Raw genomic sequence first — 288,358 nt, 5'->3', positions numbered from 1 at the left:
GGATATAGAGTTCAAAGCCAGCCTCAGCAATTTAGCAAGGCCCTAACCAATTCAGTGAGACTCTGTCTCTAAATTAAAAAATAAAAAGGACTGGGAATGTGGCTCGGTGGTTAAGTGCCCCTGGGTTCAATCTCAGATGCCAACAAAACAAATCAACAAACAACAAACAAAAAACTGCTCACTGTGGTCCTAAAAGGGTGGGATATCCTATTTCTAGGCCACAGGGGATTAAGAGAAGCTTGTCGTAAAAAGGAGGAGGAAGTGTGAGCCAAGTGCACCAAGGGACCCTGGGGTGAGCTGGAGGCTGAGTAGACAGGTGCGTAATTGTCTGCTAGGGCCAGCAGCCAGAAGCATTGCTGACTGGTAATGAGGAAACGAGTACAAAGATTAGGAAACTCAGCTACAAGAATTAAAATATTAGTAGAGAAGCTCAGATTCCCACATAGCTTCATAATACATGAATTATTGTTTTATTAGAATTAGCATGGCATTTAAATGTAGAGATGGTGATTTGGTAATAAAGTTGAAATCACACTCTAAAAAGAGTAAACAAAACAAAACACAAAGTTATCACTCTGGTGTTCAGATAATACTCAGACATGTTCCCTTTTTGTTTTCTACTTGTTATTGCCTGATTTTTATTTACATAAAAATTATATTTATTATGTATGATTTATTTAATATGAATATCTATGAGATCTTTTCTTGGTGATTTGTTTTTTCTAATCATGTTCCATGTTTAAATCTCTGTGGTGCCTCTCACTGCAGCCACAAGGCATGACAATTCACATAAGCAATGGCATTTGAGTAGCAAGTCCAGTAAGGGAAAAAGTCACAATTCAGAGGCACAACTAATCTTCTCTTTTGATTTTTTAATTTTTTTAAAATTTTTTTTGTAGTGGTAAATGGAGAACCTGCCTTTATTGTAATAAGGAATCTCCCTGTTGAGTCTCACATCAGACCACTGAGGCAAATGCCAATACTTGAGTCCTGAGTCTGGGGGAGAGGCAGAGGCTGCTAGGGAATGAGACTGTCAGGCTGAGACATGCTGTTATGGTTTAGATGTGGCACCCCCCAAAAGTACACACGTGAGACAATGCAAGAAAGTTTGGAGGAGAGGTGATTGGATTATAGCCTTGGCAAAATCAGCTAATTAATCCCTGATAGGATTAACCAGGGGTGGTAACCGGAGGAGGTGGAAGTTGGGGATATGGCATTGGGGTATATATTTGTGTCTGACAAGTGCAGACCTCTCTCTCTGCTTCATGATCACCATGTGAGCTGCTTCCCTCCACCAAACTCTTCTTCCTCACCTTAAATCCTGAGGAATGGAGCCAGCCTCTTATGGTCTGAGACGTCTGAAACTGTGAGCCCCTAAATAAACCTTTTCTCCTCTACAGTTGTTCTGGTTGGGTCCTTTAGTCACAGCAGTGAAACAGCTGACTAAAACACACACAGTGCAGCCAGACCTCTGTATCTCTGCGTTCTGCACCTGTGGATTCAACCAACCACAGGTAGGAAATATGCAGACAAAAATTGTGTCTGTACAAAACATGTACATTTTATTTTTTGTTATTATTCCCTAAATGGTACAATAAGTGTTTACATATTTACATACATATACATTTACATTGCATTAGTATTATAAGAAATATAGCAATGATTTAAAGTATAAGAGAGGATTGGGTGGGTTATATGCAAATGCTATGTCATTTGAGCTAGAGGATTTGAGCACCCTTTGGCAGATTCTGATATCCTTGGGGGTTCTGTGACCAATCCATCAATCTCCTGTAGATACCCAGGGATGACTGTACACTATTTATAATGAAAAATTCTGCTTTCCTGAGGTCATGAAAGGTCTCAAAGAGATATTGTGGTGTGGACTGTATCTGGCTGAAATAGCTGGGAGAGTAGGGAGGGGAGTTGCAGAACTGGGTAAGAAGGGGCTGAAAAGGGGGCTTCCGGTTCAGGAAAGATAAGTTCTAGTGCAATATGGCAGCAGGATAGAGCCAGGAAGAGAGAGTTCCATTTTTAAATAAGCACCCAATAGCAGCACCTTGGGGCTGGGGGTAGCTGATGATTTCTAGGGTCACTGGTGAGATCTGACAGTGAAGTGTTTCCGTTTTCCTGTTCTGTATTATAGTCCTTTTATGTCACCAGGAGGCTCCAGTTAAGTTGCTTACACATAACTGTCTGTGCTGATTATGTTTAGGTGAATAAAGGAAGTGCCCTAGACCTATAGTTAGCGGGTGAAGCTGACCCAGAAACTTCTCTGTGGGTTCAGCACAGAGAAGCCTAGAACCTCAGCAGAAAAGCCTAGAGAGCCAGGCGGAGTGGCACACGCCTGTAATCCCAGCAGCTTGGGAGACTGAGGCAGGAGGATCACGAGTTCAAAATCAGCCTCAGCAAAAGCAAGGCTCTAAGCAACTCAGTGAGACCCTGTCTCTAAATAAAATGCAAAATAGGGCTGGAGATGTGGCTCAGTGATCGAGTGCCCCTGAGTTCAATCCCTGGAAAAACCCCTTCCAAAAAAAAAAAGAAAGAAAAAAAGAAAAGCCTAGAGAGTCACAGAGGAAGCCTGGAACAGCCACCTAGGGGGAGCTGACAGGTAAACCAACCTTAGATATTTCCGTTTTCCCTTCAGGTATTTTATTCCAATGTCCCCAGTAGTCTCGTCTTCTTGTCCTCTCTCTATACATACCCTCATTTGCTTTCTCCTTTAAGAAAGAAGGCACTAGACATTAGACCTGCTTCTAATGACATAGAAACAAATCCTGGGCCCCATCTCTTCTTTGGTATCCATTCATTGAATGTGATCTCTCCTCTCCTACCAGCTGATTCTTGCAAAATCATCAAGAGTAAATGGTTGTGGTTCAAACAAGTCTCTTGCTCAATTTTTCAGATCCAGAGATTTTGCCACATAACTGTTCCAATGCCAAGAATTCATACCCCAGAGCCCTTCTTCTTACCATTTAAGATTTTCAAGAAGATAATTTATAGCCTCTGTACTGGTTGCCAGATTGATAGCCTTAAAAACAAGAGGTGAAATCCAATCTGGATGAAGCCTGTGCCCACTGTCTATTTTTAGGGAAAACATTATTCACCCATATGGACAGCTGGGAATAGATCATTTCTGGGGGTGTGGGGCATGTGGGTAGAAATTTAAAACCGCCTTGACCCTAAATCTTCTGCTCTCAATGAGGGGTGGAGGGTGAAAGAGATAGGAATTGTTCCCATCAGGGGTTGAGAGGGGTGCAATGCAGGGTTTCCCACAAAACATTGGACATTTTGCAGGGTGATAAAGATAGTTCTTCCTTCTAAAAATAGCCCTCTTAGAAACCAGATGCCTGAATTTAATTATAGTCACTCGATCATGTACCAAGGTACCAAGGCCAGAGATGGTTCTGCGCAGACATTATCTGGAGCAACCTTGATCCAGCCCCATGAAGGAGTGTTTCCTATTCCCACTTGACAAATGAGCACAATGAGGGTCTGAGAAGGAATTTCCAGCCAACATGCCACTTCACTCCAATGGCTTCTATTTTCCTCACTTCCCCAAGGCCAGAAGTTTCCAGGCCTGGTTGCACATCAGAAAAAAAAAAAAATTCCTGGGATCTACCCCAGTGTTGCTGAGTCATGGTGTTGGGCAGGGATAAGAAATTATTTTAAAGTTCCCAAGGTGATTCGATGCACATCACAGTTTGAGAACTGTTGTCCTAGATATCAGAAGGGGACAGGTCATTTGGGGTGTGCTATAGGGAATACCCCTATCAGGTCCCTCAGTCTTGGACCTTAAGTGTCTCTTCTGGCTATCTTGGACTTTTCTGAGTTTCCAAATAAAGTTGCCTTCTCTTTGACCTTAGAGTTTTCTCCTCTGCTTAGAAGTTCTTCCCTTCCTCTCTATTTCTTCATCATAGTTCAGCTGGAAAATCTCCTGAGTATGGAGGTCAGTCCTGTCCACCTGTCCCAGGTGAAATCCCTCTGGAGTTTACTCTCAGGGCACATCATAGACTGTCATAACACATTACATGAATTTTAAAAGTTCAACTTGGCCTCATCTGTTACTTGGTAAGTGCCATAAAGATAGCAACTATGTCTATTTCCCTCCAACTCGGGCTCTCTGGACCTTATCAGGACATGGCACATTGTGGTGGGAGCTCGTTATGTGTTTGAATGAAAGAGGGAACACACTGAAAGGGTAGAGATCTGGAAAAGGGGACCTGGGCTCTGGCACTTATTTTGTGTTAATTTGCTGCATGGTAATTTGGAGAGCTGCAACTTCTCTCTGAGATTCGATTTCCTCATTTCCTCACCTTATAAAGGTTGAATGAATCTTAGGGTCAAAAGTTTCAAAAAGTGTCAGGTTGCATGGGGAGTTTGCATTAAGGTGAGTCCTCCATGCTCCTCCAGTGTGTCTACCTCAGCAGGTGTGAAGTGGGGCACCTGAGCAGCGCTCATGACTCCCAGAGTGGATGGTGCAGGTGGGTCTCCACAGGGCACATTTTAAGAAACACTGGACTGAGTGGATTAGGAAGTCCTTTGTAGCTGTGCCATTTTGCAATTTATCCAATTAGCAAGCAGTTTCTGAGACCTGGGTATGAGGAAAACAGAGGACTGAGGTAACTGGTAACTGATGCCAACTGCCCAGAACTTGTATCCCTCACCTTGCTCCCAGGCAATGCCAACCAGAAGTGCTGTGCAGGACATCTCTGTTGCCATTTCTTCCAGAACAATCCATACTCAGAATCACTACTTTTCAATGTGCCGCCATGCAATGTGTGCTTAAAATATCCTAAAAATACTCTGAAAATATTCAAATGTTCTTAGAAGGCTCCAAATACCATTCAGGACCCTAAACACTGAGACCATTGTTGTATTGAATGAAGGTTCAAATTTTTGGCATTTGTTAATCTATTTAATTCTCTATGTAATTCTCTCTCTCTATCATAAAAAATCAAACAAAATACACATACAAAGCCAGGTGAAATAAATGTACAGCTTCACGAGGTGTAAGATGAATGTCTCTTAATCGTGACTATGTCATGAAATACGACTGTGCCAGGTATCCCAGAAGCCCTCTGTAACTTACCCTCAACTTCTTCCCTTCCCCTCAAAGTAAAGGTTCCCTTATCACTTCCTAGTGCTTCTTGGTAGTGCTATCACCAAGTTGTGCATTCCTCATCACTATGGTTTAGTGTTAACACATCGCGCTGCCTTGTAATTCTCGTCAGATGGACAGGTTCCCCTCCTCTTTAATGTAGAGGCACCTTTCACGTGTAGTTTCCCACAGTCTGGATTGGGCTGATTGCGTACTCATGGAGCAGTTCAACGTGTTCCTCCAAGCTCTGGATTTCCTGAAAACTGGCAGCTGAAATCAGAGATTTTATCAGTCTCATTTACAATCCTTTTGGCAAGACTATAGGAGATGGTGTGTTCTTTCATCAGAATGTACACAACGTCTGCTCGTCTCTTCCTCCTCTGCCCTCCTCCTGTCTCTCCTCCACCTTCTCCCTCTTTCCCTCCTATTTTTTCCTTCTTCCTCATTCTCCCTCTTTTTCTCCATTTCTCTGTCTCTCCTTTTCTCCCTCCCTCCCACCTTCTCGTTCTATTTACTACTGTTGATTGCTAATGTTTAATGCCTGTGTCCATGAATTCATCGAGGCCTACAGATTGATGACAGTTTAATTCGATAATTTTTGGCATTTGTTAACTTATTTAATGGTTGAAATACTTTTAGGAAGAGATGCCTGCCTTCTTCCACAATTTGGTCACCTCGTGGCACCCTTCATGAATGTTTCCTTCTTTCCCTTTAATTACCACTTTTCCAGACAATGAACTACTTCTCTATCATACTCTGAATGTGATCAGCTACTTAAAAAAATATGAATGATTTTTAAGTATATCTGGTGAGTTTCAATTTATTTCAGTTATTATTCTTTTTGAAGCTCTAATTATCTCTCTTTGACCAAGGGAACCTCTTCAATAAATCCTTTGTTTCTAGACCTGACTCCACCGGTCTTGGTGGCTTCCTTGCTAAAATGATAGATGTTTCAGGCTCGTTTTCTTGCACATTTCTTTTTTCTTTCTTTCTTTCCCCCAACCCCCAGTTCTGGTGATTGTACCCAGGGCCCTGCACATGTCAAGCAAGTACTCTACCACTAAGTTATATCCACAGCTCCTGTTTATTTTTTATTTGAGACAGGGTCTCACTAAGTTGCCCAGGCTGGCCTCAAACTCACCATCCTTCTGCCTCGGCCTCTCGAGTAGCTAGTATCACAGGCATGCACCACCACACAAAATTTCATTTTGTACACTTCTTCCCCATACCTGCAATTGGCCATTTCTCTAAAAGATTCTGATTTACTTTAGTGAGAAACAGTATTTCAAGGCCCCAATCAGGATGCTAGAGACAATCATTGGTACTCAGGGTTAATCATTTTTCTAGGATTCTCTAATTGACAAAGCTAGAAAAAAATGTATTTTTAAATGTTAAAATGCTTTATGAATTAACACTGATGATTCAAGTTTGAATTTAGGGCACAGGATCTTTTACTTTCTCACCTCCATGTTATATTTTTATTTCCTTTCTTCTATAACAATAATTCTAGATCTCCAATACCTAGGGAATGATGGAATTAGAATATCCCACAATTGCTCATTTACTTGATCCCAGATTATACACACAAAAATCTCAGAATAACAACACTAATAGTACCATCACTAACAGGACTACTGAAAGCAGTTAAGTTTTCTTTTTATATATGTGTCTTTGTCCATTGTCTGTTGCTGTAACAAAATGCCACAGATGGGTAATTGTGAAGAAATGAAATTTATTTCTCACAGTCCTGGAGATTGGGAAGTCCAAGATTACAGCTCTGGCATCTTGCTGCATGGTAACATGGATGGCACAGGGCATCACATGGTGAGGCAGAACAAGCCTGTTAGCTCAAGTCTCTTTTCTTCTTATACAATTACCAGTGCCATCATGAGGACTCGACCTGCATGACCTCATCTAACCCTAATAAACTCCTGAAAGCCCCACCTCCAAAATCATTAACAAAAGAATTTGGAGTTAAGTTTTGAACACATGAACTTTTGGGAGATGCATTCAAGCCATAGCAATATGCTTCCTTCACTCTCCCCCTCCCCTGTCCACCATTTTTCAGAATTGTACTGTAGATATATTGGGTGAGCTTTGGGCATTACATATTATGTCTATACTTAATTTATATTTAGTTTACTTATTTAGTTTATTATACTTAATTTATATTGAGTTTAGACCATATGTTTAAGATGTACTACCAGTCCTTAACTTGATGGCCCCTTTAGATATTTTGCTTGTCTGAAGTTCAATCACTAGTAGATTTTTCAGGAAGATCTCATGAGAAATGCCATCTATCTGTGCACTCAAGAGGAGGGGGAAATGGGTTCACTGAGCAGCTAATCCATTACTACCACGCTGCTTGTCAGGCTTTGAAGGTCAAGTAGATATCCCATACAGATGGCCCTCACCTAGGGCCTGGCATTGAGAAGAAGCCAGGGATAAATGTTCCAAATGTTTTGAAATTCACGTTTGCCTTGAGTCTAGCTGAGGTTACTCAGGGGCTGTTCAAGCTGTCTCTCCTGAAGAAATAGCACACGTTGACAGGGCCAGAGGCTCCTACAGTGCCCGTAGGGCCACAGTATTGCTGTGTGTCACAACTGGGAATCTTCAGCCACATCAGTAGGAAATAGAAAGAAACTCATATTTTTTTTCTCTGGGGGACACTGGCAGCCTTCTTCATTGCAGGTGAGAAAGTTTCTTTAAAAAACTCTATGACCCAGGTTTACTGATTCAAAGTCACTTTCCTCTAATTAGTACCTTTCTTTATTTTTAATTGGTATTTATCTTTATTGTGATTTTAAAAACCACATCATAACATAAAATTTACCATATCAACCATGTTTTTATTTTTAATGACAAACAATAATTGTACAGCTTTATGAGGCACAAGGGGATGTTAATATATATATATCAGGATAATTATCATATCTATCACCCAAACATTTATTGTTTCTTTGTGGTGTAACTTCAAAATTCCTTCTGCTAGCAATTTTGAAGTACACTGTACCTTTATTATTCACTACAGTCACTGTACTGTACCATGGCCCACCAGAACTTATTCCTCCTAAGTATGACTTAGTACCAGTTGACACACTTCTACCCAACCCTTACTCCCCAGCTTCTGGTAACCATTATCCTGTTCTCTATTTCTGTGAGATTGACTTTCGATTCCACATAAAGAGTAAGCTCATGCAGCATTTGTCTTACTGTGCCTTATTCTACTTAACATATTGTCTTCCAGGCTTACCCATGGTCTTGAAAGGGACTTAATTTCATCCTATTTCATGATTGAAGGGTATTCCATTGTGTATGTACCATATTTTCTTTGTCCATTCATCCATTGATGGACACTTACCCTGATTCCATATCTTAGCTATTATGAATAGTACTGCAATAAACATGAATATACAGATACCTCTTTGCAATACTGATTTTATTTCCCTTGACTATATACCTAGTAGTGAGATATCTGGATCATATGGTAGTTCTACTTCTATTTTTTTTTTAAACTGGGATTGAAGCCAGAGGCACTTAACCATTGAGCCAAATCCCTAGCCCTTTTAATTTTTTAATTTTATTAAGCAGGATCTCAATAACTGCTTAGGTTCTTGCACAATTGCAGAGGCTGGTTTTGAATTTGAGATCCTCATGCTTCAGCCTGCTGAGCTGCTGGGAATACAGGCCTGCGGCACCATGCCAGCTATATTCTGGATATTAACAACTTGTCAGATATACAGCTTATAAATATTTTCTCCTGTTCTGTAGTTCTCTTCACTCTGTTGGTTGTTTCCTTTGCCATACAGTTTTGTAGTTGACGTCTTCCAGTTTGTCAATTTTTGCTTCTGTTGCCTGTTCTTTTAGCATCTTATTTAAAAACTGTTGCCCAGTCCAGTGTCACAAGCCATTTACTTTATTTTTTCTTCTAGTAGTTTCATAGTTTCAGGTCTTACATTTGATCTTTAACCTATTTTTTAGTTAATTTTTTTATATGGTGAGAGGCAGAGATTTAGTTTCTATCTTTTGCTTGTGGATATCCAATTTTCTAAGCCTCAAATGTATTAAAGAGCCTGTCTTTCCCCCAGTGTGACTTATTGACACCTTTGATAAACAATCAATAGAAACAACCAGTAGACTGTAGCTGTATGGATTTATTTCTGGGCTCTCTATTCTGTTCCATTCATGTATGTGTCTATTTTCCTGCCAATACCATGCTGCTTTGGTTACTGTAGCTTTGTAGTGTATTTCTGTGGCCAGAGCCCAAAAGCCACAGCTCAGCTTATTTGACCAATACAGATCACATAGCCATGTGCAATGTTTTGATTCTAAATGCCCCTCTTACTAGGTTAAAGAAGAAACAGTGGGAATCAGCGGCCACCATCTTGGAGAGCTGAAGTATCCACCGCCACTCTCCGACAGATTGCAACAACAAAACAGATGTGTGTCACTCAGCTCAGCCCCCATACATAGGGGGATTTCGCATAAAATCTCTCCTAGACTTTCCGGGGGAGAGAGTATCAGAGTGAGCCTGCATAAAGACTAAAGGAGAACTAGAGGCACCTGACCTTCAACCCCCCCTCCCATCAGCAGCCAAAACAAGACCTGTCTAGCCAGCGCTAGGAGGGGCAAGCAGAAAAAATCAAAACCATAGAGTGCCAGGGATCCCAAAAGCCAACTGTGTGACCCCGGAGATCCAGGCTGTCTGATTCGCGCGGCCTGCCCCGCGGCTACAGAAGGCGTGGCGCCGCAGAGAAGGGACTAACTAGTAAGCAGGGAGATAAGTGGTTGCGACAACACGGTGGAATCCCGCCAGCCAAGCCCGCACCGACCCCCGGGCTGAGTACGGGATTTCAGACGGGGAAGGAAGCGGTACAGTGCTATCCTCCACAAGGTAAACAAAACAATAGAGTGCCGGGGTTCCCAATAGCCACCCTCTACACCCAACAAACGGCAGGCCCAGAGTACAGTTTGAACTGCCGAGAACCATCACTCAGAGGAAATCTGGTCTAGCAGGAGAAACCAAGACTAGCAGGAGAAACCAGGGGACTAGAGGCAAGGCCCTCGCGACTGGGCGGCTGTAAACTGCAGGCCCGCCGGCGACAGTTCACCCACTGCCCGCGTAACTGGGCGGTAGGAGAACGCCCACCCGCTGGTGACTGATTACCTGCCCGCGGCCTGTGATACTGGGCGGCTGGAGACCACCCGCCTGCCACGACCGGGAGCTGAAACCAAACAGAGACAGTCCAGTCACACCCCCCCATTAGGACACCCCGGCAAGGAGACTGGGGCCCGTCATAGCAGAGTAGTGGCGTCACTGGAGCTCGGACGTCGGAATTCCTTCCCAGCAGAATCCATGTTAGCAGGCATAGTTTAACAACACAAAGGAGAGACATCAGAGTAATACAGAAACAAAACAATTCTATAGAAGAGAGCAGAAACACGACAATCAAATAGAGCTGGAAAGTAATGTGGACAACATGAGAAAACAAGGGAAAAAAGGATTACAAACAATGCAAGACAACTCAATTCTACAGGAGGACATAGAAACATCAGAAACAGGGATAGGGAAAGAACTCAAGGCATACCTAACTCGAATGGAAAGGAATATTAGAGAAGACATGAGACAGCAAGTCCAAGAAATAAAAGTATATTTTGAAAATGAATTAAACAAACAAATTCAAATGGCAAAGAACGAGCTCTACCAGGAGATAGAGATCTTAAAAAAAATCAAACAATAATCCTAGAATTGCAGGAAACTATAAACCAAATTAAAAACTCAAACGAGAATATTACAAATAGACTTGATCAAGTAGAAGTCAGAACATCAGATAATGAAGACAAGGTTTATCAACTTGAAAAGAATATAGTCAACACAGAAAAGATGCTTAAATCCCACGAGCAATCTATTCAAGAGATATGGGATGTCATAAAAAAACCAAATTTGAGAGTCATAGGGATAGAAGAAGGCACAGAGTTTCAAACCAAAGGAATGGACAGCATATTAAATGAAATAATTCTAGAAAACTTCCCAGAGATGAAAGATGGAATGGATTGCCAAATCCTGGAAGCCTACAGGACCCCAAACATTCAAAACCATAATAGACCAACTCCAAGACATATAATTATGAAGATAGCCAACGTACAGAACAAGGAGAGAATATTAAAAGCTACGAGAGAAAAGAGGCAGATTACATTCAGGGGTAAACCAATTAGGTTAACGACCGATTTCTTATCACAGACTTTGAAAGTGAGAAGATCCTGGAACAATGTATTTCAAACGCTGAAAAATAATGGATTCCAACCAAGAATACTGTATCCAGCAAAATTGAGCTTCAAATTTGACAATGAAATTAAAATCTTTCACGATAAACAAAAGCTAAAAGAATTCTCAGCAAGAAAACCAGCTCTGCAAAGCATTTTGAGCAAAACACTACAAGAAGAGGAATTGAAAAATAGTGCCCAAAACTAACAGCAGGAGGTATCTCAGTAAAGGGGGAGGAAAGTAACCAAAAAGTAAAACTAGCCAAACTAAAATAAATAAATAAAGAAGCATGACTGGAAGTACAAATCATATCTCAATTGTAACCTTAAATGTTAATGGCCTAAACTCACCAATCAAGAGACATAGGCTAGTAACCTGGATCAAATAAACAAATCCAACAATATGCTGCCTTCAGGAGACTCATATGATAGGAAAAGACATACACAGGCTGAAGGTAAAAGGTTGGGAAAAATCATACCACTCAACATGGCCCTCGGAAGCAAGCAGGAGTGGCCATACTCATATCGAATAAAATCAACTTCAAACCTAAGTTAATCAAGAAGGATAAAGAAGGACACTATATACTATTAAAAGGAACCATCCACCAACAAGACATAACAATCATCAATTTGTATGCACCAAACAATGGAGCTGCAATGTTCATAAAACAAACTCTCCTCAAGTTCAAGAGTCAAATAGACCACAACACAATAATTATGGGTGACTTCAACACACCGCTCTCGTCATTAGACAGATCCTCTAGACAAAAACTGAATAAAGAAACTATAGAACTCAACAGCACAATCAATAACCTAGACTTAACCGACATATATAGAATATATCAACCATCATCAAGTGGATACACGTTCTTCTCAGCAGCACATGGATCCTACTCAAAGATAGACCATATATTATGCCATAAGGCAACTCTTAGTAAATACAAAGGCATGGAGATAATACCATGCACCATATCTGATCATAATGGAGTGAAATTGGAAATCAATGATAAAAGAAGGAAGGAAAAATCCTACATCACATGGAAAATGAACAATATGTTATTGAATGATCAATGGGTTATAGAAGACATAAAGGAGGAGATGAAAAAATTCTTAGAGTCAAATGATAATACAGACACAACATACCGGAATCTATGGGACACAATGAAAGCAGTTTTAAGAGGGAAATTCATTTCTTGGAGTTCTTACCTCAAAAAAAGAAAAAAAAACAACAAATAAATGAACTCACACAACACCTCAAAAACCTAGAAAAGGAAGAGCAAAACAACAGCAAATGTAGCAGAAGGCAAGAAATGGTTAAAATTAGAGCAGAAATCAACGAAATTGAAACAAAAGAAACCATTGAAAAAAAATTGATAAAACTAAAAGTTGGTTCTTTGAAAAAATAAATAAGATAGACAAGCCCTTAGCCATGCTAACGAAAAGGAGAAGAGAGAGAACTCAAATTACTAACATACGGGATGAAAAAGGCAATATCACAACAGACACTACAGAAATACAGAAGATAATTAGAAAGTATTTTGAAACCCTATATTCCAATAAAATAGAAGATAGTGAAGATATCAATAAATTTCTTAAGGCATATGATTTGCCCAGATTGAGACAGGAAGACACACACAATTTAAACAGACCAATAACAAAGGAAGAAATAGAAGAAGCCATCAAAAGACTACCAACCAAGAAAAGCCCTGGACTGGATGGGTATACAGCGGAGTTCTACAAAACCTTCAAAGAAGAATTAATACCAATACTTTTCAAGCTATTTCAACAAATAGAAAAAGAAGGAGCTCTTCCAAATTCATTCTATGAGGCCAACATCACTTTGATCCCAAAACCAGACAAAGATACTTCAAAGAAAGAAAACTACAGACCAATATCTCTAATGAACTTGGATGCAAAAATTCTCAATAAAATTCTGGCGAATCGAATACAAAAACATATCAGAAAACTTGTGCACCATGATCAAGTAGGATTCATTCCTGGGATGCAAGGCTGGTTCAATATACGGAAATCAATAAATGCTATTCACCACATCAATAGACTTAAAGACAAGAACCATATGATCATCTCGATGGATGCAGAAAAAGCATTTGACAAAGTACAGCATCCCTTTATGTTCAAAACACTAGAAAAACTAGAGATAACAGGAACTTACCTTGACATTGTAAAAGCTATATATGCTAAACCTCAGGCTAGCATCATCCTAAACGGAGAAAAACTGAAGGCATTCCCTCTAAAATCTGGAACAAGACAGGGATGCCCTCTATCACCACTTCTATTCAATTTAGTTCTCGAAGTACTAGCCAGAGGAATTAGACAGACAAAAGAAATTAAAGGCATAAAAATAGGAAAAGAAGAAATTAAACTATCGCTATTTGCGGATGACATGATAATATACTTAACAGACCCAAAAGAGTCTACAAAGAAGCTGCTAGAGTTAATAAATGAATTCAGCAAAGTGGCAGGTTATAAAATCAACACGCATAAATCAAAGGCATTCCTATATATCAGCAACAAAACTTCTGAAATGGAAATAAGGAAAACCACTCCATTCACAATATCCTCAAAGAAAATAAGATACTTGGGTATCAACCTAACAAAAGAGGTGAAAGATTTATACAATGAAAACTACAGAACCCTAAAGAGAGAGATAGAAGAAGATCTCAGAAGATGGAAAAATGTACCCTGTTCATGGATAGGCAGAACTAACATCATCAAAATGGCGATATTACCCAAAGTTCTCTATAGGTTTAATGCGATGCCAATCAAAATACCAACGGCATTTCTTGTAGAAATAGACAAAGCAATCATGAAATTCATATGGAAAAACAAAAGACCCAGAATAGCAAAAGCAATTCTAAGCAGGAAGTGTGAATCTGGAGATATAGCGATACCAGAGGTCAAACTGTACTACAAAGCAATAGTAACAAAAACAGCATGGTACTGGTACCAAAACAGGCGGGTGGACCAATGGTACAGAATAGAAGACACAGAGACTAATCCACAAAGTTACAACTATCTTATATTTGATAAAGGGGCTAAAAGCATGCAATGGAGGAAGGATAGCATCTTCAACAAATGGTGCTGGGAAAACTGGAAATCCATATGCAACAAAATGAAATTGAATCCCTTTCTCTCGCCATCCACAAAAATTAACTCAAAATGGATCAGGGAGCTAGATATCAAATCAGAGACACTGCGTCTGATAGAAGAAAAAGTTGGCTACGATCTACAAATTGTGGGGTCGGGCTCCAAATTCCTTAATAGGACACCCATAGCCCAAGAGTTAACAACCAGAATAAACAAATGGGACTTACTTAAACTAAAAAGTTTTTTCTCAGCAAGAGAAACAATAAAAGAGGTAAATAGAGAGCCTACATCCTGGGAACAAATCTTTACCCCCCACACCTCCGATAGAGCCCTAATATCCAGAATGTACAAAGAACTCAAAAAATTAAACAATAAGATAACAAATAACCCAATTAACAAATGGGCCAAGGACCTCAACAGACACTTCTCAGAGGAGGACATACAATCAATCAACAAGTTCATAAAAAAATGCTCACCATTTCTAGCAATCAGAGAAATGCAAATCAAAACCACCCTAAGATACCATCTCACTCCAGTAAGATTGGCAGCCATTATGAAGTCAAACAACAACAAGTGTTGGCGGGGATGTGGGGAAAAAGGTACACTTGTACACTGCTGGTGGGGCTGCAAAATGGTGAGGCCAATTTGGAAAGCAGTATGGAGATTCCTGGGAAAGCTGGGAATGGATCCACCATTTGACCCAGCTATCGCACTTCTCGGACTATTCCCTGAGGACCTTAAAAGAGCGCACTATAGGGATACGGCTGCATCAATGATTATAGCGGCACAATTCACAATAGCTAGACTGTGGAACCAACCTAGATGCCCTTCAATAGATGAATGGATAAAAAAAATGTGGCATCTATACACAATGGAATATTATGCAGCACTAAGAAATGACAAAATCATAGAATTTGCAGGGAAATGGATGGCATTAGAGCAGATTATGCTAAATGAAGCTAGCCAAGCCCTAAAAAACAAATGCCAAATGTCTGCTTTGATATAAAGAGAACAACTAAGAACAGAACAGGAAGTAAGAGCATGTGGAAAAGACTACAGTAAACAAAGACGAATGGGGGGAGAGAAACGGAGAGAGAAGGGAAAGCATATGGAAATGGTAGGAGACCTTCAAGGATACATAAAATTATAAGAGGCTATGAGGGGCAAGGGGGAGGGAAAAAAAAGGGAGAGAATTGAACAACAGCAGGGGAGATAGAGAGGGAAGATGGGAGGGGAGGGGAGGGGAGGGGGGATAGTAGGGGATAGGAAAGGTAGCAGAATACAACAGTCACTAATATGGCATTATGTAAAAATGTGAATATGTAACAGATGTGATTCTGCAATCTATATTTGGGGTGAAAATGGGAGTTCAAAACACAATTTGAGTCTAATGTATGAAAGATGATATATCATGAGCTATGTAATGCTTTAAATAATCAATAAAAAATTAAAAAAAAAAAGAGTCTACAAAGAAGCTGCTAGAGTTAATAAATGAATTCAGCAAAGTGGCAGGTTATAAAATCAACATGCATAAATCAAAGGCATTCCTGTATATCAGCAACAAAACCTCTGAAATGGAAATAAGGAAAACCACTCCATTCACAATATCCTCAAAGAAAATAAGATACTTGGGAATCAACCTAACAAAAGAGGTGAAAGATTTATACAATGAAAACTACAGAACCCTAAAGAGAGAGAAAGAAGAAGATCTCAGAAGATGGAAAAATGTACCCTGTTCATGGATAGGCAGAACTAACATCATCAAAATGGCGATATTACCCAAAGTTCTCTACAGGTTTAATGCGATGCCAATCAAAATACCAACGGCATTTCTTGTAGAAATAGACAAAGCAATCATGAAATTCATATGGAAAAACAAAAGACCCAGAATAGCAAAAGCAATTCTAAGCAGGAAGTGTGAATCTGGAGATATAGCGATACCAGAGGTCAAACTGTACTACAAAGCAATAGTAACAAAAACAGCATGGTACTGGTACCAAAACAGGCAGGTTGACCAATGGTACAGAATAGAGGACACAGAGACTAATCCACAAAGTTACAACTATCTTATATTTGATAAAGGGGCTAAAAGCATGCAATGGAGGAAGGATAGCATCTTCAACAAATGGTGCTGGGAAAATTGGAAATCCATATGCAACAAAATGAAATTGAATCCCTTTCTCTCGCCATCCACAAAAATTAACTCAAAATGGATCAGGGAGCTAGATATCAAATCAGAGACACTGCGTCTGATAGAAGAAAAAGTTGGCTACGATCTACATATTGTGGGGTCGGGCTCCAAATTCCTTAATAGGACACCCATAGCCCAAGAGTTAATAACAAGAATAAACAAATGGGACTTACTTAAACTAAAAAGTTTTTTCTCAGCAAGAGAAACAATAAAAGAGGTAAATAGAGAGCCTACATCCTGGGAACAAATTTTTACCCCCCACACCTCAGATAGAGCCCTAATATCCAGAATGTACAAAGAACTTAAAAAATTAAACAATAAGATAACAAATAACCCAATCAACAAATGGGCCAAGGACCTGAACAGACACTTCTCAGAGGAGGACATACAATCAATCAACAAGTTCATGAAAAAATGCTCACCATCTCTAGCAATCAGAGAAATGCAAATCAAAACCACCCTAAGATACCATCTCACTCCAGTAAGATTGGCAGCCATTATGAAGTCAAAAAACAATAAGTGTTGGCGGGGATGTGGGGAAAAGGGTACACTTGTACACTGCTGGTGGGGCTGCAAAATGGTGAGGCCAATTTGGAAAGCAGTATGGAGATTCCTGGGAAAGCTGGGAATGGATCCACCATTTGACCCAGCTATCGCACTTCTCGGACTATTCCCTGAGGACCTTAAAAGAGTGCACTATAGGGATACGGCTGCATCAATGATTATAGCGGCACAATTCACAATAGCTAGACTGTGGAACCAACCTAGATGCCCCTCAATAGATGAATGGATAAAAAAAAATGTGGCATCTATACACAATGGAGTATTATGCAGCACTAAGAAATGACAAAATCATAGAATTTGCAGGGAAATGGATGGCATTAGAGCAGATTATGCTAAGTGAAGCTAGCCAAGCCCTAAAAAACAAATGCCAAATGTCTGCTTTGATATAAAGAGAGCAACTAAGAACGGAACAGGAAGGAAGAGCATGAGGAAAAGACTACAGTAAACAAAGACGAATGGGGGGAGAGAAACGGAGAGAGAAGGGAAAGCATATGGAAATGGTAGGAGACCTTCAATGATACATAAAATTATAAGAGGTCATGAGGGGCAAGGGGGAGGGAAAAAAAGGGAGAGAATTGAACAACAGCAGGGGAGGTAGAGAGGGAAGATGGGAGGGGAGGGGAGGGGAGGGGGGATAGTAGGGGATAGGAAAGGTAGCAGAATACAACAGTCACTAATATGGCATTATGTAAAAATGTGAATATGTAACAGATGTGATTCTGCAATCTGTATTTGGGGTGAAAATGGGAGTTCAAAACACAATTTGAGTCAAATGTATGAAAGATGATATATCATGAGCTATGTAATTCTTTAAATAATCAATAAAAAAATTTCTTTGGCAATGAAAAAAAAATAAATATAAAATAGGACAAAAAAAAAAGAAGAAACAGTGGCACATTTGAATGGCCTCAATCTCAGCCACTTTCCTCTTTTTAAAAATTAATTAATTAATTAATATATTGTTTTAATTTGTTAAACATGACAGCAGAATGCATTTCAGTTCATAGTACATAAATGGAGCACAATTTTTTATTTCTCTGGTTGTACACAAAGTAGAGTCACCCCATTTATGTCTTCATATATGTACCTAGGGTAATGATGTCCATCCCATTCCACTATCTTTCCTACCCCTGTGCCCCCTCCCTTCCCCTCCCTCTCTATTGCTCTATCCAAAGTTCCTCTATTTCTCCTATGCTCCTGGACCCCCATTATGAATTAACATCCACTTATCAGAGAAAACATTCAGCCTTTGGTTTTTCTAATTGGCTTACTTCACTTGGCATGATATTCTCGAACTCCATCCATTTACCTGCAAATGCCATGATTTTATTCTCTTTTAATGCTGAGTAGTATTCCATTGTGTATATATACCACAGTTGCTTTATCCATTCATCTATTGAAGGGCATCTAGGTTGGTTCCACAATTTAGCTATTGTGAATTGTGCTGCTATAAATATTGGTGTGGCTGTGTCACTGTAGTATGCTGTTTTTAAGTCCTTTGGGTATAAACCAAGGAGTAAGATAGCTGGGTCAAATGGTGGTTCCATTCCCAGTTTTCCAAGGAATCTCCATATCCATATTGGCTGCACCAATTGCTGTCCCACCACAATATAAGAATGTGCCTTTCCCCCCACATCCTCACCAACACTATTTATTGTTTGTATTTTTTTTAATATTTATTTTTTAGGTGTAGATGGACACAACACAATGCCTTTATTTTTATGTGGTGCTGAGGATCGAACCCAGGTTCCACTCATGCTAGGCGAACGCTCTACCACTGAGCCACAATCCCAGCTCTTGTTTGTATCTTAATAACTGCCATTCTGACTGGCATGAGATGAAATCTTATAGTAGTTTTGATTTGCATTTCTCTAATTGCTGGAGATTTTGAACATTTTTTCATATATTTGTTAATTGATTGTATACCTTCTTCTGAGAAGTGTCTGTTAAGTTCCTTAGACCATTTATTGATTGGGTTATTTGTTTTTTTTTTTTTTTGGTGTTAAGTTTTTTGAGTTCTTTATATATTCTGGAGATTCGTGCTCTATCTGATATGGGTGTGGTAAAAATTGCATCCATTCTGTAGGCTCTCTATTCATTTCACTGATTGTTTCTTTTGCTGAGAAGAGCCACCTTCCTCTTTTGAAAACAATAACTGGAGACATTCATTCCAAAACATCTTACATATTACTGTGCTTTAGATGCAATATTGTAGCTATCCTGATGTCAGATGAAGAGTACCATCTTTTAGGCTTGAGATTAACTTGGCTCAAAACTAGAGTGACTGATATAGAACCCCATACCTATATCCCTTCCCACAAGCCCCAGAAATCCAGGAGGAGGCCATGTTGCCCTGGAGAGCTCAGTCCACACAGAGGGGGAGGTGGGAGTGGAATGGAGTCTCTAGGCAACTGGGGTCTTAAAAGTTGTCTTCCTCCCTTCTCCACCACACTTCACCCCTTACTCTTCTAATTCAGAGCCCATATTTACAGAGGCTTGTGATGTGCTGAGAGTCTCCCCCCCACCACCACATATCTGTGTCAAAACTGCCTCTCAGGGCTGATTTTGTAGGCCGGTTGGCTTTCAGTCCCTTCTTGCAGGACTGGAAGGGATGGTGAGCTGCTTGTCCTTGCGTTAGAATCCCGCCCACCTAGCAGGAGCCCTTCAGTAAAGACTGGGTACAGGCAGGCAGATCAGACTCAGAGTAAAGAAAAGCAGGAAGAGCAATTTCTTTCTGTAAAGCTGGCTGCTACTGTTGGTCTGTCTTTTTAGAGAAGATAATAGTTTTTTGTCATTTGAAAAATTACGGCTCATTCCTCCAAGCTTAAGTAGTTCTTGTTGTGTTTGGAAGCAGAAGAGACCTAGTTAGAGCAGAGCCTGCTGAGATGGGATGACATCAGTCCTAAGGCAAGATAAAAACAACTCTGAGAGCTGTTGGGGACCAGAAAGCCCCTTCTCCTCTACTTGGAGCCTCTGTGTCTTTCTCACAAGGACTACAGAATATGTCCACTGTCACTGTATTTTTTTCTCCCTCTGTGACCACCTCTATGCTCTAGCCCTCAAGATGACTGGAAGGCTTCATCTCCCAGAAAAGAAAATCTGGGAGGAGGCTTGGGTGTTGCACAGACTGTGCTCAGTCTAAGCAACACTGCTCTTGTCCCCTTCAGGATGCTGTCATCTCAAAGGAAACTCTAGACAGGGGCAGTTGCCAGAAAGAGTCAATGAGTGGATTACGCATCTGTTCCCTTCCAGCTACAGATTCCACGGCAACTTGAAAACAGGAACTCTGACTGGCTGGCTGGCCAAGCCAATTACCTAAGCTGACTGAGAAGAGAAGCACAGGGCAAAGAGCCTCCCAGAGAGCCCCCAGGCTCCTTTGAGTTGTCTTTAACTCTTACCCTCTCTACTCTCCCTAGGCAACAAAATACCATGTTATAATAAAGAATAATACAAAATGTTGTCTAAGTCTGTAGATAGGCGAGATTTCAAAGTCATTTCATGTATGTGATAAACCTCCCCAGACAAACTTCTAGAAATCCTAGGGTACAAACCTACTCTTTCCATCATTAGAATTATTTCAATAAAAAGACAGAAAAGTGTTCACATGCAGGCCAGGGGTCAGCCAATGATGACATGCTGGCCAAATCTGTCAAGAAACTGATTATTGTAAATAAAGTTTTATTAGAACACAAGTATATTCATCATTGACATGCTATCCATAACTTTTCTGCTGTTATGACAGCAGAGAAAAATAGTTACAATGGAGACTGTGTGACTCACAGAGCCTAAAATATTCACTATTTGAACCTTTACAGAAAAAGTGTGTGAATGTCTGCTCTGGGCTAAAGAATTGGAAAACGAAGGGATTGTGAGCCATTGATTGAGCAGCTAATCAATATCTTGAAAAATGACATGATCAGAGGGATGTTTCCAGGCCAAACACACACCAATCCTTGTGTCCCAACAGTTACTGCATCTCTTGCCCTCTCCCTTCCTCCAGGGTTTTTCCCAGTCATCTCTCCCATTCTTGAATATTGGGTCTCTTTTTTCTCGTATCTCTATTCTTTAGGCCTCTCTGTCTCTATTCTGCTGTTTCTCCTCTTCCCTCTTCCTCCTACCATCCCTCCTCTTACAGTTACGCAGGCCTTTAAGAGCAGCCAGGGCTGGGTGCTGCTCCTTGGGCTTCCCTGGTGCCAAGACAGCTCTCTGAGCTTCCCCTTCCTCCTCTACACTGGAGACGCTTCCAGATACCCTGCCACCTTGCCAGCCTTTGCTAATGATCACATTGATGAAAATTCCTTGGTACATTTTAGGTCCTCATAAAATGCCCCTTAATTAACACGTGCAACTATGTCTACATGAATTTCTGTGCTTTAAGCATGACTTGAATGACTTTTTTTCCTACCCTGGATAAATACTATTTGACATGGAATAATAATAATCCAAGAACACGATTTTTCCACGTCAACGAAATTGGCTACAAAGCAGCATGAGTAAGGTTTCCACTCTTCATTAAAAAGAACAGAGGTATTTTTGAAGTCTGAAAGTGTGACTTAAAAATGTTTGCAGCAGTTATCTCTGGGTTTTGAGTGACTTTTAATTTTCTATTATTAATTTTAAAATTAGGTAAGTAAGAACATGTAACATTTTCCCCTCTGAGGGGAAAATTATGTAGTTTATTATTATTATTATTTTTATTTAAACAAAGTTTTTTTTTCTTCAGGCAAAGGATGGGGGTGGGGGAAAGAGGCAAAGGAAACTGCTCTGAAGGAGTCCAGTTCACCCTGGAGGCTAGGTTCACTTCTAGCGTGAAGGTGGGGAAAGGGGGGCGTGTCTGGTATGTGTTTTATGCCCCTAAGGGGCTCAGGATTCCAGCAGGAGAACCCAAGGATGCCACATAAAGGACCCGAGCATGCGTGCCAAGTGCCTGGGACAAGGCACACATGCGTCACCAAGGCATGGATGCCTGCAGCAAGTGCCTGGAATTTCACATGACTGCTATTTTGCAGGGATGTGTGAAGGACTTTGCAAAGGCATCTTCACTTTTCTGGAATTCTCAACTGGCTTCGCTTAGGTACCAAGCTTCTCATGTACTTACGGTGATACCCTGCTAGATTCATTCTCTCTCTCTCTCTCTCTCTCTCTCTCTCTGATACTGGGGATTGAACTCACGTGTGCTTTACTGCTGAGCTATATCCTTAGACCTTTTTACTTATTTATCTTTTATTTTGAGACAGGTTCTTCCTAAGCTGTTTAGGGCCTCACCAAGTTGCTGAGGCTGGCCTCAAACTTGCAATCCTCCTGTCTCAGCCTCCCAAGTCTCTGAGATCACAGGTATATGTACCACCATGCATGTTCTTTCTTTTTTTGCAGTGCTCATAATCAAGCACAGGGCCTGGCACATGCCAGACTAAGTACTCTACCATGAGCTAAAATCCCAGCCCTATTTTTTTTTCTTTTTTGGTACTGGGGATTGAACACAGGGGCTCTTAACTACTGAGTCATCCCCACTCCTTTTATATATTTTATTTAGAGACAGGTTGCTTAGGGCCTTGCTAAGTTGCTGAGGCTGGCTTTGATTTTATGATCTTCCTGCCTTAGTCTCCCGAGCTACTGGGATTACAGAGTGTGTCACCGTGCCTGGCTCCAGTCCTAAATTTTTAAATTAAACCTCTCTTCACTCCCATCCCTCTTTCCAAAGCCAGGCTTCTTTGACAGACACCAGGTGGAGGGAGTCCCCAAGATGAGCCATGTGGCAGGCCTGGGAATCAACCAGTGTGGATGGAATAGGGGCAGAACACCAAAAACGACACCTGCAATTAAAAAACAAATAAAAAATTCAAAGACATACATTGGCTCCAGGAAACAAACAAACACACAATGTACAAGAAAAAAATGTGACTATATTATTCCTCTAGATCCAGTGGTAAAGAACATGTACAGTTGTATAAGACAAAAGCTGAATAATGGATTTAACTCTTTACATTTGGCTCTAACTTTATCAGGAGACCCAGGCAAGGTGAAGTCATGTGAGAAGCATGACACTGAGTCCTCCTCGTTGACAGGGGATGGGTGTGAGATCCGCGGGGCATATTCTCTAAACTGGGAGGTGAACTGCAGAAGAGAAAGCTGAGAGAGTTGAATTTGTTTTTCTCTAGGGAATAGCAGGAAGGGGTCAGGGAAAGGATGTCAAACAGTTTGGGAACTTCAAATATGACCTGTATAACTATGAAAATAATGGCCATTAAAGAAGGTGACAGTTGGAAGAGTTAGAAAAACCAAAAGCTAATTAATTGGCCCAGTGTGGTGGGTCAAAGTGTGTCTCGCTAAATTCATATGTTGAAGTCCTAACTGCCGGGACCTCAAAATGTGACTGTATTTGGAGATGTCTTTGAAGGGGAATTAAATTAAAATGAGGTCATCAGGGTGGCCCTAATCCAATATGACTGGTGTCCTAATAAGAAGAGAAAATTAGGACACAGACACATACACAAGGAAGACCACGTGAGGTCATGGGAGAAGACGGCCATCTGCAAACCAGGAGATAGGTCCTGGACAGACACTGCTGCAGACACCTTGCTCTCAGACTTCCAGTCTCCAAAACTGGGGGGAAACAAAATCTGTTGCTCAAGTCTGTGGCCCTCTGTTACAGCAACCCGAGCAGATAGATGAGGCCATGTAGCTGCAGCGTGGTCTGATGCTCAGCCTGGGACAAGGCTTTCTAGGGCCTTGGCCTTAGGTGCCGCAGCTGAGCTGAGCCCTGATTCTTTCAGCACACCACAGCCAACATGGCTAAGGGGGCTTTCACCTTGCTGTGTTCCCAGGCAACTAAGTGTGGCTGCAGAGGTCGATGTCACTGAGCACAATGAGGGTCTTACACTGTTGTCAGGTCACTGGTGGGCTCCCCATGTAGCACAGACACCCCAGGCTTCCATGCAGCACAACATACCATCTTGACCCCTGTGCAGAAATGGGCTTTTTGCTTCGCTTGGGTTTTGTTTATGCCTTTTGGCCATATTCTGGAAGGCACAGGGACACAGTGTGCAAGAGGGTTTCATGGAAAGCCACCTGTTTAGGGGTGTTTGTCTTCCTTTTTGGCAGAGGCTGAGTTTATCTTGTTACAGATATACCATGTTACTTGGAGTGGATAATGTTCCTATGAAATTTCATGATCTCCTGAGTAAACAACCAGACTGTACAAATCTGTACACAGAAGAAAAAGAACTGAAGAGTCTCATGGACAGTTCAGTCACATCACGAAAATTTGACCACTTTCACAATTCCATACATTGGAAACCTAAAACAAGGAAACTTCTCCAACTCTAATAAAACCACATTTCTTATCTTTTTTTTTTTTTCTCTTTGAGGGGAGAGCAGTAATAACAAGCACTTAGACTGACCAGTTGTTCTAGCCCAGTTTTGTCTTGGGAGTGTGCATTTGTGTGTGTGGGTGCGGATTTGTGTGTGTTTCACCTTCATTCTTGTTATACTGTTTCCCATTAAAAGTGAAGAGGGAGTTGCACTTCCAGATTGTTCACACTTGTAAGCACTGGAGGTGTTTCCCTGGGAATCCCCTTAAGGCTGTAAACTCATCAGAAGAGAGAGGAGGACTGATTCCATTTGTCCCTCATCCACCCGAGCTCCTTGCTGCACACACTGTGAGCTTTCACAGAAAAGTAGCCAGAGGCAGTAAGTTGTCCACAGCGATGTCCTTTGGTTTTGTGGATCTCCTGAAATGTACTGATACGGTAGTTTTTGCTGTTCTCGTTATTTGTTTTTCACTTTATTTTTCTGGATTTGAAGGCTTCACATTTTCTAATGAAGTTGTATGTGTGACTGTTTTCATGAATAGGCCCCAGGAGAGTGCTCCTGGGTTATCAAGGCAGGATGGCCTTCTGGCTCATTGCTGATGGGCCCACACATACCTAGTCTTACATACAGCTCTTATCACAGTGGCAGCTGAGAACATGTGGGTGTGCCTTCGTTTTTCTTGATGACCCTCCTATTCATTGTAATAACTAGGACCCAGGGATTGTGCAAGGTAGATGGCTGCCTTTATTTGCAGAGAACAGAATTCTGCCATATGTACACATGAGATTGTTTAAGAAGATAGAGTATCGAGCAGCTCAAACTCACTATTACATAAAAGACCATCTCTGGCAATGTGTTGTAGAAAAAATAGATTTTTCAGAGTCTCTTATGCATAATAAAAACAAAACAAAAAATCAGTTCCCCAAAAATTCGAAACGTGTCTGCTACATACTTGTATTAGCTTTTCGTCACTGTGACACAATACCTGAGAGAATCAACTTAAAGGAGGAATGATTTGTTTGGGCTTTTGGTTTAGTCCATAATCAGTTCACTCCATCGTTGCTGGGCTCTGGTAGGCAAAACATCACCGCAGAAGGGCATAGTGGAGACAAGCCATTCACCAGATGGTAGCCAGAAAGGAGAGAGAGAGAGAGAGAGAGAGAGAGAGAGAGAGAGAGAGAGAGCGCCAGAGAGCAAAGAAGGGGTCAGGGACTGCTGGCTCGGATCCCCCCTGGCCCCCGGGGCTTGGTGCCAGCCCTGGTTTCTTGTGTGCACGCCAAAGAGGCCAGCTCCCAAGGCCTTGAAAGATTTGTGGTGTCTGTTTCCATATTATTCAGCCTATAACGGTTATGTGGGAACGTCCTGACCTGCTTGGGTCTGATAAGGTTCCTGGTTGAAGGCTTAGTATGAGTCGACAAGGACCACCTGCCCCCCTCCGTCCTTGCTTCCGCCTACCAGTAACTTTCCATTCTGTCTGAAAGAAATATATAAGTATGAGCTGAGATAAGAAAGACAGACTCTCCCTGGATGAAGAACCTTGGTGTCCTGTGAAATCTTTTAACCCCGACGTCTCCCGCCGGACTCGGTCCATTTCTGCCGGACGCGGCAGTTTGGAGGTTCCGCCGACCGGAAAGAGGAGGTAAGCGGACGGGGGCTCCCTCCACGGAGAGGGGGGACTGGAAGCCTTCCATAAGCAGAAGGGGTCCTTCCATAAGAAAAAGAGACCTTCCATAAGAGAAGGGGGAAAAAGTTGCAACTTAAATAAGGAACCATGGGTAACTCAGCAGCAAAAGTTCGTCTGGCCAACGAACTCAGGGAGCTGCTGAACACACAAGAAACCAGGGCTGGCACCAAGCCCCGGGGGCCAGGGGGAATCCGAGCCAGCAAGGGACAAGATATGCCCTTCCAGAACAGGCCCCAGTGACAACGAGGCCCACCTCCCACCATGTCCACCCCCTCCCAACAGGCATCTCAATTATGAACTCATCAATGAGTGAACCCATCATTGAGGTCAGAGCCCTCACTTCCTTCCCCAAATCCCCATCTCTGAACAATGATGCATCGGGGACCAAGCCTTCAACACCTGAGCCTTTGGGGGTCACTCCAGATCCAAACCATACACTTGGTTTCTTCGTTTTTACAACTAATGACTTCAATGGGTTCATTTCACAATTCCAGGAAGTTCCTGCCCATTTGAAGGATGAACTTGCTTTACATATCTCAAGGAATTTAGCTGATGAAATCCATAAAACCGAGAAGTAAAATGCTAATGTTCCAGAAGTGTATGTAACTTCTTTGTGAAATACTGTGCTATGTCATATTGAATAAGTACATTCAAGAACTCATTAAATAATGGTATCTTATGAATGACATGCTAAAACAAATGGTGTGAAATAGGCATAGTCTGTATTCTTGAGTTTTGTGGAATACTAAAAATTAACATCATGGGAAAATAGCTTCATTAAGCATGTTCATGCAAATCTGATGGGGTTTAAAAAGAAATTAATCCTTGAGACAGAATTCTTGTTGACTTATTCTCCCATTATCTATAATATCCTTTCAGAAACGTCACCGTATTAGGTGGCCTGGGTTATAAATCTATAACTATTTACCCCCTGACAATCAGCATAATGCACAGTTGAAACTATTTTATATTGGTATAAACTTGGTCTGATAAAGCTTTGTTCCTTTGAGAGGTTAAGAGAATTGTTCACTTTTTAATTAAGTATTTTTTGTGGTTTGTTTAAGTTGAAGTAACATAATTATTTTAATCTAAAATGCATTTTTTTGGTAGCTGGAAATCAAATATCTTTAGAAAATGCTGTCTTTGGATTAATTTCCAATTAGAGATTTAGGGATTTCTTAGGAAAGCTGGGCTGTTCTCATACTCAGGATGGAAGATCACTTCCCATGCTTCTGCCTGCCTTCCAAACACACACTAGCCTTTGCTTCCTGCCCCACCTAACCTGCCAGGCTGATTTCTAGACCTTTCTTCTAGGCTGAAAAGGACCCTCTCTCTCTTCCCTTAACAGCAGCTGCCCATCTCCCAGGGCTCTCCATGTCCTCCAAAACAGGAACCAAAGGCTTTGGTTTGCAAATCTTCACAGTGGCCAACCTCCTATGATAAATACCACCCCCGCCAGAGAGCCCAATTCAAAAAAAAATGAAGTCAAACACTTCTTTGAAATCACCAGACCAAATACAAGTAAAAAGGAACAGTTGTAGGAGAGAGGCACAGAGCACCAAAGACCAAACATTTACCTCTCAAAATAGCAGCAACAGAGCGAGCCCTGAATCTATTGGCCAAAGAAGCCCAACTATAAGGGACAGTCCCTCAGGTCACCCTCAGGCTGTCCACCACCCCAGAAACCAGCACACAGGCTCAGCCTACTGTGCTGTTTTTCATGATCTATAATGCTGGGGTGCCCTCATGCCTGAAATTCTGCAAATAAAGTTTCAGTCTTTTTTTTTTTGTTGTTGTTGTTGTTCCAATAAAGAGTTGTTTTCTGAGAGAGAAAAATGATACATTGATTTTTTTTTTTTCAGCTCAAGGCTCACCCCTGAGCTGAAAATGATGCTCATTATTTTGTATACCTCCTGGCATTGCCTTGTCACATGGCAATCTGTTCTCAAGCTATATCTCCAAATTCCCTGATTCTTTAGCGTAACTTTGGTCCTAAGACTTGGAAAAACAGCTCAGCTAAGAAAAGATTCCTGAACAACTTTAAATAAATAAATAAGAAACACAAAGCAATTAAAGTTTTAATTTTTCATGACCCATGTCTCTGTAAATGTAAATGACTAATAGACACAATGAAATATTAATAATCAAATCAGTAATCCAGGATTATATCTGATGACAAATTGCTCCCTGTCATCAATGAAAAGATGCTATCAGGCAGCAGTTTCTGCAAACAAACATGAGCTTCCTAACGTCCCAACAGGAAGTGAGATCACACGTAAGGCCTCATTTCTCATAAGGACCAGTCTGAAATGGCCTGGAAGTCGGCAATGCACCCAAGGGAAGGACAGAAAGCAGAAGTACACAGGAGGACGTGGGACATACCTAATGAAATCTGCCTTAGGTGGCTGTCTGAGGAGTGAATGCTTTATAGAGGGCACACAACTCCCCAGATTTAGACTCTAGGGCTTCCTGTGTTTATCAGTGGATTATATCAGAGGCAAGACCCTGCTGGGGATTGTATTTTTATTATTTCCTTTTTTTCAGCAAAGTAGGTCACAGGCCATATCATAATACAGCAAATGCTATGAACAGTCTCGGAGGCAGGACAGTGGCCTCTTGAAAGGGTGTCACCCTGGAAGTCATGAGACATGGCTTTTCACAGCAGAGTCAGCTCTCATGGGAAAATGGAGAGCTCATCTGGAGGAAGGAAACCAGTGGCTCTGTTACAATAAGAGCTTCCAGAACCAATTTGAGCCCTGAGAAGAGGCTAAGCACTGTGCCAGCATTTGGGGAACAGAGATTGGAGACCTCTTGAGTGCTCAGTGCCAAAGATATGTGATTATCCTTTTGGGAACTACTGCATCCTAGACAGGCTTCCCAGTCAGCAAAAGGTCATCTTAGCAAGGGCTAGACAGCATTGTCATCAAGAGACTGACCAGCTATTTTAGTCCATTTCATGTTGCTGTAACAGAATACCTGAGACTGTGGAACTTATTAAGCAAAGAGGTTTATTTTACTTGTAACTGGCTGGAAGGTCCAAATAACTTGATGATGGCATCCTGGCAAGTATTTCCTGGCTGTGTCACAACATGGCAGAGAAGAGGAAAGGGAACTAGCCATGTGCAAAAAGAAACAACTGCTGTGGGGTAGCTAGCTTTATAATAACCCACACTCTCAAGAACTAGGTCATTCCTACAAGATCCAAATCACTTCTAGATTTCACCATTAATCCATTTATGAGTGTAAAACTCCCATAACCCAATTACCTTTTGTTAGGCTCTACCTCCTGAAGGCTCCATCACCTCAACACTACCATACTGAGTACCAAACTTGCAGCACATGATTCAGGGGAATTACCACATCTGAACCACAGCCCCAGTGTTCCACAGTCACGCCATTTGTCAGAGAGCAAGACCACCAGAACTGAACAGATGCATTCTAGTTCTCTCTCCTAGTGTTGTATCGGGGGCTGGGGTCAGAGCCAACCCACTTTGAGGGCATCTGGCTCCCTAGAGCCCCTGGACAACTAGGAATGGAGTGGGATAAGAGGACCCAATAGAGAAATGCTGATTTTCTAACCATAGAGAATGTAGTATGACTATTCTGATGCAGGAATTATCTGCCAACTCAACCACCCTTCTCTGGAAGAGTGTTTCCTAGAATAAAAACACTTTCTGTAAGAGCACACCTCCCATGTCAGAGACCTGAAGTACCAAGAACTCACTCTCCCAGACTCCCCTAGTATGGGATCCCATTTGGGCCAATGAGACTAAGAGATCGTTTCCTAGAAGCCTGAGTGGATTATTTTTTTCTTTTGATTAAAAAGAGAGGAATAGACAAGGAAGATTTACTTCTATCTTCCTGTCTTGAACATAGTTTGAAAGAAGACCTGACATTTAGAACTATGTTAGCAATGTTGTAACCACAAGGAGAAGGCCAAGAGAACCCAAGGCAAGGCAACCTAGAATCTGATACTGTACAAGTCACCAACTAACTTCAGGACTTCCTGTTGGGCAGGGAAAATATTTTCTCCTTTTATAAGTTTCTTTCAGGTGCATTTGAAAACATATCTATCAAATTAGTAATATCTTTGGTTGTAAATGACAGAAAACCTGATTAACCCTGACTTAAACCACAGGGACACATACTGCTTACTTCAGAGGAAGTATAAAGTAGATGGTCCCACAGTTGGTTCAAGGGTTCAGCAAGGTCATATTTCTTCAATAGGCTTTGACCTCTGTTCATTGCCCCATGGTTACAAAATGACTGCTGGATCTCTAAGCATTTTATCCTGGCATAGGATAAGAATGGAAGAATTGAGTAGGAAGCAAACTTTCTCTTCAGACACTTTGCGGTTATCTGGGAAGAAAAATTTTCCCAGGATCTCCATAGGAGAATGTGCCCTTGCATCCTATTGGCCAAATTTGGGTCACGTGACCATCCATTGACCAATAAGTGGCAAAGAAGATAAGAGCTACTACTGACTCAAACCAAGCTGACCTGGGCATCTGCTCCTGTTCCTCAGAGCCTGGCCTCTGCTCCTTTCTCAGGGCGCCCATTGCCCTTGCTTACAGCCCCCAGTGATACTCTATTCTTTGGGTTTCTGTTAAAGAACAAAATATATTTTTCCATTCTTTGATCTTGTCCCTGTCAGTTGGGCCCAATAAAGATTTTGTGTTTTGGTGTTTGTGGGGGATGTCCAAAATATTAAAGACAAACGAACAACAACCTTCAGCGGCTATTCCGCTGCTCCTCTCCTGAGAATAGCAGCTCTCCATGGGGCTCACTTGCACACAGCCCCCATGGGACATTTGGCAATATTAAAGGCATTTTTGGTTTTCACTACTGGGGAGAAGGGCGGGTAGTGCTATTGATATTTGGACAGAGGCCAAGGATGTTCTAAATACCGTACCGTGGTGCAAGACAGCCCTCCACAAAGAGGAATTATCCAGACCCAAGTGTCAGCAATGCCAAGGTTGAGCAACCTGGCCCTAGAGAATGTTACTGAGCTGGAGAGAAATCTTTCCTCCCTTTCCTCAATGCCGTCTTGCTTTTTCTCCAGGCCCTTAAGAGGAAGAAGAATGTCCATATTCTACATCTCACTTCAAGGGCGTGGACTTGCCCCTGGGCAATAGCAGAGACCGAATAAACACCAGGAAGGAGGCCACAAGCCACTGTGTCATTCACTAATGAAAGGAGCTCAACCTCTTCTGAGTCTGTTTCACCTTTGGAAAAATTGCAACAAATCCTTGAATGACTTTTATGCAAAATTCCACAGTGTTGCAAGGAGTTGCAGAGTCCCTCTCCAGTGGCTCTGGCAGAGGGAGGGTCCCCCAAGGGATGTGGCAGATCCAGCTCTTTGCTGCTGAACTTTGCAAGTGAGTGAGAGGGCAATGGGGAAGACTTCTATCTGCACAATTTTAATGTGGACCTAGTGTGCTCTTTTATGTCCACTTTTACTTTATTTCCACCAGGTTCAAGTGAGCAGTAAATATGACCTTCACTTCAGATTTCCCTTTCCTCTAGTCTGTCTTCCTAGTCCTACCCCATTTTCATACAAAGAGAGATGCAGAGACCAACAAGTAGAGGAATGGAAAGAAATCAAGCACACACTTAAGCAGGAGGCTCTTCTTGTCCGTCCTGGAGTTGAATATTTGGGGAAAGCTTTGGAATTTTCTCCTAAAGTCGCCATTCCACTTGGAGTCTATCAAAACTAAGGATGTAGCTTTGTCTATTGTTATGAAGAGATTCCCATCCTGACACATGGTTGTAAGGCATTTAGAGGTTTTGCCCTTCTGTTATTGTTTGGATGGGTATTCTAGGGCTGGCCAGGTAGATCAAAAGTATCCAGGACTCAAGATCCTTTGCTCCTCCATGTTCAACATATAGCTTCAAGAGGGGTTGCACCATTTCCCACCATCATGCCCGTATTCCAATCAATAGCAAGGGACAAAGAATGTAGAACACTCCTCATATCTTTAAGGAACATAACCTACGAGTTGCACTCATTGCTTTAGATGTAGCTGGGCAGAATGTAGTCACACCACTACATTAAGCTATTAGGTATGGTGGCTAGGAAATGCTGTCTCTGGGGAGGCCCAGGGTGCTGGTTGAAATTGGAAAGTTCTATTACAAAAGTTCTGTTACTCAAGTGCTTCCAAGAGTCAAGCTGTGTTGGGTTTTACACAAGTTAATGAAGATAAATACTTTTCTAATCTACATTTTACCAATGGAGAAGCTGAGGCCCAGAAAGCCCCCCACACCCCAGTAGACTCTGAGGCGTGTGCTTTGTTAAGGGAGTGCTGAGGGGAGGCGGGGAGAATGGGGGAAGCAGGAAGGAGCCGAGCTGGGGCACATTCCAGGTCCAGCCTGGACCCTCAAGAACTTTAAAACAGGAGTTGCATTTAAGAAGTTGTCCCGTGGCTCAAGATCTGAGCATCTACACTCCCAGGCCAGTCAGGAGGCAGTGTGGCTGCAGAGGGGACTAAGTTCACAGGCACTCAGCCTGCTGCACCTGCCTCCCAATCAGCTCCAGCAGCCCCTGGCACTCCCTGTCCCTGGTCCCAGAGGGTTACAGGCACCAGCACTAAGGAACTGGGGTCAGCCACACAGAACCTGCAAGGGAGCTGAGGGCATCTTAGCCAGTCCACTGCACCAGCTGCTCAATGGCACCTCATCACAGGGCCTCTCAGATCAGCTTCAGAAAGTCCTGGAGCAGGGCCACTGATCACCACCCATATCATACCAAATTTTAGCTATTCCCTGAGAAAAGCCTTTCATGTAGTCACTCAACAAACACTTAGTGTGTGTTTTCTGTATCTCAGGACCTGATTAAACACCAAGCACAGGCATATCAGATGAATAAGAGTTCACTAACTGCAGACTACAAACACAGGAAAATGAATGGATTTCAGAGTTGAAATAATCAATGTAACAGAGATTTGCTGAGCTCAGGGGATTTGGAGGCAAGAAAGACAGGGAAACAGCAGGAAACTTTTGACAGATGAGGTACATTTAAAGGATGAACAAGAAGCTGGGCTTGGTGGCATATACCTGTAATTCCAGTGGTCTGGGAGGCTGAGGCAGGAGGATCTTGAGTTCAAAGTCAGCCTCAGCAACTTAGTGAGGCCCTAAAAACTTAGCAAGACCCTGTCTCTAAATTAAAAAATTAAAAAACAGGCTGGGGATGTGGCTCAGTGGTTAAGCACCCCTCAGTTCCATCCTTGGTACCAAAAAAAAAAAAAAAAAAGGAAAAAAAAAACACACCGAGCCATTTTGAGCAAAGTTCCAGAAGTCTAGAAGAAAGGTCTGTGGGCCAAAGAGAAGCTGCAAAATAGATGAGGGAGTAAAGGAATTAATAAAGGAGTGGATCCAAAGCTCAATAATTCTTGTGAGGGAGGGAATCACCTCAAAATCATTATTATGGCCCAACCCTCACCCTCTACCCTCTCCCTTTCCAGAAAGTTCTGATTCTTTTTTTTTTTTTTTTTTTTTTGGTACTGGGGATTGAACCCAAGGATGCTTAACCATTGAGCCACATCCCTCAGACTTTTTTTTTTTAATTTTTATTTTGAGATAGGGTCTCTTTAAGAAGCTCAGGGCCTCACTAAATTACTGAGACTGTCTTAGAACTTGTGATCCTCCTGCTTCAGCCTCCCACGATGCTGGGATTACAGGTGTGCACCACCACACCCAGCAGGAGGTTCGAACTCCATTCTCTCCAGATCAGGAGCCTCCAGATAAGAACATCTGTTACCTGGGAGTGAAAGGTACAGCAAAAGGTAGAGAATTGGCTCTATTGGCTCCAGAATGTTCTCTTCTCTTCTACCATTAGCCCAATCTGAACAAACTGTGACTTGGCTGGGAGACTAATGCAAGTTTCGGGAAACCTCATCCTCCTCCCACTACCCCATGTGAGAATAGAAGGATAAAAATGGTTTGTCCTTTTTGGAAAATTACTTGGAGACCCAAGGCAGCAGATTTCCCTTAGGACAAAACATAGCCTTCCCTCACCGGACCAAATGGTCAGGCTTGTCCTGGCCCAAGCACTGTGAGGGGACCAGACTCTGGGAGGAGTTAGAGGAAGACTCCAATAACCTTTAACCCAAGATTTCTTGGCCAGATATGATTTCAGAATCTTCCACAGTTTAGAAAGGTGTCCCTAGTGCCCACTCCGTGTCTTACACAATGTCCTTAAGTGTCTGGAAAGCACCCTGAAATGAATAGCATTCATATTTCTGCAGTGGAATATTTTGATCAAGTGGAATAAAGCTCATAAACAGCTTTATGTCAATCCAGGTCAGTTTTTGCTACCAAAATAGGTATGTCAAGCTTTGTTTTCCTCTTTTCTTTTCTCTAACTTTATTTAGAAAAACAATCTAGGTTCTAATGCCATTCCATGTGGTCCCCCACCCCCAAAATTGAAATACCTGGAAACAATTGAAGGGATGGGACAGAAAGGTGGGCAGGGAAGGGAGGAGGGAGGAGCACCCATGACAGCACACCCTCGGCCCTGCCCAGTCCTCAGAGGCCACGTTGTGGGCGGAGGAGTCTGCAGCTCTGCTGGGCCCTCCTGTGCCACTGTGGATTTCCATGCACAGGTGGGCCAGAACCATGGACTCCATGTAGTTCTCCAGGAGCAGGTGAGCAGGCAAGCAGGCAGCCGCCTCTTTGTTGAAAATAATCTCTGGGTATAGAAGGATCAGTGGGCACTTGATGGTCCACGGTATGTGTCGGATGCCCAGCTCAGCTGTCCAGTCCCTCCTGAGCACACTGATGCAGATCTCTCATCTTGGTGTCCAGGTGGGGGACCAAGACCCTGGTCAGCATTATGTGAGGTGAAATAAGCCAAACTCAGAAGGTCAAGGGTCATATGTTTTCTCTCAGATGTGGAAGCTAGAGAGGAAAAAGAAAAGGTGTGGGGTGAGGGGAAGCTCATCAAAATCAAAGGGAAATCAGTAGAGGAAAAAGAGCAGGGGGTGGGAGGTACCTACCGAGGGAGGGGGAAGTGCTAGGGAAAGATATTGGCCAAATTGTATTGTTATATTGGTTGCATGTATGAACATGTGACAACAAATCCCATCATTATGTATAACTATAATGCACCAATAAAAAACTGTGGAAATAAAAAAAAATGACTCAGATCAGGAAGTGGCTCTTGGGTGGGGAGGCAGGGAAATCCTACCCCAAGGAGTTTCCTGCAGAACAAGCCTCCAGTACACAGGGGCTTTCTTCGGGGCCTTTCACAGTGATCGCAGGTGGGTAAGGTCCTCCTCCTTGGGAAAGAACTCAATGCTGTTGTGCTGATCAGTGGCGGCCCTGCCACCTCCTAGTCCAGGGTGGAGCAGGTTCTTGGATGGAGTTCACAACTATGGCCCTTCCTGGGCTCTTGGGGCAGCCAGCTGGTGGGGCACTCCGCTCCCGGACACCACCAAACTGCACTCAATACTCAACCCTGGTCCTGCTGCAGTGAGAGGGAAGTCTGGGGATTTGGAATCACTACAAGGGATCAAGGATCTTTTGGTTGTATTTAAGGGTCCTCTGCTTGTGGAAATCCTCTCCAGATGGGCAAGGTGGGCAGCAGACCCAGGGCAGGGAAGGCTCTTTACCTGGAACCTCACAGCAGGGCCAGAAGAGGAAACCCTGCTCTCCGGACATTTCTGGGACAAAGGATAGAGGTGTTAGGTGCTGAGTTCTCCTGCTGGCTGCCTCCCAGAGCCGTGTGCATGTCCTCCAGGAAAGTGCTGCACCTCCCTGGTCCACTACCTGGAAAGGGCAGAAGAGAAAGTGCCCAAGCCTGGGTGATCCTCTGCAGCTGAGGTCCACAGTGAGGCTGTGGGGACCTCTGGTCCAAGGCTGAGCCTCCACAACCTCTGAACCCTGGGGAGGGACCCCACCTTGTCACTCTCTGCAAATGTGAAGTCTGGAGTCCAACTGCCTGAGTCAGAGTCTACTCCGTCAGGCACTGCCGCAGTCTGGCTGGGCACAATTCAGGAGCCACTTGTCAAAAGAAACTAACTTTATTTTTAGAACTACAAACGCCAAACAAAACAGCTCCTCAGGAAAAAACCCTCAGAGCCCAACTGCCACCACTGGCTTCCCACAAGCCTCTCACCCTCAGACAAACCTCTCCACCTCCCACAATCCTCCTGCTCTTGAGGCCGATTGGCTGGGTTGCGTGAGCAGAGCCAAAGAAGTCCCCCAATGAGCAGCTCCGTGGAGGAGCCAATCAGCTAGATGTTGCTGGGGCCGCTGTGAGCCAATCATCAGCTGGCAGTCTGAAGGGCAGGGAAACAGCCCAATGAACATCACCGCAGAGGAGCCAATCAGCTAGATGTTGCTGGGGCTGCTATGAACCAATCATCAGCCGGCAGCTGGAAGTTTGCTGGCAGCTGGAAGTTTGCTGGGGCCCCTTTGGCTGTGGCTCTCAACAAGGCACCAGCTCTGTTTGGACCTGATAACTTATCTAAGACTTGGCTTTCTTACCTGGATAATGATGCCTCTGACTTCACATGGCCTTGTCCCTGCATCTCTGTATATCCAATCTTTCTTCTTCCTTTTTTGAGGACCCCAGTCATTGGACTTAGGACCTACTCCAAATCACCCAGAATAATCTCATCTTGAGATCCTTATATCTATAAATGCTCTATTTCCAAATCACCTCATATTCACAGGTACCCTGAGGTTAGAACTTGGATACATTTGGGGATACATTTCAACAGACAACATGACTAAACAAAGTTCCCAGGGTTGGAAGAGTAGCATACTACAGTGCCTAGAGGGGGCCCCTCCCTGATGGGAGTCACTTATGATTTGGATATAAAATGTCCCCCAAAGACTCATGTGTTGAAGACTTGGGTCTCCAGTGCAGCAACGTTCAGAGGTGGAGTTTTAGGCGGTGATTGGATAATGAGAGTTCTGAACTCATCTGTGGATTAATCCATTGGATGAATTAAGTCTTTGAATGGACTATTGGGAGGTGGAAACTGTATGCAGTGAGGCTAGTTGAAGGGAGTGAGTCCTTGGGCATGTGCCTTTGGAGATTATATCTTTCCCTAGTTCTTTTTTTTCTCTGCCTTCTGCTACCAAGAGGTAAGTAGCTTTCTTCTGCCATGCCCTTCCGCCATGATGCTCTGCCTCCCACAGGCCCATCAATGTAGCCAGCAAGCCATGGACTGAAACCTTTGCAACCATGAACCAAACCAAATCTTTCCTTTTTTAAGTTGTTATGTCAGGTATTTTGGTCATAGTCACGAAAAACTGACTAATAGAGTCACTTAGAAAGGGGCCTCTGTGAAATAGTGGAATGGAATAGAAAGAGAGGATTTTAGACTCAGGCCGATCTGGCTGTGAGCCCTAGATATTGGGCAAGTTTACTTTACCAACGTACAAAGTAGTGTTCTTATCTCTAAAATGGGCATGATAAGCCCTATCTCAGGTGCTTTTCTGAAGAACAAAGACAATGAGTTTACAGTGTCTAATCCATAAATCTCCATGGATTCCCCTCCCCTCCCCATGTTTCCTTTTGTCTCACTACATGAACTTAGTTGGCACCTTGAATCCTCTCTGAAACAGGCAGCTTATCACTTATCACTAGAGTCCTCCAGTGCCAGTCACATCAGGATTCCTGTCACCTGCAGGGCGTTCCCATATGCCAGATGGTCTGTAAGGCCCAAATCTGCATACAAATAAGTACTTGAGGACTAGGGTCCTGGCTCAGTAGCAGAGCACTTGCCTTGCACATGGGAGGCACTGGGTTCGATTCTTAGTGCCACACACAAAAAAATAAATAATAGTAATAATAATAATAATAATAATAATAATAATTTTAAAAACAAAGACATTGTGTCCATGTATAACTAAAAAAATAAAATAAAATAAAAAATGCTTGATTACTAAAACAGATCCTGGGGGATTTCCTTAATGAGAAACACCATTAACAACCAACCCCACAGCCCCCAACCTTTCCAGTGTCCAGAGAGGATTTCCAGGGATTTCCCCTCAAACCAAAGCAAGATACATGGTGTAAGACAATGTAAAACATGTCTGGAGCAGGTTGCAAGACAGCAGTCAGGGCTCCCCCGAACCCCACAAGGGACCAGACTGGGCACACAAGAAAGTTTTGCTGTTTAGACCTGGCAGAGCTTAGGACCTGGACCATTTCTCGTGTCCTTTGAAGTGAGAGACCTGTGTGGCAGCAAAGCCCCCAACCCAGCTGGTCTCACCAGCTAACCTTTCTCAATGGTCACTAATAATGATCCTGGTACCTGCTTTGTTTTCTGGGACATCGGAGACTTTCTCTTCCTGGTCCATTCTTGCAGGGCAGCATAGGATTTCTGTCTTTGTAGGAGATGATAGAACATCCATCTGTGCTCCAGAAACATCAGCATTTTTATTCTTCAGCAAATAATTTTATTCTTCAGCAATAAAAGCGGTTTCTTTTTCTATGTTGCAGTTTGAGTGCTTGAACTTTTTGTCATGAGAACCCAAGGAATGCAATGAGACAGCCACTTTTGCCTTCTGAGGGGCTGGGTGATGGCCTTTAGCTCCCCAGCATCTGAGAAAACCCTTGCTTCTTCTTCATCTGTGGAATGGAGTTAGCTAGAGTCTTCCAAAGAATAAAGGAACCTCCACGTGGCAGGTCAGGAGGCCCATTTCCCCCACCCAGCCTCCTGGCTCCTCCTCACTCCTTGTTCCTGAATCCAGTTCTCCATGAAGTCAGGCAGGTTCCCACCCGCCCTTTCTTTCTTCTCCCATGGCCAGCTCCAAGTGGGTGGGGTGGTGAAATAACCAGACGGAGGCAAGAGCTCCCAGCCTGGACATTTAGTGTTTCTGAGGCACTAAGCTGTGCCTTTGTGCTATTCTGACCCCATGTCAGAGATGAGGAAAACACGCACAGAGTGGTCAAGGGTGGGCTGCCTGGGTGTCAAGGTGGTAACCAATAATAGTGTCCTTGAGAGGGGAGGAGGCACTGGACACCAGCACTGCTTTACTTATCCACTTGGAGGACAGAGAAAAGGTTCAGTAGGAAATGGAAAAGGGAGGGCAGAAAAGTGCCCCCCCCAAGGACACCACATTACCATGACAATAGGGATCTAGCTGCCTGTCTGTCCGGACCCCTGAGGCTGGGCAGAGGGCTTGGGAGTTTGTCTGTCTGCCATGCTCCAAATTTCTGGAACCCCAGCTAGAACAGAAGGATTAGGTCAGAACACAGCTAAACAGACCCCACTTCACTGCTCAGCACACACACCCTCCTCTGCTGGTCTTCCCAAGTTCTCCTGGGTTTCAGCAACAAGTTAGACAGATCCAGGCCCCAGAATCAATCTGTAAACTGCACTTTGTGGATCTGAACTCTGCCTGGAGTGGCCCTCGACTCCCATGCTTCCATTCCTGCTCTGTGCCTCCAGCAGGGTCAGCTGACTCTCCTGATTGGAGATGTTCATCAGTTCAGTGGTTTGATATGACTGCATCTCGCCAGGACATCTGGCCATTCATTATGCTGCAAAATTACTGTCTCCATCTTCTTCCCAGGGAGCTTCACAATGGTATCTTATTGCTTTGATGATTTCCCTCCCCCTGCTGGCCCCCTCTTCATCCATATGAGAACAGAAAGAGTATGTGGTCACCCTCCCCTGAGCTCTCTCTCCACCAGCCACATCTTGGTTTCCTTAGATGCAGGATTCCCAGGGTTGAAACCAGATGAACTGTCCAAGAGGCTTGTAGACCCACTTTCTTGTCCATTTATTGACTGATTTCTCTTGGTCCAGGCTGGTCAGTGAGATTCTGAGGGTCTCTGTTCTCAAAGGGCTCAGTAGAGGAGAAAGACAAAAGAGGAAAGGGGATCAGAATCAGGTCCCGCCCTTTCCCCAGGAGATTTTGGGGCAACTTAATGATAGTAGAAACTTTTAGGGAGGGAAGATCAATAAATATTAGCAATTAATATTAATTATGATTGAGTCATGAAACTATCTGAATGATTTGGTGGTTATTTTCCCCCACGGCAATTGCAATGCCTTTAATGGAAATGCAATTTTATTTCACTCCTAAATCTTCAGTCAATATCCTAACTAAGGAAAGACATGCGTTGTGGCATCCACCTGTTTGAAACCACCACCAGCAACATATAACAAGAATAAATGACCATTCCTAAGGGCATTTGGGGTTAAGACTAAGTCTTTAACAATGTAGCAATTGTCAGTAAAGCCTGAAGCTCAGAGAAATTCTACCAGTCATTTGACCCAAATTAATATTCCAGCCTTCTCAGTTAAACTTACATCCACAGATCAGGAGACCTCCAGTTCTTTGGTAGTTATTGCTACTTTGGATTCTTTTTTTTTCTTCCCCCAAAATAAGGACAGTCAAGTGACCATTGGTTTTTTTCACTCCAATGATGAATGGTGAAACAGCCATCTGCAGGAATAGATGCCCCATCCACTCTAGGCTTCGATACTCACCTCCTGCCTTCCAGCTGGCACTGCTTGCATGGCTCAGAGCTGCCAATGGAGTGACTCAGTCAGCAGCAAGAGGCTGAGCATAGGAAGTGGCCAGACTGGCTGGGGGGTGGGCAGGGGTGGGAAGATCTCTGTGGATGCAAGACCAGTGTGCAGATGGAGGAGATGAAATCACAGAAGGCGTATGTGGTTGTGGGCAACCTCAGGGCTCCAGTCCAGAGTTAACAATCTATCACACAGCCCTAAATGAGCTCATGCTTATTGGTCCATGACAAATGGACATTGTTATGCTAGATCTCTGTGAGCCCCTGGGAAGAGCACCACTGGCTATTCCTAAGAAGATTACAGTCAAGACACACAAAATCTATGGTGGGGTTAGTGTAGGGGGCTTCAGCATATGGCTGGGTAAATGCTACCAGGCCCCATCCTCCATCACATGGAGCATAACAGTCTCTCCAGGTCTTGTTAATTCCCCACACACTGCCCCACTCCCGATCCATCCTCCTAGCAGCCATCAGGGAGACCTAGTAGACCAGCAATTCCTAGTCTTGAAGTCACATGCAAATCTCCTGGGGACCAGATTAAAACACAGATTTGCAAGTTCATGGATCTGGAGTGGGGCCTGAAATTCTGCATTGCTGACAAGCTTCCAGAGGAGGCCAGGTACCATCTAGTTGAAATGCAAGGGCCCAGAGCCCTTCTGAAGAGATAAGTGGCACTCTGAAACCGGATCGATTTTGGCTTACCAGCAGGGTGACCTTCGAAAATCCCTCCGGCTCTCTCTGCTATTTCCATCTCTGTAAAGTGTGGCTGTGGTCAGGATGGCCCGGCTCCACAGATGGAATGTGCCAGGACAGTGCCTGGCCTGTGGTGCATGGGCACAGTCAGAGTTATCCCCTCTTGTCTCTGAGGCAACCCTGTATCACACAGTCATCTGCACAATAAAATCTGACTCTGCAGCCGGGGCCTGCCTCATGCCCTGCCCTCCCATGTACCTGCCACCTGGGGCCATTGCATAGCTATTCTGGAAGGGAGTCGATCTTTCCCATATCTCCACATCTTTGTGTTGTCCTTGGTCTCAAATGTCCTTCTCTCTAGCCCCATATCAAAGTCCTCCTTATTCTATTAGGTACTGTTCATGGGAACACTTTGCAGCCCCTAGGACATGAGGATAGGAAAGGCTTTTATCCTTTTATATTCCCGGTCTTGTACACCACCTGATATAGAGTAGTTTTCAATAAATAATGAATGAATGAACAAGACAAGTACTTTAGCTCCTTTTGTAACTACTGTAACTCTGATCTATCTGGAGAGGTTAAAAGAACCTGAGTACATCACCATCCTCTTTAGTTATATTTGAGAAATAGAAATACTGGACTCCATTGCAGACCTATTGAGGCAGAATTTCAGGAGGTGAATTGCTGATGTGGATTTTTAAAAAATAAAATAATTTACTTTTTATTTGTTAACCCAGTACTGTCAACATGTTCTTATTTTATGCAATGGATTTTGTAATCCATTAGTCTATATTGATGTTCAAATCATCCCAGATTAAGCCTTCAGGATGACTCTTGTGTCCCTTTAACATGTTCCCATCAGCCTTTGAGTCACTCCTTGCTTTCCAGTGCAACAAGAAATTCCAGATTCATTTCCAGCACGTGTATCTTTCACAAAGCACAGCAGGTGATTCTGATGTACACCTGGATTTGGAAGCCATCATGCCAACTAGTAGCTGCAAATCATCAACAGGTCTATCTCTAATTCTGGAGCCAGAACCTACAGCAAAAAGAACAGGAAGATTCTTAGACAGGAGCTGGCTCAGTGTTCCCCAGACTTCCCAGGGAGCATCCCTTAGGATGACTGGCTCACCAGACACATGGGCCCAGGTGACTCTGATTCCCGGGTACCACCTGCTCAGCCTGTTACAGATGATAAATTCCTGGAAGTCCCCAAGGCAATAACTGAAGGAATGGGGAGGTGATTATAGAAAGACTTTCTGGGGTACACTGTTTCCCAACAAGTACAGAGAGATTTTATTAACTCACCTGTCGGCATGGGGCAATGAGAGTCATGAGACCCTGGTCTGTTCCTCAAGAATCAGCCCCAAGAAGTTTGCTTGTATGGAAAAGGCTGTACTGTGGTCTCCTCAGGTGGAGGTCAGTGATGCCAGAAATAACCTGCACTAAACAACATCTTTCCCCCAAAGAATTCAAAATGCTTTCACAGATGCTTTCCAAATAACTTCTAATGTGAAAATATTGTACAGCCAGAGTCACAAATGGGGAAACAAGTTTTTAAAAATTTACAACTCTCTGTAACTGTACCACCTTTAGAAGTTTTCTGTAACTCTAAGATTTTTCCAAAACAAGATCTTGATGGAAAAGACTCAGCACTTTACAATATGGTGATAGGCAGAAGAGTGCCAGGCTCCACTCAGATGTCCACATCTGAATCCCTGGATCCTGTCACTCTATCACTTTACAGGGCAAAAGGGCTGTGCTCCTGTGACTGAAGATCTCGAGATGGGGATTATCTTGGATTATCTGGGAGACACCTGGGTATCCGAGGTGTAATGATAGGAGTTGAGGAGGGAGAGAGGGAGAGGAGCCAACAGGATGCTCCCCTACTGGCTTTGAAGATGGAAAAAGAGGCTACAGGCCAAGAAATGTGGGCAGCCTGTAGAAGCTGGAAAAGGCAAGCAAACAGATTCTTCCCAGAGCCTGTTGAAGGAATGCAGTCCCACTGATATCTTGATTTTTAAGAAATTAAGACCTTTGATTTATTTGAAAAGAAATCAATACCCTTTTCAGACTTCTTTTTTTATTGATTTTTAAAAAAAAATAAATGACAGTGGAATGCATTACAATTCTTACTACACATACACAGCACAATTTTTCATATCTCTGGTTGTATATAAAGTATATTGACACCAATTCACGTCTTCATACATGTACTTTGGATAATGATGTCTATCACATTCCACCATCCTTGCTAATCCCCTGCCCCCTCCCTTCCCCTCCCACCCCTCTGCTACCTTTTCAGGCTTCTGAACCTACAAAACTTAAGATAACAAATGTATGTTGCTCAAGTGGCTAAATTTGTGGCAATTTGTCACAGCAGCAAATAGAAACTAATACAAACATCACTTTTAAATTCTTTCTAAAAATACTCCATATGGTTGCTCTATTGACCATTATGCTTTTGATCATGCTCTTATTCACTTTCTTAAATCACCTTTCATAAACTGTTCACATGAAAATAAATATTTGGATCACCCAAATACTCTCTTTTCCCACCACCAGCCTTGTTGATTTGCTATTGCTATTTGTTTAGCTGAGGGTCTTATTCAACCTCGGCCTGTCTAATACCTTAGAGTTTCATTGAGAATCTATTACTCTCCTTTTCTTGAGTGTGTTATAGATGGGTACTCTTTATACCAGTGCCATAAACCTTCCTAAGTGTAGATTGTCAGCTATCTCTAAGACATTCCTATAAAGATGGAACATGGAAGACTCCCCCAGACCTAGCATTATTCTGCTGCAGGAATATGTTTCCAGAAATTAAAGGACTGGCATCCCAAACTTGGCTTGGAAAATGATTCTTGTTCAATAATCCACTGCTCCCATGAACACATGGCCATGTGGAAGTTGAGACCACAGTGGCATGTCCGGTGTGCCTGGCAGGGTGCTGGCTCTGGAGCTCAGGGAGACACTCATTATTCATGTCATCTGAATTCCTATTTCATCCATCCAGGACCCAATTTCCCACTTATCCATCAGAGGCCTAGAGACCTCCTTGCTCAGGAGAGAAACGGGCTTCAAACCAGGCAAATCTGTATGTCCTGATTGAAACCCTGATTAAATTCCACTCCTGTGGCCAATCTTCCACTACAGAATAAACTATATACATCTCATCAAATCGTTAACTTCCACATGAATGTACCAAGGACAAATATAATATACCTAGTGTCTCCCACATTCACTTCCAGGCTGCCTGCACTAATGGCTGGTAAAACCCTAGCCAGATGGGGCTGTGGGAAATGTTTCACCCCCTTCCTATTGACAGTGTCTTCTTTCATTCTATTGATCGTCTGTGCCCACACACTTCCTTGTCTCCCTCCAGTCTGCCCTGGATGGCTCATCCCTTCTACTAGGGCTCAAATCCAATATCAGCTGGGGGTCCTTCTCTGGCTGCAATTGCTCAAAGGTCCTGCTTTCCAGGACATGTATTTAGGAGCCCTGGCTCTCCTGGTTGCTACATACTACTGCATGGGTTTGTGCATATGAAGATGCTGAGAAGTGGGTCTCTCAGGTTGGCTGCCCACAACTCTCCCACTCCAACTATCCCATCGGTCTGAGTGATCCTGTGTCTCCAGATGAGTTTTCTTGTCCTCAGATCTGTGCTTATAAAAGCCTGCAGGCTGAGCACAACCTGGAAAAGGAGAAGAAATCATGGATTCTGTCCTACTTGTATTTTGACATCAAGCCCACCTGGATCAGGAGAATTCCAGATGATAGTTTGTAACTGTTTCATCTCTTGACCTAAAGGGACCACACCAAGAGACTTTATTAAGTTTCAGTTAAACCACACCATGTTCAAGGTCCTTCCAATTCCTCCTCACCACCTCTGAGCAGCACCGTGTAGCCAGGTATGGGCTGGGGTGGGGGAGGAGGTAAGAGGGTGTGGTTTTAGGGTTGGGCCCCGTCAGATTAGCCACACCAGACAGGGTGTGGAGTTCTTGGTAATGTCCAGTGTCTACAGAGATTGCTGTTTGCTTATGGTGGGCCCCTTCTTCAGGACATTGTACCTGGTGTCAAGGGGAAGCCTGGCTAGGTGGACCATAGCCAGGAATTCTGTGTTCCCTGGAAAGTTGGTCCTGGAGATGAGTCTTCCCGGGAGTTGCTCCCCTGTGAGGCTTACCCTGAAAATGCTCATGGCCCCAAAGCCAGGATGGTGACCTGAAAACACCCGACCTGGCCTGGAGGTTCACCACCCACAAACCAGATGGGCCACATTCTCTGTAGCCTTTAATTTTCCCATCTCCATAAACTTACGCTGGTGAACCAGAATTCCTGGGAAAGGAAGTGTCCCAGGGAATGCTCTGGCGACCTTTTCCTGACTGCCGCAGAGATGTTCCAGCCAGGGAAGCCCAGGCCACCTAGTCTCCAAGGCTTGATCAGAGAAGCAATATGAGGGCACTGCTGCTCTGGAGGGCAGCTGTGCAGCCCAGGTGGGGGTCCCTAAGTGGTCATTTCCCTGCTGAGAACCCTGGAGGTGTGGTCCACAGGGGTTCTGGGGCCCTATTGAATCGACCTCTATCACCCACGTCCACCACCTAGGTCCAGGTCCAGGAAATCCTGGCTGAGCCCACCCAAGCTTTTGTCACCAGCCTGACACTCTCCTGGAGTGCTAGTAAACAAACACACTAATGCTCAACAAAGACACTTTGTCTTCTGCTCTAAAACCCCCATCTTAGCTGCCTGGCCACCTATTTTGTCAAACATTTTTTTCTTGGTTGCTTTATGAATCAGTCTCAGGCCTGATTCACCTGTTGGCACTGGAGGGCGCTCTCCAAAGCCCTACAGATGTATGCCTACCACTGCACCCACAGGGTCATGGCCATATGCAGAGACTCAGAGAAGGCCCCAGAAAAGCCTCTGTTGGATTCCAGGCAGAGCTTTGAAGTGTTCAGTCGGTTTGCTGGCTCTTCTACTCCAACACTTCTGTTCACAGATGCTGCTGTTTCTGCACTGCTACTTCCATTCCTTCCCAGGGTCCCTCTAGTATTCAGGGAAACTCTAACTGGGGAAAGAACTGAGATGCCCACCAGCCTTCCAGGCCAACAGAAGTCAGGCCCCAAAGGAAGGAGCTCTCTGACCTTCAGGTGACCACATGGGTCCCCATGCCAGCCCTCACCCTGAGAAGTGAGTGATCACCCTACCAGAGTGATCTCAGATCCTCATGGCATTCTGACTCAAATGTACCCGACTGGCTTCTCTTCCAGGAGATGACAGTAGGTTTCTGTTGAGGTCCTGTTCCCCGCTGCATCGGCTCCCCAAACCATCAGACAACTAAGGACAGGACTAGGGGTCGAAGAGAAGCTGGATCTCAGTCAGCATTCACCTGGACCCTCCTGGGAGCCTCCCACATTCAAAATTTGTCTGATTACACCAAAACCTGCCCCAGGCAGATCAAGGAGTCCCACTCAAACAACTACCAGGGCACTTGAATGCTGGAAAGAGAGGTGCAGGCACAGGGGCAAGATCTGAAGTGTGAGAATGTCCAATAGTGGCTGAGAAGCAGGGGTCTCCTGAAACACCCCAGGTTAAGCTGCCCCCTCACAGTTCAGCTCCCAGGAGGCACCCTCACCTTCTGCTTTAAATCCCTCCTCCACGCTGGTTCCCACCACCTTGCCTCCTACCACACCCCTTCCCATTGGTGACCTGCCTGAAGCATCAGCCTGCTTGGTCCCTTCCTTTGCTGGTTTGAGCTGTGACTTCTCAGAATACCTGCACCCCAAAGCTCCTGCATGACTATTCTCTCTACCCCCCAGTCTAGACTCCCATGATCCTGTACCCCAGCACCAGTTAAACTGCTCTGGGCAGCCACCTGCACAGCTAAGAGGGAGAACTCAGAAAACTGTGGATGGTTTCCCTAAGAATCTCAATGATACCTTGGTTAACCCACAAGGCCTAGAATGCCAGAGATGTTGGTCGAATGCAAAAACAAATGAGAATTTGAAAGTCTCACTGATACCGTTGATTTCAACTTGATCTTCAATCCAGACTCTTACCATATGTGCCAACAAGTGGCCAAAATGGTAGATTGGTGTTTGTCTGAGATCTGTAGCTAACAGGGAGAAAAGTGGAATGGATGCTGGCAATTCACAGCAGCTGGGGGCAGTTGGCTGTGTTGTAAACCTTTCTGGATTAATAGCCCAAAGTTTGAAGATGCAGGTTACATTGGGGACGTTGGCAAGGAGATGACAGTAGGTTTCTGTCGAGGTCCTGACTTTGATTCTGGGTGATGGTCTTATACTCCTTATTATATTTTTTAAAAGGCCTAACAAAATACTAGGAAGCCAGACAGGGATCAGCAACAACAGCATGTCATGGACAAGGGATGGCCATTAGTCCATGTCCTGGTTTCTGTGTACCTGAGGTTCAGGGAAGAGAGCATAGAAACAAATCATAGTGAGCCAGGGTCCCAAGTGACATAACATGCTCTGTGTTGAAGGGAGGAGAGAGGAGCTCTAACTACCCATTTGATGCCACCATAGCAACCAGAGGGGAGCTGGCAGGAGGACTGGACAAGCGGCCTCCTTCCCTGGCTGTGCGTAGTGAGAGGTTCCAGTCCGATGAGCCAACAGGGTGGGTCAGTCTGTGCCAAGAGAACCTGGACCTAGGCCCTGAGGCCTGAGTGACTGGGCCCTTTGGAATTTGGCCTAAGTCTGCCTGGCCAGTTAGGACCAGAGGTGCAGGGGGAGATGCCTTAAACCTCAGCATCTGCTGCAATGGCTTCCATGCCTGGGGGGCTTGGAACTGTCCAGGCTGAGTGCCTACAGATACTTCATCTTCTCCTCACAGCACCCCCCCCCCCAAGAGCCAGGTTTTGTATACAATTGGGGGGAACTTTTTAAGAAAAGGAATGCAAGTCTACCACCATGAAACAAGGTACAAAAGCAGATATTCACTCAGAAGTGAGGGCTAGATAATTCGGGCTTCATTAGCTTCACAGTAAATTTGGCTCTGGAAATGGGCATCAGCTGCCCATTTTAAAGGTCCTGACACAGAGGCTTAGACTGGGAAGTGAATTAGTTAACTAGGCTTCTAACCCAGGTCAGTTCAGGGTAAGTCAAGTTAGTAGTAACATCCAGTAGAAGCTCTGAGGGTGGTGGTGATGAGGCGGTGGGTGACTTTTTTTAAAAAAAAGATGGTTTATCTTTGATGTGCAGGTGCTAACACACAACAAGGGGAGAGGGGAAGAATAGAAGTTTGATGGATTAGACAAAAGGGAATGAAGGGAAGAGAGGGAGGATGGGAATAGAAAAGACAGAATGAATCAGATATAACTTTGCTACGTTCATATATGAATACACCAGCAGTGAAACTCCACATCATGTACAACCTCAAGAATGGGAAGTTATGCTGCATGTATGTATAATATGCCAAAATACTTGACTATCATGTATAACAAAAAGAACAACAACCACTAAATCATTCAATTAAAAAAAAAAAGAAGCTGGCTGATCTAATTTGCCTCATAAAGGGATCTAAGCCACCAGCCACTTAGGTGATGCTTGTCTGGGCATAGTTTGTGCCCTGCCCAAACCCTGGGAAGAGAGCAGCAATGGGGACAAACAGGTCCTGCTCTCCAGGAGGTGGGGAGGAATATAAATGCCACCACCTCTACCTCTGGGCCCAGAAAAGAAAGTAAAAAGTGAAATAAATATACTACTTTCTACTGCTGGTGCAGGGCCCTTAGGAAAGGTGCTCTGTTTAGGAAATACCTTGAGAAGCCTTTGGAAGTGGAAAGTGGGAAAACTACAAAAAGGTTCTAAGTCACTGTGCATAAGAGTGTCCTAGGGGACCAGAAGGCTGGGAGGGGGAGGCAAGCTTGGAGGTTGCCCAGGGATTGGGGAAATAGGGCAGGAAGGAAGCCTGAGGGGGCAGCTGCCAGAGAACTTCCAAAACCAGCCTGTCTGTCTTCTTGTGATTGGTATCCTCCACATCCAAGGGTTCCAGGAAGCAGGGAAGTACACACAGAGGTCTTGGGTGGATGTTGCATGGGGATGAGAAGGTGTGAGGGTGCATGCCTGGAGGCATATGAGTGTGACTGAGAGTGCGAGTGTGCACATATGAGTGAGTGTGTGTGTGTGTGTGTGTGTGTGTGTGTGTGTGTGGCCAAGATCCACATCTGGGCTAGATAAAACACCTCAGTGAGGAAATGCAGGGGAAGAAAGAAGTTTGACAATGTTTGGGGCCTCACCAAAATCCAAAAGTAGGCCTTGGGTGGGGTGGGGATTTGTGGTCACCTCCTTTGGGTCTGGGAGGGGCAGCGGCCCCTTTGACCTCTGGGTGGTAAAAGGAAAGGAGCCCTTGAACAGCCCGGGGTACCCGTCTGTCCCACGACTGTGACACTCACTTCATCTCATCAGCTCAGTCACAACAGATGATATTTGTTTTATTCCTGTTTTGTAGATAAAGAAATCAAGTTCCAGTCCAACAGGATAAACAAGCTGCCAAGAACAGGTACTTATTAAGCACAGGACTCTTGGGATGGGACAGCCCCTGCCCTGTGAGTCTGTGACTCCCCTACCTCTTGGTCCTTTTCTAGATCCACTGGCCATAGAAGCCACTGTGAGGACAAAGCAGGACATTCCACATGGGCAAGCCCAGGACAATGGGCCACCGTCCCAGCATCTCTGGGATGCAGTTCCCTCCCACATGCCCCTCGTCCTCTCCCCTCACCCTTTCCCTGTCTGGTTCCTCATTGACAACAGTGGAAAATTACCCACACAATCACTGGCATCCAGCTCATAAATGGGGACATTTCTCCTAGCTGCCAATGTCCCTGAACTCTTGACCAAATGTGTGGAAGCCAGTTTTAAATGTGACCTCACACATTAAGTGAAAATGCTAGAGGCAAATATGTGTTACCTTTTTTTTTTAACCTCTTTACAGAAATTCAGAGAAAAACATTTTAAGAAAATTATTTAAATAGCTGAGATGAGGTTAACTAAAAACTTGACAGAAGATAAAGTCATGGGTCATGGCAGCAAATTTTATCTCATTTTATATTTTATTTTGTTTTATTTTATTTACTTTTTAGGTGCTGGGGATTGAACCCAGGGCCTCACACCCGCTTCACAAGCTGTCTACCACTGAGTCACATCCCCAGCCCCCATGCCAATTAATTGTAATGTGTGGCCCATCTGACTGCCACCAAGACACAGCTACCTGTTTTTTTTTCTTGGTAAAGTGTAAAATAGCTGTCTAGCCGGATCTTTGTGTGATAACAAGCATCCAATTATCACTAAAAATGATCCAGCAGACCTGCCAGTCCTCAGAGATTCAAGTAGAACTCGGTGTGCTGGTCTAGCTGGGCCCAAGAAGAGAAATAGATAAAAATTGCTATTTACTATGTGTTATTTATCTGTGCAATCAGGTGGGCTGTATTGTCAGTGCCTTTTTAGAAGAAGGAATTGATGTCTATCTTGGAATCGCCCAGTTCACCTTCTCAACGTAGGATAGGAGGACACTTTCCTGTCCCCTTGATGTTAGCAACATCTACTCACCTGCAAATGAGAAAAAAAATATTATTTGTCCCACAACCTGCTGGAAGGATTTAATATAGTTATGCCTATGCAATAACCAACTTAAAGATACCTAGCATAGTGTACGACACATAGTGAATGCTTCATGAATGTTAGCTGCTATTATTTCAATGGCAATGATTATACGATGTTGCTCATGGAGAACCTTCAGTAGCTTCCTGTCTCAGAAGTCATAAGGTCAAACTGCTCAGTTAAGTATTCCTGGCTCTCCTTCCTCCCTGATGCGTCTGTTGTGGCTCAGGCAAGATTTAAATGAGGCCACCTTCCTTAGCACCTGGACTGTGCAGTCATGAATAAGAAGGTAAAGACAGGAGCGAGAACCTGAGGAGATAGGAGCTGCATTAAGTTGCCCAGCCTCAGTGGGCACCCTGGCTCACACTTTTAATCCCAGAGGCTTGAGAGGCTGAGACAGGAGGATCATGAGTTCAAAGCCAGCCTCAGCAATTTAGGGAGGCCCTAAGCAACTTAGTGAGACCCTGTCTCAAAATAAAAAATAAAAAGGGCTAAGGATGTGGCTCAGTGGTTAAGTGCCCCTGGGTTCAATCCCCAGTACCAAAGGGGGGAAACAGTTGCTCAGCTTCAGGAGTGCCCCATCCAGACAATGCCTGCCTCTGCCAACCTGAGGTGACCTGAAGACCCAATCCACCAGAATGAGCCCAGTTGTAGGGAAGTCATCCTGGAAATTAGTGCCTGTTCTTGAAGACAAAGTTTCTTATTTACTTATAGTGTTGGATTAAAATATATGCATTGTGGGGCTGGGGTTAGGACTCAGTGATAGAGCACTTGCCTAGCATGTGTGAGGCACTGGGTTTGATTCTCAGCACTACATATAAATAAATGAATAAAAGAAAAGGTCCATCAACAACTTAAAATATATATATATATATATATATATATATATATATATATACACACATACATACATACATACACACACACACACACACACACACACACATACATTGGGGTTCCTGTTCTGAAGATTACAAAAAACAATGGAGCAGGTGGATTGGGGAAAGAGACCAGAATCTGAAGTACCACCAAACTCCAGTGAGTCTGTCTTCCCCTCACCCCACACCAGTACCATCTGGCTTGCAACCTGGATGGGCACACCAGTACCAGATGGAACTCCAGGAAGAATCCCCATCTTCTGGTCTGAAGTGGCAGGGAAGGAACTTCTAAGAGTCAAAAAGGGGGGAAAGAGCCCTTTGTTTTAAATCTTCCTTCCACCTCTCTCACCCAATCTCTAGGTAATCCCACAATGACAGCAGCAACAGCACTGGTGGCAGCAGCCAGAGGTGCCTGAAACTCTGAGCAGGGGCATCGTCCCTCAGACTAGAGAAGCTGTAGTCACTGGAGGCTGGGCAAAATAACATTGCTTCCCTTCTCTCCATCCACTACTTTCCCCCGCTTCCTGTAATTGTCAGTTTTTCATTAGTATAACAAAATACCTGGTGCAGGCCAACACTATAAAGAAAAGAAGTTTATTTTGCTCACATTTTGGATGGCTGAAGTCCAAACAGGACCTTGAGAGGGCCCCCTCAGATGCAACACTGCATGGAGAACAGTCTTCTTTCTGACAGAGTCCCAGGGTGGCACATGGCATTACACAGCGAGAGACAAGGCACACACATGTATGTCTATGTGTCTGTCTAATCTTAATCATTTCCCAAATGCCCCACCTCTAAACACATAGTTGAATGTAGTATGGAAACTACTAGATTGATTTCCTAAAATGAAATAAAACAAAAATCAAAATTCACTTTAGCATTTAAATAAGACATAAACTCTCATAAGATAATATCCAAAATGTTATAATTCAAAACTCTTTGGCAGGGGCTGGGGAAGTAGCTCAACAATAGAGTGTTTGCCTAGCATGTGCAAGGCCCTGGGTTTAATCACCAGTTCCACAAAACAAAAACAAACAAAATTATGTGGCATATGAAGAAAGCAAAAATATTGATGTGCTAAGGTAAAGGGCAATCAACAAAAGTCGAAATGGTGGGGCTGGGGTTGTGGCTCAGCAATAGAGTGCTTGCCTTGCACTGATTCTCAGCACCCCATAAAAATAAACAAACAAAATAAAGGTATTGTGCCTATCTACAACTAAAAAAAATATTTAAAAAAGTTGAAATGGTTAGCTAAAAATGCTAAGGCAACTATTATAATCATACTCCAAGAAGTAAAGGCAAATTCTCTTGAAATGATTGGAAAGATTAAGTCTTATCAAAGAATGAACAGACACAAAGAAGAACTACTAGAAATTTGGGAGAACCAAAAATTACAATAATTATAATAAAACATTAACTAGTTAAGATGAATAGCAAAACGAAGAAAGTCAGTGAACTTGAAGAGACTGATACAAATAATCTGATCTGAACAACAGAAAGAAAAAAATTAAAAATCAATGAACAGAGCCTTATAGATGTGGGACAATACGAAAAAGTCATTAATATTAATATTAATACTGTTGGAGTTCTAGAAAGTACCCTAGGGTGCTATATGGGCCAGGACTTAACCATTCCATGCCTCAGTTAGCTCATCTGAAAAGCAGGAATCACTTGGTAGTGGGTGGGCAGGAATTGGGGAAAGTGGGCAAGGAAGTCCAGCCATGAAGGTGGGCTCTTCTCAGCAATGGGAACATGTTGTGTTTGTGTGGTACACCTGCTGTGATTGTCAGACCAATGTTGACATACTATTACATTGGTGGCCACCCTGTGTAATATAATGGTCTTGACAAATGCACAATGTCATATCCATCAACAGGGAAGTCTCACTGCCCTAAAACTTCTTTGTGTGCCATCTATTTATCCCTCCCTTGTTCTCTCCAAGTCTGTGGCAATCACTGTTTTTTTTATAACAATCTCTATAATTTCACCTTTTTTCAAGAATGTCATACAGTTGCAATCATACAGTATGTATCCTTTTTAGACTTGTTTCTAGCCCTTAACAATGTGCATTTAAAGTTCCTCAGTCTTTTTTTTTTTTTTTTAGATTTGATAGCTCATTTATTTTTATTGCTGAACAAATTCCACTGTATAGAACTGCCACAGTTTGTTTATCCAGTCACCCATGGGAGGTCATCTTGGTTGCTTTCACATTTTGTCAATTATGAATAAAGCCTCTGTAAACAATAATGTGCAGGCTTTTGTATGCACAAAAGTTTTCAAATGATTTGGATGGCCAAATCACACTACTCCTTAATTCCTGCAACCTTATTGTGATAAGGGGAAAAGTTGTTTAAGTAAAGCAAGGAAATCCTCTTTAAAGGAGGGAATAGACTTTGTAGGACAGGGTGGCTTGCTGTGCACCCTGATTGTGGAAGAACAGTTGGGGGCACGGCCAGTTGAGCTAGAAATAGAGAAACCAATATTTTAGTGTCCAAACCAGGACACTGGCAGGTAGGAAAGGGTGCTATTAAGAATTTCACTGGAGAAACAGGTGTAATCTGGTTTTATTCCCACAAACCTAAGCATATGTTCGTTCCCCCTTAGTGGAAATGAAGCAGAGAAGCAGCTAAACTGCTGTGCAGTTTGAGATGAGACGGCTAAATTAGAAATGACTGAACATACTCTCATACATTGGCAGTGAGGGTGTAAGATGACAGGACCACTTTGGAAATAAGTTTGGTGGTTTCTTAAAAAACTAAACATAATACTTAAAAAATGATCTGATCATTCCAGGAAGCTACCAAAGAAAAGAAAGCATGAAACACAAAGGTTTGAACATGAATGTACATAGGAGCTTTTGTTACGGCCCCAAATAAAAACAACATATGTTCATCAGTAGTGTGAGTAGGTAAACAAATTATAGTATATCCATACAATAGAATACTACTCAATAATAAATAAGAACAAACTATTAATATAAACAATGACACTGACAAATTTCAAAAACATACTGAGGCCTTACTGAGTGGTGGTGCATGCCTGTAATCCCAGCAGCTCTGGAGGCTGAGGCAAGAGAATCCAAGTTCAAAGCCAGCCTCAGTAATTTAGGGAAGCCCTAAGCAACTTAGTGAGACCCTGTCTCAAAATAAAAAATAAGGGCTGGGGAAGTGGCTCAGTGGTTAAGTACCCTTGGGTTTAATCCCCAGGACCATAATAATAATAATAATAATAATAGCCAGGCCAAAAGAAAAGAACATACTGTGTGACTTTACTTACATAAAACTAGAAACTGCAAACCAATCTTTAAAAGGAAAGCCAGTCATAACTACCAAAGATAAAATTCAATCATATAGATGTACCACATTTGTTTATCAGGTCAGTGGGAGATGGAGGAAAGAATTGTTTAAGAAGGTAAAATAAAATTTTAGGGGATGATAGAATATCGTTTGTCAGAGATGGATTCATGGCTGGATGAGTGTCAAACCTGACCAAACTGTAGGTACACTGTGAATAGAAGCAATTTAGTGTTCTTCAAACATATCTCAACAAAATTAGATTAAAAAAATAAAGAGGAACCTCTTCAAACCGGTGCATTCATGCACATGCATATACACACTGTACACATACAAGATTTGGGGGGCTGGAGAGGTGAATCAAAATGGAGGGGAGTTGGAGAGGTGAACCGAAATGGAGACAAAGAAGATGAAGGAAGTAAAGCCAAACTGACAGAAGAGGAGAGGAGTGAATGTTCCCTGTGTTCCTGGGTTGAGTTGGGGACCCAGGGAAAGTGGTCCCAGAGGACTTTAAGACTGATGATGTCTGAGATTCTATTTTGCTTGGGCTTGTTGTGCGCTGATGTACCCACCCCCCACCAGCTGCACGTACAGACACTGAACCTTTAACAAAACCCACAGTGCCCTTGAATGAGTGCTGTCCAGGTGCAGCATAGTAATGGTGGCAAATCTCTGTGCAGATTAAAGATAGTAAGAATGGGGCAGATGAAATATTCAAGATCCATGAAAGGTTTAGGCTTTGTTGGAAGCAGAAAATCAGAAAGTGAGCAGACCCAATGACATACCTAACCTTCAGGAATCCCCATTAGATTGGGAAGTTGGATGAGGGACTCTTCATACAGGGCATGAGGGTTGAAGCCAATTTTATTTAACTCTCCAAAACATTAGAACATGAGTTGAAAGAGATCTGAGTTAGATGAGGATGTCAAAGGCAAATGGTTACATCATTACAGCAAAATGCTGCATCCAGTGGCCACTCCAACATGTAACAGTTTTCAGCTGGGGCCTTGGACACTACATGAGAATACCGGAAGGCAGGATTCAGGTCAGTGACCTTTACCTTCTTAGCAATTTTTAAGGTAACTGGCGATTTGGGGAAGGAAGAAGTGGTAGAAGGTAAGAAAGGAAAGCACTTATCAATTTTCAATTTCAACCCCCACAGTGTTCCACATTGCAGATTTAGGCAAGCAGGAATGTAGACATTACTTCAGTAAGAGCAATGTGTTTTTAAAGGGTGGTGGGCAGGAAGAGGAGAAGGCTGTGAATTAAAAGTAAAAGTTCTAGGGAACTTCTCTGAAAAGTGAAGATTAAGATCAGATTTGAAGGTTGAATAGGGAAATATAGCCCCACCTCTAAATATTCATTCCTGCAAGGCCACCCCCACTTTCCCAATCAATGAGGTCAAGCCAGGCTACTGACAGTGACCTTGGCACCACCATTTGTGCATTGGCCAAGCTGTGTACTGTCCCAGATGTCAGTGTGTCAAAGCAACAGCTCCCACAGTGGGACCTCAACAGTAGATCTGTCCCTCTCCACCAAAGTAGATTCCTGTGTCCCCAAACTGATGAAACCCCAGGCATTGCAGTGCTCTGGGACATTTTAAATCAGACCCTGCCTCACAGGAGTCCTGGCATAGGGTGGCAGAAAATGACCACCCACAGACACCATGACAATGGCAATGGACATACCTAGTTGTGAAATCCTGTGTACAGATGCTCAGTGTGAGTCCCACCAGCAGGATGTTGGCATGTGCTTCTCCAAATGCCTGATGCTCTGCTTCAGAGCACTGTGTGGAGTCTGTACCTGGGGCTCACAGAGAGCCAGGCTGCCCAGCCTTCCCCCTGCTGTGTAGCCCCTTCCCACAGGGACTCTAGAATTGTCCATGTGACCTGTTCTAGCCAATGGGACATTAGCAAGAACAAAGCAAGCAGAGGTTTGACAAGCACTTGCCATTAGGGACCCCAGCTGCCCTGCAATAGGGAAGGTCCTGCCCCCTCTTGTGAGAGAGGCCATGTGGAGAAGAACTAAGGCAGCCCAGCCCTCAGCAGCTCCAAGTCCTCAGAGGTGAGAGAGAAGCCTCTGGGCCCTTCCAGCCCAGCCCAGCCCAGCCCCAGCAGGATGTCCCTACAGGAGGGAGCCCAGCAGAGACCACAGTTGCAGAGAAGCCACCTGCTAAGCCCAGCCACCCCATGGGAGACAGCCCTGGGGCTGTTTGAAGTTTATGCACATCAGAGTGATCAGTCTGAGCCGTGTTAATCACACAGGTGTGGCCCTCAGCCCTGATTGCCAGCAAGAAAATCATCACCACAGCTCCTGTGGTAGCCCATTTACATTCAGTTACATTCAATGACATTTATCCACCAGGCTTTGATTTCCCTTCAGTGATGTGTGTTGTGGTTTTTCTGTTGGGTCACAAGGCAATTCCCAGCGATTGAGTTCCCTCCCCTTGAAGAGATGTAGATGATTGTCTTCTGACAACGGTAAAACAGCAACTCTGGGAATAGAAGAATCATGGGTTTGTTCATCACTGTGTTTGTGTTTAGTTTTTTTTCCTGCAGAACGTCTTCCCTGCCCCATATACACAGACAGAAAAAAAACCAGAAAGGGCAAGAGCTCCCGCAAACAGTCCAGCTCTGGTTCCCCGAGGCAGAGCACCTGCCCTGGCTCTTGCCTGCCCTTGCAGCTCAGATCTGTCTTGGAGACAATGCTTCTGAAGGCCACGGAGGTGGGGGATATTCTCTTAATTGGAAACTTCCTGGACAGAGCCCCTGTGGTTTGCACACCTCTATCCTTGTTATAACAGAAACTGTAGGTGGGGTGGGCCTGGCGCACACAGCAAGTTCACTGCTTACCCCTGACAGCTGTCTGTGTCCAGCACAGACCCTTCACCCACACCATCTGGGACTCCGTGCAGCTCAGGACCTTCCTGCTCCATGTAAAGTGCAGCAGCTCAGCCTGACCTCCCATGTGATTTCTTGTGGCCTCGTGGCCCACCACTTCAGGTTTCACATCTCCACTCTGCTTTCAGCTCCATGCATGCCCTTTCTGGGTGATCTGAAACGCAGGTGTCTGCAGAGGAAGATGAAGAACCTCTCACTGACCCCGCCTGCCCTGACTGTGGCTAGAGGGAAAGCCTGGGGTCACATAGGCGGCAAATTTTGCTGGTCCTGTCCAAGCTGCCCAGCATGCAGCATGGAGTTTCCCTCTCAGGATAGGACCCCGGGGAAGGTGACTCCATCCAGGCTCTACCACTGTCACTGATGTGTGGGTGAAGGGGGAGGTCTTGCAGGGGTGCTGTGCTGGGGTGGTCTCCATGTCCAGGCCAGGTAGGGGAGTGGCGGGAATTTCAATTAGGCTTCTGGTGTTCTGCCCTGATGCTTGGCCTCAGGTCCTGATTTTCTGTGTTGCCCTTTTAACTTCTTCAGTAGGACCTGAAGGTGGGAAGGCAGGCTCACTGAAACTCTGCTGCTTCAGGTTGGCAGAGACCCTACAGGATGGGGAAGGAGTAGAACTAGTGGTGGGATGAGTACAGATGGGGACTTCAAGGTGATGGTTGTAACCTGTGTCCCAGATCTCTGGTAGCCCAGGAGCAGTGAGGGGGCCAGTCAGTTTGTCATACTTCTGGCTCTGAGAGAAGCCCTGGATCCCTTCCTCTACAGAAACCAGGGACACCATCAACTTCCAGTTTCTTTGCTGTTGGGAAGTGACTTCATCTAAGGCTTTAGTTCCTCCTCACGGTCATGTTCATCCACGGATCCTCGTCACTTCCTCTAGAGAGCCTCTCGTGGTAGCGCTGAAGTTGAGGGATTTCTTAAGTTTTTCACATTCCCTGGACATATAAAGGGTACTACAAATTAGGGTGATTGCTGACCATATGTTAAGAGCATGCTGAGTTTTGTACGAGTTTGTATTCCAACATGGCTGTGCCAATTAGCATTTCCACCAACAGTGAATGACAGTTCCTGTTGCCCCAGTACTTGCTGTGGTCAGAGTTTGGGACTTCAGCCATCCTAATAAGTAGGAAATTCATATGCCTTCTTGCTTTCTGTATATCGTCTCTGCTGAGGTTTTTTGTGTAGATCTCTAGTGCATTTTTAAATCAGGTTGTTCATTTTCATGTTGTTGAGTTCTAAGTGTGCTCTGGCGGATCTGAAACACAGCCCTGAATCAGATGTATTTTGCAACCATTCCTCCCAGTCTGTGGCTTTTCTTCTCATCCTCTTGACAAAGCCTTTGCAGACCAGAAGTTTCTGATCCTGCTGGAATCTTGATGGAGATGACATTAAACATATGGATCAATCTGGGTTTTCAGTAGATTATGAGGTCTCAGTGGAGAACAGGCTGAGGGGGCAGCAAAGGCTGGCAGCCTGCTGGCCTAGGAGGGACAGCTGAGTCACATCATAACATGTGTCATTCCCTCTTTCACCCACCTCTGTAGATCTGAGTCAGAGTCATTATGCCTTCTGTCTGTGCCCTCGGTGCCTCCGTGAACACACCTCTCTGCACAGACACGTACACACTGGGACCTGTAACTCCGGACGTCTGCCTAGGCTTCCGGGGATCGCCCTTTTATGGCCTGAAGTCTGCTGCCATTGCAAGGAAAACACAGTCAGGGAGCCTCCCAGACAATCAGACTAATGGGTCCTTTCTACTCTAAAACTAGAAACATCATTTTATGACTGTAAACCCAAGCAGGACAAAAATAAGATACACATTCCCAAGACCTGTGTCACTCTCCCCAGAGTTGCCTAAATACAGCAGTCGGACGGTGGCATAAGACACCGTCACTCAGATGCATGGCTTTCCTGAGTTTTGTCAACATCGAGTCCCCCCCACCCCAGACTCCCCCTGGGCATTTGACACTTTCTGGGGGCTGCAGTGCGGGGTTCCTTCTGCCTCCCTTCTACCAAGTGAGGCTTCTTTTGCACATTTTCTTCTAAACTCAAATTTCTCAGGGATAAAATTAGATTGCAGATCTGATGTTGCCGGGAAGCAGCCTCAAGAGTGGGTGGCTGCAGGCCATTAACGGTAAAGATCAGTTAAAATAACACTAATAAAAATGACGTTGAATGTGGAGAGCAGAAGTCCTCTCACCGATTATCCTGAGACCTGGTTATGTTTCTGTTTTTCTACTTGATTCAGGCCTCAAAATTACATCTATATTTAAACCTACGTTTCAGTTTTCCCACCTGGATAAATCCTGATCTTCAACTGCTCCTGGTAAATGATCCTCATTGTGTGTGACTCAGCTTTTGCCCCTGCCTCCACGGAAGTCCTCCCTGATGTCCCCAGGCACAGGGAGCCCCTCACATTCTCTTGCCCCTATTCTGCCCAACACTCCTTCTGCTGGCCATGGTGGTCACAGCAGGGATGGTGGAAAGCCAGACTCTGTAGCAGGCAGCTTTTCCATTTTCCTGCCATCAGGAATAACTGGGAAGTTCTTCTGAGCCTCAGTTTCTTCATCTGCAAAATGGGGTTAGTGACATCAATTTTTCCCAGATCATTCGAGATTTGTCTCCTACACCAGTTCCTCAGCAATGTTGGATCCTTTCCCCTCCCTGATTCAGAAAAACACCAGTGCATTGGCTGGAAAACCTGGGTTTGGGTCCTGTCTCTGTCACTAATGACTATGTATCCTCAGGAAACTGCCATACTCACATGGGGGGTCTAGATTCCCCCATCAATAAGATGTACATACAGCTGGTCTCTAGGTTTCTAAATTACTTTAAAAATTTGAGGGGGAAAAAAAAAGTGTTTCCTGCCAAGGAATCCCATCTTTGAGTATCAAAGAAAGCTTCTAGGGTATAAGGCATCAGCCTCTCAAGGATGGATTTTAGGAGTCAGGCGGACTGGAGGCCATAGTGTCATTGTCCGGGGAAAGCCACCAAAGAGCATTTCCTCTCTCACAGTCTGCAGCTGCCTCCCTCTTCAGCAAACACACGAGGGTGGCAGAGTGCAGGGGTGTGAGAAGGCTGAAGTCAGAGGGAATGGGCCAGACTGGCCCAGAGTAGCAGGAAAATGCTGAAAAACGTAGACAGGGATTCTCCAATGGCCAAGCTGCTTTTAGCATCTCCAAGTGATAGAGCTGGAAGTGATCTCTGGGAACTGCTGGTTGAATCTGTCGTGGTTACCAATGAGAAATGTCCACTCAGAAGGCTGAAGCGACTTACCCAGCTCTCCCTACCCTCAGCCCGAGAGTCCTATCACTGTGCCCTCCTCAAAGAAGCCCCTTCTATTTCAGTTGGTCGTGACTCCAAGAAGGAAATCTTTTGTGTGTATTTTGGCCCTGGCAAACTGCTGTCAGTCTCATGCAGTTTTAATAGAGGATTGTGTTTCTATTTTCTGGTGCTGTTAGTTGCCATGAGTACAAACTTTCATTTTTAATGTAGCCTGATTCACAGCAACGCTTGGCTTGAAAAATGGCAGAACCCCTTCTCAGGCAAAAAATTACAAGACAGAAATTAAACAGGGGTAGGAAAAAAATCATTTCTAAAAAAACAAATAAAAGAAATATTTCATGTATTTAATAGCATAGCCTATTGGACCAACTGTTGTTGCGATTCAATTTCTGCACTTTGTTCTGAATACTTTCGACATTTTCCCTCTCTTTCTGCCTTCCACGTAACCACAACCTCTTCCAAAGCAATTAGGAGGACTGTGTGCATGGGGAAAGAGCTAAAAACATTGTGAGAAGAGAAGCTAAAAGGCAACTGTCAGCATAAACTGTGCCATCATTTTTTTTTTTTTTTTTTTTTTTGGTAGTAGGGACTGAACCCAAGGGCACTTAACTACAAAGCAGCACCCCCAGCCCTTTTTATTTCTTATTTTAAGACAAGGTCTCACTAGGTTGCTTATAGTCTCACTAAGTTATTGAGGCTGACTTTGAATTTGTGATCCTCTTGCCTCAGCCTCCTGAGCCACTGGGATTATAGGCATGCACAACCACACCCGGCAAACTGTGCAATCGTTTTAGCTACTGCCCTCTTAGGGACACTTAGATCCAAGGCCTACCCTTACCAGCTATTCTTGGTTCCCATTCAGTTGATCAAAACCTGATTCACTCTTCAGGTGTAGGGTCCACCTACCCAGGCCTCAGGCATGGGCACAAGTACCATTTTGCGCTCTACTCGAGAGGAACCTGGCCATGAGTGGTGAAAGAACTGAGGGGCAAGGGGCTTCCCAGGTACTCCCTAAAGATGACTATGGAGGCCTCTTGGTGTCCAACTTAGAATAACTGTGAGAGCCTGCATCTGTGCAGTGGTGACCATGTACAACCACCCTAAAGAGGATGGAGCTATTGTCATGATTTCTGCTTTCAGATCAAGAAGCCGAGGCACAGAGAGGTTAGTGAAGTTGACCATTGTCCCAGTCTAGTAAGAAGGTAGAATCAGGATAAGAAGCAGGCCATCTGGCTTCAGAGTCCACCCTCTTAACCACTACTCAGACTACCTCAAAATGACACATCCGAGGTGTCTGATGCACTGACATCAAGTATCACAAGGATATGGCGGAAGCAGGACACCAATGTGCTGAAGGTGTGTGTAGAAATTGGTATGTGCACATTGGGAAACTGGCAGTTCTTATAAAGCTGAATTTACATATGCCCCACAATCCTGCTCATCCATTTCTAGTTATTTACCCTAATGAAATGTGTGCATATGCTGCCAAAAGACACACACACAGGAAGGACACATACTCATAGCACTGTTTGCAATAACCAAACACTGGCCACGCAGATGCACATCAAGAAAGAATGAATGAGTTGACCATGGTGTCCTCACCCAGCGGATGTTACTCAGCAGCAAGAATGAACAAACTACAGGTAAGCAGGGTGGACCTCAAGGTGTTGAGAGAAGCCAGACACTAAGAAGTATCTACTGTATGTCTTTTATATCACTTTAGAGCACTCAAAGCCGATCCACACTGTTGAAGGTCTGAGTGCTGGGTGTCCTTGGGGAAATGCCTAGAAGAGGACAAAGGGGGCACTTCTGGGGGCGCTGGTAATACTCTGAACTAGGTGCGGGTGCATAGTGTGTTGTCTGTGAAAATTCATTAAGCTATATCCTTGTGATCTTTGTGCTTTTCTACAGGTATTTTTAACTTGAAGAAAAAGTTTACTTTTAAAATAAAGTGTCATATCTGTTAATACTGAAAAAATCAGAAAGAAATGTGTGCAAACTTAGGGGATCGTTTAATCCCTAAATGTGTTCTCCGAAATGATTTGGTTCCCAGGCAAGTAAAATTTGTAGGTTTTTAAATTTTCTTTAATTTTTTCATATTTTTGTGATACTTTTTTGGGGGGAGAAGTACGGGAGATTGAACCCAGGGGTGCTCAACCACTGAGCCACATCTCCACCCATTTTTCATATTTTATTTAGAGACAGGGTCTCACTAAGTTGCTTAGGGCCTCACTAAATTGCTTAGGGCCTCACTAAGTTGCTGAGGCTGACTTTGAACTTGTAATCCTTCTGCCTCAGCCTCAGGAGCCTCTGGGATTATAGGCCTGTGCCACTGTCTGGCTCTTGTGACACTTCCAAAAGAAATAAAACAAAGTTTGAAAAATCAAAAATAAATAAATAAAATAAAATGAAGGGTCTAACACAGTGCCTGCCAATACAGAGGACTGAACAGTGTGTGTTCCCTGCCTCCCCTCTCTTCTCCATTGCTTGTCTGCAGACATCTGGATACATTTTGTTGATTTCTCTTGTCCTTTTGTCTTGACCTTCAAATGATGCCCCAGGTCCAGGGCTGGGGGTTGCTGGGTCACCATGGGGAAACACACTTGTCTAAGGCCTGGAGAGTATCAGAGATATCTGCCTGGGTCAAGGCCAAGTGAACCTCAATTCCCTGACTGTTCACAAAGGGCTCTCTTTGCAGGTTCTAGCAAGCTGGCTGTGGTTATAGTTAAAAGAATTCTGAACCCCAGAGAGCATGGTTCAAATTTAGTCTCTGCTGGAAACTTGCTCTGCCACTGGGCAAGTCACATAGAAAAACCGAGCCATCCCTTGTCATTACAGAATTCTTACTAGCCTAATACAGGTAGAAGAACAGTGTGTGCTGCAAAGTGCGAAGTAAACACAGCCTTCATGAAGAATAATGAGGAGTCAGAGCAGAGAAGGGAACCCACATATCTGAAAGGGGCACAGCCTAGAAAAGCACCCAGCACCATCCACTTTCCCTCCTTCCGCTTGCCAGTTTTGTCACTGAGGTCTGGCTTAACTTCTGGAGGTTTATACTGTGGTTTCTGCAAAGCCCCAGTAGACAAGGTGGCAGGATACAGATGGTTCAGGACTGGGACTTCTCCCAAGCCCCTTGGTGAATGCTGCTGCAGACAGCTCGCTATGTTTGAAGGCAGCACCAGCTGGGTGGTTTAATCAACAACAATGGCCCCTGCTTTTTGTGAATATTCAGAGCCCTCACTTAGAAGGGATCTCAGAGACAAATCTTCTTTTGTTTCCATAATCCCATCCACCAGCACTCCATGAGCTCTTGCCCTGCCCCTGTGTGAAAATCTGCAACCACAGTGAACTTGCTACTTTCCACATTGCCCCTCTGGGGAAAGATCTTGGCCTTATGGTAGGTGTATGATTCACAAGCATGAGACTGTGGCATGGGAGGAGGAGTCTTGATAAGAAGAGGTTATGGAGCTCAGTTTCTGATGGCAAAGGACACCCAGAAGAGCCATGTCCCCCTCGGCCTCCCTGCCACATAGAACCCAGTGCCCAGTAGGCACCACTGCTGAGGAAGCCTGGCCTGGACGTGGTGAGGTGAATCCTGGCCCTGGTGCTGGTGTGGCTGGAAGCTCTCGTTTCCACCATATCCATGCTAGGAAGAAGGCTGGGCACCAAGTGGGCCCATGAGCCAAACACACCAGGAAGGTGATGCTGATCACCATGGCTGTTCTCAAACCTTGTACGCAGGACCTGGCATGCCAAATAATAATAATAATTATTGAATACCTTAAAAAACTTTCCTAAGTTACAGCTGTCAATATTAAGAATTAAAACCAGTTTTGAAGTGTTTCTTTAGTAATTTATTTAAAAATAAAAATAAACCCATTCTGTTTTCCAAATGGAAAAAAAGATTGAATAACAAGAAAGGCACTGTTAGACATTTTTTCCAACTTTCCTTAAGGTCTGTCTTTTTGAAAGACAGCATTCACTCTTATGCTCTTGCAGGCCATGCAAACTCTGGAAAACAGCTTTATAGACTACTAAGAAGAAGTAGAAGAGAGGGAAACAGTCTTTGGCCTGATGGTTAAGAAAATAAATTTTGATGTTGGATTGCCAAGGATCAAATTCCATTTCTGCCACCTAATCAGTACTCAATATTTAGATGTTATTATTATTACCATAACAGATACTCAATCTACTCTTGATTGATTTTAAGTCTAAAGCACAATATCCAGGACCTCCCACAGTAGGATGCAGAGCAGTGCCTCAGTTTCAATAATGAGCACTATAGGTTAATATTGTTGCTGTATACGTGTATGACACCCTTGTTTTACTTTGGCAAATAAGATTCACAGAGAATGAATCTTGACAACAGGATGGAAAAATCACCATGGAGATACTGATTTCCCAGTCAAAGGACAAATAACTCCCATCACTAGGAGACCTTAGATCAGTTTCATAACCTCGCTAAGTCTCCTTTTGTCTCTTCTATAAAATGAGGTTCATAGTACTACCTGCCTCATAGGTTTGTTATGAGAAATAGCTAAAAAGGAGTAAAATATACTTTGCCCAGTACTTGGTACATAGTCAGCACCTGGTAAATGTTCTTTTCTCTCCATCCCCCTCTTCCTCCTCCTCTTCAAGAAGAGGTTATTATACAGGCTGGTCTCCAACACCTGGGCTCAAGCAATCCTCCTGCCTCAACCTCCAAGAGGAGCAGGGACTATGGGTGCACACCACAGTGCCCAACTACTTACTTTAAAGAAAAAAATCAAGATTTTTCTTTTTAATTGACACATGAAAATTGTGCGTATTTATGGAGCGCCATGTGGAGTTAACCAAAGGTTTTCAATATCACTGCTGTGTGACACCATGGGGCTCAAGTATCGCAAATTTCCAAAGGGTATTTGCTGTCTAGATGAGGCAATTTGTGAGGTTTTAGGTCAGAATTGATTGAATTGTATGCCTACTATTTCCTTCAGGTGCTTGGGCTCTCTGAGCAAAGCATGCCAAATGGTCATCATCTCCAGACCCCTTTGGGAGTGATGCTGGCAGCACCCACGGGCAGGCTCACCAAATCCTCCTTGGGTTGCTCACACCCCTGAGAGTTCTGTCAACACAATAAACACACAGTTCTCTTCTGCCAACACGAACATCATGGTGAACTCTGACCATATTCTAAAGTATAAAAGGCTCTGAAACCTCCAAGTCCTTCTCACTCAGGGTAGTAATGGCTTTTGGTATTAAGATAGAATTAATAGCAAAAACATTAAAATTTTGTTTTCAGCAATGTTCCATATCACCCCCACTTCCTCTTCTCAATTTTATGGTCTAGATCCTTCTTGATAGTTATTTTATATCCATACGTCTTTTTCTGAGGCACATTGATATATAACCCAATCATCAAAATATACTCTTTTGACTGGTTTCAGGAATATCCTCTTTCTTTCTTTTTTTTTTTTTTTTTTTTTGGTGCTAGAGATAGAACTCAGTGCCTCAGGCATGCTTAATACATGTTCTACCTCTGAGCAGCACCCCCAGATTACCCACCACTATCGCCACTATCTGCTTGCATCAAGCCATTGTTATTCAACAATGCCCCAAGCATTTACTGAATGCCACCTGTTTGGCAAAGCCAGCCAGTAGATAAAGGGTGAAAGGGTATGCTGTATTTAGGCCCAGGAAGTCAGGTCTTGGGTGATGTGGAAACAGCTACAGAAACAAGTGGCCAGAGCACAGGAGAGCAGAAGCAGCCGCAGGTGAGGGAGGCAAGGCACCTGGCAAGGGCACCAGGAACTGGCTCCTCTCATCATCAGGTTTCATTCTGTCACCTCTGCTGAGAGGAATTCCTGCCCACTAGATGTACAATGACTCCTTGTCCCAGCATTCTATCACATGGGCACTTTTAAATTTCCTCATAGCAATTATCATTAAACATTTTATCTATTTGTTTCCTTGGCTATGACATGTATTTCTCCTACCCAGTAGACACTCAGTGGGCATTTGTTGAGTGGCCAGTGGAGTCTAAATGAGCAAATGAACTGCCTGCTCTGTATATGTCATAAAATTAAATCATTAAGCCAGGCATGCTGGCATATCCCTGTAATCATAGTAGCCCAGGAGGCTGAAGCAGGAGGATTGTGAGTTCAAGGCAGCCTCAGCAACTTAGCGAGGACTTCAGCAACTTAGGGAGACTCTGTCTCAAAATTTAAAAATGAATAAAATAAAAAAGGCTGGGGATGTAGCTCAGTGGTAAAGGGCTACTGGGTTCAATCCCCAGGACCCACCCCCTGAAATTAAATCATTAGTCTAAATCACATAGATGGTGCAGGGGTCTAAATTCCATAGCTGATTAGGGAGGAAAGAGTAAAAAATGACTAATGTAATATATATAATTACTGTCTTCAACATATCAGAATTTTTATGAGAATATTGGCCGGGGTCTTCTCTGATTACAGAATAAAGCAGACTACAATTAACATGAAATAAATTCTATGACAAGGCCCTCAGATGAGAAACATGCACCTCAGTTTAGTTCTAGAGACTTGAGGTAAAGTGACTGTTTTAATGGTTTATCCCTTTATCTGCTTGAAGACAAGAGGTATCTACAAGGTCAGTGTAGAGTAAGTAGCCATTCATGCCCCAGAGAATACTCCAGAATCTTTAATCACATAAACATACAAGTATATAACACATATTTACATGTAAATGTATATAAACATATTTTTGTATATTTTCATACAAACATGCGCATGCACACAAGCATACACAGATAAACAGGGTAGTAAAACAGTGGGAGATAGTTTAAATAGCATAGCTGCAGCCACACAAGTGCCTGGACAGATCAGCTGTCCCAGTTTTCAGGCACACCTGCAATGATACATTCTGGAACATTCTTACCACCAGTGAATAGTGAGCTCATTAGCTTGCAAAAGTACCATATATATTTGGAGCATTATTGCAGAATTGGACCATTTTCCCACATTTTTTGGCAATTTATTCATTCGGGAAACATATCCAGAACCCTAGCTGAGTGCCAAGCCCAGGCATGTAGAAAACTTGGACTAAGGATGGAGTCAGACAAGGAAAAACCTGACTGCTATTCAGGGTGGTACTGCTGAAGTCCATGCAGGGAGCTGGGGAGCATGGGAGGGCTTACTGATATGTGACTGGGGTGCTTGCAAACCTTTCTGAAAGAGGTTTCACCATCAAGAATTTGAAGGCTAAATAGGAGTAGAATAGAACGAGGCAGGAGTCAGAGAGAGGATGGTGTGCCAGGCAGAAGAAAGAGCCATTGCAAAGGCAGGGAGAGAAAACACACTCTGGCAAATGATACTCAAAGGTGAGCAGGGGCCAGCACATAGTTGCAGAAGCAAACTGGGCCCCCCTTTGCAGGGACCTCATGTTTGAAGTCAAGGCATGGGAACAGTGTACTGACTGGTGGGACTGCAAATTGGTGCAACCATTGTGGAAAGCAGTATGGAGATTCCTCAAAAAGCTTGGAATGGAACCATCATTTGACCCAGATATGGAATATTACTCAGCCTTAAATAAGAATGAAATTATGGCATTTGCAGGTAAATGGATAGAGCTGGAGGATATCATGCTAAGCGAAATAAGCCAATCCCTCAAAACCAAAGATCAAATGTTTTCTCTCATATGCACATGTCAAATCACAATAAGAGGGGGCTAGGGAATAATAGAGGTTCTTTGGATTAGGCAGAGGAAAATGAAGGTAGGTTGGGAAGGATAAGGGGGTAGAAAGGATAGAAGAATGAATTGAACATTATTACTCTATGTACATATATGATTACATAACCAGCATGATTCTACATCATGTACAACCAGAAGAATGAGAAATTATACTCCATTTATGTATGATGTGTCAAAATGCCTTCTACTGTCATATATAACTAATTAGAACAAATAAAAACAAACAGGAAAAAGAAGGTAATATATAATGAGTGTTGGTGATGATGCAGAGAAATTTAAGTCCATACTAGCTGTGGGGGTGGGAGTGTGAAGGGGTGCAGTTGCTATGGAAAACAGCATAGTGATTCCCCCCAAAATTAAATATAGAATTACTCTATGATTCAATAATTTCACTTCTGGGTATATATATCCAAAAGAATTGAAAGCAGGACCTCAGGAGATATTTGTACACACATGTTATAGCAGCATTATTCAAAACAGAGAAAAAGCAGGAGCAACCCCTAAGTATGCATCAATTCATGGATAAATGGATAAATGAAATGTGATACATCCATAAAATGAAATACTATTCAGCCTTAGAAAAGTTCTGACACAAGCTACCATATGCATTATCCTTGAGAACATTATGCTAAGTGAAATAAACCAGCTCCAAAAAGACAAACACTGCATAATTTCACTTAGGGGTTAGGGAGGGAGAAATGGGGAGTACATATGGTGAGCCTCTTGGATGTGCACCACTAGGAGCTGTGATAGAACCAGGTTTTGCAGGAACAGGGACAGGAGGCAGTTATGCACCTATGGCCTCTGACTGTTGTCCATCATCTTCTTTCTCCACTGTCTGCAGCTGTCCTTCCCTGCTATTCTGTCCCCTCTCTACCTGGCAGCTCCTGCTCATTTATTCCAGTTGCTTCCATCTCTTGGACTTGCCCAGCACCTTCAGGATACCCTCTCATCCTCTTTAGACATCTTCTCCCCTTCAGACCTCTGCTCATTACCTGTTTCTCTGGAACCTCCAGTTCAAATTTTGAAGGGATCATATCTGGGGAGATGGTACATTATTAAGAATCTGGTAGGCTTGTGGACTGGTCCCCTGATCACCACTTCACCAGTTAGCTGCATCCTGGGGAACCTAGTCAGCAGGGCCCTGAATACCAACCGTCTGCAGTAGAGACAGTGGGTGTCAGGGATATGAATCTCTAAAAGGGGGATTTCTAGAACACCAGTAACCTAACCTGAGACCTCCAAATGGACTGGCTCGATATTCACCCCAATGTTATTGATTCTCTCTCTTCTTTCCCTATGCCTACAATCTTCCATTACCTATTATTTTGTTGCTCATTTTACTCCAGAGGTAGAAAATGATATGTGAGACAAAGCCTGACTTATTCACTTTATGTTCTTACCACATGGTAGTACTTACATGCTTATTAATTAATGAAAACAAATTTAAAAAGCGCTGGTTTTGAAATCTGAAGGCACAAGTTCAGTCACTCTGTTATGTTTGAAAAGCATCTAATTTCTCTGGGTGTCACCCTCAAATTCTGCAAAACAAATGGATTAGAATGTGTCAGGAGTTCAAAGTATGTTCTGCCACAACCCAAAAGAAGTTGAATGGGCATCTGTACCGCCAAATGCCTCAGAATCTTTAAGATGGTCCTTATGAATTTGCCCAAGAGAGATTAAAGGACAGAACCCTTCCCAAGTTCAACTTGTTCACAAAATCCTTTGAACATGGAATTCCCTGTGGGACTTTGGCTAGGGAACTAAAAGACCTGCTTGGGATGCATGTGGCTTCTCAGAGCTACTTTAGCTCCAAAGACTCTTGGACTGCCTACAAGTCTGCACGGTGCCTCCCTGTTACTTGCCTAGAATTAATGGCTCTGGATTTTAGATTTGAAATGATCTCAGCTCCCTGGGGTTGTTTCTTGTCTCGGTCCCATTCATGGTTGTCTGAGGTTCATTTTCCTCTCTTTATCTGTGACCTGAGGGTAACTAGAGCCGCTGAGTCAGATTCCATGAGGTTTCTGCTGCTTATCTCAGGGAGCATACTGGTACCTCCTGTTACCAAGAAAGATAAGGCACAGCTACCCTGCCGCTGACATGCAGGTGAAACTATCTGAGTGGGCGGGTGTCACCAGGGAAGGCCCCTGTGTTGTCCTTTCCCAGTGAGATTGTAATCTCACCTGTGTGATTAGTGAGAGGTACAACCTAATGAATGGGTTTATCCTGGCAACTACAGATCTTTCGTGACTTGGATTAATGACCAGATATCATAACTGTATGATTGGAGAACAAGGAATAAGGAGAACACCATCAAATGCAGAAATCTGGGCACACTCGGGGCTGCCGAGGACGGGCTTTGCTCTCCAGTACTGCCGTCCTAGGGCTGCCATAACTAAGCTGGTGGCCTAACAGAAATGGCTTCTCTCACCATCTGGAATCTGGAGATTTGACCTGGAGGTGTTGCAGGGCCCTGTGCTCACTGAAGCCTCTAGGGGAGGATACTTTGCTGTCTCTTTCAGCTTCTGGCAGCCCTGGATGTTTCTTGACTTATGGTGGCATTACCCCAACCTCTGCTTCTCTCTTCACATGGTCGTCTTCCTTCTGTGTCTGCGTCCAAATCTTCCTCTTCTTATAGGGACACCATTCATACTGGATTGGAGCCACCTAATGACTTCGTATTAACTTGATTATATCTGCAAAGACCTTATTTCCAAATAAGGTCACCCTCACTGGCATCAGGGATTAGCATTTCAACATATCACCTGGGGACACCATTCAGCCTTTTTTCTACTCCCTGTGTCAAGGAAAAAGCACATTTGGAGGCCAGCTGCCTGCAATAGATTTTGCTCAGCCCTCTGTGCTTTGTCTATGAGTCTGTGAGCAATGACCATCTTCTCTCTCCTTTCAGGGTTGATTCTTGGGTTTCAGAGAGGACAGTCCAGAGTCCAGGTGCCCTCACGACAAAAGTCAGAGTTTGGAGCCAGAGAAGTCAAAGGTATCTAAGGCTTTATTTACAGACAAGAGAGAGTATATTCTGAAATTACAATCAAATGGGACATAGGAGCCAGCGAGACTTGGTTTGAATCCTGCCCTTGTTGTTTGGTGACTGTGAGACTCTGAGCAAAGCTCTTAACTACTCTGAACCTTTGCTTCCTCACAGGTAATAGCAACAATGCCAACTTATCCCAGTGTTTCTCACCTGGGGAGATTTTGGCATGTCCCTCCCTTCAGAGACAATGTCTCTGGACATTTTTTATTGTCACAACTGAAGGATATTATTGACATATACAACCAAGAATAACCAGTCATATCAATAATGCCAAGGTTGAGAAACCCTGTCCTATTCTTCTGGGGTTATAGTGAACTTCAGATATGAGGAACTGGGGTGTCCAACATGTATGACATTGGGTCAGCCCAGTAAAGGGCTGTTCTATACATAGAAAAGTTTGTGACAATCCTATAAAAATACTTGAACTTACTAGAATGTTCAGAAAATGAAGAGGAATAAATGTGCAAATGTTCTCATACTCAGTGCTACAGGATGAATGCCTGAGAAACATACTGTAAAAATATAATGGGCACTGGGTGTGTGTGCTGAGTGCCTGTAGTCCCACACTAGGGAGGCTGAGATGGAAGGATCACTTGAGTCCAGAAGTTCAAGACCAGCTCAGGCAACACAGTAAGACCCTGCCTTCCTGCCACCTACCTTGTGCATGTAAACACACACACACACACACACACACACACACGAAGTTGGTTAAAGCAGATGGTGAGGAATAACAGAGGGATACAAATATTGTTGGTGTGTTTATGTCATATGCCTTTTATCTTTTACTTACACCTTCTACCTGTATCATCTCATTTTAATTCTTCCAGCAACACCGTAAAGTAAGAATTTTTATTCTCATTTTTTAGCTGAAGAAACCAAGGCTTTCAGGAGTTTAGCATTTTGTCCAGGCGGTTTGTGTCTGTGTATGGTGGAGCCTGTGAATGGTTCAACCTGAGCCTCTGTCACCAAGCCCATGACTCTCTGTTGCCCCACCTGATTCACTTGTGACTACTACAACTGATAAAGTTATCAGTTATAAATCTCATGGTGGAGATGCTGAGGGATGTATATAAGGAGACTCTCAGAATTAGAAACCTAGAGAATCTTCCTTAGGAATTCTTAAGGGATCTCCGCCATTTCAGGATCTCCTTTTTCTTTTCTGCATTTGAGTCCAGAGCGTGTACGCGCTCTCTCTCTCTCTCTCTCTCTCTCTCTCTCTCTCTCTCTCTCTGGAGATGTCTACCAGGATGGAAATTAGGGGCACTCAACCACTGAGCCACATCTAAGCCTAGTCCTATTTTGTGTTTTATTTAGAGACAGGGTCTCACTGAGTTGCTTAGGGACTCGCTGTTGCTGAGACTGGCTTTGAACTCATGATTCTCTTGCCTCAACCTCCTGAGGCACTGGGATTACAGCATGTGCCATCATACCTGCCTCAGAGCTCTCTTGACATTCTCTCTGGAGATCTTGACAGCTAGAATAGTCCTGCCTACCAGAAACAGGCAAACATCCTACCTGTTCACTCATTTTCTCTCTCCTAACTGCCTTTGATAAGTTCTATTCCCTCAAGATAACACTATAAGGAGGAGAGTATCTAATTTAATCAGAGATAATGACAGTGGTACAAAGCTGAGAATGGAGAAATGGTGGTATACTCTTGTAATGTTCTTCAATATAGATAAATAAGTATAATAGCACCTGAAGGTTGACAGTGATTAAGTTAAAGCTACATACCATAAACCCCCAAATAACCACTAAAATATTGATACGATGAGTTACGACTAAGAAGCCACAACGGAGATTCATAAAAATAATCAGTCCACTAAGAATACATACAATGGCCAGAAAGCACGTGAAAAGATGATCAACATTGTGATGAAAGAAATGCAAGTCAAACCCACAACAAAATACCACTTCACACTCACCAAAGGAGCTATAGGCAAAAGAAGAAAGTTAATGAGTGCTGGGGACCATGTGGAGAAAGAATATGCAGATGCTGCTGGAGGCAATGGGGCAGCACTTTGTTGGCAATGCCTCAGACATAGAGTTACCACGTGATCCAGCCATTCCAGCCCTGGGTGCATACCTAGGAGAAAAGAGATAGACGTCGGCATAAAAATGGACATATGAATGTTCATAGCAGCATTATATGAAATAACCCAAAGTGGAAACAACCCAAATGTCCATCAAATGGTGACTGGATAAACAAATACAACTAGTGCATGTGTTTGCAAATACCTGGTCTTTTGGATGATTTTATACACATGAAAAGGCGTATTTGCTAGGACAAAGGTGAGTTCCCTTCCATTAGCAAAATAAAAATCTAAGTAGGGGAGGGGTAGGAATGGGAGACCTGGTAGTAATAGTTAAAGCATATAGTTTCTTTGGGGAAAAATTTAAATGTTCTGTAATTGTGGTGAAAGTGGCACTATTTTGTGTCTATACTAAAAATCATTGAATTATACATTTAAAGTGGGTAAAGTTAATAGTATGTGAATTATATATCAAAAATAGCTGTTACGAAAAAAAGTAATCAGTCCAAAACTACACAAATAAAGAAGGAAAAGGGAAAAAGGAACAGATGGGACCAATAGAAAACAAAGAGCCAGATGTTCAATTTAAACCTCACCATATCAATCTTCACATTAAATGGTCTCAGTGCTTCAATTTAAAGGCAGAGATTAAGAAATTGGATTTTTTTTTAAAAAAATATCATTTTAGTCTGTTTCCTGTTGTTATAACAGAATACCTAAGACTAGGTAAGGTATAAGGAACAGAAATGTACTTGGTTTATGGTTCTGGAGACTGGGAAATCCAACAGCATGGAGCCAGCGTCTGGAGAGAGCCTTTCATGCTGTGTCACCCCAGGGCAGAAAGGCTGAAGGACAAGAAAGTATGGGACAGAGAGCAAGAGAATGTGGGGGTGGGTGGAGGCAAGACTCATCTTTTATCAGGAACCCACTCCTGTGATTATGGCACTGATCTCCCATGTCCTCTACGTGTCATTACCTCTCAGAGGTCCCACCTCTCAACACCGCACCCCTGAAGATTCAATTTTCAACACACAAACCTTGAGAGACACATTCAAATCTTAGCACAACTATATTCTACCTATAAGAAACCCACTTTAAAAATAAAAAGACACAAATGGGTTAAAAGTGAAATGAGAGAAACTAATTTTTTAAAAGGTTGGTATGGATATATTAATATCAGATAAGAGAGATTTCAGAGCAGAGAATATGACCAAGGATAAAGAAATCATTTCATAATGATAAAATGTTCCACTCATCAAGAGAGTATAACAATCTTAAATATTTATGGGTCTGATAACAGAGCTTCAACCTATGGGAAGCAAAAAATCTGATGGAGCTCCTTGGAGAAACAGAGAAATCACCAGTTATATCAGATATTTTAATTTAACCACTTGTTCTATAATAACTGAGGAGGACAGTTGGAGGTCCTCTGGAGTCCACTGACTTTATTCTATGAGGAAAATGGAGCCTGGGAAACTCAACTGACTTGCCCAAAGTCGCAGAGTTAATTAGTGCCAGAGCCTGGATATTAGCTCAGGTGTCACCGGTTTCTCTGCAATATACAGATTCCCAAGTTCAGCCTGAAGTTGTGGTGAGACACTTAACAGTCCTCAATAGGAGTCTTATTAGGTAACTAGTCATGGTTACTTGCATTTTAAGAGACTAGCTATTCAATTCTTTTCACAAATATTAATTAAGTACTAGTCTATTAGGAAAAATAAGATAGGATGAGAGAAATAGAATGGGTCACAACTTTCAGAAATTCTGACCATGCCGTGATTTGGATCTGTATGGGTTAAAGGCTTGGTCCCCAGCTGGTGGCACTATTGGGAGGGGGTGGAGCCTTTAGGAGGTGGAGCCTAGTGAAAAAAAAGTTACGTCATTGGGGGGATATTGGGACTCTGGACCCTCCTCTTTCATTTTGCTTCTAGGCTTCCATAAGGTGAACATATCTCCTCCTCCACATACTCCCACTATGCTGTGCTGTGCTGTGCTCTGCTGTGCTGCCATAGACCCAAAGCAACAGGGTCCAGGAACCATGAACTGAAACCTCTGAAATTGTGAGCCAAAATAGATTTCTTTATGAGTTGATCATCCCAGGCATTTTGTTACAGCAATGAAAATCTGATTAACACAAACCCTGAAGGATTTCCCTAAGAAAGAGTAATCCTGTGAAATGTTCCATAAAATAGGGCAAATAAGTGCTGCCCATACATCCTCCTCTTGGGGAATCCCTATGCCCATTAGTAGCTTAAAGCCCCAAGAAGACCTGCAGCAATGAAACTCATTTGAATTGGTTTACTCTGGAATTTTCTGATCATGGAGTAATTATGAGTAATGTCCATGGTGATTCTTCCTGCGATTTCTTTCCTACCAGCTTTCTGGATTAACTTCTAAATTATTGTAACTTTAGTTCATTCCTCAAAAGGCTGCAGTTTCCTTCAAAATTAATCTGCAATTGAGACAATTATATCCACCAGAGAGGCAGTCTGAGGGTGGGAAAGGATTCTGCCCTGGGTTGTAAGGGGTGATTTCCCTCTACCTTTACGATTTTGTAAACTTTTGGACAGAAATGTTAAGACTGTGGTTGACCTTGGCCTTCAAGATATCCATATCCTGAATACCGAACACACTGCTTTGGCGAGGAATGTGCTGTCTCACGCTCAGAGTCAAGATCAGTTTAGAGCACAGGTTCTCAAGCTTGGCATTTAGAGCTCTAACAGACACCCACACTTAGATCCTATCCTGAGATTCTGATACAACTGGTTTGGGAAGGGCCCAAGCAATGAGAATTTGACAAGTTTCTTGGGGGGTTCTTATGTGGTGTCCAGGTTAGGAACTACTGCCTATAAGACAGTCTCTCTTCCCACTGCAGTCTTTTTTGTGTGACTTTATCTAAGCACCCATCTATACATGGGAATGCATGCTTGTATATGGAATAGCAATAGCCTTAGCCATAAATAGAAGAAAGTGCAAACAAAATAAACCCAACAAAAGGAAAACAATATAATGAAATTCTGGCAAGATACTGGTGCCTGCCAAGATTCTGAACCTAAGGTCAGAATTTTCTCTATGGAGAGAAATTAACACATAGGAGAACATATTATCATCACAGTGGCCTTGACTGAGAGCTTCTTCTCGAGGCTGTAGATGGACAGAGAAAGGAAAAGGGAGATTCCCTTCTGAGCAGCTCGAGGTATTTAATGCTATGTGTGTATGGCAGGGGGTAGGGGGGATCTAAATCCCTCTTCCTGGCCACCATCAGATCATACCTGAGGCATGATCTGTAAGACTGTGGGTAGTCATTCATTCAGTCTCTAAGTAGCCGTAACTGTGGGGTCAGGGACCTGCCTAACCTGGCCTTCAGATTTCAATGTATTTTTTTTATGTGGATAAAAAAAGAACTGCGATGGCAATGTTGAAGGGAAAGACGGGGAGAACCATAAAAGGACACTGCGAGGTTGAACAGGGGATGGTGTTGATAGTGGAGACCAGGCTATTGCTGCTGCCAGGTGAGTCTGTAGAGGGAGGCAAGGCAGGTGAGGTCTATTTGCTGTTCCTATGAGAGCCTCACCCCATGTCTCAAAGCTTCAGCACAGTGCTCCATTTGGCTTGACTGAAGAAGCCTCCCCCATCCCAATCCCAGAAGTGTAGGGTCCAAGGGCATTGCAAGTGGTCATAAAGTAAGAAGAGTTGCCTTGACTCTGTTTCTGCCTCTGGGTTATTTTGTGCTAAGAGAGAGTTCCTAATTGGACATGTAGAAACCAAAGTAATAAGCTCTACCAAGAAAAGTATTTCATAAACCCTCCAATTCAGTAAACAGGAAAGAATATACTGTTCTGTGAAAATGTGAAAGTCTGGAACTAACTGGAATTGTCGCTTTTTAGAGGAAACAAATAAAACAAATGGGAGCTCCATTTCCTAAGTGTAAGATGAGAATCACATTACCTTTAAAGATTAATGGATATTATTGTCTGTAATAATGGTAATTCTGGAGGAGGGGCAACACAGAGCCTCTGATGTTAAATGCTCTCCATTGGGGTATGAAAATGAAGCCACCTGATTCTGTTGGAGCTTTGCCACAATGATTCTCAGCTAAATGCACCATAAGAAACAAAAATGCCAATTGGAAAGGCATTTAGGATGTTGGGGAAGTGACAAAGGACTTCAACTATCAATTATGAAATGAAAGAATATATCAGTCAGTGGACTGTGCGTTTTAAAGGAGGCTACTTCGTTCCCTGGAAGTTGTAAATGGAGGCTCTTCTTTCTAAATGGTATCAAGTGCATTTTGGATGTTGATGCTAAGCCATTTTGTAAAACCAGAACAGATGCAGGTTTGCATGCAAGAATGTTTGGGAGTTCTTTCTTCCTCAATATCCATGTATCTGATGAGAAGAAACAGGTTTCCCCATTTCTACTTGCCAAATATCCTGGCACATCTGCAAATAGACAAATAGAACCTAAACAGGGAAATTTTTATGATTTTTTTTATTTAGTTTATCATCATGGAAATGTATTAATTAATTCTGTTTTTTTTAAAGCTCAACTTTTGAAAAGAAAACGAAAAAATATATGCAGTAGGTAATCTAAATAACCTATATCTATTAAAACAGAAAATACCAGGTCCAGGTAGATTCACTAGTGAATTCTAGCACACATTAAAGGAAGAAATTATATCAATCCTCTAGAACCTCTTTCAGTAGATAGAAGCAGAGGGAAAATTTCCTTAATTCCTTTTACAAGACCAATATTATTACTTTAATACCAAAACCAGATAAAGACATTGCAAAAAGAAAACTATAAACCAATATGTCAAAAACAGAGGAGATAACAAGGCTAGGGATATAGCTCAGTGTAGCATGCAAAAGGCCCTGAGATCTCTCTCTCAAGCACAAGGGGGGGAAAATGGCAAGATTATAGATGCAAAAATCCTCAACAACGTATTTTGTTTCTCCACTTTTTTTACTTGGTGCATTATAGTTGTACATAATGGTGGGATTTGTTGTTACATATTAGTATATACACAAAATGTACCAATATAATTTGGCCAAGATCTTTTTCTCTATTCTACTTACTTTCCTTTGCTTTTCATGTGATCACCCCCCTTTATTTTCCTTTTCCCTCTCTACTTCCCACATATGAGAGAAAACATATGACTTTTGACCTTATGAATCTGGCTTATTTCACTTAAATTAATGAATGGTCTCAAGTTTCATCCATTTTTCTGCAAATGACATAATTTCATTTTTTTAAGGAATAAAACTCAATTGTGTGTGTGTGTGTATGCTTCTTCAGTGTATGTTCTTGGAATCTTTGTCCAGGATCAATATAATACATATATATTACAATTTCTTTATCCATTCATCTGTTAGTGACCACCTGGGTTGGTTCTATAGTTTGGCTACTGTGAATTGTGCTGCTATAAATGTGGGTATGCATGTATCACTATAATACTATAATATGCTGAATTTAAATCTTCAGGATAAATCCCAAGAAGTGGTACAGCTGGGTCTTAGGGCAGTTCCATTTCTAGTTTTTTGAGGAACCTCCATACTAATTTACATAGTGGTTATACTAATTTACAGTTCTACCAACAGTGTAAAAATGTTCCTTTTTCTTCATATCCTTTCCAACATGTATTTTTGTTTGTATTCTTGATGGCTGCCATTATGACTGGTGTTAAATGAAATCTCAGTGTAATTTTGGTTTGAATTTTCCTAATTGCTAATGATATTGAACATTTTTTTCATATATTTGTTGATCATTTGTATTTCTTCTTTTGAGAAGTGTCTGTTTAATTCATTTGCTCATTTATTCACTGGCTTATTTATATTTTTGGTGTTAAGTTTTTCATACATTCTAGACATATATTCTAGACATTAATCTTCTGTCAGAAGAGTAGCTAGCAATCATTCTTTTCCATTCTGTGAGTTCTGTCTTCACATTCTTAATTGTTTCTTTTGCTGTGCAGAAGCTTTTTAATTGGATGCCATCCCATTTGTTAACTCTTGGCATTATTTCCTGAGCTTTAGGAGTCCTATTGAGAAAGTCAATGCCTGTGCCTATCTACTAGAGTGTTGATCCTACATTTTCTTCTATGAATTGCATAGTCTAATTCCTAGGACTTTGACCCATTTTGAGTTGTTTTTTTTGTGCAGGATGAAAGATAGGGGTCTAATCTCATTTTTTCTATATTTGGATGACCAGTATTTCCAGAACTATTTGTAAAAGAGGCTGTCTTTTCTTCAGTGTATGTTCTTGGCATCTTTGTCCAGGATCCAAATGACTGAAGATGTGTGGGGTTGTCTCTGTGTCTTCTATTCTGTACCATTGGTCTATGTGTCTGTTTTTATACCAGTGCCAGGCAATTTTTGTTACTATGGCTCTATAGTATAATTTGAAGTCAGATATAGTGATGCCTCCAGCATTGTTTTTTACTATTTATTTATTTATATTTTTTGGCTTAGGATTGCTTTGGCTATTCTGGACCTTTTATTCTTTTATTCAAATGAATCTTAGGACTATTTTCTGCTAATTCTGTGAAGAATGTCATTGTATTTTGATGGATATTGAATTGAATCAAATCTGTATATTCCTTTTGGTAATATGGCCATTTTAACAACCCATAAAGCTTGGGAGGTCTTTCCATCTTTTTGTGTTTTTTCAATTTCTTTCTTCAATGTTCTATAGTTTTCATTGAAGAGGTCTTTCACCTCCTTGGTTAGATTTATTTTCCGGCATTTTTTGTCTGTTTTTTTTTTTTTTTTTTTAGGCTGCTGTGAATGGAATTATTTCCTTGATTTCTTTCTCAGCAGATTCATTGCTGGTATATGGGAAAAGTATTGAATTTTGTATGTTGATTTTGTAATCTGCTACTTTGCTGAATTTGTTTATTATATCTAGCAGTCTTCTGGTGAAGTTTCTTGGATCTTCTAAGAACAGGATCATATCATCAGCAAACAATGATAATTTGTCTTCTTCCTTTCCTGTTTTCATTCCTTCTCTTTCCTAATTGCTCTGGCTAGAATTTCTAGCACATATTAAATAGGAATGGTGAGAGTAGACATCCTTGTCTTGTTCTAGATATTAAAGGAAATGCTTTCAGCTTTTCCCAACTGACTATGAGATTGACTTTTTTTTTCATATATAGACTTTTTGATGCCTCAGCAGAATATTAATAAATAAAATTCAACAATGTATAGGAAGAATCATGCACCAAGATCTAGTGAGATTTATTCCCAAGTATGCAAGATTGGTTCTATATTTAAAAAATTAATGTAATATATCACATCAATAAGCTAAAGGAGGAAAAAATTGAATGTTTTTATCAGTAGACCCGTAAAAAGCATTTGACAAATTCCAACACTTGTTCATGGTAAAAACTCAGCAAACTTAGAGGGGAACTTTCTCAATTTGGTGAAGAACATCTACAAAACTCTTATAGGTAATGTCATACTTAAAGTTGAGAAACTAGAAGTTATCCTACTAAGACTGGGAACAAGGAAAAGAAGAGCCCTCTCACCACAGCCTCTCAACGTTGTACTAGATGTTCTAGCTAATGCAATAAGACAAATAATAATAAGGCACACAGATTAAAAAGGAAGCCCTCTTGTTGTTGGAAGATAACAGTGTTCTATGTGGAGCCTGGATGCAATCATCTTCCCCAAGGTCCTGTCCTGAAAGGGAAACTCCATGCTGCATGCTGGGCAGACTGGATAGGACCAGAAGAATCGGCCCCTGTGGGATCCCAAGCTTTCCCTCTAGCCACAGTCACCTTTCTCTGCAGATACCTGTGTTTCAGGTCAGCCAGACAGAACCCGCATGAAGCTGAAAGCAGAGTGGAAATGTGAAACCTGAAGTGGTGGGCAGCAAGGCCACAAGAAAGTGTGTGGGAGGTCAAGCCGCACATTTTACATGAAGGAGGAAGATCCTAAGCTCCACAGAGCCCCAGATGGTGTGGGTGAAGGGTCTGTGCTGGATGTAAACAATTGGAGCTAGGAGTGAGCAGAAAGCATGTAATGCTATGCACCATACAGTCCACCTGCCCAAGAAAGTCTCATGTGGTGGAAGTCAGAGATGTACAAACTGTTAGGGTTTTGCTTAGGGGTTCAAAATAAAAGGATGCTGAGCTGTAAGGCTAGACAGGAACCACCTGTGAGACAAGAAGAGAGGCGCTGGGAACTTTAGGGACTGGCTCATTTCTTGCGACTCTCCATATTCTGGCTCCTCTCTGTCTTATCCTCTGTGTCTATGGGGCCAAGGAGACATGCTACAGAAACACACACACACACACACACACACACACACACACACACAAACATATATATGCTATTTGATTGCATTTAAATGTGATCATTCTTCAGAAAACACATGCTGCTTTGCTACTTCAGCTGTCACAAGATAATCATCTACACTTTTCTGAAACCTTGAAAGTGGCCTGGTGTGGGTGAAGGGTCTGTGCTGGATGTAAACAATTGAGGGGGGGGGGTGACCTAACTGAAAAACTAACAACACACATCACTGAAGGGAAACCAAAGCCTTGTGACAAAGAGGATAAATGTCAATGAATGTAAACTGGGCTACCACAGGAGCTGTGGTGATGATTTTCTTGCTGGCAATCAGGGCTGAGGGCCACACCTGTGTGATTAACTCGGCTCAGACTGATCACTCTGATGTGCATAAACTTCAAACAGCCCCAGGGCTGTCTCCCATGGCCTGTGGGTGGCTGGGCTTAGCAGGTGGCTTCTCTGCAACTGTGGTCTCTGCTGGGCTCCCTCCTGTAGGGACATCCTGCTGGGGCTGGGCTGGGCTGGAAGGGCCCAGAGGCTTCTCTCTCACCTCTGAGGACTTGGAGCTGCTGAGGGCTGGGCTGCCTTAGTTCTTCTCCACATGGCCTCTCTCACAAGAGGGGGCAGGACCTTCCCTATTGCAGGGCAGCTGGGGTCCCTAATGGCAAGTGCTTGTCAAACCTCTGCTTGCTTTGTTCTTGCTAATGTCCCATTGGCTAGAACAGGTCACATGGACAATTCTAGAGTCCCTGTGGGAAGGGGCTACACAGCAGGGGGAAGGCTGGGCAGCCTGGCTCTCTGTGAGCCCCAGGTACAGACTCCACACAGTGCTCTGAAGCAGAGCATCAGGCATTTGGAGAAGCACATGCCAACATCCTGCTGGTGGGACTCACACTGAGCATCTGTACACAGGATTTCACAACTAGGTATGTCCATTGCCATTGTCATGGTGTCTGTGGGTGGTCATTTTCTGCCACCCTATGCCAGGACTCCTGTGAGGCAGGGTCTGATTTAAAATGTCCCAGAGCACTGCAATGCCTGGGGTTTCATCAGTTTGGGGACACAGGAATCTACTTTGGTGGAGAGGGACAGATCTACTGTTGAGGTCCCACTGTGGGAGCTGTTGCTTTGACACACTGACATCTGGGACAGTACACAGCGTGGCCAATGCACAAATGGTGGTGCCAAGGTCACTGTCAGTAGCCTGGCTTGACCTCATTGATTGGGAAAGTGGGGGTGGCCTTGCAGGAATGAATATTTAGAGGTGGGGCTATATTTCCCTATTCAACCTTCAAATCTGATCTTAATCTTCACTTTTCAGAGAAGTTCCCTAGACAAAGTTATTTTTAATGCACAGACATATTCTTTTCCTTTTATTTTAAATTGCATTGCTCTTACCAATCCAGTGTGTGCATTCCTGCTTGCTAATCAGCTCTGGGACAGAAGAATCATGAATTTACTCATCACAGTATCTCCAGGTCCTAGCACTATGGGATTGAAATTGAAAATTAATGAGAGTTTTCCTTTTTTGCCTTCTACCACTTCTCCTTTCTCCCAAATCCCCCTTTATCTTTGAAACTGCTGACTAAGAAGCAAAAGGCTAATGACCTTGGTCTTCTGTGACCAGGCCCCAAGTAAGAACTGGGTTGAAGGGGCAGAGGCCACTGCGTTTAGTATTTGGTAGAATGATGTAAACCCTGGCCTTTGACATCCTCATGTAACTCAAATGTCAGCTGGAGCCATACCATCCTTGGAGAGTCAAATTAAACTGGTTTAACCCCCGCCCCTCCCGATTCCTTGCATGAGGAAAATGCAACCAACTTCTCGATTTCAATGTGGCTTCTCGAAAGTTGGATATTTTGCTGGGTCCTGTCACATTCTGATTTCTTTCTTCCTGAATTTTTCTGCCGTCTTTCATATTGTAGCTGTTCCTTTCTTACTATACTTAATACACCCAGAGAGTTTGAGCTCCTTTGCCTTATTTCTTGTAAGTAGCATTCATTCAAAGGCCATTACATACCTTATTAGAGGTTTAATGTCCCTGTATGGGAGTGGGAGTGGAGGAGTTATATAGAAAACAGCACAACTTAACAGACTATTAGATATCGTTAGTCTTGAAGCCCTTTAGGACCCCTTTACCCAGGCCCCCAACTCAACCTGATGGAAGAGCTGTCAATGGGTCTTCTTTTTGAACCTCTTCACCTTCTTGAACCTCCTTGCTTCCATCCTGGCTCACCTCTTCACTTCTCCACTGCCCAAACAAATCTTGCCTTTTTTTTAAAAGTTCCAAGTAATTTCCTTTTTAAATTATTTTTATTTTTGAAGATTTTCCCAAGTTTATTGAGATAGAGTTGAAGTACACTAAACCACACATATTTAATACATATAATTCTATTGGTTTTGATATATGCATGCCTATGAAACCACCAGCTCTCAAAGTACACTTTTACCACCATCCCACCCTTCAGAGTTTCTTTGTGTTCTTTTCTTTCCATTCCTCCCTCCAGCCCATCCCCAGGCAACCAGTGTCTAGGCTCTCTATATAGATGTTAGTATGTATTTTTAATATATAGATCATGAATTATGTTCTCTATTTTTGCCTGGCTTCCCTCCCTCATTAGAATGATTCTGATATTCTTCAATGTTGTTGTTTGAGTTAATAGTTTACTGGTTTTTATTGCTAAGTGATATTCCATTGTATGATTATATTACAATTTGTTTATTCATTCATTTATGGTGTTAGTCTATTTTATGTTACTATAATGAAATATCAAAGAAAAGAGGTTTATTTAGCTCACAGTTTTGAAGGTTTAGGGTATGGTGATAGAACCATCTCATTTTGGGAGAAGTCCTGACAGATGAAAAACACAATGGTGAGACAGGGAGAAATCATGTCACAAGATTGTGAGGCAGAGCAAGAAGAGCCAGCTTTGTTCTTTTATTGAAAACTCTTTCAGGTTAACCAACTCAGCGTCCTATGGACATTCTAGGGGCAATGACCTCCCCCACTCAGTCCCACCTCTTAAACATCCAACACCTCCCAGCATGACTACGCTGAGGTCTAAGCTCCTAACACATGAACCCTTGGGGGACAAACTTGGACCTTATCCAAACCATGACATCTTCTGGTGGATTTGAGGTGGTTGATTTTTTACTATAACAAATAAAGCTCCTATGAATATCCATGCATAAGACTTTGGGTTTCATGCTTTCAATGTTGTTACCTGTAAGTGTAATTGTGGGTTGTATATAAGATTTGTGTACACTTAACTTTTAAAGAAATTGCTGAAGTGGTTTCCAAAGTGGTTGTATCCACTTACACTCCCACTGGCAATGTGTGACAGTTTCATTTGCTCCACGCGCTCTGTGCATTTGATATGGTCTATGCATTTGATATGACCAACATTAGATATATTCATGTTAAAGTTAGTCATCTCAGGGGTGTGTGTGTGTGTGTGTGTGTGTGTGTGTGTGTGTGTGTATTTGATGCACCTCTGTTTAGCTACCTCTTGGCTTCATTTCTTTTTCTTGTTTATTCTCTCACTCTCTGTTTTTTCTTTTCTCTCTTTATTTCTAACAAAGGAAAGCATATGCTTAGATTTATGGAGAATAATACCAGATTATTGTTACTGTTCCAGGGAAATTATGAATATGTCCCTTCTTATTTCCAAATGTCCTGGCTTGGATAATAAAATATATGGTTTCTCTTCTTATGGCCCAAACAGCCATGTCCCAGGCTGTTCAACACAGGGCTCATCAAGGCATTCTTCAGCTCAGTGACAATTATTCTTTCCTCTAAAAGGAGCTTTTCTAAAACTTTTTTTTTTCCAGCTCACATCAGGATTTCACGGGATAGGGTTACTGTAGCTTCACACTTGTATGGGAGGGTCTTGTGGGAGGTGAAGCGGGGGTATTCTTGCCAACATCCCAAATAGCTTGCTTGAGAATGAAACCAAAAGAAAAGAAGGTGGAGCCAGAGGTGGGGAGTCAGATCTTGCCTGAGGACTTTGAGCTGGATGCAGCCCAGCTTGAAGCTAAGATCTATTCCTTAACTATCTCCAAGAAAGCAGGAAATCCCATCAATCACCCTCCCCTCCCCCCTTTTAAATCTAAGCTAATTTAACCTGGTTTTTGTCATTTGCAATTATTAGGGCCTTAATATCCCCAGCAGGAGAAGGTGCCTCAGCATTTTGCAAAACCTAGGTTGCCACTCATTTCAATCTGAAGTACCTTCTGCCTTCGGTGAGAATTACCATTTCTTCTGATCTGATCCCTGGAATTCAGAGCAGAAGCAATTGGTCACATTGGTTGGGTAAAATCTATTTCTTCAGAGGACACTAACGGCCTAAGGTCAAAGTATTCAATGGTATCTCCACATGGTTTGTTTAATCGAAAACTCTAGCTCCAGGTGTCCATTCTAATGCAGCAGGCTCTTTAATCTTTAACTAGATTATCATTTTGCAACCTGATTCAAAATCAGTTCAGAATTTGGGGATGCAGCTTGCATTTCCTAATAACAGAAACGTATCCTTATTTACTTAGAGTGCTAAATGTACAAAAGAGGAACACTGTGTGTAAACATACTGAGGAGAGGGCGCGAGACCTCTTCTAGGGCCACAGAGAGATGGCTGTGGCATTACTGGATGGAGGACATCTTTCTGAGCAGAACCCAGGTAATACGCTAGTGGAAGAAAAGGAGGCAAGCAGGGTAGAAATTAAGATCCCAGTCAGTATCCTCTCTGAACGTTCCGCAGAACCGAACCAAGCCTGGACCCTAAGGGAAGCCTCTCTCAATGGGAGTGTCCGGCCTTCGTTCTCACGCCCCAAAGGCGGACGAAAAGCGGCCGGGCAGGTCTCGTCTCGGACAATAGAAAACAGCCTTTACCCAGCACAACCAGCCCTTGGTCCCGAGTGGAAAGGGAACCCTGGTACCCCAGGTACCAGAGGATAAGACAGTATTCCAGTGAGCTGCCCGCGCCGCTGCGGCGTAGGTCCCGCCCCCCAGAACATAAGTCCGGCCCCTGTCCCCGGAGCCCGCCCCCGCGCGCCAGGGCCCCGCCCCTGTGCTCTAGGGTTCGCTCCCCGCCTCTTGGCGCTCAGGGCCGGTCCGGGGCCCTATGGCTCCGCCTCTCGCACCCCAGGACTCCGCCCCCGCCCTCTCGGGTTCCAGGCCCGCCCCCTCGCGCCCGCGCCCCGCCCCCACATGCCCTCGGGAGTCCCAGGGAGGAGTTGCCGCGCGGGAGGAGGCGTGGTTATGCCCGCGGAGGCGCTGGCGGCGCAGCCGGGACTTTGGCTTTGACACAGACCGCGAGCGGCTGCTCTAGTGCTGGGGTCTGGACGCGCTCTGCGAATCCCGCGCCCGAGTTGGGTGCAGACTTTTTTGCCTGGATAAACGCAACCGCGGCGTCACCGCAAGTCCTGGTGCAGTAGCAAGTCTTGGTGCAGCCTCAGCAGCCGGATTTCGCCACCCCTACCGCCGCCTGCGAGCAGCCCTGCAGCTCCTGCCTGCTCCGGGAGAGCGACGCTGAGAGTTTCTCCCGCAGAAAGACAGGGACGCGCGGACCAAGGCCCGGCCACTGACCCGCACCCGCGTGGGCGCCAGGGCTGGAGGTAGGGGCCCGCGCTGCCCTTGGCCGGTCTCAGGCTTCCGAGCCGCAGGTGGAAGAGAGACGAACCCCCCTCCCCCCTGCAGAACGGCCCAGAGATTGGGATCGGGACCGCAGGCGGGTCTGGTGAGGGTCCATAAACCTCTTCTCGGTGTCCGCACAGGCAAGCACAGAGTTCCTAAGTTGCAGGCGGCGCTGAGTGTCAGGCTCGGAGTCAGTCCATGTGGGGGCGACTAAAGTAAGGAGGCAGCCGTGGCTCTGCCAGAGTTGAAAGGCAGAGAGGTGTGATACCGATGCAGATAGCTCTCAAGAAAGGTGGCTTATAGCCTTTTGGATCGCGGTATGACAGAAACCCTAGGCGTCTCCCGAGGAAAATCTGCATGGGCCAACCTTACTGTGCGTTTTCAGTTCACCTGCAGCCACTGGCTTGGAACTCTGGTAATGAACTCCAGCACTAGGTAATGAGTGCTAATAACAGATTGCCTCACTCAGTCAATTCATGTGTTAATTTCTTTTCTAGGTGGCCAAGTGAAAGATAATTTTGGACACTCTAGCCATGGAAGATTTGGCCTTTGTCTGCAGCAACCTCTTCGGCCCCTAAATTCTGCATTTTGTTCTTTTTGTGCTTATAAGGTCAACGGGGCATCTCCCCTAGCCAGAGTTCTGCAGTGGTGAGGCCTTCCTGGGCTCCTGATATTAGCTGGCCATGGGGAGTACCCTGGGTTGCCACCGCTCCATCCCCAGGGACCCCTCGGACCTGTCCCATAGCCGCAAGTTCAGCGCAGCCTGCAACTTCAGCAACATCCTGGTGAATCAGGAGCGGCTCAACATCAACACTGCTACAGAGGAGGAACTGATGACCCTCCCTGGGGTGACACGTGCTGTGGCTCGAAGCATCGTGGAATACCGAGAATACATTGGTGGCTTCAAGAAAGTGGAGGACCTAGCACTGGTCAGTGGTGTGGGTGCCACAAAACTGGAACAGGTCAAGTTTGAGATCTGTGTGAGCAGCAAGGGTAGCTCTGCACAGCACTCTCCTAGCTCCTTGCGGAGGGACCTCCTGGCTGAGCAGCAGCCTCACCATCTAGCCACTACTGTGCCCCTCACACCACGTGTCAATATCAACACAGCCACCCCAGCTCAGCTCATGAGTGTGCGAGGCCTCACCGAGAAGATGGCCCTCAGTATTGTGGACTACCGCCGGGAACATGGCCCCTTTCGCAGTATTGAGGATCTGGTCAGGATGGATGGTATTAATGCTGCCTTCCTGGACAGGATACGACACCAGGTGTTTGCTGAGAGGTCCAGGCCCCCCTCCACCCACACCAATGGGGGTCTGACCTTCACTGCCAAGCCTCACCCTAGCCCTACCTCACTGAGCCTGCAGAGTGAGGACTTGGACCTGCCACCAGGGGGGCCCACACAGATTATCTCCACTCGCCCCTCAGTAGAGGCCTTTGGAGGCACGAGGGATGGGCGGCCTGTGCTGAGGCTGGCCACCTGGAACTTGCAGGGCTGCTCTGTGGAGAAGGCCAACAACCCTGGAGTTCGAGAGGTGGTATGCATGACACTCCTGGAAAACAGGTGAGGACTGGAACCACCAAGGGGGCCAGGGGGCTGGGTGTGCAGACAGCTGGGACTGGCCTCATCTGTGGATTCAAATAAGTGGACTTTTGGGGAGGGGGCAAAAGTATAAAGTCAGTGTATTTGATGCCCTCACCAATACTGTCACTTGAGGCTGGGCTCTCTTTCTGCTCCAGATTTTTATGAATACAGCTGTCAAGGTTTATAGCTTATGTTTTGAGTTTGATACATCAGAGATGGATTCTTAATTTGCGGTACTTGGAGGTTGTTAGTGGTGCTGCCTTTGAGAAGGTCTGTGACTCACAAAAGGCTTCATAGGGTTTATACTGAATCAGGCACTCAACCTTGGAAACTGGTACACAGTTTTACATATGAGAAAGAACTAATTGGATTTTTCTTTTATTAATGGGAGGGAAATTCACATTTGTTCCATCACATGCACCTATTTGTGTGCACAAAATCATACAAAAGACCAGGTACACACTGGCTATATTTATCAAAAGGCTGTGAATGAATCACTCTTCATTCATTTTCTTATTTAACCCAAAGTTGTTTTTCAGTGTGTTACCTCTGTTGTTCCATTGCCAGAAAAGGCCAAACTGACATGTAAACTGACGTGTGTGTGTGTGTGTGTGTGTGTGTGTGTGTGATGAGAGAGAGAGAGAGAGAGAGAGAGAGAGAGAGAGAGAGAGAGAATATTGCCCAGATTTCCCTGTTTGAGCTGAAGAACAAACTCCTAGGATAGGGTGTTATCAGAGAGTGTTTACATCATTCACAACACTGTTCTCTGTAGGAGCTTCCGTTAACTCCCCATAAAACAAAATCATATATTGTGGCAGGAGCTCCTGCTGTTAGTAAACAGTATGGTCTATAATATAATCGGTTTGGGGAAGGAAAGAAATATTTGTAATTGTCCCTTCTGGGTCAGAGATCCTCTGATTTGGTCTTGTGGGCTCTTGCCCTGCCAGCCACCAGAGGTGAATGTTAGTGGCTACTTGATGCCTTCTCGTGCATTGGGTGGTTGGTGAGGCTGGCAGTGTGACAGTTGGTGACATGAAGTGAGCTCTCAGCGGAAATCACAGTGCATTGTGGCAGATCATCAGGACGAATTAGTGAGGAGAAAAACAGGTCACAGTGTTTCCCTGGCACCATCCCAGTAGGCACACACTTGTCGCTGATGAGAGAGAAACTGTGCACTGGGTCAGAGGACTGGACCAGAGGAGTCCTTGAGTGCTCTTCTTGCACTGCCTTGTCCTGTTTGGCACCCTAACAGAATCCTTTTGCAAAATATCTTATACACAGGGGAAAACTGGACTCAGCCCTGAGAGATACTTCTCATGAGTGGCTTGATAATAGTTTGCGTCCTCAGACTATGGGCAGATGAATGGGAAAAGGGGAGGGAAGGGGAAGTGAGTGAGACAAACTCACAAAAGGCTTCATAGCCTTAGTGAGACAGCTGCCTAGTTCCTGTGAGTTTTCTTAAGGCTCAGTTTGGGGTGAAGAGGGGATGAACCAGGATCTGAAGTTGCCTGGTGGAAACGACAGCCTGAGCAGTTCTTGCTCATTTATTTAGTGTTTTCATTCACGGAGCACCTGGACCAGCACTAGCAGCTGCTACACATGCAAACTCTACATTTCTGTGTTTAACACCTCCTCCAGGTGTTTCTGATGTATATTAGTTCAAGAACCTCATACTAGGAGTTGGGCACTTGTTGTCCCTCTGGGGTTCTCTTGCCCCTCCCCCTATACTGCCTTTTCTGGCAAGGCCAGTGGTTTTTTTGTGTGGAGGTTTCCAGGTACTCCCCCCCCCCTCGCTTTGATTGTTTTGATCATCCCTATAGTTTATTCAATCCCATGATGTTCTTTCTGGCCAGGGTTTGAAAAGCTTATTCAACATCTAGGACTTATCAATGTGAAGGGTAGGAAATGGGAGGGTAAAACCTGGCATAGTGGTGTACGCCTGTAGTCCCAACTACTTTGCAGTGTGGAGATGGGGCCTCTGGGAGATGCAGTGCTTGCTGGAGGTTCAACGTGGGGGCACTAACACCTCTTGTCCAAGGTGGAGTTGATGGGATTTGTTTTATTTCTCTCCTTTAAATTTCCTAAAGAGATGAGGACTTGTTGAAGACATCTAACTGCTGGTCTTCAAGCAAGAGTGCAGGAAAAGCTTACCCAAACCCAGCACACCTGTGAGCAGTGGGAAGGGTGGCCTGCATCTCCATTACTTCACACACATGGCCACGTGTGTTGTCCTGTCCGATGCATTCTGTGTTCTGGGCACTCCTAGCACATTGTGAGTGTCTGGTAAACATAAACAGGCTTAGGGCCGATCTTCCCCAGAGCTGGGATGGACACATTTGCCTGTGTGACTGCCTTGAGGCACTTAAAATCTGTCACAGAATGAATCTCATATACTCAGTATTCATCCTGATTCACAGAAGTCACTTACAATCCAGTTGTTCCCTTTATTAGTATGAGGAAACATATTTAGCATGAGCAAGAGTGAAGACAGGTAATTTTCTGGGTGTTTCTTATTTTTATACGTGTTCACATACCACAGAAGAGGTCCCTGCCTTCTGGATATGACTTTGTATTTTCTAACAGCTTTCACATTAATTTGATTTCCCGTAACACCAGGAAGTAATATTTGCTCTTTATTAATGATTCTCCATCTCTGGGTGAGGAAGTCAAAACCCAAGAAGTTGAATGGCTTGTCTCTGAGACACAGCTCACTAGTGACTCAGCTGGGACAAGGACCCATGTTCTTTGTATCTTTATCCTGCCTTGGTTGGTTATCTCCCTCTATGTTGAATAAAGGGCATTTGCCAAATTGTGTGCCAATCACAGTTTCTTAAACTGTGTCCATTAAAGCAGCCCTTGGGCAATTTTGGAAAGGAATAACTGACTTCTAAGTTTGCTTTCTGCAAGTTTGCGTTAGTAGGTGCATTTTCTTAATGCTAAAGGGTCCCTGTATGGGATGGGAGTTGGAGTTCTTTCTTTTTTTTTTTAAGGTTTATTTTTTAGTTTTAGGTGGACATAATACCTTTATTTATTTTATTTCTATGTGGTGCTGAGGATTGAACCCAGTGCCTCACGCATGACAGGCGAGCCACATCCTCAGCCCTGAAGTTCTTTCTTGACCTCAAATGCTGGTGTTTTGGTGGATGGGCAAGTATGAGCTCCAAGAAACTGTTTTACCCGTGAAACCTGAGGTAGGACAGCACAGAGCTAGATAATTATAGTCACCAGGAACCTTGAGGGACACCATTGCTAGTGGCACAGAACTGACAGGTTTCATCAGATTATTTTGCCAAACCTCAGTCTTAGGCAATGTTCTTCCTTGTTCAGCAAGACTGATAGAAGAATGCTTCTGCTAAATATCCTTGCAAAATGTGGTGACAGCCCATGTACAGAATGAAGATCATTTCATTTTTATTTATTTTTTGCTGAATAATCCATGCTATTTGGTTACTGAAGGTATAAACCCTGGAGGAGCTGACAGATAATCTCCAAAAGAAATGAGGAGATTTAACATACAAGTTGCTTATTTTCCCCACAGCCTGCATCAGAAGGAAACTCCAGTGTCAGAGTTGTTAGCCTTATAATGGTTTAAATCTGATTTCTTGCTACGTCTGCACTATTAAAGTGCAAGGTGGATTAGTGCCTGGCAACATGCACTGATTGTGAAAAAAGAGATTTCACTTTATCAGAATTGTTTGTGGGATTAATCTTGACGCAACCCATCTTGTTATTTGGTTCATTCATTGAAAAATATGTATCAAATGCCTGCTGTGCACATGTGTAAGCTAGATTCAGGGATCAGCTTGGCCCAGTTACTTAATACAATTAAGTAAATGTGGACCAGTTTGCATGGCTCAGCATCAAAACAGTCTGGTAAACCCAGACTTTGGAGGGCAAGTCACAGAGCATGATTGACATCTGGTTGTATTTTTCCCAAATGAATAACAGACTCATCCTGGGGATTGAAGGGTGTGTGGATGCAGCCAGATTAGAACATCTGGGGATAAAACACCCAGCCATCCTCTTAAAGTAGAAATTATGAAATCCCTTTTGACAGCTCTGGAAACTGAGGCTCTGAGAGATTAAATAGTATCTGTGTGACTTTCTGAAATGTAGATGTTGGAGTCAGTATTTGAAGCCAGGGCATGTTGATGTCAAAGCCAAGACTGGGTGTGTTTTTCCCATACTTTATGTCCTTCCATGTCCTGCCTCTGACCCTTGCCTGCCCATAGTCCACCCACTGTTTCCTCCCTGTCTTGGGTCTTAGGCTGGACAGGTATCAGGGATTTGGGGGAAGGAGGCTTCACCTAGACCCCTGGGACTGTCTCAGGCCCCTGGTGGCCTCTGCTCCTTTCCTGTTTTTGTTCCTCCAAAGGATGGGGCTTGTGGCCAGGCACAGAGCAAATCCAGAGGGCGTCAAGGCTCCTCCACCCGGCCCTCTACTGTGAGTCTGCAACCTTGGGCCCGACTCCAAGGTGGAGTTCCGGTTTTGTGAGCCAAGGAGTTCTGGGTCATTTCCAGAGAAAAAGGGTGGTCAGCAACAAGAGAGCTGTGAATTCATAAGAGAGTGTGAGGGGAAGTTCCCATGTGGGCACCATTTGTAGTTTATTTTACTAAAGGGAAAGGAGTTACTTTTATGTTTTGAGAAAGTCAGGCCCATTTTGGGTCTGATTTCAAGGCTCTGTGGGGTTTGACAGTGTTGATTCTCCCAGGAGATAGCTATTCCTGCCTGCCTCCATTCATTCAGAAGAGTTTTGGGAGCTTTTATGGGTACCAGGTTCTGTGTCAGGCTCTGGTCATAATGTGGAGAAGTGAATCTTGCTAAGGGGTCTGAAAGTGCAGACATAAGGCTCTGCTCCAAGGTTGGGTGACAAACAGGTTACAACAGATCAGTCTCTCCAGGTCAGTGCTAATGCTAAGGGTGATGGAGGCGAGTTGAAGAGAAGTATTTGGATAGATGGGGTTAAGGAAGGCCTCAGCTGCTTGTTAGTGCATGAGGAGCTAGGCATGGAAAAATTGGGGAAAAGAGTGGCCCACAGAGGAACCAGCAAGTGCAGTGGCCTGAGGGTGTTTGCTCCAGATAGATGGCCAGAGTTCAAGAGTACAGGTGAGGCTTGGGAGTGGGGGTTGCAGAGGGAGGCGCGGCCAGATCAGGTGGGCCCTCTAAGGCTTTTATTTTAACCTCAGAAAGAGGCCACAGAGGTTGGAGCCAGAGACCAGTGAAATTTACATCTTGCCAGGCTGTTCTGGGTGCTGGGGCCTGCATGGTGAGTCCTGGGAGTTAAGTGAAGAGGCAGTTGGAGGATTCCAGAGTAGTGACTGGGGAGAAGTGGATGGAGACAAGGGACTCTTATAGAGGTAAAAACTGGAAAGACTTGCCTGTATTTGGGATAGTGTGAGGGTTAAGTGGGGAGCTTGCTGGAAATGCTCTGAGATTCCTAGAAGGCAGGCTCAAAGGCGTTTAAGAAATCCTGAGACTGACTCGCATTCTTCTGCATTATGGCAACATGACACAGCTTGCTGCCCTCACCCTTCCCCCTGTGACTCCTGTGCCCCCCCTTGGAGTCAGGTGTGGGGTCTCAGGTCCATAACAAGAGTAAGAGGCCCTGGTCTGTGCACTGAGCAGATAGTGCATCTGACAAGGCCACATATGCTTTTTAGCATCAATAGCATATAGATCAGGGCATACTTGGGAATTTTATGTAACTATTTTTTTTTTTTTTGTACTGGAAATTGGACCCACAGGTGTTTTACTGCTGAGCTACATCTCCAGGCTTTTTCTTTGTTTAATTTTTTTTTTTTTATTTTGAGACGGGATCTTGCTAAGTTACCCAGGCTGGCCTTGAACTTGCCATCCTCTTGTATTATGTAATTAAAAAAAATTTTTTTAGTTGTAAATGAACACAATGCCTTTATTTGTTTATTTATTTTTATGTTGTGCTGAGGATCGAACCCAGTGCCTCACACAGGCGAGGCAAGTGCTCTACAGCTGAGCCACAATCCTAGCCCCTTATGTAATTATATTTATTAGAAGGTATTTACATCAATTTAGTTGCTTATTGATTGAACATCTGCTTTGTGCTCTCTACCAGATGAGGTCAGAGGCACAGGGAGACCCCGCTCCACCTTGTGGTCAGGGAGCTCACAGTTTCAGAAGGGAACACTCACTCCACAGGTACTTAACATGGTGATGCATGGGATGAGGGAGGAAGTGAATCTTGTTAAGGAGTCTGGAAGTGCAGACATCAGGTACTAGTTTGCTTGGTTCTGTAGGTATATAGATGCCTCAGCCTCAGGAGGAGGATGAGGAGAGAGAACCAAGTCAGGTGGTTGGGAGGGAGGTCGGGGTCTGAGAGACAGGATTGAGTGCTGAAAGTCCACCCTCGCTCTCCACCACACACTCATCCAGCTGAGGAGCAGAAGATAGTAGATTATAATTTACAGTACTCACACAAGGGCACAGAAGGCTCTGGAATCAGGATATGAATACCTCACCTGTGAAGCAAAGTGGTTTATCTCAGAATTCCCTAACAGTCTCTGCCAGTAGCAAATACAGTGATGCATTTCATGAAAATTTGATTTGCTCATCATAGACATCCTGTGTGTTGTAATGGATAGCAAGGTGAAATTCCACATCCGTGACACCTCACATCAAAACATCCAGGAGATGCCACAAAAATGCCTTGCCCTCTGACAGCCTGTTGGTCCTCATCAAGTACTTGGAATTCTTTGCAGCTCACTGGCCCTATTCCACACCACTGTGCATAGGCCTATTTCTGGACCAGGATTGTTAGTGTGGTGGTTTGATTGACAGCTGGCGAACAGCTGCCAAACATGTGGACTCTAGTGGCTAGGAACCCTGTGGAAGGTGTCCTCAGAGTAAACATGTCATTATAAAAAGAAATCTGGAATCCTTCTTCCAAGCTCCTTGGTAAAGAAACCCTGGATTTGTTTTACTGGCTACAGTTCTCCAGCTAATGTTAATTTGTTGCTTGTTTCCAACCAACCCTTGTTTCCTGAGGATTCTATTTTGGTTTAGCCATTACCTGATTAAGCTGTTAAGCTGGGCCTTCAATTGTTTTATCTAGAAGCTGCCATGAGCTCCTAAAATGGAGTGCTTTGCTGAAGGAACCTTGTTCCTGTGGCCACATTTGGCTATTCTAGGGATCTACAATCTTGTTTGCTCACCACCAAACTGGAGGGTCCAATTGGTACTTTGTCTTTCTCAGTTTCTGCTAAAGAAAAAATGTGTCTTTTAAAGCAGTGGCTGGTTGGGGGAGGTGAATTGTTGTTTAAAATACTGATCTAATATCCCATTCAAAGAAAAATTCTTTAGAATGTATTCCCCATTAATCAAATTCAGTCTTATATTTTAAAAATTTTAAAATTCATTTATTTTTTAGCAGTCCCTGTTTATTTGAATGAGGGAAAAATAAAAATATGCATGGCCTCAGTGATTAGCTTTAGGTCTTGGATTTTTGGCTTTAGGTCTCTGGTGTTAGGTTGTGGGCCTGGGGTTGGTTCCTTCCTTTCTGGGTGGGTGGGCTCTGTGGCTTTAGATCATGCTATCATTTGATTGGTCAGTTTGTTTTGTTTTGTTCTACAGAGTGATCCCTAGTCATTTAAAATTTTAAATAGCAGAATACTCCATGTCCCCCTCTCCTGGAGGGTGGTCGGGCTTCTAGTGTCCATTTGGTTGTACTAGTTAGTACTAAGAACAAAACACTAATAGTTAACATGGGTCGTTGCTGTGACTGAGATCCAGGGCTAAGCAGCTTCAGCTGTTCTGTCATTGTTCTTGCTTTACACAGAAAGGACAGCTCAGGGAAACTGGGAAACTTTACCCAGGTGGAGCCTGGACTGCAGTTCAAGCTGTTAGTCTCCAAAGCTTGATGATGAAAAGCTTTCTCTGAGTCCAACAGAGTTCTTTCTTCTGCATGTTTGCATTTTACTTCTCACCCAACCAGCTCACTGGACTAGACATGTCTTAACCAACTTTAGAGATGAGTTCCCAAGGATATTAATATATATAACAATATCCTCAGGTGTGGGTGCGCTAGTGTGTGTTTCTTCAAAGTGGAGCAAAGATATTTGCAAAGCAAACTGAGTGCAGGATACTGAATTTTTTATGGCTTTTCAGTCTCACAGTTTTCTTGACCACACCTATTTTGATAGCAATTTCTCATACAACTTGCTTTTGTAGACGTTTTCCAAGCGTCATCTTCATCTTCCTAGGAAAAGCTTCTCTTTTTAGGTTTCCATCTCATCAATTGCTTCACATTTTAGTACAATGTACAGCTGAATTCATAATCTGGGGACAGATGCAGTTGACTTGTGGTAAGTGCACAGTGTCCTTGTGCACACCTGGTCCATTCGGGAGTACTCAGTGTGCCTGGGTGTCCCTCAGCATGCATTACGAAGGAAGGGAGACAACCAAGTGGGCTGAGTACTTTTGTGTTTTTAGAACACTAGTACCCATGCCCAAGTTTTAAATTTAGTCTAGAGCCGGTATTTGCTGTATATGTATATTGCAGATCTCTGGCAGTAACTGCAGGTTGTTGATGGCTCACCATCATGGTATCTAAAAGGTGGACTGAAAATGGTAACTGATTATAATGTCAAGAATTCATTAGCACATTATCTCAATTTTTCCTAAAAACACCTCTATCAAGTTTTATAAGTAAAAAATACAAAGTAGCAATGAGCTTTTATTTTGACTCAACACCTGTACTAGTCAGCATTTTCTTTAGTGATGTGGGTGGACTGCTTACAGAACCCATGAATAACTGTGAACTGGGAGGGATTTAAAGAGGGGGACTGTACCAAATGGCTGATAAGAAACATTTTCGAGTTTTCAACTCCACACTTTCCAAAAAATATTCTGAATTGAATTTTAAAGTTTGTTGATTTATTTATTTATTTTTTTTTGGGGGGGGTACCTGGGATTGAACTCAGGGACACTCAACCACTGAGCCACATCCCCAGCCCTATTTTGTATTTTATTTAGAGACAGGGTCTCACTGAGTTGCTCAGCACCTCACAATTGCTGAGGCTGGCTTTGGACTCACCCATTCTCCTGCCTCAACCTCCTGAGCCACTGGGATTACAGGTGTGTGCCACTGTGCCTGGCTAAAGTTCTCCGTCCATGTGAGACTGCACAGGAGACTGTATGTAGTATTACAGAACACATGTGTTGAACTCAGCTGCAAGACAGGGATGATTTAGAACCTGGTCTTATGTTATTGTCAAGGCTTCCCATACTTATGATAAAAAATGAGAGTAGTGGACTTTTGACATGGGAAAAAAAGTTGTTTTTGCCTTTCAAACTTTGGGGTAAATGTAATTGAACAGAATCTGTGATTATACGATGTGGTTTGAAATGTTCCATTTGCAACCACTTATCAATGAAAATCTGGAATTTCTTGTCATTGGTCAACCAAAGCAAGACACAGAAATAAACTGGATGGTAAGAGACAAGACCTCAAGATCGTCCGTAATCCCTCACTTCAAATACAGTGTTTGTGGTCATCAAAACAGCTGTTGTATTTTGATTGATGGATTCTGCTGGTAAAGGTTATATACTTAAATGTATACCTTTCTTCCACATCACATGAGTTTCTTCCAACCCTGAGCCTTTTTACATTAAAAGGGAAAATGACCACTATTTCTATCAAGTATTTTTTAATTCTGGGAAGGAAGAGGTATTGTCCCTATAGATTAGATGCATGTTAGTTTGCTGGGACTGCCATCAAAAATACCAAAGACTGGGTGGATTAAACTACAGGAATTTATTGTCTCACAGTTCTGGAGGCTGGATCCAAGGTGAAGGTATCAGCAGGAGTGGTGTTTTTCTGAGGCCCTTTCCCTGCCATCAGAAAAACTGCCGTCTCCCTGAGTCTTCACGTCTACATCCAAACTTCCTCTTCTTATAAGAACACCAGTCAAATTGGATTAAGGCCACCCTGACAGCCTCATTTTATTTTAATTACCTCTTTAAAGATCCCTTTTCCAAAAAACAGGTGCATTATGAGGTATTGGATATGAATTTTGGAGGGACACAATTTAGCCTATAAGAAAATGATTTAGTGAACACTGTGTAGAGTGTTCCTTCTTGGCTGTTTGTGAGGAACATTGCTCCTCTGAGATTTTCCTGGAGATGATTTTAAGGTGTTCATATCCCATTTTTTGTTCGTTTGTTTGTTTGGTACTAGGAATCAAACCCAGGGGCGCTTAACCCCAGCCCTTTTTGTTTTATATTTTGAGACAAGAGTTTTACTAAGTTGCTTAGGGCCTTGCTAAGCAAGGCTGGCCTTGAATTTGAAATCCTCCTGCCTCAGCCTCCCAAGTTGGTGGGATTAAAGAGGTGAGCCACTGCACCCAGCTTCATGTCCCGGTTTGAAGACTAAAAAAAGCTGCCGTTAAGTTACTGGAGTGACACTGATCTGAAGAACAGCTCTCTTGTGGAAGCACAGCAGGTAAGGCCAGGCTCTTACTTAGGAGCTGGCTTCAGGTTCCCCCGGCACTTCTCTCCTTCAAACTTGCCAGTCCTGGGTTTGACTCCTGAAACTACAGCAAGGATGCCAGGCCTTGGCACCGCCCCTTCCCTCAGGCACAGCCTCCCTTTGCCAAGGCTTTCTTTGGCTACAGGTAATGTTGACATATGAGTCTGCCAAATGCTGGGCACCAGTTTCAGGTAGGGATTTAGTACCCGTCCACTGTGCATAACGTAGTGCCCTTCAGAATTCCTGGGGAAAGGTGAGTCTCAGATGGCAGTCAGGATGCTGGCTCGATTCTTGCTTTCCTTTCTGCTGTGAAGCACCAGCTAGGGCCTCCCTTGTCCTGTCGATTTCTTTCCCTTCTGTCATGGTCACTGTTGTCATTGCCCATCAGTGCTGTCTGCCCTCTTAGACAGAAGGTTTCACGAGGGCAGGGTCCTGTCCGTACAGCATGGTTTCTGCACAGGAATCTTGGGAATCTGTGGGGAGGATATAGGACTGCTCATGTTTACTGAATATGTACTTTGCCTCAAGCGCTGTTGCTAAGCCTTTTCTATTATTTAAGTAACTTCCTCCTCACTCTGCCCCCCGCGAGGTGGGTGAAATAGCTCTACTTGACACACAAGGAAACTTAAAAAGAATTGAAGTAAACTCACAGGGGATCACCTGGTTGGTGAGTGTGGAGCAGAATTACCCCAAGCCTGAACACATGTAGATACAGAGGTAGTGAATCCATGAACCTGGAATGGGAGCAGGAGTCAAAGAAAGGGAACCAGTTCTAAAACTAGAAAGCAAGAAGGGGCACAGTGAACTGGGGGAAAGGACCCTGTCTCTTGGAGGTCCTGCGCCCTGCTGTAGGCTTACCCTGGCATTTGAGGAAATAATTTGGTTCTGTCATCCAGTGAAGTCCAGGATGCTGAGCCATGCAACAACTGGATATTTCAATATTGAAATATGGTTTCTGTGCCCTGCAGATTACCCCCTTCACAGTGTAAAATGGGGTGTTTTTAGTGTATTCAACTATTAGCAATGATTCTAGAACATTTTTATCAGTGCAAAAAAAACCTCTGTACCTATTGGTAGTCACTTTTTACCCCCAGCTCTTGGCAACCCTGAGTCAGTCAGTCTCTCTCTCTCTCTGGACTTGACTATTCTGGATATTTCATATAAGTGGAATTATGCAATACATGGCCTTTTGTGTTGGACTTCTTTCAGTTAGCATGATGTTTTCAAGCCTCTTCCACGTTGTAAATCATGTGTGAATATTTCTTTTACTTTCTTCATGGCTGAATAATCCACTATATAGATGTACCAAATTTTCTTTATTCATTCATCGGTTGGTGGATACTAGTGTTATTTCTACTTTTTGGCTGTTAGGAATAATGCTGCCATGAACATTCATGCACCTCTTTTTATAGGGACATGTATTTACATTTTCCTTGAATATATACCTAGGAGGGGTCATGTGAGAATTCTGCATTCAGCATCTTGAAGGACTGCTAGACTGTTTTCCAGAGCAGCTGTACAGTGTTACATTCCCATCGGCAGTAAATGAAGGCTCCTATTTCTTCACAGCCTTGCCAACACTTGTTGTTATCTATCTTTTTGATTATAGCTATTTATTGCTTGTGAAGTGGTATGTCATTTGGAATTTGAATTTCATTTCTCTCATAACTGGTAATTTTTGCATCTTGTTGTGTTTTTATTGGCTGTTCTCTTTGTTGGAGAAATTTTTACACAGATCTGAGTGGACTTTTTTTTTTTTTGACATTTATTTATTTATTTATTTATTATTATTAGTTGTAAAAACATTACATAGCTCTTGACATATCATATTTCATACATTTGATTCAAGTGGATTATGAACTCCCATTTTTACCCCATATACAGATTGCAGAATCATATCGGTTACACATCCACGTTTTTACATATTGCCATACTAGTGTCTATTGTATTCTTCTGCCCTTCCTATCCTCTACTATCCCCCCTCCCCTCCCCTCCCCTCCCATCTTCTCTCTCTACCCCATCTACTGTAATTCATTTCTCTCCCTTGTTTTTTTTCCCTTTCCCCTCACTTCCTCTTATATATAATTTTGTATAACAATGAGAGTCTCCTTCCATTTCCATGCAATTTCCCTTCTCTCTCCAGAGTGGACTGTTTTCAAATCTGTTTCCAAGTTGAAGAAAAGAGACATGATCCTTGTGCTGACTCGATCCCTCTTACCCTCTGCCTTGCCCTGTGGTCATGGAATCATTATACCAGGACATTACCTCCATAGGTAATAGGAAAAATTGCCCACCATCCTACAGAAACAAGCCCTTATTTGGGAAGGAGCCTGGAAAATTCCATGTGAGGTGCTCTGTGATTCTTACTGAAGCATGATGTGAATAAGGCTTTAAGCAGGGTCCATGAGAAATGCTCTGGGTCTTCTGATGTTCACACTCAAGTTATGTGTTTTGGATGGAAGTTGATCACTGTTTTATCTGAAGCCAAAATGTAATCGATAGCAGGCCAAGATTCGCAATGAAAAGTGAACTTTGGAAATTGTATCACAGTCTTTGCAAATCACAGGCCCCTGGGTCAGGAAAGAACTCAAAGAAGCACCTGCTATAGGACACTGCCAAGGCCATCACAGACAGATGAAATCACACGTGCAATGTTGATTTCCCTATTCTTTTGAGCCCCAGCTGTGGAGAGTGAGTCATTGCACTCTTCATTTCAAGGCACCCTGTCATTGGCCAGTGCAATGCTCTCCTTCTTTTATTTTTTAATTGTCTTTTCTTCTTCACCCCCTTCCCATAGATTCCCATTGGAAAGTGTTAGATATATGGACATGTCATTGGAAAACACGGTGTTTCTAATCTACAAAAATGTTGTGTTCTTAACATTTCCAACTAGTTTTGGCTTTTGACAGTGGCTTGGTCAGAAGAACTAAGTTCATGCTGGGCATCTACCACATTGACCCACCCAGCCCTCTGAATGGAGATCCAGTCTAGTTATAGTAGTTCTTGTTACCACAGTGCTCTTCTCCCCTTCCTGTGTGTCTTTTATGTCTTAGTCTGTATTCTGCTGCTATAGCAGAATCCCTGAGACTAGTAGTTTATAATAAACAGAATAGGTTTGCATCATGGTTCTGGAGCTGGGAAGTCCAAGCACATGGCACCAGCATCTGGCAAAGGCCTTTGTGCTGCATTATCCCATGGCAGAAGGTGGAAAAGCAAGAGAGGAAGGAACTTGCTTTTATACCAACCGTGTTCTCTCTATAACTAATCTACTCCCATAATAACAACATTAATCCATTCATAAAGGCAGAATCCTCATGACCTAATCACCTCTTATTAGGCCCCACCTCCCAGCACCATTTCATTGGGGATGAAGTTTCCAACTTTGGAGGACAGTTTTACATCATACCACTTTATTTGTAATTTAGGCCCATTTTCCAAACCCTTTCCTTGTGATAAAACCAGTCGGTCAGAACCTCTTATATATTTGGTGACTTCAGTTCAAATCCCTTCCATCTCTCATTCTTACCCTAATTAATTTTAGTTCACTTTTTTCTTTTCCCACATTTCACATATTAAAAGGCATGACTTGGTTTTTCTTGGCTGCACTCTGAAGTTCAGATTGTCCAGGTACATTCTTTTTTTTTTTTAAAAAAAATATTTTTTAGTTATCAATGGATCTTTTATTTTACTAATTTATATGTGGTGCTGAGGATCAAACCCAGGGCCTTACACATGCCAGGCAAGCACTCTACCACTGAGCTATAGCTCCAGCCCCTGTCCAGGTACATTCTTGAATGAGAAGATCTGTGAACACAAGTAGACCAAGTAGAAAAGCCAAAACATATGTTGCCAACTGAAGACAACCCTTCCCAAACGTAGTGACTCAAAACCATGAATGTTTAAATTCAAAGTTAATTTTATTTGTGCAAAACAACTCTAGCAGTGAGTCAGACTTTATCACAGATCAAATTTGAGATCAGCAACCTTGGAATTATCTTTCATAGTTCAAACACCATTGATCGAGTCTTGTTTTTATAGATCTTTTTTGCTTCTCACATGTCCATGGATTCGTACGTGTCTGACCATAGACATATGCCTGTACTTGTCTCCACCCACAGAGTGTCTGAGTATGTGTGTTATAAATATACCCATCTTTTAAAATAGATCTTTATCTTCAATGTTAATTGCATCTTCCACTTTCTCAGTGTGTAAGAAGGGTTGGGAAGACCCTTCTATAGTTGTCTGTATACTTCCTTCTGGCTAATTATTTGTGAACTCTTATCTATAGTTGGTTTTAGCCAAGCCCACTGGTTCCTGGCATCTGATTTAATCTAAAAGCAACCCAGGTGACAATTAGAAGTGTCTCTTATTCTCACCAGGCTTCTAAATGATCTGGTGGCTGAAAAAAATAAGGCCAGGTGCCTTTTGAACACGTAATTCAAGGACAAACTGTGAAATTCATTTTTGGTGCTGTTAGTAGGGGCTGTAGGTTTTTGTATGAAATGTTTAAAACATATAAAAAGTATAAATAATACTTCAGTCCTTTTTCCACTTTTGTCAATGCATTTTACTTTCTTGGGGACTCAGTGCCCTTCTATACCACTGGGATTCTTTTAGATTCCTTTCTGTGCTTGGAAAAATTTCCTTCCTTATGAGATTTGGTGGGCAGCAGCATCCACCATCCCTTGGGAAAGAATGTAAGATTCACCTTCCCAACATCCTTTGCAGCAAGGACCCAGGATCCACAGTTTGGTGTATCACTGTTAATCTCTGATTGAGGGCCAGTGGCACCAAAAGCACAGGGCCTATGGGAACAAGCTGCACGGGATTAGGTCCTTGAGGCAGCAGAGACTATGTGGCTATGTGGTACTATGACTATGACTATGTACCACCCAGGGCTGGTGCTGTTGTCATATAGGCTACAGCATCATGTACTGGACATTACAGCTTGTGAATCCTAACTAGACCAGTTCTGGGAGTGTTTGCATCTTGTTTCTGATTGGCTTCCCCTTGTTCCTCGATATCCTTTTAACTGCTTTAGTCCACCAGTGTTGACTTCTGTTTCTTGCAATTAAGAATCTTGATGATATATCCTGATATACAGGCCCTGGACCACTGACTTTAAAACTCTTTTTAGCCAAGCAATCTTTCCTTAAAGGAAATCTTATGGGGGAAGCACAACTCGGGAAGCTGATAAGAAGTGCCACTCTGGGTTGGGGCATGGGAGGAACCAGCAATAGGTAAGCCATGGGTAAAATCTGTTGTCCTGAACATTTTGTGATTTGAATCAAGGACAACCTCCCTGTTCCTGTTACCAGGTCCTGTTTTCTTCCAGGCAGTCCCTGGACAAGCACTGGGTGATGTCTACTGCTGGTTCTTCACCAGTTTGCATTTTTAGGGCTCTTTGTATGCTGTTCATTTCCTCCAAGACTTCTGGTAGCTTACACTGGGCAAACGCTTACATACCTTCCCACATGCAGACCCTGCACAAGTGTGGCTACCTGGATTGAAGAGATCCAACGTCACTGTGCACTGTGGTGCACACCTGTAAACCCAGCTACTTGGGGGACTCAGGCAGGAGGATCTCAAGTTTGAGACCAGCCTAGGTAACTTAGCAAGACCCTCTTTCAAAATCAAATTTTAAAAAGGACTGGGGATATACTGAGCCCAGTGGTAGAATTTGCCTAGCATGTGCAAGGCCCTTGGTTTGATCCCTAGCATTGCAAAAAAAAAAAAAAAAAAAAAAAAAAAAAAAAAAAAAAAAGTGTTCTATGTCTCAGTCCATTTCTATGATTTAAAAAAAAACTCTCACAGTCACCCAATCAGCACATGCTGCCGTTTATCCTCATGTGTAGAAGAACGTGCTGCATGGCAGCTCTCTCAGCCTCACCACTGTTGACATTTATGTTTTTTTTAAGTTTTCATTTTGAGATAATTGTAGATTCACATTCTGTTGACATTTTGGGCCAGGCCATTCTTGGCTGCGGAGGCTGGCCTGTGTTTTGCAGGATGTTTAATGAGTCTCTGGCCCCTACTCACTACACGCCACCAGGACCCCTTTTCCACAACTAGAAATGTCTCCAGACATTGCCATGTGAATGTCCCTTTGGGGGCAGATAACCCTGGTTGAAAGCCACTTCTCCAGAGCCATTTTAAAGGTACATAAAGTGGTATACCAGTGTGGGGACCATACCTTGGCCAAACTGATTGTCCCTGGGGCCTCAGCCGGACAAGGAAGCAGGTGAGGTCAGGGGACTGAGTTGGGATTTTTGAATACTCATGGGCACATGATTATAGTGGGAGGCCTTGGAGGCAGTAGACCTTGGGTCTACCTTTTAGCCATGGAATCTATGACGGAACTAAGTAACGTGGGTGGAGTACAGTGAAGAGATTAGGAAGTGAGACCTAAGAAACTTTCAGCTGTCCCAGTCCCTCACTGGGATTCACTGAGTAAAGAAAGAACTTGGGAACTACAAAAAAGATTTATGTCACTTGTGATCAGGGTGAGTCCAGGTTGGGGATGGTGGAATAGCAGAGAGGGTAAGAAAAGGGCCCAAGGGACAGAAGATTCCTAAAGAAGCCTCTTTAGGAATCTAAAGGGTGGGGGCTGAGGACTGGTTAATGCACTTGGAAGATAGCAGTCCCTTCAGGAGTGACCTGAAAATAATCATATCCCTCTGAGAAAGAGCAAAGTTTGGAGAACAGAAGGAGTAGGATTTCTTAACCCTGTGTTGCATTTTAGGATACCAAACTAGGTTTCATGGAAGCCTGGTGAATTCAACATGTTCTCAGGCATGATGGGTGCCCGAATAGGATTATTTCTCTTCAGATGCTCTGAGGAATCACTAGTACAATTATGAACAGAAAAGTACTAGCAGGGTTTGAGATACTCACATATTAGTGGTGATTAATACTCAAGTATTACTTCTGTGTGATTATCATTTTTCTTGGTAATGTTCCCCATAAGATAAAAGTGAAAGCTTTAATGGGAATAAATTGTTATTTTTTTTTACATCCATCAAAGCATCTAAAATTTAAAAGATACTATATTTGATGTTAATATCATGCTAATTTGGTATATGTTTGACTCTTATTATAAATACAATCTAAAATAAACTGCTTATGCCAAAATGCAGAATGCCTCATTTTCAGTGAGGAAAAAGAGGTGGGAGGGAAATAGCATATGGTATGAAGTAGTACATGCTAAAAATAAAGCTGCCTGTTTCTCCTCAAGTATCTCCTAGGTATTTTGGATGTCTTTGATGGAAAGAAAAATAATAAATCCAAACAAGAAGCAATACATTTTGACTTCAAACATTATCACATATGTTTTTAGAGACAGAAATGGTTCAGGGGTGAGAACAGGGATCAATTGAAAGTGGGCAAAGGAAGCTTGTGAGATGATGTTGGTTGTACAGCTATAAATTTACCAAAAGCCAATGAATTCTATGATATGTAAATTTACCTTGCTAGAGCCATGAGAGAGTTGTTGTTGTATGCTTTAAATGACATCTTGTTGGGCATCTTAGCAGTTTTTAGGTCTGGTCATTCCATCATTTCCTCTGAACTAGCATCTGACTTAAGGCAAGTTGTTTAAGGCCCAGGGACTTCCTCTTCTGGAAACAGTGGCGGTGATAGTGTACCTCTCTCAAAAGCCTCTTGTGTCAACTAATGGAATTAATAATTGCCAAGCATCTGCCACATACTCAGCTCCTAGTTTTACCACCACCAGCAGCACCAGCACCTCCGTGGTCACTATTCATTGCAGGCCGAGACCCGCTTTGCTGCCAAGCCTCACCTGTCCACATACTACCTTCAGGGTAGGACTTCCAAAATGAAAGCCTCTTCTCTCTGAAAGCATTGCTTCAGCTGGGTCTCCATATGCTGTAGGTGAGTCCAGACGCCCCGTGGAAGGCCCTCCCCAGCACCAGGAGCCACCTCTGTCTCTTCACCTCCAGCTTTCTCCAGCCATCTCAGCCCTCGGTGCTCCTGCCAGGCAGAAATTCTCCCAGTGCTTCATCTCCTCCCTCCCTTCATTCTCCCAAGCTCTTCCTCAAGGCATTAGCATTGTGTGGCTCCTGGGGGCACTTCCTAAGAGCCTGTGTTACCCGCCCTCAATTTTGTCCCCTATCAAGTCCTGTGGATTTTTAACTACCTTAATTTCTCATGTTCACCACCAAGAGCCCCATGAGGAAGTGTGCTCTCTCCTGGCCTGTGCTGGATGTAGCTTCCAGGGGTGGCTGGCACAGGGTCAGCAGCCTGGGAGGTATCCTATCTACCTCTGAAGTGATGAACTGCCTTCTAATTTTAATGGCCCCAGAGACATGTCTTCATCCCAGGGCACATTCTGTTAATTCAGAAAAGCCTAAAAGTCTAGAGACCTTTCCGTTGTGGGGAGGGGGTTTGTCTTCGTTCATGAGAAAACTCCTTTTTGACTTCCAGTGGTTTGACTTAATCTGGAAAAGTGACTGTGGCATTTGCATTAAACCACGGGGAAGATGCTTTCTGCTTCCATCTGTAGAACCCGACAGTCCTCATTAGAAACACTTTCTTTGCTTGAGAAAATAGATTTCCTAGGAACCAGCCGTCAATCTGCAAACCAACTTTTTCTTGTGGAGACTTCATTTTTTTTCCATACCTGTATTTGAATGAAGCAGTATTCTGGTTCTAAGGTGAGGGTATGGTGGTTTACCTCCCTGCCTGCTTCTCAGCCTTTCCCTCCCCACCACTGTTGGATCCAGAGGCAACAGTGGGCTTCTGTTTGTGTGTTATATCTCATCTTTAAATAGTTGCATTTTATAATGTGCAAAATGTTGTGTTAGTGCTTCATTATGGTTTCTCAGCAAGTAATATCTACCTGCATTAGGGCTGTGTGTTCAAGTGCTGTAGGGATGGTTGAGGAATGAGGTGCTGTTTGAAAATTAGGAACACTGTAATGAGTACACAGAAACTTATCCATATGCAGTGGCTGGCAGACTTTAGAAATCAGCAGAAGGTTTTCCTCGAAGGACATTATAGGTAGAAAATCCAGAATGTGTACAAAACACCCACAGATGGAAGAAGGGGTGCTCAGAACCAAAGGACTGGGCCCCCCAGCCTCCCCCTTCAGTAGGTTCCACCCTGTTTCTGAAGTATCATCACCTCGGGAGCTTCTGCCCTAAGATGCCCCTCTCCTGGCCTGGGAGGCCCCGGGTGCAGTTTCACCCAGAGCTGCTGGTAAATGCTGAGAGCAGCAGGTTGAGAAGGGCTCCTCCCTAGGCCCCAGTGAGCGTTGGTCCCAGACATTGACCCAAGGGACTTGGATACAGGAACTATTACAGCAATAGGACTACAGCAATAGGAAAGAATCTGCGAAGATTTTTTTTTCCTACCAAGATTAATTAATAAAGAGATCAGTTCATTGGATGTTCAAAACATTCTGTGGCATCTGGAGCACACGAAGGGGTAACTCATCCAGGTAGCAGGCGCCACAGTATCCTATTACCTCATTTATCTTTGTCAATAACTAATGTCTGATCCCATTGTACCCTTTCTACCTGGCTTGATTGAGGTGAGCAGGGGAAGGCCAAGGGGAACAGGGCAGCCGCTATCCTCCCTCTCTCTCTTTCATGTGCTGCCTTCTGTTTCATTCCCCATTCTGGGGGGCAGTGGAGGAAAGGGTGCAGCTTGTCTCCTTTACTCCTTCCCAGAAATCAGGGCCTGACCTGAACCATTGGAATATTGGAGGTTCTGTGGCTATACCCATCAGTGTGCCTTGTTCTAGACCCAGGAAGTGGGCAGGAGACACTTTTTTAGATAGATTTAAGACACACATGAGGTGTGAGTGCCCCCAACATAATCCCCAGGTTGGGAAGTTTGAGAGTGTTCACTCCTTAGAACAATTGGCCACATAAATTCTTAGAGTCTTTGTGCATCTATCAGGCTACCTCATTGAGGCCAGCTCATCCTCAGATCTCAATTAAAAATCCCTTCCTCTGGGAAGCTGTTCTTAATCCTGGACCTCTCAGGTTCCTTCCCTACCATGTGCCCCTGGGACTGCAGGTATCAGTCATAAGTATGCCCAGTTTCACCCAAATCTGTTTCCTGCTCTGCAATCTAGACCCCGCCACCCTTCATCATGCATGTGGACTCACATTGCAGGGTGCCCCTTACTCAGTCCTCTCTTCCCATCTCCCACCTCCTCTGCAGCTCTCGAGTGATCTGGACTGTTAAGGCCTATTAATTCCATTCCACCATCACTTTCAGCATCATATCCTAAAGTCTGGTTGGATAAACTGCTGAATTTATCTGTATTATTTGGAGTGCTTTCTTGGTGCAGATTCCTGAGCTGGCCTGAGAACCCCTGCATCTGACCTCTGTGGGTGGGCCTGGGAAATGTGCATGTGACAAGCTCCCTGTGATGCTGGTGTCACCAGAAGTTTGAGGACACGTGGGGGCTCGTCCATCCGGTGGTTAGCAGTCTCCTGTCCATGTGCCCTCCATCTCGCAGTCCCACCCCAGACAATTCACCCCCTATACCTCACTTCCTTATTCCCAAGGTGACACCTCTGTGCCCTTCCCACACTTGGAGGGTTGTGCTATTAGGTGACTCTTCCTGGCTGCAACCCCTTCCTGTGTCCCATGCTCACCTACACATTTTGGCAACTATTGAATCCAAATAGTTGGTAAGTTGCTCAAGATGAACAATTACGATTAAATCTTTCCACTCCTAACATTTAGCACACCCTGGAAAACAGGAGGCATACAAAAATGTTTTGAGTTGATTTTGCAAGTGAAAGACTGCCAGAGTGAGAAGCACCTTGCTTGTCAGTATCCTGGGGACCCTCGTGCTCCCATCCCAATGTAGTGGAAAAATGTGGGTAAATGAGGTTATAAATGTGTAGGAGATGAATAAATGAGGCAACAGAGTTCATAAATGTCTGGATTTTGTCTCAGCCCCAAAACCTTTTAGCACCATGGAGCAGAGGTTAAAGGGAGCTTCAGGCGTCCTTCTTCATAGAATTGTTCAGTGCATTTATTTTTGCATCCCATATGCTTCTTTGTTCTTTCTTCAACTCTTTATTCATCACTGTTCACCAAGAGGAGGAGAAGAAAGGTCAGGATGATGGACCAACCTTTCCTCATCTGTTACTCTTTTTCCAATAATGCTAACAACAACAGAATAATAAAGATTCCTAAGACTTCCATTGTCCCCAGTTCCCATCTCATATTTCTCATGGTTGACTAATGACAAAAATAAAGATGATCAATAAAATAGGATCCTATGGGGGATTAAAATCTATACTGTACTTCTGGGAGTTTATCTTCCAAACAAGTACAGATAAGGTTACATGTGGCAGTGTTGTTCTTGGAAACCGTCTGTGTGTTCTCTAAAACAAACTGTGGTGCAGACACATAGGAACATTCTCTCTCAGAACAAAGAGAAGGCCCATGTGGGAAGGCCCCCCCCCCCCGTATTATTGAGAGGAGAAAGCAAGGTAAAAAATAAATATGTATCTTATACACATTTTTGTGTAAGAAAGGGATAGAAGTAAAAGAAAGTATATTTATTTTGCCAGGCCATTAAGAGATGCTGGGTAGATATCAGCCAATAAAATGACCAGTTTATGGTAGGCAAGAGAGGGTATTTATTTATTTATTTATTTTTATGTGGTGCTGAGGATCAAACCCAAGGCCTCCCATGTGCTAGGCGAATGCACTACGGCTGAGCCACAACCCCAGCCCATAGACTATATATTCTTTATAAATATATATATATATATATATATATATATATATATATATATATATATTAGTTGTAGTTGGACACAATATGTTTATTTTGTTTGTTTATTTTTATGTGGTGCTCAGGATTGAACCCAGGGCCTCACATTTGCTAGGCAAGCGCTCTTCTGCTGAACCACACCCCCAGCCCTGTCTATATATTCTTTTTTTTTTAAGTTGTTAATGGACCTTTATTTATTTATATGTGGTGCTGATAATTGAACCCAGTGCCTCACCCATGCTAGGCAAGTGCTCTACCACTGAGCCACAACCCCAGCCCCTGACTATATAAACTTGATGGTCTTTCTTCTTGGCCAGTCCTCCTAATCTATCCAGATTATTCCTGGCCCTTTTTGTTTTTAAATATGTGTTATATTTAATTGTATTTTCTCACAAACAGGTGCAAATTCTCTGTGGAATGAGGCTCAGTATAAACAAAGAAGCAAACTGTCTTAGGTCCTTCTGTACCTGATTTTTTTTTTTCTTTTAACTTTTCTAGTACAAGGCTCAACTGACCTCTTCTGCCAAGGGCCATATGCTACATACTTTAGACTTTTTTGGCCTTGTTTCACATGGGCCATTCCATCTCCTGTAGTAGCTAGATTCACTGTTGTAGAGAAGTGCAGCCCCAAGCAGTAAATCAGTGAATGAGGCTGTGTCCAACAAAACTTTATGTGCACTAACATTTGAATTTCATGTAATTTTCTCATGTTATGAAATATGCATTTTTCTTTTGATGTTTTTTCAACCATTAAAAAGTATTCAGACTGTTCTTATATTACAGTCTATACCAGAAACAGGCAGTGCACTTGGATGTCTGCTGCTGCCTGCGCTGGAACACTATTGTGTTTGAATGCTTCTGAGAAAGAGGCAGCCGAGAAAGTGCTTGTCCCAGAATCCAGCCTCACCAAGTGTCAGGATTCACATGCAGTCACTCATCTTCATGGGAATGTCAGACTGGGGACTCTACAAGCAGGAGACATCTCAGGAACAAGTCTCAGTTTCTTTCTTCGCCTGCAGATTTGCAGTGCCTTCAGTGTGGGGCATGAGACTCCTCACAGTTCTTTTTCAACCAGGCAGCAGATTGCTGACTCCCTTTGCTTTTGAAAGAAGCATCTTTCTAAATTAGTTAATCCAAACTGTCATAAACTGGCCATCCACGGTCGTTCCAGCTACTTGGGAGGCTGAGGTGAGAAGATCACTTGAGCCTAGGAGTTCAAGGCCAGCCTGGGCAACATAGCCAGACGTCATCTGAAAACAACTATCATGAAATATGTGTAAGATATAAAGAACTAATAGTACTAATAGGGCATTATGTAAAAATGTGGATGTGTAACTGAGGTGATTCTGCAATCTGCATTTGGGGTAAAATTGGGAGTTCATAACCCACTTCAATCTAATGTATGAAATATGATATGTCAAGAGCTTTGTAATGTTGTGAACAACCAATAAAAAAAAAAAAGAACTAATAGTGAACAACCCATGTGGCTGCCACCCACATACACTGCTGCTTTGAAGTTCTTTTTATGTTCTCCCGATGCAGCGGAGAGCCAGTTGCGGGAAATCTGTGCTCATCATTTCCTTGCTTTTTTAGGAGAGTTTCACACAAAGACGCATTGGTGTGCTTCATATAACCACATCAATGCTCCTGGAACTCTTCAGCAGCTTGCTTTTTGTTTCACTCAGTCACGTTCCTGAGGTTCCTCCTTGCTGTTGCACTCAGCTATCATTTATTCAATTTCATTGCAGTACTATATTCCATTGTGTGGGTGTATCACAATTTGCCCAGCCATCCTACTGTCAAAGACATTTCGATTATTCTAGATTTTTGTTATTATAAGCAGAACTTCCATGAACATTTTCTTGTGGTTCTTTTGGTGCATGTGGACACAGAGTTCTCTCGGGAATAGATTGGAAGTAGAATAGCCATCTTTTGCATTTTTTTTTTCTCATTAGTTGAGCTAGCATCCTTGTGCCAGACAGGATTTACCAGTGGTTGGTGAGCGTGGGATTCCCAGATCCCTTGCCTGAACTTCTATTACAGTGGCCATCATATCACTACCCTAGAAAGATGCTGCCCTTTCTAGCTCATGCATCCTAAATTGGAGAGAGCTCTGTAAGGTAAGGAAAACCATGCCTGTGCGTCTGTTCCTGGTTCCTGAGCATCCTTTCCAGGTCACTTCATGTCCTTTGTGTTGGTGGCAGTGTGTTTGTCATGTCATTAGGCTCTGCAAGGATTATGTGTTCTATTATCAAGTTTCTTTTAAGCTCCATACAGTGCCCTTACCTTTGCATAATAGTGTGCAGCATAAATCAGACTATCCCTTTACACACTGGTGAAAGGGACCATTTAACACTGGAACAAGTGTAACTGACTGTTATTCACATACATGTATTTGAAGTGCACTTACCTTTACTTTTTTTTTTTTTGTCCTAGAGTCTATGTTTCTTTGGGGTGGGATGTGCTTTGTTTTCGTCTTTGTCTTTTTTTTTTTTTTTTTTGGCAGGGTTAGTTTCTTCCTGGTATTTGTAGAAAGCCAGTAGTGTGCCATCTTAGCTGTGCATTCCCCAGAGATCTAGCTACTGAGCGGCACAGACCTTGGTACTCGGTCTGCTGGACCCCTGTCTGGGCTGACTTCCCTGGGAGTGCCATACCCCTTCTTCCTGCCTTTGTGCTCCCTCCTCCTCACACTCTACCTTCCCCAGAGTTCATGATGAAGACTAGGAATGGCCAGTGAGGAAAGAGCTTTGGGGCAGATTCTTGCAAGTTTACCCTAAGTGGAGTCAGCCTAAAGTCCCAAGAGTGATTCACAGAGGGAAAGGCAGAGTCCATTTCTCTGGCCCCAGCTCTAGACCTTCAGTGGGAGTTCAGAGGTTCTGTCAGCCACCTTCCAGGACAGCAAAAGTGCATCGCTGCTTCCTCCTGTGTAGGCAGATTGTGAAAATAATCAGCAGCCTGCCGGAAGGCCCGAGAGCTGTTTATTCTTCCCCTTGCTACTAAATCGAAATTTCTGCACTGATCTCAGTAAAAAATAGAATGACTCAAGGCATGCAATCAGAATAATTCAAAATAAATGTACAGTTAAGGGTGCATGTGTGCATACTTGTGTGGGTGGAAGAAGAGCCAGGTCATCAATGTGACTAGGGTATATGCAAAGCTTGATTAAAATTTAGTAAGATAACCATTCTTTCAGGAGTCTCACAAAGTGCTTTCAGAAATGTTGAACACCAAGCTGTTTCACCATGACACGTATTTCTTCAATTCAGATTTGCTCATATGCTGTTATGATCATGAATATGGAAAAGATGTAAGTATGAGGTGGAAGTCAAGTATTTCCCAGCACATTAATGTTTTGCAGTGGTGCACAAATCCACAGATTCTACAAGCTGAGGAACAGCACGGGACACATCCACCTTGTTCTTTTTTGGCTCATTTTGGGCCATGTGTTCTGTCCCGGAAGTGATTTTGCATGGTTCTCTTCCAGCTCTGTGCATTTTCCCCATAACATTTTGCATGTTGCAACAACAGTCTCAACTCCTGCTTACCTCCCTTTTGGTCAGGCCACCTTTCACTTGTCAAAACTTAAAGTGACTCTATTACCTTAATTCTCAATGTTTAAAGTTGTAGTAAAATATACCTACCCAAAACTTTACCATTTGGACCATTTCTAAGTGCACAGAAGCATTAAGTGTATTCACATTGTTGAATATCCATTTCTAGAACTTTCTTAATCTCCCAAACTAAAACTCTGTGCCCATTAAACAATAACCCCTATTCTCCCTCGAAGCTCTTAATAGCCCTATTCTGCTTTTTTGTCAATTTGAATTGGATTATGCCATGTCCTGTATACTTGGAATTATATAGGGTTTGTCCTTTTGTGTCTGGCTTATTTTGCTTACTATAATGTTCTCAAGATTCATCCATGTTGTAACATATGTCAGAATTCCCTTTCGTTTTAAGGCCAAATCATGCTCCATTTTATAGATACTGCAAATCATTTATCTCTTCATACATCTGTGGACTCTTTGAGTTGCTCCCACCTTTGACTCTTGTGAATATTGGACATAGTTCTAAAAATTAATAGTCACTGTAGATCCTATATCTTTATTTATTAATAATTAAACTCATTTGTGTGGGTGTGTAGTACTGGGGATAAAACCCAGGTGTACTCTACTAATGAGCCACATCTCCAGCCCTGTTTTGTATTTTATTTAGAGACAGAGTCTCACCGAGTTGCCTAGTGCCTCAGTATTGCTTAGGCTGGCTTTGAACTCATGATCCACCTTGCCTCAGCCTCTTCAGCCACTGGGATTCCAGGCATGCACCACTACACCTGGCTTCCCAGACCTTTTTTAAATTTTACTTTGAGACAGGGTCTTGTTGAGCTGCTGAGGTTGGCCTTGAATTTATAAGCCTCCTGCCTCAGCTTCCTGAGTCACTGGGATTATAGAATTCTGCCACCAGGCCCAGTAATTGAGCTCATTTTTTAACTGAATTTATATTCTTGAAAGTTGTACTTGTTACTTTCTCTGTTAACTCTCTGGGTACAAATTTGTGTCAGTTTTCAGTAGTCAGAATGTGTGTCTTATCTGTCTCTTTTCCTTCCTAAGCTCTGTTATTTTTACTACAGGATTTTTGAACATGTACTTTTTTGGTTATCAATATAGCAAGAATGATTGTATTTAATGTTGATACCAGAGATGGGTAGGGAGAGACACCTCCTTTCTTACTAATCAGTCAGCTATAGTAATGTAGTGTAACCAGTCATTGCTTGTGTCTGGCTCCTTCTGGCCCTAGGCTGGGGTCAGTTTAGAAGATGTGGTTGTGACCTTCGATTCCTGCAGGACTGTCAGACAGTAGCACACTGGAGTCTGCAGTGTTGTGACTGCCCAAGACCTGCAGGCTGGATGGCTGTCGTCCGGGTCCTGCATGGATTACTGTGTGTTGGAAGGAGGGCCCAGTGACCCTAAAAGGTTATGAATGAAATTAAATTCAACAACAACATTTCAACTGGGGCCCTTACTTCACTCCAGTAAATAGGGGATGAGGGTATTCTTTTTTTGTATCCTTTTCTTCTACTTCTGGTTACTGGTCTTCTGCTGAAATGAGAGGTATGCATTTAAAAACCACTGAACTCTGAAATATATAAGTTGCTAATTATAGATAGATATTTAGAAAATGGGTAGACGAATGCTTATGAAATCCATTGGTTACATATGAAGCTTTATTATGAAAATGTGGTATTACTAAGGATTGATATAATTTCATATCTGGGGTGCTTTATTTCAATTTAATAGTTAATTTTGATTTCCATATTTAAAACAAAATATCTGTTTAATGCTCAACTAATTGAGTCACTTAAGTGAGTTCAGATGTTGTAGTTAAATTTAATTATTGATTCATAACCTTTTGGGTCACTGGACTCTCTTGACAGATGCAGTAGAAGTCTTGAATGGTCTGATTTGGCAGCCAAATCCAGATGAACCCTCTTGCCCTTCACCTTGGCTTTTGCAGGGTGAATCAGACCCTGTCCCTTTTAGCAGCCCCGTAGGACAAGACACACCTGAGTTCAGCCACTGCAAGGTCTGTGAAAAGAGACCCACCTGGCACCTGTCCTGACACGGGCTGGTACTCAAACATTATTTGCTGATTGGTTAATTTATGGAAATTTCAAGAGGACTGCTGTCTTTAATTTTGAAGGATGAGAACTTTGTCTACATTGAAAAAATGGATTTTTAAAAAATGTCAAATCCAATAATTAAAAAAAGAACTACCATTTCTCTAAATACAATAGGTATTTAATAAGAAATGTGCATTTAACAAAAACATATTTCTGATTTATAATAATATAACTGTAAGCAAACTACAAAGTCTCATGTTCATCTGCACAAACCTGCAGAAAGACTAATACCACTGTTGGTCTTCGCTTAATTTAAAAACTAAACTGAGCCAAACTAAAGAATGTCAGTCTGTAGAGAGGTAGAGTAAAGCTGCCTCTTCATCAGATAGGTAGAACCTGAAGCTATTAACTCAACAAGGGTTTCTTGTGTATGGGGGCAGGGATAGTAGATATTTTTCTGAAATGTTGATTAATAATCTATTTTATAATAGAAAATAAAATACACCCGTGTCCCTCTTTTTTTTTTAAAAAAGTCAAATCCTAGAGAAAAAAAAAGAAATCAGTGAATTGTTTTATTTTTGTCTTTATAGTAATACTGATATGGTGTGACCAGTCAAATTTCTTCATGTTTTCCATGGACATAAATTTTCTTAAGTCTTTTTGATGCTCTTTGACTGTATTATCTTTTCTAGGGTGAATACTGTTGAATGTGAGAATCTTGAAATCCAGTCAGGAAGTGTTTTTATTGAGCACCTGCCTTGGGTACATACCTGGGCTAGGTGTAGGTGTTCTGGGGATGGAAGAAAGTACATGACTCTGTCACTGCCCCAAAGGAACCAAGAAAGAAGGCCTGAAAGGCACAAATGACCTTTGCTGAGGGTGTTTACACTGGCCAAAGGAGAGGCTTGCAAACAGACCTGCCCCAAGCCCTATGCCAGGTACTTGCTGTGCCTGACATGTTAGGCAGATTACTTAACCTTGCTGTGCCTCAGTTTTCCCACTTTCAAAGTGAAAATAACATGAATTTGATGATATATATGCAAGAAATGCAGAGAAGGCTCCTTTACTGTGGTTCCCAGCACATACAAAGGACAAGGTAAAATGGTAACCATTTATTTTTTAGCTTGGGCAGAGTCTTTATTTGCCTCCCGTGTCTTATCTTCCACTCTCATTTCTAATAATTAGACAAAAATCAATATAATCTAACCAAGTAACGATTCCCATTTGGCTTTTCAGAGGCTGCACACTTTACAAATCCCCTCATGAAGGTGGGACTATGGGAGTGACCAGCGCCTGGGGTGGCCATGGAGGACTTGGGAAAACACCTGGTGATGTCCACTGGCTCCCTTTGTTCCTATGGATTTATTTTAGTCCCCTGATACCAAATAGAAGCCTGGAACTTAAAAATAACCCTCATCTGAGTATCCATTGTGAAACAGGTGGCTCTTACAAAGTGAGAGGTAGAGGGGGGATAAAGATTGCAGCCTGGTTATCCTGGGGATCCGCAGGATCTTTCTTTTCTTTCTTAGTTCTGTCCTGAGGCTGGCTTCAGCATGATTGGCAGCCACCACACCCTGTGGGCTCCCACTTCCTCATTCTGGTCTCTTACCCGCCGTCTTCTTTAAGTCATTATCGGTCACTGACCTCTTCCATAGAAAAATGCTCAAGAGGTCTCTGAACTCCAAATGACTTCTGTGATTGTTTTTGCTCAGGAACTTTAGAGTCCATCCTTTGGGCCAGGTGGTAGAAAAGCAAATGGGGCTTAGAAGTGACCATGTGGGTACCAGGTTAATGAGGTGCCCGTGATTTCTGCCAAGGAAATGTACTGAGAAGCATTGGTTCGTGCCAGGTTTCATCATCTTGGTTGCTGGTCCTAAAATTGAACATGTGGTTGGAGTAAGAAGAGAGGGAGTTGGTGGGACAGGAGACAGGGTCGTAAGTCACCTTAAGTCATCCCAAGATCAGGGTGGCTTTTGCTTGGATCAGTGTTTCATCCCTGAAGCCTTCCGGCCACAGCTGTCCGGTAGCATAGGAGAGAGGTGCATAGAGGGAGAGGAGAGGAAAGGAGAACAGGCTTGGAGGTGGGGTGGGGGGACGGGGCAAATTCTGCAGTCACTAGTGATGCCACCCTTGTCCTGGTGGCTCAAAAGCAACTGCCATCCTGACTGCCACATCTTACTCCTATGTCCAAGATGAAAACTGGGACTGACTGGAACTAAACAGTTTGTTTCCCCTCTCCCTAAAGCAGTGAGAATATTGGTCAGATTAGGAGTGGCTAGGTGATGTTTCTAACTGCCTGGTCCTGATTGAGCCATCCCAGTGACACAGATCTGCAGCATTTTAGATTAAAACCAAAGGCAGGCTCCTCCCTGTCCTTTGTAACACTTGGGGTTTGATTTTACACATTGTGTTCTAAGAAGATGCTCTTTTGTGTTAGCCCTTGGTTGGGGGGGTGTTGGCAGAGGCTTAACAGGGGGACAGCTTGTGACCAAGGACTACATGCTTTTCTGGTTTGACAGTCTGGGATCCTGAGGCTGTTTGGTGCCCTTGAGTTTGAAGAGACAAGTTTGGGAAAGTAAAGGTTTAGGGGTGCTGAGACTCAGGTTGCCAGAATCCTCCAGATCAAACCCCTTTATCTTCCTGTGCTTCACACAGGCATGTGGAGACCTTAAATTTAAAAGAAGGCACTGGGCACCCAAGCCTTGCCTTCACCCTTTTCTAAAAGGGGAACACGTGAGCTTTGCATTGCAGATGCGATTTTTATTTTTAAACACTGAGAGTGATGGCGTGTGAGCAATGACACATCTGCTGCCAGCTAATCTGTATTGTATAAAAACACACAAACCACAAATTATTTTTAAAAGGGAAGAAAGCAAAAGAACAGATGCAGCGAACTCCTCCTGTCACGTGAATGGAGGGAAAAACTCCTCTAGAGGCATTTCTGACTAGCAGCAAAGGGAAGACCAACTTGGGTGGACAAGCAAGAAGCTGACACTGAGGCTGTCTCTCTCTGGGTGTGCATATTTCTTCTTTGCCCATTTTTCCTCTTCTGAATGAATTGTTAACAATTTCATATGCATACTGAGAAGTACAGCAATCAGAAGTGTGTGGCATGCAGTATTAGGGCAAAGCAAACCAGCCTGTAGCTCAAGCAGGAGAACTTTACCTGTTGCTCACTCACATGTAGAAGTTCTGAAAGAATCCATCTCAGAGAAGTAGAGTCACCAGAATAGTAGTCACCAGAGGCTGGGGAGAGTAGCAGGTGGGAAGGAGAGGGAGGCTCATGTGACAGGTGCCAAATTAGAGTTAGGAGGAATAAGTTCAGATGTTCTATAGCCCTGTCAGATGAGGATAATTTATAAGAATGTGTTATAATATTTTATAAAGAGCTAAAAGAGTTCAAAGCTTCTCAACATAATGATGAATGTTTGAGGGGGAAATGCTAAATATTCTGATCTGATCATTACTCATTATGTATATGTATCAAGTTATTACACTGGATGCTATAAATATGTACTACTATTATATGCCAGTTAAATAAAAAGAACCTTACCCATTGAAGGACTATATCTCAATGCTGAGTAATGCTGGGCAAATAGTTCTGGGTTACAAAAGTCATTGCCTAGTACATAACTCAACTGTACATAATTTTTTAAAGTGAGACTAAAATCTAAGAAGTGATGGTAATGGCACTCTAGACCATGATTAGAACTAAATTGTATTTTCATGAATGAGATCAGACACCTTCTGAATCCAGAAATGCAAAGTGTCGGTGTGGGATGCCTCCTTCTGTCTTCTACCCCTAGTCATTGGGACTGGTTGTCTGCCTTAGATCCATTGTAGCAAGGGTGTGCAGGTGAGTCTTTCCCTGATGCTCCTTGTTAAAAGGCTCCTCCTGGAGCTATAGGCTGGTTCATTTTGCACTAATATCATATATTGCATACTTCTCTGTGTTTTTCTTCTCAGTGGGACTCAGGTCACTAGATGTAGCAACATGGGAAAGGGTGGAGCAGCCCAGGCGAGACAGTTCTCCGTTCTCCCCAGGGTGACTCAGCTGGACCCTGCTGGTCCCCAGCCTGAGTCTGCACCAAACAAACTCCTAGTAAGCCGAGAAATCAAATGGGGCACAGAGGGTGTGTCACGATGCGGGTACGGGTTCCTTGGACATTTGCAACAGGGATACTGACCTAATCTTGGATGGATTGGTGTTGGAAAGAGTCCCAGAAGAATTGATGCTAAATGCCAAGACTCGCACTGCCAACCAGCAGAAGTTAGACAAGAAGAAAGCCCAGAGAATGGAGATGCAGAGCGGGAGAGTACACAGACTCCTGGAGCAGGAGATAGCATTGCATTTAGAGCAACGAGGCAGGGCACAGTGTGGCTGGAGAAGAGGATGCCTAGGGAAGACCAGAGGCAGGTGTGCTGGACAGGAAGAGAGGGGCCACTTCAGACTGGCCCTGGGGACAACCCAGAAGTGCAGGGTTCCTCCGAGGGCAGAGGGAGGTGGTGGAAAGCATGAAGGAGACTCTGGATTCTTCACTTTCATGTGCTGATGAGTGGTCCGCTGAGGAGGCACCTTTCTGAACTCCACAAGCAGTTACATTACTAGTTACCTCAAAGGAATGATGGGCTTCTTGGAGGGACATTGAGACTTGCAGACTTTGAGCTAAGAAGAAGAGAAGAAGGAGGTGCCTGATTTACTCCAGGAGAAATGAAGTAACTCAGAGCCACCCTGATCCGGTGTGCCAGGTCAGAGCCAGGCTCAGTGGATGGATGGACCTTTGCTGTCTGTGCCACTCACTTACTCACTTCTAATCAGGAAGTGTGGGGTCTGAAAAAATGCTTCCTCTCCTAACAGTTTGAAAAAAAATCTGAGAAAGCCATCAGAGAAGGCCTGATACCTTTATGGAGTGAATTTGCCTCAACCTTCCAATTTTGTTTGAGAACTCTGACAAACCAGAGAAAGATACTGCAGGATCTCACTTTTTGTGTGGAATCTAAGCAAGTTAAATTCATGGAAGCAGAGAGAAGAATGGTGGTTGCCAGAGTCTGCATGGGAGGAGAGATTAGGGAGATGTTGGTCAAAGGACACAAAATCCTCAAAGTGCAGGGAGCTGGCCACAGCGAGGGAGGGACTACAGAGGAGGTCCAAGGAGAGCCTTTCCTGTCTCCTTCATTTCACTCTTCTAGCTGGACCGAGCTGCCTTAGATCCATTGTAGCAAGGGTGGCCCTCACCTGCTGTTTCTCCTGAGGGGATCCAGCCACAGAGACGACCTGGTTTTCTGGTGTGAGGGCTGTCTTGATGATAAGACTTTTCTAGGAAGGAAGATTGAAAAATTGTTGTTATTACCTATCCCCCTTTAGAATTGTAAATTGCCTGATTGACGGCGCGGTCCTAAGAGGGAGAGAGAATGGAACTGGCTGAGAGATGGTGTGTGTGGGATGGCAGAGGCATGACGTCTGTGAGAACTGAAGTCTTCTGAAACTCCCAGGTCTTCCTTCCTGGGTGTTCTTGACAGGCATGTGGTCCCAAGCACCCGAGGCACTTCTCTGGAGACTCTGGGGGCAACAGTGAGATGGGGAACATAGACTGCTGTTGACTAGGCCTAGCTTCAGATTCCCATATTTTTTTTTTCCTGGCTGCATGATGATATTATTGTGGTTTGGATATAAGGGGTTCCTCAAAGGCATTTATGTTAATACAGGAATGTGAAATGATTAGGTTATAAGAGATATAATCTAATCATCCATCCTAGTTTGAAAGACTGACTAGGTAGTCACTAGGTAGGTGGGGTGTGGCTGGAGGAGGTAAGTCACTGGGGGCATTCCCTGGAGGGGTGCATCTTCCCTGTGCTCCCCCCGCCCTCTCTTTCTGCTTGTCTCCTGCTCTGAACTAAGTAGCTTTCCTCAGCCGTACCCTTCTGCCACAATGTGCTCCCTCACTCACGTTAGGCCCAGAGCAGTGGAGTCAGCCATCTGTGAACTGAGACCTCCGAAACCTTGAGTCCCAAATAAGCTTTTCCTCTTTTAAGTTGCCCTGGTTAGGTATTTTGGTCACTGCAATGAAAAGCTGATTAACACAGTCATCCTGTCTGAATTTTAACTGCTTCTTCCCTAAAATGGGGATAACACCCCCTGGCTTTACAACTCAGGCACAGGGCAGGTCACCTTCAAAGGCTTCAGTGCATTTGGCAGTGAGAGAGGTGGAAACAATTCCCTGGGGACAGGGTATCAAGTGGAGGGGCTGTGGACACCGATTTGGAGAAGCTCAAAACTTATCAGGTGACTAATGTGCTCCGTCTCCCCCCTGCCCCACAAAATCCTCACAAGAACCAGCCAGTGCTTGCGTCATGGAGCGCCTGGCCCTAGTAAGCATGTTATAAATGAGAGCTATTATTTATCACCTTGTAAATTCTGAATTCTTCCTGTGCCTTTCTAAGATCGATGACTTTCTCTTGTATCACATTTCTTTAAGCATAACCCATTTGGTTCCAGTTAAAGAGCCCCAATATGGAAAGAAAGGCTTATTTTAAAGGAATCAACACCCTCACCTTTAAGTTTTCTGGCAAGGCAACTCCAGGCTACTGAATTTGCCCTTCACAACATTCCTGCTGGGAGGTTGACACAGAGGACTTTGGTCTTTGTGTGTGTGTGTGTGTGTGTGTGTGTGTGTGTGTGTGTGTGTTTTGTTTTTCTTGCCTCTGACATGACCTGTGGTTATTGTTACAGACATTTGCCAGAGTTCTACAAATGATTTGTTATCCCAGATTTCTGTTAGCAAACCTGTAACCACAATTCTCTCAAGTTCTGTCTCTACTGATAGACCCAGTGGCCCAGCAGAGGCTCTTAAACATGAGCATGCAGCAGAATCACCCATTCAGATACTTGAATAGTCTCTATGTATCTCCTTCATCTCGAAGGAATTTCATCACAAAAGTGAGGACACCTGACTAGTAGACACTACCTTAACAGGTGGACAGAATTAACATAATGGGACATATTCATCAACCTCCTGTATCTCCTACTACACTGCCCTGGGAATTGTACAGTTTCACCTCTGGGATATTTTTTACCAAAAATGCATAATTGAAATTTTTATGTATGTGTGGTTCTGGGCATAAAACCCAGGAGCATTCTATCACTGAGCTACATCCCAGCATTTTTTCATTTTTTGTTTTGAGACATGGTATCACTCAATTACCCAGGTTGGCCTGGAACTTGCAATCCTCTTGCCTCAGACTACTGAGTAGCTGATATTATAGGTGTGCCACCACACCCAGTTCTCGTAATCAGAATTTAATCATGAATAAACAATCATGAAAGTCAAGAGAGATTTTTTCAAATAACTGGTAGGGACTCTTCCTATATGTCAAGGTCATGAAAGATGAGGAGATGCAGCAACCAAGTGTGCTGTGGGATTCTGGATTGGATCCTGGGCCAGAAAAAGTTGGTGAGGGGCTGGGGATGTGGCTCAAGCGGTAGAGCGCTCGCCTGGCATGCGTGTGGCCCGGGTTCGATCCTCAGCACCACGTACAAATAAAGATGTTGTGTCTGCCGAAAACTAGAAAATAAATATTAAAAAAAAATTTTTAAGAAAAGAAAAAGTTGGTGAAATGTGGACATAGGGGATAGAGTCATCAGTACCGTGTCTCTGATGATTCCTTAATGCTGATCCTCATACTGTTTCATGAGATGGTAACTTTTGGAGAAGCTGGGTGAAGGGTTCTGGAATTATTTTCACATGAGGGTGTCAGAGAAAAGTATTCAGGGTTTGGTATCAGAAAGGTCTTGTTGGGGTTCAAATCTTGCTTTTACACAGTACTAGCTGAGTGACAGGGTCAGGGTCTATTACTTGTTTGAGCCTCCTTTCCTCATTTGAAAAGGGGTAACTTTCCACCTCTTGGTTTTGTTATGATGGTTAACAGGTGTTGACATATCCCACAGTATGTGACTTTCCCCTGCTGCAGGTATAAACCATCAGTTTATCATCTTTTTCCACCGGCTGACCTTTCCTGTGTCCTGTCCCTGGTGTCTGCCAACCCTGCCATATACCCTCTCCTATGGTATTTTCAGAAACCTACATGTACGTTGGCCTTTGAGGTCTAAAAAGATGATTTTATAGATGAGAGACTCTCTGAATCTTGCTAGATGAAGCCTGTGAGATGGAGTTGAGCCCTGCCTGGTCCAGCCTGGTCTTTCTGCCATCTCTGGTTCACTTTAGGATTCTCATTTAAACTGTGGCCCTTGGACTGGCACCATCAGTACCACTGAGAGTTGTAGGAAAGAGAGACTTTCAGGTCCTAACCCAGAGCCAGGGATTTAGACTGTGCAGTCTTCCTAGATCCCCAGGTGGTTCATGATTTAAGTTTGAGAAGTCCTCCACGGATGGACTTGTCATAGAAGTGAGTTCCAAGATGAGAGAACAGTTTACCTTCTTGTTGTGTGCCTCTGCAGTGGAGAGCCGAACCAGAGTCAGTATGAGAGCCGGGATTGTGATTGTGAGTTAGAAAGATCTTCAGGATTTGCATCATTCCATCTACATCGTTGGCTGGGATTCCCTCCTCTAGAGACTTCAGGGGCCCAAGATCCTTCCAATAGTCTTGAATTTCAACCAGGGCCCATGATGGGGTTGCTTGACAAGGGTCTTGCCCAGGAAGGGCTGCTTCTTCCCTGGGAGGACTTGGGTTTCTTTCCCTGTTTACTAGCCTATGCCAAGCATGCCTGGTGCCTCCTGCAATTAATATTTGCTGCCAGTTCAGCTTGTAACCAGGATTATCACCTGGTTCTGAGGGTGATGGGGCTGGCATCCAGGTGCTATAAGGTATCCACAGAAAATGAACAGCACAGATTGCTGATACATGGCAAGACTTAGTAACTCTCAGCTTGATTCAGGTGCTGAACAGACTGTTTTTTAAACTAAACTAATGTTTCTTGGAGGACTCAGTCTGCCTAAGCACTGAGCCATGTGCTTTATGTGCCATGACTTCTACAAGGTGGAGCCACCATTTGACCCATTTGATGGCCCTGAACCTTGGACCTTAGGAAGGTTAATGGGGACCAAGTTTGTGTAGCTTGTATATGGACCTGGGATTTTAACTCAGAATCCCTGAGACCAGAGCCTAGCCCTTGAACCCTATGCTGTACTGAACCTACTTCCCTCCTGGCATCTGAAGCAGGATGGGCAAGCTTATGCTTCCTCAAGGTGGTAGATGCAGGCTTCTTCCTGCATCTGTATCTGTACTTGACCTGACTGACCACCTGCCAGGCTCCACTATGGGTAGAACTTTGTGATGGAGCTGGACATGACTGGCATAACTCTTCACATGTTGGGGACAACTATTGGGTTCTAGGTTTGGGTTCCTGGTTCCCAAAGAAGGAAGCATTTGGGACCAGGAGACTTGGGGGCAGAACACCCTCTTTTTATACGGTTAGTGGTCCTCATCATGGTACAGCTCTTAGTGGCAGGCTGGGCTGGTGTCCAGGCCTCTCACAGTAGCTTTGAAATGTGGCTCTTGTGACACAGGGAGGATGTGGCTTAGAAAGCACCATAGGCAGCAGCTAAAGCCATGCAGTCACCATTCCTGTTCTGTGGTCAGTTTCTGTTCTTCCCTTTCTAATAAATAAGCAGAGGAAAGCAGAAGACCACCAGAAGCTCTAAATTCATACCCAACCAGTTTTGTTATCCTTTCCCAGGACTCCAGTGTGGGAGAGGCTGGTGTTTTTGAAACTGGTTCCCCTTTGGGCCCCGTGAAGGGCTTGGAGGTAGTTAGCTGTTATAGAAAGACTGTATCACCATTTTTCAAAGCAGCCACATGGGATTAATGGTGGGACAGGAGCATGGCAATAAAAATAGACCTCAGGCCCTCATCTGCAAGAGCTAAAGGGCACCATCCAGTTGGCATGATGATAATTAGGCAGCAGGCCCAAAGTTGCCATTCTCTCACTTTTTAATTAGAAAGAGTATCATAAAAAGAAGACATTTTACTGTGATAGTTTAGAGGACTCAGAAAAGCAATGCTTAAAGAAAAATCCTCCTCTTGGTGCCTCAGCAAAGGCACTTCTGAGTTTCTAGTTCCTTTGTTCATGCTTATTTATACAGAATCGGGATCATGCTGATGTACGTTTCTACTAACCACCATTTTTACAGTCATATTTCAGTCTTTCCCTAGGTCATCAAGTGCCCTTTTTAGTAACATTTAAAATGTTCACATAGTATATAGGCATTATAGTTTATCCATGCACAACAACAATGATGATGATAAGGGTAGTGGTGGTGGTGGTGGTGATGGTGATGATGAGTCACTCTTGTGTAGAACTTGCTGTGTGCCAGGCACTATTCTAAGATTTTATATATAAACTCACTTTAATATTGCACAGCCCTATGAGATAGATACTGTTGTTGTTCCCATCTTTGTTGTTTTACATTTAGTTCTTTTCTTAAAAACTTTAAAAAAATTCTATTATGAAGATACCCACCCCCTCCCCTTTGATGCTGGGGATTGAACCCAATGCCTTGAGAATGCTAGATAGGTGATCTACCCCTGAGCTAAACCCCCAGGTATCTTTATGCACACTTATTTTCCCATAGGTTGATACTTTAAAAAATGTATAGGTTTTAAAGCTTTGATCCAAGTTCCAATATTGTCCTGTAGAATAAGCCCCCATTTCCTAACTTACCTTTGTTCCTTTTGTTTGACCTGGAAGTGGCCTTGTAGCTCTCAGAGGTAAGAGGGTGGCTATCTGGTATCTGCTGAGTGTGGGAGTTTTGACTTAGGATGTTGGAGGGGGCAGGTCTTTAGGCCTTGCTTACCCACATGGCTCACTTTGGCCTTTACTATCTTGTAATGTTGGTTAAATTCAGTCCCTGGATTCGGTGATAACCAATTAGACTGACAGTTGCTTGTGGGCAACAACTACTTTTCATGTCTTCTTATGGCTCAATGTCATACATACGGCACTTGTTCTGCAAGTGGTTGGGCAGAGAGGAAGAGAATAATGTCAATAAATGGATTTTGGAAGGGGTAGAATCTGACTACCCTGCACCCAAACCCCTCTGCAGAAAGCCCACTGGGTTGCATGGGCAAGGGTCATTTGCTCACCTAAGTGAAACACTGACCTCAACTCAGTGTGTCCCCATGCAATTCAGGGCTGTCTGGGCTTCCAGGGTCTTTGTGGCGGCTCCTGGAACACACAGAATCATAGCAGAGTCAGTCTTCAGGCATGCAGAACCTGATAGACAAACGGGGCTCAGACTGTAGAGCTCAAGGCTGCCCCTCTTTGGATACACCTGCCCCTCCTCCCCAGTATCCAGGAGTCCCTGAAGTTTCTGAAAGTGTCTAGAAATTACTGTGTGTCAGTGTTCTTTCTTTTTTAACAGATGAACTTTGGGGTAGTGTAGCAGATAATCTGTTGATGATTTCTTGAGTACCAGGTCCATGATTGACACTGGGGGTATAGGAATGAATAAATCATGATTCTTGCCCTCCACGACCTGGTGAGAAAAGCCATCCTGTAATTGTTATAAGATAGAGTGAAAGGTTAGCTGTTTCTATGAAGGGCAGTGGCCCAAGCTCGTTTCTGTCCTTCACTGTGATTATCCACCCCCATCCAACCATGCTGATTCTCAGCCGGCGGGAGGGTGTGCTTGGAGGCTGGTTCTCCAGGCAGTGTAAGGTAGACACAGCAAGGGAGGATCAGCAGCTGATAATAAGACGAATGCACATCACCTTTCATTCAGAACAAAAAGCTGGGGTCAAGGTCCTGGAGGTGTGGTGGTATGAGCTTCTTGTCACTTGCTCTCTTCTGTATTATGGGAATTTTCTTCACAGGGATAATGTCATGTATTATTTATATAAATAAAATAATTTAACAGACAATCAGCAGAAGAACATCATGGCTCTTTGTCTCCAGGCTCTCCAAAGATGACTCCTTTCAAAATTGCATCATGTCTAAGTTATTGCAACTTGATTATTTTGCGAGGGGGAAGACTTGCTCCATATTTGACATGAGAGTGGCCTGTAAAATATTTCTGGCTTCTCTTGAGCTTTGTGGGGGTTTCTAGTTTCCTTGCCTAGTCAGCCCTCAGGTTTTGAATCCCAGTACTGTATGGGGAAGGGTAAAAGCATGATCTGAAGGGCGATCTAACTAACTGAGCTATGGCTTAGAAGCCTGGCATGTGATTCTTTTCCTGCAAATGAAGTGGCATTAAATTTCAAATTATATATTTAACTTTTGAAGTTGGTAAGAAACTCCCAAGTGAGCAGGACAGAAATTATGTAGAGGTAGGGAGAGAGTAGTCATATAAACCAGGTCTCTGGCTATTTTTAAAGCTTTGGTGCCTCCGCAAAACAGTATTTTCTGCAAAGAGGGGACAAGGGTAGCAAAGATTGGCACAGACAAAACCCCTTAGAAACTCTCCTGGACTCCGGGGTAATGGGGCCACTGGCCTAAATAAGGGCAGGAGTCTGCCGAGTACAGGCGGCTCTGGCTGCCAGGATGGCTGAATTGGGGCTGAATTGAGGCCACTCTGTCTTCCATTTACACACTGGCCCTGTGTGCATTCAGGCCCCAAGTGACATGGAGGCCCCTGTCCCGTGCCAGTCAGACATCCCCAGCTCTGCCCACAAAAGACCAAGTGATCACCCAGCTATATCCCTGATCAGTGTGATACTGACTAAAAAATGGCATTTTATCATAAAAATACTAAGAAATGAGTGAATCCCCTTGGGCTCCAGGGCTAGGTCAGAAAGAATAATGCTTGGTAGACTCTCTGCACAAGTATGTCTAGCTGAAATATATATGAGCCAGATATGCAACTTAAACTTTTCTGGTAGCACATTTTAAAAAGATGAGAAGAAACAAGTGACACTAATTTTAATATTTGTATATCACGTCACATATCCAAATGTGAGCATTTATGCACATAATGTAAAATAAAGTGAAGGAAGTGTTTTACATCCTTTTTGTGTATCCTTTGTAACCTTTCATGTATTTTCCCTTGATTCATAACACATCTCAATTCAGACCTGCCACGTTTCAAATACCCAGAAGCCATGGGCAGCTTCCATGTTGGACAGAGCAGTTCTAGAAGGTGTGTCGCTTGGCACCTTATGGAGTGAGATGGGGAAGCTGTGAGGAAGCTGTCTGCACCTGTGGGATCCACACATCATTTGATGTGAGGTCCTAAAAGCATTCATCTGCCACTAAAACAACAACAACAACAACAACAACAAAAAAAAAAAACAGAAAACAAATTTCAACCCTTAATAATTTTCGGTAATAATTTTTACATTTGTCGTAGGATTTTTCTATTTGCAGGACAACTTGAGTATTTCTTTTAAAACTCTTGAGACAGCAGACAAGTACCATCCCTTTGACAAACATTGAGAGTCTGCTGACCATAGTCTCTGATTCACATACACCACCTATGTTCTTGGAGTTTGGACTCGAGTGGAAGAGGAAAAGGCATCATCTTGTAAGATAGTAGTGGGGACCTGGTGGATCTGTGGAAACACAAGAAAAAGGGCTTCACCTGCCTAAGACAGGAGGACAGGGTCTTCTGAGAAGGGTTCTCTGCATAGAAGATACAGAATGAGAAACCTGTGCTAGGCAGGGAAGTGGGGTCACGCATCCTGGATGTGGTCCATGGGCGTGCAAACTTTTGAACTAGGCATGTCCATTTCTTAAGACACATGGGCCACCTGCTTGAAATCCTACCAGGTGTTCACAGGAGAGAGGTCAGGAATCTAGGCTGGCCACCATGGGGCAGCTCTTCATTGGAAAAAGGGGCTTCTTGGGTGTGGTCTTTAGGAAGGGGAAGGTGAGAGAGGGGCACAGTCCTGGCCCCTACTGATCAGGCAACCTCAATTCCAGGATCTTTTGGCACTTACAGCCACCAGTTTTTGATTTTGAAATCTCAAATAATTTGCATGCACTTCTGCAATATCATTTTGAAGTTCAGTAAGGATGCATGCTTTAAGAGCCATTTGTAAAGTGTTTCTTTTATATTTATCCAGAAGTCTTGGGGGGAGAAAACCCCACATTTTGGACCTATGTATATAGGCTTTCCATCTGGTAACTTCAGAGTTCCAGAGAGGGAGCTGGGCTCTTGCCTTCTGTCCACACAAGGCCTGTGGCCACCATCAGGGCAGAATAGAGACACTGTCTGCCTGAGATCTGCTGCCCTCCAGGAATGGCGTGCCTCCCTATGCTCAGCGGTTTTTATTTTGATCTCATCAGCGTGTTCCTCCTTTTGAAGTGTGACTCCTAGTGACCCGAATGAGCTGTCTGTCTGGGTCTGGGCCAGCCTGACTAGGGTTACTTGAGTTCAGAGGTGATCCTGGATTGGGATGCTGGTTCCCTATGTGGCTGAGTGGAGGCCTCAGAGGGCAGAAGCAGAGGTGATCTGCCAGACTGACAAGTTCTCCAACTGGGGAAGATTTTATGCTAAAAATAAACTGGAGATGTAGTCTCCCTCCTGTATCCCATGCCTAGCAGCCCTTTAAAAAGGCTAAGTTAGGTTTGTATAAGTTAGATGATAATATTTGGAAATACAGAATTAAGCATATTTATCGCTCTGTTGCTGGCAAGGTAGGATTCAGGACACGTGGCTTTGATGTTTGCCACTGTGAGGCACTTCTGAGATTTCACCTGTGCTGGTGCATCTGAAGAGCATGATAGAGCCTGGTTGGATACTCAGTAGTCAGGCATGGGGGCCTGCCTTTTCCCTGGAATTGAGAGGTCAGCAATGGCTGCCCACTGCCTCAGGGGAAAGTGTGGTAGAGTTTTAGAATCTGGAAGGGTGGCCCTGCTCCACCCTTCTGCTGGTGGATGCCTGAAATGCCCCCGAGGGAAGAAAAAGAGCATTTGTGGATCTCTACACAATACCAGGAACTGTCCTGTGCTTTACCTCATGAGAGGCAATTTTCCAGAAGGTAGGGGTTGTCCAAGTGTGGTTCCTGGACCAGTAGCATCAGCATCACCTGGGAGTTAATGCACATGTTAGGAATATACGTGTTTTTAGGTCCCACCCTAATCCTATGAGGTTTTTTTTTTCCGTGTGTGTGTGTGTGTGTGTGTGTGTGTGTGTGTGTGTTTATTTTCTTTTTTGGTACTTGGAAACCTCTTTCTCTTCCCAGGACACTTTACCACTGAGCTACATCTCCAGTCCTTTTAAATTTTTTTTGCTGAGATTGGTCTTGAACTTACGATCCTCCTACCTCAGCTTCCTCTGGAGTCACTGAGATTACAGACATGGGCTTCTGCACCTGGCAAGACCTTAGGATGTTTTAATAAGTCCCCATCCTCACCTCAGGTGATTCTGATGTGCATGAAAGCTTGGTGACTCCTCTCAGGGGAAGAAAACAGCCCTGAGCTTATGCTGCTCAAGTCTCAGATACATGACCTTGGGCAAGTTGGGCAACCCTTGGTTCTATGCCTCAGCGATCTCTGTAGCCTGGAGGTGATAACAGTGCATACCTCACAGGTTGTGTGGATCATGTTAACTCATATTTGTTAAAACTACAATAGTGGTTAGATAACACAAGTTCTTGTTCTCAAAGTCATTCAGCTTTGATCCTTGTCTGTTTGACTTCACGGCTGTTTATTCATTGTATCCTGCTGATTGTTCCTTAGAAACCTAATTGACTTAGCTGTTAAGGCATCTACTTCTGCAAAAATAATATAGGCTCCAATGTAGGCACAGGCTAGCAAGGAAGTTATCTTTCTCTTCGCCAGCTCCGGTTCTTGTGTAGAGGCTGCCTGGAGAAGGATTTTACAGCCAAGCCCAAGCTTGGCATATGTGCGCCATTATTGATGTCTCTTGTGGATGATCTCATGTTCTCCCTGCATGTTGTTGGCTGCTGTCTACTTAGGGAGGATTTCTGATCCTTTCTTGTTATTGGACTCAAGGGGAGGCTGCTAAGGGTCACCGCTGGGTATCACAGGCTAGGAATCATGTGCACTGCTATGTTTTGGTGGATGAGCACAACACTGCATGTGGTTTGTGGGCAACACCTGGCCCAGTCGTCAGTGTGCTTCCCGCCCGGTGGGCTGTGTGGATGCCTGTGGCACAGTCAAGAGCCAGGTGAGAATCTGGATGTTGAGAGTCTTGGCCAAACATCTTTCAGTCTCATCATGAATCTCAGGAACTTTTAGCCCCATTTTGCAGATATGGAAAGTAAGACCAAAAAAATCAAGTGTTAATTTCCAGCACACTTTACAGTCCTAGCCGGTGAAGCTTTTATCTGATGACATATTCATGTCCCTATGCTTCTGGAAGCTGGAGTAGGAGCAGATGGAATTTGTTTCCTTGGAGCTGTTTCCCCGTGTCTCCCTCTTGGTTACTTCCACTCCTGTGACTAGAGTGCCGCCCTGGGCCGCCCTTCCTCTGCATCCTGAACCTCTTTCTCTTCCCAGAAGGCAGCCTTCCAGTGTTCCTGCCCCCTACCAGACCTCAAGTGAGCAGCCAAGGCCCACTGGGCACCAGGCTCTGGGTAGACACTGTCTCTGACCCTCTAACTCTGTCATAGCAACTGTGGCCTCATGTGCCAGTTCCAAGGTTCCAGTTCAGGCTTTGGGAGGATGGGCAGAGAAAGCTCGTGGGCTCAACGTCACTGAAGGGTAACCTGCTTGGGAAAGGAGCCCTGCCCAGCCCTGTTCACTGCATGTCTGTGCGCCTGGTAGTGGTGGAGCATCACTAATAACAAAGGGACCCTTTGCTCTGTTTGCCTTGCTTCTTCCCTCCTAGTCTGGAGGGACATGTGCAGTCTCCTGCCACAGCCTATCTTAGTACATCACCAGTCTTAGTCACCCCCGTATGCTCATCCTCAACATTACCATTTCTGACGACATATTCATCTCCCTTTCCTTCCACCTTTTCCTCCTATCTCGTGGACTCATCTGTATGATTGCGTCTGGTCCCCGTTAAGTTGTACTGATAACAACCAGCACACTCGTGATCTTCCCCACCCCCACCATTTTGCCCCATCCTCCCTCTGTCCTGTCACCCAACAGTTTCATATCCAAATATGTGGCAGTGGTCAGGCTTTTCCTCATGCCTGGTTGAATTGCCTGCTGTGGCTCTTGGGGCCTTGTTGTCCCACATCCTCTTGGGATTTCCTGGGTGAAGTCACACACGGCCTTCAGTATTACTGGATGGACAGGACTGATCTCTCCCACTACAAGAGGCGTTGCTTCTAGGAAGCAGAATCTCTGCACCTTCCTGAGGGACTTTCTCAGGAAGTAGTTGGTCCTCAGAATATATCTGAAGTGGCACCTATGGGCACCATCCTTGGGATGCTCTCTGGGGTCTTGCCATGAGGACATGATGGTCAGTTCCCTTGTAGCCAGCATCAGAGACACCATGGAGAAGCTTCACATGGGCTCTCTCCCTGATCTGAGGAGGCTGGGAAGGTCACTGCCACAATCCTCACAAAGGAGAAGGGATTGGACCCTGACTGATGTGTGCTTTCAGCCTCCCAAGAAGCACTTCTAGAAGCTCCAGAGGCCAACCCAGCATACCTAGGCTGCCTATCAGTGTGAAGGTCCTTCTTAGTTGAAAGAAGGGAGGAGACCAAGTCTCATCCAGGGCCATCTTTCCTGATATATCAGTGTGCTTGGGTTTCCTTAACAAGGCACCACAGATGAGGTGGCTGACACAACAGATGTTTCTTTTCCCACAGTTATAGAGACTAGAAGCCCCAGATCAAGATGCTGGCAGGGCTGGTTTCTTCTAAGGCCTCTCTCCTGGGCTGTAGAAGCGGTCGCTCCTTGCTCTGTCCTCACTTGGTCTTTCCTCTGTATTTGTCTGTGTTCATATTTCCTCTTCTTAAAAGGATGCCAGTCTTATTGGATTAGGACCCTCCTAATGGCCTCATTTTAACTCCATTACTTCTTTCAAGACCTTCTATCCAAATACAGGTGCATCCTAAGATACTTGGGGTAAAACTTCACAGATGCGTTTTCAGAGGACAGAATTTACATCAAGACACCTGGCCCAGGATTATTCACTTGGGTCTTTGAGGAAAGGGAACCTTGCTCTGCGTGGCCCCAAAGGTGACTGGGATAACTGAGTTTACTCAGTGCAGAGGGGAGGAAAAGCCCCCTCAGAGGGATGAATAAGGGTGGGTAGGGAAAGGAAGGGCACTGAGCCAGTTTGGATGTCCCCTCCCATGGGCAACAAGTGTTTACAAAGTGGAGAGGGAGCTGGCAGTGTGGGGTGGGTGACAGGAGAGTGGAGGGAAGCATACGTGACATGGAAGGTGCCTGACAAAGTCTGCCACACAGAGAAGGTGTTCAGTAAATTCTCTCACTTGTTCAATATTTGTTTCCCCACTAGAAAGAGGAGCAGACAAAGACAGAAGTGCTTTGCCTGAGTTACCTCTGTATCCTTGGTGCCTAGACCTGTGCCTGGCATATGCTGTGGCTCAATGAATGTTCATTGAATGAATACAGGAAAGCATGAGGGCATAAAGATAAGTCCACAGTAACTAAAGTAGCAATTGATGTACAAGTGGGGATAGATGCAGGGCACAGAATATGTCAACCCTAGCATTTATGAGGATTTAAAATATGATGACAGACATCCCAATTAAGTAGGAAGAAGGAATGGATAATTCATTAAATGACTGATGCAAAGTAAGTAGATCCTTTCGTTGCGATGTATATTTTAAAAATTCCAATTAGACATTCCAAACCAAACCAGCAGAAGAAACTTAAGAAAACATATAGGAATATCTTCTTTTCTTGGGAAGAGTTGGTTTTTTGAGCACAAAATGCTGGGGAAAATGTTAGAAAGAATAAAAAGCAGGCTGTATAACCAATGTGATCCTGCAATCTGTACACGTGGAAAAATGAGAATTCATACCCTATTTGAATCAAATGTATGGTATGTCAAGATCATTGTATTGTCTTGAGCAACTAATAAAAAAAGAGCAGTAGATGGGACTGCTTTTTATTAACACATATAAATTGTACAGATTCTTGGTTTTCACGCTGACATTTCCGTACATGCACTGATCCATATCATGCATTGAAAACGACTGCTCCTTCTCCCCTCTCTTCTTTCCCCACCACCATCCCCTTTCCATTCACTGATAGGATCAGACTGAGTTTTAAAAGCAACTCTTGCCTATCACAAGCATTAGAAACAAAATTTAAAGACAATGTAGAAATGTTGCTTCAAGTGACAGGAAAGTTGTTTAAGATCTTTACTATAAAACATGTCTATCTCAAGAGAAAAAATAAGCCAAAGGAAAGATAGAGATCTTGCACAGCAGAATTACAAGTAGCCAAGTAATATAGGAGAAATGTTTAACTTGTTGGGAATCAAAGAAATGCAAAGGGAAATGAGATATCACTTTTCACCTATCCTGACAGGAGTTGTATGAGGAAGGGCACATCCCCAAGTTGCTGGAGGGAGGACAGCTGGAAATAGCTTTTCTGGCACACAATTGAAGGAGGCTTAACTACGTACAAATCTTTTGAGATAGTAAGTGCAACTCTGAAAATCCAGTTAAAGGAAGTATCAGAAATGCATTCAGTCTATGTGCCAAGCTATCTATTAGACGTACATTTGAAACTCGTGGTCGTGGTGGGGGACCCTCAATACCCATCAATAAAGAAAATAGTGAAGTATGGTGCATATACATAGAAAATGTCATTTAACCTTTAAAAATTTTAAAGAATATTTAATGTAGCACTCCTCTCTTCTTACATGCATTTTTTTATTTTATATGTTTGGAATCTTTTTTTTATTTAACAATTTGTTCTAATCAGTTAACAGCAAAATGCTCTTTGATTCATTGTACACAAATGGAGCACAATTTTTCACTTCTCTGGTTGTGCATGAAATAGAGTCACACAATTTGCACAATCATACATGTACCTAGGGTAATGATGACTGTCTTATTCCACCATCTTTCCTACCCCCCAGGCCCTTACCCCACCTTCTGGCCCATCCAGAGTTCCTCCGCTCATCTCATGCCCCCCCTCCATTATGGATTAGCATCCACATATCAGAGAAAACATTAAGCCTTTTTGGGAGGTTGGCTTACTTCCCTTAGCATGATATTCTCTAACTTCATCCATTTACCTGCAAATGCCATGATTTTATTCTATTTTATTGCTGAGTTATATTCTATTGTGTATATATACCACAATTTCTTTATCCATTCATCTATTGAAGGGCATCTAAGTTGGTTCCATAGTTTAGCTATTGTGAATTGTGCTGCTATAAACATTGATGTTGCTGTGTCCCTGTAATATGCTGTTTTTAAGACCTTTGGATATAGACCAAGGAGTGGGATAGCTTGGTCAAATGGTTGTTCCATTCCAAATTTTCTAAGGAATCTCCATACTGCTTTCCAAATTGGTTGTACCAATTTGTAGTTCCACCAACAATGTATGAGTGTGCCTTTTTCCCCACATCCTTGCCAACACTTATTGTTGCTTGTATTCTTGATAACTGCCATTTTGACTGAAATGAGATGAATTCTTAGAGTAAGTAGTTTTGATTTGCATTTCTCTAATTACTAAAGATGTTGAACATTTTTTTCCTATATTTGTTGATTGATTGTATATCTTCTGAGTAGTGCCTGTTCAGTTCCTTAGCCCATATATTGAATGGGTTGTTTGTTTGTTTGTTTGTTTGTTTTTGGTGTTAAGTTTTTTGAGTTCTTTATATATTCTGGAGATTAGTGCTCTGACGTGTATGGCAAAAATTTGCTCTCTTCACCTCATTGCTTGCTTTTTTTTTTTTTTTTTTTGCTGAGAAGAAGCTTTTTAGTTTGAATTCATCCAATTTACTGGTTCTTGATCTTATCTCTTGCACTTTCCCTCACATGTTCAAAACACTAGAAAAACTAGGGATAGTAACATACCTCAACATAGGAAAAGCTATCTATGCTAAACTCAAGGCCAACATCATTCTAAATGGGGAAAAATTGGAAGCATTCCCTCTAAAAACTGGAACAAGACAGGGATGCCCTCTTTCACCACTTCTATTCAACATAGTTCTTGAAACTCTAGCCAGAGTCTAATTGTAGACAGGCAAAAGCAATTAAAAGGATACAAATAGGAAAAGAAGAACTCAAACGATCATTATTTGCTGCTGACATGATTCTCTACTTACAGGATCCAAAAAAATCCACCAGAAAACTTCTCAAATAAAAAAATGAATTCAGCAAAGTAGCACGATATAAAATCAGTGCCCATAAATCAAATGCATGTCTATACTTCAGTGATGAATCCTCTGAAAGAGAAATTAGGAAAACTATCCCATTCACAATAATGTCAAAAAAAAATAAAATAAAATACTTGGGAATCAGTTTAATAAAAGATGTGAAAGACCTCTACAATGAAAACTATAGAACACTAAAGAAAGAAATTAAGAAGACCTTAGAAGATGGAAAGATCTCCCATGCTCCTAGATAGGCAGAATTAATATTGTCAAAATCTTCTACTACCCAGAGCACCATTCAGATTCAATGCAATTCCAATTAAAATCCCAATGTAATTTCTTATAGAAAAAGCAATCATGAAATTTATTTTGAAAAATAAGAGACCCAAAATAGCCAAAACAGTCTTCATCAAGAAGAGTGAAGCAGACCTACAAAGCTATAGTAACAAAAACGACATGGTATTGGCACCAAAATAGACTTGTAGACCAATGGTACAGAATAGAGAAGACAGAGAGAAACCCACATAAATACAGTTATCTCATACTAGACAAGGGCACCAAAAACACACATTGGAGAAAAGATAGCCTCTCCAACAAATGGTTCTGAGAAAACTGAAAATCCATATGCAGCAAAATGAATCTAAACCCCTCTCTCTCAAAACTCAATTCAAAGTGGATCAAGGATATAGGAATTAGACCAGATTCCCTATGCCTAATAGAAGAAAAAGTAGGCCCAAATCTTCTTCATGTTGGATTAGGCCCCGACGTCCTTAATAATGCAGTACTTGTTAACCTGTATTGCGTCATACTTGCTAAAGTCCCATTAGCTAAAACAGGTCACATGACCAAGCCAGACTCAGTGAAAGTAGAGGGAGCAGCCAGTGTAACCATCTCCTTCATAATCCATGGCTTAATTGTAAGTCATACACACAAGACACACAAACACACACACACATAAACATGTGGAAACATACCAGTATGGTCTCACTGGTTATTCTGTGTAATATATTATTCTGTGTATTTCAATATATCTTATAATGAGTATGTGTGTGTATTTTGGGGCTGGAGGTGTACCGGGGATTGAACTCAGGGATGCTTAACCACTGAGCCATATCCCCAGACCCTTTTGTATTTAATTTGGAGGCAGAGTCTCAGTGAGTTGCATAGGGCCTCAATAAGTTGCTAAGACTGGCTTTGAATTCATCCTTCTTCCTCAGCCTCCCAAGCTGCTAGGATTGCAGGCATACACCACCCCACCCAGCTATGAGCAAATATTTTATTATAATAAACGAAAAGTATACATTGAATTAAGAAAGTATGGCTCTGAGTTTGGAAAACTCAATATATGATAATAGATGGATTCAGAGGGATTGGATAGATGGACTCAACTGGGGTGGTAGCTTTTTAGATGTGGCATATGAGATGGGGAGTAGGTGGGATCAATAATAATGCACCTTGATTGGTGTATCCAAGATGGAGAAAAGGGATGTAGGGCAACTTTGTTTGGTAAAGTCTTATTTAATCTGTTGAGTTTGAAGTTCCTCTGAGACAGTGTGGTTGAAAATCCAGCAGATGTTGGAAATCCAGAACTAGAGTTCAAAGTAGGAGTAGGGTCTGGAGAGAAATGTTTTTTGAATCCTTGGTAGTCATTATGAGAAAAAAAAAAAAAAGCATTCTTGCCCAGGGAGTAGTACTGGAAGGGGAAGGAAAAAGGGACAGAAGATAAAGCCCTTGGTTCACTAAATTTAAAGCTCTGGCAAAAGAAAGGCTAGGTTATTTCCAATTCCAGTTATGGCTTCAGTGTGACTGTACTCACAGTGCTGTCTCTGATCTCGGTTCCACTTAGGTCCCCCATCCTACACCATCTCAGCACCCATGCTACTCATTTAGATCACTTGGCATGTTTGTAATTCCACAATCATTTATGTGAGTGGTTGCCTGATGAATGTGTTCTCTACCAGACTGTCAGCTCCACGAGAGCAGAGACAGGGTCTGTCTTTTTCTCTATTGTTGATCATTGTCCAGCATGGTAGTTGGCATGGGTTTTCTGGGAAGATGAGTGAATGAAATGTGCAGCAAACAAACCAAGGAAGTAGGATGGATAGGGAGCCTCCATCAGGATGGATAAGAAGGATTCAGAGATGTCAGGGGCCCAGTTCAAAGTTTCAGAAGAGTTTCAAGGAACGAGTAGGTACCAGTGCCTGCCAATGGCTAGATGTTGAGAAAAATGAGCTCCAGGAAGATCTAAAAAGAAAAAAAACTGTTTTAGAGTAGGGATGGAAGCAGGTCCTGGGGAAAAGGAACATGATCAGTCTGTCAAGAGCACACGTTGGCCGATAGGTCTTGGAAAAAAAGGAGTAGAAACTCTTCTGAGTAAGAGAACCTGCAAAGAAGATTGGGAAAATATATAAGGAGAAGGCAGTTGCATTACCAACTGGACATCATGGCTCAAGGTCAGCTGGGTTGACTACTTTCAAGTTGTGAATTGAATTTTTCAGAGTATCCCTAGGAAATGGACATCTTATTTGAGAAATCAAATCGTGCTCACCCATCCTGTCTCCTTCCCTCAAAGCTACTGGGTTTCCCCTCGACTCCCCAGAAAGCCTGTCCGTGTTGCCCCTTCCCATCAACAAGTCTGGTGAGGAAAATCTTCCATTAGAGCATATCAGGTAGCCTGTGCTGAAATCTTCATTAAAATGACATTATTAGCTTGAATATTATGCACTAATTAGATGAGTTTCAAACCATGGTTCTTATTCTGGCAGCGTTCCCCTCCTCTGGGACATTTTTAGACATGCAAATCCTCAGGACTCACCTTGGACCTACTTAAGATGACGGCTCTGGGGCTAGGGCCCAGCAATTGGTTTTAACATCACTCTGCAAGTGATATTCACCAAACCTGGAGAGCCACCCTCCTGACTTCAAAAATAATCAAGCAGCTGCTGTAAACTAACTAGCTCTGGCTGACGTTTTTGCAGGAGCCTCTGAGCCAGGGTGGATGTTTCCTCCTGCTTCATTCTTGGAAATGCTTTTGAAGTTTTCCACTTAAAACCTGCTTTGGAATTCCCTGAGCTGCAAGAACTGGACTGATAAAATTAGAGGCCCCCATCATATGACGGCTCCATTTTACGGGGTCAGCAGGTTCTGCTGGGATCCCAGGCAGCTTTCCAGCCTACCTCTGATCTGCACACAAGGTTCTGAGCCAGCGGAGGACTCCTGGGCCCCCGAAATCTGGTATTTTAAATTGTAGGCTGCAAAGGACCACAGAGTCCTGAATTGCAAGCTTGGAGGATAAGGTTTCATATGGGGCAGCTGCAATTCATAGTAGTGGCAGTGGTGTCTGGGACCTATGGCTTTGAAGACATGGTGAGATGGCTGTTGCCTAATGAAAACCAGACCCAGGCCCACCAGCAGCTGCCCTCACAGTGACTCTGCACCCCACAGGGAGGGCCAAGGTACCACACTGAGTCATCAATCCCCTAAATGCACCTTTGGGTTCCCCAGGAGATAAAAGCCAGCTTGGTGGGGATATCTGCTGTTGCTTTGCAGGGGCTTGACCTCTTAGCTGTAGCTCTCAATATGTTCACCCATCAGCAGAAGCTAATTGCCAGAGAGGTAGGCGGTATTTTCCTGTTTGTAATGCAGAGGCATAGATAACCAGAGGCCAAACAGATCCCCTAATAGGAAGCTAACTCCAGAAACCAAAGGTTGGAATTTCACAAACAAGGCTCACAATGCACAGTAGGTGCCCCTTGAACCCTGAAGCAGATGCTTACTGGCATTTTGAAAGCCTGTCCATGTAGTGTTTTGGGGACCTTGCTGCCTGGGATTTTTGTTCCAGCCTGTTTAACACTGTTGAGCACAGTGTTGTGGTTAGATCCTAAGGAGGAAGGGCCATTCTCCTTCCCTTGGTACATTCCTAGGTGGCAAGTGAGAGCTGTTAAGTGCCTGCCATATATCTGGGGATCTCCCTGTCTCCTTCGGCAAAACCTCTGGGCTTCCCTGCAGACCACAGACATGTGTCCAAGACAACTACATTTTTTTCCATCTTACACACTTCTGTGAGTATGTCTTCCTCTGCTGCTGAAGCCAGAGGAAGGACAGGAACCAATGAGCAAATCTTTCCAAATACTTGCTCTCCTCTCCCTCCAGTGAGTAGGCTTTTAATCATATTTATTCCAGCTGGTGGCCCCTATGCAAGACTTTCTGGGCAAAATATTGATAGTAGTTTCTCATCAAGAATATTTAGATACCTAAGCCAAGTGCGATTAGTGCATGCTGTAATCCCAGTGATTCAGAAGGCTGAAGCAGGAGGATTGCAAAGCCAACCTCAGTAACTTAGCAAGACCCTTTCTCAAAACAAAGTTAAAAAGGGGTAGGGGGTGTAGCTCAGTGATGGTCTGCCCCTGGGTTCAATCTCCAGTACCACAAAAAAAAAAAATCTAAAAATCCCATAATTCTGTTCTCCTATATCCAGAGAAATATATCTAGTTAATAATGGAAAGGAAGGAAAGAAGAGGTCAAGGATTTCAGCTCAGCTGCAGAGGTTCTATAACAGTACTTCATGGCAATCTAAAAATAATGTACATATGATTCTAATTTTTTTAAATGTGTGTATTTGTTTTAGGAAGGTCTAGGATATATAACGAGACTTTAATGAAGTTCCTAGGTAGCAAGATTACATCTGATGTTTCTTTCATTTTTTTCTATATTTCCTAAATTTTCTGCAATAAAAAGAAAGAGAAAGAAAAGAAAATGTGCCTTGTAAACGACTTCTTTTTAAAAGATTCCTGTGAAATATGACCTCATAACTGTTGCTTCAAACAACTCTCAGCCCAGAGATCCTAACGGGCTGGTTTATATTACAGGGAGTGAAGGAGGTTTGCTTTTTGCTGATTAACGAGGCCAATGCCTCTGACAAAAGCCAGGGGTGAATTTTGCCTGGCCTAAAAGGAAGAGAAGCCTTGCAAAGAGGTGAAGGGTCAGTGTTGAAAGCCAGATGAAGAATGTTGGCTGTGGCGTCAATTTGGATTCACAGACCCCATACTGTGTTAGCTAACTTTAATTCCTAGTATTCTCTGAAAGCAGAAATCTCTTTCCACTTGCATGTCCCGATAATTGCTCTTATTCTTTCCCAGAAAAATAAAACCTGGAATGAAAATCTTAAGACGGTGGCAAAAAGTAGTTTAAAAGAGCGGTCTTGAGCCCAGCTGGGCATAAAGGATAACTTGGTTGTTGGGAAGAACGGGTCTATGTCAATTTGATGTGTGCTGGGAGTAGTAGTTTAGCAGAGTTCTGTGTGAAAAACATAGTACCTCCTTCCTGCCTGAAAATAGGAGATCAGATGTTAAGCTGGGCTTTAGAAATAGTCATGCCATGGTGTCTTGACAGGCTAGGGATGGAAACATGAGCACAGAGGGGGGGAGGGAAAGGGGAGGAGGGTGATTTTATCCAGATTGGAAGGGACCTGGATTCATGAAAGCTGAAGGATAGAGCCTGAGGAAAGTGCCTAGAGGAGAAGCCTTCGTGCCAGGTCTTGACCAGCCTGAAGGTGGGATTTCAAGTTTGTGTCTGGGAGTCTACACAACAATTCATCAAAAAACAGGAGGACTGACTTGGGGCCAGCTTTTGTGTACAATGTCAGGCACCAAATCACTGGGCTGCAGCTTACTTTGAAATGCATCCTCCCCAAATAAGATGGATTGATCTGGGGTTAGACGCATAGCTGTGTGAAAGAGCAAGTCAAGAAAAATGCTCAGCGAAGGATGTAGGCTGTGGACCTCTAGGTGTCTGTGGTACACTTTCCTGATGGTTTGAAATTTTTCATAATTAATGTTGGGATCACAAAGAGAGGACAGGGATGGGATGTAGCTCAGTGGCAAAGCGTCTGCGTTGCATTCTACCCCCAATTCCAAAAAAAGAAAAAGAAAAAAGAACCCCACTAATAATTATAATAATAATAATAATAATATGATGATGATGATGATGATTAAAAAGAGAGGACAACTAGATGGCAAAGCCTAAACTCATGGACATTTATAGGGGGTGGTGAAGACCTAGGTTACAGGGAATCCTAAATTCAAAATGGTGGAGACCAAAATTAGCCCCCAAGCCCTTAATTATTGGCCTGATAACTGACCTGCAGGCATTTAAAAAGTGTGCATGTGTGCTGCTCACTCCCATCCTCACAGCACTACATTCACAGTGAGGAAATACATAAAATCCAAAAGGCTGCGTGTTTGAGGGAAGCCTAATCAATAGAAAGGGAAGATGGGAAATAAGATAGGATTTGCCCCTAGAAGTACATACCACAAGGTTCTGAACAAGTTGCTAAAAGAAAGTGTCATGATTTAGATGTGAGGTGTCCCCCAAAAGCTTCTGTAAGAGGCAATGCAAGAATTTTCAGAGGTGAGATGATTAGATTATGAGAGGTATAACCTAACCTTGGATTAGTCCACCAATATGGATTAATTGGGCGGTAACAATAGGGAGATAGGGTGTGGCAGAAGGGAGTAGGTCATGGGGGGGGTGTGCCTTTGGGGGTTTACTTTTGTCCCAGGTGAGTGGAGCTCTCTCTGCTTCCTGATTGCCACATCCTGAGATGTGGTCCTCTGCCACACTCTTCCACCATGATGTTCTGCCTCATCTCTAGCCCAGAGCTTTGACACTGGCTGACCATGGGCTGAACGTCTGAAGCTATGAGCCAAAATAACCTTTTTCTCCTCAAAGTTGTTCTTGTCGGGTCTTTTGGTCATAGCAGTGAAAAAGTCGACTGAAACAGAAGGCCACAGAAAGGTGGAAGCCCAGAGGGGATCAGAACAGTGGCTGTCTTTACCTGTCACCGGCTGAGGTGATGGAGAACCGCGTACTGTTCTCACAGAAGATGCAAAAGCCAATTCGCTCTGATTGTTTCTTATCCTTCCCCCAGTGAAAACCAGGGAGCAATAAAAAAGCAATTTAGGAAGAGCAACAGGGAAGGGAGGTGGCAACAGTTATTTTTTCCTGAAGAGAAATGTCTTTGGATGATATTTGCTGCATTTTCTGAGTGTATTGGGCAGATGGTTCCTTCTTGGGTAAAAGCACCCTGAAAACATGGAGGGAGGAGCCTCAAGTTCTTAGAAGTACTTGGTGCAAGGGAAGAAAATGGAATTAACTGGAGAGTCCCCATGGTTTAGAAGGATATCTGGGCTCATATCGTCATAACCATTTAGATTAAGAAAGACCGAAAAAAGAGCCCCATGGAAGTTCTGTAGCTCTCTTTCTTGCGAGTTTGATGTGACACCGGGGAGGAAGTTTGCATGAAAGAAAGAGGTGCCAGTTGGAGTCCTGAGCCCCAGGCTTTGTTCTTACTGTGCAACGTTGCCCTGCTGTCCTTGCATCCAAAGCAGAGCTAATGACAGCAACTCCATCTGATGTCATGCAGAGAACAAGAGAGTGCTTGTGAAGCATGTGGCTCAGTGTGTCAGATGGAGATGGAGAAAAATGCTTTCTTCCTCCTCTTTTCAACATGATATCCAACTTAACAGCTACACTGGATTCTTAAATTGTCTGCTAGGCACTGTGTGCAGTCCCCTCCCTCGCCTTACTACTGAGCCCGGAGATGGTGTGGCTGGTCCACTGGGCGCAGAGCTTGTTTCACCAGGATCACTGGGTTCCTGGGGCTTGGTGTGGGCTCTTAAGTTTGAGGGTCTTCACACTGTTCTCCCTTTTCTTTGCAGAGGAGATGGGGAATTTACTATAAGACAAAACTGCCCCGGGCATCCTTTCATGCCTTAGTGTCCCCCAAATCATGCAAATGATGGTTAGAACTCAGAGAAAAACTGGGCCTCTGATTTTATCATTTGGGGAGAGTTGGGGAGGGGAGAGAGAGAAGGAGGATAAAAAGACAGAATGTGAGTGTACACAGCTGTGACAGGAGCCATTTGTCTGTGCTTTAATGATTATATCCACTTCATAAGGTTGAGACCTGTCGGCTCTGCTTTTGCTTGGCAAGGTGTGCTGTGAGAAGCTACCCATATCCTCTGCCTAGATTTTTTCCCATATTTTTATTGGTGCATTATAATTGTACATAATGGTGCAATTTGTTGCTACATAACTGTTACATTATATGCACACATGTAACAGAATCCTTTGGCCAATATCATCCCCCACTATTTCCCTTTTTCTTCCCACCTCTCTCCCCCTGGTCCTTTTTCTTTACTCTGCAGGTCTTCCTTTGATTTTTATGAGATCTCCACCCCTCCCCTGTCTTTCTTTCCCCTTTTCCTCTCTAGCTTTCACATTTGAGAAAACATCTGACCCTTGACTTCTTGAGTTTGGCTTATCTTCTTATATTTTGTTCAACATAAAGATTTCAAGTTTCATCCATTTTCCTACAAAAGACATAATTTCATTCTTCCTTATAGCTGAATAAGACTGCATTGTGTATATACTACATTTTCTTTATATATTAATCTATTAATGAACACCCAGGCTGCTTCCATAGTTGGGCTGTTATGAATTATGGTGCTACAAACATGGGCATGTACATATCGCTATAGCATGATGATTTTGATTCTTTTTAAGAAATTGTTTTTAATTGGTGGACACAATACATTTTTATTTTTATTTATGTGGTGCTGATGATCAAACCCAGGGTCTCACATATGTGAGATGCGTGCTTTACTGCTGAGCCCCAGCCCTGACTTTAATTCTTTATCTACCTCGATTTTAATCTCATTATTTCTCCTTGTGTTCTAGGTCTTCCTCCACCCTCCTGGTACTTCCTTTGCCATTTCCTGACAGGCTCCTGTTCCTCTTCCCAGCTCTGAAATGGTGATGGCCTAGGGCTCTGTCCTTGGTTGTCCTCTCTCTCTGCTCATCCTCCTGAGTAATCCATCCCCCTCAAGCACCATCTTCCTGATGTCCAAATCTAGAGCTTAGAACTGCTGGGCTATAGCCAGTTACTGGTTCACACTCCACTCAGAGATGCCAGGTCTTGAGCACCATGTGTCTAAGACCTAACTCGCCATCTCTGCCCGGCTTTGCTTCTAAGCAGATGGTCCCTCCAGCCCCTACTTTCACAAGCTGGAAACTGAGGTGAGATTTCTCTCACTTCCTCATATCCATTCATTCATAAAACCCTACCAGCTGCTCATCATGTTTCGAAATAATCCAAGGCTATTTTCCTGACCAAGCCTTAACCTTTTCTAATACGGACCATCTTGGGTCTGTCTCCAGTATTGTCACTCCCAATGCCAGTTCATTCTTCACACCAATGGCTATTATTAGGTATCTTCTGCCCTAAATCATTGACGGTCATGCCTTGCCCTGCAAATGCAGTTCAAACTCCCCAGTGTGGCTTACCAGATTCTCTGATCAGGCTGCCCCTACCTGCTTCTGCAGTGTAATCTTCCAGCTTCTTCCCCCTGGCCCTCTTGGGTCAGTGTATAGTCCATGAGTGGGCTGTGCTCACCCTCTGCCGTGGCTTCCAAGCTCATGATATTCCTGTCACCTTACCTAGAACACTCCTGTCCCCTCTGCCTTGTAAGTCTATAGTTGTCAGCTCAGGAGTCTCTTCCCAAGGAACTGTCCAGTTTTGGATAGTGTCCTTCCAGCAGGCCACAAAGCAGTGCTTGACCCTTGAGGGTGCTCATCCTATGGCTGATGTACTTGCCTAATTCTTCTGTTAGACTCGGATGCTTGAAGTCAAAGGCAGTATTTGCTCATCAGCACCCAGTAGAGGCTGGTGTATAATACATAATCCTTAAGTATTTTATCCATGCGATGATAAATGGATCCATTGTCGAGTATTTATTATATACTTATTAAATGCTGTTATATCTCATGTATTATACTGTAACATAATAAATGCAGTAGAAAGTCAAGTGCTGGAATCCTCAGAGAAAAAGGAGTTAGAGTTCTTGACTCTAGTCCCCTTTAGGTTATCATCTGTCCTGGATGATAACCAAGCACAAGTGTCTCTAGAGTTGGGAGGGTAGCGCTTACACATTTTGTAGTCCCTGTAGAGATGTCTTGTGTGCGTTCACTCAGGAATCACTGAAGTTCATCAGTCAGCAGCCCCAAGCCACCCAGTCTGCAGGGATGTCCCTAGCTTGTTTCTTCTACACCATGACTTTTCTTCACCATCAGTGTGTGCCTGGCATTGTCCCCATCATCACTTCTAATTCTTTTATAAGCCTCACTCTGCCAGATACTACACAACTAAACAAGACATCTGCCCTCAAACACCTTGCCTTCTTGAAAGTTTGTTAGCAGACCAATTGCATGCATTCTGTGTGTTTCTGGGTGCTGTCCATCTTAACTTCAGAACTTGCCCTTGAAGTTGTTTCTTTTTCTAAATACATCACTGCTATCAGCTGCTTTTGTATGATTTGCCTCTCTTCTCATAGTGGCATGCAGAAAAAGAAATTGCAGTTTATTGCAGCTTTCATCTGATGGGGCTCTGCTGCTTTCAGAAGATGCTGACCAAGCACCATGTGATCAACAAACATATCCCCATTGGTCTATGTTGGAACCTAGGAGATTCTCAGCAAGACATACATTCCCTGTCTTGTAGGGCATGATGTAACGTGGGGCATGTTGCATCAGAACATCCCAGTCCTGGGGCCACATGTGGCTAAGAGAGCACCTAGCGATTAGCCAGAAGGTATTGCCATGGGTTGTGATGAAGAATCGGACCACCTCTAGGATAGGCTCAGAACCCTTCTGCCCTCATGGACAGCTCAGATAGCTCACGCCTCCCATTACTGCCTGTAGGATGGGTGTAGATGTAAATTCTCCCCACCCTGCTAACCTTTATCCTGATTGGTTCCTGTACATTATATTAGCTCTTTGTTTTTTCTCAATAAAGAAGATCCTGATTTGACTGTTCTCCCTGGCGCGTCTGATTGTCCTCCGCAGAGGGAGGGCTGGGTGTGGGCGGCCAGGCGACTTTTTCCTTTCTTGGCCCGTCCTGGTCGGGGCATGCTCCCCCAATCTCTCTCGCAGGTCAGGAGGGAAGGCGGGGGGCTAAAAACCCCAACACTGTCTCACCCCTGCCTGGACCCAAGCAACACTGTAGCTCCTCTCAGCTCTTTGAGGGAAGAGATGATGAATGGCACAGCTTCTAAACTATAAAGAGGTATTCAATATATGTTTGTGAAATTAGCAGAAGGAGGAAGGGAAATTAGGGAGGGGCAGAACTGAAAGTGAGATATCAGATTCTCTTCCAGGGCAAGAAGTTAGATAATGTCAAATAGAAGATTTGGTAAATAGGTTGGTGCTTCTTCATACGTATGAAATTTCTTCCCAGAGAGTACCTGATGTGCTAGAAGAATCTGATAACTGAAATAAGTATCCCAAATTTGAAGAGTGTCCAGTAAGGTTGGAAATAACATTAGGATAGTTACATAACAGAAGAGGCACAACGTGCTTAAGAGACCCAAGGAAATGAGCAGCTGCTCTTATTAACACAATGGTTCCTGTTTTGAAACTCAAACTATTAGAATTGAGTATTCTGTCTCTCCTGCCCCTAATGCTGTCCCATCTAAGTTCTAATATTTCTATTTTTTCCACCTTCCCTTACTCCCTTACATTAATACTATTTAGTGTCAATTTTTGGAGATGTTAAATGGGGTTTAACTCACCTGCCATTTTCAGTAGATTACTTTTAGCTCCCTGGAGTTGAATTGAGAACTACTCTGAAATTGAATTTAAGTACAGTGTAGGAAATTTCCATGGGTAGAGGTGGAAAGGGCTGGAGAGTCACAGTGTGCATTCCAAGTGTTTACCATCTCTGTTCTAGAGCCCAGTAGAATGAGGAGACCAGGGGGTGGTAGCTTTCATCTTTTTACCTAAATAAGAGTCAGCTAACAGCTTGGGAGGTTGAAATAGGAAGATGGCGAGTTCAAAGCCAGCCTCAGCAACTTAGGAAGGCCCTAAGCAACTCAGTGAGATCGTCTCTAAATAAAATACAGAAAAAAAAAAAAAAAAAGGCTGGGGATGTAGCACCCCTGGGTTCAATCCCTGATACCAAAAAAAAAAAAAAAAAAAAGTCATCTCAATTTCATTTTCATTCAGAAAACATTGGCTTTCAGATCATGTTCTACAGTGGCTGGAGACTTAAAAAGCTGAACAGTACCTCAGCCCTCAACCTTTTCTCAAGCCTGTTGATATCTTTTTTTTTTTTTTTTAATTTTATGTGGTTCTGAGAATCAAACCCAGGGCATTGCAGGGCCTTGCACAACCTAGGCGAGCACTATACCACTGAGCCACAACTCCAGCCCAAGCCTGTTGATATCTGATACTAAATCAGACCTCATGACTGTAGAACAGGCAGGAATAAGAGACTGTCCTTCCACTGTCAATATTTTCCAGTGGTTATTTCAGAGGCAATTTAAGCTTCTGAAACTTGAGCTCAACTAGATACTCCCAACTTAGCATCTAAGTTGCCATCCAAATTGCTAACTTGGAATCTTAGATTTGTATATTGGGAATCAGAATGTGCTGGGGAGTGGCCAATGGCTTTGACCTGCCACTAGGCATATTTCATTAATGACTGTCATGCAACTGCACATAGCGGCTTTTCCAAGGATGAATCCATCCAGTCATCTTATTTGAAGCATTCTTTGTCAGAGAAACCAAAGTGGAGTCTGTGTTTTTTACCCACCCTGGAAATGTCTGAGCTGGAATATGGGAGCTTTGAAAGCAATTTGGCCCTTAGGCCTCTGGGCCCCATCCGTCAGTAAACAGTCCTTGAGCTGCTCTCCATGTGCCGGTTATAGGCACTGCAGAGGTCATTATGTGTTTAAGAATGTCTGAGCCAGGCGCAGTGGTGCACACCTGTAATCCCAATGGCTCGGGAGGCTGAGGTGGGAGGATCTTGAGTTCAAGCCAGTCTCAGTAACTTAACGAGGCCCTAAGCAACTCATTGAGATTCTGTCTCTAAATAAAATACAAAAAAGGACTGGGATGTTGCTCAGTGGTTAAGTACCCCTGGGTTCAGTCCCTGGTACCAAAAAAAAAAAAAAAAAAAAAAAAAGAATGTCTGAGCCCCATCCACTAGGAACTTTTACACTTGGGAGGAGACAGACAAAAGCATCCCAACAAATAAATACTGCAAAGATACCAGTAAGTAGACCCAGAAAAATACAATGTGAACAGAGTACTCTTTACCTTGGGAATTCAGGAAGGCTCCCTGGAGGAGACGGCATTCACATTTCATCTAGAATAAGATCCTGAGATGGAGTTTGTGTTATAAAGCTCTTGAGGAAGCCCCTTCCAAGCCAGAGAAACAATGAAATCAAACCTGTCCAGTGGAAAGAAAGAAAGCTGGAGTGGTTGGAGTAAGGGAATGACCAGAGACCTGTCCATTATCCCGGATGTTCGCTAAATCTTGGTTGTTGGTAGTGGCTTCTTATAAGCCTTGAGAACATTTATTGCACTTCCTGGAGCTGCTTTCAAATAACCCAGTGCATTTGATTAGATTCACTTGCTTAGTTGTCCAAAGAGAGGGTGAAGAATTCTGGAAGTCAAGGTGAACCTTCCAATGGCATAATCCTGTGGAGGGAGCCAAGTGGAACAGGTGGAGAACATCTCTGCTCTTCAGAGCCTGTGCAGGTGGTGAGAGTGCGGGCTACAGTGACCAGTCACCCCAGCACATTAGCCAGGTGGAGAAGGAGCCATATCACCATCAGCAGCTGACCTACTCCCTAGAAAATCTCCTTGGACACTTGTGCTTCTATCTGTGTGCTGAGGCTAGTGCAGGCCTTCCAGGCAGCCTTAGCCATTTGCTCATTGGGTACATGAACCCTTCAAAGCAGCATGTCCAAAAAAAGGAAAATATCTTCTCTATAAAACCTGTATCCACCTCTGAATTCTTTCTTTCCAACTGCTGGCTGCAGTCTAGGCTCAGGCCCCTAGCTTGGGAACTGACAAGTTGTCTCTCTCCCCTGAATGACTTGGTAGATCCCTCTGTGGACAGTCTTCATCACAGCTCCCTCCCCAGGCAAAGCTGTTTTGATTTGGCCTTTTCAAGTGCTTGCTTTCACCTCTTTCAACTCCTCCAACCTCTATGGGGCCAGGCTCCTCTGTGCATCTCTGTGCACACACCTGACATACCACACATCATATCCTGATTTGACTTTAGCTTCAAAGAGGCTGTGAGCGCCTTGCAGGCAGGGGCATGTCAGAAAACCACGTCCATGCTCAGCCACTACACACAGTACGGCTCCAGCAGTGTTGCTGAGTTGCTGAGCAGGTCCTCTTTGTATGTAGTGATTTTATCTATTTTCTCATTATCATCAAAGGCACACCAAGTGAAAATGGGTACTGAATATGGTTAGCTGTTTTCTTCTTCATACTCATCTAAATTTATTCAAATTCCTTGCATGAAGCAGCTAAAGTTACTTTTAGAATGTTTTGTGGAGAAATGTATATAACATCAAATTTTCCATTTTTGCCATTTTTCAGCGTATGGTTCAGTAGCGTTAGCACATTCACACTGTGTGTAGCCACCACCACCCTCTGTCTCCTGCACTTGCTCATCCCAAACTGAAATTCCATTCACATTACATAGTAACTCCCTATTCCCCGGATGGTCCCATTCTCATTTCTGCTTCTATCAGCTTGACCACTCTGGGTCCCTCATGTAAGTGGAATCATGCATTGTCTATATTTTTGTGACTGGCATGTTTCACTTAGCATAGTCTCTTCAATGTTCTTCTACGTTGTAGCAGGTATTAGAATTTCCTTCCTTTTTAAGGTTGAATGACCTATTCCATTGAATGAATACACCACATTTTGTTATCTGTTGATGGACGTTGGAGCTGCTTCTACCTTTTGGTTATTCTGACTACTGCTGCCATGAACATTGGTGTGCAAATATATTTTCAAGTGCTTGCTTTCAACTCTTGGGGAATATCTGAAAGTAGAATTGTTGGATGATTTGGTAAAAATTACCTGTAAAATTTAGAAGCATTTTTTTTTTTTTACTATTTTTGGAGTAGTGGTTTTAATTCAAACTAAAGGTCACTGTAAGATGAGAGGAGACAAAAATGCAGGCTGAAATTCCACACTTTTGTTCTCACAACTTGTGTGATGCTGCTTGGTGATATGACATGATTTGTTTTCAAGTGTGGTTTTGATTTTTTTTTTTCTTACAGCATCAAGCTTCTAGCTGTGCAAGAACTACTTGACAAAGAGGCCCTGGAAAAGGTAAATAATTTGTTCTTCCTGCCCCATCTTCACAAACTGCAGAGTGCCACACGTGGGGAAAAGTCTGCTTCTCCCAGTCACCAGAGACAGCACTTATGGCAAAGGTGGTCCGTTATTTTGTATTCTGGATAGTGAGGTGTACACAACTGTAACCAGAACTCTCCACATTGCTCATACTTTGTTCACACTTGCCGAAGCAGCCTTGCTGGTTTCTCCAGGGTTGTGTGAAGGCAGGGGTTTGACCTACAACAGGGTGGGCCACTAAGGAAAGGCCTTCTGGGGTTCACAGCACCACGAGCCAGAGGTCTCCCACCAGCCAGGTTCTGAGCTCACCCCTTCCTGCCCCTCTGCTTAGCATTTTCTATCATCTGGGTATGTGGCTGATGGAATTGAGACCTGGCAATGTTCAGTAACTTGCCCAAAGCAAATGAACTAAATGGAAAAGTAATGATTTGAATCCCGTAGTTTCATTTCCCAAACCAGTGCTTTTCTATTTAGCAGGCAAGTTTATAAGTTTGTTTCCCTAAATTTTAGGCTATCTCTGAGGATTGGGAAACAATACTATTGCCATGAACATTGGGATATAGATATCTTTTCAGGTGCCTGCTCTCAACCCTTGGGGAATATACCTGAAAGTGGATTAACCCACCCCCAAATTGATGTTTCATTGTCCCCTGAAGAGACATCCAATGTGTCTCTGTTTTCTATGTTCAGGTCAAGTCCAAAACAAGATCCTTTCCTAGTTGTGGGTTCAAGTTCTGCATGAGAGTTGGGGGGACTGTACAAAGTAGGCGGGGCAGGTGCTGAGGAGGGCAGGTGCTGAGGAGGACAGGCCCCCACACGCCACACCTTGGGCTGCAACTTATACCTACTCACCTGGGGTAGCTCAGGACTCTTCCTGTAGGCATAACTATGGGTATTAATTGGAATAGTTATGCTCACATAAAAGCAAATGGTTTGAAAGATAAGTACCCAAACAATATGATTTTATTTTTTGGAATTTAAAAATGGTTTAGATCAGTGGCCAGTCTATTAGCACTAAAGCGAATAAATTCTTTAAAATAAGCACCAAGAAGTGCTGAGGGGGAGAGAAGGGTCTGAGCTCTGGTGTTGTATTTAACATCCCCTCAGCCTCGTTTCCAACCTGGGTCAAACTGGGATAGTGTTGCTGTCTAGCCTCAGAGAGGCAAGAGGAGGACTAAATGAGTTAATGTAGTAAAAGGGCTTTCTAAATACCAAAAGCACTCTACTCATATTAATTCTTAATTACTTGTATTAATTCTTAATATGCATTCAGCCATTAAACCACACTAGGCCTGGCTATAAAAGCTATTAGCCAAACAACAGCACTGGATATAGATGGTAGATTAGATAAAGGTATTATATCAATGCCAACTTCTCCTTAATTTGATAATTTGCTTGTGATCATATAAGGGATTGGTTTTGTCCTTGAGAATGATAGCTGATGTATTTAGGAATAAAGGAACATGAAGTTTAAAACTTGTTCTCAAATGATTCTGAAAAAAAATAGTGATCTATTTAAGAGAAAGATCAGCATAATAATAAAGCAAATGAGACAAATTGTAAACAATGGAGCTTTCAGGCAAAGGGGTATATGAAAGTTTTAGGTATGTTCTTGAAACTTTTCTAGTTGACCCTTCTTCTCCCACCCCCCTCTTTTTTCCTTCATTATGGTCACTGTAGTTATTTGTGTTATTCCTCAAAATAAATAAATAAAGTCCGAAAACCTGGTAACTGTGGAGCCCCAGTGCTAAGTCTAGCAGTATAATAAAAATACACATACCAAAAATATAACTTAGGCTTTTGAGTTGTGTACTGTCAGTGTAGAGAGGCCACATAGCCAAGCCAGGGTGACTAACTGCGTACACAATCTAACAGTGAAATGGGGCCAGATTGCTGTGGTTGGCAGATGAGCCAGTTACATTACCCTGAGAATTCCTTGTAGAGGCTACCATGGCTTGGGACCAAAGCCTGCCTCCATAATGAATGGATTATCTTGGGTTATTTATCCTCTCTGAGCCTTAGGTTCCCAGTCAGAAAAAATGGAAATCATAATCCCCAATTCACAGAGGTTTTGAGAGGGTTAATTGGATAGTCCATGTGAAGATCTTAAGCCCTGTGCCCAGCACTCAGTGATCTCCAAAAGTTAGCTGCTGTACAGACTCTTCTTCCTCCTCCTCATCTTCTGCCTCCTCCTCATCTTCTGCCTCCTGTCTTCTTCTCTCAACAAGTCTGATGATGAGTTTGTGTTGTTTCTCATCTCAGTAGATGAGCAGCAGAAAGCTGATCTTAATGTGCACAGGGGCAAACTGAGAGCCAGGTGCACTCAATTTCCTTCTTTCCCCTCTGTGCATTGGTTCATTCATTCTTTCATGCAGTAGGCATTTGTTGATATTTCAGTGTGCCAGTAGAAAACATTTCTAGAAAAGTCCAGAAGCAACCAGGCATCACAAGTTTGGTGGCCAGTTGTATTTGGGGTAACACATGATATATTGCCTGCAATCGTACTATTTTTTGCAGTAAGATTGGGCCAGTTGATATGCTGAAATAAGATATGTTCCCTGAGAGCCTCATCACTGACAGATTCCCTTCCACTGAGAAGTTGTTGTGTTTTTTTTAAAACTACAGAGTTCTGCTACTCAAAGTGTGGCCTACAGACCAGCAGCATTGGAAACCTGTTAGAAATGCAGAATCTCAGTTCCCATCCTAGATCCCCAGAATCAGACCACATTCTAAATCGACTTCAGGTGACTTGCATGCACTGAAGTCCAAGAAGACTGCTGCAGGATCATTGATTATCAACATCATGACTGTTTACTAGTTTATAATAGTCAGAGCCTATGAGAAGTCAAATTTTTTTCTTTATGGCCAATTAAGCTCCTTTTTATGGCATCAAAATAGAGGTAGACACCATCATTCTAATTCTAAGAACCTTGTTTTTGTTTTTTGTTTGTTTGTTTGCTTGTTTTTTAATCTTTGACTTGCCTGCTGCTTCTTTTCACTAGAAACATAGTCTTTATTTAATTTAGCAGGTAAAGCCTGCAAGAAGGGCCCAACATACCCAGCCTGCAGACCTCAGACCTCTTTGTCTTGTAGCTGGGTGTCAAATGGCAACCCACTTTTGGGTTGTGTAGTTACTAAACTCCAGAGACCCTATAATGATGGAACTGGACAGTTCTAGACCCAACAGTCAGGAGTGTAGAGGTCTCCCTCTTATAAAATGGGAGCGATTCTGAAGGGGTCCTCTCCCTCGTAGGCATGGGTAGGTTAGATCTGAACAGTAAAGGATTTAAATGATAGAAGACATAATATCAAACACTAAAAAGAAGCCGCAGTGTTTGGAGGTCTCACAGAGAGTAGTTTTTCTCACTGCTGTCGGCATTACTGTGATCTTAGTATTTTGGCTGCCCCCAGCCCGTGTGCCTGAGTTGCACTTTCCCTGGTGGTTCTCGGAGGAGAGCCTTTCCATTTTTAGAAGTGCCAAGGTTTTCCTGCTTTGTACAGAATTCAGAGCCAGTTTACTCCCAGCCTCGCCTCTGTTTGGCAGTGGGACCTGGCAAAGGACATTCCTCTGAGGCTCAGGCCCCCTTTCCTCATCTATAAGACCCTTTTCTATGGTTCCCTCCCATTCAAACTCTGGGGCTTCATTTTATATGATCCTTGCTCACATGACAAAGGGAATATTTGGGCTTTTTGTACTCTTGTCTTCTAGGTTTTTCTGAGATTGACACCTGCTTGAAAAGCTGCCTGTGTGATTCAGGCCTGTTGGGGGCACAGGCCACCCATCTCACACCTGTTGCCCCTCTTGCTCCAACCCCCAGTCCCCCCTTGCTCTAGGCCATGACTCAGCCATTAATCCCAAGTCAACTGAGTTCATGCTCCATCTTCTAGAACTGGCTCTGAGGGTGCACAGCTGGGGGTGACTTCAGCTCAGCTGCCCCTTGCAAGGGATCTACTGGGCTAGTTACCCACCAACCTCAGTTTCTTTCCAGCTTCTTTACCCTTGTGGTCCTTATTGGGTTTGAGGGCTTTTGTGTTTCATCCGTTCTACTCACCATCAAAGCAGGCTTTCTGAGAAAACATAAATGGTGAACACATGACCGGTGAGCCCAGGACATAGGCCAGTAGGGCTCTGGTTTTTACCTCTTACTGTGTGTCTTAACTTAGGGGCAGTAGATTGGGGAGAAGGCTTGGAACACCTAGCAGGTTAAATCTCTGGATTTCTCTTCTCCACCAACATGGCACAGAGCTAGTTCCCAAACTAGTGACAGTGATTTGTCACTTACTGAAAAAATAAGTCATAAACCAAGCAATTAGCAATCTAAGTCTCTTTGTCAGTTTCTTATTTCAAAAAATTGTTAGAACTGTGAGCAGGGCATCTAATAGATATAAATATCGGGCATGTAACCTCTCTCAGAGAAAGTGTTTTGGATTTAGATGTGCTTTTTTTTGTCACATTTCCATCAGGTCCCAAGAGCAAGGAATTACTTTGAGAAGGATTCACGTCATGCAGCCTGTGTGTTCTTTGCTTTGAGAGTGGGACCTTTTTGTTTTTCTGAACTTAAGTCACAGGGACTTGTTTCCCAGGCTTTAAAAACAGGCTCATCTAATCCTTTAAACATGGCATTGCATGGAAGGAAATAAAAATATTGGTACAGCTTGATTTAGAAAGATCGTTTTTCAATGACCCTTTCAAATGGCTTCCTGCAAAGCTGCAGACAATAGTTTGGCCAAGTCACTCCAGCTAGAGGTCACCCTCACCCTGGCAGGACCAAAGGGCGGGCCACCAGCTGACCCAACCTAGACCAACGCCTGTCTGAAAAGCTGCCTGTGTAAGCCAGGCTTCCTGGAGACACAGTCCACCCAGCTCACCACGGTTGCCTGTTCAGTCTCACCCCACCCTGGCACCCCCAGGCCACAACTCAGCTCACAAGTCAACTAAGTTCATGCTTCATCTTCTAGATCTGGGCTGTGGGGTATGCTACTGGGTTCAAATCCCCTTGCTCAAGAAGGGGATTGTCAGGCAAGTTACCAACAACTTCAGTTTCTTTTCAACATGCAGGGTCACAATCCCATATCATTGAGATTATTTATGAGAATTAAGTGAAATAATAAATAAAGAGATTGTATACATAGTAAGCACCAGAGTGACAGTACCTGATATCCTCCCAAGTGCTGTCAGTAAGCTGAACCTCTGGTTTTCATTCATCATCAACATCATTGGTGCCTCCTCCTCCTCTCTTGAGAAGCCCAATTTGAGATTGATTGCTGTCATCAGAAGATGTTAAAGAAAAAGTTACAGATGGGCATAGTGGTGCATGCCTGTAATCCCAACAGCTCGGAAGGATAAGACAGGAGGATCACAAGTTCAAAACCAACCTCAGTGACTTAGTAAGGCCCTAAGCAACTTGGTGAGACCCTGTCTCTAAATAAAATATTAAAAAAGGGCTGGGAATGGATAGTTAAGCAATCCTGGGTTCAATCCCTTGTACCTCCCCCCCCCCAAAAAAAGAGAGAAACTTACATCCCTACTTCATTCATATGCCAAACTCTGTGTGTCTGTTCATCCCCTTGTCTGCTGCCACTAGATATTTTTCTTAGTATTTCAGCTTTGGAGTCAGCAGTTGTGTCTAGTTTTCCTGAAGGTGGAGCAGATGATCTTCAAGACCCCTCTTAGGTAAAGTAAATATATATTTCCCCAGCAAGCCTGGGACTAGAAAAATTTGAACTTGCTGCATTACCCAGGGTCTTTTCCAGCCAAACCTTTGTGGTGAGCCACACTGGAATTAGAGGTTTAGTCCTCAGGGAATTTTCAGCAGGAAATGGGGGGCGGGGGGGGTAAAAACATTTTGACATAGATGTATGTGACTATCCTAATGATGCTAAACGCTCATGGCTGTCATTGGTGGTGGTGTTTCAGAATATATATGCGTAAACCAAGCTGTTGTAGCATGCCTTCAAAGTGGTTTTTAATGCAATTTGGATTTCCAATTACTTTTGTTTGTGTGATAATCCAGTACCTGCTCTGTGCCTAAATTATAGTCTATACCAAGCGGGATAAAATTATAAAATACTTTACATTTGAATGACATGCAAAGAATTCCAAAATGTCTGAAGTGAGTGAGACTCACTATCCAAGGCAATCCTGTTTTGTAGATGGGATGAACTGCTTTATAATTATGAAGGATGGAAAGGCAGAGGTAAAACTGTGGTAGAACTGAGTGAAACTATCCAAGGCAATCCTGTTTTGTAGACGGGATGCTGAGGCCGTGGGAATTGAAGTGCCTCTCTCCCACTAGGTCCCCAGCAGGTGTGCTAATAAACCAGGATCTACCCCAGTGGGCTGGATTCCATATCTGGACTCTCTTCGGTATAGCCCCTACCTCTCTTCCATGATCTCATTTAACCTGGACATCAGGCTTAGTAGGCTTAGTGAACAACACTATCGCCACATTTTCTAGGGATGGCAGCAGGTCCAGAGGGTCAGTCCCTGCGCCAAGTGATGGAGAACGGAAACCCAGATCTTCTAACAACATGACTTGAGGCAAAACAGACGGGTGGTTGGTGTTTGTCTGCATAGGCACCATTTGGTCTCAGAGAATGTGGGCTTGGGGTTGGAGAGAAGGCAGTAAGGGTTTGGGGTTATAGATATGGACATTGTTTGGGGAACATGCAAAATAAAGGAATAAGCAGTGGTATGAGGACTGCCTGGAGCCCACTGATCAAGCAAGAGGTCTATGAGCTGATGAGGAATGTCAGGAAAGGAGGGAAAACATGGATTGGATGCACCCTTTACTGACACTCCGAGTCCAAAGAAATTGCTTTAGTTTTATAAAAAATTTTTAAAATTCTGTTTGGAAAACACAATGTGCCCTTTAAAAATATCAGCATGAGATTCTTCAGGTCCCTTAGTTTGTTTTCTCCCCTACACTAAGTCCTTCATGTAGTTGGAACTTAATTGGAAGGTCATCTTGAGTGGTCAGCATTCAGTGTCGGTAGAGTGGTTTTGTTTTCTCAGCGGGTTGAGCTGGACCAGTGTCTGATCATGATTGAACTCATTGCCATCCCTTTCCTGCCTAAATCTTTTGTCAGCAGGAAGCTGGCTACTTTGCTTGAAAGGACCAGTGAGCAGAAATAGGGGCCCCACTGGGGACCTCAAGCTGTGCAGCATGGAGTCTGACTCAGGCTCCCCTTGGCCACTGCACTGCCCACCAGCTCCACTTTCCAACCTGTACTCTTGGGGTCCACCCACGCACCTTGCTACCTGGCAGGGGAGCCTCTGGAATTATGGGCCAGGTTCCACAGTTCATTTAAAAGGGGAGAGGGGGCTGGAGAGGTAGCTCGGTGGTAGAGCACTTGCCTCACAGGCAGAATCCCTGGGTGTAGTCACCAGTACTGCAAAAAAAAAAAAAAAAAAAAAAAAGAATTTTTTTAAAAGATGTATTTTCTCCTTATTCTTTGAAAGTCATCCCAAGATACCATGTATATATTTAGGGGATCCTCCTACCTTTCCCTTTTTCATGAAGAGGTTTTATTTGAAGTGAGAAAAAAGGAGAGTTCCCAAATAGAAGTTTTACATCCTCTTTAGCTTTATCAGTTGTCAAAGATAAGCAAATTAAATAATGAGGTTCATTTAAAAATTCATTATTTAAAAACATGATGTGTGGGCTGTGAATATAGTTCAGTGGTAGGATTCTTGCCTAGCATGTGTGAGGTTCTGGGTTCAATTTGCAAAAAAAAAAAAAAAAAATTTAAGTAAAAAAATAAAAATATGATGTGTAATGTTAAAATTATGTAAGCCCAGTGTCCCCATTCACTGCTGGTGATGTGAGACTATCCTTCAGTAAGCTCTTGAACCCTGGGATTCATTAGTCCTCAAGACACCCCTACCCTTTGACCAGGATCCCATTTCTGGGAGTGTATCTTAAGGAAATGATTCTTAGAAATGGAAAAATAATAAGCATGTTATAGCATGCTTTATAATTATAAAGGATGGAAAGGCAGAGGTGAAACTGGGGTAGATCGACCTGGGGAACTGAGAGAAGGGGGAACTTGACTTGGAACCAGTGAGTGGTTCATGGCTTAGGTGTCAGAAAAGAATTTCAGCCAAAGGCATAGACAGAGGTTATTTAGAAAGTAGATACATATACAAAGGAAAATGGGAGCACTCTCAAGAGAGAATGCCTTCAAGATAAAGCAAAGAATATACATTTAAGAGGGAGAGATGGGAACTTGTAGGTGTGGGCTGTTAATATTTATAGATGGATGGTTGCAAGGGGCTGGACAAGGGGCAGGATGGGGCTACACAATTTTGTACCAGTTTTTCCTGTGCTTGTGCAGTGCCTTTGGGTTACAAGGGCATGGTCAGGGGTGCAGGCCTAAGGCTCAGGAGTTGTGATTGTTCATGGGTGCTTTCTGCATTTCAGTGGCTGATGGGCATCTCCTTTCAGACTTAGTGTATCTTTTTGGTTTTTTTTAATTCATGATTTAAAAACATGATGTGTGGGCTGTGGTACTAGGGATTAAAGCCAAGCTACATCTCCAGGCTTCTTCAATTTTTATTTTGAGATAGGGCCTCCCTAAATTGCTGAGGCTGGCCCCAAACTTGCAGTGCTCCTCCTTCAGCCTCCCAAGTCATTGGGATGATAGGCATGCACCACTGCGCCTGTCTGAGACTCACTGTATCTCTTTATCCCAAATTTCTATCTCAAGAAGCATTGCAAAAACAAACAACAACAATAACAATAACTGGGGGAAAAGAAAAAAAAAACATTTTGTGGGGAAGAGAACCCTAAACTAATGTTCTCATTTCATCAGGGAAATTTGGGGGGAAAAAAACAATAAAACATAATTAGATAACTTTTCTATTTTCAGTTTTATCATTGACTTAATATTTCTGTATTGGGCTTTTTAAAAGAACAGAAATCTCATATACACGGGGACCACAAATCCACACAGAGGCCAAAGACCAGCCCCACAGAAAAGTCATTTCAATCAGGCCTCAAGGTCAAGAGCCTTGCCTTTTGGCCGTTTTTTCAGGTATAAATGCTTACAGAGCTGGGTTTATTTTGACTGTGAGAAACTGCCCGCTCCATGTTTTATTGAGACTCCTATTACCAACCAAAGAGTCTTGCTGGCCTCTCATGGTGGCACATAAACGATTAGCTGATTTTGTGACTTTTCAAGCCTCTGGTTTAAGCACAGTGTGTCTGTTAAAACTTTTACTGTGCTGGCTTTTTCTCCTTGAGATGCCCTCTTTCCTCTTGGAGGATATCTGTAGTAGCTTATATCAGAATAACCTTCTTTCAATAATAATATCAACTCTGGGTAGAATGCATTCAAGTAATTGACATCATTGAAGTGCAGACAAAGCAGGCAGAAACTAAAGGGGCTTCAACCCTTGAAGGAAGGAACCAACACTGGGTAAGATCCATGCCACTGCAGCTTTTTCTGAATGTACTCCCCAGCCTATGTGGGAAGTCACCACTCAGGCACACAGTGGAGGTCTCTGAGGGGATAACATGCATTTTCTTCCTTTTTTTCCTTGGTCCGTCTATTTAAAGGTTTCTCTGATTTTATTGACCTTTTCAAAGGACTTTGGATTTCACTGTTGTTCTCTATTATTTTTTTAATCCTCTAATTCATTCATTTCTGCTCCAATTTTTATTGTTTTTTTTTTTTCCTTCTTTCCTGTTTTGAGTTTAGTTTGATCTTGTTTTTCCAGTGTTCGAAGGTGAAAGCTTAGGCTATTGCTTTGAGACCTTTTCTCTTTAGTACTGTAAAGAAGATCTACAGCCATAAATTTACCTCTGGACACTGCTTTAGCAGAATCCTGTAAGTTCTGGCATGTTGCATCTTTACTTTTATTCATCTCAGAGTGTTTTTAGAGTTCGCTTGTGATTTCCGTTTGACTCATTGGTTATTTTCATGTGTGTTATTTAATTTCCACATACTTATAAATTCAGCTCATTTCTTTCTCTTCATGATTTGTGATTTCATTCCATTTTATTGTGATCAGAGAACCTAATTTCTTTGAATTTAGTCCTCGTGAATGCTTTTGAGGTTTATTTTGTGACCTAGCATACGACCTATCAAGATGAAGCTCCATTTGCACTGAGGAAGGTCAGAAAGTGTGGATTCTGCTATTTTTGGGTGCTCTGTAGATGTCTGTAGGTCTAATATGGTCTATGTTATTAGTCAAGTACTTTATGTCCTCATTGATCTTCTGTCTGGTTGTTCTATCCATTATAAAAAGTGGATATTGACGTCTCATTGTTGAATTGTTTGTTTATTCCTTTAATTCTGTCAATTCTTGCTTTAAGTAGTTTGAATCACAGTTTTTAGACACATATATATTTATGATGTCTATGCCTTTCTGATTGATGGTTCCTTTTATTATATTGACCCCAAGTCATCTCTGGTACTAAACAGTGTATGTGTGAGCACATGCATGTGCCCAGTAGTAGGGATTGAACTCAGGGACATTCTACAACTGAGCTATGTCCTCAGCCTCACCCCACACACTGCTTTTTTGTTTTTTTAATTTTGAGACAGGATCTTGCTAAGTTGCCAAGGCTGGCCTCAAATTTTCAATCCTCCTGCCTCAGCCATCTGAATAGCTGGAATTATAGGCATGTGCCACTGTGCCCAGACAGTTTTTGTTTTAAAGTCTTTTTTCTGATGATATTAGTATGGTCACTCCAGCTCTCTTATGGTTGCTCTTGGCTTGCTGTTTTCCATCCTACTACTTGCAACACTTGTGTCTTTGACTCTTAGGTGTGTCTCTTGTACACAGCATATATAGTTGCATCTTGTTTTCTATCTAGTTTATAGTCTTTGCCTTTTTATTGGATTGTTTCATCCATTCACATTTAGTGCTCTTACTGCTGTAGTTGAATTTATGGATGCCATCCTAACTTTTGTTTTGTGCCTTACATCCTTTTTGTTCCTCATTACTGCTGTCTTTTGCATTAACTGAATTTTTCCAGGGTAGCATTTTAATTTCTTTAATGACTTTTTCCACGACATATTCTAGAGTTATTTTCCAAATGTATTTTTTTAGGATTTACCCTGTGTGTCTTAACTTACCAAATTTATACTAATATATCAAATTTCCACTATTGCAGATTTATACTAATGTAATTCCAGTAAGGAATAGCATTAGTACTACAGACCCTTGTTCCTTTTTATTATTATTGTGTATATTACATCTATATATGTTACTAAGTCATACATTATTATAATTATTATTTTTATATTTTATGTATTTTAAAGAAAATTATCAAGTATATATTTATAGGATTTAGGTATATTATTCGTCTTATTTATTACTTCTAGTTTCCTTGCAGGTTGAAGTTGCCACTTATTGTGATTTCCTTACTCTATTTCATATTTACTTCCTAGTTCCCCACCCACACACATACACAATGCTGGGGATCAAACCCAGGACCTTAGGCATGCTAAATAAGCACTCACATTGAGCTACATCATACCCCTATAATTGCTTTTTAAATTAATTAAGAGAATAAAGGATAAGAAATGACTTTGTAGCATCTTTTATAATTACCCTTATCAGTGCTGTTCATTTTTTCATAAGGATTCAGAATGGTCTGAGGTCCTTGCCTGCATCCTGAAGAACTTTCTTTAGTATTTCTCATCAGTCAGGTCGGTTAGTAACAGATGCTCTCAGTTTTTGTTTGTCTAGGAATGTGTTTCAGCTTTGTTTTTGGAAGATGGTTTTCCTGGATATAAAAATTGGTTGACTGGTTTTATTCAGTACTTTGAAGGTTTGTTTGACTGCCTGTGGCCTCCATTATTTCTGATGACAACTCACCAGTTAATCTTATTGGGAACACACGACTGTGGACAGCTGCATGTATCCCTGACAGGGGCATGTGTTCCAGCTTTGGGGACATGAAGAAAACATGAATCACTGTTAAAAATTCAATTGGTGAAAAGCCCCATTACTGCCTCTGGAGGTCACCATGTTGACCAACTGGCATTTTTTTACCAGTTGGATTTCTTAACTGTGATTTGTGCTTCCTTCATGTTCCAGAGCTGGTCCAGTATTGGTGACATAGCTTCCTTTGCTTGAAGAGACTTAAAAGACATTATATGCATAAGTCCAGCAAACATTTCACATGGTTTTAAGAAAATGAAGATATCATGTTATTTTAGAAAGACCAAGAAGGTCTTTGTAGTAAGCAAACCTTGAATTTGACTCTCAAATAATAGGTCACGAAATCAGTTTTCTTTAGTACTTGCATATGTTTTCTTTAGTACTTGCATATGTGTGCATGTGTGTACACATGGGTAAGTGAATGAGTGGGTGGATGGATGGGTAAGTAGGTAGCAGGGAGACAAATAGAATATACCAGGTTGCCATATAAAAATATATTTGTTGCTATGAGTCATCATCAAAAATGTTTGAAAACTGCTGTCGTCGTTCATTTGTTGACTTGGAGGAGGGCCTGCTTTGGAATTTTCCCAGCACTAGAAGCCCTCTTCTTGTTTTTGGGTATATCCTAAGCACTCTTCTTTCCTGCCTTGTTAATTTTTTCATTGTATTTTTACTTCTTAAAATGTTCCCAGGTTATTGCTGTCCCTTCAGAATTGTTACCCGTAGCCACCACCTCCAACAAGTACCCAGCCAGTGGTGGGGGAGGGAGTTACATATGGTTTCCTGTCGTTTTCATTCTACCTTCAAATGCCTCTCTTATCAGGAAATGCTAACAATGAGTTGATACTGAAAGAACTTTTAATTCACTTTTTTACAGAATTCTAAGACTTTTCATGAATGATTCATCCATTCATTCATTTCTGGAGAGCATGACTTTGTATTCAACAAAGTTTGGGTTGGTCAGTCATTTAAAATGAAACAAAAGGGCTGGCAGGTTGAAACCGTTTTTGCTGAGTTGCTAAACGCATTTACAACGGATGTTCTCAGCAGGTAAAATTATCCCGATTGAGCTGTTCATTAAAATTGCTTCAGCAGAAATAATTCAGTGGAGAGTCCTGACAGATCGTCGACTATGCATTTAAAATGAGTAATTCCTGCAGCTGATAAAATATTTTTATTAGCCTTCAGGAGATATTCAAATGATGAGTTTGGCCCTTCACAGGATTCTAAACTCCTGGACAAACATCCAACCTGGTTTATGAGGTTTTGGTCTATCTGTGTAGAAATTCAGAAAAGTATACTGACACTTCCAGTGAGCAGGATCCAAGACCCCCCTCCAGGTCCTGGACTTGTTTTTCCTATCACACCCCAGGTATGCTGCTGTTCACTCCTGCCCATGTCCTAAGCCTGTTCAACATGCAGAATTGTTTAGTTTGGGGAAGAAAAGAAATCTAAGCAGCACCCCACCTGTGCATTACTCTAAAGTCGCCCTCGTGCTTTATCTGACAATGGCTCTCTACACAAATGGACAGTCAAGAGATCTCTTTAAGTGCCTCCATGGATGCCCTGTTGAGTCACAGAGCACCTTCCCCATGTGGCTAGCTATGAGGATCCTCAGGGATCAAAAGTCCCCAGGATGAATGCAAGAGCCCCAGTATCTACACTGCAAAGGATTGTACCTAGAAGGGAAGGTGACGAGTTCTGGGGTTTAGTCTGAATCCCCAACATTTATACCAGTCTCTGGGGGAGCAGTAAAGCCTTTCCCCTCAATTACAGATTGTAGGACTTTAATTTATATCATAGCAAATCTCCTCTGATATTCAGGCAGGCTTTGTCTTCCCTTCCTCTCTCCACTTGGCGGAAACCCCTGGTGAAGAATAAATTGCTACGTATCGATTGTGCATCTGTTTTTTCTTTGCCCACACATCCTTGTTATGCACTCAGTTTGTATGACTATGTTTGTGAATAATGAGAACGGTATAACAACTGCTTTTTATGCATTTCAGGATATGGCAGGGACATATTAGATGTTTCAGTGCTTATTTAGTAACATCACTTAACAGCATTTTTTATGAAAAAGATTTAAATACAAGTTTGTGCTTGTGTATGTATGTGTGTGTGTGTGTGTGTGTGAGAGAGAGAGAGAGAGAGAGAGGGGAGGGGAGGAGAGGAAGGAAGAGACGGAGATAGTGTGTGTCTTCTACATGGATAAAGTTCATACAAATTGATATTTATACTATTGTTAGACAAGTGAAATTTCTAGAAAATTGAAATGCAGGGAGAAAAAACATGCAAAATTATGATTGGTCTTGCTGACTTCATTTTGTCTCAGTCTTTCATTTATATTGTAAACCTTCCACAGCACAAGCTGGATCCTATTACTCCCTCCTTAGATAGCCATCCCTCAGTATCTGCTGGGGCTTTGTTCCAAGAATCCAGCCCCTCAGGATACCAAATCAGCAGATGCTCAAGTCCCATATATAAAATGACATAGTATTTGCATCTAACCTACTCACCTCCGCCCGTGTACTTTAAATCATCTCTAGGCCACTGATGATACCTAATACAATGTGAATGCTATGTAAGTAGCTGCTGTTCTGTGTTGTTCAGAGAATAACGACAAGAAAAAAGTCCGTGCATGTTCAGTACAGACCCGAATGTTTTTCTGAATATTTTTTATCTACACTTGGTTGAATTCATGAATGCAGACACGGAACCCATGGATGCAGAGGGCCAACTATAGCTGTTTTAGAGGGAAGCCAAGTGACATAATGGAATCACGTAGCTGTCAGTTTGGGTCTTGGCTCTGCCATCTACCCTCTGGGTGATCTTGAACCTCTTACTCAACTCCTCCAGTCAATGGAGGATGATAATGCCTTCCTTGCAGAGCCATACTATGGATCCCGTCCTACAGTGTGAATTTGGCCTGCAGTGCTTGGCCTGTGGTAAAATTTCAGTAAATGAGAACCACTGTGATTCAGGTTCCTTAATGTAAAGTGGCTCCCTCTACTCTAGTGGCACTGCCATGATGTTCATGATATGGGCTTTGGCCCAGAATTCAGCTTGATTTTTGTAACCCCACTCTTCTCTTTTCTGTCCTGGTGGCTTTCAGCCTACCCACGGCCTGAATGCCAGAAGGGTCCCCCAAAAGCCTATGAAACTAACATCAGGCCGCTGGGCTACTTTTGCGTGCCTCTGGTCAAAAATTTTATGGGAAGAGAGTTTGACTGAATGATAGTGTGAGAATCTGGCTCTCCATTTTTCCCATTAGCCCAGAAAATTGAGAACCAATGAGTCTCAGGACATTCTCCAAAAATGAGAACACTATTTTATGAACTGCCACCTCTGCTGCTTGCTGCCTTGAAGTGTCTGGGAGTGAAAAATCGCAGGCCTCACCAGTCCTTGCTGCCCACACAGAAAAGAACAATCAAGCTTATGGGGTTTGCTTGGAAAAGAAAAAAGAAAAAATGGGAAATATGCAGACTCTAAAGTAGGATTTAGCTTAATGCAAATTCAAATAAAATAAGTCATGAATCAGTAATCCTTTCACCCACAGCTTGGAAGTTTTTATTTTTATGATTATTGCTGAGGAAATAGGCCACATAAACACCATTTAGACGAGCTGAAGGATGGCATTTTGTAAGAAAAATGGCAACCAGAGCAATTTCCCTGAGGGTTCATAAGTGCTAATTCTGTTTAATGTGACAGTTCCTAAATAACTCTGGGCTCTTCACAGAAACACGTGTGGGTTGTCCCAGGAGCTCTGCAATCTAGAGCGAGTCAAGGAGTGAACTAGTCTTCAGCAGGTACAGAGGGAGAAAATGTGTCCAGGGGGTTTAAAAAAATATGTGGGTATTCAACTAAAAGGAAGGATGGGGAGCTAATGCAAACTGCCAGCGTCTTTTACTCCTAAGTAATTGTCTTTGAATTGAAGTACCTAAGTAATCATTAGTCCCCCCCTCCTTTTTTTTTTTTTTTTTTTTTTGCTGCATGTCTCTCTCTCCATCTTCCTTTCCCGCCCCTCCACTTTCAGTTGCCTTATCTAAATTTCAAAGCCTCAGATAACAATTTTTTTAAATTAATTGTATCATAGGGTGGTTTGTTTGGGATTAGAGGCAGTCTTTCCCCTCCATCCATTTTACCTATTCTTTGAGCCTGTTCACCTGACAACATCCAAAAGGGAAGAAGACGTGTGCGTGGCTGGGTCTTGTAATTTGTCTTGGGACAGGAGTGATCATCATGCCACACGTTTGGGGCACAGCCCTTTTTGCTCACAAGTTAACGTGTTGTAACATAGGTGTCTGACAATTCCTGCTGAATCGGGGGCTCGGCATTTCAGTGTGAAGTACCAAACGAAGCTCTGCCTTCTCAACCTTCATTGTGTTCCTCAGGTGGACTCAAAACCTTAAATCCCAGATGCTCACACACAGTAAGTGGTGGGGAGAATGGAAGTTCATTGGATTAGACAAAGGGGAATGAAGGGAAGGGAGGGAATAGAATGAATCAGACATCACTTTCCTACGTTCGTGTATGAATACACAACCCGTGAAACTCCACATCATGTTCCACCAGAAGAATGGGATCCTAATTAGAATAAGTTATGCTCCATGTATGCGTAATATGTCAAAGGACACTCTACTGTCATGTATATCTAAGAAAAAAAATAAAAAAATAAAAAACTGGGCTGGGGATGTGGCTCAAGCGGTAGCGCACTCGCCTGGCAAGCGTGGGGCACTGGGTTTGATCCTCAGCACCATATACAAATAAAATAAAGATGTTGTGTCCACTGAAAACTGAAAAATAAATATTAAAAAAGTTCATTCTCTCTCTCTCTCTCTCTCTCTCTCTCTCTGTCTCTTTGTCTCTCTGTCTCTCTTAAAAATAAATAAATAAATAAAAAACTTAGAATCCAAGCGATGGCATGTTTGGTGCAAACCACGAATGGCCATCCCTGTATTTTTGCTCTGACGCAGGGTTCACTTCCCTCTGCCTGCAACTTTCCTGTGCGTTCCGAAAATAGCCACAAAATCCTCCAGAATTCATGGCTATTTTCAGACCTGCTTCTACTTAGAATAATTAGCTTCAATCATTACTCACAAGTTTGGTGCCTAATTGGGAAAGAAGTACTGTCTCTCTTTTTTTAAGCTTCAAAGGGCCAGTATTCCAAGAATTACTGAGCCCAGGGCTGCTCTCCTAGGTGTGCAGCTACAGCCTGGGGTAGCCCCAGTGCACGCAAGTCCTCGGTGCATGTTGAGTGCAAAGGCGGTTTCTCTGCTTTCCCTTCAGCACCGAACCCATCACTGAACTCACGCACTATATTTTGAGGTACAGTTCATGCAACATGAATTAGCTTCAGAGGCCACAGTGATGTGCACCCATCACCTCTAACTAGTTCCAGGAATGTTTCATCATCCAGAAAACTAACCCCACACTCACCAAGTAATCACTCTCACCCGCTCTCCCCACAGTGCAGTGGCTGCGGTCTGGATTCTCTCCCCACGGAGTTCTCTGTTCTGAGTGTTTTGTACAAATGGATTCATGTGACATGAAGCCTTTCATGTCCAGCTTTTTTCACATGGTGTAATGTTTCCAAGACTCGTCTGAGCTGTGGCATGCATCAGTAATTCATTTATTATGGCTGAATACTGTTCCCCTGTATGGGAGGCATTTGTCTGCTAATGACATTGGTGTTGTTTTCATCTCTTGGCTGTTTGGAATAGTGCTGCTACAAACAACTGTTTACAAGTATTTACTTGAATAAATGTCTTTTTTACTTCTTTTGGGCCAAGTCACCTTTATCCCCTGCTAGCTCTCAGAAGTGCCCCCTGCTCTCCTCTTGGTCCAGCCACCTTCATCTCTTCTGTACTACCCAGATGCAGTGTTCTTGACCATCCTGGACCTTCTCCAGCCTGCACTCTATACTGCAGCCCCTCCACATTTTCAAAATGCAGGTCCCTGCTCACACTCTTCAGTGGTTCTAGGATGGCTCATGGATAAGGGACAAACTTTTCTTTGGATACAGGGACCTGCATGGCTAGGCAAGCTCATCTCACCATTCTTTCCTCTCACTATCTCTGCTGCAGCCAAACGAGCTTCTCTGTCCTCCAACAACTTTGCCCCCACAGGCCCTTGGCACATGCCATTCCTGCTGCCTGGAATGTTCTTCCTTCCTCTTTGCCTAATTAAGTTTTACCCTTGAGTTCTGAGCTTAAGCATCACCTCTTTGGAGAAGCCTTCCCCAACAAAGTCAACCCCTACTCCACTATCCTGGATGCACACAGGCTCCTTGAGCCAGTTCTTTGCAGCACAAGTCCCAACTGCACTTTTATATTCGGGTGGTTATGTTAGTAACCGTGTGCCTCACGGTTAGTAACCGTGAACCCCCATGGCCTTCATTCCCAGACTAAGCTCAGGTTAGGCAGGGAACTATGTCTCTTTCCTAAATCATTGTAGTTCTAGAACTGCTATGGACCAGTGTCTGTGTCCCTCAGACTTCATATGTTGAAGCCCCCTAAGCTGCATGGTGAGGCTATTTAGAGGCAGAGCCTCTGGGAAGCACCTAGGTGATGAGAGTGCAGCCCTCATGCGTGGAGTCAGTGCCCTTGGAAGATGATTTCTCTGTTCACCAAGTGAGGACACAGCAAGAAGGCAGCCATCTACGCACCAGGAAGAGGACTCTCGGCAGGAGCAGAATCAGTTGGCATCTTTATCTTGAACTTACAGCCTTCCACACTGTGAGAAACAGATGTTTATGACTTAAGCCACACAGTCTGTGGTATTTGTTAGTGCAACTCACACTGACTGTGACAAGAACCCCACCCAGGATGGCCACGTAGTCATTGTTTGTTTTATTGAATGGTTGGCAAATCTGTTCTCCTTCTCACCAGAGAATATCACCAGCTACTTTCTCATCCCTCCCTCCAGGCCTGTACTGCTTTATTTTAGAGGGCGCTGCCTGCCTGGCTCCTATCCCCAACCTCAGCTCTTGCCTACTTCCTCCAGTAGAACAACAGGAAGGCTTGCTGTATACCAGGCTCTGTGCCTGGGCCCCTTGCTTTGGAATTGTCAGTCTCTTGAGACAAGAACCACTCTTTTCCCCTACTCCAAATGCAAAAGCTGAGGCCTGGAGCAGGTGAGTTATTTGCCCAAAGTGAGAACTCAGTCTTGGGCCGAGGCTGTAGTGAGGTCTTGCCTAATATGCACAAGGCCCTAGGTTTGATTCCCAGCACTGAGGTAGGGGTGGGGTGGGAGCTCTTGGTCAGCAGCTGATGCAAAGTTTGAATCCAGGAAGTATTTCTGTAGTCTGTGTGCAGAGCTGCCATGGACCAGTGTCCCTGCTCTTAAATAATGAACATGACTCCACTTAAGTTCTCAGAAAGTGAAACCACTCTTCCCAGAAGAGAAGCCCTAGTGATGGGCGGAGTGGTACTGCTGAGGTCTGGGTATGCTTGTTTAAAGGACCAGAGCTGACAGTTGACACTTGGACTGAGTTGTGTCTGAGTAGTCCCAAGTCCTTTTCAACACACATCAACCAAACTATATATTTATGTGGCTTGGGGCCTCACACACACCCGAAGGTCCTAGTAAATACATGGTGGACAAATTCTCCAAAGAGAAGTTTTAGTATAAAGCTGGGGATTGGGGAGTGGAAACTGCTTATTTTTTAGGTGAAAGAAAAGAAGCTATTTATGAAGACTCTCCACTTTTGTGTCAGCGATTTTAAAAAGGAGTCACATCCTCTCTGCTATAGATTCCAGGGGGCTAATGTCCTTGGTCATCCATCCACACAGTCCCTGCGTGGCCTTTGGTTTATCACAGGTACCTATGTTAAAACAACATGGTGACACACGCCTGTGATCCCAGCCACTCAGGAGGCTGAGGTAGAGGGATCACAATTTCAAGGCCAGCCTCAGTGATTTAGCAACTCCTTATCTCAGAATAAATTTAAAAAAAAAAAAAAAAAAGGGCTAAAGATGTAACTTAGTAGTAAAGTGTCCCTGGGCTCAAGCCCCACCACCCCCTCCCAAATAATAATATTGCACAATAAAAGTCAGAAAAGCAGAACCCAGAAGTGTGTGTGTGTGTATCTATATGAATATGTAGGTAAAATATGTTGATATAATTAATATGAAATAGCCCTGAAAGAACTCCACCAGAAATGTCAGTAGTGGTGGTCTTCGTGTGATGTATTATCCATTTTATTTCTGTTTCTTTATAAATTATCCTGATCTGTATTTGTAGGACATTAGTCTCAAAAAAAAAAAAAAAGGAAAAAGGAAAAAAATTTGCTGTCAAAGTCTGGATTCCCAGTTAGGATTAAGTCTTCGCATTTGAAAATTATGAGAGAAGAAAAGACTTCTGGGAACTTTCCTAAAGGCCAGGAATACATAGTGAAGCTGACACTGGTGATGCTGGTGACAGATGGAAGTGTAGCATCCCTAATGAGCGCTTGTGTATCCCTTGTCCCTAACCTTGCTTCAGTCTCCATGAAGTCTCCAACTCCCTCTCACTCTCAGATTTAGAACTGCCCTTGCCAAAAAAAAAAAAAAAAAGTTTTAGTTGTCCTTAAGGTTTTTTCTTTTGGTCTTCCCTTTGCTTTTTGTAACCATCCTATTCAGAAGCTGTATGATCGATGTCTTTGGGAACATTGGAGAGGTTCACAGCCAGCAGCCACCAGTAACAGGAGGACCTGTGGGTGCCACTTCCCTTGGTTCTGTAGAAGCAACCAATAATTAGCTGACTTGGGGGCTGAGGAAATGGCTCCTTGTTTGCTTTTAGTCTTCCTCTGCATGATAAGAGTGCTTAAACAAGGGGGAGCACTCATCCAGAATTCCTTTCTGGTGCTGGTGGAAAGAGCATGCTGAGGACCTGCCCCAGAGGTGGCCCACAGTGAGGAAGGAGCTGGAAGCCTGTGGCTTCTCGGGCCAAAGAAGGATGGGGCCTGAGCTTTTAAAGCAGGGGTCCCTTATGATGCTGTGAACCCTGAACCATGTAGACGGGAATAGGCATAGGCTGCCAGTCCTCGACCCTACCAGGGAGAAGTCTGTCCATGTGCTGACCTCCCTGTGAGAGCCATCGTGGGGGTGCATGACTTAGGCATTAGTGACAAAACTGAACACCAGGGCGGCGATGGAGCAGGTTTTATCTCCAGCAACCTATAGGTTGGAATGTGTGGTGCACTCACACACGCACACCCTCCCACCACACAAGCCCGCCTGTGTCATTTGTGACCTCTGAGAGTGCATTTGCATGTTAGAGTGGACCAAACCTGAGTGGTTTTCGTCCTAGGTGGCCCACACGTTGGCACTCGCTGGCTGTGGCTGACCAGCCATGTTACCCTTTTTGTCCCAGTTTCCTCAGGTGCCAAGTGGGCATGTCATTGCCTACCTCAGAGTTGCCGTCAGGACTGCACGTGAATGTGTGGAAGTGCCTGCCACGTGTTTGGCACCTCACGAATGCCAGTCCCCTTTCCCTCCCCAGTCCACCTCCCTCAGACTATTTTTGTTTAATTTTTTGTTTGTTCTTTTTAGTTCCATGTGACAGTAGAATGTATTTTGACATATCATACATACATGGGTTGAGGGGACCCTGAGGAAGGCTGGTGTAGGCTTTGAAGGGCCCTTGTTTTGGAGTTCTGAGCCTTTGGAAAGTTGATCCAGTGTCTTGTAAATGCCATCAGCTTCTTCATGGAGTTCACAGGGCAACCATCACGGAGAAGGAGGGAGAAAGGAGTTCTAACGTTTATGAGAATCTTGTCTGTCCCCTCTGCTTGCCCTCTTTTCTCCACCCTCTCCTCCCAGAGTTCTAGAATGATACTATTTTAGAACTGGATTTCTCCCTTCACTTTACCGATGGGGAGACCGAGGCCCAGTGGTGTTCAGAGATGTCCCCAGGGTCCCGGATCTCCTCCTTGCTCTTCTCCTTTCATTCCATAATGTGGCCCTCTGAGGAAACTGCTGAAGCTACAAGGAAACAAGCCCAGTTTTTCTTTCTCTAGGGAAAAAGGCGAGTAACTCACTGGGACTCTGAGTAGCGAGGATGAATGGCCTCCACTTCTCCCTTCGTGGGCTCCTGGACTTCTGGGCATGGCTCCTAGAGGAGGCATTGTTGTGTGATGGCTTCAGAGTGGCGCAGGAGCCCCAAGGCGCCTTGCTCTCGTTCTCACTTTGGATCAAGCTGCCCTCCCCACCCCCTCTAGGATGTGTTGAGGGTCTCCCTAAGTTGTTTGCATTTGAGAAAAGGTGGCTGCACCTGGTCCTGGCTCTGTGGAAACACAGCTCTTCTCTGAAGCACTTAAGCCAGTGAGCAGTCTTCTTGCTCCATAAGGTTGATGGGGGGAGGGGGGTGTAGCTCGGTCGCAGAGCACATGCTTGGCATGCTCAAGGCTCTGGGTTCCAGCGCCAAACAAGTAAAGAGAAAGGGAGAAAAGACTGAGGGAGGAAGGGGGTTGGAATGCTCTGCTTTTGCTTCACATTGTGTTGGCGTTCTATGTGGAGCCCCATCTCTGTGGAGAGACGTGTCGGGGCCTTTAAGGCTGACAAGCAGAACTGGAAAAGTATACACAGCCTTACAAAACATCGACATGTTGGTATTTTAAATATCTTGGGAACACTTTGTAATCAGCTTACTTGTTATATGTAGGCGGCCAATCATGGTTATTATTTAATTTACAGTAAATAAATAACTAGACTTTTACATTGTTCAGTTTTCTCAGAGAGTACATGGTCACTTCTTTTTATTTATTTATTTTGGTACAAGGGATTAAACCCAGTGCATTTTACCTCTGAGCTACATCCCAGTCCTTTTTTTTTTTTTTAAATTTTTTTTTATTCTTAGGAGACAGGGTCTCACCTGAGCTGTTACATTTCTTAAGTTGCTGAGTGTCTCCCTAAGTTGCTGAGGCTGGCCTCAAACTTCTGATCCTCCTGCCTCACATTCCGGAGTTGCTGGAATTGCAAACATGTGCCACCATGCTTGCATGGACACTTTTTGTTGTATGATGGCTTCAGAGTGGCCCAGGAGCCCCAAGGTACCTTGCTTTCATTCCCACTTTGGACCAAGCTGCCCTCCCCACTTCTGGTATGTGTACCTATGTTTGCATTTGAGCAAAGGTGGCTGCACTTGTTCCTGGCTCTGTGGAAATACAGCTCTTCTCTGAAGCATTTAAGCCAGTGAGCAGTCTTCATGCTCCATAAGGTTGAGGGAGGGAGTGTGGTGTAGCTCAGTTGCGCAAACGTGCATGCCTGTGTGTGTGTGTGTGTGTGTGTGTGTGTGATGTAACATTGTTTATCTATTGCTGTTTTTAAATTGGTGCTTTATATACATAAAGGTAGAATTCACTGTGTTGTATTCATTAGTGTACGTAGTGTAATTTTGTCTATTTTATTCCATATTCCTCCCTTTTCCTCTCCCTCCTCCCTCCCTGTCAATCTCCTTCCTCTCCTCCACCAACCTTCCCTCTTTTTGTGGGATCTGTCCCCCCACCCCTTTTTCCTTACTTCTCTCTAACTTGCGCATATGGGAGAAAACATTTGACCTTTGACTTTCTGAGTCTGACTTATTTCACTTAGCAGGATGTCCCATCCATTTACTAGCAAATGTCACAGTTTCATTCTTCTTTATAGCTGGGTAAAACTCCATCATCACTCACTTTTTAATGACCTTTAACCATTCCTGACTTGCCCTCCATGTGAGACTCACTGGTTTCTCACAGGGGCTGTAACATTCCTAAGCTTGAAGGTCCTGAGGAGGACAATCCCTTGTTTAGCATTAACATTTCTAAACATCTCTCCTTTTTTCCCCCCCTGAGGTCCTATGTATTCAAGTGAAAGTTCAGTCTCTTGACCTTGCATGACTGAAGACAGGGCTGCTTCTCTTTGTGATGGCAATATATCTTTATAAGGAAAACTCACCTGGGCTTCTTTATCCACCAAAAATAGACTGTGTTTTTAGTAGCCACCACAGGGAGCAGGGAGGAAATTGGTCGTTAACATATGGGAAACTCATTGTCAAAGGGAAGTCACGTCCAGAATCAGGAAAGCAAGTGAAACACCAACCCAGGGAAGCAACTTCATCTGGGAATTTGACTTCACCCCAAGAGTTCAAAGTGAAAACATACCCTCCCCACCCATCCAGGAAGCAGGATAAAGTGGCCATTTGGTGTGGTCTTTAAAATGCCTACCAGGGCTTCTGATGTTCTGTCTCCAATTAACAGTGCAGTCTCTGTTAGCAGCTCATCTTTGCAAATTGCTCACAGAGCCTGGGTTTGGTTTTAATGTGACTGGAAAGGGAAGTTTAAAGGGCATCTGAGCCTGGTGGTCAGTGGATAACCACCCAGTGAAGTTGGAACACCTTTTTATTTTCATTTCCCCATCAGAGATGGGTTATTCTTTGCAAAAAGTAGGAAGAATTCAAAGTAAAGAAAAAAAGTCAAAAGTCCACGGGCACACACACACACACACACACACAAAAAAAAAAAAAAATCCGCTGATTTTAATCTCTAGAGCCCTTTTGTCACTGCAGAGATAAGCTGTCAGCTGATTCAGGGCAGACCCACGATGCAGGAAGTTCTGAGGTCATGACCAAAGTAGTTTTGTCTTTTAGGAGTAGGCATTTCCAAATGCCAGCACATAGGCACCTTGTAGATTGCTGCTACGATCGATGCCTGACTTTGAGGCTCCTTGTTGCCAAACCCAGAGGTGGGGTGTGGTCCAGGGATCTTCATCAGTCACTTTTTGACCTCTGGTTGTGTTAGTCAGGTTTCCATTACTGTGACAAAATAACTAAGATTGTTAACTTTTAGGAAGGAAAGGTTTCTTTTGGCTTACTGTTTCAAAGGTATCTTGGCCCATTATCTTTGGACCTATAGCAATATCGTTCATCATGGCAGGAAACCTGTGGTTAGAAGCTGTTCAATTCATAGTGACTGGGAAACAAAGGGAGAAAGAAGGGGCTATGATCCTAATGTCCATTTCAAGAACACACCCTCAATGACCTAACTTTCTCCCAGTAGGCCCACATCTTAAAGATTCCACCACCTCCCCATAACACCATCAGCTAGGGATCAAGCCTATGGGGGACATTTTATATCCAAGTGTTAGTACTGGTCAACCTTCTGACCAGCTGGTTGTGGGGTAGGTGCCAAAGAACAAGAGTTTTACCCCTACCCCAACCCCACATTTGGTCTGACTCCAGAGAAACAAGTCAAGTTCGTGGTAGTTCTTGTAACTTATTTTGGGAGAGAGAAGCAAAGGTGGAATTCCCAAGGAACAATTTTCCCATTGAATTATTCACTCATCAAATAGCCATTGCATGCCTATTGTGCACCCACCTCCACCAGGGGCATGTTATCTCCCAGGATTATCTGCAAAGAGCCATAAGTCAGATGCTTTCAAAGTGTGGGCTGTGAAAGCTAAAGGGTATTCGTTTTGAATAATAAAACTATCTTTCAAAATCACAGGTATTAAGAACTAGGAAGGCGGAGCTCCAAATGAACAATTCTCTGCTTGTCTGAGCTTCTCAAACTTGTTTAGGATTGCTTAGGGAACTTGTACCAAGTATACATCTTGGCAGTAACCTCAGAAATTGAGTCGGTCAATCAGGTATAATAGGATCCGCTAATCCATCCACTGTTTTAAAATCAAGGGCCAGCTTAATTCTGATAGAGAGAGGCAATAAGTTAGCCACAGGTTTGAGAAGCACAAGTAGGGCTGTGGCCATTTTCAGGATGTATAGATCAGAATTACCCAAGAGACTGCCATCCCAGCCTTTCGACCTTTCTGCCCTGGCGAGCCACTTGTACCCATAAGAGTATTATTCCCTTCTGGTTATGTGAGTGAAACAGAAAATTTGACAACCAGCTGATCACAATAAAATGGTTTAAGACAAAGAGTTCAGATTGGGAGCTCTCAGACGATGGTTTTGTTTTCCTTTGAAATGTTTGGGAGAAGGGATCTAAGGATTCAGTAGAGGTGGGCTGGCTGGCCCCAACCCCTTAGAACCTGCCCTGCTCTACCTTTTACATCCGCATGGACAGAAGGTGATGCAGCCCGTAGCAGAGCTACTCTCAGAACCCCCCTCAGACTTATCAGCTGTGTAATCTTGACTTGAAGCCCATGCTTGCACTTAACCTTTCTGTGCAGCACTCTGCTCATGAATAGCTGGTAACTATGGACCATGAGAGCCAGGAGAGATGATATGCTCAATAGCATCTGCCTCAGGGCCTACCAACAGGAAGGCTCTCCAGAAGACTTCTGGAAGCTTCACAAGCTCATAAATTCTCCCAGGGGCTCCTGTGAACCTGCAGACTCTGATGTGTCTAGTCTCCGGCAGGCTTGGAGTTTACATTTCTAGCAGGCTCCCTGGTGAGGTCTTTGCTGCTGGTCCATGGACCACACTTTGAGTAGCAAGGAACTAAAACACACTTCCCTCTTTGGGTTTGCTGTGAACTGTTAGTACAAACAGTAACTGAGTTAAGAAACTGGAAGGTTTTTTCCCAGTCCTAGAAATAGAAGAAAGTACCTACCTCTTACTCAATTCTGATCAAGGAAATAAGGGCATAGAAAGCTTTTAGGCATCAGCACTTACCTTCCTGGTCTCTTAAGTTATTAGTTGTTGCTAGTAATAGGTCTCTGATGTGGACTGAGAGAGAGTATCAAGAGCAAGGCTTCAGATGTGCAAAATTAAGATGGCCCAGAGGGTCAGGGATTTTGTCTTCTTGGAGTTTCTAGAGTTTAGCAGTGAGCAATATAGTATGGGATACAAAATAAAGAAAAATGTAGTGTCTTTCATCCATTATGTTTTAGTCACTTTTTTCACTGCTGCAACTAAAAGACCCCACCAGAACAACTGTAGAGGAGGAAAGGTTTATTTAGAGGCTATGGTTTCAGAGGTCTCAGTCCACAGACAACAGGCTCCATTCTTTGGAGATAAAGGTGAGGCCAAACATCACAAGAAGGGTGTGGTGGAGGGAAGCAGCTTCATTGGTGGTCAGGAAGCAGAGACAGACTCCACTGGCCAGATACGAATATATACTCCAACACCATGTCCCAATTCCCACCTCCTCTAGCCGCACCCCACCACTTCAGTTACCCCTCAATTAATCCCTACCAGGGGATTAAATCACAGATTCGGTTAAGACTCTCACAACCCAATCATTTCTCCTCTGAACCTTCCTGCATCATCTTACATGTGAGCTTTTGGGGGACACCTCACATCCAAACCGTAACACATTATATCAACTTTTTAACTTCAGAATCATTTAGCAAGACTGTTACATGCCGATAGCTGAGTCCCACCCCAGTCTTTAAGTAGATCTGGGATGGGGCCTACTTAAAGAATTTACATTTTTAACAAGTGCCACCATGACACAGTGATCTCACATTGGCTAGCCCAACCTCATCTTTGAGAGCAGTGAGAGTTGGCCTGGGCCACCTCTTTCCCATCAAAGTGGTGTTGCCAGGAAGGGGAGTAAGTTTGGCCTATGATCAGGTATTTGAATGTCCTCCCGGGGGGTTAGGAGAGATTAGATTTCTCAGCAAGAAGAACCATTCTGTTGGCACTGCTGGCTGTCTATAAACAGTGTGTCCCATACAACAGTGTTCCCAGAGGCAGGGGCTCTCTAACCTACCTGGTTGGCTAATCATCCTGGTGGGACTTTTTTTTTTCTGGTGCATATTATAAAGAACAGTGGGTTTTGTTGTGGCATACTTATCTATGCATGCAACAATTCTATCAGTTCTACTTCCCAGTACCTTCCTTTGCCCACCCCTCTCCCCTTCCCCCTGATGGTGGGGCTTTTTAAAAATAGAGCCTCCCCGTGTGTCCTCAGATTCAGATGAGCAGTCAGGCTCAGGACCTCTTGTGAAGAGAATGGTAGAGCACCAGGTGGCAATGGAATGCTGCTGCCCTTCTTAATGATTCTTGGAGTTATTTCTGCTGTTCACCCAGCAAGCACGGAAATCAAATCCTTTGTAAAGTACATTTCCTCACTGGATTCCTAAAGTTATAGTACCTAATTCTGGCTGTGTTTTCCAGTGTTTCATTCCCCAACAGAGAATGGCTTCCAGCCAGGAGCATCCAGCCAAGGAGATTCATCCAGGGTGCCCCCCTGAACCCCAGTCAGGAATGACGCTGTCCACAGCCACTCTGCACCAGACATTCTTGAGAGTGAAACTTGTGATAAAAGACATAGATGACCAAATTCCAAAGAGGACATTCCCCAGATACTCAGTAAGCGTAGAGCTTAAAGCCTGCAAAGAGATTAAAATTGAGGTAGCGGTTAAGAGACCTTTTATTTTTCATGCACAGATGTGAAGACTAGTCTCCCATCAAGTTTTCTAATTCACCAGCAATGAGTGTCATGCCTGTACCAGGTGTGGTATATAAAAGGTGACCAGGCACAGTCCCCGCCCTGATGGAGTCTACTGTTGGAGAAGGCAGTTACTAAATGACTCACAAGGAAAGCAGCTCTGTCTAAAGCAGACCTCCCAGCATGCTCCCTCCCCTTGCCCATTTTCATTTTCTTCATGGCGCTTATTACTGGGGCAGTGACTGGCCAAGTCCTTGCTTATGCCTCATAGTCCTTCTTACAGAGTAGAAAATGTAGGCACAAAGACCAGACCTTTAGACCTTGGCCTCATCCAGCCCCCGGCACCCGACAGAGTGTGAGAGCAGGTCTCTGCAGCTGAGGCCCAGAGGGGACTGCCAGGAGGCTGCTAGCCAATGGCTATCACTAGCACTGCCAAAATCTAGGATGGATACATACGAGGGCCCTGGAGAGCCACAGTGATTCTCAAACCTCAGCTTATATAAAGATCACCTAGAGGGCTCGTTACCACAGGGACTGCTAGGCCCCCACCCTGGAATTTCTAGTCCAAAATATCTAGGATGAGGCCAGAGAGCTTACAGCAAGTTCCCGGGGTGATGCTGATGCTACCAGTCCCAGGACCACACTACAGTGTGGCCCCTTCCTATCTGGTGGATAGAAGGAAATAGATTAGATGGCAGAGAGGCAGGAAGGCTCCTTAGAAATCACACCAGAGTTCAGGGGAGAGGAGATGGGCTCAGAAAGGGGATTGTAGACCGAGGGGGAGCACCACAGTCAGATGCAAGTAGAATCCCACACTCTGTGAGGGATAGGACACAAGGGAGGAGAGGGACGAATCAGAGCAGCAGGGAGCGTGGGAGTGCCATGAATAGAGAGGGGCAAAAGTTGGGGAGGGGACGGAGGTGTCCCTTTGGGACATGCTGTTTAGAAGTTCTGAGGAGACCTTCAGATGGAAATGTTAAAGGGGACGATGGAAGTACAGTTCAAAATTTAGGGAAAGCTGAACCACAGCTGAAGATTTGGGGTCTTTCAGATAGAGGTGTAAACTGATTCAGGGTCAGGATAAATGAGCTTGATGAAGAGCAGCTCATTGGAGCAAGAGCTCAGAAGGAAGGTAGGAGATACCATCACTTGTAGGGCATGCAGAGAAGGATGTGAATGGAGTGTTCAGAGGTATCAAGGGACAAGAAAGTGTCTGCCACCAGGGAGGGGCAATATCTCAAAAACTGGGCCCAAATCTGACAGATTCCAGGGCCCCCTCAAATGAACCAGCCTCAAGAGAATGTATCAGAGGAGCTGGTCTAGCTGCTGTGAAGTCGGTAGTTTTCCTCATCCCACTTTGTAAAAAAATAAAAATTTTACTTTGCCTCAGTGATAAAGTCACTTTATGGTTCGCACGCCACCTTGTAGAACCTGCATAGCCAAAAAGTCTTTCCATTCATATTCATGGGGCATCATCCATGCATGACAGAAGAAAACCAAGGCCAGGACCCCACGTGGTGGCACAGGCACGGGGGTGACAGGGGAGGCTGAGACAGGAGGATCGCAAGCTTGACAACTTAGATTCGTCTCAAAATAAAAAACAAAATGGGCCGGGGAATATAGCTCAGTGATAGAGCACCCTTGGGTTCAATCTCCAGTGCCAGGGGAAAAAAAAGAACAGAAAACCAAGGTGAACAATATGGTGGTTCATGATTAAGCAGAGGGTCATTTGTTGCCCTCTCTAAGCTAATTCTGGGGAGAAAAGACACCATGTAGTTATCTTTTTTCCCTTTTGGATTTTACCCTGATCTAGACCTTCCTGGTGACCACTGGGTTTGCAAGCATAAAAAGGATTCTCACAGCTCTTTCTGAACTGTTTAGGCAAGAATTAAGGTTACAGCGAGAATCAATTTCTGTGAACAGAGTCTCCAGGTGATAATTTGGAGTTTCACAGGTGGACGGTTTGCTTTTTAATATGTGATGCTTATTTAGTTGTCTGCATCTTTGTGAGCTCTGGGTTTTGTTTTGTTAACTTTTTATTTATTTATTTTTCCGTTGATAGGTAACACCGTGAACCCTGGTCTTTGAGAATACAGAGATGAAATTTAACAAGTCTCTGAATGATTTGTGGTTATTCAGAATCACAGCATCCTGCCCCCGAGGCTGCCGCTGTGAGCACTCACTAATTTCTGCTCTGTCTTTGCAGTTCTGTGTGGAGCTAAACCAGCCCATCCTGCCCAACATCCGCAAGTGGAAGGGGCCTCGGGGCTGCTGGAAGTCTGTTGTTGCTGAGAAGCCCTCAAGTCCACTCCAGAAGGTACCCTCACCTGTAAAACCTGGCCTTTGTTTTCACTTTATTGAAACCTACTTTTTTCCCCAAAGATGTTTGAAGATTTCCTTTGCCAGTAGGAAGATTTTCCTTTTCCTTTGATGCAATTTCTACCCAGTTTTTCAGTCTTTGCCATTTCTTTCTTCTTTAAAAATATTTTATTAGTTGTTAATGGACCTTTATTTATTTATATGTGGTGCTGAGAATTATTTATATGTGGTGCTGAGAATTGAACCCAGTACCTCACACATGCTAAGCAAGTACCACTGAGCCACAACCTCAGCCCCATCTTTTTTTTTTAAGGATAGAATATTTTTATTCTAATTAGTTATACATGACAGCAGAATGCATTTCAATTCATTGTACACAAATGGAACACAACTTTTCATTTCTCCGATTGTACACGATATAGAGTCACATCATTCATGCAATCATACATGTGCCCATGTTATTCCACCATCTTTCTTACCCACATACCCTCTCCCCTCCCCTCAATCACCTCTGTTCAATTCAAAGTTCCGCCATACTTCCTATGCTCCCTCCCCCATATGGATCAACATCTACTTATCAGAGAAAACATTTGGCTTTGTTTTTTTGGAATTGACTTACTTTGCTTAGCATGATATTCTCCATCCATTTGCCTGCTAATGTCAATGTTTTATTCTCTTTTAATGCTGAGTAATATTCCATTGTGTGTGTATATGCCATAGTTTCTTTATCCATTCATCCATTGAAGGGCATCTAGGTTGCTTCCACAGTTTAGCTATTGTGAATTGAGCTGCTATAAACATGGATGTGGCTACGTCACTGTAGTATACTGATTTTACTACTAATTTTAAGTCCTTTGGGTATGAACCAAGAAGTGGTATAACTGGGTCAAATGGTTTGTTTCATTTCAGGTTTTCTAAGGAATCTCTATACTGTTTTCCAGAGTGGTTGGGCCAATTTGTAGTCCCACCAGCAATGTCTCAATTTACTTTTTTCCCCCATACCCTCACCCACACTTATTTTTTTTTTATTTTTTTTTTTTTTTAGAGAGAGAGAGAGAAATTTTTTAATGTTTATTTTTTAGTTTTCGGTGGACACAACATCTTTGTTTGTATGTGGTGCTGAGGATCGAACCCGGGCCGCGCACGTATGCCAGGCTAGCGCGCTACCACTTGAGCCACATCCCCAGCCCTCCCACACTTATTGTTGGTAGTATCCTTGCCATTCTGACTGGCGTGAGATGAAATCTTAGAGTAGTTTTGATTTGCATTTCTCTAATTACTAGAGATGTTGAACATTTTTTCATATATTTGTTGATAAATTGTATATCTTCTTCTGAGTAGTGTCTGTTCACTTTGCCATTCATTTCTCATGCCCTGGTTCTCAATTTATGTTCAGATCAGGAATGGTCTCCTTCCCAGATGGAAATGGGAGGTTAGAATTTAGGGAGGAAAAACCCTGTCCCGGACCAAGGCAGCAAATGAGTGTTTCTGTCCATTGCCCTTATAATCCCTTGCCACCATTCCTCTGCCACGTCTGTGGAGAGCCCATTATTCATTGACTGAAAACTTGAGATTCACCTTAGTTCATACATGAAGTATTTGCTTTCAGTAGTGGGAATTATATAGAAATGCTTTATTGAAATCTTTTGTAGATTTTTTTACTTTTTATCAGTAACATTCATATAATTATGGATAAATCTCTGTCTATAGACATTTTTGTTCTTACATATTATATTCAAGCCCACATTTATTCACCTTGAAATGATTAGCATCAGTGGGGTATTAGATTTTCAAAAATATTCCTGATAATTACTCATGATTTGAGAAACATATGATTTAATAATTCTCCCATAAATGTAGATGTTTCTTTTTGTCACTGGTATACCTAGTGTGCTTACAAACACATGTGAATTGCACTTGTGTGATTGATATTTACAACTTGGGCTCTTAAATCCTAAAGGTATTCTGGATTGAAAGTGTCTAGCCATTTATTTTTATTGGTCATAAGCTTCTATTTATTGCTATTGAAAATAGGCCCCTATTCTTTACAGCTACCACTAAAAAAAAATGCATCAAAGTTTCATTTCTCTGGGCTCAACATGGGGTGGAAACAGCAGCTGACCATGAGTCAGCGCTCTTCCCAGCAGGCCGACATGCAGCTGGAGTGGTATGCATCTAGTCCCAATGGCCTTAGCCCAGGGTTCTCCCCTCCGTTCACACAGAAGTGATAAGAACTCCATCTGTTTCCTTTCAAAATAGCACTTTACATGTATGTGGGTGTTTGGGGGTCCATGAGGCTCTTTGAGTCCATTCCACACACTTTCTTCATTCACTTAACAGCTCGCTCGTGAAAGGTGAGTTACTCTGTGCCAGGCCCTGTGTTCTGTGCCATATGTACATTGGTGAGAAAAACAGACCCAGAGACCCAGCTCTGTCCATGTTTACTCTTTACAGAACCTAATAATGATCCCAGCCCTTCCTTCAGGAAGCTCACAGTCTGTTGGAAGGACAAGACAGGCATCCTGCTCCAAGTGGGAGAGTCAAGGCCTTTGAGCAACAGAATGCAGTTGCAGAAAGAACTGAGTTCCAGCCACTTAGCTCTCTCTGTCTCGATTCCTTCAACTGTACAATGGGAGCAATAGCCTCTTTCTTAGCCCACAGCATGAGACCCGGTTCTTAAAAGATAGCGTACACTGGAACTTTAGAATGCCTCAGTAGCAGAGCACAGGCCAGGTCCCAGGGATGTGAATGCCCAATAGTAGACTAAGAGCGGTGCCTGTTGTGAGCTGCAGCTGCAGCTGCAGTATCAGGTCTAGCCAGTCATGGAGTATTGTTGGCCAGAATGGTCTAGTCCCCCAGATTCATTTTCATGTGAAATTTATTGAATTTTAAGTATGAACAAATAATCCAAAAGGATGTTTTAAAATGTGTGACTAAATGAGTCCAACAAAATATACCTGCAGGTCATGAATGAACAGTCTCTAGACAAGTGTGAGAAAGTCGTAGCAGCAGCTGCCAGATCTCCAAAGTCCAAAATATGTCCAGGTGTCTTCTGCTCAGTTCTCTCCAGTCCTTGCCTCATAGCTGGAGGGGAAGTTTACACATGAGAAAGTGGAGACCTCAGAAGAAACAATTTGCCCCCAAGCCAGTCTATCACCAGGTAGTCAGGTGGTAGTCAGACTTGAGCCCGGTGAGCTACCTTTGTGGGAAAATCTGTGCTCCTCCATGGCTGTTCTCAGGGGGTTGGGAAAGGCACCCAGGAAGGGTCAAAAGCCACTGGTAGAGAGAGTAGTGTGTATAGAAACGTGGGGGTAGGAAAGGCCCCAGGCTGCTGGGATCACATTGAGTAGGTGTGAGAGGTAGTATTGAACAGGAAGGTGCAGAGTCCCCCATAAGGGCACCAGGGATCCCTGGAAGTTTTCAGGCAGGGGGTTTCCTTTGGCTGCACAGCTGGAAGAATAGTTTATGGGGAGACAGGCTTATCCGCAAAGCCAACAGGGTGATCGTATTGACCCCGCTCTACACCTGAAGAAACGGAGGCTTAGACCAGCAGAGTGGCTCACCTGGGATGCAGTGGGACTGAGGCCCAGATCTTCAAATTCTCAAACTACTCTTCTCTCCAGAGGGTAGGCAAGGAGATCCTGACAATCTGGAAGTTCCCCTGCTGGGCCCCCTCCTCCCTCCCACCTCCTGAAGCATGCACATTCCAGTGAGGTGTGGACCTGAGCTAAAGTTGGGGACTCTCAGTGGCTGCCCAGGAAGATGACCGTGCAGGATCACTTCCTCTCCTTTTACAATTTAAAGGAGTAGTGACAAGCATAGCCGGCCTGTCCAATGACACTGATGGCCCCCGGGCCACGGGCACTGAAGAAGTGTCCTGATGACCAACAGAGCCTGCAGAGGCTGGGGTGGGCTGTGCTATATGGAGTCAGGCCTTTCTTCTTTACAGCAATACCCGAGGGGCAGTGGCAGACACAGGCAGATTCAGAGCAGCCTTTCCAACTTCCAGAGGCAGCAGGGGGTTAGCCCCAGACTCTGCCCACAACACCCCAAAATCTGTCTGCCTCACCCACCAGCCTCAGCACCTCTGTCCTAGGCTTCAGACCTCTGTATGCTTCCCTGTTCCTCTGCAGAGGGGCCTGGACCAGTTCCAAACCATCGCAACTGTTAGCTCTGACCTCCGTTGACCCAGCAAATATCCAAGCACTTACTAGGTGCCAGTCCCCATTTGTGGTAAGCAGCAACTAATCAATAAGCCAAACACATCCCTTACAGTCTTATTTTTGATTCTCAGCATTGCCATTTAGGGCTGTGGGATTAAGAGAAGTTACTTAACCCATCTGAGCAGCAATATCCTCATCTGGCAAATGAGGGTATGAGTTACTGCCTCAAAGCATATAATGATGTAAAAGATCTCTCTGCCTGGTCAGGATTTCCCCTACCTCCCTCCAGAAGGGAAGAACAGAGGCCACACTGCCTGTATGCAAAACTCTGAAATTGGCAGTGTATGAAATTATTTTGAAGAGTGAGCTGTGGCTTTGGTGGTATGCTTTTTGTTACAGAAACAATTCCTGTGTGTGTGAGTGATCTCCTGGAGCAGGACCCTGTTGTTCTCTCAGTCTATCTGGTCCCTGGGACATCTTTCCCCTGTGCTGGGCTCTTTACCTTGTGCTGGGCTGCACCTTATGGACTTAGAACTGGGCACCAAGACTGTGTCCTTCTTTGCTGCAGGGGCCCGGGTTCTCAGGATTCCTGTGGGATGCCACAGCCGGTGTGGAGCTGAGAGACGCTGCGTCACAGGAGAGCTCGCCCAGCAATGGACATGGGAAGCCCACGGGCCCTAGCCCATACCTCGCGAGGTTCAAGGTACCCTCTTCATGTCATCTGCACAGCCAGCTCCTTGTAAAAAGGAAAACAAAAAGTTTCTTTTATAAAACCAAGCAAGAGGAGCCTTGTGTTCAGCTCATTGCCTTGATTTGGTTCTCTCAGAGTTGGGTCAATACCTGCTCCTAGGGCTTCCTTGGCAGGTGACCTTGCCCAGTGCATACATGAAAGGGATCTGGAGGGACTCTCAGCCCTGATAACTCTGACACCTGGGCAAGGAGGAAGAGAAGCCCTGCCACGCACACCTGCAGTCCCAACTACTCAGAAGGCTGAGGCTGAGGATCTCATGAGCCTGGAAGTTCAAGGCCAACCTAGGGAGACCCCCATCTCAAATATAAAAAAGAAAAAAAAAAAGGAGGAGGAAGGTGATCATATAGCCAGTTCCCAAACCCAACACATCAGAAGCACCTAGGAACATTTTCTCAAAAATCACAGATTTTTGAGACCTTATCCCAGTCAGAATTTCTAGAATAGGGCCTGGGACTGTCTATTTTTCAAAAGCACCTTGAGCAGTTCTTCTGCTGCCTGGCACAGGCTACTAAAGCCCTGCATTTGGCAGTGGCTGGTTTGGGGGTTACAGAGATGCCCTCAGCTGCTTCTCAGGCCTCATATCCTTATTACCAAGGAGAGTTGTCTGGAGGAGATCCATAGGAGCTCTGGGTGGAAGCACCAGAGTAGCCCTGTGGATGGCATCTCCAGATGTGCCCAGCCCTCAAGGGAGCCTCTGTCTCACAGAGTCAGGGAGCAGCTACACAGATTGGTCTGAGTGTCATCCTGAATCCACCTGGATGCCCTTGGGAAATATTAATAGACAGCAAAATGCCTAGAAACTGGGCGGCAAGAGGGAAGAGAAGCCAGGAGCTCAGACAGGTACCCACATGGGCAGTGATTGGAACTTATCTTCATGGTACTTAACTGTGAAACCCCAGGACGGGCAGAGTGATTCGTCACTATAGAGCCCAGCAAGCCCATCCCTTGCTGGGCCTGGAGACTCCCTTCATTCTGTGTGCTCCACAGCAGTTCTGAAGCCTCGGAGCCACCCCTAACCCCAGCATAGTTTATCTCTGGCCAGAGCCCCCTGTGTTGGGGGTTACAAGGCCACCCATGCCCTCTCACGTTTGTACCTGCAGAAGCGGGGCAGTGCTCACACACCAGAGTATCTGCTGTGGTCCCCATCGGCACCTCTCACTCCCCTGCCTGTGGTATTGATGGCTTTCTGTCTGCACAGACACACCTGAGGTGCTGATGTGTGAGTCAGCCAGATTCGGTCTTTACAACCTCCTAATACCACATGGGGCCACTCTTTTTACTTTGAGTGGCTGTTCTGGCTTTGGCCAAGCAGGGCAGCAGTCAGAACCAGCTAGTGTCATTAAAAGGCAAGCGGTTATTAATAGGCCAATAAGAAAATGCCATGGTGTCGTGATCAGTGGGCCTAAATCCTCTAAAGTGGTACCCTTGCCAGGCACTTGACCTCTTGAATGTGACTTTAGGTCATATTCTAGGACAGGCTTGTGGTCTGTTACAGAGAGGAACTTATCCCTTCAGGCAGTACGTCCCAGCCCTGGCCTCAGGGTGGTTTCTCTGTCAGTCAGGGCCACAGCTGCAAAGCTGTCAGCCCAGATGGGTGGTGGTTACAAACCGGGATCATATCTGCAAAGCAAGACTGTCATACTCCATTCCATGGGGACTCCCCCAACCCCTTCCTTTCTTGTTAGTGTTTAATGTTTGTTGCCATGACAAATGGAAGGGCAGGATTGCCCAACTCTGAGGAGCTGAGCAATACTGTGATGGCCCAGAAGATAAACTGGCCTTATATGTACATGCCTGCCAATTGCAGAAGCTACACAGCGGGGTGCAGGACTGGGGTGCACATCCTCTGCCCCTCAGCCTCTGTGAGCTTTGGGGGTTCACATGTGTAAAACCGGGTGAAAGTGAACATCAGGACAGAGTGGGCCCCAGAGGGACAAGCATTCAAAGGGGATTGAATGGGTTATGTGTGGAGTTGGGGAAGAAACAGAACTCACAGTGGATCCTGGCAGGGGAGCCTCCATGTTTGTTCACAACCACTGGCTGAAGGTACCTCCTCTTCTATGGTGACTTAGGAGGAGAAAATAAAACATGACACTTCCAAATAGATCCAATTTTTCAGACTCTAGGGAGGAGTAAGGGTGGGATATTGGAGGGGATGTTGGAGGGTGGACTGGTAAAGCAAAATTGGTCTTGTTCCTGTAGGTCTTGTGCTTTGCACAGTCTCCCGGGGGGGTATGAGCTGGCCTGCGTGGCCAGCCATGTGTGTGGAGCTGTTGTAACTGATGCAGCAGACGTGGGCGTCTAAGCCTTTCCCTGTTACCTTGTTCACTGATGCCCAGGTGGGAAGTAATGACTTGACCCTCGTTAACCTTCACCTGGCGGCGCTGGCCCTCCCCGGGGGAAAGAATCCAAGCAAGAACCACAGTGATGGCCACCGGTTGGCCAGCTTTGCACAGACCCTGCAGGAAACCCTGAAAGGTAAGAAATGGTCTCAGTGACCGGGATCCACTTCTGCAGGACAGGCAGCAGGAGCCTCTGCCAAGCTCTCTCTCTCTCTCTCTCTCTCTCTCTCTCAAAAGAGCATCACGGGCACAGGGGATGAACACACCCCTGTGTCTCATGGAGTCCCACTGACCCAGTGTGTGGTCCCATCTTTGTCTCTGTGGATCTAGGGTGTAGGACCAAGGCATTGGCTTTTTTGGCTTTTCAGCCTTTCTTGGATGGAAAGAATTAGGGGAAACAAATAAAAATATAATACCATCCATCCCTATGGTGACTCATCCTAGGTCCAGCTGCCTCAGACACCCACTCTGGGGTGTAAGTGCAGATCTGTACTCACTCTTGTGGAAGAGTGACAGGAGGTAACGAGGGGAAATGGCACACCCCTGTGAGTGGCAGATTGAGTTTTTTCCCTGATGAGATGCAGATCGTGATCTCAGATCCTTTAAGTCACCATGGGAGTTTAGACACACCACCGAACTGCTTCGAACTCCATCTGGTGAGGGAAGGGATAGTCCTCGCCTCCCAGGAGTATGCAGAAGGGAAGTACAAGAACAGAGGAGGGTTTCAGGATACACAAATTGACTCTAAAACGCCACAAGGTTTAAAGAAGGCTGAAAAGAGCAGGGTCTCAGGAGAAAGGACACCCTTCATCTCCAGCCGCTACCTGCTGACACGGGTTTTCTGCATTGGGTTGACCCGAAGGGAAAGTCCACATGGCTGTAAAGATGGCAATACGTTCAATGTGGCTTGATTTTTCAGAACAGCAGCCTTCTCTCACAGAAGATGTGCAGCTGGAGACTTGGAAGTCTCTGTTTTTGAGTCTTGAACAATATTTTCTAGCTTTCTAAGACTTCTGCCTGATAAATCGCCCTGTTTCCTTTTTTTAAAAAATTATTTTTTTAGTTGTAGTTGGACACATACCTTTATTTTATTATTTATTTTTATGTGGTGCTGAGGATCAAACCCAGCACTTTGGACGTGCTAGGCAAGCAGTCTACCCATGAGCCCCAGCCCCAAATTGCCCTATTTCTTAAACGAAGGATTCAATAAAAATTCAGCTATCAAAATATTTCAAACGTTGAGCTTACATTTTAAAAGTATTTTTTCTATTGTGAAAAAATACACAGATTGTAAAATGCCATTTTGATCAGTTTTAAGTGTGCAGTTCAGTGGCATTAGGTGCACTTACACTGTGGTGGAGACACGACACCATCCACCTCCAAAACTTCTTTATCTTCCCCAGCTGAAACTCTATCCATTAAATGCTAACTCCCTGTCTCTTCCTCCCTCCTTCAGCCCCTGGAGACCACCATGCTGCTTTCTCTCTATGAATTTGACTGCATCCACTCATCTGTAGGGAGCACTGCTTCCACCTGGGGACTGTTGTGAATAGCACCACTACAAACACGCTTACACAAGCTTACGTTTCGAACCAGGACCTGCTCTGATTAGGAGGTCAGATTCGATTAGCAAAGTCCACTTCTACTTAGGTGATGAGTCCTCAGGCTAAAAACAAGCAGAAGAGATGTTTATGCTGAGATGCCCCATCCAGGAAGTAGCTGCTGCGTAGGAAACTGTTCACCCACAGTTAGTCTTTCCCCTGAGAATGACTTGATAGCATTTTATATCTGTGGACATCTCCATTGTTCTCCATCTTAGACTATTCTTTACATGGAAGCTAAAAGGAAAGATGTCAGTTCCTAATTTCTCTGATAGCCTTAAGCAGTCACCATTTTTTCTCAGATATCCAGGGAGGGATCGGGTTTTTGTCAGGAAACAGGTAGGTTATTGTTCCAAACTGCCAAGGGACTGTTGACCCACAGCCTGGCTTGGCCTTGACCTGTCCAGTTAGGGACAGTAACTTGTACTCCCTGTGTCCCCTGTTTGTTAACTAATATCCAGCTAATTGTTAATGGGTAACACTGTTCAGAGCCAGGGTTTCAGGAAGTGCCACAGCCTGTCTGGGCACAACAGGGGTGAATCAATGAACAGAAAGGTTCAGCTCCAACGAAGATAAAGACTGCATTTCCCACAGCAAACAGAAATGATTCCGTTTGCCAAGTCCAGGCCTTTCCGCCTTTATCTGGAATGTGCCTCCTGGTTGACCCCAGCATATCGTGTGCCAGTGCTCTGATGAGATCTTCTTCTTTCAGACTGGACCAGGGCTGGGGAACAGGGTCTCCCTCTGTGAACTCAGCAAGCGAAGAACAGGGTGCAGAGTCAAGGTTGGCATCTGGTAGGGTCTACCTCAGTGGAGACCCATTCCAGTGGTGGTCACTGGCGCTTTATAAGTCTAGGGGATCTAGATTTATAAAGGAAATCAGCCCCGCCCCCCCGCATTCTCCCCTTACCTCTGGGAACTAAAGAAACAAACCACTAGGCCCCCACCACCCCCTCCAGGCTAATGGATGTCAAGGAGGCCAATCTGGGCTTCTGCGAGCCTGTAAGAACTGCCTCCTTGGCATTACCCACACAGATTTAGCTGCAAGAATAATCCAGATGAACCCGTCCAAAGACAGAACCTTTGTTTTCACTCCCAAAGTCACTTACAACTGGTTCGTTAACCCTTGACACCAGCCTCTTCCTGCTTTCAGTACTGTCTTTTTGGGTGGTGCCAGGGATTGACACCAGGAGTGCTTTACCACTGAGCTACTTCCCCAGCCCTTTCTATTTTTATTTTGAGACAGGCTCTTGCTAAATTGCTTAGGGCCTCTCTAAGTTGCTGAGCCTGGCCTTGAACTTGTGATCCTTCTGCCTCAGTCTCCTGAATCATTGTGACAACTGGCATGCACCGCCACGTCTGGCTAGAATTGTTTTTCTAACCAGTTTTTTTAGGTATCCCAATGAAAATCTCCCTCATTCCGCAGGAACCTTCTGCCTCCATCTTCCATAACTGTCATTTTTCTTTGATAATCAATAAATGCAGCATTTCTCTGCTCTTTCAGAATCAAGCTGCACTTTATTTTGAGGTATTCCTAGGGCCCATTCTGATCAATACTCATGTGATCAATACTTATTTGATCAACATGTGCTTCTCTCGCTAGTGCCGCAAGCACTGTTCCAAGCTCACATTTTAGTAGCTCCTCATCCTCACTCTGTGAAGAGCCCTGGATTAGAAGACTGGCTCTGTGATCTTTGGCAAACTGTTCAGCTTCTCAGATGCTGAGGTTCCTACCTGCAGAGAGGACAGGGTAATAATGGCACCCACCCCATGGGGTTATGACAGTTAAATGGCAGGCTGTGCAGGAAGACGTCAGCACAGAGCCCAGCACACAAGAAGGACTCAGACACTGGTCATTAATGCTGGCTAAGAACAAGTTATTCTCAAATGGCTTTCCTGTTGAAAGTTGGTACTTACTAGACAGCCTGGGCTCACTCTGTTTTGAGTGTTCAGGTTACTGTGATCTAGGGCCTCACAGTGGAGCTGCAGGGGAGGCACATGCCTGTCGCTTTGTTCCTGGCGTCCCCTAGAGGAGAGAGTCATCTGCAGTGCACGAGTACCCTCTGGTGGTGTCTTCTGTCATTTCACTTGGAATTTCTTGCCCTGTAGACATTACTGAAGCATATTTATACCGAAGAAAAAGATTTACTGCAGGTCTCAGATATTTTTATGATTTGACTTAAGAACTAAGGGTAGCTCTTAGAGATTCCCTTAAATCCTGCCTTTCAAATTGTTACATAAATGCCACTCCCTGGGTCATGTGTCTTCCCTGAAGTGAACTCTTTTTTTTTTTCTAGTGAATTTTTTATTTTTATTTATTTTTATTTATTTTTATTATTTTTTTTTTTACTGTTGGTCGTTCAAAACATTACATAGTTCTTAATACATCATATTTCACAGTTTGATTCAAGTGGGTTATGAACTCCCATTTTTACCCCGTATACAGATTGCTGTATCACATCAGTTACACTTCCATTGATTTACATATTGCCATTCTAGTGTCTGATGTATTCTGCTGTCTATCCTATTCTCTACTCTCCCCCTTCCCCTCCCCTCCCCTCCCCTCCCCTTTTCTCTCTCAGGGTTATACAAAATTACATATAAGAGGAAAGGAGGGGTAAGAGAATAAATAATACAAGTGGAAGAAATGATTTACAGTAGAGGGGGTAGAGAGTGAAGTGAACTCTTGACCAGAAGGGTCAGGCAGAGTCCACGGGAATCCCTGGCTGCAGTTCATTGTTCTTTCAGAAGTCCTATTCACTTTGCTTCTTGGTAAATACTTCAGAACTATTCCACTTCCTGTAGGAGTACATCAGACTGTGGGAGAAATGTCTCACTCTCAAAGGAAAATCTTTATCCTCTGGCCTTGATATTACTTTGTAGTCTTTACTTAAACTCCAGCAGAAATTAATTATTTGTATATAACACTCTTGTTAATCTGGTTCAGGAGACTCAGGTAAGGAGACCTGAGTGCATGTGAGAGGCCCCATGCCAACCACTTTCTAACCACTCACAGTAGCAACCAGCAGGAAGTGAACAATTCTCCCCATTTTTTCAACTAAAAGTTTGCCTGAAGCTGAGGAGCTGAGAGGTTGCAAAGCTCAGATGCCATCTCAGAGTCATTCAGCTGTTTTCTCTAGAATTGGGGCCAGGAACCAGTGTTTCCAGATAATCTGCTCTGTAGGGTTTTGATTCATTTTCAGTAACTCTCTGTGGTTACTCTTCCTCCTTTGTTAATTTGGATTAATAAAGTGAAACAAAGACTTAAGGAGAATGGAGACAAAAGAACCACTGCTCCTCTTAGAGAATATGACAGTAAGTTTATTAAACTGAAAATAAATAATCCCAGCAAAAGAATTATGAAAACTGGCTAGTTCAAAAAAAATGAGAGAAGAAAAATGAATTTTTTGATATGTTATCAATAATCCCATTGAAAAATATAAAGAGCAAAAGCACACATTCATAATAAAATAAAAGATCACTTTCATAATAAAAATTTAAAACATCAAACACTTGGAGATATGGTGATAAAATGAGAATAACTATAAAACTACTGAAGAACACTTAAAAGGACTTGAATCAATAAGCATGTAGTTCTCGGGTGGGAAGACTCCATAATTCAAGAAATCCATCTGTTTCATATCTGTGTGTGTTTACTGCACCAGGTTTCAGCTGTGCCCTGGGAGTGGTTCCCAAGCCTGCTGCACACATAACCCCCGAGAGCTGTAGGAAACGCTGAGGACCAGGCCACCAGAGAGTACACCAGCATCTCCATGCCCCTAGGACCCCTGATTTCTGGGGGTGAAACTCGGGCATTAATATTCTTTGGAACCCACATTGTCCCAAGGGCTTTTTAGAGAGTCTCCCTCCTACTTCAATTAGAGCAGCTCCATTTGTACCCATTTACTTTGCAGGCTTACTACAGGGTTTCATTTGAGAACAGGAATTTCCTGTTTAAAAAAAATCACACACACACACACACACACACACACACATACACAAACACATATGGGACAGAGGTTATAGCTCAGTGGAAGAGTCTTTGTCTGGCACATGTGAGGTCCTGATTTTGATTCCCACTACCACAAAAATAGATAGATAAATAGATAGATAGATAGATAGATAGATAGATAGATAGATAGCCAGGTATGGTGGTGCACGCCTCTAATCCCAGTGGCTTGGGAGGCTGAGGCAGAAGAATAGCAAATTCAAGGCCAATTTTAGCAATCTAGTGAGGCACTAAGCAACTTGGTGAGACCTTGTCTCAAAAAATAAAAAGTGCAGAGGATGTGGCTCAGTGATAAAAACTCTCTGGATTCAACCCCCAGCACCTAAATAAATAAATAAAATAATAAGGAAAAAAATGTTTGAAAACTACTGATTTGAAGCAGATCCATCTCTAGGATATACTGATAAGCAGAAAAATTAGGTGAGATCTGATAGATGACATTGCTATGATTTTTGTGAAAATAGATGAACTTGTCTGTTCATTTATGTATAGAATAGTAGGAGGCATAGGAACAAGGAACAGAGTTCTCTGGCCAGCTAAGAACAAGAACATTAAATGAAGTTGACATTGGTTTACTAAAAAAAATCAAATTTTAATTTTCAAATCACATTAACTATCATTATTCCAATAATTTTAATGAAGGGTTATTAAAATGTATTACGGTACAGCTCAAGAATAGATCCACAGGAGGGGATAAAGCTTAGAAACAGATACATGATGCTGAAGATGTTTAAATGACAGGTTGGTTTTACAATTTAGTTGAGAAAGAAAGAATTCTTCAAGAAATGACACTGTCAGAGCCATCAGTAGTTTGTGGGAAAAATAAAAGTAAATTCTCAGCAGGGTAAAGAACAAAACGTTAGAGATGATGTTATAAAAAATTCACTGAATATATGTTTTTCTTTTTTTGGTACCAGGGATTGAACTCGGAGCACTCAACCACCGAGCCACATCCCCAGCCCTATTTTGTATTTTATTTAGAGTCAGGGTCTCACTGAGTTGCTTAGTGCCTCACTTTTGCTGAGGCTGGCTTTGAACTGGAGATTCTCCAATCTCAGCCTCCCGAGCCACTGGGATTATAGGCGTACGCCACTGTGCCTAGCTCTAGGAAAATTTTGTTAGATAGTACTGCATAAAAAATTACACACCTGTGCTTAGCTGATGTGCTTCAGCTGGTCATAGACCAAATGAAAAGGCAAGTGAAGACCAGAGAAAGAAAACAGCTCTGAGATATAATATATGAAGAGTTCATGTAGGTCAATAATTAAGCCTCCAGTACCGTATACAAAGAAGAGACATGATGAGCCAGCCAGCATCCAGATGTCAGTATCCAACACCATTCTCAGATAAGGGCTCCTGAAGAATGGCTTCTAGGACAGGATGATCCTGGTGCATCTTGGCCACTCAGGAAAGATGAAAGTGCCCACACCAAACCTATGGTGGGTATGTGTCAAAAGGAAACTGGAGCCAACAGAAAGAGCTCCCAAATTTGGAAGCTAGAAAAAATGAAGCAACAAAGTAACATTTTAGTGGTTTATAACTCATTGTATGAAATAAATAAATATTCAGGAGTCCATACTGATACAGGTGATTGAATAAATTAATAAATGATGTAATCCCAGTGGCTTGGGAGGCTGAGGCAGGAGGATTGAGGGTTCAAAGCCAGCCTCAGCAAAAGTGAGGTGCTAAGCAACTCAGTGAGACCCTGTCTCTAAATAAAATATAAAATAGGGCTGGGGATGTGGCTCAGTGGTTGAATGCTCCTGAGTTCAATCCCTGATATCCCCCCAAAATTAAAAAATAAATCACAAAGAAGAGGTAAATCTCCTGCACAGCTGAATTTCATATAATTTACATAGAGACGGGCAACCTCAAGGAGGGGAAAAGTGACTAGAAAGAGGCTTCCACGGATACAAAGGCACATCAAAAAAATTGTGCACCATGATCAAGTAGGATTCATCCCTGGGATGCAAGGATGGTTCAATATACGGAAATCAATAAATGTTATTCACCACATCAATAGACTTAAAAATAAGAACCATATGATCATCTTGATAGATGCAGAAAAAGCATTCGACAAAGTACAGCATCCCTTTATGTTCAAAACATTAGAAAAACTAGGGATAACAGGAACTTACCTTGACATTGTAAAAGCTATCTATGCTAAGCCTCAGGCTAGCATCATTCTGAATGGAGAAAAATTGAAGGCATTCCCTCTAAAATCTGGAACAAGACAGGGATGCCCTCTCTCACCACTTCTGTTCAACATAGTTCTCGAAACACTGGCCAGAGCAATTAGACAGACGAAAGAAATTAAAGGCATAAAAATAGGAAAAGAAGAACTTAAATTATCACTATTTGCAGATGACATGATTCTATACCTAGAAGACCCAAAAGGGTCTACAAAAAAACTACTAGAACTAATAAATGAATTCAGCAAAGTGGCAGGATATAAAATCAACACACATAAATCAAAGGCATTTCTGTATATCAGCGACAAAACTTCTGAAATGGAAATGATGAAAAACACTCCATTCACAATATCCTCAAAAAAAATAAAATACTTGGGAATCAACCTAACAAAAGAGGTGAAAGACCTATACTATGAAAACTACAGAACCCTAAAGAAAGAAATAGAAGAGGATCTTAGAAGATGGAAAAATATACCTTGTTCATGGATAGGCAGAACTAACATCATCAAAATGGCGATATTACCAAAAGTTCTCTATAGGTTCAATGCAATGCCAATCAAAATCCCAATGGCATTTCTTGTAGAAATAGATAAAGCAATCATGAAATTCATATGGAAAAATAAAAGACCCAGAATAGCAAAAACAATTCTAAGCAGGAAGTGTGAATCAGGTGGTATAGCGATACCAGATTTCAAACTATATTACAGAGCAATAGTAATAAAAACAGCATGGTACTGGTACCAGAACAGGCGGGTGGACCAATGGTACAGAATAGAGGACACAGAGACTAATCCACAAAGCTACAACTATCTTATATTTGATAAAGGAGCTAAAAACATGCAATGGAGAAAGGATAGCATCTTCAACAAATGGTGTTGGGAAAACTGGAAATCCATATGCAACAAAATGAAACTGAATCCCCTACTCTCGCCATGCACAAAAGTCAACTCAAAGTGGATAAAGGAGCTAGATATCAAATTAGAGACTCTCCGTCTGATAGAAGAAAAAGTTGGCTCCCATCTGCAGATTGTGGGGACGGGCTCAAAATTCCTTAACAGGACACCCATAGCACAAGAGTTAATAACAAGAATCAACAAATGGGACTTTCTTAAACTGAAAAGTTTTTTCTCAGCAAGAGAAACAATAAGAGAGGTAAATAGGGAGCCCACATCATGGGAACAAATTTTTACTCCTCACACTTCAGATAGAGCCCTAATATCCAGAGTATACAAAGAACTCAAAAAATTAGACAATAAGAAAACAAACAACCCAATCAACAAATGGGCCAAGGACATGAACAAACACTTCACAGAGGAGGACATACAATCAATCAACAAGTACATGAAAAAATGCTCACCATCTCTAGCAGTCAGAGAAATGCAAATCAAAACCACCCTAAGATACCATCTCACTCCAGTAAGATTGGCAGCCATTATGAAGTCAAACAACAACAAGTGCTGGCGAGGATGTGGGGAAAAGGGTACTCTTGTCCATTGCTGGTGGGACTGCAAACGGGTGCGGCCAATTTGGAAAGCAGTTTGGAGATTCCTGGGAAAGCTGGGAATGGAACCACCATTTGACCCAGCTATTGCCCTTCTCGGACTATTTCCTGAAGACCTTAAAAGAGCACACTACAGGGATACTGCCACATCGATGTTCATAGCAGCACAATTCACAATTGCCAGACTGTGGAATCAACCCAGATGCCCTTCAATAGATGAATGGATAAAAAAAATGTGGCATTTATACACCATGGAGTATTACGCAGCACTAAAAAATGACAAAATCACGGAATTTGCAGGGAAATGGATGGCACTAGAGCAGATTATTCTTAGTGAAGCTAGCCAATCCCTAAAAAACAAATACCAAATGTCTTCTTTGATATAATGAGAGCAACTAAGAACAGAACAGGGAGGAAGAGCAGGAAGAAAAGTTTAACATTAAACAGAGACATGAGGTGGGAGGGAAAGGGAAAAAAAAAGGGAAATCACATGGAAATGGAGGGAGACCCTCATTGTTTTACAAAATTATATATAAGAGGTTATGAGGGGAATGGGATAACAAACATGGAGGGAAATGAATTACAGTAGATGGGGTAGAGAGAGAAGATGGGAGGGGAGGGGAGGGGGGATAGTAGAGGATAGGAAAGGTAGCAGAATACAACAGTCACTAATATGGCAGTATGTAAAAATGTGATGTGTAACCGATGTGATTCTGCAATCTGTATTTGGGGTAAAAATGGGAGTTCATAACCCACTTGATTCTAATGTATGAAATATGATTTGTCAAGAGCTTTGTAATGTTGTGAACAACCAATAAAAAAAAAAGAAAGAAAAAAAAATAATGCAGATTAAACCTAAAAAAAAAAAAAAAGAAAAAGAAAGAAAGAGGCTTCCATTTTCCAAGCTAATTTTCTTCAGTGGGGATACTCAATGTTGATAAAGAATGCAGAGAGGGGAACTTTCTTACCTTGCTGGGAGGGTTGACACCGGAGCAGCCTTTGGAAACTAGGCTGGCACTGTCTATCCAGTGTCTGGACTGGTGGCCATGTTGTTTTTCTGTCCTAGATTAAGGACAGAAAGCAGGGATACAGATATTTGAATGAGTTTCTCATTTCAGCATTATTTACAGCTTTGGAAATAGCCTTAGAAGTTATCCGCAGCAGGAGAATTATAAATCATGTCCATTACCATGGGTGATGGATGCTGTAGCTGCTCATTGAAGGCCAAGGAGGGACCCAAACTTTCCCCTGGTCCAGTGATCTGATTTAATCAATCCTCAGGCAGATAGAGCACAACTGCCAATCAGGGAGTAGCATTGCTTACCTCTCCAGCCTCATCTTGAGCATCTGGCTTCTTGACACCCTAGATGGTAGAAGCGTCCAGCTATTCTAGGTACTGCCCCCAACACATACACAGGAAACCAGGTAGTTCCCCAACTCCCTGCCCTTGTGCGGGTTCCAGCTCACCTTGCTGCCCTGAGTACTCCTGCACATACTCTAAGACCCAAGTGAGCCATTACCACCTCCAGGGAGCCTCCCCTGACCCCCCTACCTTGTGCTATATTTTCTGTGCTTCTGGTTTTATACTCAAACTCCACTCTTGTCTGTCTGTCCATTAGATGGTGAGCTCCTCAAGGGCAGGAGTGTGTTTTATTCATCTCTGAATCTCCCGCACAGTAGGACCCAAGTAGGTGCTCTGTAAATGTCTGCTGGGCAAAACCCTAAGGCCTTTTTCCACCATTGGATTCGACTAGGGGTGGTTCTGTGTCACCTCTCCTCTCCAAATTAACCTCCTCCTAAAGTTTTGGGGCAGCAATTGCACAAAACATTTGGAAAAATTGGGAGAATGAGAAACCTGCTGTAGTCCTCACCCTGGAGAGTCAGCACAATCCCATTTCAAGGGACTGAGGTCAAGGTCGAGTTTTGCTTCCTACCTGCTCCTTAATTCCTAATTTTTTTTTCCTTCTACTTATAGGAGAAAAAGATGTCATTATTTTAGGGGATTTTGGCCAAGGACCAGATAGCAGTGACTATGATATCCTGAGGAGGGAAAAATTCTACCACCTGATCCCTGCCCACACCTTCACCAACATCAGCACCAAGAATCCTCAAGGCTCCAAGTCTCTAGACAACATCTGGATCAGTAAAAGCTTGAAGAAGGTGTTCACAGGTAGGGGAGGACTTCCTCATGCTTCCTCACGTTGAACAATGCAGTGCTATCTTGCCTCCTCTGCGGACATTTATGGGGAGAGGAGGGGTCACCATTTAGGTAGTGACCATATAAGTATCATTCATTTGGAGACACTTTTAAGCATGAAGGGGTGTGGCACACAATTAAAAGGTGCCCGACTGATCTCAGGCAAACCTCATTATAGATCATCCCTGTAAATTAGCAGAGTTTGGCTGATTCCCAGATGAGCTGATAACTTACCTGAACTTTAAGGACACTTAGTCATTCAGCAAACATTTGTCAAATGTTCAGACACTGTGTTGTGGATGGGGCTCCCCAACATGCTGTTATGGGGTGAGCAGCGTCAGGAGGAAAAAAAGTGCTCAGTGCTTCACAAGCAGCAGGGTGTGGTAGGTGATCTCTTTTCTCAGGAAAAGCAGCCATTCTCCCCAACTGCAGCCTGCTGAGTCAGGAGACAACTAGTCAGCAAAAAGGAGGGACAGAGGGTGTGTGTGTGTGTGTGTGTGTGTGTGTGTGTTTTGCTGGGGATTAAACCAAGGTCTAGGCAAGCTCTCTGCCCCTGAGCTGCACCCTAAACCTCATAGTAGGATCTTTTGATGAAAGACTAAAACAGTGGTTCTGAACCCTCCCTAGACATTTACCAAGTCTCCAGATGCCTATTATGCTTCACCAAGAAATTTAAAAATAAGAAAAGTAGCAATGCCTCGGTCCCCCATGAGTCTTAACATGCAACCAGGACTGAGAGACCCTGGGGACTGGAATTTCTAGCGGTGGGGGGGGGGGCAGGCACTCACCTCTTGGAGGTGGACTCTCAGGGATCCCTCCTCTGACACATGGGCCGTTCTGACCTTGCACCTGCCGGCCTGATTCCTTGGTCTCTTCCCTCTCCCTTCAGGTCACTGGGCTGTGGTGAGAGAAGGTCTCACGAACCCTTGGATTCCAGATAACTGGTCCTGGGGCGGAGTGGCTTCTGAACATTGCCCCGTGCTTGCTGAGTTTTACACAGAAAGAGACTGGAGCAAGAAGGAAGGTCCTCGGAATGGCAATGGGGTCACCTTGGAGCGGAGTGAAGCCAACATTAAGCATGAGCGATGATGACCCCCAACTTGATTTTTTCGCCCCCCTGACCCAGCTGGGCACAGGCCAGGAGTTGGCCCTTCCTGGTGACCGTGCAGGCCCTTTCTGTCTTCATCTGAGGAAGTCTGCACATGGGCCGTGGCCCGCTGCTTCCCTCGGGGACACTTGAGGACCTCTCCTGGTGGGTGGGGGAGCATGTTGGGCCCTTGCTGCACCAGGCGGGCACAGCAGCAGCCCACAGAGGTCTGAGATGTCTCCCTGGATGCACTGAGCTCAGCAGCGTGGGGCTGTCGCTGCTGGTCGAGTGACCATGTGAGAACAGCCCCAGAACTGAAAAGCCCAAGCCCTGGCTGAGCCATACCAGAGCGCTGGTCTCTGACCCACCAGTATGTGATGTTCCGGCTGCAAATTGCAGAATGCTTTTAACTGTGATTGAGCATTCTTCTCAAATATTTTGAGTGGTGATTTTTAGTTTTGTTTTGAAAAAATAAACAGATTAACCTGCCTGGCTGCAGTGAGAGCGTGGGACAGGTTTCCCTGCTGCGTGTTTTGTCGCCACCCTCAGGTCCTCTCCTTGGAGCTGCGGCCCACCCTACCCGCTTTACTCTCCACCCTAGACCTGCAGGGCTGCCTCTCCCACCCTGTCACCTGGCCTTGGCACACTGCAAAACCTTCCTTTTATCCCCCTCCCTTCCCCAAGCTCCTTCTCAGACCTGACTCCTTTGCCAGACTAAGAGGTCTTGAGCACCCCTTGGGCTTCTGGGCCTTCCCTAGGAGAGGAGAATTCTATCCCGAGGGCCTCTCTTCCTCCCTCCTTCCCACCCACTCATTCTCCATCAGATTCCTAGCTCAGAGCCTCCCCTTCATTGATTGCTGTGAATATACGATTGGGTTTCATATCCACAGATTCAGAAGACCTCAGGTTGAAAATACTCTAAAAAAGAAATGACAGCCCAGCGCAGTGGGGGCACACCTGTAATCCCACCAACTGGGGGCAGGGGTGGTGGTTGAGGCAGTGTCCAGGGCTCCTTTAGCCTTGAACAATGAAGGTGTGAACTGGCTTCCACAGCTGGAGGCCAGCGCTCCTTTCTCTGCCAGCTGCCACATGCTCCCAGAGGTTCCCCAGGCAATCCTACTCTGTTTGATCTGCCTGCTTGGAATCCCTAGAGCCCAGGATCCATGAGCGGGGTGGGGGGGGGGGGCGGGGGTGGGGGGGGGGTGGCAGCCTTGCCGGAGTCCCTCTGTTCAGGAGCCATCTGCCTTGACACTCGACTAAATCAGTCAGGCTCTCTCCAGGTGAATTGGGCTGGCACTAAATAAACACACAGACACAGAAAGTACACTTTTCTTGGGATTTAGTGACAAAGGAGGCAAGAGAGACAGGCTGAAAAAAAAAAAGCATTCCTGAAACCCAATTTATCAGGGAGAAGACACCGGAGAAAGTTCCACCCAAATAAGGCAAAGAATTGGGTTTCAGGAGGATATAGCCCACTCCCAGAGCTTAATTCCATGCCTAGCGAAGGGAGGTCCACCTGCTTTGGTTCTGCCAGCAGAAGCCATTTTCACACCTTCATTGCTCAAGGCCAAGGGTATGTACGGGCTCAGTTTCTGTTCATGGCACCCGACAAGGCAGGAGGTCGTAGGTTTGAGGCCAGCCTCAACAGCTTAGCGAGACCCTGTCTCATATATAAAAAAGGATGGGGCTGTAGCTGGGGAATGCCCCTGGGTTCAATTCCTAGAACCACACACAAAAAAAAGTCTGAACTGAACTATACAGAAAACACATAGACTTTTATCCCTGAACAGTACAGTACACAACTATTTACAGAGCACTTACACTATATTAGGCATTATAAGTCATCTAGAGATTATGGTAGCATACACTGAAGCAGTGGGAGGATCACTTGAATCCAAGAATTCAAAACCAGCCTGGGCAACACAGACCCATCTCAAAAAATAATAAAGTACATGGGAGGGTGCGTGTGTGTGATATGTAAATACTGCTCCATTTACTGTAAGGGACCTGAGCATCCATGGAGTCTCCTTCAGGTGCCCATCCTTGGTGCGGGGGGGGGGAAGGATGCTGGAATCAGTCCCTGTAGTCACTGAGGGATGACTGTTGGTTCAGGATACACAGGAGGAAATGAAACCCGATGTCTCAAGGAGGGAGGGTCCTTCTGTGGTTGGGTCCCCTCAGGCACTTCAAGACGGTGTCCCAGTGGCACCAGGATAATAATGCCCATTTCACACCTGCCAAAGATCACTGTTCTGGGTTGTATGTGAGGTGTCCCCTGAAAGCTCACATGTGAGACAACAGAGGGGAAAATGATTAGGTTGGGAGAGCCTTAAACGAATCAATGAATTGCTCCCTCATGGGATCAACTGAGTGGTGGCTAGAGACAGGTGGGTTGAGCTGGAGGAGGTGGGGCATTGGGGGTGTGACTTTGGAGTATATATTTGTATCTGACAAGTGGAGACCTCCCTCTCCCCCCACCTCTCTCTCTCTCTCTCTCTCTCTCTCTGCTTCCTAATCATCATATGAGCTGGTTCCCTCTGCCACACTTTCTGCCATGATGTTCTGCCTCACCTCCAGCCCCGAGCCCTGAGGAATGGAACTGACCTTCTATAGACTAAGACCTCTGAAAGTGGGAGCACACAGATAAAATTTTCTTCCCTAAAATTGTTCTGGTCAGATCTTTTAGCCACACCAGAAAAACAAAACAAAACAACAACAGCAATAATAATAAAAAACCTGACTGAAACAGTCACGCTAATAGTAAATAGGATCCAAACTCTGGTGTTTTTAGTTCAAAACCCATGGTCACATGCCGCAGTCTGGCTAGGCACAAAATCACGAGCCACTCAAGCAGGAACAAACTTTATTTTTGAAACTGCCGCCAATGCCCCGGAGGGTCCTGGGAAGATGGCCGACCGACCCACGAGGCGTTCTCCCGGACCCCAACAGGAAGGCCCTCCTCCGGAATTCCCTCCTACCGCACTTCCCCAACCAATGGGAACTCTCCAGGAGTCCCGTAGCAGGCCGAGGTGAACAGCAGGATCCATATGAATGAAAATCTTAACATAATCATATCATCTCAATGGCTAGCTGGCGTCACCTTTCAACCAAAAATGCCCTGCATCATATTACTTGGCTGTGGCTCTTAGCAGTCACATATCAACTTTATGCTTAACATTAACGTAAAAGTATAAAAATAGTGAAAAGCCAAGTCATGAGTTTAGATTACTTTGGTCACCCCAGTTTCCCATGGAAGCTGAGGTTTTATTCCTCTTTGCACACTGAACATTTTTCTGGACCAGGACTGAACGCATCTGTCACTAAGCTGATGGGCTGTGAGAAGGGTCTATCTTCCACCAAAGGCCACTGGATCCCCAAATTGTATCACTCATCTTGAGCTCAGGAAGGAAGTCATCTTCTAGGGGCTCAGAGGGTAATAGCTGTGCCCATCTGGGGTGGGGGTTGTGGCTCTCCAGGGGGAGGGTGAACAACTTCTGTCTGTCAAGTCAAACCTTGAAGGAAAGCAAGTCAACATTCAAAGCCCTGAGGGCTGAAAAAGATGCTGCCCAGCCAGGCACATCCTTGGGTGTCTCATCTAAAAGTAAAAATTCCTTCACCAATCAGTTGCCCCAAATCCTTTTAGCCAGATGGCTGTTTGCACCAAAGCTGGGGACATTAAAGTTTTCTTATTAAGTGTGTATGTGGGTCCAATCAAGTGACCTTTGGGAGGATTAATCCACTTTGAGCTGAACGACAGCCATGCCTCACTGGCCTATTTGCTTCTAACGTGGGTAGGTCACCACAGCTGCAGGGCAGCTGTTCATGTTTGGGACAGGCCCACTTGGTTTTTGCTTTTTTGGTTATGGTTTTGATTTTTGCTTTGTTGTTATTAATAAACAGTATTTGTTTTTAATAAACTGTATTTTTAAGAGCAGTTTCAGGTTTTCAGGAGAAGTAGGAACTAAGGACACTTTCCCCTCTTGCTAACATTGGCTGTTACTGCAGTAACATTGCCATATTAACTTACTCCATAATTTACATTAAGGTTCACTCACTGTGTTGTGTATCTTGTGGGGTTTTGACAAATGTACAGATGCTTCTCGATTACACCAGGGTTACAACCCAGTAAACCCTGGTAAGTTTAAGATATTCAATAAGAAATAAAAATTAAATATTTATTAAATAAAAAATTTAACATACCTAACCCACCGAACGTCACAGCTTGGCCTTGTCCCCCCCTTAAATGTGTTGAGAACACTTGCATTAGCCAACAGTTGGACAGAATCTTCTAACACAAAGCCTATTTTATAATAAAGTATTGTATCTCTTGTGCAATTTACTGATCACCTGTATCCAAAAAACTGCTGGCAAAACTGTACAGAGTGTGGATTGTTTCCCCTTTTGATCCGCAGGACATGATCCTATGTCTCTCACCCAGGAAAAGAGCAAAATTCAAAGTACAATTTCTACTGATTGCATGTTTCTTTCACACCATCATAAAGTAGAATAATGTTAATATAAGTTGGGACTGGTTGTATGATGGCATATGTCACATGATAGTATTATACAAGAGTTTGACTGCTGTAAAAATCCTCTATGATCTGCCGGTTCATACTTCCTGTCCCCCCTTCCCTTTTCATTGTCCCCATAGTTTACCTTTCCTGGAGAGTCATGTAGTTGGAATCTTACACTGTGTCCTTTTCAAGTGACTTCTTCACTTAGCAACATGCATGGGTTCTCCAAGCATTTTTTTTTTTTTTTTGTGGCCTGATAACTCCTTTTTCTTACTGAATTACATTCCACTGTATGGAATTGATCTGTTCTTCTTTGCATGGCTTCCAAACTCCTTCTCTTCTCCAGTGGCCTCACCCCTTCCCAGTATACAGTTGGTGGCATTTCTGTTTCCTTTCCCTCTGCATTCTTTTCTTCCTTCTCCAGTTTTCTGAGAAGGGACCTATCTGAAGGACTTTGTGGGAGTAAGCCAAGGGGAGTCTCTGGGTTTGGAGAAATTGGGTTTGGAGAAGTGAAGGGCTTAGGTGCTGGGGCAGCTCTTACAGCCTCACTGGCACCAGGTCGCGGAACCTCCTTTCTGGGCTCTCTGTCACAGCGCACTGCAGGCAGCCTGAGCCCCTCCCTTCCTGCCCACAGTCCAGGACAGATCTGAGATAGCATCAGCTCCCCACTCTGTGTGCAGGAGGCAGTTGGCAATTGGCAGCAGCTCACAGCCATCACTACAGTGCTTACTGGCACCAGCCGGGACTTTCTCTGCCAACCATTTCAGCAGGAATGAACCTTAAGTAACTGGCCCACAAGGTGGCTCCCTCACTGCCACTCTAGGGATGACCATGGAAGCAGAGATGAGTGTGGCCTCTGTTGGGTGCTGCACTCTTCTGAAGCCAGGGGACGCCACCTTCTGCTTTGTGTTTCTTTGGTTCTGATGGTTGGGTCTCTCCTCTGGGGCAGACCCCATCCCACCAGGAGTGGGCGAGAACCCCAGCACCTGTGTTTTCAGTTTCAGGGTCTCTATGGCTGCACAATGTGCATTAAGTCCCCAACACCCGTGAAAAGTAGTGGAGGTGAGCGCTTCTCACCTGAGACTGCCACAGTGTTTGTTCTCAATGGACAGGAATTAATGACTTAAGTACCACTCACTTGATCTGAGTGCCCTTTTTCAAATAATCTTTGCCCACTCTTATGCATGCTTTACTATTCTAGGTAATTTATATTTGACCCAAGGAATTTACAAATCTTAATTGCCTTTATTTGGGATTTGCAACAGTGCAGACCCCAGATGGTTCAAAACACCCTGCCCCACCATACTGAGAGCAGGCTACATTTAGAGCCAGGAAAAAGGAAGTGACATACAGAAAACGGAAGTGAGGTAAAGACAGCCTGGTTAGTTACAGCTCAAGTCTATCTTATATGAACATGGTTTGAACAGCTGGCTCCGTGTGATGGCCTGAGACTCAGCTACGTGTTACAGTAGGAGGTTACAGTCTGTTCATACATCAAGTTAGACTGCAGTTCACTAGGTACAGAGACTTTAGGCCAAACTTAAAATATGTATAGGGACATTTTATTATTATATTATTATTATTTATTATTATTATGGTACTGGGTTTGAATAAGGGCTATTCCACTAAGTTACATCCCTAGCCCTTTTAAATTTTTTATTTTTATTTTGAGAAAGGGTCTAAGTTGCCCATGGTGGCCTCAAACTTGTGATCTTGCTGTCTCAGCTTCCTGATGAGTACCTGGGATTACAACTATGTACTACCATCACAGTTTGCATCAGTAGCTTTAAGCCAAACAACCCAATTTAATATACTTTTTTAAAAATATTTTTTTAGTTATTGATGGACCTTTATTTTAATTATTTGTATGTGGTGCTGAGAATTGAACCCAGTGTCTCACATATGCTAGGCAAGCACTCTACCACTGAGCCACAATCCCAGCCCCAATTTAACATACTTTTAAAGTGCTTTAATCCTCAGAAGAGTCCAATAAAGCTGGTGCTATTATCTTTCTTCTTCTATTCCTTTATATAGATGAGACTTGGAAAAGTTTGCCAGGCTAGGGCCACATAACTAGAGATGGCAGAGCTGATTGGCAGCTGGAATTTTGGCAACCAAAATTGCATTTTAACCACCACCACGCTCTGTGCCAAGGCTGAGTGCTTCTGCTTCACCTTAGTTGGACATAGATTCTTACACGTCCCAGGGGTTGGCACTTTTCCTCTGAGGACCCCAGGAATGGGGTCGTGCTTGGCCCCACTGGTCTTGCAGTCAGCTGGATCTGGCTTCTGTCAACTCTGCTGCATCCTAGCTGCCAGCCCTGCAGGTCCAGATCAACTGGCCAAGTCTGTTTACTTGTCTATTAAATGAGAACAAAGCCCATCTCAGAGGCTTGTGAAAAATAAACATCTGTTAGGGCAATATCTGAAGGAAGCCGTCTGTTTCAAATGACATATCACAGGGGCTCACGAAGCACTAGCATTGTTAACAGTTATTTTAATTGCTTATTTTTTAGTGTTTAAATATCATCTCCAGAGACTCTCTATTCCTTTCAACCCAAGTGTGCTCTATGGTCCCCCAACGTTGTGTGTCCTATACTTTCACGGTCAAGTTGGGCCTTTAGAAGGAAGGGTTCCTAACCCATGGTACCTGCCACATTTCACTGAAGAAGACCTGAAAATCTCTGAGGGTCAAAGACTACTGATCCAGGCTCCCAGAAGTTGCTGGCAGAGAAGCTCAGCAGGCAATTCAAATAATCTTCCAGGGACAGCACATACATGAATCTTCAATTAATTTTGAACACAGTGGAGAGCAACCACTGGGTGAATGATAGCAGGTGAGGGAGGCACAGTCAACATTCCCTCAGGTGTCACTGGATTAGCATGTCTAGGTGTCCCAAGGAGCATCTGTACGGCACCTTGCATGAGCACATATTCTGTGATAGGAGTTGGGAGGGTCCTGAGGAAGGGTGGGCTGTGCATCATCAGGGACTAGGTCAATGTGCTCCTAGGGAAATCATCCAGGAAAGGATTTGAAATGACACATGCATGCCTTGTCAGGACCCACCACTCTATCTCTAACTGGAAAACACCCAGAATGTGACAGGCTTTGCTTTGCTGATGCTTTGCTGATGAAGGGTGGGGCTGGGGTGAATGGACAAGGGCATTAGCCAAGCAGAGTTGTGAGGATACAAACACAGACACGTGTTCCTGCATGCACACCATACATTAGTGTGTGATGCTTTTTTGATGACTTTTTAGTGGCCAGTCCCTATTTTAAGACTGTCTGCTGATGAGGGCTGAATTGGTGTCTACCCAGCTTCTGGAGAATGAATGACTGCATTCCAGGCTGCCTTGAGCTTGATTTCTACTTATGCCTCCTCAGTGAAGGAAGGAGTACTTGGATGATTTCATTTGAAATGTTGAAAATACGGACCAACCCAGCTCAGTGTGACCTGAAGATGTGATTTCTGAAGTGGTTTGGATAGAGCCATCCCCTGGATCTGAAGAGTGACAGGTGGGTGTAGAAATTGCTCTCTGGAGAGAAGCTGCAGAGCACCTTCATTCAGAGCTCTGGGGACCAGGCTGAGGCTGAACCGTTCCTTCCTGGGAAGTTCATGAGCAGTCTCCATCCTGCTCCTACTGCTGAGATGCAGCCTACTAATTAGAATCAAGTAAATAAGGGAAACCAGGGGAGGAAACAGGGAGATAGTGAGAGGGCATGGGGGAGGGGGAGAGAGATCTGAAGCCAGAGCATCCATCCTTCAGTTACCCAGTCAACAAGTATTTACTGAAGGCCCAATATGTGCCAGATACATCACAAGGTCATCCCTTTTGTGGTAAAACTTATAGTTTAGTAAGGGACACAGAAGTAGTTATTCATAGTAACTCATTGCTATGAATAATGTTATTAAAAAGTTATTAAAACATAATGACAGTTATTAAAACACCATTCGAAAAAGCTACATGGACTGTCCCCCCCCAAACTCATGTTGAAATTTATTTGCCACTGTAACAGCATTAAGAAGGGGGCCCTTTAAGAGGTGCGTAGGTCATGAGGGCACCACCCTCATGGATTAAGGCTGCTATTGTGAGAGTGAGCTCCTGATAAAAGGTTGCATTTGGCTCTTTTTTTCTTGTGTGTACTTCCTTGCCATGCCCTGTGATGCTGTCCGCCCTTGTTTTCCCAAGCAGGCTCTCACCAGATGGCCCCCTTGAACTTGAACTTCCCAGCCTCCAGAACTATACAGCAAGCATTTTGGAGAGGAGAAAAAGTTCTCTACAGGATTTAGAGAAACATCCAAGCAGAGGTGGGCTGGGAGTTGGCTGATCCTTGCTCATGGGAGATTATTATTATTATTATTATTAGTGGTAGTTGGACACAACACCTTTATTTTATTGATTTACTTATTTTTATGTGGTGCTGGTGATCAAACCCAGCACTTCACACGTGCTAGGCGAGCGCTCTACCATTGAGCCACAATCCTAGCCCCTCATGGGAGCTGATTATTAAACTCTTGGAAATTTTTCCAGCCAGTTGTTAAGTTACTGGTAGTTTGACTTTGCCTTTAGTGGAAGTGTTTTCCTCTGAGAGCCAGTTATTAGCACATCACTGAATCCAGAAATTGGTCCTTAAGGGTGAAATGTGGCATGAGATCTAGTTTTTATCCCAGTGATGATGCTCCTCCATGATTAAGATGCCCAAAGTATCAAGACACTTCTGGAAAAACATGGCCCCTATGATTATACTTGCAAAATCTCAAAACAAAGTACTAAGACCATAATGAGTGAAAAGCTTCAATTTTCTAATTAAATCCTGCAATATTTAAAGCATGGATGTTGGCTGAGTGCAGTGACACATGCCTGTTATCCTTGCTACCCAGGAGGTTGAGGTAGCAGGATCACAAGTTCAAGGTCAGAATCAGTATTTAGTAAGAACATGTTCCATAAAATAAAAAGGACGGGGAGATATAGCTCAGTGATAAAGCACCCCTGGGTTTAATCTCTAATACCCAAAATCAAAAAATGAATAAAGCCCAGATGCTGTCATTTTAAAACTAAAACAGGCTCTTTTATCTGTAGTTAGCTCAGATTTTTATTGTCCTCCTAGGTGCCGCAGTCTTGGCTGGGCACAGAATCACGAGCCACTCAAGCAGGAACAAAACTTTATTTTGAAAAAGCCGCCAACACTCTCAGCGCCAGCAAGCAAAAAACCGGTCCTCCCACGCGGGCGTCTAACCGGAACCGCCGTCTCCCAGAACACCGGGGTCCCCGGACCTCCCCCGGAATTTCCTCCTACTATCCTTCCCCAACCAATGGGAACTCTCCATGAGTCCCCGTAACATGAGTCCAGTAGTAGGCCAAGGTGAACAGCAGGAGCCCAATTTGCATATGAATGTAAATCTTAGCATAATAATACCTCAGTGGCTAGCTGGCTTTACAACCAAAGGTGCCATACATCATATATTTTGCTTGTGGCTCCTAGCATCTGCCCCCTTCTGTTTAATTAAGTAACAAGTAATGTGGCTAGGGACCGTGCCTGGTAGGTTGTCCAATTTAACATATGGTTCTTACCCGTCATGGGAGAACTGACCTTTAGGCGTCAGCTTCCTGTCTTAGGTTGAATCCACTGTAATCAGAGCAACCCGTCGCTGACTACCGGTCCAGCATTCAGCCATGCTTGTGGATAGGCCTATGCACCAGTGGGGGGGTGAGGTTCTTGCCTCACCTCTGTTGGCCCCCAAATTTTGCCTTGGTGCCAGTGGGGGGGGTAAGGTTCTTTGCCTCACCTCTGTTGGCCCCCAAATTTTAGACCATCACTAGTAGAAGGGAGGAGGATACAGAAATGCCACGACACCAAGCCAATTGATGGCTCCTTGGAAAAATTGCGTCACTGGTGACACCATCAGCAAAGATATGCCAGTATTACCACAATAAACATGGGGTGAGCTGGCAAGGAAATTGCATCACTGGTGACACCATCAGCAAAGATATGCCAGCAGTACCACAATTTGGTGCACCAGATGATATTTCACAATGTATGTAACTGATATATAGTCCAGGCAAGTTCTGCAAGCAGTTCAAATTGGAGGAGTCTATCAATATGTCCATTTCCTCCCAAAGTAAATCAAGTTCTTGATAGCATTACTTGTTGAGTTATATTCATTGATGCATCAGTTTATACAGTTTACTGTGATTGCTATTTGGTTTTATCTCAGTCTTCACTGGAATTGGGATGGAGATGGAAATTCTGGCAATGATGTTAAAGAGACATTATCCTGAACAGAATTATTAAATATAATAAAAAGGAAAGGTGAAAGTAAACAAACAGATCTGTTAAACTCCTTTAAAAACAATCCTTAACAGCTGTTTACCAAATTTAAATTAGCAAACAAACAGATCTGTTAACCATCTTTAAAAAAATCATTAACAGCTGTTTACCTAATTTAAATTAAACTATATAAATCACGTGAATAAAGAAAAAATTCGGATCCATTTTTTCATGAGCGCTCCTCATATAAGAAATATGGACATACACACATACAGACATACAACACAAAACAGAAGTGTGCACACAACATACAACACATAAGACAATAGTAAATAAAGGCCTTGTAACTATACCTAGGTGAAATCTCCATTGCAATGTTTAAAAACTCCACAGTCAAAAAATAAAACACAGTCAAAAAATAAAACTGATCAGAAAACATTAACCTAGGTTTGTATGAGCTCAAAAATAAAATAGAACTTTATGATGTGGAAAAATGCAATAATAAAATAGATATTGAAAAAAACACCTTGGTTAATCACTGTCGCAGATGTAAGAATAGCCAAGCTGGAGCTCTGGATGTCAGCTGTTATGGATTTGAGTCAAATCATCTTCTTTTTCTGTAGAAATTGTTTTAGTTAATCTCTCTGGAATCCAAATCGGTTGCTGTTCATCCTGTGGGAAAACACAGACAGCGCCCCGATTCCAGACTATCACTGGATCCGGGCCTTTCCATTGTCCTGTTAGAATATCTTTCCAAAGTACCTTAGGCTTATGTACATTTTTGGGGTACAAATGTCTTTCCGCAGCACTAAGTCCCGATGAATCTAAATTTAAAAAGTTTAGAGTAAAAAGGGTTATTTTAAGTTTATCTTTGGGGGATATATACCCCTTTCCAATTCCCTCCTTTTGTTTTAATAAGTACATTTTAATAGTTTGATGAGCTCTTTCAACTATGCCTTGTCCTTGTGGATTGTATGGAATTCCTGTTATGTGAGTAATACCAAATGATGAGCAAAATTGTTTAAAAGAGGTGGAAGTATAACCAGGACCGTTGTCCGTTTTTAACTGTTTTGGAACGCCCACAGTGGCAAAATTTTGTAAGCAATGAGCTATAACATCTTTAGTTTTTTCTCCGGCATGAAGGGAGCCCATCAAAAATCCGGAAGAGGTATCAACTGTAACATGTAAATATTTTAATTTTCCAAATTCTGGCAAGTGTGTGACGTCCATCTGCCAAATATGGTTAGGTATCAGTCCTCTAGGATTGACTCCAAGATTAACTTGTGGTAAAAATGTCACACAATTTTGACATTGTTTTATTATATGTCTGGCTTGTTCTTTAGTTATTTTAAAACGCTTTTGTAAAGTATTAGCATTGACATGGAACCTTTTATGAAAATTTATAGCTTCTTCCATTGTGGAGAAAATATGTATGTCATGTGTAGATTTATCTGCTAGTTCATTGCCCATACTAAGGGCTCCAGGCAATCCTGTATGTGCCCTGATATGACCTATGAAGAATGGATCTTTTCGGTCCCAGATTAGACTTTGTATAGTGGAAAACAAAGAGAAAACAGTAGAAGAAGGTGAGATCCTACCAGCATCTTCAAGGGATACTATAGCATTAACTACATACTGACTATCAGAAAATAAATTAAATACAGAATCTTTAAACATCATAAAAGCTTGTAATACTGCATTAAGCTCTACCTTTTGAGCTGATTGTTTGGGTACTAAAAATGTAAAAGTTTGATCAGGAGTAACTACTGCTGCTGTACCATTGTTTGACCCATCAGTGAATATATTTGGAGCATTTATGATAGGGGTTTTTCTTGTCATTTTTGGAAAAACTACAGGATGCTTAGACCAAAAAGACAACAAAGGATTAGATGGTAAGTGATTATCAAATGAAACACTAGTTTTACACATGATTATTGCCCAAGTATTTAACTCATTAGCTAACTCATCAATTTGATCCATAGTATATGGAGTGATAATTTTATTGGGAGAAATCCCAAACACTCCCTTAGCTGCTTTTATTCCTTTGAGTATTAATTGTCCTACAGCCTCAGGATATCTAGTAAGAATAGTGTTAGGAGAATAAGATAAATGTATCCACAATAATGGACCTTCCTGCCAAAATACTCCTGTAGGAATATTTTTTGTTGGTAGTACAATAAATAATAAAGGCAAACTTATATCAATTCTATCCAAATGCATATTTTCCATATACGTTTCAATGATTTTTAATGTTTTTCTTGCTTCAGGCGTTAACATGCGGGGTGAATTAGGATCTGATGGACCTTTTAGAATATCAAATAAAGGTCCTAACTCTCCTGTTGGTATGCCTAGATAAGGCCTTATCCAATTTATGTCTCCCAATAATTTTTGAAAGTCATTAAGTGATTTGAGTTGATCTACTCGTATTTGAATTTTTGGTGGACGGACCATGGTTGAGGATAATAGAACTCCTAAATAATTAATTGGAAGATTTAATTGTACTTTATCTATTGCTATCTCTAGATTATAATTTTTCAATAAGTTTGTAAGTGTGGCATAACATTCTAGCAATGTGTTTTTATCTTTATGTGCCAATAACACATCATCCATATAGTGAAATATTTGTAGTTCAGGATTTTGGTTTCTAAGTGGCTGGATTGCTTTATTAACATAAATTTGACACATAGTTGGGCTGTTAGCCATCCCTTGAGGGAGTACTTTCCATTCATATCTCTGATCAGGACCTTCATGATTCAGTGCAGGGATAGTAAATGCAAAATGTGGACTATCCTCGGGATGAATTGGAATTGAAAAGAAACAATCTTTAATATCTATAGCTAAAACATGCCAGGTTTTTGGTAAAGCAGACAATTGAGGAATCCCTGATTGAGCAGGTCCCATAATAACCATCTCATTATTAATGGCTCTTAAATCTTGTAATAATCTCCATTTACCAGATTTCTTTTTAATGACAAAAATGGGAGTATTATGGGGGGATACGGAAGGTTGTGTATGTCCTTCCGCTAATTGTTGTCTGACCAAGTCATGGGCTACTTGTATCTTTTCTTTAGTCAGGGGCCACTGAGGAACCCACACTGGTCTTTCTGATTTCCAAGTAATTTTGATTGTCTCAGTGGCCCTTTCTGAAAACCCAATTCATGTCTATTTATTTCTTGATCTATTTGAATAGGTGCTGTCATACCTTGTTCTTGTTCTCTTAATCTTTTTTCTTTCCTAAAGCCTTGTTTAGCCCTAGTAGTGGGCACGTTAGGATTGATGTTATTTGTTAATGTCAATCCTAATTGATCTAGGACATCTCGTCCCCATAAATTTACAGGAAGATGATCCAATACATAGGGCTGTATAGTTCCTTCACATCCTTCAGGATCCCTCCAATCTAATACCATAGCACTTCTATGGGGATTTGTTGCCACTCCTAGGCCTCGAAGCGTTTGAGTGGCTTGTTGTAATGGCCAATGTTTTGGCCATTCTTGACGAGAGATGACACTAAGGTCAGCTCCTGTGTCCAGCAGCCCATTAAAGTCATGTCCTTGAATATTTAATTTTAGCATTGGGCGAGAATCTAAATTTAAAGACAGCATAGCCCAATCTACACCTGTGGAGCCTAATCCCTTGGAACCTCTTTCTACATTACAACTGGAAAATTTATCATGCAGGCTGGGTATTATTAATAACTGTGCTATTCTATCTCCTGGTGAAATTACTGATATACCTCTTGGAGAACTAGCTATAATTTTTATTTCACCCTCATAATCGGGATCAATTACCCCAGGACTTATCGTAAGTCCTTTTAGTGTAGAAGAACTGCGTCCCAATAATAAGCCTACTGTTCCCTGGGGAAGAGGTCCTTTTACTCCTGTGGGAATGATTTGAACTCCCATCTCTGGAGTTAGTACTGCTCTGGCAGAGGAGCAGATGTCCAGCCCTGCGCTCCCTCTAGTTTGTCTGATGAGGGATTTAATGGATAATGCGTCCTGGGCACTACCTTGATGGTGCTGTTGGGTTCCTCCATTGCCCCATATATTTGTGGTTTTGGGCCCCGGGGCATTGGGCCCTCTAGTCCGTTTTTTGGCAACGGAGCCTGATACCTTTCTCCACGATATCGTGGGTAAACACTTGGTCCTTGTCCGTTTTTTGATAATGGAATACCCTCTATGGTGGTTTGAGAACGGCATTCATTAGCCCAATGTTTCCCTCTATGGCATCGTGGGCAAATACCCGGTATTCTATTCTTTTGATATCCAGCTTTGTTAAACCCTCCTCTTACGGGGCAACTCCTTTTAAAATGTCCTGTTTGATTACAATTATAGCATGTTTTTGGCCTGGCATCTAAAGCCTGTTGTACTGCTGCTAAGACTTGCCCTTGTTCATTAATGTCTCTACATAATTTAATATATGTGTTTAAATCTTCATGTTTCCATGGTCTAATGACCTCTCTGCAGCAACGATTTGCTTGGTCATAAGCCAGTTGTTTTATAAATGGCATTACCTGTTCTGTATTACCAAATATCCTAGAGGCTGACTGAATAAGTCTATCTACAAATTCAGCGTAAGGTTCATTAGTTCCTTGTATTACCTTAGATAATTGACCTTGTAAGTCTCCATGCCCCTGTAAAGTTTTCCATGCCCTAACTGCATCTACAGCAATTTGTGTGTATACGCCAGGGTCATATTCAATTTGCTGTCTTTGACCCTCATATGGTCCCTTTCCCAATAGCATGTCCATATTTCTTTGAGGATAACCAGCTTCTGCATTTCGCCTAGCTGTCTCCATGCAAAATTCCTCATTGGCAACCTTCCATAACAAATATTGTCCTCCGTTTAGCACAGATCGACACATGTTAGCCCAATCTGCTGGTGTCATGTCCAAGTTGGTAACAGATTCGACCATGCTTATTGTGAAGGGAGCTTGCGGCCCATAGGTCGTTACAGCCTCCTTTAATTGCTTTATTGTTTTGAAATCTAAAGCACGGTGAATTCGTTGCCCTCCTGCCTGCTCAAGTACAGGGCATGCTAATCTTTGGGGTCCTGCCTCAGAATTCCGTCCATCAACTACGGGAGTTGAGGGCCGCTCAGCGGTAGATGGAGCTGTTGGTTGAGTTACGCCCTCTGGTGATAGAACGGAGTTAGTAGCAACCTCCTGTTGTAATTCTCCACCTGATGGCTGCTTTTCCTCTAAGCTTGCTTTCTTTAAATTCTCCTCTGTCTGACTAGCTTGAGAGACCTTCTCTTTTGCTTGACCTAGCGTTTTTTCTACCATAGTCTGGACCTCTAACAATTTACTTAGCAGTTTTTCGGTTTGTTTTTTACTGGATTCTAATCTACTATAAAGGTAACGTAACCCAATAAGATAGCATAAAACAAAGCCGAAACAGAATGAAACAAAAACGGAACAGACAATGGTTGTATCAATTTTCTCTTTCTCAGGGCCGAATAACTTCAAACCTTGAGCCAACCATTTTTCCCAGTTCGCCTGAGAAAATTCTAGGGCTAGGGAGCTTGAAATAAAAACAAAATAAATCAAAACAAGAACACATTGTTTTTCTAAATGTTCACCCATTCTGTCGCCTTCCCTCAGGGGCGAGCAGTTTTACTCACCTCTAAGTTTCAGGCGTTCCCCGTCCGGGCCGCCAAATGCCGCAGTCTTGGCTGGGCACAGAATCACGAGCCACTCAAGCAGGAACAAAACTTTATTTTGAAAAAGCCGCCAACACTCTCAGCGCCAGCAAGCAAAAAACCGGTCCTCCCACGCGGGCGTCTAACCGGAACCGCCGTCTCCCGGAACACCGGGGTCCCCGGACCTCCCCCGGAATTTCCTCCTACTATCCTTCCCCAACCAATGGGAACTCTCCATGAGTCCCCGTAACATGAGTCCAGTAGTAGGCCAAGGTGAACAGCAGGAGCCCAATTTGCATATGAATGTAAATCTTAGCATAATAATACCTCAGTGGCTAGCTGGCTTTACAACCAAAGGTGCCATACATCATATATTTTGCTTGTGGCTCCTAGCACCTAGGACCCTGTCATTGTTGACACTGAGCTTTTGCTTGTGCATTTCCTCCTGCCTAAAACCTATCCACTGAAGTCCATGCATCCCTGAAGCTCTGCCCAAGTCCTATCCCACCCCTGGATCTATTCCAACCTCACCAGACCCCCATGCTGCCTCTGGATTCTGGTTGTCCCAGTTGTTCAGAGGATTTCATCAGCACTTATTTCCTCAATGTTTCCTCATTATTGCCACTATAACATCTGGTGGAGGTACACCCATCGTTTTTAGTAGCAAAAGAGGGACATTTGCCAATGTCTGGAGTCATTTTTGGTTGTGCCACATGAAAGTGGTATTGTTATTAGCAGCTGGTGGGAAGAGGCCAGGGTGCGGCAAAACATCCCACACCACACAGGACAGACTCCCCCTCCCAATGATCCAGCCCTGATGTCAGTATTGCTGAGGTGCAGAAAACCTGAGGTACACTCAGTGATGGCATCCTAGTGCCACTTGACCCCAGCAGAAGCAAGCACAGAGCAAAGCAAAGACCTCCAACTGTTAGAGGCAAGTGTGGCTTTACCCACCCCAGGGTTTATTCAAAAACACATTTCTTCTACCATGATAACCCCTTGTTCCCTCCTCCCTCATTCTTCCTCCAAACCCTGACTGAAATTAGAAGCAAACATAAGTTGCATAAATTGATGGGTACTGTCATGGTTTGAATATGAAGTATCTCCCCAAAGCTTCTGTGTTAATGAAGCAGGTGAAATGATTAGATTATGAGACCTGTAAACTAATTGGAGGATTAATCCATTTGATGAATTAATAATAATAATAATAATAATAATAATAATAATAATAATAATAAAATGAGTGATTGCTGGGCACCGTGATGCACATCTATAATCCCAGTGATTCTGGAGGCTGAGGCAGGAAGATTGCAAGTTGGAGGTCAGTCTGAGCAACTTAGCAAGACCCTATCTCAAAAGATAAAAAGGGGTGGGCATGTAGCTCAGTGGTAAAGTCCCCCTGGGTTAATCCCTAGGGAAGGAAGGAAGGAAGGAAGGAAGGAAGGAAGGAAGGAAGGAAGGAAGGAAGGAAGGAAGGAAGGAAGGAAGGAAGGAAGGAACTGTATGGTAAAAAAAAAAATACTGGTAGGCAGGTGGGGCATGGCTGGAGAAGGTAGGTCACCGAGGACTGAAAGGTTCTTTTGGCCTCTGGAACCCCATCCCCTGTCTCTCTGCTTCCTGGCTGCCGTCAGCTGAGTACCTTTCCTCTATCACACCTTTCCACCATTTTGGTCCTTTCCTTAGGACCAAAGCAATGGAGCCAGCTGACTATAGGCTGACCCTTTGAAACCATGAGCCATGAGCCCCCTCCCCAATTTTCCTCCTCTTTAAAGTTGTTATTGTCAGGTATTATGGTCCCAGTGTCAAAAAGCTAACATGGATTTCAATAATGAGTTGTCAGGGGGAGCTGGTGAGGTCAGAGGTACGTCATCTTCTTGAGTATTGTGGGGCTTCCATACCTTTCTAGAAATGCATCCTGTGATCCTCTACTAGACAAAGTGAACCATTTTCTCTATCTGGTCACCTCCAAGCAGCTTTATTTCTGTCCCTAATTAACCTAGCTGTTCGGCCATACAGAATGCAGGGTCATTTTTTTCTGCATAGAAGCTAGACCTGGCTGGTAAATCATTGCTTGGGTTCTGTCTTCATAATTAAGGATAGTTCCTCGTCATTGGTAGTGGGTTCTCTGTTGAACAGTCATAGGGTACAGAGACTAACCTTCAGATCAGACATTAGACTAGGAGCTGGATCAGGATCCTAGGGGACACCTTCCAGGCCAGGCCTTAACCCTCAGTTGTGTGGGGGTCCTGAGAAGGGGCCAGTGGTAAGCCCAGCAGAGAGGAAGCCCAAGGGCTCAGAGCAGCAGTTTTTGGCAACAGCACTAAAGGATTTCAACAAGTTGTCCATAGGCACAGCCATGCCAATGTTGCACCTGCCAGTCTTGCTTTAGGAAGATGGATAGGAGAGGCCCATCTCAGGGAGCTCCAAGACAGACAAGGTGACAGACACAGACACCATCCCCCAATAATGCATGGAAGGGACAAGGCAGAATGAGAGTAAGGACCCAACAAAAGATAGCAGCCCCACATGCAGGACCACCCTGTTAAGGTCAGGGCAGGCAAATGCATGTGGCTTTCCTGGGAAGGACCATTGTTGATTGGCCCCCCAGGTTCTGCGGATGAATGTAGGTATGACTCAAACCTCAAGTGAATAGTGAAAGCAAATTAAAAATTTTCAAATAAGGAATTTATCAACCTCCAAAAATTTGTTTATAACCAAAATTTATAATTAAGTTATTTTAAGGCTTGCTTACTGGATACCAAGAATTATACTAGAAACTTCAGGAATATTTCTTATGTAGTTTTCCATACAATCCAGTGAGATCTCTCTCTCTCTCTCTCTCTCTCTCTCTCTCTCTCTTCTTTTGGTACCAGAGAGTTAACCCAAGGATGCTTAACCACTGAGCAACATCTTTATTTATTTATTTATTTATTTATTTATTTATTTATCCATTTATTTATTTATTTATTTTGAGGCAGGGTCTCACTAAGTTGCCTAAGACCTTTCTAAGTTGCTGATGTCAGCCTTGAATTTGCTGGCCTCCTGCCTCAGCCTCCCAAGTCGCTGGGATTACAGATGACACCATACAAGAGATCCACCTTAATAACAAGGGTGCTATATATCAGAGATGAACACCTGACTGGAAACCAGAAACTGGATGAGGAGGTAAACCTGAATCCATACTGGCAAATCCAAAGTCAGCATTAGTAATCAAAGAGGTAATAATACTTTATAATGAACACATACACGCAGAATTAAACTAATGAGCACTAAACCAAATTGAGAAAAAAAAGGACTAAAGTGATTTCCCTTTTGCCTGGAGTCTTCTGGAACCATCCTTCCCCAAGGGATGGTGATATTCCAGCCCTTCCTACCACATCTCTCCTCTCTGAATTGTCTTGAGAAAGACATTTGGACCCATGTCTCCTTCCAAGAGAACTGGGGTTTTTTGCTTTTCCTTGTTATTAGTTATTAGTGCAGCCACTTGCTCTGCCCAGGCAACTCCTTTCCTAGATCAGTAAAGGGGACCTTTCCCATAATCCTGGGCCATCCAGTCTTGGGTATCTGGGCTATTTCTTTAGTGGGATCAGAGAGATGCCGCAAATCCTCCTAGGCAGCAGCAGTTGGAAGACTGATGGTGACTTAGCATCCTGCACCCTGGTGGGTAAGCCTTGGGTTCATGGCTGGTGGCCTCCAGGAGCAGCCCCTGTGGGAAAGTAGAGACCAGTTGGGCAGCACTAAGGATAGCTCTGCTGGTTGAGTAGGCAAGAGATAGTGGAGGGACTTCAGCCTCCCAGAGGGCAGTAAGACCTGAGTGAGGCTGTTTAAGAGGTATGACGCTCAGCTAACGGTGGGGACATTTGGCCCTCAGGACCCACAGAGCTAGAGAGACTGAGACAGGATTGCAAGTGCAAGGCCAGCCTCAGCAATTTAGTGAGTCCCTCAGCAACTTAGTTTGACCCTGTCTTGGAATAAAAAATAGAAAAAGGTCTGGGGTGATAAAGCACCCCTGAGTTCAGTCTCTAGTACAATAAATAAATAAACAAATAAGTAAATAATAAAGCTGAGTTATGTGACCTGCAAAGTAGAGTTTACTCATCCTCAGCTGACAGAGGGTCAGTTGGGAACCTTCCTGCCTGGCCCCAAATGGCTGAGGCTGGCAGCTCTTGCTTTTTGGAGGACCCTAAAGTAGTTCAGGACAAGAAGTCCAGAATGAGGACCAGAGGTGGACAGCAAGGAGCCCCCTTCTGCCTGTCTAGGGTGATCATCCCAGTTCTACCTTCTGCCTGACAACTAGCCTTTCCCAGTTGATAGGCCCCAGGAATATTTATTTAGTCTCCCCCAGACAAAAATCCCAGCCCTACCCATGGTGGCAAGGCTAGATCTACAAACATTCATATTCCAGAGCTGAAGTCAGACACAGAGAAATGGAGAACAGGTCGATTTAGTAGAGGGTGAGAGGGAACCAGAAGGAACTGGAAGGAACAGGAAAGAAACAGGAGTTTGCTGATTATCTGCTCACCAACACACCTGGCGGGACAGCTCAAAAGCAAGCTAACCTTACATCCACCCCATTGTACAGAAAATGAAACCAAAGAGTTAAGTGCCTGGGCCTCACAGTATATGGCAAAACCAGGATCCCAGCTCAGCTCTGACACCAGACACCTTATTGTAAGGGGAGAAATACACAACTAAAAGATTTCACAGGAAAGATTTCACAGCAGAGATATAAAGTGCTATGTGGATCAGAGGAGGGAGAGAGTATGTTTAGATGTGTGTGGGGGGAGGGAATCCAAGGAACCTTCATGGAAAGGAGTTCCTTGAGTAGACTTGGGGTCGGGCATGCAGAGGGTAAGCAGGAGATGACACCTTCACCAGAGAGAATCCTGAGGGCAAAGGTGTGCAGGGAAGCGGTGAGTGGAGCTCACTCTGGCAAGAGTTTGGGATGAGTTGTCAGTCAAACGGGACTGAAGGCCAGATCTTAAAAGGCAGCTAAGAATCTTGTAGGTTGCTCTGTAAACTCCAGGGAGCTCTTGCAGGCTCCTGCAGGACACAAATCAGTTATAGGAAGAGAACTGCTGCTTCGGTGCATGAGAAGCCCTAAGGAAGGAGACAGGGATGGGCGATGGTCAGTGGTTAATAGGTTTCTGTTACAGCTTCCCTCTGCTAAGGTCTTAGTAGAGTGGTGGGCTGGGGGTGGGGGTGGACTAGTCATTCTAGTCACAGAGAGAAGGATGAGAGGCTGGAGAGCACATGCAGATGCGCTGGGGTGGGGGCAGAATTAGTGGCACAGATATATGGGTTCAAATCTTGACTCTGCCATGACCAGTTTCAGGTTTCTAGGAACTTGATCTTAAGTAAAAAAAAAAAAAAAAATTGAGGAAGGGGACCAGGTTTGTAGAGAAGATGCTGAGCTCTGTTTTGAACAGGTTGAGCTTAGGTTCCTGAGAGTGAGGTACCCAGGCTCTAGGGAGCAAGTAGAGAAACCTGCCCTTCCAGAGTCTTCCATAATTTGTCTGCAGTGCTGATCCATCAAGGCTGGGAAACCGCTCCAGGAGAACACATATAAGACTCCTGAGTATTTGGGGTTGTCAGGCTTTCCTCCCAGCCAGACTGCACACATCTAGAGAAGTGGGAGAAGTCTCACCCCCTCCTAAAGATAATAATCATGTTAATTAGGATGGTAATGATGATTTATTGAGGGCCAAATCACATCCCCCAAGAGCATATACTGAAAGCCTGTTATGGTTTAGATCTGGTGTCCCCCAAAAGCTCATGTGTAAGAATGCAAGGAGGGTTGGAGGAGAAATGATTGGGTTATGGCTTTAGCTTAAGCAGTGAATTAATCCATGATGGGATTAACTGAGTGGTAACTGGAGGCAGGTGGGGTATGGCTGGAGGAAGTGGTTTATTGGGGGTATGACTATGGGGTATATATTTTGTATCTGAGCGTAGAGTCTCTGCTTTCTGATCATCATGTGAGCTGGTTCCCTCTGCCACACTCTTCCGCCATGATGGTCAGCCTCACCTGCAGCCCCTGGAGAATGGAGCTGATTGTATATTGTCTGAGAACTCTGAATCATGAGCCATTAAATAAACTTCTCCTCCTCTCAATTGTTCTGGTTGTGTCTTTTAGTTACAGCAGTGAAAAAGTTGACTAAAACAAGTCTAACGCTTAATGCCTCAGAATGTGACTCTATCTGCAAATAAGGTCATGGCAGAGGTAATTGGTTAAGACAAGGTCGTACTGGAGTACACTGGGCTCTTTGTCCAATATGACTGGTGTTCTTATAAGACCACGAGATACACAGGTAATTGCCTGGAGAATTGTGAGAACAGATTTTTATTGTTGCAAGTTACTCAGTTTGTGGTACTTGGTTATGGCAGTCCCAGCAAATATGTCCATTTCTCTATTCCCAGTACCTGGCACATTTGAGGAGCAAATGAGCTAATGAGTAAAAGCTTAGAGAGGGATGTTGGAGGTGTAAGCAACAAGGAGAAGTTTGAAGCAAAGGAGGAGATCTACCCAACTCCCCAAAGTCAAGTGGAACGTGACTATACTCGCCTCCCCAGAGAAGGCTGTGCTATCCAGAGCAGCAAAAGACAGGCTGGGGGAAGACACAGGGTAGCGCAGATCCCCACCTGGTCCCCCCTGCTGGTCTTGTCTCCCAAGGCAGATGCTGCTGATGTGGGGAAGGAGAGAGAAGCACACAGCAAATCCCCCTTCCCTCGAGTTGCCTGGGAAGCTGATTTCTCATCTTCACCACCATCACCTGGTACTCTCTGTAGTATGTCTGCATTTGAGCAGCAGAACTAGTCCTCTGGGAGGGGATCCCTGAATGGGACAGGCAGAGCCACAGGTCCCAGCAAGTTTAGGGGTACTGGCAGAAAAAGAGTGAGGGAAGCCCTAGGGGGTACTAAGAGCTTGGCTACAATGACGTAGCCTCAACTCCTCTTCAAATCCATTCTGAGACTTTCTATTTGTGTGACTCAGTTTCCTTATCTGAAAAAACAAGTGTATTTCTACCTCCCTTGTAATATTATCATGAATAAAATATGTTTGGACCAAAATTGTCACCACCACCACCACCATCATCATGTTATCTTCAATAGTAGCCAAGTCACTGAAAGACAGAGGACAAGGTGGATGGAAGGGTTCAGGGAGTTCCCAGAATACATTTCTGTGGCATGAGTGGTGAAATGGCTAGGCAGGATGGCCTTGAGAAATGGCAATATGTGCCAGGGAGTGGGAGTGATTCTGTAGTTTAGATGTTCCTGGCTTACGTAGAGCTGAGCCATGTCCAGTGGTAATGAAGATTCAGTGTCAGCCCCCCGCCCAGCATGAGGCCCCTTTTGTGAAACACCACCAGAAAGATGAACATGAACTTAGATGTCAGGGCCCAATCCAAAGTGGAGGTGGAGGAAGTTGAAACCATCACTGAAAGCCAAGTGGGAGGATTTCACTGAGAGGAGACTGCTGGGAATGGGAGAGGCCACCATGGGAGTCAGACCACACAGGGGCCTTTGGTTTTGATGTCTGCTTAGCAAGGCAAGTCCCCATAGGTAGTGATGGAAGATGCAATTACCTAAGTGCCCTGCTGACTTCTCTTGTGATGAATTATTAAGTGGTTATTTTGTGGGCAAGCACATTAAGGACTCCAGTTTTATTGTGATAAGGAGTGAGTGCAGTTGACCAGAATGGTCAGTCAGATAAAAAGGGCTTTAAAATATACATGGCCTTGACAATGTGGGCAAAGGCAACCAGCACAGGCCAAGGAGAATATCCTGTGGCTTCCTGCTTCCTGGTGATGGAGGAGTAGCTGAGGTGCACCTGGGAGTTTGGTTGTAACCCCACAAACACTGGCTACAGAGAGCAGATGGCAGGAAGCCAGGCATGGCTGGGGCACAGGTGAGGCCTAGGTCAGCAAGGACAAGCCTCAAAGGCAAAGGCAAGGTGCAATTGAAGGCACCTGGGGGCTCTGGATTTTGCTTCCCATGATGTCTCCCAGTTCGCCTTCCATCTCTTGAGGGGCCATTCTCTTTCTCTCTGCTCTGTATGCCTGGGTGGCCAGGCTGGGATTGCAAATGTGGAAATCTCAGTTCTGCCAGAGCAGGGAAGTTCAGAGGCCTGCTAGAGAGAGTGGCAGGCAAAAAGGGCATTGCCCTATCCCCAGAGAGTTTTGCTTTTGCATGGAAAAGACTGACTTCTGCTTTCCAGGTAACCTGGGCAAGAGGGAGAAGGGGGGTACGATCCCAGTGGGATTTCCCACCTCTTCCTGGTTTCTGAGTTTGGGGGTCAAACCACAAAGGGCACGCTTCACTTGGTGCTTTTAGTTCTGGGGGCACCTAATGGTGTTTGCTTAGCAGGACGAGTTTCAATCAATAATCACTGATAGAAGGCATGATGGCCTAAGCACTCTGCTGACTTCCATTATGATGAATTATTTAATTAAATGATTATTGTTGGGAGTGGGGAACATTAAGGATTCAAGTGTGATAAGGAGTACAGTTGGCAGGGTTGTGTGATTGCACTAGAACCAGCTATTTGAGAGAGCCCAAGGGAAGGGTGGCAGGATGCCAGCCCCAGGCCTGCTGTTTGTCATGCAGTAGTTCTTTGCTTCAAGTTCTGAGACACTCTTGAGGTGAAATTTTAAAATAGGAATTTCAATAACGGCTTTACCTCTTGGCAAAGAGGCACCATCCAGTCCTGTGCACTGAGGGTTCTTTTGAATTTTGAGGGTTGTAAATCCCCTCAATTCACTGACTCTAATAAAAGCCAAGGACAGGGAATTGGGAATCCAAGAACTATACCCTATATAGAGACTTCCTGGGAGAAGGTCTTGGGCAATTTAAGATTTGCATTTCCTGGGGCCAGTGATTGTGGGGCACAGGTTCTTCCTCTTGGTACATGGCAGTAATCCCCTGAGGAGTTTTCTGCCATGTTGATTCTTAAGTCCTACCCAGAGCTTAATGATCAAGCCGGAACAGGCCTGGCCTGTGGTCCCACTGTGGCTGTCACTCAGTGATGTTGCCCTGAGGTTCACACTTTGAGAAGTATGGATGGGGGTGGGGGTTCAACAGAATGCCTAAAAATTTGGCTGAACCTACTATAAATAATACTAAAGAATAGAAACCCAGGAACTGAAGTGCCAAGAAGAAACATGGTGATTTACTTAGAATTGAGAGTAGCTTTCAATAGGTGGGTAGGGGATTCTTTCAGCAGCAAGGATAATAGTTACCACATTCTGTCAGAATCAGCTAGGAAAGCGAGTATGATGGCGCAGGCCTCTAATCCCAGCTCCTCAGGAGGCTGATGCAGGAGGATTGCAAGTATGTGGCCAGCCTAGGCAACTTAGACCCTGTTTAAAAATAAAGAACGAAAAGGGCTGGATATGAAACTTAGTGGTAGTGTGCTCCTAGGTTCAATCGCCAGTACTGGAAAAATAAAATAAAAAGGGCTGGTGATATACTTCAGTTTTAGAGCACCCCTGGCCCCCAGGACTCCCCACCCCCGCCAAAAGAAATCAGCTCAACAAGGCAGCCAAACGTGTAGGGACTGAAGCTGACAGATAACAGCAGATAATCCTTATTACTGTGACTATTTTATGGTAAATCTTGGGTTCTTGACTTCACTGTCCTAATGGAGCTGATACTGTAGATTTTTTTTTATTACTATAATTTCCAGGCAAGACTGGTGTTGAATAAAGCCTGTTTATCGAAATGGTAAGCAACTGGAACACTATAAATGTTTTGGACTTCTTTCTGAACACACTCCTCTTCATTTACTTATCTGAACCCAAGTCACCAGAGAATTTAGCTGTCAGATCTTTCCACACCTGTCTCCTGGAGGGGTCTCATGGGCCTGCTGGCAAGGAGCAGTCAGTCCATAAGAGGACCAGAACGGTGAGAAGCCAGCCTCAGCCCTACACTTGGTCACCAGCAGCTTCTAGATGGACCCTAGATGTGGCAGAGGCCACAGCCTCCATTCTCACCCTCAGTCTGGAGTATGATCCAGTTACATGTCTAACCCCTAGACTATACCAGGTGTTTGCAATTTCCAGTATTTTATTTGAAAACATTCCAAAGAGGTTTAAAGCATCTGAGGGCTGCATTGTTACTCCATTTGGTCTGGCAAAAACCAACAAGCTGTTGTTATCTAAGTAAGGTGGGGTTTCAGATTAGAAATCGTGAATTCTCTAGCCTTAACTATGATCCAGAAACAGGGACTTTATAGTTTGTGGGACATTCTTAGGTGTTGAGCAGATATCTAGCTTTAGCCAGAGGATCTGATGACTTCCCCCAGTATCTCCTTCTCTGTCATTTCTCTGAAAGGGAAGAACTGGTTTTATTGAGATATGTAATTGTGGCGGTAACATAAATAGGATCTGAATTCCAAACCATATATCCTGGAGTGTTATTGAAGATATTTCTTAAGACTAAACAGTAATTATACAGGGTATGTGTACTGTTTTTCAGCCCAAAACATCTCAAGGAATTTTATGACCAACTTGTCAGTGTGAATTTTAGATGGACAGTGGAGAAACCAGATTTTGGAATAGGGGCACAGGAGACTCATTCTTGAGTTCCTTACAGTGACATACAAATCTTCCACTCAACAGTTATTTTTGCTTGAAGTCATATATAGGTTGAGATTTAGCTACAAGGGTCAACTAGCAAGATCAAACATGTACAGAGACCTCCAGCCAAAGATAAATAAAATCCCAGAAGGAAGAGTGGGAAGAGAAGGGAGAAAGAAACTAGCTAGTGGTCCCTCTAGTGGAGAGCTGTGGAGTGGCACTCAAAAATGCATTGAAGAACTTTTTGCTAGTGCTCAGACTCAAAGTCCTCCAGGCTGGGTGGGTTTACTTATAGGATCCAAGCTGTTTAATTTTATTGGAGATATGGCAGTAATTAATTAGAAAAGTACTCTAAATATGATGGAAGTGCTTTCTTGTGATTCTGGGGATCGAATCCAAGGCCATGCAGATGCTAAGCAAGCCCTTTACTGCTAAGCTACATTCCCATCCCTGATAGAGGTATTTTAAAATGTCAAGAGAGCCAAATACCTGGTTCACCCAAATTTGAGATGTTTCACCTTAGATAATTAATATTTTAATTTTGTTGTATGTATATGATGGCAGAAATTTTTAAAGTTTATCTCATCCCCAAGTTGGGGGGAAAAAATTTCTCCAGAGTACCACAATCTCTTGAAACTATTGTCCACTAAAATCCCACCTATTCTTAAGGCTCTTCCACAAAGAGCTAAAAAGCATTGGTATTATAACATCCTGGCGCCAGTGCTGAGGCATTAATTCCTTTAATACCTAGAGCCCGCTGACAAGGCTTTTCGAATTCAAAGACTAGTCATTTTCCGTTGATGGGTGAGGGCTTCTGCACTCTTCTCCATGGTGCTCATCTTAAGGATAAGGTGCTGGCTCCTCTGGGCATCCGGGGTTGGTTTGTTTCTTTTTTGTAGTACTGCGGATGGAACTGAGGGCCTTGCACATGCTAGGCAATACTCTGCCACTGAGTTCTACCCTGGCCCCATCAGACTTCTGATGCTGCTTTCATGGTCTACTCCACTCCTTCCTCTAGACTAAAGCAGATCAGGCTTCCATACAAGCCTTGCAAAGAACAGTAATAAAATACTGTGAACAATTACCACTTTTCAAGTGATCTTTCTCTCTGCTTCAATTGCAGGAGTAGGCTTACTGCCTATAGCATACATTCTTTTGGTAGCACTTTTTGCGTACAGGCCTGGCTGTGCTGTAACCTGCTTCTGTCCTCTTCCTCACTGGACTGTGTCTTGTCTTCTTCACCAGAGGTTCTCTGGCACTCTGCACAGATCCTACTCCTCAACAGGTTCTGCATAAAACTCTACCAAAGGAACAGGGTAGTAACTTGAAAAAATTGTCCCTCTCCCCCTTTTCCCTTCTCTATACACCCCCTATATAAACTGGACTAATCAGGGGAAAGGTGGGCTGTGGCAAACATAATATTTCTTTGTAAGGAAAAACATCTTCTAGAAAACAAGATTTACTGACGTCTTTTTTCAATAATTATCACACAATAAAAAAAAAAACAAGAATTGCCACAATAAAAAATATAATTAGATTTTCAAAGAACAGAAGTGTACATGCATACATATCCATATACTTCATTTGAGGACTTCAGTGCTACCTCTTTTTACTATAGATAGACACAAAATGCCCAAAGATATACAAAACAAACAATACAAATTTTAAGCACTTTTACAAAAGTGAAAATATAAAGAAATGAGGACTATGGATTTGTTTGCAAACCTTAATTTTACTTTAAATCCAACTGGTGTTAAAATGTAACAGTTTATCAAAATTTGTATTTGATCCAACTATATGTCAGAATTATAGTAGATAAAACTAATGAAATCTTAATTATCAATAGCCTATAGCAAATAACTATTACAATTAAAATTAATGCAATCTTTAACCAAGTACTGTTGATAATTTTCTGTTGAGTAAAACTTTTGTTTTAGGGAGCAAAACTGACCTTCCCTCTACTTCAAGAAAGAGAATTAATAAAGGTTTATTTAATCTTCAATCTCAACTTTTAAAGCTTAATGTTCTTCAACTATCTCTGCTAATTTCAAACTACTTTTGGTTCACTGCTAACTTAAAACTTTTTTAATCACTGTGATTTAAGGTCATTTTTGTCTGCAGAATGCTCATGTTTTCATCTCTATTCCAAAGCAATAAGGCAAGAAAGCAGTTCCTTTTCAAATCAGAGACTATCCACCTACTTTAAAATCCAGGGACTAGAAGCCCTGCATGTTATCCTTCCAATGGGAAATTAAGGCTGCTACAGTTTCCTTTGTATTTAAACTGTAAGATCAGCAGTGCCTGCAATGTTGAATTTACAAGCATTTGGGCTTAAATCACGGGTCATAAATATTGCCATTTCTGTCTGTACTTATATTGTTTCACAAACACCCTCAATACATTTTCAGATGAAGTCAGAAAACACTACACAAAGCTGAAAGTACACACGACTCTGTTAACAAGGAGACAAACGCTTGAGGTGTTAAGAGTAAATTCCCAGTGTCTGATAGGAGTTGGCACACTCTGCTGCCAGTGCTGCAAGCCTGTTGAACGGATGTGCAGGATATCTGGCAGCTAGCATGGCATGAAGCTGGGGAGGGGGGCTTTCAATGCTCCAAAGGGTCTCGCCCTCTCCTGCCAAAGGTGAAATGCATGGCTTTGCAAGAAGCCCCAGGCACCAGCTACATATATCCTGTTTGCTGTAACATTCTTCTTTCAGACAAGCCCTTCCAAGATATATGGAAGAGAGAAATCACATAACCTACCCTGTGAAAAATTTCCTAAAATCATTTTCCAGCATGAATGTGGACCAGGCTTTGCAGTATATATCTACTACTATTAGCACCATATTTTATCCTAAACTGAGGTAAAAATAAACTCTCAGACAGCTTTTGGTAGAAATCACAGTATCAATATTGATTGGGGTATTTATGGCAACATTATTTCTATTCATTACAATAAGTTGTATGAAGAACCATTTGAAACCAAGTGTGTATACGTATGTGTATACACACATACACACACACACACTCACACACACACACACACACACACACTAATATATACTGAAACGGATCAATTACAAAGTTAAATATATAAGCCAATAGCAGGAGAAATATAGCAAATAAGAACTCCCATTTTTAAATTCAAACTATGTTATTATTGGTTGATGAAATCAAAGATTTTAATATTGATTGATACTGATTTGACATAAAATATTGATTTTTGCTAAGATTTTTATATTGAGCCAATATCACAGGTCTGGTTCATCAGATAAGAATGCCTAGAAATTTCATTTTTCAGAGCATGGTCAAGTTTACAAACAGCTTAGTCTATCTGTCTCTTCCTTGTTACATATTCCAAAAAAGGTAAGTGGCTTTTCCCTTCTCCAACTATTTTGATTTGTATAGACAAACAACTCTGGAGCTTTTATTAATTATTTATATAAAATTATGCAGAGAGAAAGACCTTAAAACTTTGCTAAATATTTAAAGGGGCACAATATTTCATGAAATGAAAACAGAGTCTAATCAAGAGATATAACTAGATTTAAAAAAAAAAGGCAATTCTCAGAGGAGGGGCACCTGGAGGTGTAGCTCAGTGGCAAAGCATATATGTATTGAGCATGTGTGAGATCCTGGGTCCAATCCCCATTGCCACCACCAAAAAAGACTCAATTTAGTTCTTATAAACTGAGAAGATAAAACAATAGTGCATGAAATTAATAAAGGACTTAATGAAAACTTTTCAAATTGTTTTCTCCCCTCCATTTAACATTACTTAACATACAGGAGAAACAAGAAATCTTAGATATAGTTAGCCTTCTAGAGTGTCACAAACTAATTTTTCAAAGGAGAATAATATGACCTTGGAGTCAGCATGACACTGCCTGAAATTCACCTCTCTCCAGTTGGAGCTAGCCTCAGTGCTCAGTTTATTACTTGATTCAACCAACAGTCTCCAAAAACACTCAGCAGTAGTATTTTCATTTGACTCTGGTGAGATTCAGATGAAAATAAGAGTTAACTTTCCTCTGAAGCCTATAGAAACATTTTGGGGAAATAATTTAAGGTTTGTTTAACTTAAAAATTCAGCCAAATTCTGAAGACTATTCTTCAGAAAACTCAAGTAAAAACTCATTCTTCTTTTATAAATCTGTTGGTGCTAACTGCACCTAATTGGTAATATATATGGAGGTATAGCTGAACTATGTTTGCAAGAATGCTAATTACTATATGAGGTCTTTCAGTTCTCTGTCAGTCAGTTCATTCACTTCCATGATCTTCTCTAAGTGTTCCATATACCGGTCATAGTCTTGCAGGAAGTGAGGGACCCTCATGTTTTCAGTAACTGCCAATCCTTTTAAACGATCCACATCTTCATAAGAAACCTGAAATAAAGGGGCAATGTTAAAACACAACTAACTATAAGTTACGTTTTGAAGATGAATTTTTTCCTGAAGTCTTAAATAGAAATATATAATCATTTGTCATATTACTTTAATAGCTGCAAAATACCAAGAATCAGTGGCTTACTTTTCTTTACTATGTTAAATAAAAATATATTTGTCTGCCCCCTCATACCACAATCATATTAAAAGAAGACTGAAAGTCAGTCAATATTTGATTTAACATTCTATTTTGGGCCTAAATCAGTTTGTCCAAAAATTTGATAACTTGGAGCTTGGGTTGTGGCTTAGTGGTAGAGCGATTGTCTAGCATGTGTGAGGTACTGGGTTTGATCCTCAGCACCACATAATAAATAAAAAATAAAATTATGTCCATCAACAACTAAAGATATAAAATAAAATTAAGAAACTAAGCCTTATATATGTATGAAAGAAACAAATCTCCTAAATTTAAATAAAAGAACAGAATAGTTATTAGAAGAATCAATACAATTATATATTGAATTCTTATTTCTTTATATTTAATTTGGGAAACATTGTGATTTGTGTTCTAGTTTCCTTTATTTTGAATTTAAATTTTTTTAAAAAATTGAATCTCTTCTAAATAAAAAGCAAAAATTTTTAATGGATATTTATGTCAGGGTTAGTGGTGAAACTTTTAAGTTCTATAAATTATCTGTTTATCTTTAAATTTCAAAACATGATTAATTTTAAATACTATGTTTTTTTTTTAACAATACTGGGGGGATGAACCTATTGAGCTACATCCCCAGCCTTTTTTTTTCTTTTTAGAGAGAGAGAGAGAGAGAGAGAGAGAGAGAGAGAGAGAGAGGAGAGAGAGAGAGAATTTTTTAATATTTATTTTTCAGTTTCACAACATCTTTATTTTTTTTTATGTGGTGCTGAGGATCGAATCCAGCGCCCCGCGCAAGCCAGGCGGGCACATTACGGCTTGAGCCCCATCCCCAGCCTTTTTAATTTTTATTTTGAAACAGGACCTTGCTAAGTTACTGAGGCTAACCTTCAATTTGTAATTCTCCTGCCACAGCCTCCCAACTCATAGTACAGGCATATGCCACTATTCCCGGCAAAATACTGTCTTATGATCAATGTTTTTCCAGATTCAGTAGGAAGACTTTTTAATAAAGAAATCATGTTCATATTGTATCTGTACTTCATTAGTATTTTAATGTTTTCATTTTTATTAAAAATTACTTAGTATTTATACACCTAAATGTAATGAAAATAGGTTTTCTGATATTGGTATGGTAATTCTGAAACCATTATGAATTTATGATAGGACAGAATGAGTAGATATATAGGCATACCTTGTTTTATTGCACTTCATATATTTTTTTTAATAAATAGAAAGTTTATAGCAACACTGCACTGAGCAAACTTATTGGCAATATTTTTCTAATAGCATGCACTTACTTTGTGTCCATGTGTCACATTTGGTAATGTCTCACAGTATCTCAAACATGTTTATTATTATTCTATTATGGTGATCTGTGATCAGTGATCTTTGATGTTATTATTCTGTCTTGTGGTACCAAAAACTGTGCTCATTTTTTTAAGATGGTGAACTTAATAAATGTCTATGTTCAGACTACTTCTCTAACCAGGCCACCACTCTCTCATCTCTCCCCCTCCTTAAGCTTCCAATTCCCTGAGACAATCAATATTCAAATTAGGCCAATTAATACCCTACCATGGCCTCTAGGTGAAAGTAGACCTTAAGAGAAAGGATGAGTCTACAGGTGTCTTATGATGAACCAAAAGCCAGAAATGATTAAGCATAGTATAAAAAGCATGTCAAAAACCAAGACAGGCCTAACGCTAGATCTCTTATGCCAAACAGCTAGCCAAGTTGTGAAGGAAAAGTTTATAGAAGGAAATTAAAAATGCCATTCCAGTGAACACATGAATGATAAGAAAGTAATACAGCCTTATTGTTGATATGAAAAATATTTTAGTGGTCTAGATAGAAGATGAAACCTGCCACAACATTCCCTTAAGCCAAACCCTGATCCAGAGCAAGGTCTTAACTCTCCTCAATTCCTTCAAGATTGACAGAGGTGAGGAAGTTGAAGAAGAAAAGTTTGAAGCTAACAGAAGTTGGTTCATGAGGTTTGGGAAAGAAGTCATCACCAGCACACTTAAGAATTCAGATAAAAATTAATTTTAAAAGAAGATTCAAGATGAAGCAAGTTATCCAGAAGATCTAGCTAGGAAAACTGGTGAGGTTGGTTATGTTAAACACCAGATTTTTCAACATAGACAAAACAGCCTTATGTTAGATAGTTCCACCTAGCATTTTCATAGATAGAGAGAAGTCAATGCCTGGCTTCAAAGCTTCAAAGTGTAGGCTGGCTCTCTTGTTTGGAGCTATTATAGCTGGTGACTTTAAGTAGAAGTCAATTTACCATTCCAAAAGTACTAGGATCCTTAAGAATTATACTGAATCTACTCTTCCTATGTACTATAAATGGAACAACCAAGCCAAGATGACAGTATCTCTGTTTACAAAATGGTTTACTAAATATATGAAGCCCATGGTTGCAACCTACTGCTCATAAAAGATTCCTTTCATATATTATTACTTATTGACAATGACCTATTCACCTAAGAGTTCTGATGGAAATATACAAGTTTAATGCTGTTTTCATGTCTGCTAACACAGCATCCATTGTACACCCTATGATCAAGGAGTTAAATAATAAGACTTGTAAATTCAATTTACAAGTCTTATTATTTAAGAAGTACATTTTGTAAGGCTCTATCTGTCATATATAGTGACTCCTCTCATGAATCTGAGCAAAGTAAACTGGAAATCTTCTGGAAAGGATTCACCATTCTCCATATCATTAAAAACATTTGAGGTACATGGGAGGTCAAAATTTTAATACTAACAGGAGTTTGGAAGAAGCTGATTCCAACCCTCCTAGATGACTGAGGGCTCAAGACTCCAGTGCAGATGTAGTGGAAAAAGCAACAGAGCTCGAACTGGAAGTGGAGCCTGAGGATGTGACTGAATTGCTTCAATCTCATGATAAAACTTTAATGGACAAACGGTTGCTTATTATGTAAGAACAAAGCAAATGGTTTCCTCAGATGGAATCTACTGATGATGTTATAAACACTGTTAAAATGACAACAAAGGATTTAGAATATCACATAATCTTTTTGATATAAAAAAATGGGGTTTGAGAAGAGTCCAATTTCAAAAGAAGTTCTACTATGGGTAAAATGCTATCAAATGGCATTAAAAAAAAGTCAATCAATGTGGTAATCCTCAATGCTGTCTTTATTTTAATAAATTTCCACAGCTACCCTACTTTCAATGACCATCACCCTGATCAATCATCAGCCATCAACATCAAGGCAAGACCCTCCATCAGCAAAAAGATATGACTCACAGCAGGCTCAGATAATAGCATTTTTTTTTAGCAACAGAATATTTTAAATTAAGGTATACACATTTTTTAGACATAACCCTACTAAGTTTAATGACTACCATATAGCACAAACATAACTTTTACATTCATTGTGAAACCAAAACACTCTGTATGACTCACTTTACTGTGATACTCACTTTGTTGCAGTAGTCTGGAACCAATTGTGCAATATCTGAGATGCCTGTACTTACATTGGGGAATGAAGTTCTTAATTTAAGGAAAAAAAGATGAAAATATGGAATGATGGGAAATGTGAAAAAATTCGGTGAGGTCTGATTTGAATTGAAATGCCATATGATTTAAAAGAGTTATACAGGATTTGCTCATTGAAAATGTCTAGAAGCAACAGCACCCCATTGCAAGACCAGACCTGGTGCTCAGAGCTTATTTTCTACATACCATTACCTACTAAAAGTAAGCAATATTTCCTTGAAATGGCTAATCTCAGATTTGGGTAAGAAGTACATAAAATAGGCCCAGAATATTTTACTTTGCCAGAAAACATGGAGACATTAAGAAAAAAAGGAGCAGTCATGAATAAAAATATAAATCCACTACTATTAAAAAAGGGGGGAATAAAAGAAGAAATATAAGAAAATTAGATCTCTATTTCGTTATTGGTATAATAACTGGGCAAAGATCATCTATAGACATTAACACCATCCCTTAAAAGGTTGTTAGAGAACAGCCTATTAACAGATATTGCCCCAAAGTTGACTTATTTATACCATGGGAGAAAGGTTTCTTTACAATGGAAAGACCTGGTGGTCACTAACTTACTCAGGTGATTAAACACAGAATCACCAGTAAAAGTGCAAAACTATGTATGCTTTCTATGTGATGCAATGGAAAATACACAGATCACTTACGCAGTATCCTTGACAAAGAGGTTTACTATAATCTTATCAGGAGGAAACAATCTAATAATCTAAACTGTAGGATTTCTCAAGAAAGAACATTGTCCTGAATTATTCAAAATGTCATGAAAATACAAAAAGAATGGAGTGGGTGGACTATTCTACATTTAAAAAGATGAAAGACTATAACAAAAAGCAATGAATAATTCTTGATCCAATCCTGGATCACAAAAAGAGCTACAAGAATATATTAGAGACAATTAAGAAAATTTGAAGTGGACTATATTTTAAGTGCTATATTGAATCAATGAAGAATTTCTTTGAAAAACTGTATGGTCATGCCACAGAATATCCTTGTCCTTAAGAGATATTACAGGGAAAGTGTTACAGCTGTAGCTTACTTTAAAATGCTTTTAGAAAGGGATGCTTATAAGAAACTTCTTTTCAGAAAAAAACTGATATAAAAATAAAACTACACATATTCCCAAATTTTCTATTCCTTTATTTCTTACTTCCCTTCTGTTATCACATAAAGAAAATTTACTCCAATAATAAAGTAAAAACAGTTTGAATTTGAGTCTCATTTAATCATAAGATCAAACTAGAATAAATGCTGACTCAGTATGTTTGGTGATATGTGATCTTTACTTACCTTCCCCAGGGCAGTGAGTAGATGAAAGTCTATGGAGTCTCTGTATCGAAGGATTTGAAGAATTCCATCTAAGTATACCTGGTCTTTACTGAAACACCCTGAAGGAACCAGAAAAATATTTACTTTCTGATGCTCAAAAACACTACTAAGAAATTAGATTCTCATTTTCTTCACTGTAGAAACAGTCCTGTATTTTAAAAATTCTAATTTGTGTTTGGGGGTACATATCAGTGTCAGAGCAATTACCTGGCAAGCTCAAAAATAGCACCTCAAAAATAAAAATGTAATTGTCCAATGTTTATTTTTATTTAACTATTTTCATAACATAAATTGTGAGGTCTTGTCATTTTAGGGCTGACAATTTAAAATACATGAGTCTTAATAAATAATCATCCCACCTCTGTCAATTAATCATACTCTAACTCCCATGGTGCAATGAAGGCATCTGGGTGAGAACAAATGGGATAAGTTTGGGAGAAGTTAGGTTTTAAAAATGGGACACAGCTATGTGGAAACGTGGAATTTTAGAAAGCCCTGTTTCTTTTTTAAAAATTATTATTATTATTATTATTATTATTATTATTTGTAGATGAACACAACACAATGCCTTTATTTGTATGTGGTACTGAGGATTGAACCCAGGTCCTGCCCACGCTAGTCAAGCGCTCTCCCGCTAAGCCACAATCCCAGCCCCCAGCCCGGTTTCTTTTTGTTGTTGTTGTTAAATATTTGTTTCCCCCACTCTAAAAAAGAAAATACTATGGTTTAAAAACACCCTGGGCAAAATACACAAAATACTGTGCCTTTGTGTGAAAACAAGAATTAGAACTAGATTTTGAAGAACGTATAGGGCTAGGAATAGAAAAAATATGAGTGTTACTTTGGAAGCTGAGGCAGGAGACTTGCAAGTTTGAGGCCAACATGGCCAACTTAAAAAGACCTTGTCTCAAAATAAAATAAAAATAGAGCTGGGACACAGCTCAGTAATAGAGCACTTGTCCAGCATGTGCAAAGGCCTGGGTTCAATCCTTAGTAGTGCCAAAAACAAAAGGAGGACAAAGAAAATATGAAAGTTAGGAACAGGTCATGAGATCTGAGTCTAGTTAGAAAAAGATGTTATATTTACAAAGAAAACCTTTTCCTATCCTGAAATAACTTGTGTACATCTAAAAAATAAAAATTTGGTCTACGTTTACTAAATGAACAAAACTTCTACCATAATCATATTTTAAGGAATTATTATTTTGTTAGGTATGCTAATAGCATACGAATTATGGAAAATACTGTTCTAATCAGCTAGAGATACACACTGAACTACTCATGAACATGATGCTGGAATTGGATTTACAATACTACTTGGAAACGAGAACATGGAAGGATGGATGAATTACAGTTGTAAAATGTCAATTATGACTATGATCAGGGAATGTACTGAGGATGCAGCACCTAAATGAAACTTATTTTATGTACATTTGAAATTTTCCATAATAAAAAGCTTTAAAAACTATATGAAGAAAAGAAAAAAAAAAAAGGATTGGTCTACAAGTGATGTGCCCCGGTGAGGTATCAGGATAACAGGAAAGCCCTGGGACAGACCACTAAAATGCAAACAAAAAGATCTAATCAGGAGATGGGATAGTGATGCCACCTACTTCACTCTTCTTGCTAAGGATTGCTTTAGCTATTCTGGGTCTCTATTTTTCCAGATGAATCCATGAGAAATGTCATTGGGATTTTTATTGGAATTGCATTAAATCTGTATAGAGCTTTTGATAGTATGGTCATTTTGACAATATTAATTCTGCCTATCCAAGAACAGGGGAGATATTTCCATCTTCTAAAATCTTCTTTAATTTCTTTCTTTAGCGTTCTGTTGTTTTCATTGTAGAGGTCTTTCACTTCTTTTGTTGATTCCCAAGTATTTTAATTTTTTTGAAATTATTGTAAATGGGGTTGTTTTCCTCATTTCCCTTTCAGAGGATTTATCACTGATATACAGAAATGCCTTTGATTTATGGGTGTTAATTTTATATCTTGCTACTTTGTTGAATTCATTTATTAGTTTTAAAAGTTTTCTGGTTGAATTTTTGGGGTCTTCAAGGTGTAGAATCATATCATCGGCAAATAGTGCTAATTTGAGCTTTTCTTTTCCTATCTGTATCCCTTTAATTTCCTTCATCTATTTAACTGCTCTGGCCAGTGTTTCAAGATCTATGTTAAATAGAAGTGGAGAAAGAGGGCATCTCTGTCTTGTTCCAGTTTTTAGAGGGAATGCTTTCAATTTTTCTCCATTTAGAATGATGTTAGCCTGGGGTTTAGCATGGATAGTTTTAGGATGTTTAGATATGTTCCTATTATCCCTAGTTTTTCTAGTGTTTTAAACATGAATAAGTGCTATATTTTGTCAGATGCTTTTCTGCATCATTGAGATGATCATGATTCTTATCTCTAAGTCATCCTTGCATCCCTGGGATGAAACCCACTCGATTGTGATGTACTATCTTTTTTTTTCATTTTTTTTATTGGTTGTTCACAACATTACAAAGCTCTTGACATATCATATTTCATACATTTGATTGAAGTGGGTTATGAACCCCCAATTTTATCCCAAATGCAGATTGCAGAATCACGTCGGTTACACATCCACAATTTTACATAATGCCCTATTAGTAATTGTTGTATTCTGCTACCTTTCCTATCCCCTACTATCCCCCCTCCCCTCCCCTCCCATCTTCTCTCTACCCCATCTACTGTGATTCATTTCTCTCCTTGTTTATTTTCCCATTCCTCTCACAACCTCTCATATGTAATTTTGTAGAGCAATGAGGGTCTCCCTTCATTTCCATGCAATTTCCCTTTTCTCTCCCTTTCCCTCCCATCTCATGTCTCTGTTTAATGTTAATCTTTTCTTCCTGCTCTTCCTCCCTGCTCTGTTCATAGTTGCTCTCATTATATCAAAGAAGACATTTGGTATTTGTTTTTTAGGGATTGGCTAGCTTCACTAAGTATAATCTGCTCTAGTGCCATCCATTTCCCTGCAAATTCTATGATTTTGTCATTTTTTATTGCTGCATAGTACTCCATTGTGTACAGATGCCACATTTTTTTTTATCCATTCATCTATTGAAGGGCATCTGGGTTGGTTCCACAGTCTGGCTATTGTGAATTGTGCTGCTATGAACATCAATGTGGCAGTATCCCTGTAGCATGCTCTTTTAAGGTCTTCAGGGAATAGTCCGAGAAGGACAATAGCAGGGTCAAATGGTGGTTCCATTCCCAGCTTTCCCAGGAATCTCCAAACTGCTTTCCAAATTGGCCGCACCAATTTGCAGTCCCACCAGCAATGTACAAGTGTACCCTTTTCTCCACATCCTCGCCAGCACTTGTTGTTTGACTTCATAGTGGCTGCCAATCTTACTGGAGTGAGATGTATCTTAGGGTGGTTTTGATTTGCATTGCTCTGACTGCTAGAGATGGTGAGCATTTTTTCATGTACTTGTTGATTGATAGTATATCCTCCTCTGAGAAGTGTCTGTTCAGGTCCTTGGCCCATTTGTTGATTGGGTTATTTGTTATCTTATTGTCTAATTTTTTGAGTTCTTTGTATACTCTGGATATTAGGGCTCTATCTGAAGTGTGAGGAGTAAAAATTTGTTCCCAGGATGTAGGCTCCCTATTTACCTCTCTTATTGTTTCTCTTGCTGAGAAAAAAATTTTTAGTTTAAGTAAGTCCCATTTGTTGATTCTTGTTATTAACTCTTGTGCTATGGGTGTCCTATTAAGGAATTTGGAGCCCAACCCCACAATACGTAGATCGGAGCCAACTTTTTCTTCTATCAGATGCAGAGTCTCTGATTTGATATCAAGCTCCTTGATCCATTTTGAGTTAACTTTTGTGCATGGCGAGAGAAAGGGATTCAGTTTCATTTTATTGCATATGGATTTCCAGTTTTCCCAACACCATTTGTTGAAGATGCTATCCTTCCTCCATTGCATGCTTTTAGCCCCTTTATCAAATATAAGATAGTTGTAACTTTGTGGATTAGTCTCTGTGTCCTCTATTCTATACCATTGGTCCACCCGCCTGTTTTGGTACCAGTACCATGCTGTTTTTGTCACTATTGCTCTGTAATATAGTTTGAAATCTGGTATCACTATACCGCCTGAGTCACACTTCCTGCTTAGAATTGCTTTTGCTATTCTGGGTCTTTTATTTTTCCATATGAATTTCATGATTGCTTTATCTATTTCTACAAGAAATGCCGTTGGGATTTTGATTGGCATTGCATTAAACCTATAGAGAACTTTTGGTAATATCGCCATTTTGATAATGTTAGTTCTGCCTATCCATGAACAGGGTATATTTTTCCATCTTCTAAGATCTTCTTCTACTTCTCTCTTTAGGGTTCTGTAGTTTTCATTGTATAAATCTTTCACCTCTTTTGTTAGTATTTTATTTTTTTTGAGGATATTGTGAATGGAGTGTTTTTCCTCATTTCCGTTTCAGAAGTTTTGTCGCTGATATACAGAAATGCCTTTGATTTATGTGTGTTGATTTTATATCCTGCCACTTTGCTGAATTCATTTATTAGTTCTAGTAGTTTCTTTGTAGACCCTTTTGGGTCTTCTAGGTATAGAATCATGTCATCTGCAAATAGTGATAATTTAAGTTCTTCTTTTCCTATTTTTATGCCTTTAATTTCTTTTGTCTAATTGCTCTGGCTAGTATTTCAAGGACTAAATTAAATAGAAGTGGTGAGAGAGGGCATCCCTGTCTTGTTCCAATTTTAGAGGGAATGCCTTCAACTTTTCTCCATTCAGAATGATGCTAGCCTGAGGCTTAGCACAGATAGCTTTTACAATGTCAAGGTAAGTTCCTGTTATCCCTAGTTTTTCTAATGTTTTGAACATAAAGGGGTGCTGTACTTTGTCGGATGCTTTCTCTGCGTCTATCGAGATGATCATATGGTTCTTATCTGTAAGTCTATTGATGTGGTGAATAACATTTATTGATTTCCGTATATTGAACCATCCTTGCATCCCAGGGATGAATCCTACTTGATCATGGTGCACAATTTTTTTGATGTGTTTTTGTATTCGATTCGCCAGAATTTTATTGAGGATTTTTGCATCTAGGTTCATTAGAGATATTGGTCTGTAGTTTTCTTTCTTTGAGGTGTCTTTGTCTGGTTTCGGAATCAGGGTGATGTTGGCCTCATAGAATAAATTTGGAAGAGCTCCCTCTTTTTCTATTTCCTGAAATAACTTGAAAAGTATTGGTATTAATTCTTCTTTAAAGGTTTTGTAAAACTCCGCTGTATACCCATCCGGTCCTGGGCTTTTCTTGGTTGGTACTCTTTTGATGGCTTCTTCTATTTCATCTATTGATATTGGTCTGTTCAAATTGTGTGTATCCTCCTGACTCAGTCTGCGCAAATCATATGACTTAAGAAATTTATCGATGCCTTCACTATCTTCTATTTTATTGGAATATAGGTTTTCAAAATAATTTCTAATTGTCTTCTGTATTTCTGTAGCATCTGCTGTGATATTGCCTTTTTCATCCCGTATGTTAGTAATTTGAGTTCTCTCTCTTCTTCTCTTCGTTAGCATGGCTAAAGGTCTGTCGATCATATTTATTTTTTCGAAGAACCAACTTTTAGTTTTGTTAATTTTTTCAATAGTTTCTTTTGTTTCAATTTCATTGATTTCCGCTCTGATTTTAATTATTTCTTGCCTTCTGCTACATTTGCTGTTGTTTTGCTCTTCCTTTTCTGGGGCTTTCAGATGAAGTGTGAGCTCATTTATTTGTTGTTTTTTTCTTTTTTTGAGGAATGACCACCAGGCGATGAATTTTCCTCTTAAAACTGCTTTCATTGTGTCCCATAGATTCCAATATGTTGTGTCTGTATTTTCATTTATCTCTAAGAATTTTTTGATTTCCTCCTTTATGTCTTCTGTAACCCATTGATCATTCAGTAACATATTGTTCATTTTCCATGTGATGTAGGATTTTTCCTTCCTTCTTTTATCATTGATTTCCAGTTTAATTCCATTATTATCAGATAAAATGCATGGTATTATTTCCACCCCTTTATATTTACTGAGGGTTGCCCTATGGCATAATATATGGTCTATTTTTGAGAAGGATCCATGTGCTGCTGAGAAAAAAGTATATCCATTTGATGATGGTTGATATATTCTATATATGTCAGTTAAGTCTAGGTTATTGATTGTGATATTGAGTTCTATAGTTTCTTTATTCAACTTTTGTTTGGAGGATCTGTCCAATGGTGAGAGAGGTGTGTTGAAGTCACCCATAATTATTGTGTTGTGGTATATGTGATTCTTGAACTTGAGGAGAATTTGTTTTATGAATGTCGCAGCACCATTATTTGGTGCATAAATATTGATAATTGTTATGTCTTGTTGGTGAATGGTTCCTTTTATCAGTGTATAATGTCCTTCTTTATCCCTTTTGATTTACTTAGTCTTGAAGTCAATTTTATTCGATATGAGGATGGCCACCCCTGCTTGCTTACGAGGACCGTGTGCGTGGTATATTTTTTCCCATCCTTTCACCTTCAGCCTGTGTATATCTTTTCCAATCAGATGTGTCTCCTGGAGGCAGCATATTGTTGGAAATGTTTTTTTAATCCATGATACCAGCCTATGTCGCTTTATTGGAGAGTTTAAGCCATTAACATTCAGAGTTACTATTGATATATGGTTTGTACTTCCATCCATGTTTGATTATTTATCCTTTTTTAAAAAAATTTAGTTTGTTTCTCCATGATTATCTTTCCCCTCGCCCTCTGTCTTTACTGAGGCACTTCCCACTGATGGTTTTGGTTATTGTTTTTCCTTTCTTCCTCGTGTAGTGTTTTGCTCAAAATGCTTTGCAATGCTGGTTTTCTGGCTGCAACTTCTTTTAACTTTTGTTCATCATGAAAGATTTTTATTTCGTTGTCATACCTGAAGCTTAATTTTGCTGGATGCAGAATTCTTGGTTGGCATCCATTGTCTTTCAGTGTTTGAAATACATTGTTCCATGACCTTCTTGCTTTCAGTGTCTGTGATGAAAAATCCGTTGTTAACCTTATTGGTTTACCCCTGAATGTAATCTGTCTCCTTTCTCTTGTAGCTTTTAATATTTTCTCTTTGTTCTGTATATCGGATATCTTCATAACAATGTGTCTTGGCGTTGGTCTACTGTGATTTTGTGTGCTCGGTGTCCTGTATGCATCTTCAATTTGTATATCTGTTTCCTTTTTTATTTCTGGAAAGTTTTCTGTAATTATTTCATTCAGCAGGTTACTCATTCCCTTGGTTTGAATCTCTGTACTTTCTTCTATCCCGATGACTCGTAAGTTTGGTTTTTTTATGTTATCCCATAACTCTTGGATGTTTTTCTCGTGATTTTTTACCAGCCTTTCTGAGTTGGCTAGACTCTTTTCAAGATGATATATTTTGTCTTCATTATCTGACGTTCTGGCTTCTATTTGCTCCACTCTGTTAGTGATACTCTCAATTGAGTTTTTAATTTGGTTTATCATTTCCTTCATTCCTAGAATTATTGTTTGATTATTTTTTATAATCTCTATCTCCTGATAAAGATGCTTAACTTCTTCTTTTATCTGTTTATGTAATTCATTCTCAATGTGTTCTTTCGCTGCTTGAATTTGCTGTCTTGTATCCTCTTTAAGGTTCCATTCCATCTGTCTAAGGTGTTCCTTGAGTTCTTTATAAGACCATTTTTCTGATGACTCTAGGTCCTCCTGAATATTTAGGCTGTCCTGCATTGTTTGTACTCCTTTTCTTCCTTGCTTTTTGAAGCTGCTCATGTTACTTCTTGTTCTGTTTGACTGCTGAGTTACTGTTTACTCCTATAAATTTATTTGATGCTTGGGAGGAAAGGTATTAGAAGGGAAGGGAAGAAGTCACTAAAGAGAATGAGAGTAAGCAGGTAGAATTCAAGGAAGGGGGATAAGAAAATTGAAAAGAAATGAAAAGACAAAAGAAGAAAAAAATAGGAAATAAAAAAAGAAAAAAAATTTAAAAAAAATAATAAAAAAAATTAAAATTAAAATTAGAAGAAAAAAATTTTTAAAAAAATTGTAAAAAATTTTCAAAAAAACAATAAGAAAGAAAAATGAAAATGAAAGAAAAACCCAAATCAAAAAAAAAAAGAGAAAAGAAAAAAAAAACTAATAAATGCAGTCTTAGAGTTTGATTAACTTCTCTTCCAGTAGGTGGCGCTGTGCCTACCAGGCCAAGTTTCTCCTGTCAATACGCGGGAACCAATCACTGTGCAGCAGCTCCTCCCAGACTGAGCGAGTCTCCAATCCTGAGTGCCTAGGGCCTCCTCTTGTGTCTAGTCACTTCCCACTTTTCCTCTAGCCAGGCCCCTCTCAAGGGTGCCGCTCACCACAATACTGGCTACACGCCAGGTCTGCTGCTCCCGGAAGCCCTGTTTTCATGAACAACTGGGCACACTCTTCCAGTTTGCCATTCCCTCAGACCCTAAGTTTGTAGAGCTTGGGGCTGAGAATCCTCAGCGAATTTTACTTGCCCTCCGGTAGCCACGCCTCCGGTAGCTGGTGCAAGAGACCTCAGCTGTCAGCCCTGGCAGGTGTGGTAGTTCCGCGCCGCGGGTCCCGCGCCACCTCTGATTCCCTCGGGCTGGCTATTGCGCTCACGGGAGAGCTGGGAGGGGCCCTTAAGGTTTCCCCGATGTGTGGAGAGGGAAGGCTAGGGAATTACACACCTGTAGCTGCAGGTTTCAATGAAGTTATCTCCTCCGCCGCAGTCTGATGACGTCAGTTCTCTGCCATGGTGGTGTCTCTTGCAAATGGCGACAGTTCGTTTCCCTTTGCCGGGCGACCAATGCAACGGGTGGGTCCTTACTGTCTCTCCCAAGCCCCGTTTCAAACCTGTGGCCACTACCTATGAAGGCTGGGGAGGCATTTACCTCCGTAGGATGAGAAGGGCTGACCAGTTGTTTCAGCCGGATGGATTAGTGCTGAGTCACAGCTGTTTGCGGGAAGCAGGCGAACGGGAGCTTGAATTCAGCTGATCCGGGCTCAGTGTGTGTTCTGAGAGGCCCAGACTGATCGCCCCAGATCCACGTCAGCTCAGCATTGCCTAGTGATCCTGAGCAAACAGATTTAGGTTATTTACGACTCCCTATGCCTGCACAGCTGAAGAGGTCAGAGACTTGATCTCTCTGCGCCCGCCGCCATGTTGGAATCCGTGATGTACTATCTTTTTAACATATTTTTGTATTTAATTTGCCAGAATTTTATTGAGAATTTTTATATCTATATTCATTAGAGATATTGGTCTGAAGTTACCTTTCTTTGATGTGTCTTTGCCTGGTTTTGGAATCAGGGTGATATTGGCCTCACAGAATGAGTTTGGAAGTGCTCCCTCTTTTTCTATTTCATGAAATAATTTGGAGACTATCAGTATTAGTTCTTCATTAAAGGTCTTGTTGAACTCAGCTCTGGATCCATCCTGTTCTGTGCTTTTCTTGGTTGGTAGGCTTTTGATGTATCTTCTATTTCATCACTTGAAATTGACCTGTTTAAATTGTATATATCATCCTGATTCAATTTGGGCAAATCATAAGGCTCTATAAGTTAGTCAATGCCTTCAATATTTTCTATTGTATTTTATTTCAAAATAATTTCTAATTGTCTTCTGTATTTCTGTAGTGAGACACTACAGAAATACAGAAGACAATTAGAAATTATTTGCTTTATCATCACAAATGTTAGTAATTTGAGTTTTCTCTCTCCTTCTCTTCGTTAACATAGCTAAGGGTTTGCCAATTTTATTTATTTTTAAAACTTTTTGTTTTGTCAATTTGTTCAATTGTTTCATTTGTTTCAATTTCATTGATGATATTGGCACCAAAATAGACTTGTAGACCAATGGTACATAATAGAGGACACAGAAACAAACCCATATAACTATAGTTACCTTATATAAGAAAAAGGAGCCAAAAACATTCATTGGAAAAGATAGCCAGCCTCTTCAACAAATGGTGCTGGGAAAACTGGAAATCCATATGCAACAAAATGAAATTAAACCCTTATCTCTCACCATGCACAAAACTCAACTCAAAGTGGATCAAGGACATAGGAATTAAACCAGAGACCCTGTCTAACAGAAGAAAAAGTAGGCCTCAATCTCCATCATACTGATTAGGCCCCTACTTTCTTAAAAAAAAAAAAAGGATTGGTCTATAGCACAAGAATTAAAATCAAGAATCAATAAATGGGATGAATTCAAACTAAAAAGCTTCTTCTCAGTAAAAGAAACAATCAGTGAGGTAAATAGAGAGCCTACATTTTTGGGAGCAAATTTTTACCACATGCACATCAAATACAGCACTAATCTCTAGGATATATGAAGAACTCAAAAATCTTAACAACAAAAAAACAAATAACCCAATCAATAAATGGGCCAAGGAACTGAACAGACACTTCACAGAAGATGATATACGATCAATCAACAAATATATGAAAAAATGTTCAACATCTCTAGCAATCAGAGAAATACAAATCAAAACTACTCTAACTACTCACTCCAGTCAGAATGGCAGCTATTAAGAATACAAACAACAATAAGTGTTGGCAAGAGTGAAGGGGAAAAGGCACACTCATACATTGCTGGTGGGACTGCAAATTGTTGCAGCTAATCTGGAAAGCAGTATGGAAATTCCTTGGAAAACTTGGAATGGAACCACCATTTGACCAAGCTATACCACTCCTCGTTCTAAACCCAAAGAACCTAAAAACAGCATACTACAGTGACACAGTCACTTCAATGTTTATAGCTGTACAATTCACAGTAGCTAAACTGTGGAACCAACCTAAATGCCCTTCAGTAGATGAATGGATAAAAAAAACTGATTATATACATACACACACACACACACACACACACATAAATACATACATATACATACACACACACACACACACAATGGCATACTACTCAGCATTAAAAGAGAATAAAATTATGGCATTTGCAGGTAAATGGATGGAGTTGGAGAATATCATGCTAAGCAAATTAAGACAATCTCCCAAAACCAAAGGCCAAATGTTCTCTCTGATAAGTGGACGCTGATTGTAATGTGGGTGAGGAGGAGAATGGAGGAACTTTGATTGGGCCAAGGGGAGGGAGGAAAAGGGAGGGGGCATAGGGGTAGGAAAGATGGTGAAATGAAATGAACATCATTTCCTTAGGTACATGTATGACTGCACATGTGGTGCAACTCTACATTGTATATAACCAGAGAAATAAAAAGTTGTGCTCCATTTGTATACAATGAATCAAAAAGCTTTCTATTGTCATGTACAACTGACTGGAAGTAATAAAAATTTTAAAAAAACTAGATGTTGGAGACAAAGATGAGGAAAAAATTACTTCCCATTGCATAATTTTTTACCTTCTGAATTTTGCATTGTGACTATGGAATGGCATTCAAACATAAACTAAATCAATTTAGGTAATTTAAAAGTAAAGAAATGCTAAATTTCTTAGCAAAAACAACAACAATTAGGAATGGAACAGCTATACTATTCTTAGTATTTATCCAGAAGAATTAAATTCAGCATACCATAGTGATATATGTGAACTCAGTATATAGTAGCAAAATTCAAAATTGCCAAATTACAGAACCAGCCTAAGTATCTGTCAACAGATGAATGGATACAGAAAGTGTGGTATATATACACAATGGAGTTTTTATTCAACCATAAAAAAACAAAATTATGTCATATGCAGAAAAATGAATAGAACTTGAGAGCATTAAACGAAGTGAAATAGGTTAGACTCAAAGTCAAAAGTCATGTTTTCTCTTGTATGTGGAGGTTAGAAAAAAAGAACAAAAGGGGTAGGATCTCATGAAAATAGAAGGGAAACCAGTAGAAGAGAGGTAGAGAACCTGGAGAGGGGAAGAAGGAAGGGAAAGGAGAGATAGGAATGAAACTGACCAAATTATGTGCATATATAAATATGTAACAACCAATCCCACTGTTACGTATAATTATAATACACCAAGTTAAAAAAAAACTTAGATTTAAAAGTCAAAAAACACTATCAAGAAAGTGAAAAAACAACCCACAGAATGGTAGAAAATATTTGTAAATCATAAATCTTACAAAATATGTGAGTGTGTGTGTGTGTGTGTATAACTTGTAATTCAATAATAAAAAGACAATCCAATTTAAAAATAGGGAAAAGATCAAAGCAGACAGTACTCAAAAGCAGCTACACAAATGGCCAATAAGCAAATTTTAAAAAGCTTAATGTCATTAGTCATCAGGTAAATGCAAAACTATAATAAGACACCACTTCATAACCACTGGGAAGTTCAAATAATAATGCTAGTTTACAAAATGAACATAGCAATTATTGGAAAATATGTGGAAAAAGCCAGGCATGGTGTTGCATGCGTATAATTCAGTGGGTCAGGAAGCTGTGGCAGGAGGACCCCAAAGTTCATGGCCAGCCTCAGCAATTTAGTGAGGCTCTAAGCAACTTTGTGAACCCCTGTCTCAAAATAAAACATGAAATGGCTGGGTATGTGGTTCAGTGGTAAAATGACTCTGGGTTTTAAAAAAAAGCGGGGGTCGGCAGGGGTACGGGACAGGGAAGAGGAGTACTCATACACTGGTGGGAATGACTGCAAATTGATATGGGTGTTTTGCAGTGGGTGGATGTGATGAGAATATTTTGAAATTAGTAGTGATGGCTGAACAACTCTGAATACTCTAAAACCCACTAAACTTTACATTTTAAATGGGCGAATTTACAGTATGTGAATTATATCTCAAGAAAGCTTCCTCCCCACCTCTGTTTTCAGTACTGAGGATCAAGGACCTCTTGTGGGCAAGTACTCTGCCATAGATAGGGATTTATTTTTATTTTGAAACAGGCTCTCACTAGGTTGCTCAGGCTGGCCTCAACTTGCTACTGCTTCAGTCTTTCAAGTAGCTGGGATTATAGATGTGTGCACACCTCTCTTGGAAATATCCTGTTTTTAAAGGGAGATAAGGCAAAAAAAATTTCAATACCTGTGAATCTAGATGAAGGGTATATTTCTATACTATTCTTTCCATATTGTTGGTCTAAATTTTTTAAAAATAAGCTAGGCAAGAGTGAAGTGGAGAAAGTGTGTTTTTAGAAAATTGGTGCTGATCTCAATAACAAAGGTTTATTTTTTTCATAGGTAAGTAAATTCTCAAATTAAGAGATTAGAATATGACTAGAATCACTTAACTAATCATTAAGTCAAAAACCCACAGTCAAGAGACACCTACCTGGTTGAGAAGTATCAGTCCATCCTCTTTTGGCTCGTACACAATAATCCCACCTTGTATTAGGGTCCTTGACAAATTTGCCAATATCTTTGAAGAGTTCACAAAAAGACATTTGGCTGGCTTGATAAACAGTGTAGTAGAGGAGGGCAGCCCTCCATAAAAAGGGGTCTTTTCTGAACAGGACACTGTGAATACTTGCCAGTCCTTCCTCTGTAGGATTGTTTGGCTTTAGCTCATGTTTTTTACGACCAGTCCAACTATTCCATGGTTGCTGCAGATTATTAATGCCTCGAAAATAATGTGTGCCTATGGAAAAGAATAATAAAAAATGGCATTCTTTTAAAAATTCTTTTCCAAAGAAAATGCTAAAGTTTGGAGCTAGTGCACCCCCCAAAGGCCTAAGTGCTAGAAAGGCCCAGGGGGAGGCCTTCAGGTAACCGGAGGCAGTGATTATTTCAGTCCCTTATTTTTCCTTTCTCTTTCTGGCTGTGAGTTGAGCATTTTTGCTCAGCCACACACTCCTACTATAATGTGCAATCTCACCACAGCCCTAAAAGCAAGGGGGCCAACTGATCCTGAACTGAAAACTCCAAAACTGTCAACCAAAATAAACGTATTCCAAATTGATTGCCTCATTTATCTCTTATAGTAACAGAAAACTCACAGAAAATATTGCATAAACAGTTCTAAAACTAAATTGATGTGTACCTACAGATCAAAACACAGTAGAAAATGACCTGAGCCTAAGCCTTTGAGGTCTGAAGTAGGCTGCTGTCTTTACAAGGTCCATATGTCTCATGTGAAAGGGTATAACCTTTACAACTATACTGTTAAGAGAGAAGAATCAGACTGATATTTTTAAAAAAATCTTAAGAGTCACTGAACCCCCTCAGTTTAAGGTGAGTGAACTGAAATCCAGAGGAGTTAAGGGACTTCAAGCTTACCACAGTTAAAAAATCTAATTTGAAAAGAGAGATAAATAATTTACCTTTAGTCCAACCGAAGCTTAAAAACCTCATGACATTTTGCTGAATACTATTAAGAATATTTCTTTGGGGCTAATTCCTGATATTACAAACAGGAAAAAAAAAAAAAGGAAAGTGTTACTCATACCTATTTCGTGCCTCAGCATTCCCTCCAGCCAATGCTCACGTGCAGTGGAAACATTGATGGTCAGAGTTGGACATCCATTTTCTACTGTCATTGAAGCACGGGAAAGTAGGTCCTCAGTGAGATGAACTACAATCTAAGGAGCAAGGGGCAGGGGACAATATGTGTGTCACACACACATATTCAGACACACACCACACACACACACACCACAAAATATAAAGGGGTAAGGGAAAAAAAGCTTTCACAGAAAACAACAGAGAACTTAAAATTTTACCTGTGGGGTCTTCTCAAATAGCCCTGGCTAAAATGATGCAAAAGAAGGACCAACAGATTTCTGCTTGTTGCCAGTGCCAAGGCTCTAAGATTGGCCACTAAGATCAGACTATTAATAAGAGAGACTCTCAGGAAAAACTCCTCAGTTAACAAGTTTTTCATGTAATCCCACAAGCTACACAGAAATGTCAGTAATAAAAGAAGAAAAACAAAGAAACTGAACACATCAAGACAATTCAAGACAAGAGGAACTTAAAATATTTATTAGTGAGAATCCGGTGACTAATATAAGGAGTAAATTTGGGTTGGCAAACAAAACCTGCAGGAAAAAATTATGTGGCACTGTCTGAGTATTAGAATGCCACAGCCAACTCCTGTATGCACTCATGATCCATACCTCTCCCAGGCAGCCTTCCTTCATCATGTACTTCCTAACATGATTCCAGATTCGAGGTTTAGATAACAAACTACCACCAGTAGCTTGTTCAAATTTTTCATAGCTTCCATATTTCTGTAAAGTCAGCTCCATAATATTGATGGACTGTAAAAGGAAAAGATAATGAAAGTAAATAACTTCATATTACTTTGAGATAAATAATAAGATAACTATGATCTTATTTATCATCATGACCTCTTCTGGCTTATTGATTATGAAATTAACCTGAAAATGAAGTAACACATTTTTCTAAGCTAAACTAATTTCTACTCAATTTCCACTAACTGCCTGTGCACTTAGAAATACTCTCTTTCCCTGTGTTCTCTTCTCCTTAACATAAAGATAGACCAGCTCAAGTACTATATATCTATAGTGCTGACACCTGATTGGCTGAGAAGTTGGGCATAGAGCTCTTAGCTTCTCTAAGATCATCTGGTGCTTTGGCAGAACTTAGAATGGAAGGTATGTCTCTACACTTGTCACTACATACAATTACCATTTGGATTGAAAAAAAATTCAAAATTTTTAAAATGTACTGAAGAACTGGCATGCACAGTGGTACATGCCTATAATCTCAATTACTCAGGAGATTGAGGCAGGAGGATTACCAACTTCAAAGCCAAGCTGCGAAATTTAGCAAGACAGTGATGCAAAATAAAAAGGGCTAGGAATGTAGCTCAGTGGTGGAGTACCCCTGGGTTCAATCCCTAGTATCTCTCTCTCTCTCTCTCTCTCTCACACACACACACACACACACACACACACACACACACATAAATCAACTAGTTTTCCGTGACAATCTGTAAGATGCTACTTTCTTGGGCTACTCTTGCAGAAAACATAATCTAAACCTTAGTAAAATCTTTTAGCTTTCATTCAGGGTAGGGTACTACCTTTTTATTCTTCATAAATTTCCACAATAAAACAAACGGACAGTTAAAACATTTTCTCCAAATACACATATGCAAAATGGAGACTAAAAAAAGAAAAAAACTAGTTACAAATTACAAGTCATCAGTATCTGTGGCAAAGCCACAAGGAAGGAAAACATAAAGAAGAAGAAAATTACATTTCAGAAGCCTTTTAGGAAAGAAACTGAAAAATTCAAACATTATCTTATATGAAATGTGAAATAACTAGAAAATCCATATATATGTTATATAAATTTATGGACTGTATCAGACTAGTAACAAGATTAAAGGTATGAGCTCTTGAATTGGACTATCTGAGCTGATATCCTGGCTTGTTTACCTGATAGCTGTGTTACCTGTGAAGAATGAAAATGAACTTGTGTTTCAGACTCCTCCTTTGTAAAGGAGGATAGTAATAATAATGTCTACTTCATGGTTTTGTTGAAAAAATTTAGTCAACTTTTGTAAAGCAGCATCTGAAGTCAGTAGATACTAACCATTGTATCATCATTGGTACGTTACTGATGAACCCAGCCTAATTCCATCTTAAGAGCCATCTTGTCACAAAGTCATGAAAAGTTAATTTCTGTTTTACTATAATTACTACGATTTCTAAACTTGTTTGGAATTCCTGCCCTTGCCTTGAACTCACCCATGCCTGGCTTTCTCTGACCACATAACAACCTTCTCTAAAACCTTGGTGGTGGCTCATAAATCCTGGCTCCCCCTGACCAGATAACAACCTTCTCTGAAACCTCGGCAGCGTCTCATAAATTCTGATGTTGGGATCTGAATTTACTCCCTACCTTGAAATATCATGCCATGTAGATCATTAACCTACTATCTGCCTTTGTATTATGTTTGTCAAAATCCTGTTGGCTGTAAGTTCTCAAGACACCCCCCCTCTGCAACTTTTTGTGCTATAAAATTTTGTTCTTAAAGAGCTGGGGGTGCTGGTCTCTAGCCTGTGTTAGGAGAGACAGCCAACAATCAGCTCTCTTTGTGTACACAAATACAAGCTTGCTTAATTTAAAATTGGAGTCTGGTGGTCTTTTATTTGTGATAGGGTTCAACAGTTACCATTCTTTACAAATACCACCACTATAAATAACACGCCTGACAGAAAAATCAAAGAAAAGTTCACATAACTGCAGGTGATAATTCAACACACATGTTCCCATTGGGAAAATACACAATACTAATAAACTACACATGTACCATAAAGTTATCAGAACAAGAAATGGCTTCAGTAGGTTTTGCCTGGCTTCTGTTTCCAAAACTATTAATGAAAGCCTTGTTATTCAAACAGAGTGTAATCCAAAGGCCGGTAGCCCTGGCATGGTTGGGAGCTGGTCCCAAATGTACAATTTTGACTCCTACTACCCTCATGACCATCAATTCAAAAATCTGCATTTTAACAAGATCCGCAGGTGACTCAAATATAGTGAAATGTACTGGGCATGGTGGTGCATGCTTGTAATCCCAGCAGCTCAGAAGGCTGAGGTAGGAAGATCATGAGTTCAAAGCCAACCTCAGGAAAAGCAAGGCACTAAGCAATTCAGTGAGACCTATAATACAAAATATGGCTGGGGATGTGGCTCAGTTGATGAGTGCCCCTGAGTTCAATCCCTAGTATTCAAAAAATAAATAAATAAACACACACACACACACACACACACACACACACACACACATATACATATATGTATATAGAAATATAAATAAGTACACATTTTACCATATGTGTGTGTGTGTGTGTATGTGTGTAAGATGTGAGAAAGATCTCAGAGAATGGTGAATATAGCAGAAGTGCTCTGGAGGCTGATTCATATGATAACTAGGATAATTAAAAGCACAAATTTAGCAATACTTAAAAACCCATTTTCATAGATTAGCAAAAATAGTGTGTGTATTCTAGTCTAATGGTCACCAGTCATCCACTAATCAAACAGTGAAAAATTATGTAAAATTTGGTTTTAAGAACTGCAGAAGAAAGTAGAGTGAATACCTTCTATATTGGACTGATAGACCTAAAAAAAGTTAATTTTTTAACTATAATTTCTGCTTCAAGGTTTTTTAAAGCATGAATTTAATTTCAGAGAAAAATTAGCTTTTCTAGGCATATGTTTAGTCAATAGGAAAATGTGGCTATCTGGTTACTATTTATTGAAGCAAAAATAAAATAGTCTAGAGAAGTAAGAAAAATACAGGTGTTCCTTATCACAGATCAAAGAGTAAGTCAAAGAATTAATACAATAGTGGGATTTTTTTGCAATGAGAGAATATAACTTTTTTATCAAAAGGATAAACAGTAGCACATCACTTCCTTTTTTTCATCTGCATTTACTTACATGGCAACACTATATGAGAACTACATCAATGTGCCCAAAAGCTCATTTTAATATTCATCATTAAATATTAAGTATTTATTTTACATTCAATCTTTCTTCTTTGAAGTGCATATCCTGTCACCATCCATTGATTCCTTTTTTCTTCCTTGGTTTTTCAACTGCTCTAACCCAGACAGATCTGTCTGATCTCAGAGATCTACAGCATCCTTTACTGATCTCAGGATGATACTCCACAGCATGGAGACAGAGACAATTATTAGATAGGTAAGAATAAGTCAAATTTTTAAGAGATAAAAGTATGTTGAGTGGTAATGAATCAATCACTTCACCAGTGAATAATTTTGTGTTATGATTTCTTCCTTTGCAACTTCTTTCATTTTTTGGTAGTAAGGATTAAACCTAGGGCCTTGTGCATGATAAACATGCATTCTTCAATTTATCTACACCTCTGGCCTCATACAACTTCTTAACTACAAGCTATAAAAATTTTGAGTATGATCCCAAATTTGAAAAAAGAAAAGAGTAATTTTAAAAGGCACAGGGAAGGGTCAGTAATGGTGGCACACATCTCTAATCACAGCTATTCAGGAGGCTAAGACAGGAGGATCACAATTTCAAGGCCACTCTGGGCAACTTATCTAGACCCTGTCTCAAAAAATGAAAAGGTCAGGTGATGTAGCTTAGTGTTTCAGTGTCCTGAATTTGAACTTACAGTACTATAAAGAAGAAAAACAAAAGCCAAAAAAAAAAAAAAAAAGCACAAGGAAGCTGGGAAGGATCCACCCAAAGGCTAATGTTCACATTTGGGAAAGGGTTGTAGGGATGGCTTATTATTTATATTTTTCCAACATCTTAAAATATTTTATAACATGCTATATGTTAGTGCTATGATTAGGAGGAAAAATTACTCTGTAACAAAAGGAGGGAAGGGAGTTCATAGAACCAATGTCTATACTACTTGGAGAATTAGGCTTTCAACACCTCAATGTGAATAGTATGTTTAGGGGTGGTGAATTTCATGTTAAACCTCTAATTTCATTATCACCTATGTTAATCAGGAAACTACATTTCCTAATATAGGATACAGCTCCAGAGAAAATAAATTAAAGAAAAAGGATGGATGAGGTGGGAAAAGGAGTGAAGCACTGCATTCTGGAATGTATGGCTCCCTTACTTGAAGACTTATGGTCAAAGGTAGGGGGCCATGGTTTTGTTTTGTTTTTGGTATTAAGGACTGAACTCAGGGACACTTTGCCACTGAATCACATCCCCAGCTCTTCATATTTTTTATTTTGAGACAGGGTCTCATTAAGTTGCTGAGGCTGGCTTTGAACCCACGATCCTCTTGCCTCAGTCTTCCAAGTTACTGGGATTACAGGCCTGCACCACCGCCCCCAGCTCAAAGGTAGAATTCTGACTGTGAAAGGGGAGTTGTCCATATTCTGTATTGCTATGCTCTGAATGTTTGTGTCCCAGATTGGTGTGTTAAAATCTTAACTCCTAAAGGCACTGCTGTTACAAGTTGGGGCCTTTGAGAGGTAATCAAGTCATTGGGATTCTTCTTCAAGTCTGGGTTTAATGCCTTTGTTAAAAAGGCCCCAGAGAGCTAGCTAGCCCCTTTCATCGTGTGAGGTCACATCTAGAAGACACCTACCTCTATGAACTAGAAAGTAGCCTCAACAGCCAAATCCTTAACTTCTTTACCCTCAGAACTGTGAGAAATTTCTGTTATTTATAAGTTATCCAGATTAAGGTATTTTGTTATAGTAGACCAAACAGATTAATAGATGTATTTTCAGGAAAATGATTCACTTTACATTCTCTGGAACACTAGTTTTCAATTTTGGTTTTCAGCACTGGAACTTTTCTTTCAGACCAAATCTCAACTTCATTTTAAGTTTTCATGTCTGTTGAAAAATACTTCAGTGTCTGTGAAAGGACTAAAACATGTTTTACTGTAGCTTGTAAAGCACTCATACCCATAACTCTTTCACTTTCAAACTCATAGTCATACTAAAATATTATGGAACACCACTACTTGAAAGTTTAAAAGGTCTCTAAGATCAGGAGGTCCCTAGCTCAGAAGGCTCAACAAAGCAACTCTCATGTACAGTTCAATCTGAGAAGTCTATTAGATAACTCCTTATACCTGTCTTTAGGCCCACTTAAGCCTCATACAAAGTGGTTATTGTTTTTTTGGGTTCTTTCGTATTTTTGTTTTGTTTTTTGGTACTAGGGATTTAACCCAGGGGTACTTTACCACTGAACTACATCCCCAGTCTTTTTATTTTTTAATTTTCAGTCAGGGCCTCATTAATTTGCTGAGGGCCCCACTAATTTTTTTTTTAGTCATACATGACAGCAGAATGTATTTTGACATATAATACATACATGGAATGTACATACATCAATCATAATGTCTATTCTATTCTGCTGCCCTTCCTATCCTCCCTACTCCTCCCCTCCTCTCCCATCCTTTCTCTCTAATGTGACACACTTTTTTTTCTTTTTCTCATTACAACATCATATATGTATTCTGTATAACAATGAGGTTCTCCTTCCATCTTCCGTGCAACTCCCCTTCTCCCTCTTTTTCCCTCCCACCTCTCTTCCCTATTTAGTGGTAGTCTTCTTCTCCTGCTCTTCCTCCCTATCCCATTTTGAGTCACCCCCTTATATCAGAGAAGACATTCGACATTTGTTTTTTAGGGATTGGCTAACTTCACTTAGCACAATCTGCTCTAATGACATCCATTTGCCTGCAAATGCCATGATCTTGTTATTTTTTAGTGCTGAGTAATATTCCATTGTGTATAAATGCCACATTTTTTAATCCATTCATCTATCTTAATAAGACACCTATAGCACAAGAGTTAAAACCAAGAATCAACAAATGGGACGAATTCAAACTAAAAAGTTTTTTCTCAGCAAGAGAAATAACATGTGAGGTGAATAGGGAGCCTACATCCTGGGAACAAAATTTTACCCCTCAAACATCAGATAGAGTTCTAATCTCTAGAGTATACAAAGAACTCAAAAAGTTAAACAACAAAAAAGCAAATAATCCAATCAACAAATGGACCAAGAACTTGAACAGAAACTTCTCAGCAGAGGATATACAATCAACAAATACATGAAAAAAATGCTCACCATCTCTAGCAATCAGAGAAATGCAAATTAAAATACTATCTCACTCCAATAAGAATGGCAGCCATTATGAAGTCAAACAACAATAAGTGCTGGCGAGGATGGGGGAGAAAGGTACACTCATACATTGCTGGTGGGACTGCAAATTGCTGCAGCCAATTTGGAAAGCAGTACGGAGATTCCTTGGAAAGCTGGGAATGGAACCACCATTTGACCCAGCTATTTCCCTTCTCGGACTATACCCAAAAGACCTAAAAAGAGCATACTACAGGGACATAGCCACATCAATGTTTATAGCAGCACAATTCACAATAGCTAGAATGTGGAATCCACTAAATTTTTAGTTGAGGCTGGCTTCAAACTTGTGATCTACCAATCTCAGCCTGTAAGGATGGCCTTAGGCCTTAGCCTTAGCAACCACATTTTAAAACACTCCAGTTTGAAACCTGCAGTCTCACCAGGCACGCCTATCAGATCCCTCCAGTATGGCCCTTAGGCACAAACAAGTCACTCTCCCCCCCCACCCTGATAAACTCAAGAATGAAGCCTCTGGCAGGCTGTCCTCACCTGATAAGAGGGAAAGGGGCAAAAAGGGTGGGGACCACCAAACCAGATGTTTTAACCCCAGGTAAATGATGCCACTGAGAAATCCTGAGGTAGCTGATAAGGATTGAAAGGGGGGTCAAAAGCCCCCAAATTTAGTATAAATAATAGAGCAAATGAACAGATATTCAGCCAGCCGATACTGATGCACACAAGTTAGAGAGCCTGATGAAGACCTGGACTGGCATCTCATCTTTTGTCATTGTTTGCCTGATCCTCTGCATGCTTCACCACTCTCAAACTCTACAGCCACATCTTGACCCTGGTGAGAGCTGCAATTTCTCCTACCACCCTCTCCTTAATAGGCCATCAGCTCCACCCCAGGAGAAGCTTGCCTTGGTTCCAGACCTGAGTACCTGGTCTGAGTGAGTGCGCATCTGCTGGACTTAAAACCTAAGGCTTGAGACTTTTGATCTGACACTTGAACTTAGCACTCAGGGGGAATGTCTGTCATTATCCTGACATGATTAAGTATGTTTGCAATGCTTAAAATTAATTAATCTAGAATTGTTTGCTGTGAATTGATTATGTTTATTTCAGTGCCTAGCATTAAGGACTGTCATTTTCTTGATTAAGAACCTATAGATTAAAATTGTATGGAGTGATTTGAGTGAATAAAGCATTGAAAAAGGCAGAAGCTTGTGGACATTCTTTATTTCTTCCCCTAAACTGCAAAAGTTGAACCTTTTGCCCATCACGACATAGCCTCCTTAGTTGCTGGGATTATAGGCAGGAACGATCAAACCAGCATAGGTGCTTCTTCTTTTTAAATATTTTTTTTAGTTGTTTAAATATTTTTTATTTTATCTACTTATTTTTATGTGGTGCTGAGGATGGAACCCAATGCCTCACACATGCTAGGCAAGCATTCTACCACTAAGCTACAACACCAGCCTACAAGGTGCTTCTTAATTACAGATGTGTAATAGGAGAAAAAAATGAAAACATAAACCCTATGAAGAAATGTGATATCTGAGGGATGGGTGGGAGCCTTATCCTGAAAACTCAAATGAAGAACATACCTCTGAAAAAGTATTAGGTCAAATCCTATGACATTGACATCATATGATGATCAAATATGAGCAATTTTGTATGGTTCAACCTTATATATTCTGTAGGAAACAATAAATTTCAGAAAGTACAAGCTTCATTTTACAAATTAATGAAACCAATGATAACCTTCAATAATCCTCGGTGGGGGTGGGTCTTGAAAATAAGAGGGAAGTTGAGACATATGAAATACAGATAACTAATACTAAATCTATTAATTACATGTGAAGAAAACCTAAAATAAATGGAGCAATATTCAAAGTTAAAGAAAAATTCTTACCTATAAAGACTTGAGTAAACTGATCAAATGGCCATGGGAGACAGAGATTAGGGAAGGGACAGGATGGCAAGGTACACCTACATTGAGTGAATTTCACTCATTGTATTTTTTAAATATATTTTTGTTTATTTACATGAATAAGAAGTTCCTATTATCTTCTAAATTAATAAGGAAAAAAATCATTCTGAGACACATCAGGATGTCCATAACCTATTGTGAAAAAGAAATAATCTCTACTGCACAGCTCACTAACTTGCCTCCTTCCAAGAGGCTTCAGGCAAGAAGCCCCCTAGAGAGATGGACTAACACAATGTTTCTGTATTTAAAAAAAAAAAAAAAAAAGTGGGGAACAACCTAAAGATTCAAGTTCAACCAAAACTGTAAACCCTTTATTTTTTATTTTATTTTTAGTGGCACTGGGGATTGATTCAGGGGCACTCTACCACTGAGCTACGTTCTTAACCCCTTTTGTTTTCTAATTTTGAGACAGGGTCTTGCTAAGTTGCTGAGGTTGCTCTGGCACTTGTGAGCCTCTTGCCTCAGCCTCTAAAATTACAGGTGCCTGGAACTGTACAACCTTTATAAGAAAAATACAGTCACTTAAAATGATGCTGACATAAAAGAAATGTTGACAATTTTTAAGGATATGAGAAAATGTTTATCATAAGTAAGCAAAAGCATATTAACCTCAATGATGAATAGTAGGCTTGGGAGAAGAAAAAATACACAGAAATGTCAGCAGTAGTTATCTTTGAGTGGCAGAATTATGGGATTTTAATTCTTTTTCCCATAATTTCTGAGTTTGTTTATTTTTGCCATGATGGGAATTGAACTCAGAGACTTACACATGCTAGGTGAATGCTCAACCACTGAGCTGCAAACTTCAGCTCAACTTTTCTAAGTTTTTATACTGAACATATATTATTTTTATAATATTTAAATCCCTCCTACTTTGGAATCTTTGGGTCTTCCTACTCACCATCTGATTACCTTATCCCACTTGCCTAGTAGTTATTGATATCCCTTCTCTGGGATATTTGCATTTAAAAAGGGAGCACATAAAAAAAGGTGTTTTTTTTTTTCATTTTCATTGTAGCTTTATTCACAGTATTTAATAAAAGAAAAAAAAAGTAAACTTTCAGTCAGGCATGGTGAGTGAAAAAAGTTTTTTTAATTTAAAAATCCAACAATGTTTTCTATAAGTAGATTTATAGGCTGGTAGAAAAAGAGCTTATATGCCTCACATTCATGAGGTCAACTCATGGAAGAAGCAGCCATTTTCCTCATCTATGTCATCTATGTACTTTTATTCTGTTCTGTAAAACAACATCTTGGAGCCAAACATGGTGACTTGGGAGGCTGAGGCAAAAGGATTGCAACTTTGAGGCCAGCCTCAGCAATTTAGCAAAGCCCTGAAACAACTTGGTTGAGACCCTGTCTCAAAATAAAAATTTTAAAAAGGGTTGGGGATGTACCTTGGTGGTAAAGTGCCCCTAGGTTCAATCCCCAGTACCAAAAAAATAAACAAAAAAGAATTTCTGCAACTCATTAATTAAAAGAATAATAAATAAATAAATGGGTGAAGTTTCTAAAGACAGTTCTCCAAAAATTATATATAAGTGGCCAATAAGCACATGAGAAGATGCTCAACATCATTAGCTACCAAGGAAATATAAATCGAAATCCAATGAGACACTACTTCATATCCACTAGGATAGCTATAGGAAAAAAATAAATAAACAACAGTTAATGAGGATGAGGAGAAACCGGAACCTTTATATACTATTGGTGGGAAAGTAAAATGGTATAGTTACCTTGGAAAACAGTCCAACAGTTACTCAGAAGGTTAAAACATGAAGTTATTATATATATCATCAAATACTACTAGGTATGCATCCAAGATAATTAAAACACATGACCACATAAAAACTTATACCCAAATGCTTATAGCAGCATTATTCATAATAACCAAAGGTGGAAACAATCCAAATGTCTATCAACTGATGAATGTAAAAAATCTATGTACAAAATATTATTCCATAATAAAAAGTACTGCTACACATACAACATGGATAAATCTTTGAAAACATGACAAATGAAAGAAGTCAATCATAAAGGGCCACAAAACAATTACATATTATACAATTCTGTTTATATCAAATGTCAAGAATAGGCAAATCCATAGAGACAGAAAGCAGATTATAAGGTTGTACTTGGTAGGAGGTTGGTAAGGAACAAGGACTGATGGCTCCTAGGTACAGAACTTTTTTGGGTGATGAAATAGTAAAATTATGATGTATACATAACTGGATATATTAAAAATCACTGAACTATACACTTTAAATGGATGAACTGTATATAGCATGTGAATAACATTTTAATAAAGCTATGTTAAAAAGGAAAAGTAATCAAATAATATAATAAAACATTCAAATTCTAAATCCATAAAATGAAAAATTTATCTTTATAAAACTTCCAGCATTGCCTTGGATGATACAACAAACTTTCTGAAAAATATCAATGTTCTCCTAAATTATCTGCTTTTGGTTTACTTTCTTATTTTATCTGGAAATCTGACCGTCAATCATGAGCCACTTCAATAGTCATGTGCTAAAAATCTATCTCCCTTCTCAACTGTGGTTTTCACTCAGTGAAAAACTATACTGTGGAAACACTAGCCATCAGATCTGGTTTTACATTAGGGCCCCATGGTTTAAGACTGTGATTGCAGGAATGCTGCTTAATCTTTCTCAGAGTTAGTTTCTTCGATAGCAAAATGGAGATGAAAATCCTGGCTTTATTTAACTCCTAGGGTTGTTGTGAGGGGCTCTGAATGTGCTCTCTAATCTATTTCCCATATGATTATACAGTATTTAAGCTTCAGCAGTTGACTGCTGGGTTGTAATTTTAGAATTTAAAATAACTGGATTGCTCTCTTTTATTCAAGGTAATGTTTTTCCCCTCCCTTGTTAATATATAAAATCTCAATCTCCCCTCATTCCTCTCCTTTTCAGAAAATTCTAAAATCTGGAACCCACCTCTCAAATACTGAATAACCTCTAGGAGATCATAGAGTCCTTTTCTTTTTTTTTAAATTTTATCTTTTTGTTTTTAGTTGTAGATAAACACATTTATTTAATTTTATGTGGTCTAAAGATTGAATCCAGTGCCTCACATGTGCTAGGTAAGCGCTCTACCACTGAGCCATAACTGCAGCCAGGATAGTCCTTTTCTTTAAGCCTGTTATTGCAAACTGTTTTTTGAGAGGAAAGTGGGCTACATGATCATTTTTTTAAAGGTTCCCTACCCAAATAAGCATGGAAAATATTGGACTAAATAGAGTTAAAATGAATGCCTCTCCCAAGCCTTTAAAAAAATACTATGTGTGTTGAATCTGGGAGATGAATATAGTAGTTTGTGCTTTCTAACTTATATGAACTCCTTATTAGTGTTCCTCAGAACAATTTGAAAATGGTTACTTTAGACACACATGGGACACACACACACACACACACACACACACACACACACACACATATTCTGGTAATGATATTCTCAGAATGAAAGGCAAAATTCCACTAAAATGAGTTTTTCAATGGTGGCTATTGCTTTTTGGTAGCAAATTAGGTATATAAAGATTTGTGATTACTCTATCAGATCATTATGCCTCCATTTAAGATACTGCAGTCAAAAACCAGTAGGACACTGCACAAATGGTTACATTCTCAAATATCTTTATTTGTAAGCAATGCTACTGGGGTATAAGATAACTGGAGAGGCAACAAAAGAACACTTTTATAGTCCAATGTTTAAAATCCCTACACTGGCCAAGAAAAAGATATATGCAGGCTGAATTTGAACCTTAGGCCACAAATTTGGAAAGCTGACCATCAATCACAGATCGATTGTTTATAAAGCACTTCACTAAATTTCCAGCATAACAGCAAAAAAGCCCATTCATTTATCCATTCACTCCTTTATTCATCATTGGGGTCACCTTCTATGTGCCAATCACTATTACTTTTATATATTTTAGATTATGAGTTCCTGTCCTGTCTTTAGCCTGGCAGAGATGACATCTAATGTGATACTCTGATGGAGTTATGAACAAAGTATTGTGAAATCACAGAAAAAGAGTAAATAGAAGTGATAGATTAGAGGAAATAGAAGGCATTTCAGGCAAAAGAAAAATAATACTGCCAAAGTAAAAATAAATCAAAGAAAGTGAAATACCTTGGGAAACTCAGCACCAGGATCTGTTTTTGATTCTGGAATAGAAGAAATAAGTAAAATACACTGCTATCAAAGAGGTTGATCTGCTGGTGAAAGTAACAAACTTAAAAATGGTAAGAAAGGATAAACACAATGACAGATCATTTGTATGAGAGGCTATGGGAGTTTGAAGTGACTTGGGAATAAGGTCTTGAGGGCTGTGCAAAAGATTTTTGAACTTTAACCTAAATTATGAAGAGCTCTGAAGTTTTTCAAGACAAAAAGTTACACAACCAGATTTGCACTTTAGAAAGACACTGACAACAGTGTGGAAAGCAGAGGAAAGACTGAAGCCAGCAAAAATACTTTGCCAGTAATGCATTTTCTATAGCAGATGAGGATCAGGGTATAACAAAAAAAAAAAAAAAAAAAAAAAGAAAGAAAGAAAAGAAATCTATTTCAAACAATCATATTCTACATATGTAGAACCCAGAAAATAAACCGATAACAGACATTGAGCCCTTCTTCAATAAATGTGAAAGCCAGACAAAAAAAGAAAATGTTGCTTGCAGCTTATTCTTTCCCTTAGAATTCTGGGTCCCCCCTTCTACATTCTGTGTTGTCAGGGTGTTAGGTAGTCTGGATGTATACAAGGGTAAGTGGGAAAATGAAAATGTTACAACTACTACTGAGATTATTTATAAATAGCTTAGTATTGCAGATTATTTTTCATCACTTACAAAAAAAGCAGATATTCAAGCTGTTTGGTAGGAAAGACTGTTACATGAGAATGTACATGTTAGCTGAGTTTTTAGAGGCAAATCAACAAAGCCTTTCAATGAGGTCATACCTTCTTCCAAGAACATACAATCTGATTGGGGTTTTTCCATCTCTGATCTTTCTTGCTATTAGGTTAAAAAATGATCCCTCTTTTCCAACTTCATGTACAAAAGTGACTATGGAACAAACTGAACTCAAAATAACCTTAAAACAAACAAACAAACAAATGAAAAATAAAACCTTAGAACTTCAGAGTATTTGTGAAAGATTTGTGACTTGCTAAACAGAAAATGTTGTCATTTAGGGAGAAGTATAAAGTAAAGAATCCTTGCTTTTTCTTCCCCTTCACTGTTTTGACAATTTGAAGTCAACAAAGATAAAATATTATTTCAAACAGGGGTGGAGGTATAGCTCAGTGATAGAGCACATGTTTAAAATACTATATCAATTCTGGTATAATTATAACTTAGCTTTAAAGAAATGTTAGGTCAGCCAGGAATGATAGTACAGGACTATCATCCAAGCAACTTGGAGGATCACAAGTTCAAGGCCAGCCTCAGCAATTTAGCCAGGCCCTAAGCAAATTAGTGATACCCTGTCTCAAAAGATAAAAAGGACTGTGGATGTAGCTCAGTGGTTAAGCCCCTCTGGGTTCAATCCCAGGCTTCTTATTTCCAAGTAAAAAAAATTTTCTATCAAAAAAGTAAAGTGGCTGTGTGCAGAAAGTGGCACATGCTTAGTTCCAGCAACTTGACATAGGAGGATCACAAATTCAAAGCCAGCCTCAGCAATTTATTGAGGCCCAAAACAAAATAAAATAATAAAAATAAAAAGGGCTGGATTTGTGGCTCAGTGATAAAGTACCTCTGGGTTCAATCCCTGGTACAAAGAAAACAACAACAATAACAACAACAACAACAATCTTGATTTAGAGCATGATATACGATTCTATGTATACATTTATTATATATGTGTTTTAGTACAACAATGAATTATTCCATTTATACTAGGTTCTAATAATTAGAAGTGGAAAAGTAGCAACTCAAGGGATAGATGTGGCTCACAAGATAATTTTCATTGGTTTGGACAGCCTATATTTGTTTAATTGAACTAGATGTCAACACTATGGTTCAAGAGTTGTGGATTACTGTAAAGTAGTTTAAAAAGCTGGAAAACTTCATATAAAATTCAGGTCTCTACCTTTTTTTTTTTAAACCCTGAATATAAAATAACACTGAATCCAAACTGTGGCTCAAGTTAAATAACCATTGTCTGACTTCCAATGTGCTACTATGTGCAGCCAGCCCCTTACTTACAATCATTTATGATCCCTGCACAGATCCTATAGGATCTGAGTTCGTGGCCCTAATCTACCATGACTATATAAAAAGTTTGCTCACTAGGAAGACAAAAATCAGAATTTATTTTCTAACATAACAGAGTTGGTCCATCTAGGTATTTACTTTGAATGTCTGAATTTTATAAATGAAATGCATTACTATGTCACAGAATGTTGTTATGTTGTTTTGGTACAGAAAAAAGAAGCTGAGAATCAAAGTCCATCCCTTTTGATTTTCAATATTCCTGAGATTTTCCAATAACTCTTTCAAGTTATCCTCAATAGCACAGAACAATTAACTTCCATTATCTTTAAGTAATAAAGGAAAAATTAGGAGACTATAATTACACAAGAAGAACAGTTATTTTACTAACAGAGAATACATTAATATCAAATAATACCATAACTCTTAAATAATATGGTTATAATAAAAATGTTTTTTTTAATTAAACGATAAGAAAACGAATAACCCAATCAACAAATGGGCCAAGGACCTGAAGAGACACTTCTCAGAGGAGGACATACAATCAATCAATAAGTACATGAAAAAATGCTCACCATCTCTAGCAGTCAGAGAAATGCAAATCAAAACCACCCTAACATACCATCTCACTCCAGTAAGATTGGCAGCCATTATGAAGTCAAACAACAACAAGTGCTGGCGAGGATGTTGCGAAAGGGGTACACTTGTACATTGCTGGTGGGACTGCAAATTGGTGCAGCCAATTTGGAAAGCAGTATGGAGATTTCTTGGAAAGCTGGGAATGGAACCACCATTTGACCCAGCTATTCCCCTTCTCGGTCTATTCCCTAAAGACCTAAAAAGAGCATGCTACAGGGACACTGCTACATCAATGTTCATAGCAGCACAATTCACAATAGCAAGACTGTGGAACCAACCTAGATGCCCTTCAATAGACAAATGGATAAAAAAAATGTGGCATTTATACACAATGGAGTACTACTCTGCATTAAAAAATGACAAAATCATAGAATTTGCAAGGAAATGGATGGCATTAGAACAGATTATGCTAAGTGAAGCTAGCCAATCCCTAAAAAACAAATGCCAAATGTTTTCTTTGATATAAGGAGAGTAACTAAGAACAGAGTTGGGAGGAAGATCATGAGAAGAAGATTAACATTAAACAGGGGTGAGAGGTGGGAGGGAAAAGGAAAGAGAAGGGAAATTGCATGGAAATGGAAGGAGACCCTCATGGTTATACAAAATTACATACAAGAGGAAGTGAGGGGAAAGGGGAAAAAAACAAGGGGGAGAAATGAATTACAGTAGATGAGAGAGAGAAGATGGGAGGGGAGGGGATGGGGAATAGTAGAGGATAGGAAAGGCAGCAGAATACAACAGACACTAGTATAGCAATATGTAAATCAGTGGATGTGTAACCAATGTGATGCTGCAATCTGTATATGGGGTAAAAATGGGAGTTCATAACCCACTTGAATCAAAGTGTGAAATATGATATGTCAAGAACTATGTAATGTTTTGAACAACCAACAATAAAAATTAAAGGAAAAAATGGGTTTTTTTAAGAAACACCAAGCACATTTAAAAATAAAGTGTTCCTGAGTTTTCTTTCTCAACTCTCACTGAAACTACATGGTTTCATTCATGGACACATTTTTTTAGATATGTTACTCTTAGCATTCTACTATTAGAAAGATGGTATGTTTGTATTCAGTAAAATTATGACTGACAGGTTGGAAGCCCTGCTTGCTCTGAAGTACACAGTGCTCTTGCTTTTCCTATAACTGCTCTTCCCTCTCTGAAGATGCTTTATCTATCTTTCCCCTTCAGATATCAGGTCTTTTGGAATAATGGTAACCTGTAAACTCCTGAGAACTAGCTATTCATGAAACAGCTGCTTTTTGTTGGCAATACCGTAGTATTAAGTTTCTGTTTCATTGAAGGAGAATAGATTGCCAGAGTCATGGGAGAATGCTCCTTGTTTATTCTTAAAGTATCCATTTTACTTGAGGTTACTATTGCTGCCAGCAGGTAGATAAGCAGGATTCAACAGACTCCACCTAGACTGATCTACAGTTCTTTAGCCCATGCTAGCTGCCCTGTATCACCTCCAGGGTCTCAATGCCTCCTGTAGGGCCAACTGTCCAGAACAGGCAAAAAGCTGAGTCCTAAAACTCCTTGACAATGCTAAGACCAAATGGGGATGGCAAAACCTGAATACTACCTTGGTTCCTCTCTGGTAGGCTACTGCTCTGCCTATTTGTACACTGAAGAGGACCACAGTCATCTTCCAACAATAGACCCATTGCCTTATAGGAATCCAGATTATGAAACTCAAGAGACTATTAGCTGACATTTGGCAAGGACATTTCTGAGTCCTGGAGACCAGCCTGAAGCTGCTGCTTTAGCTTCACAGCTGGGTAGGGGAAGGATGATGTCATAATCAATCAGATCCTGATATAGCAATTTAAGCATGTTTTTCTAGAGGCCTTGTTCAACAAATTTCTTTTATTTGATTGAAGTGATTTCAAAAGTAGATCTGGCATTTGTTGAGAGCATTTCCTTAAAGGGGCATTTGAGGTACAAGCCAGGAAGGACCACTGGTACTACTTTTAAGTCTCATGCAATTCAAATACAGGTTTAATCTCCTGCAACTGCAATCAGGTTAAAATAGACTGTAAAGTCACAGGTGAAGTAGTGCCAATTCTTAATTTGTGAGGCTGCTAATATTTCCAAATTGCTTTGCAGGGAAATGAAAAGCATTCATTTTGATCTAATGGTGGTAAATCTCTTTCCTGTCGAGAACCATCCGTGGGCTGTATGTGGACTACATCAGCATGGTAGCCAGTGAGGGGTAGATCTGGCATTGGAAACTTCCCTTGGCAGTCCCACCGGGATGGATCCCCCAAATGCAAGTGAACTCCTCCTCAGCTCTGCTAAGAGGTCTCACACAGCACCAGAGATGGGCAGACCTGCTGCAGTCACACAGCCTCTCAGAGATGGATGTAACCTGCCAAGATGCCAATCAATCTGCTGACTGCCAGACACCAGGAAGCAGGACTCCACCCCTGAAACCTTATTCCTGCCTTTAATGTACCCCCTTAAATAAACTACAGGAACCATTTTCTAATTGTCCAGCTCTAACTCAGACAGCTGTGTGGGCTGGGCCTATCAGGTGCTCCAGGCTCCCTTTAAAACTATTTTTTCTGACTCTGTGTCTTTTGTTCTTCACTAATTATTTCTGACTTATCTTCTCCGGTAGATTACATCCTCCACAGGCAGGAAGAAAGACCCCTTAGGGAGGCACTGGCTGCCTCCCTATACTTTTCAAATGAGCAGGGCTGGGTCTACCAGACTCCAAATTGGTAAATAAATCTCGGCCCATTTCTTTCAGCACTCAAGGAGAAGAATTTAAATAGCATTTTTGTAATTATAAATTTTAAATTCACAAAAGCTCCATTCAATCAATTATAATTTACACACACACACACACACACACACACAAAATCATAAATAAATGACTGCCAAAAATAGGAGTAAATAGCAAAACATTTTATTAGTATTTATTAGTATGTTAAATGCTATATATGCCTAAGCATTATCTCGTTTAACCATCAAAATAACCTCTTTAAGCACTGTCTTTATTCTATCTCATTCATTAGAAAAGTAGTAGAACCTAAATGTATAATTGCTATGTTAATACTGCCCTTGCCCATCCCAAAACAATACACATTAAAAAAAATAATGAATGCCAATGGAAAAATACATAAGCAGAAAAGATTTCTTCTAACACAGAAAGAAAAACTGCCTGCTTAAAATTATTTTAATCCTAAAATAAGCTTCAAATAATAGCTTCAAAGACTGGAGGTATAGCTCGGTGGCGGAGTACTTGCCTTGCTCTGGGTTCAATCCCCAGAACCCTTAAAAAAAAAAAAAAAAAGCAAAACCCAAAAGATAATGGCTTCAAAAGACTCGGCAGCTTTCATGTTGTTTACAATAAAAAGAAAAAAAAAAAAAAAACTGCTGACCAGAAGACCAAAGACTACAATGTTGTCAGCAAAAAACCAAAAATAGGGCAGGCACCACATGGAAATGGAATGATGCAGGTTCACCTATTCTAGAAACAGATTTTGCCTTTATGATCTCAAAACTATGCCCTGCAGGTAAACATCAGCCAATTTCTCCTCAAATACTTCAGTGAAATTTTGAAGTTTATTACAGCTCTTAAAACACAATGCTATGCACTAAGGTCTAAATTGAACGATTTAGAAAGTATTATTCTTATCATTCATGTTATGATTTGCCAATCTTGAAGTTAATTTTTAAGATCCTATTATTTTCTTCTTTAAATGAGTGCTTAAATATTTATTAGATGATAATTATTAATTTTAGTGAAGCTTTAATTAGTTTAGTGAAGCATTTTTCATAGGGAATAATCAAGTTAGGGTCTCCAAAACTGCCTACAAGAACCTAAGCAAATAGGGAATGAACTAGCTTAGCAGAACCAGAGATTTCATAATCCACCTGAGACATTAAAAAATTAACTAGAAACCAAAAACATGATGTGGGCTACCCAACACTTCTGTGTGGGCTGGATAATGGCTCACAAATTTGAAACTCCTAAACGAAAGCCTGGAACTATAATCTGAAGTTTTTTTCCAAATACAGTTGATTCCTGTTACAAAGAGTCTATATAATAGATTCTTTATAGATTTAAATTAGTACAAATTTGCTCACATATTGGTAATACCACTTACCTGGAGATTTGTCACATATCAAAATGTCCTGGGTAGAAGTTAATTATAACATATAAGTATGGCTTGTTTTACTTATAAATGGCTTGTTTTACTTATAAAACGATACATAAGTGTTTTAACTACATAAAAATGAAATACTACTACTGAACTGGCATTTTACCTGCTTAAGAAATCGGTTAGATGCGTTGCTGTGTTTGGCTAACACACTTGGCAGAGCAGGATTAGCATACTCAAACTGTGGATTGTAGGTATAGTCAGACTTGAAGAATCTCAGTTTCTCTTTCTCTAAGTTGGTAGGCTTTATAGCAGTCAATATGCAAAATTTTTTTCCAGAAAACTCATCTGCTTTTTCAAAGCTTCTACAGAACTGAGGCTGCTGCTTTGGCTTTGGAATAACGGAGAAATGGCGTCGCTTGACCTTGCTTTTTGGTTTAGGTGGCAGTATTAGGCTGTTCCCTGTAACAGAGATATCATGTGTAAACTTTACAGGACTTGACACTGACTTAGTGACAAAAATAGTAGGCTGCCTCTCCAGGCAGTACCAAGTACCAGTGCTTGCCACAGGCACTGGGGTTTTCATCCTGCAAGGATCTTTACTATGAGGGGAGCTAGGAGATTTGCTGGGTTTTCTACATCTTTTGGAGTAGGTGGACGAAGACTGTTTTTGTAAATGATGCTTTCTCTCCTCCTTGCTTTGTAGTAGGACATTGTAACTACTGGTTCCAGTTGTGAAAATGTCCTTTAGTATTCCAGCAGGTAAATGTGAAAGGCTTCTTTTGCTGTCAATGATCAATGAATCTTCTGCATTTAGAATAGACTTCTTAGCAAGTTCTTGCTCAGGCCAGTGAAGCTTTTCTGTGTTAATAAACAAAACCAAAAAAGAAATAACAAAGATGCTAGATGAAGCAAATTGCTTATTATACAAAAAGTCTTCTGAAAGTTCTGTAAACCTTATGTTTTACAACAATCTTTAGAAAAGATATTTTAAATAATAAGAATATATATTATAAACACTGTCACTTCTCTTCCCTTAGTGTATATATGTTAAATTATCTATAAAAATCCTCAGTTTCATTATATCTATACACATCTATACACAATCTATACACAATGGAGTACTATGCAGCAATAAAAAATGACAAAATCATAGAATTTTCAGGGAAATGGATGGCATTAGAGCAGATTATGCTTAGTGAAGCTAGCCAAACCCTAAAAAACAGATACCAAATGTCTTCTTTGATATAATGAGAGCAAGTATGAACAGAGCAGGGAGGAAGAGTAGGAAGAAAAGAGTAACATTAAACAGAGACTTGAGATGGGAGGGAAAGGGAGAGAAAAGGGAAATTGCATGGAAATGAAGGGAGACACTCATTGCTAAACAAAATTACATATAAGAGGTTGTGAGGGGAATGGGAAAATAAACAAAGAGAGAAATGAATTACAGTAGATGGGGTAGAGAGAGAAGATGGGAGGGGAGGGGAGGGGGGATAGTAGGGGATAGGAAAGGTAGCAGAATACAACAATTACTATTAGTGCATTATGTAAAATTGTGGATGTGTAACCGACGTGATTCTGCAACCTGCATTTGGGGTAAAATTGGGGGTTCATAACCCACTTCAATCTAATGTATGAAATATAATATGTCAAGAGCTTTGTAATGTTGTGAATAACCAATAAAAAAAATGTAAAAAAAAAAAAATCCTCAGTTTCAAACCATTGAGATGACCAAGGTAAAATATAGCTGTGAGATAATACACATAAATAATCTGCATTCTCTACCAAAGAATGTGAATTTTATAGAAAGGATGTAGTATTATTAATATCAAAGTAAACTCCAAGGTGCTTTCAAAGTTAATTTAGTCTTGAAATTTGGAACTATATATAAAAGTAGCCATCTACAGATGGACAACATGCCTTATTTACTTGAAAAAAATAAGATTAAAGGGATTATATGTCTATCTTCAAGCATGTTTTAATAATGTTCAACATTAATAATTGGTTAATTTTCTTAATAATTCTAAGCTGTAGCTTAAGGTTTTTTAGCAAATTTAAAAAACAATTACTATTCAAAGGGTTTCAGTGTATTCAGTTGCAAATTAACTTAAAGGGGGCAGCTTTGTCTTTAAATCTCACAAGCACTTTAAATAGATAAGGATTATTTATATACTGATGCTCATGCACTGATTTAAAACTGTGTTTATGTGTATTCTTTCATTCAACAAATTTATAAAACTCTACTAACTGGCACATGGTGTAGGGCGCCCCCTTTCTCCACAGAAAAGTCTTAACTGGGCTTCTCCAGAAATCTTCACCATGGCTGATTTTAGGACTGTCGGCAAAAGAGTCTCTACAAAAGAGTTCAATGTAGATAAACTTCCAATTTTCGTGTTGCCCTGTTTTACTTGGCCACTGGCCGGGAAGAAAGCTGCACTCCAGGTGCTGGACACCCCCTTACTAGTTTTTCACAAACATGTATCCATTATAGTAGTTTGTAGAAATATGTAACCAAGTCCTCAGGCCCTGAGTTGGGGCTTCACAGAGATGTCTACATTTCTAACATAAGAAATGTTACCAATTGGGCTTCATGGTAACAGCTGGCAGGGGGAGGAAAGAAAGGGGAGAAGGTGGTCTTCCCTTCTCAGGTGCTGTCCTTGAAGGGTTAACTTGCCCAGAACACTGAAAGAAAAAAACTGCTTTTAAGTTAACTTCTGAAGACTGTGAATTTCTGAGCCCCTCCCCTTACATGCTGGGTATAAAATCTGAAACTACCTGAACTTGGAGTTCAGGGGATTGATTAATTACAGCAAAAGCTGTGCCCTCTGAACCTGGCTGCAGCCAAATAAAACTGTTTCCTGCTGTCCTCAGTGGGTGCCTTGCTTTGTCTGTCTCTACAACAATGGTTCTGGATAACTGGCATGTCCATATAAATACATTGTTCCTGCCTACATGTGAGGCAAGTTCTCTACTACTGAAATATATCCTCAGTCCTTCCAGTCATCTTCTAATCTCTGAACACAAAGCACTCCTATAAAGTTTTGATTAATAATACAATGTAGTACATGATTAAAGGTGGGAAACAAGAGATAGCAACAATAATCCAGAATTCAAGAAGAGAGCAATGTGAAAATAACCAGATTACATTCATGTAGGAACCACGTAGGAACCTAATCTGATTCTTTTAGTCAGCTTTTTCACTGCTGTGACTAAACGACCCGAAAAGAACAATTTTTAAAAAAATATTTATTTTTTAGTTGTAGTTGCACACAATACCTTTATTTATATGTGGTGCTGAGGATAAACCCAGAGCCTCGCACATGCTAGGCAAGCGTTTTACCCCTGAGCCACAACCCCAGCCCACTGACAAGAGCAATTTTAAGGGGAGAAAGTGTATTTGGAGGCTCACGGTTTCAGAGGTCTCAGTCCATAGACAACCAGCTCCATTCCTCTGGGCTCAAAGGAAGGCTGAACATCATGGTGGAAGAGTGTGGTAGATGGAAGCGGCTTACATGATGATCAGAATTCCACTTGCCAGATACAAAATATATATCCCAAAGGCAAAGGCAAAAGCATGCCCCAATGCCCACCTCCTCCAGCCATACTCTACCCACCTTCAGTTACCACTCATTCAGTTAATCCCTATCAGGGGATCAATTCACTAACTGGGTTAAGGCTCTCATAACCCAATCATTTCACCTCTGAACATTCCTACATTGTCTCACTCATGAGCTTTTTGGGCACACCTCACTCCAAACCATAACAGATTTGAAGGACTTTCAGACTCACTTCTAAACTCTTAAACCCAGCTCATCTGAAGAAGACTCCTGTGTTCAAGTCCTGTTAATAAGTGTTCACTAAATAAATGATTATATGACCCTAAGCATGCCACTCTCCAACATTCTGGATATAGAGGCAGATATTTATTGTTCTGGAACTATTCTATTTCTATGAGAAGAGCATTGCAAAAGTAGAAAGGTAGCAAGAAAGATCCTAATCCACTGGTTCTCAACTCAGGGTTACTCCCTATTAGGGAACACGTGGCAATGCCCAGAGACATTCTGGTTTTCATACTGGGAAGGGGCTACTGGCATATTATGGATAGGGTCATATTAAAGGTGGATTGTGCAACAAGGTCAATCAAAAAACGTTAAAAGATTATATCTGCCAAACAAAACCAAAAACAGGACAAATAAAATTTTCACCACAAGACGGGAGATCCCAGTTTATTAGCAATTTCAGACTTAAGTATTGCTAACTGATAGTCAAAACTGGCAAGGCAAATAAGCTAAGGAACATCAGGACACAGGCTGTAGCTCAAATGCCCCAGAACAATGTCAGTTTCCCTAAAAGGGCACCACAAGTTTAGGAAACAAGAGATTATAATGAAAGGGATGGATACTGAAACGGACACCAAAAGAGAATGATGAGAACTCAGATAAGAATAAAGGTTATCAGAAGTCTAGAGAGGTAGGGTAAGAATGTGGAGCAGCCAAAAAAATGAAAGGGAGGTAGTCAGGTTTTTTTCTTATCATCTCCATAATGAAATTAAAACCAATAAATAAAATTACTCTGAGGAAATTCTATTCTGATGGTTCATTACTGATGTTGTGCTGATTTTTAAAAATAATTCACTATTAAAATTGTTTGGGGCTGGGGTTGTGGCTCAGTAGTAGAGCACTTGCCTCGCACGTGCAAGGCCCTAGGTTTGATCCTCAGTACCACATAAAAATAAATAAAATAAAAAGGTATTTTAAAAAAAAAGAAAATTGTTTATTTGGTTCTGAAGACTTGGTAGCTTTATGACCAAAGACCTGATCTCATTGCGTACTTCTGTTTTGTCATAAAGTATCAGTAACCTCCAAATTCATAATTCTGTTCCACTTCAAGTAACCTTCATGTTTAAAATTAAAAAATAAAATAAAATAAGTACTAAACTACCTGCCAAAACCCTGGAGGAAGGATGAGAGGGTGGTAGAGGGGTGCCTGACAGAACCACTCTCCCTAGGAATTGTGGCGTTTCAGTTCACTTGCTAATGATCTACTGAGAGGCTTAGCATCCATCCTTTGGAAGCCCCATCTGCTCCTGAGTAGTTTGAGCGCCAGCATGAATTTATTTAACAAATGCCAATCCTGCCAAATGTTGGACATGAAGTTCATAAAAGTGGGACACATGGTCCTTCATGTAACTCATACAAGACAGATATAATTTCTCAAAGGCACACTAATTGTTTTTCATTTGTATTATTATCTAAAATACTGTTTTTATAATTTTAAATAGTACTTTTTATTTTGTGAAAAAAGACTTCTGAACATGCATAAAAAGATAATAAAAAGGCTTATTAACATTTCTGGTTCTCTACAAATTTATTAAGGAACTCCTTTTTCCTGAGAAAACTTTTTAAAGCATTAAGCAGAATTCTTTGGAGGAAGTACAACTCATTTTCCCCCCAAAAGTAATAAGAATAATTAAAAATCATAATATCTCATAATAAAGGTAGACATTATATACTTTAACACACAGAGCCATCAGCAATCTGTTTCATTAAAATCTTGGAGTGAATCATTTCTGATCAAAGAAAATCATTCATCCCAACTTGGTTTCCCACACTAAAAAAAAAAAGGGTAAATAATATTACTTTAAATTAATACTCAGTATTTTATATCCAGAAGTAAGTGGATACTGAAATTGCCAACACAATAAAAGCTTAATATGTATCTAGAACAGGAGAAAAGGATACCAGAATTCCTGGCTTCCATTCCCAGCTATTTCAATGACCTATTTGTAATATTAGCCTATTCATTAAGCCCATCAGTGCCTCCTGTTCCTCATCTAGAAGAATAAGGGAGAAGGGGAACACTGCTCACTAAACTTCGTGTTTTACAACTCCAAATAGCTGAGGTTTCATAGTGATTATGAACTCCCTGTCTAAAAAGATAGACCCAAAGCCCTCTGGAAAAACACTAGTAAACAAATTCTGGCCTGTAAAAACAATTTCTTTCAATCATGGCCTTGCACATGCTAAGCAGGCACTTCACCACTGAGCTACACACTCAACCTTAAAAGGCAATTTCATATGGTTCACTAATACTTAATGAAACCTGAGAACCTGGAATAAATTTTACACCATAAAACAATAGTTAATTTGATCACAAACAGAAGGGCTAAACAAAACTAAATAATCCCTGAATAAGATAAAACCCTAATTATATCAAGTATTTCTTCCTTTCTTTTTTTTAGTTGTAGATGGACACAATACTTTTATTTATTTTCATGTGCTGCTAAGGATCGAACCCAGTGCCCCACACTTTCGAGGCCAGCGCTCCACCACTGAGCCACATTCCCAGCCCCTAATTTTATCAAGTATTTCATCACTTAAATTCAAATAATCTATTAACTATTAAAGTAGATGCTAAGGATGGAGGTGCATGCCTATAATCCCAGCAAGTCTGGAGGATAAAGCAGGAGGATCACAACTTCAAAGCCAGTCTCAGCAATTTAGTGAGGCCCTAATCCATTTAACAAGACCCAGTCTCAAAAAACAAAAAGGGATGAGTTGTGGCTCAATGGTTAAGTGTCCCTAGGATCAACCCCCAGTATCAAAACAACAACAACAACAAAAACCCCCCAAAAACAAAAATAGTAGAAAGAATGAATAACTTTTGATACATGCATACAACAGAATATTACATAGTAATGAAATGTGTTGTTGCAAGCAAGCAGCAAAGTGGGTGAATCTCAGATAATATTGGGTAAAGATAGCCATGCCAATGTACAATTTCATTTATATGTAGTTTAGAAACAGCAGAACTAACTTGTGATATTAGAAGTCAGAATAGCAGTTACTTTTTGAGGGTGGGGTACTAGGAAGAGGTTCGGAGGAGCCTACTGGGTGCTGGAAAGGTTCTATATCTTGTTCTGGGCAATGGTTACACATCTACAAATTCATTAGACTGCACATTTAAAATTTGTGAAATTTAGTATATATAAATTACACCTTTGTGTGTGTGTGTGTGTGTGTGTGTGTGTGTGTGTGCTGGGGATCAAACCAAGGGCCTCGTGCATGCAAGGCAAGTTCTCTACTAAGCTACATCCCCAGCCCTATACGTTTTTTAAAACGTATTTTAAAAATCAGTACCTTTAAAAACATAGTTATTGTTCAACTTGCCTATATTATAGCGGATAATCTATTGACTTTAATACCTCTATAATCCAATAGCACCCAGTCAGCTACTAAGGAAAAAATAGAAGAAATACACTGCTAATATCACTCAGGAATTCAGAAACTTTACTGTATCTCAGATTCCTAAAAATTCCATAGAAGCAGCACTTCAGTGTTATTCTATAAGTAACAATCTTACAATGTGACACTGTTGTTTTGGGGTCAAAAATTATAGTGTTATGTATTTACAGCTAGAAATATTGTAAATACTATAAATACAGTATTTCACACCTTGATGACGAGGTTAAGAACAAGCATTGTACATCCTCTGTGCTAGAAGCAAACTCTCCCATGACTTTCTATCTGGGATGAAGATAAAACTCCTATGGCTATGAGGCCACTAGATCCCTCTGCAGTCTCATCTCACATAACATCCCTCCTTAATCTCTACATTCCAGCCCCCTCTCACATTGTCAGTCTCTCATCTTACCATCCTCTCTATAGATACAGTAGCTCTTTAGTTTAAATAGCACTTGGTCATGAAGTCTTTGACTTCTTCATTTCAGATTTTCATAGCACCTTTTATCTCTCCCTTGAAGTAATCGCCAAGGCTGCATTTTCACATTTGTTGCGTGAGGGCCTCCCCCAACAATAAAATTGTAAACTTTTATTACAGCATACATTTGTGTTTGTTTTTGCTTACTCATTACCCTATTTATGAAAAAGTAGCCAGAGAGGTAGCCTAGGGGAAGAGAACATTTAAGAGGAAAGAAAAGGTAGAAAATTTGGTTGCCTGAAAATGGAAGAATAAAAAAATCATTCCAGAAAGGTATAAGAAAGGGAAACAATTGGTGAGGGTAGAGACTACTAGAGGACAAAAAAGAAGATACATGCCTAGGTGTATTCACCCTGTATAGTTAAACACTGGCCTTCAGAAGCCCTCTATCACAAGGTACAGTAGCACATACCTGTGATCCCAGAGATTCCGGAGGCTAAGGCAGGAGTATTGCAAGTTCAAAGCCAGCTTCAGCAATTTTGTGAGACCCTAAGCAACTTAGTAACACCCCGTCTCAAAATCAAAACAAAAAGGACTGGGGATGTAGCTCAGTAGCAAAGTATCCTTGGGCTCAATCCCCTATACCAATAGAGAAAATTTTATCTCCAGTATTTTTAAACAATCACTTTTGTAAAGGGCTTCATTTCCAGATGACTCATCAATCACTTGTCATATTACACAAAATAAGGTCAGTTGAATATTACAAATTAATATAATCTTGTATTATATGGCTTTTGACAGCATTTTGTTACTCAATGAGTGTGCTATATATCTTCTTTTCTATTTTGATTTGTTTTTGGTTTTGTTCAAAATCAAATGTGCTAGGATCAAACCCAGTGCCTCAAGCATATGTTCTATCACTAGCTTCACTTCCAGCCCTTCTCTTCCATTTTGAAAACAATAAATATATACTTAAGTATATATTTATATATATACCTAACATATATATATACTTAATATATATATACTTATATAGTTTATATATATACTTATATAGTTTTCCAAGCAAATATTGTAATTTACATATTTGCTGGTGATAGAACTCAATACCTTGAGTAAATTAACAAATAATATAACACTGATGATAAAATGAGATTCTGACGATGGATTTTGTAGCTTAAACCAGTGTAGTCATTGTAACAGTGTGCTGATTTTCCTAGTGGTTCAGAATATGGTCTTTGGAATGAAGTTTGTCTGGTTAAAATCTTGGCTCAGCTTATTAGGAGGGGCTGTGACCTTGACAAAGTTACTTAATTTATTTGTGCTAGTAATACATACTTCAGAGTATTGGTGTGAGGACTTTAAAAAGTACATGTTTTGGGGTTGGGGATATGGCTCAAGCGGTAGCCCGCTCGCCTGGCATGCGTGCCGCTTGGGTTCGATCCTCAGCACCACATACAAACAAAGATGTTGTGTCCGCCGATAACTAAAAATAAATATTAAAAATTCTCTCTCTCTCCCTCTCTATAATCTCAGTGCTGGATTATAGTAAACAGCCTTGGTTCACTATTATTATGGTTATTATATTCAATATTATCTTCAGCTCCTATAGAAATACTCCATGGAATAGTTAAGTGGGGAAATATTTGGACTCATTAAATTTGTATTTCCAAAGTGAATTTAATATTACTATAAAGTAATTAATTTTACATTTTAGAATCAACATTTTAGTGGTTTTGGTATAATAAATTCTCTTCATTAAAAGAATATGAGAAAGCAAAGAGACCCTTTCAGACTTGATTCCATCTTCAAATAGCATAAATAGTATATACATCTTATTTGTCTTATTCCTCTAGTTGCAGTTCCACCAAGATGTTATATTTAGATTATATTAAATCATGACTGTGTCAGAAGTGGATAAGACATTAAATAAAAATAATTTCTAAAACACTAAATTGTTTCAGACCTGAAATATAAAACAACCAGTTTGTTCTACAGTTATTGCTATTTTAAAGCTGAATAAAGGAAATACATTTCCACCAGTATTCATAATCACAATAGATCAAGTTCTGCTAACTAGAAGAACATGGGCATCTGAGATATCAATGAGTAGCGAGGGAATAGGGAAGAGGAGGGATTTTTTTTTTTTAGCTAAAACATCTTTATGAAGTTTCTGACTGATTTTTTTAAAATTAGGTTTTTCCATTTCAATGAAATGCTGAATGCAGGGCTCTAGAATCATTTTAATTAGTCAAGTACTATAGAGAAGAAATGCAGAAACTAGTTTGAAAAATGACTCGGTGTGTTAATTTGAAGGGGACTATAAATTTCAGGCTTGCACATTCTCAAATGGCCGTTTTAAGTTTTATTATACTATAGAAATTACCTGCCAAACTGTCTATATCAGGGTATGAAACACACAAGAGTTGCTTTTTTAAATTGTGCAGAGAATTAAGCTAACAGGGGTGGCTCTACTATATTATAAAGGATCTCTCCTCAAACTTCCAACTTCACTTACTGAAGTGTCAGGAGATCCATTTTGCATTGCAGACCAGATTAGAATACCAATTTTCTAATAATAATAATTTTATTTTTTATTAACAGCTTATTCTTGGGCTTTTAGGTTTTTTCCTTCTTTTTTTTTAATAGTACCAGAGATTGAACCCAGAGGCTATTTACCACTAAGCAATATCCCCAGCCCTTTTTTTAAAATCCTTTTTTTTTTTTTTTTTTTGGTGGTGGTCAGAATTATAAGAGTGTGCCACTGTCTTTAATAATACTAACATTATTTTAATCATATTCTATCTATAATGATTGTTATGCTTTGGAGAAAATGATTTTAATCAATGCAGTTTCTAATCCGAATAACTTTCATTGTGATAGAATCTATATTTTCCTCCAAGGCAGTAGTTCTCAATTTTGCCCCTCAGGGAACATATGGTAATATGTGGACACATTTTTGGTTGTTACAACTCTATATACCTGTGGAGGAGAGAGAGAACAATCCTCTACAACAAAGAATTTTCTTGTCCAATGTCAATAGTGCTGAGGTTGAAAACCTTGCTCCACAACATAAACGGAGGGTGTTTTTAAGTAACTTTCTACATTGTGTTTTAATAAAGCAAATCACATTAAAAAAATCTAATGCAAATTTCAGTAGCCTCATATCTTAGCTCCTGTAACTGTCTATGCTTCCTGTCAACATAACAATGATATAAATTGCAGCAATATCATGACTGCATCAAAATCAGCTCTGTATTTTATAACACTGAATATCAAATTAAGTAGTATAAAATTAAGATCATAAATATTTTCACTGGAAAGGAATTTAGTTTTTCAACTAAAAAACTCACAGAAAAAGATGATTAGGTACTGCAATGTCTTAAAGTTAAAAATTCTGGCCTTATTTTGATACCAGTTTGGGGATTAGTATTTCTCTTTACTATGTAATTCATCATGAGACCTGTCTTGCTTGCAGAAATGTTTTCTTGCAGAATCAAATGGTAGTGAAATGACCTAAGAAATTATTTTAATGCTATGAAACTCGTTAAAATGGCTCATCTGTATAGCTATTTAAAAATAATCAATGGCAAGTACACTTTTAGGCCTGGAACCTAAACACCCAAGCTTTTTGCTTATTAATAATATGGACTCAAAACGTTCTCAGCGTTTAAAAATAAAAGCATACACAAAAAATAAACCCAGTATACTGAAATATACCGATGTATTCTTTTGCTTAGCTCTGATTTTTCTGAACATTCTAGAAAATTATAAAGTCTAATTATACATTAGTCTGCTATGGAATAAGATTAAACAATACTTAGGTTGTACATCTGTAGGACTAGTAACTGGTCTATTACATTAGATTCCACAGTTTGTGCTTACTGATTATAAGTGACAAAAGGAAATGGGCCCGTTTTCTGGTTTCACTCCACTTGTGTAGCGCCAGCTCCTCCTGCACGCCCCGCGCCGTTCTGGGCGCGGGCTCCAGTCGCTGCACCGCGAGCCGAGCCCACATCCTACAGTTACCTCGCACTTGGACAGCCTGGACCCCGACAAGCCACGCAGTGCCTCCGGTGCCTGGACGGGCAGTGGCCGACCGCGCCAGAACCCAGGGTTGGCGCTGCCCTGCACTCACCCGTCACGCGAATGGACTCCAGCATCGTCCCACCGAGGCCGGGGACCTCCACCGGTCCGGGCCTCAGGGGCGGAGGCGCGCAAGAGGTTGTTCTCAGCGACCAGGAGCGGGATAAGACTGTATGGGAAGATGAAAACGTGCGGACACAGGGCAGCGAGTAGCGCTACCTCCAATCGCAAGGACTGGAAGGTGCACTCGGCGGTTCTACAGTGGCAGCGGCTGTCGGAACCCGCCACCATGACGTCGCACCTCCCCCAGTTGCTAGGAAACGTTCCCCGCGGTCCGCGCGTACTGCGCTTCACCGAGCCTGCGCCCCGCTTGGGGCGCTGGTGAGATAGAGGCCAGGCTCTTCGGGAGCGAGAGAAAAGGGAACTACAACTCCCGGTGCGCACAGCGCAGGGCCGCGTCGCGAGAGGTGACGAACGATGCCTGCGACCGGGTCTCTGGCCAATAGGATGCAAGCGTTTTGACGGATTGTTCCCCAAGGAAGTTCACAGTTCAAGGAAGCTTAACTCCGTGATGACTCCTAGATAACGGTAGCTGACAATCAGCCCTGTGAATTGCAAATTCAATCTCCTCTGCCCTTCAAGTTAATTTACATGGCGTGAGAAAACTGAAACAACTGGTAAGAATGAAGATGCAAGAGGTTCAAAAACATCCAGTTCACAGTACTCCAGCATACTTGTCCTCAATACCAATTTTAACTTGTGATTGTGCAATTGATGGGACTGGATGTTACTCTTCAGTTTATTACAATGGCCTTTCTTACCTACAGAGAATACTTTCCCAGACCCCCAGTGGTTGGTTACCTGAAACCATGGATAACACCAAACTCTATTTATACTGTTCTTTTCCTGTACACACACACACACACACACACACACACAACATACATATGGGATACAGTTTACAAATTGAGCACGTAAGAGATTAATATCAAGAACTAGTAATTTAATAGAACAATCTCACTCAGTTTAGTAGGCTGACCTGGAATTTGACTAACCTCCTGAGTTAGTCAAGAGGGATTGCAGGCATGCGCCACCATGCCTGGTAGAAAGTCTTTTATAGAGTTGTACAAAATATGAAAACTGTACCATTCAATGAACATTTTTTGAGAGATTAATGTGTGCAGGATTATATGCCAGGTTTTGAGGAACATCAAGGGAAATGAAAAGCCTGGCTAAGCTTACAGTCATGAGGAGCTAAGAAGATAGTGCTGGTAGTTGATATTCAGAGAACCACATATTTTCTTTGCCTTTCCTCAAGATTGAGGTAGGATTTGAAAATAATTGAGGTGTTTCAAACTCAGGAA

General features: G+C 42.2%; 2 protein-coding genes across 8 annotated transcripts; one reads left to right on the top strand and one right to left on the bottom strand.

Annotated features, from left to right (window-relative positions):
- Positions 1–87,698: 87,698 nt before the first annotated feature.
- On the top strand, positions 87,699–204,825 carry EEPD1 (endonuclease/exonuclease/phosphatase family domain containing 1). 2 transcript variants are annotated; one of them, XM_081284489.1, is made up of 8 exons: positions 87,699–88,061; positions 88,578–89,641; positions 153,871–153,922; positions 184,358–184,468; positions 189,202–189,336; positions 191,724–191,862; positions 203,005–203,199; positions 204,116–204,825. In XM_081284489.1, exons 2-8 carry the CDS (start codon positions 88,764–88,766, stop codon positions 204,313–204,315), a joined length of 1,710 nt encoding a protein of 569 aa, XP_081140615.1. In that variant the 5' UTR covers positions 87,699–88,061; positions 88,578–88,763; the 3' UTR covers positions 204,316–204,825. The 2 variants fall into 2 exon arrangements, with proteins under 2 accessions (XP_081140615.1, XP_081140616.1); XM_081284490.1 differs by lacking the exon at positions 87,699–88,061 and adding an exon at positions 88,068–88,495.
- A 27,997-nt stretch (positions 204,826–232,822) lies between these two features.
- On the bottom strand, positions 232,823–287,370 carry MATCAP2 (microtubule associated tyrosine carboxypeptidase 2). 6 transcript variants are annotated; one of them, XM_081284674.1, is made up of 7 exons: positions 287,047–287,363; positions 275,416–276,110; positions 255,804–255,947; positions 255,134–255,266; positions 254,021–254,326; positions 240,687–240,784; positions 232,823–235,701 (listed from the first exon to the last, which is right to left on the bottom strand). In XM_081284674.1, the coding sequence occupies exons 1-7, from the start codon at positions 287,069–287,071 to the stop codon at positions 235,543–235,545; spliced, it is 1,560 nt and encodes a 519-aa protein (XP_081140800.1). In that variant the 5' UTR covers positions 287,072–287,363; the 3' UTR covers positions 232,823–235,542. The 6 variants fall into 6 exon arrangements, with proteins under 6 accessions (XP_081140800.1, XP_081140802.1, XP_081140804.1 ...); XM_081284676.1 differs by having other exon boundaries at positions 275,416–275,711; positions 287,047–287,360; XM_081284678.1 differs by lacking the exon at positions 287,047–287,363 and adding an exon at positions 286,938–286,956.
- Between the last annotated feature and the right edge of the window lie 988 nt (positions 287,371–288,358).

This window comes from Spermophilus citellus, assembly GCF_964194105.1.
Source record: "Spermophilus citellus genome assembly, chromosome: 3".
Taxonomy (NCBI): Eukaryota; Metazoa; Chordata; class Mammalia; order Rodentia; family Sciuridae; genus Spermophilus; species Spermophilus citellus.
This window is presented reverse-complemented; position numbering and strand designations above follow the sequence as displayed.

What these genes read in the sequence shown, in the direction of transcription:
- EEPD1 (XM_081284489.1), top strand. Translation starts at nt 88,764, where the DNA reads ATGGGGAGTACCCTGGGTTGCCACCGCTCCATCCCCAGGGACCCCTCG. An exon ending in ATGACACTCCTGGAAAACAG is followed by an intron (nt 89,642 to 153,870) that starts GTGAGGACTGGA and finishes TTTTTCTTACAG; the next exon opens with CATCAAGCTTCTAGCTGTGC. An exon ending in CCTCAAGTCCACTCCAGAAG is followed by an intron (nt 184,469 to 189,201) that starts GTACCCTCACCT and finishes TCTTTGCTGCAG; the next exon opens with GGGCCCGGGTTCTCAGGATT.
- MATCAP2 (XM_081284674.1), bottom strand. Translation starts at nt 287,071, where the DNA reads ATGCTGGAGTCCATTCGCGTGACGG. An exon ending in CTAACCGATTTCTTAAGCAG is followed by an intron (nt 255,948 to 275,415) that starts GTAAAATGCCAG and finishes TTCCTTTTACAG; the next exon opens with TCCATCAATATTATGGAGCT. An exon ending in AATGCTGAGGCACGAAATAG is followed by an intron (nt 254,327 to 255,133) that starts GTATGAGTAACA and finishes TCTTTTCCATAG; the next exon opens with GCACACATTATTTTCGAGGC.